This window comes from Molossus molossus, unplaced genomic scaffold, assembly GCF_014108415.1.
Source record: "Molossus molossus isolate mMolMol1 unplaced genomic scaffold, mMolMol1.p scaffold_m16_p_3, whole genome shotgun sequence".
Taxonomy (NCBI): domain Eukaryota; kingdom Metazoa; phylum Chordata; class Mammalia; order Chiroptera; family Molossidae; genus Molossus; species Molossus molossus.
Genome location: NW_023425366.1, coordinates 73,310,848 through 73,599,205, shown reverse-complemented (window position 1 = coordinate 73,599,205; position 288,358 = coordinate 73,310,848). Strand labels below are relative to the sequence as shown.

The following is a 288,358-nucleotide window of genomic DNA, read 5'->3' as shown; positions in this document are numbered from 1 at the left end:
CAGTCCCTCACAGCCTTACCTATACCCCCAGGCTCCAGCAAACACAGGGGAAAGAGAAGGCAGGCTACTACCCCTCTACTGAAAGTAGACATTGACCATAACAAACACTGAATTGAACCTGTTAGTTTTTTTCCTGAATGTATCAAGATACTTCTGTAAAGATCAAGATTGTTCACTACCCAGCCTTATCAGTAGGTAGAAAACAGAAAATAATGTTTATATTGGAAAACATTTAACACTGCATATTGGTATGTTGCTGAGTTGAGACTGTTTGATGCACTGCTTTTATAATTATTTCATAGTTGTGTGTGGAAGAGGCTAGAAGGAGAAAGGGTGTGTGTGTGTGTGTGTGTGTGTGGAGTGGGACAGAATGAAAAATGGAAGCCAGTCAGCCATCACTAAATTGAGTAAATCTTACCTAACAGAACAGATTTTATCTGGTACTTAAGCATCTTACAATTCCATTTTTTTTTAATTAAGAAAATGTTTTTGTGAGTCCTAAATGAATCTATGGTTTAATGCTCTTCCTAGAAAAAAAAAAGTATTATACCTGAATCTTGTATCTATTTCAGTAGAATTCTCATAACATTTAAGCTGAATTCTTTGTTGATTTCTTAAGTGAAAGCCTCTCAACTCTTGACTGGCATGTTGTGTATCCCAATGTACTGCTAATAATAATCATTAACTTTAATAAAAGCAATAATTTCCAGCACACAATGTGTCTTTCCTCTGAGAAACTCAAAACAATTTCCTATTTATTGTGTTATCTGTTCACAGGCATCACTGTGAGGACTGGAGAAGAACAGGAAGCGTATTGATTGTGCCATTGAAAAAGACCCAGTGAGGTTAAGCACTAGACCAAGGTTACAGAGCCAGTCTGTAGCAGACCCATGATAGATATTGCTAAGGCTAACTACATAAACTGAAGCTGAGCTAAACCCAGTAATAATGGATTTGATTAAGGCCCCCATCTCAGAAGCAGAGACAGTGAACCTCCTCACCAGAGTCATGAAGTCTTTGCCCTGAGTGGACCTCAATCTCTCTTTCTCAAGGTGCCTTAAATCATCCTATCAGCACCGTTTTCATTTTCCTTTCTTTAAGCTGTTGGGGTGTAGTGTTTTCCTGGTCTGCACCAAGCTAGATGTTTCAGCCGAGACCATGGGTAATTTTGCTTCCCAGAATTCTAACAATAAGTAGTTGCATGACAATAAAATAGTTCTAAAATTGAAGGAAATTATTTTTAGTACATTTGAAGAACCCATAGTCCCCATAATATGTGTTTACTGTTGACACTCTTAATCAAAATGATATTATCAAGTTGGCATGTGATTGGCAAATATAGATTAATTTTGCCTTTTTTATTTGACCCTACTTGCCCTTGTATCTCTTTGCACACTGACCAATTCAGATATTTGCTTTAGGCTAACATGAGTGGTTTCTTGGTGCTAGTAGCAACACCTCCTACAACATGTCTTTGCTTCCAGTTCTTGCCCATTATTTACCAAAATCTAGACTTTCAATTCAATTATTTTGCAACTTGCCGCATTCTTATTTCTATAATCCAATATGGAAAATTTTGGCCAAGAGCTAGATTTTCTAAAACACAGAACAGATTCTTTTAATACAAATTTTAGAAAGAATTTGAGCAAGTAGGCAATGGGATTTTCTACCAATTACCATGAGTTCTAAAAGAAAAAAATGACTTTGGCTTTATTTACTAAAATAAATTATTTTTAGTCCTTGCCATAATGTCAATGGGTTCCCTCAATAAAAAAATAAAGCTTGCCAAGTTTCCTGAGTGTTTATAAAGCCACTCTACAAATAATTGTCCTCTCTCCATGGTGGCATCAATCATGGCACAGGGCACAGGGAAGAACTGAAGTCCTTGGAGCCCCATCTTCCACGGACAGAGAAGTGAGGGCCAGCAAAGAAGCCATGCACCACATTTATGAGTTGTGGTCATTAGGACTTGCATTGCCTTCAGTGGGTTAGCGGCCAAGTTGTATTTGGAAATATTAAGCAGTCAAGAGGCACAATCTAGTTAATTCAAGGGGAGCTGACTTTGTCTCCTTACTTATTATTCCCTATGGAATTTCCTCCCTCTAGTTTCCTTTTGAATTGTATGTAGAGAAACAGCATGTAAGGAAGACAAAGAGTTTCATGTTCTGGTTCTAGTTCATCCTTCAGTCAGCGAGGAGCAGCCTCCTTATCAGCACAATGAAGGCAATAATGCCCACCCTATCTCTCTTGAAAAGCTGCAAGAATATATAAAAAATAATTCAAAAGTGCTTGGTATACTATAAAGAACCACTCAAACAATTCACACATATAGTACTGATTTTTTTTCTCAAAGCACTCTAAGTAGGAGAACATTTACTCTCTTTTCTCCAGGAGTGAACAGCACTTTTCAAACCTTAATAAATGTCAAGGTTATAAAGGTACAATACCATTTGTAAAGTTCAGCTTAAAGGTAAACAGGGCAGCTTATTAGCATCCACAAGAATTGCAAGTTAATTTTAACCTAATAAAAATTCTGAAAATACCTATAAGAAGATAGACCATTATGCCAAAGAAACTTATCCTTTAAATTAATGTCATACTCTATTGGTTTCTGGGCATGCTGCTAGTTTACTCTTTTTGCAAACTTTTATAATGCCAATGTCTTCCGTGACAGAGTCTACCTGGTACACCAGTGAGCTGTGAAGTCAGCTTAGATTCAAATTCCTCCTCCCCACATATTAGTTCTGTGATTTGAGGAAAAGTATATAACCTCTCTATGCCTCAATTTCTTTAACTCTAAGATAGAGAAAATGATAATGCCTGATTCATGAGAATGTTATACAGATTAAATGAAATAATAAACATAAAACACTTAGCATTTGATATATAATAGCATGACACTAATTTTAGTTGTTATTATTATTAATAATGATTATTATTATAATTACTAATAATTATCATATATTATCAGAACATATTTATGCATTGGGAATCTTCATAATTACTTTGATACTGAATGACCTAGTATATAACCATGAGCTGCTCTGGAAGGGAGTGAGATGTTTCAGTGCCGAGAAATGTAAACAGGACAATTTTTCATCCCAGCTTGCTGCGAATAGGTATAAGTTAGTTACAATCATATCCCACATGTCTCTTTTTCTTTCTGTTGTCAAGTATAATTGTCCAGTGTGGAAGGACTTTCAGAAACTTCCATGCATGAAAGTAGGATTTTGAGGTACTTTATGTAAACAAGAAAGCTATGAAATATATAAAATAAAGTTTAGGAGAGCCAGGAATTGTAAACATGTTAACAACTGTATATGACAAGTCACGCAAGGCTTCTGAACACAATGACTACATTCTAAGTTACAAGTGACAATAGTCACAATGCAGGCAACAGAAGGCATCCATTTTTTATGATTTACAGGCTTCAAGCTATGTAAAAGCGTGGGTTCTCCTTCTAGGTGTAACACTCCCCACGCGGTCCCACACATCCGGTGGAATACGAAATCATCAATTCGTTTGAAGAGTAGTATTCTGTTCCCTTTTCAGAAAATAAAAGAGACACAAAACTGTTTTCTAAACTTCCAGGTCTATAAAAGTACCCATTTGCTAAATAATGTGTGCCATGAGAAAAAATAATGTTGCATGCTTACCACTGAAATAGCCACAGAAAAGCTGTAGGAGTCATAGTTCAGCAATTCTGAACTTCTCTTGATTCCTGAACAATTATTTCCTCTTTTAATTTGGAAACGTTCCATCTGCTGCTCCCTCTGTCTGCAACACGTGTCCAGCCCCATCCGACTCCTATTTGCACTGTGTTAACTTCTCTGAGGCTTTGATTTCTCCACTTAAGTATCACTCACACTGGCAAAACCTCTCCAACTCCCCATGTCTCGATGAGATGCCCTTGGTAAGTACTCACATGCCTTGTACGTTGCCTATGATGTACATTTTCACACTACACCTTCCCTACCTATATCCCTTACTAGACAGTAAGCACAATGAAGGCAGGAGTCATGTTCATATCCTTTTCATTGCATCCCAAGCACCTGACATGGTTCCTGGCACTTTGTAGCTTCCTGTTTAATATTTGTTGAAAATTGAGTTAAATGCTCTCAAATTTAAGCATCACTTTGAAAATGCAGCTAAGCAAATACAACTGGTATGTATTTTGTAAATAATTTCATTGTTTAATTTTCAAATAAATATATAATAAGCCATGCTCTATGGTACAGTCTTCATCATAGTTTTAAGTTTTCAATGCCCATAACCAAGAACCCAGTTAGAAAATACTTAAAAATAAGAAATCAGACTTGGCTTTATTTTTCCCTTTGTCAGGAAAGTACTTCTAAAGCCTTCCAAGAGCACCTCAGCCATTTTTGCATTCTCAGATACTAAGAGAGACACTTACTCTGGGTTTTAATGAGAAGATGCATGATGTAAAGGAAGAATACATGAACTAAGAAGCAGACAAAAGTCTTGGCTCTGGTCTTGGCAACCTATGTAAACAGGATGCTGTTTAACTTCTCCAGCTATTTCATGTGCAGTGATAAGATTGTATCTGGCAGTTCCTAAAAGAGGAAAGTTTATTATACATCATTAAAACAGAAAGAATAGAGGCTATTTTTCAAAAAGTTCTTCAAGGACCTGGTGGTTGGAACCTGGATAAAAACAGAGAAACTGGGGCCACAAAATTGTACCAAGGAGGAAGGAAGTCTGACCAGCAGCATCTTCAGCACAACAGGATGTAAAGGTTCACCCTGGTCCACACAGACTGGGGGCAGGGGACCCTCCTGTTCACTCTACCTAAGCTCTCCTTTGTTCACATGGGTCTACTGTTAAAAGATTGTGTTTGGTCTGTTCAATTGAATCAAGGTTTAATACATAAAAGTTTGGACTGGAAAAATATATCCAGTTAAGTTAGTTAACTGTACTGTTGTGTAATGGAACACAGTAACTGTGTCAAGTGTCTAGAGTTCTCCTGAACCAATCACTTCTTTTAGTGCACAAAGCTGAATTCTGCAAAACATACAAACAAACAAACAAAAAATAGATCTCAACTTTTTTCCCCCAGTTTTATATATCTTATTTAATAGACAGTAATAGTCTCAAATTTCTTTCTCTTCATCTGACGTTTGACTTGCCAAAGTGTTGGTCTCTGAGCTTGAATGTGCAGTTTTACTCTATCAATTGCATGATTTTCCTTCCTTTTTCTTCAGAGGAGGTGTTGTAAGAACCTTGTTCTAATACAGCACTGCCACTGTCCTGAGATGTCCCTCTTTCTATGACTAGTGTTTGCTAGCTCCCTGCCTTGATAAAAATGGAAAAATAAAAAAGTTATGTTTATGTTCAGAGCACTGGTGGAATTCAGAGCTAGTTAGTGAAAACAATAAAGTGATGATGATAAAGCGCTATAGCTTTACAGACACATATCTGTGTTCCCAGTTTTACTGAGCCACTAACTAATATGTGAGTGGTCGGTACTGTTGTGTAATGAGATGTAAAAACTGCTTCAGGCCTCCAGAGTTCTCCTGGACCAATTAGTTCTTTCAGTGCACAAAGCTGAATTGTGCATGCAACCAAGACTCTTTCCTCGCTCTGTGTGTGTGTGTGTGTGTGTGTTATTATAAAGTAAAACAAAAAAGAATATAAAAAGCAGATCTTTCTTGATGATTGCTTGGGACTGGCTTTTCCAGTAGCCATTACCACTGATCTTTTCCTCTCAGTGACATTCCGTGACAAATGTGCGGACTCTCGCGTGTGGATGGGAGTAGTGAGCGGTTAGGAGACAGAACTGCAGCATCCGCCCTTCTTCGGAGAGCCATCACTGAGACTGGAGCACCTTCAGAATCTGAGCAATTTATTTGTTTGGAGGCAGTTTTGGAAGGACTGACACTGAAGAAAGTTAAGAGACCTGAGGACATCTGAGATATACCCCCCTCATCAAAATTTGATCTGCAAGACTACCACGGGGAATAAATTTCCATCATAATAGTTAGATCTTTAAGTTAAAAGACTTAATTTCCAGCAAAATTTCAGAGTTGGGTAACATTTAAATAGAAGTGGAAAGGACATATTTCAACTATTTCTAGCCATTACTATAACAACATAAACATTCACTTAGTAAAACACTATTGATTAGGATAACAAATAGTTAAGTTTGGAGCAAGAGGGAGATGGAAGGGGGGGGGGGGGAAGCTCCAAAACAAAGTTGCCTACTGAGAAGGGAAAATCAGCGTTTGAGTATCTGAGAAGGTGAGTAAGAGATAAAGCAGACAATAAGTACTGAAGAGAGGAAATGTCTACTTTCTAGTTCTGGTAATGTTTCAAGAAATAGTCCTGGCCTTAAATTAGTATTCACCTCATTCACTCATTCAGCAATTTATTAAGTAGCTAGTATGTTCCAAGCTCTGTGTTAGGCACTTGGAACACCAGCACACGAGAAACTGGAAAGGGAAGGAAGGACAAAGTTCTCTCTGAAAGATTCAGCCACAAGAAAGAATGTGCTCCTGGTTTTACTTTCAGAATGGAGAAATAAGTGTTTTGGGTCCAAAAATAACATGTGAGGGATAAAACAGTATTATGTCAACTGATTTTTTTGTTTGTTTCTTTCGTCTTGTCTGCCAACCTCACTTGGAGACCCTGCAACATGGAGAGCGGGAGGCCTGGGGGGCAGAGGGAATATGAAATAGTTAAGTCTGTTTGATGTAACACAGCAGCAGAACAGGCTGAACAGAGATGACCAGTGGATAAGCCTCTGAAGATGGGTCTGGCACACTGAGTTACAAGTCAGTGCCTGTTCTCACCTATAACATATAGGTGCTTCTCCTCAGTCCTGACATTTTCTCTGTGATGTGGGAAATCAAATGGTGTGACATCTCTGGTTTTTGCTGTCTCTACTCACAGAGACAGGGATACAGTGACTTCTCTGAAACTGGTTAAATTTGCAAAGAATGAACCAGAAAGCTCAGCACGGAGGCTCCTCCTCCTCTGGAAGAGCTCCTTCCTGACAAACGTCTGACTGGTCAGGCTCCCACTGTGGAGACCAGGCCTGATTGAACTGAGACTCCTTTGTCTTGTTTATCAGCTTATTGGCCCCTTATTCTTTGGCCCCATCAAAAAACCCAAGTCTCCAGTTAAGTCTGTTAAATACAAGTGTTGAGTGAACCATGCTTTAGGAAGGAAATATCACTGTTTTAGAAGAGAAATGGTCCAGAGAAAGTTGGAGAAGTGTAAAGGATATGAGATGACCGGAGGTGATCTGTGTGGAGGACCAAAGCAACAGTTCAATAAAAGACATTCTTGGTAATAGGGAAAATGATAAACTCTCCATAGGAATTTTCTGAAGCACAAGGGGAAGACTAGGACTTGTACAACATAGGTTCAGATAGCAAATGGAAGGTGACCCTATAAAACTGTAGATTTGGGGGTTGACCTAGGTTAAAGGTGCCTCGTTTTCCTCAAGTGTCAGTCTCTGGGACAAATGGGTGTGTGCCAGGTATTAATCTATTACCTCTTAGCGTCAACCCACCTTACCCTCGCTGCTTTGAAATACTAAAGCCAGGACTTGACACACTGTGGTTCTCCTTTGCCCTCTGGCCAACTGGGGGTGCTGAGGGGCCTGAAACTCTAGAATAGGAAGAAGCAACTGACTTTCCTCTTTTTTGTTTTCCCCTTAGAGGTGTCAGAGACACTGACATGCTGTGGGGACACGCTGTTTCCCACAGAGATCTCTGCAGCACTCCCATCTCCGGGCTGGCCGCAGGGTCCTGGGAGGACGCCTCAGGGGTCTCCTTCACACCTGCGGCAGACAGTTGTCGGAGCAACCGAGTCCTCCATTCGAAGGTGGTCCTCCCAGCCTTGTGGAGATATCCCTCTAAATTTCTAAATTCCTTCCTGGTCCACTTACCCCACAGTCACAGTCTGTAGTTGCTACCTCTGTTAGAACACTTTCAAGTTTTCTTTACCCCTATACTGCCTTTTACCAACTTGATAATTATTTGTATTAAAATTTCTCTGTTCAAAATATTAGTGTGGTTATGTCTTCTGAATCAACCTTAACGATAGAGATCACATTTATAGTAACACTACCAATTTTCTGGTAACTTTTCTCCATTTATTAATTTAGAATGTCAGGTTCCTACCAGTTCCAACACCACCACCATCCCAATTAAATGTTTCTGAGATCCCACAGTTACTTGCACAGACTTATGAAAAAAATATCTTCCAAGTGGCATCTCATTGGCATCAACAGATGTAGAGAGTGTCATACAACAGGGAACCATGGTTCCCTGAGGCCACCACCGGACCTTCATATAATTAAAGCTTTAGTTTTATGGAAAAACACAGGAGGAGTTCTGTTTGTTTCACTCGGGGAGAAGATTCACAAAACAATAATGCTGGGTTCCTAATGTCTTACAAAGATTTTAGGAAAACTTCTCTTCATTATTCTTTTTTTAAATAGCTCTCTCATACTTAATCTCCTAGGATTCAGGCTTGTGCCCAACAAGGAGCTGAACAAGTGACGGACATGTCAAACTTGAGGTTGGCACTGCTCTTCTGTGGCTAAGAGGTGGCTAAGGCTCACTTATGACAACACACTTATTCTTCTCTTCCCTCAAGACAAATTCTTCTAAAAGTTCTCTAATGCGACCAGCCAGTGTGGCTCACTGGTTGAGCACTGATCCATGGACCAAGAGTTCGCCGGTTCAATTCCTCCTATTCTGGGCACATACCCAGGTCGTGGGCTTGATGCCCAGTAGGGGGCATGCAGGAGGCAGCTGACTGATGTTTCTCTCTCAATGTGTCTCTCTCCCTTTCCCTTCCACTCTGTCTCTAAAAATAAATAAATAAAAGTTCTGTCAATGCACAGGAAAAGTACACACCCCACAAGGTTTCTAGATAAATTACATTATGTTGACACCTCACTTAGAACCCCTCCATACTTGTAAAGATGTACTGTCAACTAGCATAACTTAATAACTCAGTATAATTGGATATAAATGATAGAGGATGGAGAGGGAAGGCGGTGGCATGAGATGAAGTCCCTCACATGAAAAGGGCTAGTTTATGATTGCTCAATAACTCACACTTTCCTGAGGACAACGAGAAGCAATCTGTATTTCTTATAAATAGAATTGGATTCACAGGATAGATTGGGATGGGGCAAAAGGGGGATTAATTTAAAAGAAGAGAATTCTTTACCTCTTACCTGTCTTTCTAAAGGACAGACTACCAACAGAGTCTGGGCCAATATTGATAAAGTACATTAAATTCCTCTTAGAAAAAAATGTCCTCTAACCCAAAACAGGATAGAGGAAACAGCTCTTCTCACTTAATCTGATTTTTAAAATATAACACTGAACATAATTTCTATTCTTACAAAGAACAATGAGTTTGATTTTCAATAGATGCAATTCACAAGTTCCTCATCAATTTTTAAGAAAAATGACTAGACCTTCCAAAGATGACATATGAGAGTTCAATATACCAAAAAAATCAAAATTGGAAGTCATTGTTAAATATAAATGTCTGAATTACTTTCTTGTATGAAATTGAAATAATCTTTCTATATATGTTAGTTCAGTATATTTCCTACGATGCATTTAAATGACTGATGCTTTTTTTGTAACAGTCACACAATTTGTGATTCTTCTCCACATCCCAAGAGGAGAATATGCTGAGATTGAAAGAGATCTATACAGGTGGAGATGCTAATACTTAAACTTCATGAGTTTCATCTTCAATTCATTTCTGGAGTTAGGTATTATATATTTTATGTTAGAGAATTATTTTAAAAGTTTAAAATGATCATTGAAATTCATTTGAGGTATAAGATTACAAACTCCAATTAGATGATATAAATATTACTTCCAAGTTACAGCTTTGTAAAATTTGAATCACACATGTTGTTGAGTCTAAGAGAGTATGATTATACTTTGCATTAGCCTCTGAAATATACTAGAGAAATAATTAAGATCACTTCCCTTAAGATTAGGGACAATATTCATATGTCAACATATATGTGCGTATGTTCTTTAAATATGTCATTTTTTATGTAACCATAAATAAATATCAATCAGAGTGGCTGAGTACCAATTAGGGAAATGCCCATTTTACATCATCTTTTGCATATTTCAAAAAATTATGTAACCTATATACCATAAATATGATCACACAGTAAGAAAAATATTCTGAGGATAACAAAACATCATTTAAGGTATTATCTTACAACAGTCCACTTAAGCATGTAAGGTACACACTGCAATTCCTAAGAATAAACTAGTAGTTTAATCTCCTTTATGTTAAAAAAAAGAGAGAGAGAGAGAGAAAAGAAAATGGCATTCTAAGATCCAGCTGCATAGACTATAAGATGAATATTCAACATCTAACAGACTGACTAATTTATCTTTACTCCATCATTAAGCATTTTTGTGATAAGTTGGGTATTCATACCATTAGAGTTTGTGTTTGTGTGTGTATGTGTGTGTGTGTGTGTGTTCTTTTTCTCTAATGTTTGCTCATGCCCTCTCCTGGCATCCTGCAAAACTAGTCTTTTCTTTTCTTTTCCAAATTTCTGATTACCCATATTGTTAGACACTCATACTCAGAGAACTCTTTTTAATGACAGGAAGGCAAAACCTTGATCAAAACTCTCATTCTACCACCAAAACTTTGATATAATAGCTTTCCCCTCAGCCTACCTTTTAAAAAATGTAAGTTTTTCATTGGCAAATATATATTCTTAATTATTTTTTGCTCACTAGAATTCCTTCTTTATACTTTCAGACTACTCCTAATTCAGGAAAAGGTTACTCTTTATTTTACACCAGGGTTTACCACTCCAAAGACTTGATCTTCTCAAAATAAATTATTCTTTTCATATATCTTTCATTGCTATATACAAGATAAAATATTTGACTGGGAGGGTTTCGTCCAGTTTTAGATCATTCACTGAAAAGATATTCACCTAATAGCTCATTGAAATCAATGTCTAAAATGGATTCCTAGTGTTAAGCTGTTAAATAGCACAGGTAATAGGACTGAACTCTGAGCTCTAGAATCCCTCGTCCATCACACTCACTAAGAAGCTTAGTATGAGATTTTTCTGTAAACGGTAAAATGAGCAAACCTGTTAACTAGTACATTTTATAGTTCCTTTCCAAAAATTTGACAAGAAATAATATTCCCTATGTAAAAAAGTAATCGATATGAAAGTACATCATCAATGTAACAGCAGCGCTGTGGCTCCTTCATTTGTTATGTATTCAGCACCTTCTTTATGTCTCTCTCTGCCACTGAGATCATGACCAAACATCGATGCATGTTAACACATTCTCAATATTTATAAGCTAAGGGCTTAGATCCAAGTGTTTCAGCAATTGTCCTGCTACTCCATTCATACTCACCAGCATCTCAATTATACTACCAAGAGGCATCCTCGGGAACTTATACAAGCCAACAGTTTTTAAAAAATCTAATTTAAGTCAGCTTTAGGGTCAGGATTGCCATATGTTTCACTCATACTATTGCCTGTCTTCCTTGAAATACTTATTCTAGAAACAGTTATGTTTGCCACATGACAGAATGTGTAGACAGGTGGCTGTGCTCAAAATTATACTTGCACTGTGATCGTACCAAAGTTAAATAGGAAATAGCATTGTCTACCAATATAAATAGCAGTGACTAGTAAATAAGAGAGATAAATGTCAGAAATCCATGTTTTTCTAAACAAAGATGAGTGAGAAATGGCACTTGTTTACTATAAATATACAGCAACATAACTTAGCCTGTTTCATTGAACACCAAATAGAATCTGTTTCCTTTGTTAAAATAAATGTGATGATTTAAGCCAAGTGGTTTTACAAATGACATTGTAAATGTCATTTCTCATTAATAATGCATATACAGCCCTGGCCAGTTTGGCTCAGCTGTTAGAGCGTCAGCCGGCAGACCAAAGAGTTGCTGGTTTGATTCCGGTCCAGAGCGCATACCTCAGTTGTGGTTCGTCCCCAGCCCTGATCAGAGTAGCTCAAGAGGCAACCAAGTGATGTGTCTCTCTCACATCAATGTTTCTCTCTCTCTCTCTCTCTCTTTCCCTCCCTTCAAAATATATATAATAATGTATATACATGAAAAAGACTAATATAGAAATATTCAAAATATATATAATGCATATACATGAGAAAGACTAATATAGAAATATTTAGTTTATGTAGAAAATGAATACTAGACACATTTTTTAAGTTTGTCTATTCAAAATTTGATTTGTAAGAATTTAAAAGATGGACACATGCCTACTGTCTTGAAGGAATGGAGATTTATTCCTTAAAAATACTATTGCACTGCCCAGCCAGTGTGGCTCAGTGGTTGAGTATCAACCCATGCACCAAGAAACCTGTTCGATTTCCAGTCAAGGCACATGCCCAGGTTGTGGGCCCGATCCCCAGTGGGGGGGGGAGGGGGTGATGCAGAAGGTGGCCAGTCGATGTTCTCTCTCATCAATGTGTCTATCTCTCTCTCCCTCTCCTTTCCTCTTTCTCTAAAATCAATTTAAAAAAATAAATAAACAATAAAATAAATACTATTGCAAAAAAAATTCAATTAACAATACCAGGAATGGAAGAATGAACCCTGGTTACTGGAAGGCTTCTTAGAAAACATGCCTTTTAAAAGGTTTTGACTTATTCTTAAAGAATATTTTTAAATGTTAAGCTTCTTATTTTATTAATATAGAGTAGAAATTACCTTACCATTAAAATTTAGTTGATTTATGCACCTAATATATTACTTAAGGTTTTATAGACTGAAGAATAGATGGACTCTTGAATCCTTGTTAGTTTTATGTCGAAATTGGAAGGGTTACTTTAGTTTATAAGTATAGTTTTAATTATTCAATGATAAGATATTGCTATCATGACAGATTATCATCAGCAAGCATCTGCCAAATGACTTCTCTTTGTTTTAGTGTTCTAGAAATTCGATTAAATGCTAGAATCAGAAGAATCACAGCTCCAATTGGATGTTTTTATGCTCTATTTTACCTTACATTCATTCACATACACATATCCTCCAAACTAAATGTATCTTCTAAATAAAAGATATGTAGGAAAAAAAATTTTTTTAAAGATATGTAAGGAATGTGTCCTAACCAAAACAAAGATAGAGGTGAAATTGTTGCTTGCTTGACAATAGTCTTGAAATTTTTATTCAGATTAGTAAAATATGCTAGAGATGAGTACCAAATATGTTGTAAGCTACTCCTTTTTAGTAAATTCTTTCCTGGGAGGATGGTTTCTTTCTCTCTCTTTCATACACACACACACACACACACACACACACACATACATACACACCCTATGTGACTATCATATATCATAAGCTTGCATAGAGAGTATATTTAATCCTCACAATATTTTGATAGCTGATATCAATAGGGGCCTTGCTTAGAAATACTCAAATATTTCAATATCACACTTGCACAACAACTTCAAATCTCTGCAGTCCTAATGAGATCCAGGAAATAGAGTGTTTTATTAAAGAGCTCAAGGCAGTAAAAATAGAGGTCAAAAGCTATATACTAAAAGATCATACTCCTACATTACCAAATTTGTAATGTTTTTAAATATCATCCAGTGACTAATTATTCTTACTTCAAACAAAATTCTGCAAAGTATAGATATGATTTTTTCCTATTGCATAGCAGATTAAAAGCAGAAAATTAGAGAAGAGGAAAAGCGTACATTAAGACACAAAAGTCTGCTGATTAAAGATATATATTGCAGTATCAAAAAATATCTGTATCTATTAAATGCAATAACAAAGAATTACAATGGTGGTTTAACCTAAGAAGATAATGACCAAGAACTCTAAGACTCCTAATACCTACAGTACAGTATACACATGCCTTATCACCTATACATAACTTAATCTGGCTTATTATACTTGGTGAAGGTAGAGAGATGAGTGATTTTCTAGGGAAAATTTTCTGATCAAAATTGTCTAAGAATATAATCTGAAAATAAATCATAGTTTTTGTTGTTATAAAATTCACTTAAGAATATTGCATTCAGGAAAGATGGCAGCAGGCAGGACCGGAGGGAGGGTGAGTGCGTGAGAGTGTGAGTGGACGTGAAGGTGGATGACCAAACTCATGCAGCAGAGAGACGCGGAGCAGAAGGTTCTTGTGCTGCGGATGGAGCAGCCAGCTACCTCGGTAAGCAGCCCTTCAGGGAGCTTCTCCCTGCGCCACGGGGAGGTCCCACCATTTTGGAAGATCCCAGGTCTTCCTTCCCTGGGAGGAGGCAGTGAGAGCGGCTAGGGCCCAGCAACCTGAGCCACCAGCTCACCTGCCACCATCGGACCAGTGGACACGATGTGTCAACACAGACCAGTGCACAGTAGCGGAGCTCCCAAGTTGCCAGTCATTGAAGCCGCAGACAGCCCAGAGTCCAGCACCATCCCCCATAGTAGCAGCCTGATCAGAGTTGAGATATAACCCCAGCAACAGAAGCTGGGGAGCAGACATCCATCCCTAGGCAACAGAAGCACAGACCAGCAGCTGAGACCTATCCCCCAAAACTACAGCAAAAGCTGAGCAGGAGTTGAGCCCTGCTGGGCAGTACCACTCCCCAGCCTCCAGCAGTGGGACCTGGGGCTCCACAGAGGCCTGTGTGGTCTAGTAACCTACAAGAGCAATGGGAAGCCAGGCCTGAGAGAGACTGGTGTGATCCAGCTGCCTGTCCTCAGGAACTGCAGGGTGCGGGGGCACCAGAGAGGCCTGTGCGACTCACCAGGGATTGTGCGATCCAGTTACCCACTGGACCTGCCTGGTGCTGAAGCACCAGAGAGGCCGGCATGACCCAGAAAAGACTGTGTCATCTAGTTACCCTCAGGACATGTGGGGTGCTGAAACACCATAGACGCCTGTGCAACCCAGCAGGGACTGTGCAATCCAGCTACCCACGGGACCTGTGGGGTGCTGAAGCACCAAAGAGGACTGTGAGACCCAGCAGGGACTGTGCGATCTAGTTACCCATGTGGCCTGTGGGGTGCTGAAGCACAAGAGAGGCTTGCGCAACCCAGCAGGGACTGTGCCATCCAGTTACCCGTGAGACCTGCATGTGCTGAAGCACCAGAGAGGCTTGTGCTACCCAGCAGGCCATAACATAGGCATAGAGCCTGGTCCCCAAAGGGACTGTGCGATCCAGTTACCTGGGGAACTGCAGAGTGCGGGGGCACCAGAGAGGCCTGTGCAACCCAGCTGTGCACAAGATAGGCATAGAGGATGTGAAAATGGAGGCAAGAGTAAATGGAAGCTACTCAGACCATCTCCCAGGACCAAACAGGAATTACTACTAAAATAAAGATAAATCTTCAGAAAACAGCAACAGAAGAGCAGCAGGACAGGACCAGATAACCAGGGACACTGGTAGGATCTCAGGAGGCACAAGAGGATGGCATGCTGGGAGCCCATGGACAGCAGCAGTCTTAGCTGTGAGCAGCGCCCTTGGGGAATAAAGACCAAATCCGCTCCACAGTGCAGAGAGCCAGACAGAGCCCTAAAATAGACACAGCCACTCACCTGGGGGCTACAGAAGAGGGAGGACAGACTGGGCTGGAACTCTCTGGGGACACTGCGATTTGGAGGGCACTCAGAGTTTTTGCTGAGTTGTGGCCACAAAGGATGATGGCCAGTGTGCTCCTTCCCAGAGCTGTAGGAAAAAGCAGCAGCCCCAACCCTCAAAGATTTGGCATTTCCCAGGTGAGGCAAAGAAATTCAAATTGAGGCTCATTTATAACCAGCATCTATCCCACCCACTGGAAATCCTCTTATGCAGAACATCAGGGCTACATGCCAAGGCACTGAGTAACTGAGACTACTAGCAACCAGGGAAAAGCTAGAGGATAACTGAACTTTTCCTGGGCTTGCAAATCTACCCAGGAAAGTAAGACTTGACAGTGGTCTTTAACGTGGTCCCACCCAGGCTCATCCAAACCCAGTAGAGGGAGCCACAAACAGTAGAACACCAACACACACAGGGAAAATTTGGCAGGCTCCAAACTCCATTGAGATAGCCAAAATGGGGAAACAAAGAAATAAAACCCAAATGAAAGAACAAGAGAACTCTATGGAAGATGAGATCAATGAAATGCAGCTAAGCAAATTACCAGAGGTAGAGTTCACAGCCATGATCTTGAGGAAGCTCAACAGCATGAGGAAGGACATCAGCACCATGAATAAAGATATAGAAACACTGAAAAACAACCAAGTGAAAATGAAGAATGACATAGCAGAAATTAAGAACACATTGGAAGGACTAACCAGCAGAGTAGAGGAAGCTGAGGACCGGATCAGTGAATTAGATGACAGGGTAGAAAAAATCAATCAATGAGAAAACCAAAAGGAAAAAACAATTTAAAAACTGGAAGACAGCTTAAGAAAACTGTGGGACAACTGGAAACGTAATAAGATTCACATCATAGGAGTCTCTGAAGAGGAAGAAAATGGGCAAGGGTTAGAGAATATATTTCAAGAAATAGTGACAGAAAAGTTTTCTAACTTGGTGAAGGAAGAAGGCATTCAAGTTCAAGAAGCACAGAGAGCCCCAAGTAAGAAGAACCCAAATAGGTCCACACCAAGACACATAGTAATTAAAATGCCAACAATTAAAGACAAAAAGAGGATTCTAAAGGCAGCAAGAGATAAGCAACAGGTTACCTACAAAGGAACCCCCATAAGGCTTTTAGCTGACTTCTCAACAGAAACACTACAGGCCAGAAGGGAGTGACATGAAGTAATCAAGGTCATGAAAAACAAGGATCTGAATCCAAGACTACTCTATCCAAAAAGACTATCATTCAAAATAGAAGGTCAAATAAACAGCTTTCCAGTCAAAAAAAAAAAAAAAAAAGGCTAAGGAAATATATTAACACCAAACCAGCACTGCAATATATGCTAAAAGGATTGCTGTAATTAGTAGAAGAAATAGAAAGAAAAATAGAACCACACTAAACAAAAATGGCAAGAAATAAGTACATATCAATTATCACCTTAAATGTGAATGGTTTGAATGCTCCCAAAAAAAGACACAGAGTAGCTGACTGGATAAGAAACATTACTCACATATATGTTGTTTATAAGAAACCCACCTCACAACAAATGACTCACATAGGTTGAAAGTGAAGGGATAGAAAAAATCTTTCAAACAAATGGAAAGCAAAAAAAAAAAAGCTGGGGTAACAATATTCATATCTGATGAAGTAGATTTCAAAATGAAGGCCTTAACTAGAGACAAAGAAGGCCACTACATAATATTGAAAAGATCTATCCAACAGGAAGATATAACATTGATAAACATATATGCACCCAATATAAGAGCACCAACATATATTAAAAATCTTTTGGAGGACTTCAAAGGAGAAATCAACAGCAATACAATCATAGCATGGGACTTCAATGCTCTGCTGACACCACTGGATAGATCCTCTAGACAAAAAATTAGCAAGGAAACAGAGACTCTAAATGAAGCACTAGACCAAATGGATTTAGTTGATATCTACAGAGAATTACACCCCAAAACTGCAGAATTCACATTTTTCTCAAGTGCACATGGAACATTCTCAAAGACAGACCACATGTTAGGGCACAATCTAAGTCTCTACAAGTTCAAGAAGATTAAAATCATATTAAGCATCTTCTCAGATCACAATGGCATGCAACTAGAGATCAACTGCAACAAGAACAAGCGAAGACATTTGAAAACATGGAGACTAAATAGCATGTTATTGAACAATAAATGGGTTACCATGGAGATCAAGGAAGAAATTAAAAACTTCCTGAAAAACAATGAAAATGAACACACAACAACACAAAATCTACGGATGCAGCGAAAGCAGTTCTGAGAGGGAAGTTCATAGCACTAAAGGCCTACCTCAAGAAGCAAGAAAAAATTTTAATAGACTATCTAACCTTACAACTTAAAGAACTAGAAAGCAAACAAAAAGAAAATCCCAGAACAAGTAGAAAGAAGGAAATAGTAAAGATCAGAGCAGAAATATATGACATGGAGACCAAGAAAACAATACAAAGGATCAATGAAACAAAGAACTGGTTCTTTGAAAAGATAAATAAGATTGATGGATCCTTAGCTAGACTCACCAAGAAACAAAGAGAACCCAAACACACAGAATCAGAAAGGAAAGAGGAGAAATAATAACTGACACCACAGAAATACAAAGGATCGTTAACAAATATTGTGAACAATTATACGGCAACAATTTCAACAATCTATGCAAAATGGACAAATTCCAAAAACAGATGGTATCCCAAAACTGAAACGGGAAGAGAGAGATAACTTGAACAGACCAATAACAGAAGAAACTGAAGATGTACTCAAGACTCTCCCAGCAAACAAAAGCCCAGGCCCTGACGACTTCACGGGGGAGTTTTACCGAACATTCAAAAAAGTTCTAATACCCATTCTCCTCAAAATATTTCAAAAAATTCAAGAAGAAGGAAGACTTCCAAACTTGTTTTATGAGGCCAGCATAATTCTAATTCCAAATCCAGAAAAAGACACTACAAAGAAAGAAAACAACAAACCAATATCTCTGAAGAACATAGATGCCAAAATCCAGAACAAAATACTAGCAAATAAGGTCCAGCAATACACCAAAAAAATTATTCACCATGAACAAGTGGGATCCATCCCAGGGATGCAAAGCTGGTACAATATTCGCAAATCAATATATGTGATACACCACATAAACAAAATGAAAGACAAAAATCATATGATCATATTAATAGATGCTGAAAAGCGTTTGACAAAATCCAGCACCCATTTCTGATAAAAACGCTCAGAAATCTGGGAATAGAGGGATAATATCTCAACATAATAAAGGCCATATATGAAAGACCTAAAGCCAACATCATCCTCAATAGGCAAAAATTAAAAGCATTTTCCTTAAGAACAGGAACAAGACAAGGATACCCACTTTCACCACTCTTACTTAACATAGGACTGGAAGTCTGAGCCACAGCAATCAGACATGAAGGAAAATAAAAGAGATTCAAATTGCAAAGGAGGAAGTGAAACTGTCATTATTTGCAGATGACATGACGGTATATATAGAAAACCCCAAAGACTCCATAAAAAATGTACTAGACTTAATAAATGAATTTGGCAAAGTAGCAGGATACAAAGTTAACGTCAAGAAATCAATGGCTTCTTATACACCAATGATGAACTCACTGAAAGAGAAACTAAAAAAAACAATTCCATTTACCATCGCTGCAAAAATATTAAGATACCTAGAAATAAATTTAAGCAAAGAAATAAAGGACCTATTCACAGAAAATTACAGGTCAATGAAAAAAGAAATAGCCCTGGCTGGTTTGGCGCAGTGGTTAGAGCGTCGGCCTGCGGTACAGAGAGACCTGGGTTCGGTTTCCGCTAAGGGCATGTACCTCGGTTGCAGTTTGTCCCCGGCCCTGGGTGGTCATGTGGGTGGCAGCCACTCGATGTGTCCCTTCACATCGATGTTTCTCTCTCTCTCTCTCTTCCTCTCTCTCCCTCCCGCTCTATCTGAACAAAAAATGGAAAAATGTCCTCGGGTGAGGATAAAAAAAAAAAAAGAAAAGAAAAAGAAATAGAGGAAGATATAAAAAGTGGAAGCACATACCTTGTTCATGGATTGGAATAATTAACATCATTAAAATGTCCACATTACCCAAACAATCTATATATTCAATGCAATCCCCATCAAAATACCAATGACATACTTCACAGAACTGGAACAAATACTTCAAAAGTTCATATGGAACCAAAAAAAAGAAACCTCGAATAGCCACAGCAATCTGGAAAAAGAAGAACAATGTTAGAGGGATCACATTACCAGATTTCAGGTTATACTACAAAGCCACTGTAATCAAAACAGCCTGGTACTGGCACAAGAACAGGCATATAGATCAGTGGAACAGAACAGAGAACCCAGAAATGAACCCAAGACAATATGCTCAATTAATATTTGACAAAGGTGGCAAGAGCATACAGTGGAGTAAAGACAGTCTCTTTCATAAGTGGTTGGGAAAATTGGACACCTACATGCAAAAAAATGAAACTAGACCATCAACTTACACCATACACAAGAATAAACTCAAAATGGGTAAAAGACTTAAATGTGACTCATGATTCCATAAAAATCCCAGAAGAAAATGTACGTAACAAAATTTCAGACATTTTACACAGCAGAATTTTCACGGATACATCACCTAAGGCAACAGAAACAAAGGAGAAAATGAACACATGGGACTACATCAAATTAAAAAGCTTCTGCACAGCAAAAGATACATATAATCATCAAAATGGAAAGACAACCCACTGTATGGGAGAGCATAATTGCCAATGATATATCAGATGAGGGGTTAATTTCCAAAATATATAGAGTGCTCCTACAACTCAACAAAAGGAAGACAAAGAACCCAATTAAAAAATGGGCAGAGGAACTAAATAGACACCTCTCCAAACAGGATATACAAATGGCTGAGAGACATATGAAGAAATGCTCAACATCACTAATCATCAGAGAGATGCAAATTAAAACAACAATGAGGTATCACCTCACACCTGTCAGAATGGGCAGCATTAACAAATCATCAAATAACAAGTGTTGGCGAGGGTGTGGAGAAAAGGGGACTTTAGTACACTGCTGGTGGGAATGCATACTGGTGCAGCCACTATGGAAAACAATATGGTGTTAACTCAAAAAATTAAAAATTGAACTTCCATTTGACCCAGTGATTGCACTTCTAGGAATATAACCTAAGAAGCCTGAAACACAAATCAGAAAGAATATATGTACCCTTGTTCGTAGCAGCACTATTTACAATAGCTAAGATCTGGAAACAGCCCAAATGTCCATCAGTAGACGAATGGATAAGAAAGCAGTGGTACATATACACAATGGAGTACTATGCAGCTGTAAGAAAGAAAGATCTCTTATCTTTTGAGATGACATGGAGGGACCTGGAAAGTATTATCCTAAGTGAAACAAGCCAAACAGAGAAAGACAAGTATCATATGATCTCACTTATTTGTGGAATATAATGAACATAACAGTCTGAGGAATGGGGTTGTCCCAGAGACGTGGAAGTGGGGTACAGACTGACAATCCCCAGAAGAGGGGGTGGGGGGGAGAGATAAACCACAGAACTTATATGCATGTGTGCATGAACAATGGACATGGACAACAAAGCTGGGAATGGGGGGGAAGGAGGGGTTGGGAGTATCAGTGGGGGGAAAAGGAGAAACATCTGTAACAAAAATAAATAAATTCATTAAAAAATAAAAATAAAGAAAAAGAATATTGCATTCCTTCATGGTAGATAGTTATTAATTGCTATATGAACTCAATATTTTTGTGCATCATGTACAAATACATGAGCATACAATTCTCATGTACACACCTTGCTACATGGACTATTCTCTAAAAACTAAGAAAACAAAAAATCTATTAATATCTTTGGGCCTATCTAGAATAGGAAAGGAATCTATGTCAAGCAAATAATCAGCCTGAATAATGAACCCCAAACCAATAAGGTTGGGTTGTTTCTGAAGGAAAAAAGAGAGCATAAGGAAAAGCAAATTAGAAGAGAAGAAAATAACCTATGTCAAGGTATGGCAGGAAAAAGCAATGACAGGACAGAAAAAGAGATCTATATCACACATGAAATTCATATTACACAAAAGAAGATAACAACAGAAGAGCGGTGGGAACAGGGGATTCAGGTCCAGGATCTCAGGGTGGCAGGAAACAATCAGAAATCAGGCCCTTCTTAAATGGAAGGCTTCAGGGCTCCAGGAAGTCTGTCCTATGGAGAAAGGACTATTATTGTGGCCTAAAGATCAGCCTTCAGACCTAATATGAGAAATAGAAAATTACCACCAATGAATACTCTAGCCAAAAAGTCAAATGTTCTGCATTTCTATCGAAAAGTACATAATCCTAATCTTACTACTTTGGTTTTAGGAACAATCAAAAAAATTCAACTACTGTAAAATGATAGACTCATAAATAACCTTGTCCTAAGTATTAAAAACTGATCTATGAAACTGGAAGATGATTAAAGTATTTTGCTTAATCTTTCTCCCAACCCTAATTATTTCTTTCCTTTCCTTATGTCCTTTGTGTGGAGGACAAAGCCTGTCAAAATTCGTGTCTTGAACACAAACACAACCATCTTCCCTCCAGCTCCCAAACCAACTGTAGATCCATCATTTCAAAGACAATTCCATAGGAAATCAATACGTTGAAAGGAAGATTGCTTCAACTACTGCAGCGTGGACTGTGGGTGCAGCAGGTGAATTCAAGAAAGCAGACCCATTTGTAGCTGCTGCTCATTCTAGCAGGATTGATTGCAGGTAACTTCCTCAGAGAGGAGGTGGAGGAGCTATTCATTTCTTCTTCTCTTTTCAACTTACTCCTCTCTTCTGGATCAAATAACAACAGTCCTAAATTATACATAGCAGCAGGAGGTAAACAAACACCCTGGCCCACTCAACATGCTAAATAATAACTCCACTGTTGTTTAAAGATTGATGTTCTTCCCATTCAACATCTTCTTTTTTCCGTACTGCACATTACTAACCGTGGATGTGATTCACGGATGTTACAACTCAGGATAGCCCATCAAAAAAAAGTGAGCAAATGCCCCAACTCACAAAGCTTCTTTGAACACTGCAGTCAAACAACCGAAAAAACCTTAAAAGCTTAAAACTTCAGATTTCTTTCTGCATCCGACATTTTAAACTGATTTATAAAATACTCCTTTTAAATTATTTATTCTATTTTTTCTGAGTATGTGTAATGCAAAATAATGGGGAAAAAATTAAGATTCAGAAAGGAAAAAAATACAACTACAATAAGTCTATCCCCCAAAGATAATCATTGTTATATATTGAATCTATTTCCGTTTAATTTTTCTATACAATTGTTTTACATAGTTAATCTTATATTGAGGGTACAATTTTATTTGTCCTTTAGAAAATCTTTTAAAACACAAACATTCCCCATTATCAGGGACACTGATCATTAATATCATATTTCAGGGTTGTACAATAAATTGTTTTGCACAACTACCACAATCTACTTACTCATTTCACTACCACTGATATTTAAGTTGTATCCAATACAGTATTCTGTTATTAGACATAACTCTGAGATAAACACTAGAATGAACTTCAAAGATGTTTGATACATATCGATAAATCACTTTCTAAAAGGATTGCTGATGTGCTTTAGACACATTTTTTAAATAAACCTTGTTTAGCTGATCCCTGATGTAGACCATCAGAACTGTCTAGATATCTTTATGTCAGTGTATGAAATATGTTTTCTCTAAGAAGAGTTGAAATGGAGGATTGTTCTATATTATTGAGTACATCAGCCAAAGAACAAAGTGACCATCAGTTTAATCCCCCAAAGTCTGTCTTAAGGTACATGAATTGTCAGGCTCCCTGATACCAAGGATATTAAGACTAAGTACATGGTGCAAATCAGCCCAAATTCATGTTAGTACTTTATATGTACTTTCATTTGATCAGTTTTCCAATTTTAAGAAGAGGCTGAATAGTGTTTTGTTAATGGTCATATAACAGACAAGAGCCAAGGATTCTAGTTTTGGACCTAACAAGCTCTGTGGCCTTAGACAAGTCAGATAAACCCCCTGAATATGAGCATCCTCTGTAAACTGCTTGGTTGGGAAAATTAATCTCTCTAACTTTCTATGACATTTAAAACTTCTTTCACTCTCTGTCTTGATTTATATATAGCAAGATAAAATCTGTAAATTCTTTCCCTCATTTTTCTCACTGTTCTCTGCCCATGTACCCAAGATATTTGTTCTCAAAGGTAGAGAGTGGAACATAGACCAAAACAAATAATTCAAATGAATTTTTTATGCACACTGCATACATACAGGTCTAAAATCCAAAGTTCTTTCTATTTGCAAGACCCAGTCACTCAAAAAAGGGATGATATCTATCTACTAGGACTCTAAACCTCTGGCTTTGCTTACCAGCAGCAAGGAGGGACTCGCAGCAAAGGTTTATAGCACTGCTTTTCAAATTGCTGGTGAAGGCCCGTAGTATGTCATGAAATCAATGTCCTGGGTCTATACTAGCATTGCTTCCCCCCCTGACAGAACAGAATAGAATAGAGTGCACTGCAATTAGTGTAAGGGAGGTATGTGATTGGGGGGGGGGGGTGATATAAAAATGGGTTTATCACAAAGCATTTCTATAAAAAAATTTTGAAAATATTAGTTTAGATTACAAGCCACCTTGGGGCTGGGGGAGGAATATGCTTATATAAATCCAGTTCCCCAGCACACTAGTATGTGTACACATGAAATACTTGGTGAGGACTAGGGCAGGAAGCTGTGGGCAACAGCTGCGCCTGGTTCCTCCTTTGCCCACAGAAGGCTTGAAACCCGGAGAAGCGGAGTCTGTAGAAACCATCAAATGTCTTAGGATACAAAGGCAGAAAAGTCTCCGTTTCTTGTCTGGATTTTAGTCAGAGACAGCCTGGCAATATTATGCTTGCCAACATGGAGCCACCACCTTTGAGTATAATTTACAACAGGGCAGGGTTAGACAGAGAAATACCTTGAGATTCCTGCCCACATCACCACCCTTCTTTGAATCCTACGGGATATGGAGAGAAACTGAAAAGTCACAAGGTGAAAATTAAGATATGGGATCCCTGCCCTGGCCAGACTGGCTAAGTGGTTAGAGTGTCAGGTTCCATTCCCGGTCAAGGGCACTTACCTGGGTTGCAGGTTTGATCCCCAGCCCTGGTCAGGGTCATGCAGGAGACAACCAATTGATGTGTCTCTCTCACATCGATGTTTTTCTCTCTCTCTCTCTCTCTCTCTCTCTCTCTCTCTCTTTCTCCCTTCCACTCTGTCTACAAAGGTAGAGAGTGGAACATAGACCAAAACAAATAATTCAAATGAATTTTTTATGCACACTGCATACATACAGGAAAAATATCCTCGTATGAGGATTAACAACAACAACAAAAATATACGGGATCCTTGAAGGTTAAAGGGGTGAAGAACGGGGGAATTTACTGCTCAGAAGAGGCTTCCCAAATAAACACTGCACTTTGCCAACACTGAGAAAACAGATAGCAAGTTATTCCAGCAATGAACACAGCAGATAGGAATTCAGCCCATGTTCTCTCACTTCAATGTCAGGAAGATACGGGAGCACCAAGAACCTAGACCATCTGGAAAAGAGAAGATGGACAGAAGCCTTAAAGTTACCTGAGTTTATCCAGAAGAAACAGCCTTAATCTGGAAGTTATCTTGATTTGGCAAAATTGCCTTCCATCATAGTGGAAATGTGGGCTTGGAATACATATAAAGTTCATTCAAAAAAAATAAAAAATGTAAGTGCGTAACTTTTTATTCATTACATATCTCTGTTACACTAGGTTTTAAATACTTTTAAAAGCATAAGATATCTCGTTTGTTTTTAAGTCACTTTCAATTCTTAGGCCAGTATCTTCCATATAACTGTGGTTCAATAAATGCTGCTTTCAGGTTTCCCAACCTTTTTCTCAGTATGGCATATGTAAAAATTGGAATTAATAATTGTGTGCTGGGGAAAGTGGAAGAGGGTGACCTGCTCAGAGTCTGGGCCACCACATATCCCACTGATGTATCTGAAGGTGAAGGGCATCAATAATTGTACAATCATTTCAAAGAGGTCCATTGCATTACTAAATACAATTGCACAGTGGATTAAACTCCTGTGTGTGATACTTATCACGGTACTACATATATAATATCACATTTACCGAAGCACACACAAACATTGCTAGCAATATCTGTGGTTTGTTGTTAATTAATGCAATCAAATCTTTCAATGTCTTGTAAACATTTAGAAAACTTCTGTTAACAAGTTTCTACAGTGATTCCCATGTATCAACATATGAGGCGCATAATGCTATATACTACACAAGTGTTCAAGAGATTAATCCAGAATTATGGCACTGGATGAAGCATTGTGTCTTAAATAATCAGCAATATTTCCCTTCTTAGTAATGGCTCCATGAACAAGCCCCTCAGTACACAGAAGTGCCAGAGGTCCTGTTGAAAACAATTGCAAATAGGTCATATATTATCTTTTCTATTGCTTCTAAATGCTATGGTGATTTTTCCTGTTTTAAAATGTGCTTTTATTGCACTCAGAATTGTTTTATTACTCTAAAAAGCCATTTGAGTCATTTTTAAGTCTAAAAGTATATTTTACTGAGTGACCACATTGATTCTCTTGATCTCTGGTGAATAAATAATGTCCATTTTTAATGACCTATTATTTTTCCAGGAGATCATGAAAAATTTTAAATAACTCTCTGGAATTCATGTCAGCAAACTAAATTAAAAATATAATATAGAATTTTATCTACACATAATAAATATATATCTTCATGAAAATAATAGAATCATTTTATTCTAGAAGTTCCCTTCTTCAATCGCAATGGCAGAAGATAGGATCAAAGAGGGCATGATTTACTTTCTTTTTTATTTTTTTTCTTTATTGATGTTAGAGAGAGAGGAGAAGAAAGGGAGAGATAGAAACATCAATGAGAGAGAACATCAACTGGCCTCCTCCTGCAAGCCCCCCCCCCCCCCAGCCCCCCGCACTGGGGATCTGTCCTGACCGGGAACTGAACCAGTAATTTCTTGGTGCATCGGTCGACACTCAACTACTGAGTCTCACCAGCTAGGCGGGCATGATTTCTTTTTAATAATTAGTCAAGTATTCAGCCATACAGATTTACTGACTTCAACTGTATGTTCAAAATACTGTGAAAAAAATTTTAGTTACTTTTTTGAAGGTGAAGCTTTTACTGGACATATATAACCTACAAGGCCTCATTCCAAGACCACCTTCTCCACAAAGTCTTCCCTGAGCGTCCATCTTAGAAATTGATGTCTCCCTCTTCTTGACTCCAACAGCACATAGAATCAGACTGCTCACATAGTACCTATGATATGTGTCCTTATAAAATGATTGAGGAAAAGAGAACATTTATCCCCAAACAGAAGGGAAATCAAAATATCTTAAATTATTCAATAAAGATGATGGCAATATTTACAGATCCTTTTTTATCATTTACATGTTTAAATCTGTTCCAAAGGGAACCAGAAAACTGAATATTGTTAGAATAATGGAAACAGCAAAATGCTTTATCCATCATGATGTTAAATCTCTCATTTTAAGGTTTCAGTTTATGAATATTTTATTTATTAATATATACACCAAAGAAGTAATCTACATATGCATGTGTGTATTCATAGCAATGTGGCTTGTTCTTTCGTGCAAAGTAGAATTGTACTTTACTTGTCAACATTAAAATGCCTGTACTAAACAATAAAGTCATTTGTAAACAAAACAAGAAATACATTGGCAATGCTTGACAGCATTTTTATAACCCTTTAGTAAACACATCAGTTCCACATAAGGTTACTGATTTTTATTTTTCCTCCTCTCTCTTTTCCATAACAATGAGTTAAATTTTCATTGCAACCAATGTACAAGGCTGGATAATCCCAGTGCATAAATTATAACATGCCTGTTAAGGGTTTAGCACAGTGGCTAGCTCCCTCTAAGGGCTCAATAAAAGGTTTCTATAATAGAAGTCTTACTTTGGTTTCACTTGTGAGAAATCTATTTAAAGCTTCCTAAAAGGACAAAAATCAATTATCCAAAGAACATTAGTTTATTTTATGAAAACCAAAGAATAATTAGACAACCAAGTTAGGAGAAAACAAAGTAGAATCTGAACCTCGGGAAAAATCGAGGACAAGAACTTGACACCATTAGGCCACTCAGCTCTTTCCCTCACCTCATTAGCCTCATTCTTCCTAGTACAGAAACCTTTCTCAACATACATTCATCATGTCAACCAGCAATCCCACGGCTAACTGTTTATACACATGAAATAAAAACTTAGTTCACAGAAAAAACCTCATATACAAATTATGATAAGAGGCTTATTGATAATAAACTATAACTAGACAAAACCCCAATGTCTCTCAACTGAGGAATAAAGGAGCAAACAGCGGTACATATATATGCTGGAATATTATTGAACAATCAACAATAAAAGAACAAACTATTATAAATGCAACATCATGTGTGCATTTTAACTGTATTTCACTAAATGAAAGAACTCAGACTCAAAGGGCTACATACTACATGATTCCCTTTATATGACATTGTATAAATGCAAAACTATAGAAACAGAAATTTCATCGGTGATTGCCAGAGACTGGTATGGAGGAAGTTCTCAATACAAAGGGGTATAAAGAAATTTGGGTGATGGGCATGCTGGAACTGTTCCCACATCTTGATTGTGGTAACATTTACCAGACCTAATACATTTCTTAAAATCCATAGGAATGAACAATGAAATGGGTGGATTATACTTTATATAAATTACAACTTAGAAATTTTTGAAAAAGTGACAAAAATGGCTTAGATGGAAGGAAATGACAGATATTGAACGGATAAAATACTTAAGATACTGTTGCAGAGAAAATCCAAGATATAGCTCACAGGTGTCCCTCAAATTAAAAAAAAAAAAAAAAAGGCAAGGAAACAGAACAAATACTAAAACCTAATATTCAAGAAAACTTTTTTTAATTAAAGATTTGAAACTACATGTTAAAAGAGCATTTATGTACCTGACAGTTCCGACTCAGAACTACTATCACTAAGTACACGCTAGTAAAATTGCTAGACTTAAAATAAACAAATGTAGGAGCATTTTTAAAAAGCATTCATTTTTTTTAAAGAAAAATAAAATTAGATTATAATCAGATTTTGACAGTAAAGCTTTATGCCAGAATAAAAGGTAGTAACATATTTGAGAATCTCAGTGACAGAATATGTGTGTCAGGAACTGACTTTCAAATATAAAGGGCATAACACAAACTATCGTCAACATTAAGAATTCAGAAATGCTCTCATGAGCACTACCTGAGGAATCTACTAAGAAAGAATTCTGGCAATCAAAATAACTAGAGAACTATCAACATAAGTACTGATGGTGAGCATTATGTTAATAGTTACACATATAACCAAAACTAAATGAATTAAGTCAAAAGGAAAACAATATAGTGTGTATTGTTATACACTCAGACTTTACAGATATAGTTCATCCATTAAAAAAAATGATCAAGGAACAAGGATAGCATAAACAAAAATCACTTTTAACTGTGTTCCATAATCATATTAACAGTGGTCATAATAGTATTATCATTTGGAGACTGTTGTGTGTAATTCAGGATGAAGGAAATAAGAAATTATGAAATAGTTCTAATTCTATCATCTCCTATGTCCTTCAGGAGAGGTTAAGTAAAACCCTGTAATACTTAAATTGCTTTGAAAATATTAATATAAACTCATTAAGTATATTATCTTTGGATATGTTTAATGACACATATTTCTGTGTGTTTCTTATCTCTGCCTACATATTTAATTTTATTAAAATGTCTAGAAACAGTGACCAGCCCAAGATAAATAAGCACCCCTAACATCCAGATTTTAATCTTGAAATCTAACTTTCCACTAATACAGACTTTGATTTCTTAGAAAAAGGCTGATTCTAGGACTGAGATAGGAAATATACAAGACAAGCCCGGAAAACCTTGTCAAATCAGATAGAAAGTAAGTAATCAAAAACTACTAGAGTCCTGTCAAAACACTCATGAGCCAAACAGAAGAGGCTCCCACTGGCCAAAAATGAGACAGTTTGAGCATTAATAAGATAATAATGCCAATGGATTGAAACACATCAAAACACATTTAAATCTATGGGTTCATAATGATAGGGGAAAAGCCAGTGTGTCTCCAGAAGATGAGTAGAAATCAATTCAATATCTTGGAAACTGGTAAATTAAGAAAAAGAGTTAAGCATCTATTCTGCCTTGCTTATATGAATTGTACCACTGGGTAATCATATAACTGATGAAGAGAAACATTTCTTCATCAAATTATTCCAGCTGATAAATAAAATAAAATACTAGAACTAGAATAGCACCATTTTCCAACCCCCAATGAATTGATTGATTAAGGCATTCACATGATAAGGTTGCTAACATTATAATAAAAGAGATACAGAGAGTGAGAGAGAAAGTAAGTGAGAGAGAGAAACTGAGAGAAACACAGACATTATGTGTGCCCTCTTGAAAAACTGCCACTACCAACAGACTTGCAAAAGGATTCAAACCCATCAAGCCTTTGGAACCCACTGCCAATCTGTAGGAAGTCCGAGGGCAGGGGGATGTGTTGAACAGTATAGCATTCTGAGTATGAAATTACCAATCTGGACTGGGAAACTCTGTAGGTCAAACAATCTAGGTTCTTCAACAAATGAATTCCAAAGAAATACAGATATGGAGAGAAACCGTATATTTAAAACTACAAAAGACACAGCCAATACGTAAACAATGTGCATGACTGTAGTTTAGAAATGCCCACTTGGGTGATAAACTGATAAAGAAATTCAAGGGAGCGATTAGTGTAAAAAATTGAATATCTAATTCATATGGTAAAACTGAAAAAAAAAAAAAACAATAAAGGAGATAAATAAAATATAGCTTAGGTTGGGGAGTTTTAAACAAAAGGAATACTTCTTAAGATAGTAATGAGATCCAGAAAACACACAAAAAAAGATATTGACATATTGAAATAAATGGGGAAAAAATCTTCTCAAAGGCAAAATATAGTATAACTAATTTTTTAAACATCAGACTGAGGTAAAGTATTTGCAGCTTATATGACTGACAAAGGATTATTGGCACTTACATTCAAAGAAGGTTTATATATCAAAATAAAAAGCAATAATTTAATAGAAAAAAAAAACAGTCAAATCATGAATAGGTAGACAGACATATATATTCCATATAAAAATAATGCTCAACCTCACTAGTTGTCACATAAATAAAAATTAGATACCATTCACAATTTTTAACCTAATGCATTTTCAAAATTTTCTAAGTAACAACCAATGTTTGACAGTATACAAGTACACAGGTACTGTCACAGAATGGTTTCTCCTCCTGAAAATCTGTTAAATGAGTATAGAATTTTTGAACCTACATGAATTATTTCCTTCACAGTTTTCACCTTTTTGTCTTTTGTGAATTTTAGGTGAACTTCTTTGGTCAATCTTCTTTTTTTTTTTTTTTATCCTCACCAGAGGACATCTTTCCATTTTTTGTTCAGATAGAGTAGGGGTGGGGGGGGGGGGGAGAGAAACATCAACGTGAAAGGGAAACATGGAGTGGTTGCCACCCACACGACCCAACCAGGGCTGGGGACAAACTGCAACGGAGGTACATGCCCTTAGCGGGAACCAAACCTAGGTCTCTCTGGACTGTAGGCCGACACTCTAACCGCTGAGCCAAATCAGCCAGGGCCAATCTTCTTAATTACTAATTAAATCTTATTCTATCATTAGACCATTTATTGAGCTTTTTATTTTGATGATCTATAATTAGTTGTTTTTTTCTTTAACAGCCTGTTATTTTTCATGGCTGCATTAGTTTCTTTTACCTCTTTAAGGATTATTAATTATATTTTCTTAAAATCTTATTTGTTCTTTAGCTCTGTTTTCTCTGGAGTTATTAATAAACTTCATGTATTTTTTTATCATTAAGTGCTTGGTGATATTCGGTTGATTCTTCATCTTCTGCATAATCTGTGCTGTGGTCTGAGACTTTTCCTACCCAATTCCTTTTCTTCTTTCTTTTGGAACAAACAATGCTGGAATAAATATCCTTACATATCATTCCTTACACTCTGATGCTTCTCTTTTGTAGAATGGATTCATGTAAGTGGGTAAAATATTTGTACACTTTAAATGTAAAATAGATAGTGTTAGATTATGTTACTTGCAAGTTAGAATGATTCGCACGCCCACTACCAATCTGTTAGCTAGCCTCATTTCCCCATATCATTACCACCTCTGATGCTTGCTTTCAAGGTAGATTTTGGATCTCTCTAAGTACTGCTAGTGCAGTAGGAATTAGATATGATCTTATTTGTAGCTGTACTTAGTAAATACTTATTAATTAGCTGAATAAATAAGTTCAGCTTTTGGGTCTGTAGCCCTGCTCTACTTCTCTCCAGACAGTAATTTTTACCTTCTAGCATACTATATAATATACTCATTTATTACATTTACTGCTAATATTTGTCCTCCCTACCGAAACAAGCTCCTCAGGGCTGGAATCTATTTTGTTCACTGGTATTACCAAATGCCTAGAACATTGGCAGTTACTTGACAACCAACACATATTGGTTGAATGAATATACGAATGCCCATAGAGAATATCCACTTAATATCTTAGTTGGGACTTTAAATATTTTTCCTTAAGAATGTGTTGGGCCCTGGCCGGTTTGGCTCAGCGGTTAGAGCATCAGCCTGAGGTCCAGAGAGACCCCGGTTCAGTTCCCGCTAAGGGCACGTACCTCGGTTGCAGTTTTTCCCCGGCCCTAGATGGGTTGTGCAGGTGGCAGCCTCTCGATGTGTCCCTTTCACGTCGATGTTTCTCTCTCTCTCTCTTTCTCTCTCTCCCTCCCACTCTATCTGAACAAAAAGTGGAAAAATGTCCTCAGGTGAGGATAAAAAAATAAAAATAAAAAAGAATGTGTTGGAAAGTACTTATTATAAAGATATATCCCTCCTCTAAAAATGTATTAATTTCTATAATCATGTAAACATGCCAAGCTGACTATACAACCTGCTACAAAGAGAAAATCAATATAACGTAATTTCTTCTTGGAATCCATTCAGGAAGCATAAACCACCAGCAGAAACAAGAGAGTAGGTACTGACCTATAATTGGCTTTTGAGTGTGGACCCTGAGGAGACCGTCTTAGAGAAAGGCTCCACTGTAGTCATAATCAATTTATCAAGTATATTAGTTGATCTGGAAGTAATAACAAATAACATTAACTTGGATAAATTTAATATTGTTTGTCATTTTAATATACCAAACATCAAATAATATAATTTTAAATAAGGTTGACTTAATATACACCAATAATATAGTTTCCTATTTTTAGAAACAGTACATCCACATAGCACTTGTAGTTTTCATTGGAGCTTCACAACAACCCTGGGAGCTAGGAGGAAAAAATAATATCACACTCATTTCAAAGATCAGGAAATTGAATGCAAGAACAGGTAAGTGACCGATAGGAAGTAAGGAAATCAGCACTTGGATACACGTCTTTGGACTCATGGCTTTCTGAAAAAGCAATATATGAAACAAAAAAACAATATTTGGAATTAGAAGCAGATTTCTATTCTGACACTATAATTATTAGCTATGGAAACATCAACCACTGAATTATCTTCTCAAAGCCTCAACATTTTTTTATTTGCCATTAGGCAGAAAAGGAAAGGGAACAGCCACATATCAAAGGAAATCTATTATCCAATTATCTATAAATTGAAAATATACTAAGTTGTTTTATTTATATTGTTAATTCACGGGTCTTCTCTGAAATATGACACCATTCTCTATTTTTCTTCTGTTAGCAAGATGCCTCCAGGTCTAAGAATTCGCTGTTCTGCAACAGAAGAAATTGAAGATGTAATCAAGACTCTCCCAGCAAACAAAAGCCCAGACCCGGATGGCTTCACAAGGGAGTTTTACCGAACATTCAAAGAAGAACTAACACCCATTCTCCTCAAACTATTTCAAAAAATTCAAGAAGAAGGAAGACTTCCAAACTCGTTTTATGAAGCCAGCATAATTCTAATTCCAAAACCAGAAAAAGACACAACAAAGAAAGAAAACTACAGGCCAATATCCCTGATGAACATAGATGCCAAAATCCTGAACAAAATACTAGCAAATCGGATCCAGCAATACACGAAAAAAATTATTCACCATGACTAAGTGGGATTCATCCCAGGGATGCAAGGCTGGTACAATATTTGCAAATCCATAAATGTGATACACCACATAAATAAAATGAAGAATAAAAACCACATGATAATATCAATAGATGCTGAAAAAGCCTTCGACAAAATCCAGCATCCATTTCTGATAAAAACACTCAGCAGTGTGGAAATAGAGGGATCATATCTTGATATAATAAAGGCCATATATGAAAGCCCTACAGCCAACATCATACTCAATGGGCAAAAACTAAAAGCATTTCCCTTAAGAATAGGAACAAGGCAAGGATGCCCACTTTCGCCATTCCTATTTAACATAGTACCGGAAATCTTAGCCACAGCAATCAGACAGAAAGAAAAAATAAAAGGGATCCAAATTGGAAAGGAGGAAGTGCAATTGTCATTATTTGTAGATGACATGATACTATACATAGAAAACCCCAAAGACTCCATCAAAAGTTTACTAGACTTAATAAATGAATTTGGCAAAGTAGCAGGATACAAAATTAACGTCAAGAAATCGATGGCATTCTTATACACTAATGATGAACTCACAGAAAGAGAAACCAAGAAAACAATCCCATTTACCATTGCGGCAAAAAAATTAAGATACCTAGGAATAAACTTAACCAAAGAAATAAAGGACCTATTTGCAGAAAACTACAGGTCATTGAAAAAAGAAATGGAGGAAGATATAAAAAAGTGGAAGCACATACCCTGTTCATGGATTGGGAGAATTAACATCATTAAAATGTCCATATTACCCAAAGCAATCTATAGATTCAATGCAATCCCCATCAAAATACCAACGGCATACTTCACAGAATTAGAACAATTATTTCAAAAGTTCATATGGAACCAAAAAAGGCCTCGAATAGCCACAGCAATCTTGAAAAGGAAGAACAAAGTTGGAGGGATCACAATACCAGATTTCAGGTTATACTACAAAGCCACTGTAATCAAAACAGCCTGGTACTGGCACTAGAACAGGCATATAGATCAGTGGAACAGAACAGAGAACCCAGAAATGGACCAAAGGCAATACGCTCAATTAATATTTGACAAAGGTGGCAAGAGCATACAGTGGAGTAAGGACAGCCTCTTTAATAAATGGTGCTGGGAAAATTGGACAGCTACTTGCAGAAAAATGAAATTAGACCATCAACTTACATCCTACACGAGAATAACCTCAAAATGGATAAAGGACTTAAATGTAACTCATGAATCCATAAAAATCCTAGAAGAGACTGTAGGCAACAAAATTTCAGACATCATACGCAGCAGAATTTTTACTGACACATCACCTAAGGCAATAGAAACAAGGGAGAAAATGAACACATGGGATTACATCAAACTCAAAAGCTTCTGCACAGCAAAAGATACAATCATCAAAACGGAAAGGCTACCCACTGTATGGGAGAGCATAATTGCCAATGATATATCAGATAAGGGGTTAATGTCCAATACATATAGAGTGCTCATACAACTCCACAAAAGGAAGACAAAGAATCCAATTAAAAAATGGGCAGAGGAACTAAATAGACACCTCTCCAAACAGGACATACAAATGGCTAAGAAACATAAGAAGAAATGCTCATCATCACTAATCATCAGAGAGATGCAAATTAAAACAACAATGAGGTATCACCTCACACCTGTCAGAATGGCCGCCATCAACAAATTATAAAACAACAAGTGTTGGCAAGGGTGTGGAGGAACGGGGACTTTAGTACACTGCTGGTGGGAATGCATACTGGTGCAGCCACTGTGGAAAACAATATGGTGTTACCTCAAAAAATTAAAAATTGAACTTCCATTTGACCCAGTGATCCCACTTCTAGGAATATAACCTAAGAAGCCTAAAACACCAATCAGAAAAAATATATGTACCCCCATGTTTGTAGCAGCACTATCTACAATAGCTAAGATCTGGAAACAGCCCAAGTGTCTATTAGTAGACGAATGGATAAGAAAGCAGTGGTGCCCTGGCCGGTTTGGCTCAGCGGTTAGAGCGTCAGCCTGCGGTCCACAGAGACCCGGGTTTAGTTCCCATAAGGGCATGTACCTTGGCTGCAGTTTGTCCCCGGCCCTGGTTGGGTTGTGTGGGTGGCGGCCACTCGATGTGTCCCTTTCACATCGATGTTTCCCTCTCTTCCTCTCTCTCCTTCCCGCTCTATCTGAGTAAAAAATGGAAAAATGTCCTCGGGTGAGGATAAAAAAATAAATAAATAAATAAATAAATAAAAGAAAGTAGTGGTACATCTACACAATGGAGTACTACGCAGCTGTAAGAAAGAAAGATATCTTATCCTTTAGGACTACATAGAGGGACCTGGAAAGTATCCTAAGTGAAACAAGCTAAACAGAGAAAGACAAGTTTCATATGATCTCACTTATTTGTGGAATATAATGAACATAACACTCTGAGGAATAGGGTAGTCCCAGAGATGCGGAAGTGGAGTACAGACTGACAATCCCCTGAAGAGGGAGGTCGTGGGGGAGAGACAAATCACAGATCTTATGCATGTATGCATGAACAGTGGACATGGACAACAAACTGGGGAAAGGGCAGGGAGGGAGGGGGAGGGGGAATCAGTGGGGGGAAAAGGAGAAACATCTGTAACAAAAATTAATAAATAAAATAATAATAAAAAATAAAAAGAGGTAAATTTCTCTTTCAAGAAAAAGAATTCACTGTTCTGTAATTTATTCCTCTTCCACCACCCAACAGGACTGTCAAAGCTGGGCCAGCCACTTGGCACTGTGCAGTGACATTGCTAACAGAATACGGCTCTGTTATTCTACTCTATAATCTTCCCTCTACCCCAAATGCATCTGTGGCCAATGGTAGGACATTCATGCCATTCCTCTTTCACGGCTACCTTCAGTCCCTAAGCACTCAACTGTTTTGCAGTTATGTAAGGAATGATCTTGGTAATTAATCAGGCTAGAAAACAAAGTCCCTTTCTTCTTCTATCTTCCCTCTTCTGCCCTCTTTGGCTAGCAGGCTTCTTAACATTCTGTTACTCCGTGAAGAACACTGACTCCGATCAGTTTGACAAACATTACTTGAGTGCTTTCTATGCTGGCAAAACTAAGGTGCTAGAAATGGAAAGATATGTACAGCACAATCTCTATTCTTAAGGAAATTATAGTTTATTAGGGGAGGGATAATTAAAGGAATCATATTGCTATAATTTGATATATACAGTAGTTAAAGATAAGCTCGAGGTTTTATGGAAACAGAGAGGAGGAACGATTAACCACTCTGAGGGTGGAAATCCAATTAATAGAAGGCTTCAAGAAAAATAAAATTTGATCAGGCAGCACGAATAGAAATTAGCAGATGAAGAAGAGTGTTACAGGTGTGAAAATAATATGAGTAATTACATAGAAGCCTGATGCCAAAGATTTTGTTCAGGATACAAGCAGTTCATTATTTCTGGGGCATGAAATATGCTTGAGTTTTGGGCATGTGCATTCAAAGTGCTTGTGGAATGATTATGTAGAAATGTTTATCAGGAAGCTTAGGAGAAATCCAGGCTAAACATTTGATATCCATTAACAGTATAATAAGATGAAGACAAGCATAGTGGAGAAAAATCAAATAAGGTAAGGAGGAGAGAGCACATTGTTATTTTATATAATGTGATCAGGAAGTGCTTCACTTCAAAGGTGATTTGTAAGCAGAGATCAAAAGTAAGTCAGAAAATAAGTCATATGAATATCTCATGATAGAACTTTCCTAGAAGGAGAAACAGGAAATGGAAAGGCCCTGAGTTAAGAATGTGCTTGGATACTCAAGAAGAACAAGGGATGAAGAATACGATAGGTGGAGAGAGTGGAAAGAAGTGATATTAGAGAGATAACAAGGGGTTAGATCAAGAAGAGCCATAGTGACCATTACATATGCTTCATTATATGGACTTTGGATAATGTTAGAAGTCAGAGTTTAGATTGGAAGAGTAATATGATTTATGCTTTAATAAACCTACTCTGGCTATTGTCTATGGAAACTACTATATGGGGCAAGAAAAAAAAACAGGTTTGTTTGGTTTTTTAAGGAAACTTTATCATTAATTCATGAGAGAATGAAGGTAGCTTAGAGGGGTAATAAGAAATGGTAGGATTCTAAGTATCTTTTGAAAGTAGAGCTCACAGGATTTTCTGAGTGTGTGATAAAGGATAAAATTAAGGCTCAAAAGATAATGAAAAGTCTCAAATATGAAGGATCAGTCAGTGAGAAAGGACAACAAGGTAAGAATGATAACACAGAGCAAAGGAAGTATACTTGTTTAAAGAACATTTAGAGAAGGAGAATGCAGCAATCTTGTCTAAAGAAGAAGAGTCAAAAAAGGATAAAAATAGCTATTGGACTTAATTTTAAAACTGTCATCCTTGGCCAACGCAGTTTCAGTGAAGTGGAAGGAAGAAATCAGATGGCAATGGGCTGGAAAGTGAATGGGCACAAGGAATGAGAGATAGCACTAAAGTTTATCATTTCCAAACTCGACATAGCAGGGGAAAGAGGGTTACAGTTCTTGGGTACCTGGAGTGCAAAGAAGATTTAATCAGTCATGTGATGTGATTCAGAACCAGGAAGATCCAGAGTAATCTCTTCTAATCCAGGGTTTCAAGGCCAACTCAGTGGAATGAGTCATTTCCACTTCCACTCATCAAGATTTAAATGCCAATTTTCCTTGAAACCCATGTCAAGGAGAGAACTCCAGAAGAATAACTCAACTATTCAGCAATCATCCAGACAGAGCATAATGGAGCCAGGGAAGTCACCAAAGCATTAGTTAAACTGTCTCTGGGAAAATGACACACTCATTAAATCCGTATGGCATTTTATTCAGTTGTACTAATACTGGTTTAATAACTTCACCTGATAAATCATCTGTTCAGCTTTAATTTTTGCTAAGCAGATAAAATGTTAAATTCTATTAAATAATCATGCATCTTACTTTCCCTTATTTAAATGAAATTTATACAGATTAAAAGATTTAATTATAGTGGTCTCAATAAGATCTTAATATTTTTCAACTTTTAATCAAGTGCGATCCATCACTTATAGATTATGCAATATCCCTCTAAAGTTTCATATATTAACTTGCATTTTTAAAATGCCCTTCCAATGAGAACACACAGAATAATAGTCATACAACTTTGAAACTGGAAGGAGTTTTTGAGACATAGAGTTCAAACACCTTCGTTTAGAAATGAGAAAACAAGTGCAGGAGGTCACCTTGGTCAGGTTGAGGTTACATAAATACCAATAGAAACAAGATGAAAATCTGGGTTCCTGGATTTCAGTAGCTTTCTTTCTACTACTGCCACCAACAATTCTTTTGACCTGTCTCTGGAAAAAGTACTGAGATATCATCACCAAAATTAAATATCCAAACTATATTGATTCCCTTCCTGTTTCTAGGCATCGTTCTAAGTCTTGACATAAATTATTTTGTTCGATCTTCACAGCAACTCTAGGAGACGGGTACTATTATTACCCCATTTTACAGGTGGAGCAACTAAGCCTTAAAGAGACTGAATAACTTTCCCAAGGTCACTCCGGTAGCAAATGGCAGAACTAGAATGGCATGCCAGGCTCTGGGCAGTCTGCTCATTTCCTGAAGCAGAGTAAGTCTTTCTCAAGATTTAATTCCAAAAGCATCGATTGAAATGCTACTATTGATTGAAATGACACTGTCTTAGAAATTGAGTAAGATATATAAGATACAGAGCTTAAAAACCTATTGAAAAGGAGAGATGAGAATACCACTAACTGTAATGCAGGACAGAATAGGTGAAGAGTAGTGGTGGAGGGAAGATGGGTAAAAAACAAAAAAGCAAGTGCATAGTAGCAAAAGCAATTTCAGGGCTGGGAGTGGACATGAAAATGGCCAATACTGCCTTATAATCTGTGGAGATATGCTTTGAACCAATCTATTATCAGCAGAGCCCAATGGATACAGAATATTTCCTTTTAATATTCTTTTCACACCAGACTGAACACAGCCACTTCTAATTGTGGTTAGCACTCAAGGCATTTCTTCGATGTACACGGCGCAGAGGGTAAAGAGCATGTAGAAAATAAATCAGCTGCGCCAAAGCTCCTAATGTATCAAAGAATCTTTACAGAAAGTTATCAGAGGCCCCAGTCTCCATAAAATAAACCCTTTGCATTCACTGTCCACTTAAGTGGCAACCTCTAAATTTATGAGTTAGCTACTAGCTGAAAAGACATATAACTTGCTGAGTGTTAATTTCTTAGATGACCCTGGTCTGGTACAAAAAGAACAAACAAGAGTCAGACTAAGGAACTAACTCCTACCAGATATATCCCATTTCTGGACTCTTAAATAACCAGTCCAAACCACTCAGGAATGATTTGCCCCCTCAATGAAATTTTTTTTTGAGAAACGATTATGTTATGGTTTATTGAAAATTAGGAATGCATCTATGACTTTTGTTTCAGACTGAAAAATTTAGCTGTATTTCTTTTCAATTGTTGCCAGATATGTTTTATTTTAAATACCCAAATTATATAATAAACTGAATATGGTTTTATAAAGTCAAAAGAAAAACCATTGTTTTCTCCATTTTCTTATTATAAACATTACTATCACAGGCTGATTTGTACAACCATGAAGTAAGAGTGTCTGTCAGTGAATACACTAAGTTTCCTTTTTATTTCAGGTGTGATGTATCCAACATCCACTTTAACTTTTGCATTGCTTTCCCTAGCACAGGACAAGGGGCTTTGGCACCCCTTCCCAACGAGCAGAGTTCTGACCACTAAGAAGATGAAAGTACACGGGAAAATGTGGGCAGATGCTGCTCGGCCAGACATCGCTGGAATCGCTCATACATGAAAGAGGTCCTGAAGCATTTCTCTGCATCACGGCCCCCTCATTGCACACTGTGGTCAGGACTTGAATCTTATCTCTAGAGCATCTAGACTCATGTACTTAATATTTTAGTTTAAATGAAATCATTATTCTCACTTAAATTTACCTTTAAAAACTTTCTACCTCTATTGCAAATGAAAAATCAGTATTACTTGCCAAGGTCTGCTTTCCAATTATTAAATAAAGGTATGAGCCCTGGCCGGTTGGCTCAGCAGTTGGAGTGTCAACGCAGAGACCAAAGAGTCACGGGTTCGATTGTGATGAAGGGCGCGTACTTCAGTTGCAGTTCGTCCCTGGCCCTGGTTGGGATAGTACGGGAGGCAACCAGCTGCTGTTTCTCTCTCACATTGATGTCTCTCTCTCTGTCCCTCTCTCTCTGTCCCTCTCTCTCTCTCCCCCTCCCACTCTGTCTGAAGATATTTGGAAAAATATCCTCGGGTGAGAATTAAAAATAATAATAATAAATAAATAAGGATTAGTGATTATTTAGGACACATTAGAACCACACGGCAGGGTTTTTTCTCCTTATTGTAATTAGAAAACATAATTGCAAAGACAGTGCCCTTCTTTCTAAGTAGCTCAGTGTATTTAATGTTGTGCCCTTGTACCTTCTAAAATTATCTCCGGTACCTCCAGGCAGCCAAGTAGCATTCTGAGAAACACTGTTGTTAATTATCCAGAATTCCGTAAACCTAAACCCTGTTGCGTCTAACTGATCCAGAATTCAGTATCTCTGCTGTCATCTACAATCTTGTCTGAGCTCTCTCTCCGCTCCCGACCTCCACACCTCACTGTGGAGTTGGTCTCAGAGCAGAACCAGTCCCATTGTCTGCAAACTCTGTTCCCACCTGGCTTCTCCACAGGCAAGCAGTCACCATTACCTAGCAATTTTCTGGCTCAATTCCCATATCAAAAAATAATAATAATAACAGTGGGCCTCATATCTACTCACATGTCCCCTAGATTTACTCTTTTACTTCAGTGTTCTGCTTCCAAAAGTTCAGTCATTTCTCACAAATAATGAGATGCCTAAAAAGCCTGTCTTCCTTGATTTCTGCTGTCCTGGACTTTAACTACCACGTTTAGACGAATTATTTTCCTTCATTCTCCATGTTAATAACTCTGCAATTCCACTGGGAAAGAAGGTTTATGTTCTCAGCTGTGGGATAACTCAATTACTAATTCTATTTTCTATAGACGCTAATGTTAGATACAGTATTTTTCTTATGTACAATATTCTTAAAATATAAATTTCCCACATATTTCCTACTAGAAAACAGTCAAAAAATGCCAGCATGATACATACTCTCTTTCTGAAGCTCTCGGAAGAGCTGTGTGACCTTATGAAGAAATCTTAGCAGTCAAATTAAGATGTTCTCTATTATCTCTATTAAAATCCCTTTCCCAATTATCCTAGTTTTTAAAAAATAAAATTTAGTATTGTTGAAAACTAGAAATACTCAGCACCAATAGAAAATATGAGTCAGGCTCTGGCCAGTGTGGCTCAGCAGTTAGTGCATCGGCCCACAGACCAAAGAGTCACAGGTTCAATTCCTGTCAAGGGCACGTACCTTGGATGCAATTCATCCCTGGCCCTGGGTGGGGTCGTGCAGGAGGCAACCAATCAATATATCTCTCTCACATCAATCTCTCTCTCTCTCTCTCTCTCTGTCTCTCTCTCTCTCTCTCCCTCTCTACTGAAGATAAATGGAAAAATATCCTCAGGTAAAGACTTAAAAAAAAGAAAAGAAAATATGAGTCAGTGGCCAGGGTGAGTTGTGGTATATGCACTTGTCATTTTTCACAGGACCAAACTTCTGCCCGAGTATTCCTAAACATTACATTTGATCAAATGACTTCTCACCCATTTTACAGGTTTTCAAAGACTCACCATGATTTTACTTAGAGCTATTATTTCTAATACAGTTGGGTAGTGACCTGATGACCCATCAGATCATTCAGATTATAAAACAAAGGACATATACTGGCCAATTGCTAGTTGGCAAGTCCCTGAGTGACCAGGTCATGAGTGACCTAAAAACTCTCAACAAGTATGAAGAAAATAATTAATAGAAAGAGAAAGAAAATCTTCCGCTAAGGTCAGAGTAAAACTAGCTATTCTATGGTGTATTAAACACAAAACTTGGCCACACTGGCACAGAACTCTATGCTGGGGTGTTAACCACTCTCAGGCAACTTAAATATTCTTCTTCTAATTAATAATGGTGCCTACAGTTGACCAAGCCAATGATTTGAATTGAAAATAAAATATACAGTGCAGTGAGATGAACTACATGTCGATAATTAATTAAAATGGTCTCAAACTGAGATGGTTCTACATAGGGGAAAACTGTAAGAAAGAGGCAATTAGATGATAAATACGGTACTCCTGGAGTGAACATTTGCAGCAGCTCATCATATTTACCCAGGTATATCTTTTAGGTCTTATTTGTGAAGGTTTTGATAAAACCTAATAGAACTTTAAACTCATTTGGCTTTTGAGATTATCACTCTATTTAACCTTGAAAGCTTTTTGCATTTTCTCATGCCTTTGTTTGCTTTTAGGAATTTATCTTCATTTTAACTTTAATCCGTTTTATATCTCCTACCTCATCTTTGATCCACAAGTTTCAACCTTTTTTTTTTTTTTTATCTTCAGTGTCTAGTGTAGGTGGGGGTAGGGAGGGCTTCCATCTCCTTTTTATAAAGGAATATAATGTGGTCCTCTTAAAAAGGTTATACATGAATAAACATGATAATGAAAATAGAGCTTTACTGAGGGGAAAAAAAGGTTATACACACATATGTATGTGTGATTAACCTGTGATCATTTTATTTGTCAGAAAAACTGGTATCCAAGTAACAGTTGTTCCATATTAAGCAGCGGTTTCACCTGGGATTTACAACACGGATTCTGTCAGGTATACTATCCTCAAGGTGACAGCATTTTGTCTCCAGAAGCCCAAGCATTTCAACATTACTTCTGACAAAAGTGGAGGCAAACACTTATCAAGTTTGCCGTAAGAACCATGAAACTAGCTTTGCAATGGCTGTCTTAGACTTCTGTACAGAACTGTAATAGTTTAGACAAGCTTTCTACAATCATGGGCGTTTTTTACATCAGGTACTGCAAACACAAAACCTAGGATCTCTGAGCTTTCAAAGGGCCCGAAAAATATTATATATCAATGGCTCCAAGAAGATAAAGATTCAAACAATGTCCACAAACGGTATGTCAACTGCTGTTCAACTTATATAGAAATAATAAAGTTTACATCTCAAAAGCAACAAAAATAACCTATTGTTTTAAAATAAAATGATCTTAAAATTTTACCTCAAAAAAAATAAATTTCATGTGACGCATTCAAGTAGGTGCATTAGAATCAGAATTTGAGGAGATGGGAATGATGTCTACCTAACTATGCATGCCTAGGACACATGCTGTGATCACGTAGATCTTCATTTACACGTCAGCCATGCAGTAATTAGAGTGTAGGACACTGAGAATTTTGTAAAGCAACAAAAAGTCTGTAGCATAACTAGTTGTAGGCTGGAAATTACTTTCTCACAGAGATTAAATCAGATAAATTAGGATTTCCCTGAAATCTTAACCTGTGAAAAGAAAATCCCATCAGCCTTGAGTCTTCTTATTATAATTGGTCTTATTCTTATCTCATTTCTGAAAACAATATGAGTGGAACAGCTATACGCTAAGGTAATTAAATATGGTTTATACTGTCCCAAACTTATCATGGGTATCAATGTATCTATGACAGTTTTTTTTCTTTTTTTTTTTGCCAGTAATTTAAACATGTCAAAAATATACCACAGCAGAGACACTCAGGAAGTATTCCCATAGAGTAGTTAATTATTTTATATTCATTTTATTTAACAACTTGGAGTGTGTAACAATGACCTCCGTACACTTCTTATCTGAGAAAAATCAGAACAGAAAATTCTCAGTAAAAATGATACGAATCAGACTTATAAACTACCTTATATCAAACCACCACATCCTATTACAGTTCCACACCTTGCTGAAGGCCCAATACAAACTTGGATTTGAAATCAAGCACCCCAGTGTTACAAGCTAGCCTGTTTTTTCACAATAACAATTCCATGGAGAGAAACTGCTCTCACTTTCTAACAGGTTTGAGACTCTGAAATGTGACTGCTTCTCTTCAGTAATTTTCCATCAAATGTGCAAGCTACATCTTGACAGTGAAACACCATTTCTCATTTACCTCTTCGACAAGATTGAAAATATTCCTTCTATATGACTGGGCATTCATTTTACTTAAAACCAGGGCTGATCCTCATGGCTTCATTTCTTTTTCCAAATAGCTCCTCATAAAAACAAACAAAAAAACAAACATTGATTTCTTAGCTCACAGGAATTGATGGGGAAATTTCTTTTTAACATGCTACCTGTACCTAAAAGTTATATGCTGATGACGTTATATGCTATTTGAGTTAGACTAAGCCTGTCATATTTAGTGGCTAGCTTTCTTGGTGACCAGAGATCTATTTACTTTAAATACAAGTTGCAATAACAGACATGATTTAAAGCCATGAACTAAATATATGGATTAGCAAATCTGTGCTTACAAGGTCTGCTAGGGACTGAAAGTTTTTAATTAAAGTAAAACATTTCCAGCAGCAGAAATGAAAATGAATCATTCTGAAGTGATGACTTTTATCACAAAGTTTCAAAACTGAGGTTACCATCATCCCCTCCAGATGAGTTATTTTGCTGTCTTGTGAATGGGAAGCCCACCCCACTCATAAATCAATCAGAAGCACTATTCGGGATGAAGTTTATTCTGAACTGCAAGTCCTTGTACAGGAATTTGTCTTTGTCAAACAGTCAGTGGTTCTCTTCCCCAGCTGCTAATACCTTGCTCCAACACAATGGTAGATTGGATGATAAATAATAAGAAAGGCATTTAATCTTTAAGGCCTCTCCATAATAAGCTTCAGTTAACTATAAATGATACTAATGGCCTGAAACCTTCCAAAACTTCCTGGGAAAGGGGTAAAAGGAATATATAAAGTTTATCAAAGTTTATGTATATAAAAGAAGAATGTAGATGTTATCATTTCCTGGATAGATCTCACTACTTTGAACCAGGTAGAAAGAAGTCCCATATAAAAGAGTGAAAGATCATACTTATTCTGTTTCTTTTTAAAGAAATGTTAATACTTTCAAACTACAATGGTGCTTTGGGTGAGAGTAATATGGTAGGTTTTCACTTAGGAGCCATGAGAGCCCAGTTTGCATAAGTTTCTCACATTCTCTGTTCCTCAGAGAATTTCCTTGCCTGTAAAATGGAGCAAGATTAAAGGAAACAACAATTATGAAAAGGTTTTCATTGTGCAACCTGAAATGTTGTGGGTGCTCACAAACATTCATTAACTTTATATCCCACAATAATTATATAAGATCAATAAAACATTTCCAATAACTATATGACAATTCTTGTTCAATAACATAAAACATAATTTCATATAACATGAAATCATTTTGGTTTTGGGGTATCAATTTTATGTGATTAAGTACTTCCAAAGGTCTAAAAATTGATTGTTGTCTAAGTAGGTTAGTACATTTTCTCCCATGATAATTTATTCATATTTTTCATCTGGTTAGCAGAAACAATAAACAAAACAAATAAATAAAGGTCTTCATTTTTATCAAAATGTCCAAATTCAGCACAGCATGTGGGCTGAGTCAGAAAAGCTGTGTTCAAATCCTAGTTTTGCACTATAAACATGTTTAATTCATTTAAGAGGCTTGAGCTTCAGTTTCATCTGTAAAGCTAGTAATAGTGCTTTGCAAAGTGAAAACAGATAAATAAAAATGTGTGTATGTGTATGAGAAATTATATATATTTAAAATTATATATACATACATATATAAATCTGGCGATGTTTTTTACAAATAATAATTCAACCTTATTTTTTAAGTTGAGAATTTATGATTAATGATAACCTGATTAATAAATATTTCTATGGTGTGCTTAACTTCTTGGTGAGTACCCCCTGCACTCGATTCCATCTGTATAAGCCATGATACCTACATTTGGACTTCTGTACCTTAAGGCTTCTCGTCTATAAGGGTATGCTCAGAATCTTCATAGAATAAGATGCTATTTCTGCTCCTCACCTAACTGCCAAATAGTACAAAGAAAAAATTGTAAATATAACAACTGCTACTAGGATGCTTAATTTTTCAGGACAACTCCCAGAAAGTGCCGAATTAGCGGTGGGCTTACTCTTCCTTGGGAAATTATGTCGACAGAGCTTTAGAAGATTTTCTAAGCAGTGCCCTCGCTTGCCACTGGAATATTTTTTTTCTCCTAGCAAATGAAAAGGGTATAATGTAAAAAGAATATAAACTACTTATTTGGCTTTTTAGAGTTGATAATTGTCTGTTTTTGGAGTTAAGGGTCATATTCTAGAGAAATTTTAGCTCACATTTTAGCTATGAGACTGTCAGGTAATAAGACTTAAGAGCTCATGGACTTTAGTTCAAGATGGCTTACACAGATACCTCTACAGAGTCCCCTTTCACATGCAGAGCCTCATGCCCTCTCTCCAGCTGCTGACTTGTTGTGGTTTGGTCCCCTGTGCGTGGAATATGCAGAACCCCAGACCTTCTTCCTATGCCACTGTCCTTGTCATTCAGTTCTTAAATGTCACCTCCTCAGAGAGGCTTTCCCTGACCAGTTCCTAAGTAACTGCCCCAATCCAACCCACATCACTTTTTTTAAATTAAATGTACCGGGGCAACATTGGTTAATAAGATTCTATAGGTTTCAAGTGCACGGTTCTATGAAACATCATCTGTATATTGCATTGTGCGCCCCCACGCGCTGTTTATCCTATCACTTTGTTTTGTTTTCTTTCAGCAATTATCGTTTTCAGGTACATGTTCACCAGCTTAATAACCTTATTTAGTTTGGAATTCATCACTGTACCTCTAACAGCTAAAATGCTACCTGGCACATAACAAATGCTCACTAATTATTAAATGAAAGAATGATTCTTGATGCTCATTACATATAGTGAAAAGGCTAAGCACTTTCGAAAGCACCCTGCCTATCTAGACATCCTTCGTCAAGGCAGGAGTCCACGCTTCTTCACGAACTGCACTGGCCTCAGAAGAACACTGTTAGCGCGGTACTGTCCTTGGCCCAATCCACCTCAGGCCGTAAGTGAAAGTAAAGGGAGCCACTTATCCAGAAAGATAACAACAAAACGGGTTCCTGTTAGGACTGAAAACACAGGTAGCCTCAGAAAGCGAAAGCCTGAAAGAACAGTGCCAGACAGTAAATCTATGTTTTCGCAAATCTGACAGATAACACAAGTTTTTGTGAGATGCTAAAAGGAGACAATATCATGTAGTTCTAAGTGATCCAGCATGATGCATTGCGGTGCGGTATCTACCCCTCCTGAATTAATTACTAAAAAGAAAAAGAGAATTTTGACATTGAAGTACAGTTTGCACTTCAGCAATTTCTTTCTCTCTAGAGAAAAAGAACCTTTTATTTATTACATATCCAAACGACCATAACATCCCCGACAGTTCCGCAGCCGTTTCTGGGTCGCACAGCCTCCTTACACGCACCTGGAATACTGCAGGCCAGCGCTTCCTGGAAGCAACGGAGACCTAGGCAAGGCCGTCTGCTCCTGACATCCAGAACTAATCCCCCATTTTCTATCATCTGGTTTTCCAGTTTTCTACCCCCCAATTGGCTACTTACACCTGCCTCAGGCCTTTCCTTTACTTCACTTTCCTCGGACACATTTTATTTTCCCATATTTAGGATGTCTGGTTCTTTCCCACAAAAGACAGACTCTCCTGATTTCTAACACTTTAGAGGAGAGGGAGAGCTCACACTTCTTCATTAGGCATCAAAGGAATATTGTAAATCATACAGTGATTCTGGGTGTCAAGTACGTAACACAGCATTCTCTGGCCACTGATAGCCTCTTTACAATAACTGTAATAATTCTCAGTTACCCTGAGAATTTCTTTTTGTGATGATATTCTTTGTTTCATCCCACCTCCTCCACAGCAGCTCTTTGAGGACAAGGACCATGTTTTACTCAGCTTGGAAGCCTTTGCTACACTTAACACAGTACTTTTAAAAGATATCAAATTCGCCGAATTGAATTAAATTCTGGACAAATGAGAATTTTTGTGAAAATATTAATGTCAAGTTTTGATTTCTAAGACTTCTATTTTATAGATCTGTTTTGTTTGGATTAGCCTTACAATTCATTTAATAGTTTTTGCCTAGCCAGGAAAACCAAATTTGAACACATACACAAAATAACATATAAAATGTATTATCCAAATGAATCCTGGTGGTGCATGTTAGAATCAGGGAGATTAGAAAAGGAGATGAGGTGGAGAAAATTCCCAGACCTACTTCCTGAATTAGAATTTCATCTGGCTTGGACATATACCCCTGATAAGGAACCATTAGCAGGCCCTGGCTGGTTTGGCTCAGCGGTTAGAGCATTGGCCTGCGGTCTGGAGAGACCCAGGTTGGGTTCCTGCTAAGGGCACATACCTCGGTTGCAGTTTGTCCCCGGCCCTGGTTGGGTCATGTGGGTGGCGACCACTCGATGTGTCCCTTTCACAAGTCCTCGGGAGAGGATTAAAAAAAAAAAAAAGAACCTTTGGCAGAAGTACAGGCAATTGTAAATAAAGGAGTTTGGGAAATGAAGATATCACACAGAGATATTGGGAGAATCAAGTGAGCGTCATTTTGAGAAAGGGCATCATCAACTGGAAAGAGCCATAAAATGTTAACTCTCATCAGCACCATCACTTCCAGCAGGAATTTTCTGGTAGCTGCCTAGGGAGAAAGACTTTGAGGTTGGCCTTCAGGGATGTACTGTTCCTGTGACAGACCATATTTTTAAAACATCCCATAAATCTTCACTTCCTCAATCTGATCTCGCGTCAATTGTTCACCAATATTTTTTAATTCAATTCAATGTTTAAAAATCACCACTCTTGACCTGATTTATAAAACGTTCCTCTTTAAATATCACTTTGATTTTAAATCCATCAATTGCTTCTAACTTGAATTATTATTGTTAATTTAAAAATTCATAAAAGAGAACATAGTCCAAATTGTAGACTAATATGTGGTGCTGGCACAATTCAAGCCCCAGAATACATTAAATAGCCTCACTCACAACTTAATCTGAAAATACAAAAATGCTTATTATATTCAAAATACTTTGATAACTGGTTGATTTGCTGCAATATGAAACTTCACTAGATTCTATTTGGTTTTATGCCATAATTCTAATTAATACTCTTAGGTTCCACAACATGGTACAAAAACAATGGTAAATCATTGTGCTACAGACAGTGATTTCTGAATTAATTTCTAAGCACCAGCAGCAATTCTGCTATTACAAGCTGCATTTAGATCATAAATTATTCTGTGGGCCCCATTGCCTGTGCCAAATAAATGTGAAGTTACTAATATGTGTAAAGACGGCAATTTGGCAGTAACATTTAGAGCACAAAGAACAAAATTATTACCTCCTCTTGGTAAGGACTCTCGTGTAGCTGAAAATGATGATGAGAAAGTAGCCAAATGGTCCCTGAAACACATTTGTTGAAAACCTGCTGCATCTTCAGCAGACACCTGAGAAGAAACTAGTTAACAGCTTGACAGATTCAAGACAGGGACAAGCATCTTTCTTTGGCACTATTTTAAATCGCTACATGGGAGGGTGAATCAGTGAAACTGGGGTCAGGAGAGAAACAGGGAATAATTGCTTGTTAGGGAAGACGAGAAGGGCAACAGAGAATAATAAAAGAAAATGTTAGACTTGCAAAACATATATTAAAAGCAAACCTTTATGAAATTACTTCTAGAAAATAAAGATATGTGGCTAGAAATAAAAAAGGAAGCATGATTTTTAAAAATGATATTAAGTGTCTGGAGCCCGTTCAAGAATTAGCTAATCCACAACTCTTGAAATATTGCAAGAGTTTTAATAGGGTCACAGGAAACAAGAAAATGTTTTCTGAATATCAGTGTGATGTAAAATAGCCATACCTAAATTAGATATGGCAACAGCAACCCTGTAGGATAGCAGCTGGCAAACACACCTTTGGTAAAGGGCTAGATAGTAAATAGTTCAGGTTTGGGGGCCATAAAGTCTCCGCCACACTTCACTTTGCATTGGAGCAGCCATACTCAATATGTAAACAAGTGGGCATGGTTGTGTTTCAAAAAATTTACAAAAACAGGCAGTCTACTAGAATGGCCAGTATCCAGAGCACTGACATCACCAAATGCTGGGAAGAATGTGCAGCAACAGGAACTCCATTCATTGCTGGTGGAGATGCAAAATGGTGCAGCCACTTTGGAAGACAGCTTGGTGGTATCTTACAAAACTAAACATACTCTTGCCATATAATTCAGCAGTAATGCTCCTTAATTTTTACCTCCAAGAAGTTGAAAACATATGTCTACACAAAAACCTGCCTCATTCATAATCAACAAAATTTGGAAGTAATAAGATATTCCTCCTAAGTAAAAGAATAGACTGTGGCACATCCAGACAATAGAAGAGTATTCAGTGCTAAAAAGAAGTGAGCTGTCAAGCCATGAGAAGACATGGAAGAATCTTAAATGCATATTACTAATTGAAATAAGCCAATCTGAAAAGTCTGCATACTGTATGATTCTAGCTATGTGACATTCTAGAAAATAATGGAGACAGAAAAAAAGATCAGTAGTTGGTGTGGGGGAAATGAAGGGATGAATACTGCAGAGCACAAAGGATTTTGGGAACATTGTATGATACTACAATGGTGGATACATGTTATCACACATTTGACAAACCCATAGAATGTACAATACCAAGAGTGAACCCAAATGTAACTTACAGAGCCTGGGTAATAATGATATGTCAGTGTAGGCTAATCAATTGTAACAAATGTATAACTGGGATGGAGATGCCGATAATGGAGGAGACTGCAGGTGTGAGGGCAGGAGGCATATGGGAAATCTCTGAACCTTATGTGCAATATTGCTATAAACATAAAACTATTCTAAAAAATAAAGTCTATTAAATTACAAAAAAAAAAAAAATAGCAGCTAATTGAACTTGGTAATCCTGCTTTGGTATTTTAATCCTGCATCAGGAAACAGAAGACAAGTTCTTGCTGCTTCTGGGAACCACAAACCTCTCTCTTCTTCCAGTTTGGGGAATCTCACTTTAGTCACAAGAAAATCCTCCTCTGTCTTGTTACTTTTTTTTTTTTTTTTAGAGACACGTCATCTCTCTTCTATTTCCAAAACACCAATTTTTTTTTTTTTTTTTTTTAGAGCATGGAAGAAAGGGAGGTAGAGAGAGAGAAATATCCATGTGAGAGAGACACATCAATCAGTTGCCTCCCACACGACCCAGACCAGGGCCGGGATCAAACCTGCAACCCAGGTATGACATGCTCTTGACCAGCAATTGAGCCTGAGACCTTTCAGTCCATGGGCCAACACTCTAACCACTGAGCAAAACTGCTGAGCCAAACCAATTGTGGGCCAAGACACTAAATTTAACCCTCTCCTGAGTTCAGCTTTGGAAATCCTTAATCCTTGCTAGAATGGAAAGTGCTACAGAGCAATTCTGTTTGGCATAATACAATTATTATATGGTCACTGTAGCTCTCTGTTCTCATCTGAACAATGGCAATAATAATACCCACCTCAAAGGGGTGCTGTGTGAATTAAAGGAGTTCCCATCTAAAGTGTTTTGTAAAGTTCCTGACATTGAGAATATATTTTTTAAAATTGCTATTATTTTTACATATTTGCTGTTCCATAAACCTCTGAGCAAAAAAAGCCCCTAATATTTTACCTGAAAAAAAAAGGGGGGGAGAAAATACAGCAAGAGAAATGTTTTTTAAAAACTCAAAAGATTATCCTACCACACAGAGTTGACCCAACATGGCAACGATCAGGATCATTACCAGCATGTAATCTCCTTAAAATACTTGGGGGAGGGGGGTGGGGGAAGGGAGCCTGTTTGACTCACTCAAAGATCAAAGATCAAAACACACAATCGGTAAGCAGTTCATCCAAACTCTCACATTTGTCTGTGGACTGGGAGAAAGCAATATGGAGACAATAAGGAGAGACTTGATAATAAAGCAGTAATAGCAGCCACAGCATCTTCAGAGAGCAGGCTGAAGGTCAACACAGCTTTCCAGGTAACCACCAGGAGAACACAGCTGGATCCAACAAAGCAAAGGTGAGTGAACATAACTTTGACCATCACCCACTGAAGCTAATAAAGAGCCATACAAGTGAATCCCACCCAGAGAGGCTGTCCTTGAAACAAATGTCTCCTTCAATACAAAATGAGCAGGTACATAATAACCCTGACTTTCCTACCTGTTCAATTCAGGAGCAAACCCTAATTTCCTGACTGAGGAAAGCAAGTATATGGAACTGCATATTAAAATCTTATTCTTCTACATTTGGAAAAAACCTACTCATCCTGTGGACTTTGAAAATATTGATATTCATGGTTACTTTTATGCACACTGAGTGTTGGCAGTTCTGGACACAAAAGGATAATTTATATAATGTCTCAAACAAACACAATCTTGACCTTTTAAAATTTGTTTAATCACATTTAAGTTACTATTAATTAAATGACTTTAATTACAATTAATTTACTTACTTTGTATCCCAAGATATCTTTATATATACAGTTCACATCCAAAACCTGGGCCACATAAGCTTAAGAACATGTTCAAATTATGAAAATAAAATTCATGTTCATATTATTACCAAGATAGAATCAAATATACTTTAACACATTAAACAACTTAAGATTGTTTTAGTTAGCTGTCTTTTAAATACCTACATTAAACATGTCTGCCTATTTATCCCTTTGTTTCATTAACAAAGCATTCTGGAGACACCTACTAGGTAGCAATAGTAAAAATATCTGCTTTCTTTCTGCCCAGTATCACTCAAACTTTCAGTATTTGGAAAATTAACTTTTCGATGGTAAATTCAGTCTTACATTAGATGCAGGAATCAATTTCATACCATAAACTCATCATACCAAAATTGATCATCAAATCAGCTTATGGATGGCTGTTTCTAGTAGTACCTAGACTCTTCCCTTTTTACCTGAATATCTACTTGGTTTCTTAAGTCCCAAATATAATAATTTGTTCCATATCTTTAACTCAGATATCTAAATTAGAGTCTTGATTCCTTTCCAGAAATCATTTTCTCCTGTCCTGTCTACCTAACTGAGATTTCTGTTTTGTCTGGAACTCAGCTTCATGGTTGCCCCTAAGGTCTACCACTTCACCTGTTCAGGACTGTACAGTCTTCTCTCCTCCTGCCCCTACCACATCCTAATTGACACTTTCTGTCCCAACTAAGACGCAGTTCTGATAAGTTGCAGAACACAGGTCAGATGTTAGCATAAGTCATGGCTATGCAAATTGCCATGGCTAGGAAAATAAGGCACATATTAATTAGTGATTTGCTTTAACTTATGTTTTCAGGAATAGATGTTAAAGTTAAAATGCTTTCTTATGAATATCCATAATATTAAAAGAATACAAATGTCTGAATTTTCTCAAATTTGCAAGTTAAGATATAAACTTTCACATAAAGTAGCCCACATTATAGTCAACTCTCAATGATCTTGAATGAAAATGACCTTTATTTAATTCATCTAAGGAAACGTTGAAGTTGTTGATGACACCTATACTATCTATTATTATTTTATTTGTTGATATTCCCCTTCATTAATAGTTATCACATAACCCACTCAGTTTCAAGTGAATGCACTGAACCATTTATGTTCCCAGGGTGGTATACAAAATGTTCTAAAGTAGAACCAGCACTGGCCCTGGAGGGCTAGTTCAGCTAGTTGGAGCATTGTCCTGATACGCCAAGGTTGTGGGTTCAATCCCTGATCAGGGAACATATAAGAAAAGCCAATGAATGCATAAATAAGTGGGACAAAAAAGTGATGTTTCTCTCTTTCTCCCTCTCTCTCTTCCTCTCTCTCTCTCTAAAATCAATCAATCAATTTAAAATAGAACTGGCACTAACCAATTAGAATGGAGGCTGGACATAACTTTGGGACACAATAAAATTTTTTTCCTACTCATATCATACTTCAATTGGGTGACCTAAGGATATCTTTCTACACTGTGATTCAGAAATGCGGGCTCCTTCCTTCTAGTGGTTTCTCCTCATCATTTACATCTATTCAGAAGATGAAGAAAACAAAACATGAAGAAGGAATACCGGCTCTTAACCACTTTGGCCTGGAGGTGACACATATCCCTTTCACATACACTCATCAGAAAGAGAAAGTTATATGCCCCACAGAAATGCCAGCGGTCTAAGAAGTATAGCATAGGAGTATACTCAGTGAGTACAAACCACTGTCTCCGCCACTTATAAAATGTATTAGAAGATAAAGTGGCGTGGGGAAAAAAACTGAGCAAAAGTAAAGGGCATTTGGAGTGCTGGGGGAGGTGTCACAAATGTCAATAATGTGCTCAGAGTAGGTCTCATTCAACAGGTGACAACTGAGCAAAGGCTTGAAGGTTAAATCTATAGATGTATAAGGCAGAAGAGCAGTTCAGGATCAATTCATTCAAAGGCCATGATGTGGGGCGGTGGCCAGCAGGTGTAAGTCAAAGTAAGGAGACTGTCATGGTGAGAGCAGTGTTGCAGGGGAGGCCCGAGAACTAAGGGGGTCCCTAGATTTTTATAAGCTGTTGAGACGAAATGTTTGTATCCCCCTAAAGCCCATATGTTGAAGTCTTAATCCCCAAAAGGGATGGTATTTGGAGGTGTGGCCTTTGAGGGGATCAGGTTTAGACGAGGTCATGAGGGTAGACCCCATAATAGGATTAGTGCTCTTATAAGAAGAGGAAAAAAACACCAGAGTTGTTTCTCTGCCATGTGAAGACACAGCAAGAAAGCAGCGGCCTGCACGCCAGGAAGAGGGCCTCATTGAGAAATGAATGTTCTGGCATCTTAATCTTGGACATCCCAGCCTCCAGAACTGTGAGAAATAAACTTCTATTGTTCTAGCCCCTCTGTCTCTGGTATCTTGCTGTAGTAGCCGGAGCTAACTAATACATAACTCATTGTAAGGCCTTTTGCTTTGACTCCAAAGAGAAGGCACTTGGTGGGTTTGAGTTGAAAAGTAATATGATATGGGTTACATTTTAACAAGACTATTCAGACTATTATTTGAGAATACACTGGAGTAGGGCAGGTATGAAACATAAGAGACCAGTTAATAAACTATTAAAACAACCCCAATGAAAAAAGTTGGTAGGTTGGACCAAGAGAGATTGTGATCAGTGGCAAAATTCTGAATGTATTTTGAAGGTAGAGTTTATATATAATATAACATATTGTATATGAGCTGTGGGAGAATAAAAAGAGTCAAAGATGACTCCAAGGTTTTGGGGCTGAGCAATTAGAAAGTGGGAGTCATCATTAACTGATATGGGGGAATCGTGAGTGAAGCGAATTTGATGGAGGAAAAGAGTAGGAATCTCTTTTGGACATGTTAATTTTGAAACATCTATTAGACATCTAAATGGAACTGTCAAATCATCAGCTGAATATATGATTCTGGAATAAGGAGCGAGGTCTTGGGCAAAGATATAAATTTAGAAATTGTCAACACATGGATGAGATTTAAGCCATGAGGCAGATGAGATCACTAACATAGTAAGGACAGAGAAAGAAGAGGTCCAAGGTCCAAGGCCTAGGCCAAACAAACATTAAAAGGTTAGGATAAATAAGAAAAAGCAAACAACAGGAGAGAGGAGGGGCAGTAGTAATGTAAAAAGAAATCCAGAAGAGTGTGGTGTCCTGGGATTAAGTGAGAAAGAGTTTTCAGGGAAAAGCAGTTACCAACCGTGTAAATGCTGCTAGCAGGTCATGTAAGAGGAGGACTGAGAATTGGATTTAGGGGCCTTAGGGTCTTGTTGACCTTGATGAGAGCAATTTTGGTGGGATGTGGAATGGCAAAAAACCTGAGAATAGTGAGTGTAGGAGAGATACAAAGAGAGAAATTGGGGGCTGGATCGCAGGTAACTCTTTGCTGCAAAGAGAAGCAAAGAAACTGAGCTCAAAAGTTTTGTTAAGTGATGGATTTGTGTTTTAAGATGAGTTAATGCCATGTTGTTTACAGTATGTATCAATGGTGAGCTTCTTTAAACTCAAGTATAATCACAGACATGCTCAGATTTACACATTTCTTTAGATGCTAGTGATAAAGGCGCAATTCCCCGTTCTACTCTTAGTCAAGAAAAGAATCATTTTGGTTTCCTTTCAATGATTTACATAGAAAAATGCTTACTCAACCCTGCTAACAATGTATTACATTTTAAACATATCCTATCAACAAATGCCTTCTCCCAGTTCAACTTAAAGTTAGCACAGTTATCACACTGGGAAAATGTGAAAGGTGTATTTATCTTTTTGTACCTTGCTGTCAAAATGTGTCCCACACTGGTGCCTTTCCATTTTTAATCTGAATCATTAAACCGTGTTTCTCCTCCAATCCTTTTGCTTACAATCAAGAAAAGATATATCCTCCAAAATTAGAAGAAACACACAGGACTTCAGGAGATTAATCTTAACCTAAAATCTCAGGTCACCCCTCACATGACATCACTCTCACCATCACGTCTCTACCCAGACTCAAGGCAACAGAGGACCAGCTTCTGAACTGCTGAACTGCTGCCCAGTCTTCCACCCCTAAGAAGAGTTCACGAGGCAACACTGCCATGTCCTGTTGACAAGTTTCCACTGAACGGCATAGGGCTGAAGCTTTCAAGAACTGATATTCATAAAACAAGAGGGAAATGTTAGAATTCAATTACTATTTACCAGGTTCCCCACAGTAAGCAATGTTTAGCTTTCCGAGCCACCTGTTGGGTCTAGTAAAGCAGTCCAGGCGCCAGAAAGGGTCGGGCTGTCCACAGTCCTCTTGAGACCGCGTCACAGCCCACCCCTCCCTGCACTTCCTTCACTTCTCTTCCAGGGGTGTTGGTCCCAATATACTTCCGATATGCTGATCTCTAGCCCACAGTGAGCTGACCTGGGAACCCAGTCTCCAACCTCTATCTTTAAGTACAGTAGGATTCAGGTGTTTAAATGATGTTATCAGTCAACTGGCTCTATCTCTCAGCTCTGCATTAAATTCACTTTAACAAGTCTCTCCTCTGTGGTAGAGAGAGGATTTTAGGTCATTTCACCAATAACATTTTCCAAAAATCAGTTCTATGAAAATAAGTCTATGATGAAATTTTGTAAACAATTGCTAAAAATAAAGTAAACTCATGTACCATGTGAGGACTTGGTCCAAGAAAGCTAAAAAAGCCTAGAACATTTAAAAAATCATTCAAAAGAAGAGAAAAGTTGTTCTGGTTTCTCACAATAAATAACTGAATATGTGAACTTGGAAATGACTTACTAAAAGATTTCACTTAAGCCCTGGTCAGTTTTGCTCAGCGGTTAGAGCGTCGGCCTGTGGTCCAGAGAGACCGGGGTTCGGTTCTCGTAAGGGCATATACCTCGGTTGCAGTTTGTCCCCGGCCCTGGTTGGTCATGTGGGTGGCAGCCACTCAATGTGTCCTTTTCACATCGATGTTTCTCTCTCTCTCTCTCTTCCTCTCTCTCCCTCCCACTTTATCTGAACAAAAAAATGGAAAATGTCCTCGGGTGAGGATTTAAAAAAAAAGAAGATTTCACTTAAAATGATAAAAGTATTCAAAACAATATTAGAAAAAATCAGAATGACCAGAAACAATTATTGTTATTACTGTAATGTACTATATAATTACTATGTCATATATAACACAAAAGAGACAAAAATACAATTGGGAGGCTCAAAGTAAAAATTAGCTAAATTATATGTTTAAAGTATAAAACTAACTAGAAAGCAAAAGAAGGAATCATACCAAATACTGAGTTTTATTATCACATTTTAGAAGTAAACTAAGGTTTAAATACCACATAGAAAATTGGCAGAGCAGTCTTAACAATACTAAGATGTCGATGCCATAAAAAAATAATACTAAATACACCTGAAGTAAACAGAAATTGAAAAAAAATCACATAAAATGCTACAGGTTATTGATGATGTATTGTTTTCTAAATATAAAATATGTATTTTAATAAGAATCCTTAGCATTCACCAACTATAACACTCTTTAAAATGTTTATATAAAAAAATAAAAGCTGCCCTGGCCGGTTTGGCTCAGCGGTTAGAGCGTCAGCCTGCGGTCCCGAGAGACCCGGGTTTGATTCCCGCTAAGGGCACGTACCTCGGTTGCAGTTTGTCCCTGGCCTTGGTCGGTCATTCGGGTGGCAGCCACTCGATGTGTCCCTTTCACATCGATGTTTCTCTCTCTCTCTCTCTTCCTCTCTCTCCCTCCCACTCTATCTGAACAAAAAAATGGAAAAATGTCCTCAGGAGAGGATTAAAAACATATAAATAAATAAATAAATAAATAAATAAATAAATAAATAAATAAATAAATTAAAAAAAGCTAAGTATCTTCAAAGGTTTTAAAAGCATTCTACCCAGTATAAGTCATGGTAACCTTTGTAAGTAGTTAAAAGAAATAAGATTTTGGTAAACTACTAGATTTATCATGTAGCAAATTTTCATTTGAGAAATTTAATTTCTGAAAACTGGTTTTTGTAGAATTGATTTTCAAGTTTTCCTGCCTTCAGCAAGATGGCCCCTGGCAGCCACAGTTTATGTTCTACCAAGCCAATCAACCACAGCTAAAATGCACCGTTACAAGAGTTCCAGCTGAAGTCCTGGCATCAGCACTGACCAAGACTGCTTGGGTCACGAGCCGTTCCCTGGACCGGTGACTGTGGTCAGTGATATGGAATATGGTGATCATTCAAACCTGATCCTTCTCACACCCTCTGGAGCTGGAAGAGCAGGCGGGCCCTCTGTATCCCGTGGGCTGTAGGTGGGAGAGAGAACACTCCTGAAAGGAAAACCTGGGTCTATTACCAGAAAAGAGAACAAGCTACAGCTTTCATTCTGAGACTTCAAATCAACGTCTCTCACGTTTAGCAGCATTTCTCTAACCACTGCTAATGGAACCAAATATCATCATGGTTTTCAAAAGAGGACACCTTATCATGCTTTCACTTTTTCAATCCACGTGAACTCAGGAAGAGTGCAAAAGAAAAATTTTCTCAAACAAAAATTTGTTTGTTCCCTATAACATGCTATAAAGAAGAAAAGTTATCCTTTTTCTCTAGTTTATGATTTCTTTAACTAGTCCACTTTTTTGTTTGGATTCCAACATTCAAAGTAGTATTCTACACTTCTGACTGACAAGAGGATAGAATATTCCCAAATTGAAGTAGACACAATTTGATACATACTTAATATATTTGATAGATATTAGTATTACATATTCCATTAAATAAAACAAAAAAATAGACCCTTTTTGGTATACAGAACTCTTCTTTCCTATATACCAAAATTTTTAGCTATTTTAATTCGTTAACATATGAACTACTATTAATTTTTACCATGTTTAATTTTCAAACCAATTAACTCTATCCTCAATAATTGAGAGTTGGCCTATTTGTAATAAAGCAAAATAAGGTTACAAGTGTCTAAACTGAATCATTAGATGATACTTAAAATGCTCTCACATTATTTCTTTCAACAATCATTCAATAAATATACATTGTGAGCCAGCACTGGTCCAGGCACCAGGAATGGAGCTAAAAGAAATGTCTCGCCCTCCTGGAGCTTACATTTACCAGCAGAAACAGAAAGCTAATCAATAAATACAATATACCAATTATTGGTAATTGTTACAAAGAAAAACAAAAGAGAGCAAGGGAAGAGTTGGTGGTACTCAGTAAATAACACACTTAAGTTCTATTTCATTTGAGGAAAAAAATAAGAGCCCTGGCCGGTTTGGCTCAGCAGTTGGAGCATCGGCCTGTGGACCAGAGAGTCCCAGATTCGGTCCCTGCTAAGGGCACGTACCTCGGTTGAAATTTATCCCCGGCTCCAGTTGGGGTTGTGTGGGTGGTGACCACTCGATGTGTCTCTCTCACATCGGTGTTTCTCTCTCTCTTCCTCCCTTTCTCCCTCCTGCTCTATCTGAGGATAAATGCAAAAATGTCCTCGGGTGAGGATAAAAAAAATAAAATAAAATAACACCGATTTTGGAAATGTGTCTAATACCTGTGGGCAAACAGACTTCCTAGAATTGATTGAAATCCACAATCAGATAGATCTGCCAACCCAGTTGTAGTCAGTGTGGAAATCCTGCAGGCTCCCCCTAGGGTCCGGTGCCTCTCACAGCAGCCAGCACGGGGCATGAGGAACTCACTTTCCTGCAGCAGCCAGATCCCAAGCCGGACAGGGGAGATGCCCCCAATTACCCCTTTCAATCTCCCACACAGATAAAGTAACATCTCTAGTGTAGAGGGAATGAGAGGACAGAGACAGAACAGGTATGTTATTAAAGCCCCTCCACATGGAAGGAAACAGGGGGAGGAGGAAAAGAAGCACCTTCCTAACATGTTTTTTCCTCCACATTAGGCTGCTGAGGTGCAGATGCAAAGGTAGGCAGAGAGTTGGTTGGATTTAAGCAGGGTCACAATCTGATGAATGCTACAGAAAGTGGGTGTGGGGAGGAGGATGGAGAGAGGGGTGTTGAGCATGTCTGCAAAGGAGTAACTGAAGCAAAGGACCACAGAATATAAATTGGATAAGAAGAAAAGTAAAGTCCATTAAGACAGTATTAGATGATGAATACGTAACACAGTAAATGGATTAGATCAAATGTAATCAAAGAATATTGGAGATGGAGAATCAGTAAGTGACCCAGAAATGGAAGATTTGGTAGAGGTTTGAATATGGGTAGGGAGCAGGATGTTCTAATAAATGACACACTTTTTTGGCTGTGGAATGAAAAGCAGGCAAATTCCAAGGTACCAATTTTGAGGAATGGACACTTTTTTTTTTTTTTTTTAATTTATCTTTATTGTTGAGAGTTATTATAGATGCAACCCTTTTTTTTTTTTTTCCCTCATTGACCCCCTCCATCCACTCCTCCCACCTCACTGGCCTTTACACACCATTTGTCTATGTCCACGGGTTTGAAGCCACCAGGAAGGGTCCATGGCAGCAAGGGATTTATTAAAGGTACCTAGTAGGTTTAACAATACATTTCATAAAAGAAGATAATACAATAATATTTTACATCTTAGAATCATTTTCCATTCTCATGCTGTCTTAGTCAACTTAGGCTGCTATAACAAAAAACCATAAACTAGGTGGCTTAAATAAAGGCACTATTTCTTAAAGTTCTGGAGGCTAAGAAGTCCATAATCACGGCGCTGGCAGATCCGGCTCCTGGTGAGAGCCCTCTTTCTGGCCAGCAGAGAGCTGCCTTCTTTCTGCGTTCTCGCATCACAGAGAGAGAAAGAGCTCTGGCCTCTCTTCCTCTTACAAAGACACTAATCCAATCGTAAGAGTCCCACCCTCATGACCTCTCTTATTTTAAACAATGTAAATATTTAACATTTTAAAATAAAACCTCCTCTCTCAAAGGAAGCCCAATGTCAAGAGATGCTAATTACAGTATTTTGAAGTTGACCTCATTCCTTCCCCTTCCCCCAAAATAGCTACTTCCCTAAACAAGGGTGCATGAATCTAACACAACATTCATTCTCAAATTCCTATCAAGTATCTAATCTGAAAACTAATAGCAAGAATGCCACAGAAGTCTAAATTTACAATGTATCGCATTAGGGGAGAATAAAGTAACCAAGATCCAGATAATACTTTTGGACTTCAGTCTGTGGTGAACACCTAAATTTCATCTGGAATCAGAGCAGATCACGGAACACTGATGTAATGTTCAAAAGAAACATTATCACAGTTTGATTATGTAGTAATATAATGCATTTCTCATGTTGGTTTCATTAAAATAGCATCATATCCACAAAACTTTTAAACAGACCATCTCTGAAGAGAGTAGTTCAGAATTATCATCTTATTAAAATGGAACTCTTCCTTTGGTTGCTTTTCCTTGCTTTCTTTAAAGCTCCAAACTATGGTGTGTGTGGCCAAAGGAACATATTTTATCCCCGAGACCTAACAAAGCAAGGCCTCCATATGACACAGAGGGCCAGGAGTGTATTTTCCATGCTTCTTCTTTGAAATGCATTCCCTTCACCCACCACCTGTCCCTCCTACACCCAGGACATCCATTTCTAAGTTAAGGTTGAGATGAATACTCCAGATATTAGGTATAGCCCAGCCTCATTCACTTTAAGTCAGCTTTTTTTTTTTTTTTAATCCTCTCTTTTCTGTCACAGAGCCTCCGAGAGTTCTGCACCTGAATGTCATGACTTGTCATGACCTAAGCTGTGTTCACTGACAGGTGCTTGGGAGAAAAGGAGCTGGGAGAAATAGATGTGACCAGAGGAAAGTCAGAAAGAAAGCTAAGAAAAAAAAAAAAAAAAAAGCGGAAGAAAAGGAGGATATTCAGGAGTTTCTCTCAAGCTCTCATTTTCCCAAAATTACATACATTGTCTGGCAGCTGTTCCCGGTCTCCTTTCATTTTACATTCACAGGATCATAATGATTTCAGGCAGAACACAGGGGAAAGTTAAGGCTGTGAGAGGTCATTCATCTTCCCCATAAGGGAAGAAAAAAACAGTGTGTAGTCATCCCCTCATTCTCAGAGTGACCCACTGTAAATGATGATTTTTATGTCAAACTGGACTTTTCTTCATTCTTTCTTGTATAAATGTATGAGGGCTATTCCACATTGAGATAGGTCACCAAGGTAGCTTATAGATTTTCCTTCCCTTGAGAACTTTAAAGAAGATAGATATCAAACTGTCTTTGAAGGACGGGATAGAGTCTTTGTCACAGGTTGGGGAATGAATTAAAGAAGAAAAAAAAAATCTTTTTCTGTCCCTAGAGTCTTGTAAGTAAGGAAAAAAACAAAACATTAGCTATAGTCACAGTATAAAACAATTATTTCTAAGCACTAATTCTCTGTTTCCAATGTGGTGATTTTTCTTTTTTAACTGTAACTCTCTGCCACCCTGACATTAAATGTCAAAGCAGCACCAACTGTAACCAGTTGAGCTACAAAATTAATGGACTACTATGAAGAATATCAATAGAGCATAATGAGCCATAAAAGACCCATATCAAAACTAAATTAGAAGACATAACTGCTTTTAATAATGCAGATATACCTAAGTCTATCATGTCCAGAAATTACTGCAGGGTTACTGGGATGTTTATTAAAAGTACTAGGATATCTAAGGTCTTCTGAGTAGCCACAGAATTTAAGGTAAAAATAAATTCATCTCTTTAGAATGCCAACTACTGAAAACTGATTGGTCTTAAAATAGCAACAGGTTGACAAACGCCTGGCATATAATAACAGAATGTTGAATAAATGCACTAGAGCAAGATATTTGTTACTTCCATCCTTTTGGTCTCTTTGAGATGACTAGTTACTGCCCCTCAAAATATGCTCGGACCTCTCTTTCCTTCAGGTATGAAATCTAGATCAAAATATTCTTTTTTTCCCCCAAAGAACAATTGCCTATGTATAGAAGAATCCTATTGGCTCATTTTATACAACTGAGGTGTGTGCTATTTTTTGTTAATTCTTGAGATAGGCATGAATCCTATTAGATCATCCCAATCATTGCTAAAATACTTTTCTTTTCTTTTGAGAACTTAGCAAGACCATTAACTTTCTTCTCTAAATTGTCCTCCTTCTCCATCTCAACTAGAAATTGAAAGAGTAGAGTATAAACTGAACTAGCTCCCGACATCAATGATAATACTTAACATTCATATATAATAAGTCTATGATATTCAGTGATTGTCATTTTATCATCCCAAAAATTTTGTTATAACAATTTACATGTAATAAAAATGTGCATAGGTATAAACAGAGATATTACTACTATCGGATATCTAGGGATATAATCTAGATAGACAGGAAGATGGTGATTTTTAGAGGCTTCCTGTGGTTCTAAGATCTTGATTATGAAAAAAAATGAGGAATGCTGTGAGCTTTGGGGCATCTCTTAGTAGATGACATCCTACTACAAAAAAATGTTTCCACTGACTTAACATCTCCTGTGAGATTTCACTTCAAAAGTTGATTTTATTTTGAAAAGCTAACATAAAATCACCAAAGAGATTATTTCTAAAGCAGTTCTTTCAGATACAGCTTTACAACTAAATGTCCAACAATGATTTATTTTTATTTTCTCTCACAACTAATAGACGATACAGTTCTTAATTTTTTCTAAGGTTATCACAAAACAAACAAAAAATATTATTTTGAAAAAAATCTGATCTCATCTAATTGTCCAACTAAGACCATGCAAAGAAAATGTATTAAAACAACTGCTCTATAAAAAACACCTTCTTTATTCCCTCTGTCAATTAATCTATTAATATTTAAATTGATTTTAGGTTAGTTGTTTGGTTGAGGTTGGGTTTGTTTCTTAAAATTTGCAAAGGACCGAATAACCCATTAGAGTTATGTTAAATTACATAACATAGAAAATAATTTTAAGACCCCAAATAATAAACAGAAACTTTTATATTTACAAGACATTTTATCGCCTTTTTGTCTTCTTCTTCTTTTTTTTTTAATGTTCCCAAAGCCTCTTATTCTAAGAATTAATTTCCTCTTCCTGGTCAAAGTCCCTCTTCATAGTTAAAGTGTAAAACTTAGGATCTAGATTTCTCTAAAATGGTAACTTATGACTTAAAAGACCCTAGATTCAGTTGTTTGAATAGCAGCAACTGTAATTATATCCCCATTTAAACATTGCTTTACTGATTTGATCACATTTAAGCTTTTTAAGAATCAACATAGCGACAACTTGCTCATTCAGAAGAAATTTTTACAAAGTAGAACTATACTCAAATGAGCATACACTCATGTCAAGTTCAACGAAAATGCTCTGGAAGCTCTAAATGTTTTCTGAAATGTCAAATATCTGATGGTCGGGAAGACTTCTCTCAGTCACTTCTAAGTCCAGGAACTGGGTTTGTGCATTTCTACAATGCCTTTGCGCCCTCTCATGGCCATTTTAGAATCTGCTTCATTGGGAGCAATTCATTCAAGGCTATTCAAAGGTTTCACCTTGTAAATTTGAATTTTTATTAGAATAATGACATTTACACACTTTACACTTTAAATCCATGATTTTATAATCCCAAATATTAATTGAAGCTCACACTTCTTCACACTGTTGAGAAAACAGAGTATATAGAGTTGAGGTTACTAGGACAATAATTAGGAAACAATCCATACTTCCCAATTATGTCTGACATATTAACAAGCTAATAAGAATTTAAGACTCAGCCTTCTAGGCACAAAGCAATTCAACAGTCAGGCCATCAGTAGGTATCACAGTTCTTATTTCCTGATATTGAGATGATGAAATCAACTTAGAATCTGTGCGGGCCTGTTTATATGAAGAATGGAAATGATTAGGACAATATCTGAAAAAGAATAGCAGAATGTAGCTGCCCTTCAGTAATAAGTGGCAATAGCAAGATTAAACACACACACACACACACACACACACACACACACACACCTTTACAGCTTCATTGACTCACATTGTCTCAGAAATATTAAATTATTTTAAAACTAGAGGTCTTTAAAAACCTAATGATCAATCGTTATTTCTCTATTATTTGACACCCATAATAAAAAGAAAGGCTCCTTATTCCTTTCCTGACTTAAAATCTCTTTGCCTTACTTACATATTTAGAAAACATTGAGAAAAATGTGAAAAGTTTTTATGATAAGTATTATTTCTGAGTTCATGCTGCCACCAGTGATAAGGATACCTGCTTGTGGTGAAGACAAACAACATTCCAACTGCACATTTGGCAGAACTGTTTAAAGTGTTTATGAGAACTGTTACATTTCCTTTTCTTTCCCTCTTTCCAGGGTGACAGCTAGACTGTTGAAGATACTTTTAACTTGAAGAGAAGTGTAACTTGAGCATTCTGTGGATTTTAAATTCCAAACTTATATTATGTCCATATTTTTGTCAGAAAAGTACTTCAGAACCTATACATATATCTATAAATCAATAACGCTGGTTTCAAAATACAAATATGTTATTAATGGTGCACAAAAAGCATTCATCAAAAGGATAAAAAAACCCATGCTGAATAACATTTGAGGAGACAGAAAATACAATTTCACCAACCTGACATCATTTAGAATACAGGAGGATCCTCTAAAAGTTTAAAGTATGTATCAAGTTTCTAATTACAAATATTAAATTCAAAAATAAGAGTTTGGGTGGTCCATGTGAAAAATGTGATTACCTCTCACAATAGATAATAGCACTTACAAAGATCACCAGTGCCTGCAGGGCATCGATCCACAGGTGTCCTGTGCATAATGCAGTGTGCCAGATGTGCTGACAGCAAATACAGACTTCAGAACATTAAAGTTACTGCCAGCTCCAAACATATCCTTTATCTACAATTATACTTTCAAAGAATCTAAAATCCTACAAGTCATTTCTTTCACAATGCAACCACACGTACTGTCTGAAATACCTTGTTTGTATTTCACAAAAACTGAAAAATCTGATAGGAAGTTGCCAAGTGAACAACTACCAGTACCCCCTCTTGTATGTGCTCTTTCACAGTAACAATCACTGACAATTAGAATCTCCTTTATAAGTAACTGTATCTTAAAAACAAAACAAAACAAAAAAAAAAACTGCATATGCTGCGTGAATGATTATTGCAAATACTTGTGATCAAATGTATCCTGTCTTACAGAGTCTGATGTGTCTGTCCTACAGAAGTCTGATCATTTAAGTTACATTCAAAATATAAAACAATTAAATCCACTAGCACCGACAGCCATTTAGGAAATACTAATGAGGGTTGTTTGAAAGCAGAATGACCCAGGGGTCCTACACTATTTAGCATAAAATTCCAGGCCCTTAAAAATCAGCCACAAGGCAGTACTTTTTATTTCTTCAGCATACACCTTTTCACATCTCAGTGATTACACATTTAGCTCCCTCTACCAGAAAGAATTCCCTCCCTTATATCATTATATATAAGGACTTATCACATAATAATGCAAATTATTTGTTTGAATGTCTCTCTCTCCCAATAGACGACCATATGAATTTCTTGAAGGCAGGAACTGAGTTGATTCACTTTTATATCCCCAGTACCTGAAAACTAGTAGGTGACCAAGCAATAGGATGCTTTGAAGTCCAAAACATTAGTATGGAGAACTGTGTTTTAATCCTAGGCTCAATCACTTAACTTTCCAGTTTCCTTAAATGTAAATGAGTAATAAAACACCTTTCAGGGGTGCTGCAAACCTAAAGGTTCCTATAAAGTGCCTAAGCCAGTGTCTGGCACATAGAGGCACTGTTACCTGTGCTCTATTAATGTTAGTTGAATTGATCTTTCCATAGAGCTCTTTCCATTTGTGTATTAATGCAAAATCTTTCCAGATTTCTCAAAATTGAAACCACTATCTTGTTCCATTTTACTCTTTCTCATATACCATTAATTTCAACATAAGCATAGCTATAAAAATAAAAAATTTTACTGGGTATCATGCAATTTGGGCATTTGAGGGCAGTGAGTTCAATTATTTCCTAAAATAAAATGTCCTAAGGAATGTGAACTAAAGTTCAGGGTATTCAGCTTTATTTTTCTCTTCTCTCACCAAATGAGAAAAAAAAAAATGCTTCAATATTTATAAGACTAAGAATAATAAATGTGCATAATTTTGCCTTAATATACATTTCTGCCTTTTAAACCCAGTTTAAACTCAGTGAAAGGCCAAGAACATAGACTTAATTATGCAGAAAAAGAAAAGATGCTTGAACCGCAGTGCACATTCAATAGACAAAATCCAAAGAAAGCAGTCCTGTCTGAAACGTTTACAAATCAATTCATTATATTGACTTGGAAGGAGTTGTGCTGTAATTTAAAACATAGATTACCACAGGCCAAATTTGATAAAGTTCTATTTTTAAGGCACTTTCACTTGGTTATACACTTGACCTGAGGATTTTCAAGAAACACAAATTTGTCTAACCTTAAAAAAAAAGCTACTGTATATAAATAACAGGTTTTAAAGTGGTAATGATTAAGCATTTAGTCATAATGAAATTTCAAAAGTACAAAATAGTGTGTATTGGAGTTAATAACTTCAATAAATCACTGATATTTTATTGAGCACAGGCAATGTATTTCTATTTGAAAATGATTTAACCCTCATACAATGTATAGAATGTTTCCACCTCATTTCCTAGTTCTAATGTAACCTTGGAAGAAAATTTTAAGGTTTGATTCTCTTTTGTTTGTTTTTCATGGAAAAAGTTGCTCCTTGGAGAATCAGCAATTACACCTAAGAGTCCTTTTGTCCTATTCAAGTCTCCTGATCACTTACTACATTATCTTAATGCAATGTAAATATTTTGTTATTTTTATCACCTATGAATCTTAAAGTGTAGAAATAATAAGAGCTGTCACTACATAGGGTACTTCTTAAAAAGCACTGAAACTACAGGTTCAGGAAGACTCATCTAATTTTAATTACACATCAAGCAAATGAGGTCATGAAGTCAACTATTTAGTTAATTAAGTGACTAAAACATGTACTTCTTGGAGACGATAGAATATTTGCCAAAGTCATTTTCTTGATAATAAAATATAGGACTGAGTGACTGACAACCCTGCCACCACCACCACCCCCAAAAATTGCAGGAATCCAGAGAATATAAATAAATAAAATAATAAATTGCAATTAAATCAGTCCTGAGTCTGCCTGAGAAGCAAGATCCGATGTGACAAGGTCTTCCCATACCCTTAAGTCTCCTTCAGTGAGGTCTCCCTGGGCCCCAGTTTCTTCATTTGAGCAATGATCACCTGAGTTCTCAATTCTGTTGTAATTTTCAGTTTTCTAAACTCTTTATAACTTAAATTTGATTAATAACAGAAATCAATATTCTGCTCTTATCTAATGTCTAGATGACACGTGGACATATTAACATATGGATGTTTAAACAAGCAATATGTACATGATTCAAACACATATATAGATTAAAATCCAAGAAACAGTTTTTGATATATCATCCTCAAAATTCTTCATTGTTTCTAGAGAAATGACACAAAAATTTAAAAAACAAAATAGAATATCTCAATGAAAACAAAATTGTTTTATTTTCCAGGTTCCTTTTCTTTAAATTGAAAGAGGGAAAATGCAACACAAGTATGGTCTAGCAAACAAATTGTAGCTAAAGATGATATTTTAAATTATTTTCACAAATGCCCATAGCAACTTAAGCCATCTAAAATATATTACCCTGTTGAACCAGAATACTTTATCTTATAAAAGCTTTCATGAACTTTGCCACAAAATTTCAAAATAACCACCTTTTATCAAGAAAAATAAAAGATGTTGCTGTGAAATTTTTTTCCCAAAAATTTTAACAGGATTCAGGCTACCTAATCTTTCAATTGTAAGTATTCAATTATAGACTAAGGATAAAACAAGCTGGTTTTTCTCAATTAAAACAAGATTCTAAACTGAATTTTATTTAAAATAAAATATCTTACAATGTTATATTGATTCTTCAAATAATTTTTTAAATAAATTTCATTGGCAATAAATATAGGTCTCTAGGTAAAGAGGCCTTACGAGCTGTTTTATCAGTGTGGATTTGAGAGATTCATTCCTTTCCAAGCTGCTTATATACCAAAAGTCACAACCTTTGCTAGCACTGCCACCTGCTGTTGACTGTAATTCATTTTCCAACAGATAGAAATACAAATAAAAATAGATGGAATGGCATGGGCAAATTGGTCTGGAAAACAAGCAGCGACACAGATTTTAAAGACAATATGTGTGCAAGCCACTGTTGAAGTTTGTTTTTTTTTTTTTTTTTGGCAATGGATAGAGTTATACCTCTATCATAATAACTCTCTTGCTATGCAAGAGGAGTATAATAGGTCACTAAGAGGGCCCTTGAGACTTTGGGGTTATCCACATTTGGTCGAGGCATATTTTTTTACAAGAGCATCATTTATGTGACAAAAAAAAGAAGTGGCTGCAACATCCCACCCTTCCCCTCAAAATTGGAAGTAATAAAGTTCTTCCAAGAGGAATTAAGTAATTTCCTTTTAATTGAGTAAACCATGTTTAATAAGTGAAGGAAGACATAAGTAAGCATACATGTATGGAGATAATAAGCAAATGTGAAAAAAATTTGTAAATCCAGCTCAAGTATATATGGGAAATTATTTTTCTATCCTTTCAACTGTCCTTCCTTAGGTTTGCAAAATTTCTAAATAAAATGTTGAAAAAATATAATGCACTGATATTTTTAATCTGCTTTACCAGTGAAGCTAAACTTCACAGAATTTAAGATAACACGGAAATTATATGACACAAATTTAATATGTATTTTAAATTCTGAGGAAAACTGAAATACTTTTATTGAAGCTTTCTCCCCTCTCCCCCTTTCTATTGGAACATGATTTACAGCAGCTGTGGGTCTTAGGGGAGATGGCGAGTCACATTGCTGAAGTACAGGCATAATACTGTATCTTGGGTAAGGCAAGAACAAAATGAATAAAAAAACATGAGTATACCCAACACGTTTTCCTTTTACAATGTAAAGGCTCCAAAGCTGCCCTGTTAGGCCAGTACAAAAGAATGATGGCAGCCCCGTTAGCTTACACCCTAACTCAAAATGGATTAAAGACTTGAGTGTAAGACCTGGAACCATAAAATACATAGAAAAAACCATAGTCACTAATTTTCTGAACATCAGTCGTAGTGATGTTTTTGTGAATTTGACTCCAATGGCAAGGGAAACAGAAACAAACAAACGGGATTACATCAAACTAAAAAGCTTCTGCACAACAAAGAAAACTACCAACAAAACAAACAAAAACAATCAACCAAATGGGAGAAGATATTTTCAAATGATACTTCTAATATGGGGTTAATATCCAAAATATATAAAGAAGTCATACAACTCAACAACAATAACAAAAAATTAACAAAATGTAAAAACCTGATTAAAAAATGGGCAGAGACAATCTGACTAAACATTTTCCTAAGGAAGATATACAAATGGCCAACAGACACATAAAAAGATGTTCAACATCACTAATTATTCGGGAAAACAAATCAAACCACAATGAGGTATCACCTCACAGCTATTAGAATATCGATTATCAAAAAGACAAGAAATTAGTGTTGGAAAGACTGTGGAAAAAAGAAAACTTTTATACACTATTGGTGAGATCATAGTTGGTACAGGTACCACAAAGAACAGTGTGGAGATTCTTCAAAAAATTAAGAATAAAACTACCATATAATCCAACAATTCATGTTCTGGGTATTTAATTCAAATAATATGAAAACACTAATTTGAAAAGTTACATTCACCTCTGTGTTCACTGCAGCAATATTTACAAAGCCAAGGTATGGAAATGACCGAAGTGCCATTGGTGGAGGAAGGGGTAAGGAACATTTGTACATAGACAACAGAATATCACTCAGTCATAACAAAGATGAACTATTGCCACATATGACAACATAGGTAGACCTTGAAGGTATTACGCTAAACAAAATAAGTCAGACAGAAAAAAAACAAAACCATATGATTGCACTCATATGTAAAATATAAAACAGAAAAACAAAACAAAAATTCATTGATAACAGACAACAGATTGGTGGAGGAAAAGAGAGGGAGGGGGAAGGCAAATAGGTAAAGGGGGGTCAAATATACAGCGATGGATGAAAACTAGACTTTTGGTAGACAGCATGCTATAATGTATATAGCTATCAAATTACAACATTAGATACCTGAAACATAATATAGAAATAATGTTATCAATATTATTAATATTAAATTTTAAATTATTATAAGTCATATTACTGAATATTTATATAATATATAAATGTTATTAACCAATGTTACCTCAATTTTAAAAAACTGACCTGTTAGTTGCCTGGAAAGCTTGATAGGTATGCTTTTATCTCCCTTTCTATCAAACATCAAAAAAACATTGCTGAGAACTTCTTCAAAACATATTCATGAGGATTTTATTGTTGTTGTTACAAAGAAAAAAAATTCATTTTAAAGCTGCTTATTTTTACCAAAAAATATAACATTATAGTTTTGGGGTTGTCTATCCAACCCTTTTTTTCTGTGGGTTTTCCCCTCCCAACTCCCCTATCCACCAAGATTGAAATGCCATGACCCTAGGCAGAGACAGCCCACCACACAGCACTTCTCTCATCCGGAAGTTCAGAACTGGGATTCAGAAAGGGTAGTTCAGCGTCTGTTTTTTGAAGTGGCCACAGGTAAACTCAAGAGATATGTTGTTGCCACTGAGAACAAAAGGCATGGAAGCCCAGAGAGAAATGCCCATATACAAAGAGGAAATAAGGAAAAATATGCACGGGGGAAAAAAAGAGAGGGAAGAAAACACAGAAAGAGAAAGATGGCATAATGCCCGCCGGCCTTCCCGTCCGTCCCACGTGAGCCTGGCTTCCTGCCCGTGGGTTCCATGACATTCTACTGTGTCCATATGACCCCTCCCCCACTGTATTCACACTCCTGACCTGTGGAATTCTGTTTCTTGAAGCTAAAAGCCTCCAACAATCTGCTGACACAGGAGATGCAGAGAAAATTTTGATACAACAAAAATATTAGAACCCTAAGAATAAAAACACTGAAAGATGTAGATAATTGCCCATGAAATACAATTTTAGAGAAAAGCACCATCCATAGAAAACTACAATATTTATCTTGAACAGAGTCCATACCTAGGAATTATCATGGCACCTATGGTGGATTGCATTATTTATTCAAAACATTCACTCCTCCTTCTTGTAAATTTCCTCTCTAGTGACTCTCCCTGTGAAAGAAAAGTATTTGCTACTGTCACAATCTCAGGCGTGGCCACACGACTTTGGTCAATCCACAGTAAACCCAAGTCACTTGTGCCATTGCCCAACACGAATGTGAATGACATCTTGTGGCTTCACAGAGGCTGTCCCTTCTCTCTGACTACACAAGAAAGAACACAAATGTGGGCTGTGTTACATGTCAACCTGCAATGGACTTGTAACATAAACGACAATAGACCCATATTCTTCTAAGTCACAGAAATTCAGAAGTTGCTTTGTACCATGGTATAACCTGACCAAAACTGGTATGTGTCTCAAATAGATTCTCATGATAAATAAAGCCAGAAGGTATAAGAAAGTAAATATTTAATTCTGGAGTTCATTTAAATATTGCTAATAAGCTTACATCTTAAATAAACCCTTTTCATTTTTAAGCTATCCCAATGCTGATGATTTTAAGGATCTTTACACATAATAGTTACCAAAGGATAAATTTACTACTTCCTCCATGTTTCTAAGCATTGCCAACAGATTCATCTAAAAGATGTTTCATCTTAAAATATGTTTTAAAGATAAAAATCTCAGGCTAGGTCAAGATGGCGGCGTAGGTAAACGCCCACAACCACATCAAAGTTACAACTAAACTACAGAACAACCATCATTCAAAACCACCTGAAATCAAGCTCAATAGATGTCGTACAACTACGGAACAAAGAAAAACAAAGCAGCTACATCCAGACCGGTAGGACAGGTGGCGGCGCGAGGGGGGGCGGCGGCGCGGCGGCAAGACGGGCTGGTCCCACACCCAAGCGTGGTGGATAAAAATCAGGAGGCTCCCGCGGCTGGGAAGGTCCTTCCTGAGGACTGAGGGGGTCCCCGTCCCACACCAGGTGCCCGTTCAGGGTTCCAGTGCCAGGAAGAGAAGTCCCCATAACTTCTGGCTGGAAAAACCAGCGGAAACTGAGGCTCAGGGAGGCTGAGGCGGCTGGAGCCCCAGGCAGCTCCCTACAGGGCCCGCGCACGGACTTACCGGACTCTCTCCCTCTGAGCTCGGAGGGGAGGCAGCTCGAGGGGCGCCAGAGACATACAGGGAAGAACTGAGCTGTTTGGCACTGGAGCGAGGGCTGGAGAGGGGGCTTCCTTGGGGACAAACGTGCTGTAAGAGGCCTTTGTTCCTTTGGTGAGCCCTTCCCTGGGGCGGCAGACAGCGGTCATATCTGGGACTCCAGCAACCTGGCTCACACTGGTAGCCCCGCCCTGCTGACTCCCTGAGGCCCTGCCCCACACAACTTTCAAGCCCACCCAAGCTGTTGCCACTTGCTTAACCATAAGATTGGCCAGTCTTGGATCCTGCTTCAGGTTTTTCCTAAATTCTTTCAAACGAGCAGCATCTGGTCTCAGCGAGCCCCATACCTCTCATTAAGTAATACACAGAAACAAACACAGGGAGGCAGCCAAAATGAATATACAAAGAAACAGGTCCCAAATGAAAGAACAGAACAAAACCACAATAAAAGACTAAGCGAAAGGAAGATAAGCAACCTAACAGATACTGAGTTCAAAATACTGCTTATAAGGATGCTCAATGAACTTAGTGAGAACCTCAGTGAACTTAGGGAGGGCCTCAAGAGCATAAAAAAGGACCAGTTAGAAATCATGGATACACAGTTAGAATTAAAGGAGGCATTAACTGAAATAAAGAATGATTTACACAGCTTCAATAATAGAGTATGTAAATCCAAGGAGCAAACCATCGATTTGGAATATAAGGAAGCAAAACAACCCCAATCAGAACAGCAAAAAGAAAAAAGAATCCAAAAAAATGAGGATAGTGTAAGGAGCCTCTGGGACAACTTCAAGCGTGCCAACATTCGCATCTTGGGGGTGCCCGAAGGAGAAGAGAGAGAACAAGAAATCGAAAACCTGTTTGAAACAATAATGGCAGAAAACTTTCCTAACTTGGTGAAGGAAACAGACATACAAGTCCAGGAAGCACAGAGAGTCCCAAACAAGAGGAACCCCAAGAGGCACACACCAAGACACACCATCACCAAAATGCAAAAGGTTCAAGACAAAGAGAGAATCTTAAAAGCAGCAAGAGAAAGGCAGCTAGTTACCTACAAGGGAGTTCCCATTAGGCTGTCAGCTGATTTCTCAAAAGAAACTTTGCAGGCCAGAAGGGAGTGGCAAGAAATATTCAGAGTGATGAAAACCAAGAACCTACAACCAAAATTACTCTATCCTGCAAAGCTGTCATTTAGAATTGATGGACATATAAAAACTTTCCCAGACAAGAAAAAGTTAAAGGAGTTCATCACTACCAAACCGTTATTATATGAAATGATGAAGGGTCTTTTTGAAGAAAAAGATAAAATGTATGAACAAACAAAATGGCAATGAATACATATCTATCAACAATGGAATCTACAAACAAAATGAACAGGAAGAACAGAAACTGTCTCATAGATACAGAGAACATTTTGTTGGTTGCCAGTTGGGAAGGGGGTTGGGGGAATGGGTGAAAAAGGTGAAGGGATTAAGAAGCACAAATTCATTGCTAGACTGACAAACCTCAAAGGGAAAGGGGTTGGGGGGGTGGGAAGAAATAAACCAAAGAACTTATATGCATAACCAATGGACACAGACAATAGTGTGGGGAAAGGTGGGAGGGGGGCGGGAGTGGGGAGGAGGGGGTCAATGGGGGAAAAATGTGGAACATCTGTAATACATTTTACATCCAACAATAAAGATTTGGAAAAAATAAAATAAAATAAAATAAATAAAATGATTTCATCTAATGAATAACAAATCTTCATCCCTACTATTCAACCCTGTGGTTTTTTTTCTGGTTTGCTGATTTTTCTTCCCTTCATTAACAACACCGTGCCATATTCCCATTTTAAAATTTAATTGTCACATTTCTGAAGTGAGATTTTTCTTTCTGATCTTTAAAAATAATTTTTTTTCACATCTGCTTTTAACACTGGTACTTCTTTGTTGCACTTTTAGTTGAAGTTCTTCTGCAATATATCTTTTCATTAATCTAAAAAACTATTCTGTAGTTTATTTTAAAAATGCTTTGAACACATCCAACAATAAAGATTTAGAAAAAAAAAAAGATAAAAATCTCTACTTTACTAAAAAACTGTGAATTGAGAAAAAGTTCATAACAAATGTTATATTCTCCTTCTATAGAATGAAAACAACCTGACACCAAGGATTCTTCCAAATAATACAAACCAAAAGCAACTGTTAACGCCACTCCTCTTGGTCACTTTATAACACCAATGGTCTTAAGTCTTACATGATCCAGGTATAAATTTTGCTTTTGTTCAAGTCTTTTTTCCTGAGAACAACATATCATATTTCATAGAGAGTTTTGATAACTAAAAAATATGATTAAATATGAGGCTAATTCTGTACATTCTGCCACTAAGATTAGCTGTGCCTTAGGGAAGTCATTCAATTTATCTAAACTGGTAGAGAGGCTTAGAAAAATGAGGATCATAATCTACGCCTACCAGATAGAGTATAAACCAACTAACACTATAACTACAACTAACATTATAACTCTTTCCCTAACCTAAAAAAATGCGCCACGTGGTCACAACAGAAGAAGCGGAATAGATGATTACATACAGTTTCCATAAACTATAGTATGAAGATTAAATAGTTGAAGAATCAACAGTGTTGGAGATTATTTCTATTTCTCTACTAACCTCACCATTATAACCACAATGAACAGTATTAGTGACAGAATTTTTTCATGCAATTCACTTTTTTATTCTAGGTGGTCATTTAATGAAACTCTCCATTTCATCTCAAGAAGAAAACACTTTTAGTTTAATGTCCTTAACAATAAAGAGATTAAGAACTAATTAACCCAATTACTTTAAATTACATATGAAAATGTTTTTCTAAGCTTTTTACTTGTATTACTCATTTAATCCTTTAACAATTCTATGAGAAAGTTACTATGTATTATTTAATCCATTATTCAGGTAAGAAAACAGACACAGATGAAGGAACTAGCCAAAGGTCACAGCTCATAAGTAGCAGAGTCAGGTTTTGAACCCAGACAGGCAGCATTAAAACTCCATGTCAACCAACTGTTATCATACTGACACAAGTGAAGCAACAGGAATTTGGGGAAGAAAAAAAAGTAGTTTTGCCAAGAAAATAATAAACTATCATTTCATACAAACATACATATCAAGTATATCTTTTTAAAAATTCCATTTTCTTAATTATTGAAGTTTCAAATTAACAGAAATCATGTGACTGCAACTACTAATATAAACGTTGTTGGTCTAAATCTATTACTTACAGTGCAACAATTTATTTCACTGTTATTGATGAATCAAATTTGAAAAGTCCATTTTTATTTCAAAGGGGCTGAGAAACTTTACTCCTTGAGTTAGATTGTGTCCTTGTTAATGAAAAAGTGAAGTTGGAAAAAGGCAGGTAAAGATGACAATGTTAAAATAAAATAAAGTCCCAAGGAATGATATATGTACATGTAGAATAACTCTGCAAATACTTAATGAAAAAAAACAAAACACATCTTATATTGAGATTTGAATGTTAATGACAATTTCTTGCAAGCTATTACTTTTATAAAGATATGCCATTTAAACAAACTTCATTTGAGAAATCATTCAATAACTGAAAGATGTGTTTCCAAATTTCAACTGTATTCAAAATCATCAAGAAAGAAGCACACGATTCAGTTTAATTTAAATAACTTAAATTTGACATGTTCAAATAACTCAGAGATTTAACTTTAAAGAAATGAAAAGGAAAATATCCTACCCCCAGTATCAAAGAAAGGTGACAAAAATGCATTACTTTTAGGAGAAAAGAGCGAACCATTTCCAAGGAGACTATTTGATTCCTTAAAAAAACTAATTTGCCTAAAGTGAGCCAAGATTTTATCATTAGTCTATTATGAAAAAGTAGACCTTAAGCATTTTATTCCATTTTTTCAAATAAGAAAATGCAAACAGATTGAATACAAAAGGGGAGCCCTCCATTTTTACATTTAAATTTGCACAAAGACAAGATATTAACAGAACAGAAATTTGATTATATTTTAGTATCACGGAATCATTACTAAAGTGAGTCAAAGAGATAAATATCAGTTTCTGCAAATTCTCAAAACAACTTTTTTGGCACTGCAAACAGCATAAAACTAAAACAACTGGGAAATTACTACATTTTAGCTTTTAAGAGGCTTGGTGAAGATCATATTTTTCCCCAGAATGTATCTGTTGCTTTTCTAACAATACCAATAAGCCCAAGAGCTCATCTATACACGTTTCCAAGTTTCAATAACAGCCAAAGTATTAAATAACTAATCCAGTATAATGCACTATTCCAAAATAGAGTGTTTGGCCAATATCTTCAGAGAGATACCGTAAATGTTTCACTCTATTTCAGTGAATGATCTATGATGAAAGTTGTGTTTTAGGATTAACCTAGAGCTGTGCCCTGTGGGAAATGAAGAGTCTTTGTAAAATGTGTTACAGTTTACTAATAAGGATGAAGAAGAAACACAACTGATGAACCAGCAAATCTACTCTGACTTACTTGGTCTTTGCTGAATAAATTTGAATATCATCAAAATACATTATCCTAATATATAACCTGCTTTCTCTGATTCGCTCTACCCTCACACTCATTACAAAAGGAACCTTAAGCACTTCAATATCTGACATACTTGTGCTGGTCCTACGGCATTATATAAAACAATATATTATCCTAAAGAACAAAAATGAAGCTTTCAGTAAGAAAAGGTTACCAGGAGAGTATTTAGGGTCTGGAGAAAAACAGAGAACATTTACATAGCAGTATTTATATTTGATGCTGATATATAATAAATAGAATTTCTCACCTAAAATAATGCAAAATTATCTTCTCTGAATATTTACCAGTTGACCATTGGGGAACCACGGAGATACAGACTAAAATTCTCCACATACCAGTAACAGATTGCTTTATCTTGAATGCACTTGTTAATTTCGCTCCCCCTCTCCCGCTCTCTCCCTTCCATCCTTCCTTCCTGATTCATTCATGAATGCATTTAACTTTTATGAGAGCTAAATATGTGCTGGGCATTATGGTTGCCTCTAAGGATACAAAGATGAGCAAGATAGTTGCTCCCCAAAGGAATGGGGTTAGGGGGTTAGACAAGGGGATATAATTCAGTTACTCTGAGGTGGTGACATATGAACATAGTTTTGAAAAATAGGATTTAGTCATGAAGTTCTATGGGTAAGGGGGTAGAGTGAGGCAGGTATGTCCACCAGGAAACAGGAGTTTATATGCCACAGACTCTGCAATTATATTTAATTATAGGTCTAGGGTACATAGCAAATAGTGGAGTGATGGAGTTCGGTTCATGCAACCAGGGTTCATACAATTATAAGAGTACAGGAAGAAATTATTAGAATTTTTTCTTACAATTAGTCTTACACTTTTCTTTTTCAAAATTCAATTTCTATACATATTACATAATGTACATAGTATTTTAATATTTTAAACATGTACATGTGTATAACATATAATTTATAAATAACTATATACTGGGTGTATATCCTCCAAAAATTTTAATTATTGGTATTATAGCTTAAAAAAAAATCATACATATTCTATATTATCCTAAAGCTGATGCATAGTAATAAAGGATTTTAAGCAAATGAAGAACAATTTAACGCCCGGCTACATGCCAGGAGGTAAACTGGAAGAGGAGATCTGAGACAAGTGCAGCAGTTGTGATGCCACGGTGGTAACTGTGGTGAGAAGATCCTAAACAGTGGTGGGGGTGGGGGGCACAGTGGGCATGCCAAGGAGGAGGCAGAGGCAGCCTGTAGGGAAAAAGAGATTATAAACAATAAATCCATTTGATTTACATCAATCATTACATTTAAGTTTCCCTTTATTTATTTACTTATTTATTTATTGAATTGATTTGAGAGAGAGAGAAACATCGATTTGCTGTCCCACTTATTTATGCATTCACTGGTTGATTCTTGTATGTGCCCTGACCAGGATTCATTACATTTTGATCTTACACAATTCCACAAGGATAATTTATACATCCTTCCAAAAGCAGACTTACAAATCAAGTTAAAATGTATTATTATTCTATTTGAGATCATTAAAACTCAAAGATAAAATTACATTCTGATTTCCTGACTAGGACAAACATTTGAAAACAATGTAATCGCTGTCCCAGTTATATCAATCTAGTTTTTCTTATGGAAGCTAAATTAAAACCTTGATCACAGAAGATGGGAGAACGGAATGGAAGGAGGGGAGAAGCAGACGGAAGGGTAAAAGTTACTAGCTAACTCACAGCTAAGATGCTAAGATCAGTATCTGATTACTCCATGCCATCATATTGGCCATAGAACAAAGACAGTATTTTTTCTGTTTTTTTTCTTTCTCTATTTTATGAGATTCCATAGGCCAGAGACTTTTAAATAAATCTGCATCCAATACAGCATAGATTTCCTCTACTAAGAAAACCAGAAACCAAGCAAAGGGGATGAATACTGAGACATAACGTAGGTAAGTTATGCTTTCTCCACCAGAGCTTTAACATTTGGATTTAACAAAATTAGATCCACGCATGTTGCATAACTGACCTCTGTTACATTTGAATTCAGGAAAAGAAAAAGATCTGATACTAGACTTTGATTACTTTATTCTCCATGAAAAGTTTAAGAACTTCTCACCTATTTTTGAATGAATGAATGAATGACTGTTCAAATTCCATTTCAGTGCTTGGACCTACACAGGAAGTACCACTTTGATGGTCTTGTTGCCAGAAAAGTTCCATGTAATTTAAATTGGAAATGTTTTCCTCCATAGCAGGTAACTTTTTAAGTAGGACAAGATGGAATATTCCACGGGATATCCCTAGTAGCATTTTGTAATAGCTCCTCATCTTGGTGTTCTAAGTATTTCACCCGGCCTTCAGTGGCATAGCTCCTCTTTTAAATTACTCTAGCTCACACACAGTTCTGTGGGTCAGGTTTCTATTGAAACTGGCTAGACAGCATTGTGGAAATAAGTGAATTCTCAAGACTATTTCACAAGAACTTAAAATACGTATAGCATTTTTAACAATGTTAATGATCATATATAATGTTAAAAATCAGGTTTTTTTCATCTTAAAAATATATAAATACCTTTTGGAATAGAGAAAATAGTCTTGTAGTTGTTTTGTTTTGTTTTTTAACTAAAAATCTATTGGATTCAGACTAACAGTTCAGTTCAGAGAATAAAAACAAAATGCTAGCCCAGTTTCAAAAAGTGTATATTAATCCTTCTAAATTTCATTCCTCTTTTTAATGTATTCTGAGAATACCGCAGCAATCAGCATTATATTATTGTTGTAATGATACCTTAGGAGGCAACAGCAATCCTCTCTGGGAGACTGAAATCAGACAAGTTGGGGACAGCTGACGGAGCAGTCACCGTTGGGACATTTTGTTTAGAAATAACAGGTAAGGTGCCCTCTAATCATAGTAAAGTCATCTCAGTTTTTCATTCCAAAATTTTAGACTCACTTCTGAACTAATCCTCTGTGGGGCTCCAAAACAGCCTAGATTCCTCTCCAGTAGTAAATTAACTGACATGCAAGCACATAACATGTGGCTAGAAACACAGTACTAAATTATCCGTCCTCCACAGAAATAGGCTGGACTCATTCAGAGCAGGTAGCGAACCTGAGGCTCTCAATCCGGGCTGAAGGAATTTACCTGCACTGCAGACACTCCCTCTCTGTAGGTCCTTGCTTCACAGCCTGGAAACAATCCCTGCAAACCGCCTTGCAAAGCGCCTGAGGCGTCCTGTGCTCCGGAGAGGCAGAACTCCTCTTCTTTCAAGGCTAGAGGTCAGAGCCATGATCACAGCTCAGTCCAATTTAAAGGAAAAAGTATCTGGGGTCAAAAATATCCTAAGGAAAAATACAAGACTAAAGCTTAAAAAAGTAGAGTGTGCTCCTCTGGGCTTCAGCAGGGTGATGAAAAAAACCTGTTGCAGAATATTAAATTTAGATTTTTTTTTTCATCTGATAGCTTCAAAATAACTAAACTAAAACTGAATACAGAACGTGATGGATGTCACACTGCAATCAGTTTTGAGGACATTTGTAAATGCTACAAATCCATTTAAATCCTCATCAGCCCAGACATTCTAAAAAAAAATCAAGTTTAAGTGACTTACACATGAAATATGAGCATCCGCTCGTGATTAAATGACTGCATCAGTTGACTTGAATACACAGAGCATTGCTTTTTCAAGCAACGTTCATTCTGCCTCTGATCAGACAGACTCTTCCTCCCATCATGGCTGCTGCTTCAGAAAACACAACTCATAGAGCAAAAGGGGAAAGATAATTTGTAAACAAGAATAAACTGCTGTTTGGGAACGCTTTACAAAATACATAAACTAAACTGACATTCGTGTGAAAAATGCAGTCCTTTCATATACTTCTAAAAGTGAAAAACTCCAAAAATTGTTTTTATAAGACAGATGAAATTACCATTAAACTCAACAAAAGTGGCTTGGTCCCCATAAAAATCATGACGGAGCATATTTAAAGATTAGAGACATTTCTGGATGTACGCATTGCAAAGGGTCGAGTGTAGTGCTTTATTCTGGTCATCCCCGCCAGCTGCTATTACATGCTGTCGTTGTCAGCGAGGGAAATGAATCTGCAGGAGAGTGAGCTCAAAGGGCCTTAAATCAGACACGTTGGGGACTGCTGACAGAGCTGTCTGCCCCTGCCTACCAGGCCCCTTGAACATCAGGAGTTTATGGTAGGTTTTTCTGACATATCTGTAACTTAGTAGGCCTTACAACCTCTCTCTCTCTTTTTTTTTTAATGTTTTTTATTGATCTGAGAGAGAGAGGAAGGGAGAGGGAGCGAGACAGAAACATCATCAAGCCCATAACCCAGGCATGTGCCCTCACCAGGAATCAAACTGGCGACCTCTTGGTGTATGGGATGCTGCTAATCCACTGAGCCACACCGGCTGGGCGAATCTACAACCTTTTCATCCACTAGTCTACTTCTATCTCTAAGTCTGATCCTACTCTTTTAAAGGACAAGGTTCTACCCTGGCAAGAAGAAAAGGAAAAGCCCCCAACAAACAGACTTTGTCCTTTCATTGTCCCTGGCTTTTAAAAACTCATTTCAGAGGTTACCTCCCCAATATTTCTTACGTTACTCCAAATAGATTAGGTCATGGCAAGGTAGCAGCTTAACCCTGGCATCTCAGTGGCCTACACAGAAAGGGTTATTTCTTGCTCACACAAAGTCCACTGTGACTATGGCAGCTCTCCATACAGCTCCCTCCTAGGGTGAATGCCAGTCCTATCTCCTTGTGACTTGGTCATCTTACCATCCAGACCCAGACTGCCATCCAGAGTAATAAAGATCTAGAGGGCACTTTACTGTCTCGTAGCTGCTTTGGCCCAGAAAGAGCACCCCCTCTGTCCACAGTGCACTGCCTAGCTGTAAAGAGCCTGGGCCATACCCTTTTCCCAGCAGCTCTGGAAGGAGAGAAAAATAACACATTGGTAAGCACTTTAAGCCTCCGCTGTATCTTTCTTAACCCTGGCCTGTAAATGTGGATTGGGTGCCCACAACATGCTCTCCACTTTGTCTTTGCTGTATTATAGAACATGTCATTGTTTGCCATCTATTTTACTTCACAATGAGCTTCTTGAAGGGAACAATTAGATCAATATTTTCCTGACTAAATTCCATAAGTACACAGAAAGTTAGAGGCATGCCTGCTCAATGTTACAGAGAAGTCCTAATTATCCAGGTATGGCGGAACATCAAAAATATATTTGACTTCACAGGAAAACCATCATTTATTCAATGTCAACAAATATTCAATGAATGTTTCCTATATACCAATCAAAATTCCAGGTCCTGTAAATGAGGTAAACTAAGACCTTCTCATGTAGTAGTTTACATTTTAATAGGGAAAAATAGCCCTGGCCTATTTGGCTCAGCGGTTAGAGCATCGGCCTGCGGTCCAGAGAGACCTCGGTTCGGTTCCCACTAAGGGCATGTACCTTGGTTGCAGTTTGTCCCCGGCCTTGGTTGGGTCCTGCAGGAGGCAGCCACTCGATGTGTCCCTTTCACGTCGATGTCTCTCTCTCTCTCTCTCTTCCTCTCTTTCCCTCCCACTCCATCTGAACAAAAAGATAAAATAGAGAGAAATATAAATAAACATCAGAAACAAAAAATAATCAAAAACAATAATGCCAAAATAAGAAAATAACAGGAGAGTCCCTGGAAACTGAGTGATCAGTGAAATCCTCTAAAAAGGTGATATTTGAGTGACACATGAATGGCAAGAAGGAGCTTACTATTAGAAAATCTAAGGGAAGAGTATTTTTTAGATGCCTTCATTTTTATTTAGTTTTTATTTCATTTACATACAGTAAAGTGCATAAATCTTAATTTATACCAAATAAATCTTGGAACGTACAACTCACAAAAATGTTATACATATCTATAGACAGATTAAACCATTCTGGTCAAAATATAAAATATTTCCAGTGCTCTCAACAAGTGAATATAGAGGGAATGTACCTCAACATAATAAAGTCAATCTATGACAAGTCCACAGTTAACATCTAAAAGTAAAACACCAAACTCATAGATATGGAGAACACACTGGTGGTTGCCAGAGGTGAAGGTTGGGCAAAATAAGAGAAGGGAATCAAAAGGTACAAATTTCCAGCTATAAAATAAGTCATGGGGATATGATGTATAGCATGGTGACTATAGATAATAATAGTGTATTGCATAAATAAAAATTACTAAGAGAATAGATCTTAAAAGTTCTCATCACAAAATAAAAATAAAATCTGTATCTATGTATGGTGGCAGATGTTAACTAAACTTATTGTGGTGATCATTTCACAGTACATACAACTATGGAATCATTAGGTATGCACTTGAAACTAATAAAATGTATGTCAATTATATCTAAATTTTTTTAAAAAAAACTGACATAGCTAATCTCTGGAGATAGGATCAGAATGGCAGTTATCTTCGGTGGGGGTACTCTTGAGAAGAGCTTGAGAAATCTGCTAGTAGAGTATTTTAAAAGGAGGGAACAGCTAGTCCCAAGTCCAAAGCAAACTTGGTGTATTTAAGAATGTAGAATTTTTGGCCCTGGCCAGTTTGGCTCAGCAGTTAGAGCGTCGGCCTGTGGTCCGTAGAGACCCGGGTTTGATTCCTGCTAAGGGCACGTACCTCAGTTGCAGTTTGTCCCCAGCCCTGGTTGGGTCATGTGGGTGGCAACCACTCGATGTGTCCCTTTCGCATCGATGTTTTCTCTCTTCCTCTCTCTCCTTCCCACTCTATCTGAACAAAAAATGGAAAAGTGGCCCTGGCCGGTTTGGCTCAGCGGTTAGAGCGTTGGCCTGTGGTCCAGAGAGTCCCGGGTTCGGTTCCCGCTAAGGGCACGTACCTCCCGGCCCTGGTTGGTCGTGCGGGTGGCAGCCACTCAATGTGTTCCTTTCACGTCGATGTTTCTCTCTCTCTCTCTGTTCCTCTCTCTCCCTCCCACTCTACCTGAACAAAAAATGGAAAAATGTCCTCGAGTGAGGATAAAAAAAAAAAATGGAAAATTGTCCTCGGATGAGGATTAAAAAAGAATGTAGAATTTTTGTATGATGTATATAAATTAGAAATGTCCCTACCTGCAGTTACATGTGAAATTATCTTCTATCAAGGACATATGTAGAGTTCAAGATCCCTCACTTTTATTGAATTCACCTCTAAATTGTGCAGCGTTAAAGCACAGTTCCCAGCATACCTCATCATCACCAACCACCAACTGCTATTCAGTGCCTTATATGTGAAAGAAACGCAGCTGTTACTGTAGAAGATTTTTTAAATATCTGACACACTTCATTTTAAAATCTACTAGAGAAAATCTATTAGAGAAAAAAGGCAAAAATATATAGTTAATACAAAATTTTAAAAGCAATGTGTGGCAGGAATAAGAATAAGACATATCTCAAAATAGTGTAAGATTAATTACCAAGTAAAATTATCTACATAAACTTTTATTTATATATTTTCCCTAAAATCAAGTTCCTTTCTGGTTAAGGGAAAATGACCATGAATTTTCACTAAATTTACAGGATACAATAGCATATTTCTAGGATACATTTATACAATGGAACACTACTCAGCTGTAAAAAAAGAAGAAGAAAATCTTACCTTTTGTGACAACATGGATGGACATGGAGAGGAGTATGCTAAGTGAAATAGCCACTCAGAGAAAGACAAATACCATATGATTTCACTTACACGTGAAAGCTAATGAACAAAACAAATAAACAGAAACAGACTCATAGATACAGAAAATAGACTGACAGCTATCAGAGGGGAGGGGAGTTAGGTGGGGGTGCTGGGTAAACAAGGTTAAGGGATTAAGCAAAAAAATAATTAAAAACCTCATAGATACAGACAACAGTATGGTGATTACCAGAGGGAAAGGAGGATAGGAGAAGCAGAAGAAGGTAAAGAGTGGATAAATAATGATGGAAAGAGACATAACTTGGGGTAGTGAACACATAGTACAATATACAGGTAATGTATTTAGAATTGTACATCTGAAACCTACTTAATTTTATTAACCAATGTTACCCCAATAAATTCAATACAGTCTATGTGTTATATATAACATTCATTTGCAGAGCACCCAAAAAAGGTACAGAGTAACTTTCCAGAGCAGCTAAACTTAAAAGTACAACAAAAAGTCCGTGAGGTCTTAGAGATCCAGTAATAGTAAGGGATAAGCCATTTTGTAAAACAATACTATGGATAAGCAGAGAAAAAACAGTGGTTCCAAATTTAAACTCCAAATTATTTGACTTAAAAAGAAACCAATCCAAATTTCAGGCATTAATTTGCAATAACTTTGGTTCTCATACACAAAATAGAAGACAGTATGTTCTCGAATGAGTGGTAATTGGGATTTACTTATTTAATGATAGTTAATGATTCTCCCAAACTATACAGAGGAGGCTATCTACTACAACTACTATAAAATATAGTTATGAGTTGAAAGGAGAAAATAATCTTGTCTTAGTGTGGGATTGCCCAGAAGTGAATCTGAGACAAGGATTCACATGCAACTGGTAATCTAGGAGGAAACAATGGTAGGGGAGGGAAAAAGTGAGACAGGGAAGGGAAGGCAGACAGTAAAGGGTAGTGTATTAACCAAGTGTCCACTGTAGCTATAAAAAAACAAGCAAACAAAACTAAGCCCACTGGGAAAATCTGGCAGCCAGTTGAAAATAGTGTAGCAAAGGGGACAGAAAGACTGGGATAGTATTTATATATTCATTTATGTCAGTAATTAGATGAGGGCACACCCAGGCAGTATTATCTGGCATGCTGGTCTGCTGAGCAGATGGGCAAAGCGGGCTTTGGTGATAAGAAGAAGCCCTCAGGCAAAGAAATACTATGACTGGCTAATGAAAAAGGGGCCAGCACACACTGAAGGGGTGAGAACAAGGGGGAACTAGTGGTAAACTGACACTCATATGGACAGGATTGATCTAGAAGACCCAATAAAAGAGGGACTTTAGGCTTTGAGAAATGAGTAGTATTTGGTTAAGCGAAAGCATTTAAGTTAGGAAATTGGTATAAGCAAAAGTATAAGTAGGAAAGCATAACCTGGGTAATAAGTCAGTTTGTCTAGATCAGAGAAACAGTTTATATAGGATATCCTTAGGGAAATATAGCTAAAAATATATGTTGGGCCCACATTAGGAAAGGTATCTAATTCTAAGCTAAAGAGTTTCACTTTTTCTTGTAGGTACTGAGGAATCTTTAAATTTCTAAATAGGAATGTAATAAAATGAAAACATTACTTCAAGGCATTAACATCATGATGGTATCATTAATGTCCTTGGACTGTAAACTCCTTTTGGGTAGGATCTGTATCTGTTCAGTTTCTCCAGGAAAGAATTGCATACAGAGAAGTATTCAGTAACCCATTAGCAATGAGGACCCTGAGTACAAAAACTGTGCTGTCTAAATACCATTTCTTACTAAAGGAACCAAGGCTCCTTGGAAAAAGGGCCAATTTCAGGTCTGTGAAGAATATTTATGAGTCTGAGACATTTTTTTCACCCCAGAAATGAAATTAAGTATCAAACACTAAGTGGCTTGGTCATAACTCAGGAATCTACTTGAGAGGGTTCCCACTAGCCAAAGAAGAAATAATTGAGCATCAAAATAATAAATGTTATAAAAATACTTTATAAATAATATCTTCGATGACATAAAATATACGGCCGGTTTGGCTCAGCGATTAGACCATCAGCCCGCGGACCAGAGTCCCAGGTTCAGTTCCCGCTTAGGGCACGTACTTCAGTAGCAGTTTATCCCTGGGTGGCAACCAGTTGATGTGTCTCTCTCACATCAATGTTTCTCTCTCTCTCTCTCTTCCTCCTCCTCTCCCTCCAGCTCTATCTGAAGATAAATGCAAAAATGTCCTTGGGTAAGTATAAAAATTATATATATATACACACACACACACACACACACACACAAACTAAAAATTTTAACATCCACGAGTTCATAAATATACTTAAAAACTTGAAGGATATTAGGGAACTAACTCATTACTCTGAAAACTACAAAATAAAGAAAAATATTGCACATTTATTCTGGTCTTCCTGTATAAAGTGTACAGACATTTAATAAGGGAAAGTTATTTATTATAAAAGAATTTCTGGCCTGGCCTGTGTGGCTCAGTGGTTGAGCATCAACCCATGCACCAAGAGGACACCAGTTCGATTCCCGGTCAGGGCACATGCCCATGTTGTGGGCCAAATCCCTAGTGGGGGGCATGCAGGAGGTGGCCAATCAATGTTCTCTCTCATGGATGTTTTTATCTCTCTCTCCCTCTCCCTTCCTCTCTCTCTAATATCAATAAAGAAAAAAAATTTATTTTTAAGAATTTTTGTTAGTGAATGTAGAATGAATTATCAAATTTGAATGTCACCATTTTGAAACTCTAAATGAAATAATGGACCTATGAGATAATCATCAGTGGCTGCTGAAACTATTAGCTGGAAAGTGGCTGGAAAATGTTTACATTTATCACAAACTTTATCAGGCTGATAACATCTGAACTCAGCAGCCAATTATAACGTGACAAAAAAAGATACAACCAGACAGTGTATGCTTCTTAATGTAAGGCAATAGGGAGTAAGCGATAACACCTATAAAATATTTTTGCCAAAAATAAAAAAAGATGAATCTGGATAATCCTGTAACTTTAACTACCAATTTACAAGAAATACAGGAGAAAAAACACCATAGGAATACAATTTGCAAAATTCAAAATGTGAGAAATTCTATAGAACAAATGATCAAATCAAATATAATGTGGAGACTTTGTTTAGGTCCTGATTTGAGTAAAACATATTAAATTAAATTTATGAGATGATAAAATTGGATCATGAAAGTCTCATGATATTATAAATTACTGAAAAATTTAAGTTGCACTAATGATGTTGTAGTAATGTTATTTTTTAATCCCTTTTATATTGTAGATATATATTAATAATTCCAGAAAGTTTATTCTTAAATATTTACTAGTAAAATAATATGGTGTCTAGAATTACTTCAAAAGAATCTAAAGGACTGGAAGACTATATATTAATAATTATTTATGCTACATGATTAATATATGAGTGTTCATTATACTAATCTATTTACTTGAACATATGTTGGACTACAAAGATTGGGTATTCCAAGTAAATTAACTAAAACTCCCGCCAATCACTGACATCATTAGGGACTAAAGACAACTATTGATAGACAGAAGCATAGAACAAAGCTAGAAAGAGCCGTTATGAAAGTACAAAGTCAACAGGTACATAAAACTTCACTTTGAGAAATTTCTAATAGAAGCAGAATAGTAATGCAAGGCCAGGTACAGAAGGTCACCAGGACCGAAAGCTCTGCATTCCTAGCAACAGACAAAACGAAGAACACAAGTATTATATTATATCCCACCCAGGGTGACCTTTCTTCCACTCATGTATCGCTGCTCATGTGATTTAGACCCCCTGACCTTTCATATCACTGGTCATGCAATTCAGACCCTCTCCTGACCTTTCTTCCTCTAGCATATAGACCCCCTTTGAGGAGAAACAAGGGGGAGAAGGGTCAGAGAACAGCCTCACAAGATCCCTATACAAGCCCTTGCATGACCACTCCCTTAAGCAGTAAGCTCTCAAGACAATGAGGTTCTGAGCTCCATTAAATAATCTTAGGAACTAAGCCTTGGGTCTATTGACCATAGAAAGTTTGGATCAGATATCTAGGCCTTGGTTGTGTTTCAGTTCCAGGCCCATAGAAGTGGTAAAACCAGATGAAGCAATGCCGTGGCTGACATCAGGACCAGCTGCAGTGACTAATGACTCCCTACCCTAGCGCTGACCGATCTGTACAGACCATGACCCTGAAAGGACACACATGGAAAGCTGAAAAACATTATATTGAGATCCTCCCCCTGAGTCCTCCAGATAAAAACCCTTAAGAGAAGGACCCAGGGTGCAACATCTTTCTCTTGAGCACCCCTGTGCCTTTCCTTCCCTTTTTCTTTCCTCAAGATACAGACCTTGGCTTTCTTCCTCCTAAGCTCCAAGGGCCCTTCTTTTGCCTCTGTAACTTTCTTCCCGAGTCCACACAGCCCAGCTGGCTCACTTCTTCCACAGCTCACTTCTTCTACCTCTATGACTTTCTAAACAAACTTTTCTTATATTTTGTTCCTCAGCTCTGAACTCTTTTCTTAGCCAAACTCAAAGATGAGGTCTAACATCTGATGCTGTTTGCAATTAACATAATGACTAAAATCTGGGCAGGAATCAATGGTCAACGTTCAGAGACTCAAATGTTGCCCTGGCCGGTTTGGCTCAGTGGTTAGAGCTTCGGCCCGCAGACCAATGAGTCGAGGGTTCAGTTCCAGTCAAGGGCACATACCTCGGTTGTGGTCCGTCCCTGGCCCTGGTCCGGTTGTGCAGGAGGCAACCAGTTGATGTGGCTCTATCATATCGATGTTTCTTTCTGTCCCTCTCTCTTTCTCTCCCTCTCCCACTATATCTGATGATAAATAGAAAAAAATATCCTTGGGTGAGAAATAAAAAAAAGAGAGAGCGAGAGACTTAATTGTTGTTGATTGCCCAAAAGACAATTTAGTCAAGAAGAACTCTGGAAGTTCCGTAGCTTCTGGAGCAGAAAGGGAAGGAACTGAAATAATAAACAGCAGCAGCAGTAATAATTGTGTTGTGGGTACTAGCTCTAGACTTAGCACTGTCCTAAAGCTCTGCGTGCCTTATCCTACTCAAACCTCGCAATAACGCATCACAACAACCCAAGAAGGCGGTGTGGGCTCTTGGTATGCACTTTCTAAAGGACTGCCGAATGAGGTGGGCATCAAACACAGGGCGCCACTTTTCACATGAGGAGGTTGAAGTTCAGAGGCCAACACCACGTTGAAGGTCATGGACTGGAAGGTCTCGGCCCAGTGCCTATTCCAGTTTCATTTAACACGAAAGAATGATTTGAACACTCATTGCATTGGACTTGATGGGCTGGGTGCGGCATACTAGAAAACGGACATTCTTTCCACAGACCCAGAGTTTTCCATTACCAGCACCGCACTCCACACATCTGTCTCCCCGGGAAGAAGAACCAACGCTTCACTCCCGTCCAAGGAGCCGGGAACTCTTGCCCTGAGTGACAGTCTTCCCCCCAAGCCCCGCCCCTTCTCGGGCCGCGCACAGCCTTTGACCTTCAAACTACATCTCCCACAAAGGCGCGCGCAGACTCGGCCCCTCCACCGGAAGTCGAAGGCGCTAGCGGGCGCTCGGCAGAGTAAGTGGGGGTTTACCGGTCCGTCGACCGCAGCCGGCTCGCTCTGTCCCGGTCGTCTCTCGGGTGGTAGCTCGGCGGCGCGCCGTCGGCCGCAGCTGGGCCGGGGCGGTTGCCAGCCGTCCGTCTGCGCGCTGTCCGCCGGGGCTGCTCGGCGCGGGGGCCGTCCCTGCGGGCCGGGGGCCGGGGCTGGGGCTCCTCCGGCCCCGTCTGAAGTGGGGGAAAGGAGACGCTGCCTCGGATGTGGTTTCCAGTTTAAAGAAGGAACCTCACAGTAGTGGCGAGAAAATAAACTGTCCCGAGGCGTTGGACCCTGTGAAGAGAGCGTGCAGGGTGCACGATGGGCGAGCGGGCCACGTTGGGGCCCGTCGGGCGGGCGCTCGTGCAGTAGTGGTCGTGGCCCGGGACAGGTCTCTGTTGAGCCCTGTGACCTGGGGCCAGTCATGGGCCCCGAGTTCCACATCAGGGAAAGTGGGTGTTGGTTGGAATAAAAGCTAAGACCCTTTAACCCTCAGATTCATTTATGCTCCTCCTGGAAAGCGAAGGCGGCGTTCAGGTAACGGAATCGCCTCGTCCTGCCTTCATTCAGATCGTCCCCTCCGAGGACCTGTCAGCCAGGCCGCAGAGCCGGGTTTCAGGCTTTGCGTGCTTCCCTGGACCGGTACCGGTTCTGTTTCTAAGTGGCTTTTATGGTAAGAAAGCCAAGGGGGAAACTGTTTTCAACTTTCTCCTGAAAACACTGAATGCATACACATGGCGCTAAGGCTTCTGGATGGTACAGTCACGATGGCCGGTCCATGGGGAGAGAGAGGACGTGACCATGACTTCAGAACCTGAGGCAGTGAAATATTGCTTAAAGCGAATCTCACTGAAGGGCCTGTATGATGAGATTGCAGAGAATATAAATTTAAGGGCTCCCCGCCCCCGCCCCCGTGTGGCTCCATTGCACCAAGAGGTCACCAGCTCCATTCCTGGTCAGGGCACCTGCCTAGGTTGTGTGTGGGCTTGATCCCCAGTGGGGGCTCTGCAGGAGGTGGCCAGCGATGTTTCTCTCTCATCGATGTTTCTCTCTCTCCCTCTCCTTTCCTCTCTCTCTCAAAAAAAAAAAAACAAATTTAAAAATTTTAAGGGAACATTAATTTAGAAGGGAGACTACACGAGTCTGTATATAGCAGTGCTTCAAAACCAAGCCCTGAAAAGTTGTGTCTTTAGTACTCATAATACTTTTAAAGCATTTAGACATCTCAGTATAAACAGAATGGTCAGGTGAATTCTCGGTTAAATCAAAAGAAATAAGAAATTGTCTTCTAATATAGAAGTCACTCTTATTATTTTAAGTTATAAACAGATTTTCATTATTAGGTTTTATCTAAATGTTTACATTCCTGTGAATATATTTTGCCTATTTATAATATTCACCTATTAATTTATAAGTAGTGAACGATACAAACAGGAAAGGTGAATGAACACAAAACAAAGTTAATCTCTCTTGCCCATTTTCCCCCTACTCCTACCGTAAAATTGATCTGCCAAATTGTAGTGTCAGAACCCTAAAAACAAAAGCTTTAAAAAATTATGGATTATGACCTTTCCTTCTTTTTAGCCTAAATATCTTATTGCTTAGAACAGTGGAAACCTAATTAGAAGGCCCAGTCTTTTCTTAACAGCATTTCATAGAAAAAAAGTTTATACATTAAAAACAGGTACTTTGAGAAATTCATAGACAACTGAAACATGAACTATTTCCACCAAAAATAGATCAGTTTGTGCCCTACCACATTTAATCCATGTTTAGGCAACATTTATTAAGGTATGAAACAATTATTTTCTTTATTTTTTCTTACTGAAACAACAGAGTGATAAAGCAGGCAAAGTTAGGGTTTAAAAGGTTTCTGTGATTCAAAGGTAGACAAAGTGACAGAACAGTGTCCACTGATAGAATTAAAAATATATGGTCGTCTGATTTATGACTACAATAATACTGCAGTGCAAAGGAACAAAGATAGTAATTTCAAGGATGATGTCGTCATATGGATTACTCAGTGAGATAAAAATGTATCTTGAACCCTGGCCAGTTTAGCTCAGCGGTTGGAGTATCTGCCTGCGGACCAGAGAGTCCGGGGTTCAGTTCCCGCTAGGGGCACATACCAAAAAAAAGAAAAAAAAGAAAAAAAATGTATCTTGACCCCTATCTCACATCATGAACAAAAATCAATTCCAGATAGATTGCAGCATTGTGCAAGGAGAAACAATAAATGGTCTTCATGAGAAACTTAGCTTTTGAATAATTTGTTATAGGATCATGATTTCTCTGAGGGCAGGGGCCTGTTGTTGGTACCCAAGAATCTAAGGGAATGCTACTTGTCAGGTGCTAAAAACTGTCTTTACTTCTGTCTGCTTAAAACCCTCCCATTGAAGTACCTCTGGTCTACTTCACATACCTGCTTATCTTTGTAAAGCTGTTAACTAACTCCCTCTGCAAAGGATATGGCCCCATCATCCGTATTACCAAAGTTCTATATATGTTATTTTATATATCCATCATGTTGAATTATATTTAAAATTATCAACTAATGACAATTTTGAAATGTATGCTGTGATGACAGTTGACTACTAATTGCCTTTTGAAGAGTATATTATTTTAGAAACCATAACTATTATAATTATATCAGCACTCAGATAATGTTCAATCATTGATGTAAAGAGCAATTGCAAATGAGTTTTTTCTATTCTCCTTTTTTTAAGGAAGAAATGTCTTCTATTAAAAAAAGTCCAAAGCAAGAAATGATTTCCCAGTTTCACTGTTTAGCTGCGGAAGGAAACATTGCCAGATTAACAGCAATACTCAGTCATTCTCCGTCTCTTCTCAATGAAACTTCTGAAAATGGCTGGACTGCTTTAATGTATGCTGCAAGGAATGGGCACCCAGATGTTGTCCAATTTCTACTTGAGAAAGGGTAAACATTTTAGGCTGTAACACCTGAAGGATTATTGTGGCGTAATTTCTAGGTTACATCTTTTCTTTTAAATTTTTCTTGTAGCCATATTTATATCTTTGGACTTGTAAATAACTCATTGACTAGTTTTGTTATATAAAAATGTAGCATAATTTCTTACTAAAAGCTTGTAACCTTTTTTAGTGAGGAATTACCTTTTCATACTTAATAGCAAAGAAAATTATGAGCTAATCTAATATTTTTCCCAAATACAAAACGTAAATCTACCCACTATGACTCACTCACAAATCCCTTGTAAAATTTTAATATCTCGTAGCACATACTACTTTATCTTATAATTCTTCAGAAAATTAAAATATCCACTATCTCTAACTTTTCATCATTTTTGATTATTTCTTTTAGCCTTCCCACTTGTAAATTATGTATTAAAAGAAAAAATTCTATGTAATCATTAAATAGAGGGACTATAATATGCATCTGGAAATATTTTATTGTAATAAATACTGGAGAAAATGTTTATTTCCTATTATATTTTTCCTTTTATCTATAGGTGTGACAGATCTGTTGTGAACAAATCAAGGCAGACTGCATTAGATATTGCTAAATTTTGGGGTTACAAGCATGTAGCTAACTTACTAGCTAACACTAAAGGTGGGAAGAAGCCTTGGTTCCTAACCAATGAAGTAGAAGAAAGTGAAAATTACTTTGGCAAAACACTACTGGACCGGAAAAGTGAAAAAAGAAATAATTCTGACTGGCTACTAGCTAAAGAACGCCATCCAGCCACAGTTTATATCCTTTTCTCAGATTTAAATCCCTTGGTTACTCTAGGTGGCAACAAAGAAAGTTCCCAACAGCCAGAAGTCAGGCTTTGTCAGCTGAACTACACAGATATAAAGAATTATTTGGCTCAACCTGAAAAGATCACCTTGATTTTCCTTGGAGTAGAACTTGAAATGAAAAAAGAGTTACTTAATTATGCTAGGGAGGTCCCAAGAGAAGAAGAAGATGGGTTGGTTGCCTGGTTTGCTCTAGGTATAGATCCTGTTGCTGCTGAAGAATTTAAGAAAAGGCATGAAAATTGTTATTTTCTTCATCCTCCAATGCCAGCTCTTCTGCAATTGAAAGAAAATGAAGCTGGTAAGAAGTGAACACTCTGCACTTGTATTGGTAATAATCTGGTTTTTGGAACTGTATGGGAGTTGTATATATCTTGAGTTTTTAGGGGGCATGCTTTTTCCGGTAAGCAATGAAATGAAGCTATGTCTTCATTAGAAACTTGATAAAGTTCTCACCCTAGGAGACTACTCTTCTGGGCAATTGCAGCAGCCTTAATCAGCCAAGATAAATTTCCCCAGAATTAACCCTAATGCATGATGGTGTCATTTGATTCTTCAGTGAATAATTATCGAGCACCTGCTGTGCAATGAGCCTGATGGCAAAGACTCTGACTAGTATTTTGTTTTGTTTTCTGTTGCTGGGTATGCCAATTCATGTAGGGCCTTTTATGCCATGGTAAAAAACTAGGAGTTCTAGTCTAAGTTCCAGTTAAATATTATAACCTGACCTATGTTTAAGAAAAAAACAAAAACCCTCACTTTGACTGGTTTGTAGATGATGAATTGTAGGTAATTAAGTATGGAAGTCAGGCCTCTTGTGAGGTGATTAGAAATGACCACATCCCAGGTAAGAGATTGTATTGACTTGGATTAGTGGAGTGGCAGAAAAGAGAGGGATTGAGATATTCTGGAGGTAGAACTGACAGGCTTGATCAGTAGGTTGAGACTATTATGAGTGAGAGGGAGATGATAGTAACCTGGACTATAACCTGAATTAAAGTGATAATAGTAGAGATGGTGACAAGGAGGTACATTCAAGGTATATTTTTTAGAGAAAATTGACAGTCCTTGATGGGATGAGGGTAGATTATATAATAATGAAGGGAAAGACCAGGAATGACTGCTAGGTTTGAGACTTTAGTAGTTTGATAGATAGGGATGCTATTTTTTGATAAAATAATGTAGGTTGATGAGTAGAGCAAGGGAAGCAGGACAGACTTGAAGTAAGTAAATCAAGATAGTTTTGGGTATGCTAAGTTTTACAGGATATTAGAAGCTGGAGAGAGGAGAGGAGAGGTCTGAGTTGGAGATATCCACATGGGAGTCATCGCCCTGGCCAGTTTTGCTCAGCGGTTAGAGGGTCGGCCTGCGGTCCGGAGAGACCCGGGTTCGGTTCCCGCTAAGGGCATATACTTCGGTTGCAGTTTGTCCCCGGCCCTGGTTGGTCGTGCAGGTGGCAGCCACTCGATGTGTCCCTTCACGTCGATGTTTCTCTCTCTCTCCCTTCCTCTCTCTCCTTCCCACTCTATCTATACAAAAAATGGAAAAATACCCTCGGGTGAGGGAAAAAAAAAAAAAAACACATGGGAGTCATCAGCACAAATATGGTATTTAAATCCCAGGAAACTACTGAAATTACTTAGAGAGTTGAGAACAAGTAAGAAAGAGAATCGGAATCATACCTGAATCCTTCAATTTAGAGGTCAGGTAGAAGTGGAGGAGCCATCAAAGGTGACGTTGACAGTGTAACCATAAGGTAGGAGGAGAACAGGAGACATGGAAACCATGAAAACAGTATTGTTTGGAGGTACTGGTCAAATGTGTTGAATGCTCTTGAGAATTTGAGTAAGATGAAGACAAACTATTTTTTTAAAGGATCTTTGGTTTAGTAGTATGAAGGTATTGGTGAATTTCACAAGAGTAGTGTCAATGGAGTAGAAGGAACAGAAGCTAGATTATGATAGATTGCGGATTTAATTGGGGGTGTGCAAGTGGTCACTTGCCAGTGTTCACCTTCCCTGAGGTGATATGATGGCCCTTCCAGAGACATAAATGTTGTAAATACAGTATTTTTTTTTTAAATACTCTGTGTAGTTTTCAGTTGTAAACAGGATATGTTCCACAGGGACATGGAAGGACCAATGGTGGCTTAGTCACCAAGGTAGAGATGAGTTCTAGTCGTTTGCTAGTAATATTGCCTTCTAAAGTTCAAGTCCAAGTTAGGAACTGCCTTTGTAGTGTATTTTTATAAAAGTATTCATTATAAAGTCACTATTTGTAAAGTCACTATACACCAGAATCTTGTATATCTAAAATTTCTGAATCACCTATAGTAAAAGCCTGAGCTAATACAGTGTGTAAGATGGATGTTAGTACATCTATCTTATATGAGTTACATTTTCTTAGTTCAGATTGAAGTTAACTCTAATTTTCATCTGTGATATGTAGAATTAAGTCTTTTACTTTTAAAAAAAGTGTACACATCATAAAAATAGGAATGCTAAATCCTTGATCACACAGCTATTCAGAAGTATATGCTTTATTATGACTTAAGAACTTTTATACAATATATGTCATCATTATAACAAGAATATTTTACATATACAATAACTTGTTTACAATTTGTCATAGAATTAAAACTCTTTCTGTATCTTTTAAAGGGGTTGTAGCTCAAGCAAGATCTGTTCTTGCCTGGCACAGTCGATATAAGTTCTGCCCAACCTGTGGAACTGAGACTAAAATTGAAGAAGGTGGCTATAAAAGAGTATGCTTAAAAGAAGACTGTCCTAGCCTCCATGGTGTTCATAATACATCATATCCAAGAATTGGTAAGCCTTTTCCTTTACAGTGAAATCTCAGCCAAACGAATCTTGGGGAATAAGACATTGTGGAAAGACATGATTTTCAGTGGCTGAGGGGTTTACCTTTTTATTAAGGGCATGTTTAATGTAACCGTTAAGACTATAAGTATTAAGTTATTACATACTGTCATGACTTTTGAGTAAAGGACATTGTACATGATCATTTCTTAACTCTGGATTAATCAATATGAATTTGATGTGTACAAATACATGATTTCAAAAGCCCACCAGTCTGGATCTACTTAGTGCAGAGACACAAAAAAAGCCCCAATATTTCAGTGCCTGTTTGAGGCATCACCAAAGCAGTACAGCCTGTAGCTAGCTTCTCATAACTGCTAGTGTCTGCCTATACCTTCTCTCCTTCCAATTGCTGCTTTGAGTCTGCTGTGGATTTGGAAATCTGATAACCCAGCCCTTTAAAACTTTGTGAAAAAAGAATAGACGCCCTAAGCAACATCTAAGGAGGTCTCCCGGGAGTAAGTAAAGTGCATGGTTTAATGACATCTGTTTCTATTGCTCAGGAGCCTTTTATATCTGATTCCTGGATCTCAGTCATATAGAAAAGACAATTCATTAGAATAGTGACTTCCAGAGAGGCAAACTGTTATTTAATTTATATGTATTTTTGATGGCTTAAACTTAACCATAGAGCCACCTTAGCTTTCAAAAACATTTTGTTAAGGATTGGGATGGAAGGGAGAGGGAAATTCACTATGTTTACTATGGTCAAATTTGAATTTTCTACATGCCATGTTTATCTACTCACATTACTTTCTTATAAAAAAATAAGGATATGCCTAGCATACCATAAATACACAGTAAATATTACTATTAAGATAAGAAGGAGGATAACAATGATCTTTTAGCTTACTGACGGTGTTCTATACAACTTCCCTGAAATACTGTCATTAGGCAGAAAGAAACAATCTCTTGTAACCAGACAAGAGCCTTGTTCTTATAATAGATACACCTTTTAATTATCCTCCTAAACAGTGACTGGACATACACAATGAGTCTAAATCATTTTTCCTGTCATTCATACATATGATTTTTTTTTAAATAGATCCAGTCGTAATCATGCAAGTTATTCATCCAGATGGGACCAAATGTCTTTTAGGCAGGCAGAAAAGATTTCCCCCAGGCATGTTTACTTGCCTTGCTGGATTTATTGAACCTGGTAAGTGTTTTTAAAATAATTTTGTAATAATTTTTATTTAACTTATAATTTCTAAATAAAAATTTTAGACAGCATTTCAGAAATAATCTTTGATATATTATCATGTTATAAAATGGATATTTAAAAATTTTCTATATATATATATATATATATATATATATTTTTTTATCCTCATCCGAGGACATTCTTTCATTTTTTGTTCAGATAGAGTGGGAGGGAGAGAAAGAGAAACTTCAACGTGAAAGGGACACATTGAGTGGCTTTCTGCACAACCCAACCAGGGCCGGGGACAAACTGCAACTGAGGTATGCACCCCTAGTGGGAACCGAACCCGGGTCTCCCTGGACCACAGGCCGACGCTCTAACCACTGAGCCAAACCAGCCAGGGCTATTTTCTATATATTTTAAATGATATCATTTTTGTTTTTACTAATGGAATAATTTAGTATGTTTTAAAAATTCAATATTGGTGTCCTGACCAGTTTTGCCTAATGGTTAGAGCGTCGGCCCACAGTCCAGAGAGTCTCGGGTTCAATTCCTGGTCAAGGGCACATACCTGGCTTGCAAGTTTAATCCCTGGCCCTGATTGGGGTCGTGCAGGAGGAGGCCAATCAGTTTGTCTCTCTCACATTGATGTTTCTCTCTCTCTTTCCCTCCCTCCCTCCCGTTCCACTCCATCAAAAAAAAAAAAAAAGAAAAGAAAAATCAATAGAAAAATATCCTCGGATGAGGATTAAAAATAAATAAATAAAAATTCAATATTTGGCTTTCATATGTCTTTCATATATTGCTGTTACCCAAGATATTGGCATGATTTACACCTCACTTCCTTCTGTGCTAGACTCAGCTGTCAACTTTTCAAATAGGCCTTCCCTGTTAGCCCCAAATACATTACCCCCATACCCAGCACTCACAATCCCTGTTATCCTGCAGGTTTTTTTGCTATAGCACTTATCACCACCTAACAAGGTATGTATGTGTGTATGTATGTATGTATGTGTCTTTCTATCTACCTATCTAGCTATCTACCTATCTTGTCTGTCTGTCTGTCTGTCTCTCTATTTATCTGCTCATACCAGAAAGTAAGTTCCACAAGGGCAGGGACTTTGTTTTATTTATCAGTGTATCCCAAACCCTTAGAGCAGTGCTTCTTATATAGTAGGCATTCAATGGATGTTTGTGGAATAAATGAATGAATATATCTAATAATGCATTATTTAATCTCAACTTCCAATATTAATATTCATTGTTAGATAATAATAGTAATAAACATATGTAGAGCCACACTCTATTCTGAAGGCTTTCCATATATTAAATCATACGATCCTTAGCAGTTTTACAGATCAGGCACTAAGCACAGGGGCTGAATTACTTCCCCCAAAACAAGCAGCTAGTAAGTGATAGGGCAGGGATTCAAACCTGGGCAGTTTGGCTCTGAGTCCATGCTCTTAATCATTGTGCTGCCTCAAGTAGCTCTAGGTTATTTATGTATTTACTGCTGTGTAGCATTTGATTTATGAATATCCTGCAATTTATCTGTTCTGTTGGATATTTAACTTATTTCAAAACTCTTGATATTACAAGTAACACTGCAATGAATATTTTTATACTACTCCTTGTACACATTTGCAAGAATTATCTAAAGTATGTGCCTGAGAGTACGATTGCTAGATCACAGGCTATGAGCATCTTAACCTTTCTAGATATTGCCAAGTTGCTCTCTAAAGTGTCCCTGCCAATTTACATTCCTTCTAGCAGTATATGAAATGTCCTATTATTTCTACATCTTCACCAAGTTAGAATTTTCAGACTTTTTAATTTGCCATTCTGATGGATACGAAATAGTATTTCACTGTAGTTTTCATTTTCATTTTCCTACTAATGGAGTATCTTTTTCAAATATGTGTAGGCATCCAGTTTTCTTTATCCCTGAGTTTTACATGTTTATGTTCTTTGCTTATTTTTGTTTTGTTGTTATCCTTTTTTTCTTACTGATTTAGGAGTTTTTAAATATGTATTATATGCTAATCTTTATTTAGTTACGGTCTTGCAAATATCTTATACTAGTCTATGACATATTTTCACTGTTTTTTGTGAACATAGGTTGTTAACTTTAAATATAGAAAATGTATCAATCTATTTGAAAAGACAGGTATATTTAAATAGCAAGACATTTCTAAACTTCCAGATAAACTTAACTTAGAAACTATTCCCTCTATCCTAATTCTCAATTCCAACAAATCAAAATATAAAGTACATTTATAGGGATCATTTTATTTAATCAAAGCTGAGTCAACAGTTATTTTAGAGTAGTGATTTACAACCTTTTTCATCTCGTGGCACACATAAACTAATTACTAAAGTTCTGCAGCATACCAAAAACTGTATTTTTTTGCCAATCTGACAAAATAGGTATAATTTTTATTGATCTACAAAAAAAAAAAAATGTTAATAATAGTAATTACCTACCTTTTTTTGGTCCAGTGACTTTTTTAAAACTCAGGTGCTGCTCTGACCCATATAGCTAAGTTGGTTGAGCATCATCTTGTGCACCAAAAGGTCGCCAGATTGATTTTCAGTCAGGGCACATGCACGGGTTTCGGTTTTGGTCCCAGGTCAGGGTGGGTACCGAGGGCAAATGATAGATGTTTCTCTCTCTCTCCCACTCTCTTTCTCTCTCTCTTCCCCCACCCTTCCTCTGTGTCTAAAAAAATATATATATATATATTTAAAAATCAATTTTAAAAATCAGGTACCTATCCTTGTATATAAGGATTTCTGGTACCAAGAAATAACCAATCAGATGCAACCTTATTATGCAATGTGACTAATAAGATGCAACTCTATTATATGACCTATATATTTATTACTAAAGACAGGGCATCCACACCAGGTGGCTATTGTTGTGTTAGTTGTCATTTTTTTATTTGACAATCTAAGAGAAAAGAGGTCAGTAGCCCTGACTAAATAGTCAGATATTGCATGTTTAAAAATTCCTGTGGCACACTGTTTGAAAATCACTGATCTAGAGGAAAATAATCATTTAGAAAGAAAAATACTGAGTTTTACTTAATATGTTTTTTAAACTTTTAGTGTTATCTATTTTCTAACTAGCTTGGAAAGAGTTATCTACAATAATTAGCAACATGAGAAAAGACGAGTTCGACGATTTTAGTGAGGAAAAGAAAAGCCATTAAAATAGTTATAATTTTTAACTATTTAGTGATAATTTATAAATGAAACACTTTATAAAGTGTTTACAAGGTTTTTAACCAATAGTAGGTGCTAGATAGTTGTAGATGTTATTTTTTAAATGTCGCTAAAAATTTGGACTTTTAAAAAATGAGAAGTTTGTTGATATTTTGATTCTGTATGTGGTCATAAACTTTAAGACATAATGTTTTCTTGAATTCCAATCTAGTTTTAGGCTTCTGCTTTCTGATTATTTGAATTGGGTTTCTGTCCAAAGTGATTTCCAAATGTTTGAACCATTTGGAGTACAATATGTCCAGGGCATGTTCGTCAGCTACTTGTTCTTTTGGCCCATTTGATTAGGGGAGACAATAGAAGATGCTGTTCGAAGAGAAGTAGAAGAGGAAAGTGGAGTCAAAGTTGGCCATGTTCAGTATGTCTCTTGTCAACCATGGCCAATGCCCTCCTCCTTAATGATTGGTTGCTTAGCTGCAGCAGTGTCTACAGAAATTAAAGTTGACAAGAATGAAATAGAGGATGCCCGCTGGTTCACTAGAGAACAGGTAAAGTTCAATTTAATTTCCTTCTTCTATTGATTGTTCTCTGACTGTATCGGTTTAGGCATGCAGCAAGGGTGCTTGTTTTCAACAAGTTGAATGAATGGCTATGGCCCTCTCATCATGCATGGATTACAATGTAATTGATGTGTCCTATGTTAACTCATTCTGTGAGATTCTTCTAGTAATGATGATTCTGTGCCATTTTCTCATTTCAAATGCCATTACTTCAGATTAATACCTTTTAATGACTTAAAATAGGTAACAATTATTTCAGAGATGAGAAACAAGAATATTATTTTTAGACATTTTATATTTTAATTTATAGCTTTAAAACAGCTATCAAAAAAGATCAGTGAAACTTGAAATTTGTGAAAAGTTTTTGGTTTATATGCTTAAGGGCAAGAATGACAAAACTGTACAACAAAGATGCATTCACAAGAACTTTTTAAAACATGATTAAGTATTATAATGAGAGATGAATTACTTGTTCTGTGTCTTGCATGACCTAAAGTATTTGTATTAAAATGGATAAACTACAGTATGAAGACCTGAAATCCTTTTGGCTGTGTCTAAATAAAATTAATTCTATTTTATGCCCAACCTCTAAAAGTATAAATTAGATTTTTTTTCAGAATTTTATAAAATGAAACCTGTCCCAAAGTTGACTTTACTTTGAAAATAAGTGTGGAACATGTACTTTGCTTTCTTATGATCTTATTTTCATAAGGAAATCTGCCCTTCTCAAATATTTTAAAAATTGAATCACTAACTCAGTGAAGCAACTAAAGATGTACTAACTTTTGCATGTTGAATATGGATGTTATCACTTTCTACTGTTGTTATTACCTGTAAAAGTCATCACATTTTAGTTGAATCATATAAGCATAGAAATAGTATTTCAGTATGCCAGTGTTGGAATCCTAATACATTTTATTATGGTATATTTTAGGTTGTGGATGTTCTGACCAAAGGGAAGCAGCAGGAATTCTTTGTGCCACCAAGCCGAGCTATTGCACATCAATTAATCAAACACTGGATTGGAATGAACCCCAATCTCTAAGTCAAATAACTAGACTTTGAGTGCTAATTGATTTCTAATACTACTCATTTCCTCAAATGAGATTTGAAATGTTCCATGCTCTTTAGACTGTCACAACACAAAATATCATATTGGGTTTTTGAAATATTTTCAAAGTGTAGTTTTCATCTTAACCACAGAATTCTTATCTTTATAAATTACAACATTGCTCAGATTTTGTTAAATCTAGATCAACCTTCTGTGAACGTTTTTTTTTTTGGTTGTGCTCCACAATTTTATCTCACAAAACCATATTTCTAATAAGAGAAACCATGTTCTAAAGAAATAAGTTCTAAAAGTGTAAGTAAACCTAAATTCCACCACCTCTTATAAGCATTAGACCAGTCATTAAAGAACCTTCACTGAAATTAAACATATTTGAAAGGAATTCGCCTCAAAAGTCAGATGTTATATAAATCCCAGAAAGATTTACATACCTTTAAAAAACACTGGCTTTATGTCACTTTCTGATAAGGTTGTATCTGCATTAAAAACAATTATATAATCATTATTAATAATATTTATTAAACTCAAATATAATTTTTTGGGTTTGGCCTTAAATCATCACATTCTAAGAAGCCTTTATAAAGTAACTATATCTTAGAAATGAATCAGTAAGATTCTAGAGAAAGTAAATTGTTGTTATTTACAATTTTGCAACATAGAACTATCATATTTTACAAAGCTGTTTTGAAATTGTTTTAACAGGTAAATTTTGAATATATAAATTTGTACAGTTTGCTCTATACTATAGTATGTTAGAACTGAAAGAGACCTCAAGGATAACATATATAGTTCATTGCCCTTCTTTATAGATAAGATAAAGGAAATCCTAAAAGGTGAATTTAATTAATTTAATTCATTAAAGGTTAATTAATTAATTAATGAAAGTTACACAATTACACTTTACAATTTTTAAGACAATTAATTGTAATTATAATTAAGTAACTTAATCATAACAGTCTAGACTGTGTAACCCAGTGCAGGATTCTCCCTCTAACAAGAAGTAGAAACTATTACTAAAAGTATAGATAGCATAAATCAAAATAACAGATGATAACAGTAAATTCAGTTTACCAAATATTGTTAATTAAAATTTTAGATACTAAAATGTATTTAACTTAAATACTTTTATTAGCTAAAACTTTATTTTACTGGTAAACTGTTTTTTTTAGTAGTTGAAGGCTTATTGGTAACAGAATTTTAAACAAAACTAAGACTTACACAGGACATTTAGATACATAGTAAAATCTGAGTTACATAGGTATACAGAAAGTGATGTGCCTTGATTATTATAAAGTGTATTGACTTAAGGTTCAGTTTTACTTCAAATATACTTTTAATACTTACAGATCCTAAAATTACATAAAAAATTTCAGGTTTCCATAATATTAGGATAGCCAAGTAAAATACAAAGTATCAAAATAAAATCTAGTTACAAACTTAGTTTTTGATATTTAATCCCATGCTCAGGGAAAAACCGGTATCTGAATAAATTATTGTTTTAATAATTACTCTTAAATTGCTAACCTCTGAGAGGTGAATAGCTACATGTAAGTAGAAGGAATAGCTAAGAAATGATAGAGGTTAAGTGCCATGAATGTATGCTAATGGAAATGAAGGTAACCATACATTAAAAAATTTATTTTCTGTTTTTTTGTGTTATGTATATTTTTTAATGTTTTGATAAATGTCATCTGAAAAAATGGAAAAAAACAGTGTAGTGAAGGCAGGGGCCAGGGTGGGAGCGAGGAGGAGTGTGTCAATGGGTAAAAAAGGAGGGACATCTATAATGCTTTCTGCAATAAAGATAAATTTAAAAAATAGGGAAAGTGAGAAGCAATATTAAAAGAGGTGCAGGGTAAGAATTTGTAAAGAAAGACATGGCTGTCTGATTGAAATAATTTTTCATTCAGCAAACATTCCAAAGTGCTGAGAGTTAAAAACTGGCAATCCTGAATTATATGCCCAGCTGCAAAGATTCAAGATTTTAAAGAGTGAAAATTAAAGGCATTAGCTTAATATTAAAAAAATAATAATTATCTCTGCTATAATTTGTTGTGTACTCACTTACCAAGTAGTAAAACCAGAAATATATGAACTGGATATATAGCAAATTCATAGGGAGGGAGGAAAATTGGACTGAGGAGGGAGGGTATCATTGGCAACTTCAGTATTGTATGTATTTTACTTTTTAGAAAAAGCAAATATGAGAAAAAAAATATTTCAGTTATCGGGTTAGAATGATTGATCTGTAAAAAAAAATACAAAAGCCTTTTTTAAAGCTGTGATATTGGAAGACTTAAATTTTTTTTTAATCTCAATTTTGTAGTTTTGGGTCATGCACGGATGTCTACAGTATTTTATATATACATATATACTCACATATAAATATATGTCAATAATTTATCTTCAGATTTAGTTACATATCTAGTCTGTCTATTTTTATAACTTGTCTAATATTACCAGTCTTTGCATTTTGGATTTGTCTTTAGTTTACTGTCCAAAGAAGGACTAAAAGAATTAGAAACCGACATATTTTATTCAGTTGGAAAAAATGACTAACTCTTTTAAAGATTGAGTAAGGGATATGGGTAAAGACAGAAAAGAATAGAACAACCTAGGTGAGACCATGAGATAGAAGGAGAAAGTATGAGTTTGTTAATAAACTATTCCATCTCATATGAAAACACTAGATGGAACTGATCCTAGAACCTGTTGCTAATGTATATATAGCAAAGTATTAGGTAAAACTGTTCTATAAAACAAATTCATTAATTTTTTTAGAATAGAATTTCCACAACGTAAATTTTATTAGGGATGAGGGCCATTATTAGGTTCTGAATATTGTGTGTGTGTGTGTGTGTGTGTGTGTGTGTTGAGTGAAATTTATGTGTGTGTGTTTTCTTTAGTAGAATAATACCTAAGACAATGTACTTCACAGACCAAAATTAAGAGTATCTGTGTACAAATGTCAAAGATCTGGGTCTTGAGGCACTTACAAGAGATTGGAGAAGGAGAGTTTGATTTCAGTGCAGATGGGGGAGGGTGCTCAATAAGGGGGCCAAATACTTGGGAGCTTTGACATCACAGTGGTAGATGAGAGACAGACACATGGTATGTTTTGAGTACTCCTATTTTGAGGTGATGGATAATACTGTTGCCAAGATCCTCCATCTTCAAAAAGAGTCTCATTGGTCAGAAGAGAACTAGAAAGGAATTGTTTGTGAAAATAAACTCAGTGCTGAAAGTGATTTTTTTTTTTTTCCTACACTACATCTTGTTCTTTTTTTTTCCTGAGACACTCAGAATTCTAAATAGCTTCTGAAAGAGAAAGTACAGTGTGTTATCATATACAATAGATTTTCAAATAATTCCATTTGCCCCAAGTAGAAATGCTCAACGGGACAGTTATTTGAGTAATAAGGATGGCATGGGAAAAAATGAGTAGTCAGAATTCTGAATTATTTTATTGTTCGAGAAAAAAATGTTCAACTATACATGAACATTTGGACATGTTAATTTGGCTAACAGGCAGGTTCCTTGTTTTTACTAAAGGATATGCACATATAGTAGTACTCTTTGGTGCTAGTAGCACTTTCAACTTTTCTTTAGTCCTTCAACAATACTATGTTCCTCTTTTAGTGCTAAGCAGACAATGCCATTGCATTAGACCATGGATATTTCTCCTTTTCACAATTCCTATTAAAATGATACTCTAGAGAATAGCGGAGGCAGCTGGGAAATTTTAAAACAGATTTTAAGTTTAAAAAAAAAAAACCTTTCTGTTAATGGAAACATTTTTCTTTCTAACTAAAAATCTGATAAGAAACAAACTACAGCATAAAGATTGGAAAAAATGTCCTGGCTTTCCATTCCTGTACTCATGGGAACTAGACCAGACCATCTCCTTGTCTCACCCCTGATGGATTAAGAACATGCTTCTAATTGCTTGTGAGGTAGCTTCATATTTAGTAATGTGGAAGTTTCACCCAGGAGCAGAAATTGATAATGGTACTTATATCTCTTTTAGAACCTAAGAGTAAGTGGACAAGTGATCTAGTCTGAAGTTCATTTTTATTTACTTTTTCTTCAGCCCATTTTACTCTGGCCTGAAATTGCAGTCTAGTGGAGCAGTGTGAGGTTTTGAATAAATACCTATTACTACTTTTAGATAGCAGTAAGCTGAAATCTTCTCTATAAATAGGGGTAAAAACTATTTAAAATGCCATTGATCCAACAGCTTTGCTGCTAAGAGTTATTTTGCTTTTGTTGCTGGATTCGTTTGTGTTGTGAAACAAGTTTGAAAACTCTAGTGCCAAACAGTTGGTATGGTTTGGAGCTCCAAATAAGATGCCCTGACAATAGGTGTCTTAGTGAGGGCGTCGGTAGGATGGTAGCTATGAGTGGGAAACCGGTAGGAACTTTGTGTATTCTGGGTAACACCAGTAAGGATGAAAGCAAATATGCCATCAGTACTAATAAATTGTAAATTTAATTCAAACTCAGATTTCTGAACTTTGTCAAAGTTACCTTTTGCTTGTTCTTTCCTATATATTTCTAAGAACTACTAATAGATCTCTTAACAGTAAGCTCCTAAAAAAATAGAATTCTTTGATTAGCTCATTCTCATAATACTAATGCTATTGACACAGGACTTTATGTATAGACTGTTGGCAATTATTGTTTTTTTAATCCTTAAACTACCCTTTGACATGCTTATTAATACTGTATCAGGGTCCCCATTTTACAGTTGGTGTGGAGGAGTTACAAAGTCACATTGTTAATACATCGGAGAGCCAAAACTTGAACTCAAGTATTTCACTCCAGATCCTTCATCTTTACACTTAACTGTGGTTAAGAGCTATCCTTACAGAAGTGTCTTAATTCTGCAAAAGCACATCCAGTCATGATTTCCTATTTCAATTCCTTAAATTTTGGTCATTTTTCAGGTTGCATCTTTTATGATTATTACACATTTTTCACAACCTTCAACTACTTATTTGGTTCCCAAATTTCTATCTCCAACTGTCTGTTAGACATATTTGCTTGGACATCTCAGAGCCTCCCAAATACTACATATGTAAAATTAAACTGTTTTTTCTCCCAAGCATGTTCCTGTTTCTATATCCATATTTCAGTAGTCTTGCAAGTGCCCAACATAGAAATTTGGGTATTGTTACCTCCTTTGTCTACTTTATCTCTCACCCTACCATACCCCACAGCCACATAATTTCTAAATCCTATCCATTTTATTTCTTTATTTCTTAATACTTCTTAATCTCTCTCTCTCCCCTGTGATCATCCTATTCCAGGCTACTCACCTGGTTCCTAGCTCAGTTCGACTCCCTAAATTGGTCTCCCTCGTTCAAAGTTTTACCCCCAATCCATTCTTCACAAGGAGGTCTTGCTAAAGGTCAATCTTATCTAGTCTTTCTCTTAATGTTCTTCAGAAAGATTCTGTGGATGAATCCAATTTCCTTAGCATGGCCATTTACCTCTAACACTGATCACTTCTCTTTCTTCCGACCCCTTATATTTACATTCTTACAAAAAGCCATAGTTATATTTTGCTTGTTCTTTCCAATATATTTCTAAGAACTACTAATAGATCTCTTGACAGTAAGCTCCTAAGAAGATAGAATTCTTTGGTTAGCTTATTCTCAAAATACTAATACTATTTACACAGGACTTTATATATAGAATGTTGACAATTATTTTTTTAATCCTTAACCCTGTGACATGCTTATTAATACTGTATCATTATCCCCATTTTACAATTGGTGTAAAAATGTTATTATGCATTAATAACATTTATTAAGGATCATCTGAATAATTATGACCAATATCATAAGGTACTAGTTTAAATAGAAATGCTTCATGTATTTAAAGGTTTTAAACTAAATTTCTAAACTATATTTTTATTTACATATTTCGCAGTATTTCAAAAATCTAGGTCAAGGTCTTTATTATTTATCCCAGTTTTAATAAATAAGCACATTGAGTCTAAGAAGTCAAATGACTTCCCCAAGATCAGCATAGGATATGGAAATAGGACTCAAATTTAAATCTTTCTTTTGAAAGTTCACAACCTCCACAATACCATGCACCACACTGCTTCTGTCCCTGTATCTTATGCAAAGAGAAACGAATCAGCTGATAAAGAGCCTAACTAGATCATTTAAGTTTTCACTTTTGTTTGGGTTTCTTCCTCTTCACCTGCACCATGTGAACATCGTAGCTGTGTTTCATAAATGCCCCCATCCAAGCTCCCGAGCCACAAGAGCATCATTGTGCAGGAGAAGTATATTTGAAAATAAACAGACCTTAGGAATGGTTAAGACGAATAATAGGCTAATTAAAGGATGGTAGATCATTCCTGACACTGCATAAGATTAAATATGGTAATCAGATTTCAGATTTAGACGACCCAGATAAATCCAAAGTAGGACAAGGCGAGGTCCTCAAATCTTTACTTCATTTTCTTGCCTTTCAAAATACATATTTGCATTTAATTCATATCTCCTTCAAGGCTGAGGAATTTATGAAGACTTTACCCAGGTGAGCTGATTATATGTTCTTTTTATTTATTTTCTATTTTTCTATGCTGTTTTGAATGAAGTACTCTATTTTAATCTTTGTTGTCCCATATTAGTTGCTTAGCAAAGGATAATAGCAAAGGGAAAATTATTTGAATGTTATATATGAGGACACTTTAATAATGTACTTCTTTACAGTCACAGAAAATCTAACAGCTGTTTGTAACTTGCTCTGTTATCAGAGAGAATGCCTGTATCAAAAAAAGAAAAATTCTCAATAGTCAATGTGTTAGGCCTCTTTTATTTCGGCTAAGAAAGACATCATATGCATATTTGAATAGCCAACAGCCAGATCCTAATTTGGTTATTTGAAATAAATTGTGCATTTGGAAAGCAAGGAAAATGCAATTGACAAGCTAGGCTTCTAAGCATAATTGAACTTCATTCTGAATTCAGGGAGGGTCCATTTCATTTCAAAGCAGTAATCCTTGTTTTGAATTTCTATATTCTGCTTTGTTTCCATTGCAGCATTAAATTTACTACCAAATGTACATTTGATTTTAATAAATCACCAAGTTATTTTCTCATCTGGTTTAGTTAGTAGGATTTTTCTTCATTAATATTACCTTAATTTTACTTACATAAATGTTCTTATTTAATTTTTGAACTATATTCATCACCCAAAACATTGTGATCTGATCTCAAGAAAGAAGACATTAAGGATTGCTTTTTTCTATAACAATAATTGAAATTACTCTGAAATTTAAACCCATTTCATAGGCAAATATTCTGGCCAATATTTTTTGTGTAAATAATCCCAAATCAAAATTTGCAAAATTATGTATTTGCAATTTTACTGTCACTTGGTCTTTAAAAAACATGTTCCAAGATTTTGATGGAAGTATATATTTACAGTCAAAGATTTCTCTCAGGATCAGGAATTTAGACGGTCCTTCTTACCTTCCTCATTCTTACTCAGAATTTAAATATTAAATGGTTTTTAATCCCCCTTTTCTTCTTCCAGAATATAAACATTAGTTTTTTGGGTTGTTTTTTTTTTTAAATTATACTATCAGATTACCTTAATGTTGAATAAGTATCTTCAAATTCTTTATTTGGAAAGAAAACTGAAAAATAAATTTCTATTTTCTACGTAGTTTTTAGATATTCCTTCAGTTACTAACAATTCACTTTTTTTTAATTTTACATAAAGTCATTTAACTTCTCAAATTTATAGGAACCATGTGAGAAAATTACAATCAGGAAATCAACATCCTCATAAAATAGTCTCGGTGTCCTCGGGGAAAATCGCCCAATAACCAAATTTTCAACTAGGTCTTTAAAATGACAAACCAGGATCTTAGATGTGATAGGTCAAATTCTCAGCTGTCTCATCAGCTATGAAGCCTCTTTCAGAGACTGGTTCTAGATATTTTTGCAAAAGGAATAAAAATTCTCAGTGTGACCTGACTTGTGAAGGTATACATACTAACTACACAAAGTGCACTGATGCTATTCTTATCTCAGGGGACGCCGAGACCTCAGTGAATTTGAGAGATGGGATGGGATGTTAGCACTGATTATCTGCTCAATATAAACCCAATCATAAAGTGATTAAATTAACCTCGCAGGTTAATTCTAAGCATAATTTCTCATTCTAAGCATAACTCTCATCATTGACCAGACCACAATTTAAACACTTTTTTATGATAATGGGCCAAAATACAGCACAGTAGTTCAAGCTATGTAAAAGGAAGAGCAGAAAATATCAAGCATAGAAAAATATAAAATAAATGACATTTTATTGCTTTCTAAAACATACATTAATTTGGATTAAGCTACAGAAATGTATTCATTTTAGTGAGTAAGTACAATGAGCACAGAAAATGTTAAGAAGATCTGGCCAGTTTGGCTCAGCGGTTAGAGCATCGGCCTGCGGACCAGAGAGTCTTGGGTTCAGTTCTGGCTAAGGGCACGTACCTCAGTTGCAGTTTGTCCCCGGCCCAGTTGGGGTCATGTGGGTGGCAACTAGTCAATGTGTCTCTCTCACATCGATGTTTCTCTCTCTCTCTTTCTCCCACTCTCCCTCCCGCTCTATCTGAAGATAAATGCAAAAATGTCCTCAGGTGAGGATAAAAAAAAAGAAAGAAAATGTTAAGAATTGTGATTTTTAAATTATTGGAGAAGCTATCTCCTCTAAATCTTTTGATTGAAGTCTCTTTGATGTCCTTACATCTTGTTTACATTAATATCCTTATCAAATTAATTTTCAGAGGTAACGGTAATTTCAAGATAATTCAAGTTTTCTTGAATTATGAATTCTAAACAAGTAATGAGGTTTAACATTGCCCAAAGTACACTAAATACTGCTAAAAATAAAAAACTTGTCTCTTACTAAATAGCAGGTGATAGATAACATTTCCACTGAAATATTAGAACACATTTGTTACTTTATTCTGAATGAGTTGAAGAAGTAGAATTAATCTACAGCCATTTTTTAGGGCACTGTGAGAAAAACAGCTTTATGCTTAGAGGGTAAGAAGAGAGATTCTGGGTAAATATGTGAGATTTTTCTTATTCTCTTTAGAATTTAGCACTGTGGTTATATATCAGGTTTGGGGTGGGTGTGTGTGTGTGTGTGTGTGTGTGTGTGTGTGTGTGTGTGTGTGTTTGTTCTGGGCAGGAAAGGGATGAAGATGGTTGTTTTACACAATCAAAACCTCTGGTGTCAGCAGAATTGATGAGACATGCTCCTGGGGAATAAAACTTCCTCAATGAAAGAATCTGAGGAATTTTATATTCTGGGGGAAGATCAAGACACAGTATAGTCAAATTCTGCTTCAAACTGAAGTTTAAGGTTGAATGGTTCAAAGTTAAGAGGTTATCATTTAAACCCATCAAGAGTTGGTAATTCAGCAATTAAGTAATCAGAGAAGCATAGCTCTTCTGTAATATAGTCATTGGAGTAGTATGCCTCCACTTTAATAAGCAAAGAAGGAGACAGCCTTCCTCTTTAGAAAACTCAAAGGTATTCTTCATTTAATTAATAGGTAGGGAAAGTCTTGAGCAGAAAAGAGTAGTCCCTGAGATCTATTCAATTAGCCTTTGTGCCTATTCTTTTGCTAACTTTTACAAGGTAACTAATGACATATTTAAGTGCACACATGTGCTTTATTTTTTCTCTTTCTTTATCTTAATGAAATACACCATTTTAGTAAACTTTTTATTATTTGAAATATGTGTTGAAATGAAGTCATCACCTCTTGTCTAATTGAAAGCAGCATAACTAGCCAAAGAGGAATAATGTAAAGTGTCACATAGGACTTGAGTGAACAGAAATGGGTTTCTCAAGATAGGTTCTGAAAGTCCCTGGGCTGGTCAGGTCAGAGTAGGAGAAAACCCTAATTACAGATTTCTCACACATAGCAATTGAAAAAAATGTAGGGTACCTGGGGTTCTAATTGTAGTTGAATTCAGTGGTTCTCTTCATATACTGATATTTATTCATGCATCATTCTGCATCTGGGATTAGCTAAATTTACACTTTAATAGTCCTTCTAAAACCAAGGAGGACATTAAGCAAAGCAAAATACACTTCTCCAGGGTTTTCTAGTCTAATAATGTCATGATAATAAGACATGGAGTGAGTGACATGTACCACTGCTGGTATGCAAAATTGTTTTGGGTGGTGGAAGATGAAGATATTTTTGTTATTTTTAAATTATTTATTTGTTTCTATTTTAATGTGTATCAGCTACAAGCCATAATTTTGCATGTAGTATTGTCTAATACGAAACTAAAGTAAAAAATTTAATGAATCAAAAAAGGAAGCAATAACAACAGCACAGCTATTTCATGGGAGGGTAGTAAAACTCTTGAAAGTAGTCCACAGATGACTGAAGTTGGGAAACAATAGTGCCCGTTGCATTCAGTCATTCACTCATTCATTCAGCAAATGTTTATTAACTGCTATGTTCTCCCACATATACAGAACAAGAACACATCCATGTATTAGACAGACCAGATCTCTGCCCTTGTCTCATGATCTTACATTTTGGCCCATGTCTCATGATTCCTCATAAGACTAGGATAATCTGAAGCTGCACACACTGGTGTGTTTTGTCTACCTCAGCTGGACCCAAAAGTAAATTCCTTCTAGAGCTCTTTTGGCTCACCTCAGGTTAACCATGGAGCAGCCAGGGGTCAGATTCAATCCCAGGAAGATAGTCTCACTGGGGATGCCTCCTAAAGAACCCTGCCCTATAAACACTGGAGCTCTGCGAAGATAGGTGCACCATCATAAATAGGAAGATCACAGTTCAGGTGCCCTGTCCACCGGCAGACATCCTCCTTCCGAACACTTCCACTCCACCGTAATCCTCCATGCCAACCACTTTAACTTGCAGAAGTCAAACCCAAAACATAGTACAGGAGCCCTTTCACGCTGAGAAACCAAATGTGAACAGAGACAAGCAATGGAAAATACAACATTGTATCTCCTCACTTCAGTAGCCCTGGTCTACTATTCCAACTTGCTAAATTTTTATCACAAGTTCTGTTTCCCACAGACCAATGAGAGATTGAGGCATTAACACCTAAGGTTGATTTAGAACACAATTTGGGTAGAGACCCTTTTTACAGGAGGCTGAGAAGAAATAAAAAGTGATCTCTCAAGGAGGTTTTGTATTTTATTCTATTTTTTCCTAGAAGTTTGCTGATATAGAAAGAAAGAGAATCTGTGCTTAAAACAAAAACAAATAAAACATTTAAACCTTAGTGGGTTCCATGTGGGAGAGGAGGAAGGTGAAGTGGAGTTCAGTGAAGCTGAATTCATTGTTCCCTCAAGCCTGACCCAGACTATTAAAGATTTTCGCAACGAGGTTCCCTTCCACCAATCAATTGTATCTGCTCCAACAGTGCTTCTGAAACCAAAATCACTTGGTGTGGGGTTGGAGGGTGGGTACTTACTGAAAAATGCATATTCCGGGGCCCCACCTCAGAATCTGAATCTCTAAAGTGAGGCCCAAAGTCTACATTTTTAACAAGTAGCTCAGTGCTTTTTAAGCCCTCTCAAGTTTGAGTATCCTCGTGCTAACCTATAAATTCCTTTAAGTTTGCATTGTTTTTACATGTTTACATTAAGTCCAGCACAGAATCTTGAACCCATAGCCAACAGACTGCCAGACTCGTAAGGCGACCTCAGCAGGAAGTACACCGGGTTTCCCCAATTACAACTTTGCTCCTTTCACTGGAATCATTCTGCAAGAAAGCGAGAGAGGAAAGGAAGACTTGCTGAAGCATGTCAGGAAGAGCCTCTACAAGAACACAGTAAAGCAATAAAAACCTTTCCGAGGCTTGCCGTGTGGAGAAAGAAAAGTGAAGCAGCATCTCCCCTCTGTTTCCTGGGGTAACTCACGACACCTGTGTCAGCCTCCTCTGATAACAAAGAGGATCTGGGAGGATGACCTCACACCTCCCTATCCATGGGTAGACACATTTGGAAGTATAAGAGATTTTCGTTTTTAGTTCATCCTTCCATTCCTTCACTGGTGTGACTTAATATATCAAACTTGATAAAATAGTGAGTTTAATTTTCTTCTCGTTCACTAATATAAATTTTTACCTAGCTTTTAAAATGTTAATAATAATAGCAATGATAACAATAATAAATTCCACACTGCACAGTGCTCTTTTTCTTTTATCATCCTCACCCGAGGATATTTTTCCATTTATCTTCAGACAGAGTGGAAAGATGGGGGGTGGGGGAGGTAGAAACATCGATGTGAGAGAAACCCATCGATTAGCTGCCTCCCGCAGGAGCCTGACCAGAGCTGGGGACCGCACCACAACCGAGGTACATGCCCTTGACCGGAATCAAACCTGCAACTCTTTGGCCCGCGGGCCGACCCTCTAACCACTGAGCCCAACCGGCCAGGGCCACAATGCTCTTTTCTACCTGCATTTTATTTCTGCAGATTCTGCAAGGGTGGACTCCTTGCTCTTCAAGTGTTACCCTCATCCCCCAAGATATGTTTGACCCACTATGGGTCAGATAGAGTGATGACATTCCAACAAAGCTTATGTTTAAAGATCACTATTTTGGCATTAAAGTACTTTTATATTTATTCTTCTGACTGCAATACCTTAACAGATGTATGCTCCATTGATTTCCAAAAGTCTCTTTTGCAGATGGACATGAATATTCTCTGTGAGCTTCAACAACCTGCCGGTTGTATGCTCAGGGAGAGACAAAGTTGGTTTCAATGGACATGAGATTTGGATGTTTTCATTTTTAAATTTTAACCTAATAGATTCTAAAAGTTTACCCATAGGAAAGTATATAAATATAGATATAAAAACAGTCTTCAATGTTTTCAACAGAGGAAAGAAGGTAGAGGCATGAAAAGCAACTTGCAATAGCTTAAATGATCTTAACTAAAGCTGTTCAGTTTCCGGACACTGGGAAAGTATTCATTAACAATTACTGCCCAACAGCCAAGTTTGCTAAGTTTTATCCTTGCAGCCCCATGGTGTAAGTCTGAAGTGACATATGGGTATTATTGAAACAGATGTTTTCCAATATAACTCTTCTCATGCTTGTACATACTTAAAAAAAAATTTAAGACCAAAAAATGTAAAGTACATGCTATTCAAAATCAGGAATGACAAGAGATAAGTTTGTATACTTAAAATGTAAGTAAATAGAAATGTCAGAATTTTCTTCTCTTTGAATATTTTTAAACTTAAAATTTTCATAATATGTTTTATATGTGTACATTTTTTTTAACCATTTAGTGCAGAGAACATAGGCTTTGTGTTAAAATCCAGAAAATAAAGTTATAAAAAATAGACTAAAGTTGCTTTCAAATTCTACAGAAAACTGGGGTGAATAGGCATTAAAATGAGTCCTGGATGGACTCGTGGTTAAGCATGTAACCTTCTGAATTAATTTTATGTTAGTCTCGTCTAACATTTTAATAGTGATCATTATTTATACTTTTATGAATCTTTCTCTTCTTATTGATAACAGAACATTTCCTTTGAATGTTCCAAGGAAAACATTTCAGCTTAACAATACAAAAGAAATTTTTAAGTAATTTGTCAAAAAAGTAGCACTAGTAAAATTTTCTAATACCTTTAAAAAAAACTTTACATTCTAACAGTTTTCTCAGAATAATGCTGTCACTATGTAATTCTACAGTGGAAAGATATTGTTAGTATTTCCTTTTTACATTTTTTTCTCATTCTCCTGTGAATTATAGTAATGAGTCAGAGCTCAGTTAGAAAAAAAGGTCTATAAAATTCAATACAAAGGTCTCAAATGTGATGGAATTTGGCTGATATATAACTGCAATCATGGTAACTTTCCTGAGCTTTATTGCCAATTTTGCACAGAACAAATAAACATTTATGAAAAATATAAATCCAGCAAATCTGTGGTGAAATTGGTACCTTAATGTATATCCCAAGGCCTAGTGGTGATGTATTTCACTTGTGGAAAAAATTATACTTTATACATGTGTGTAAAAAAAAAAAAAACTAAAGTGCTTAGATTTTTTTCAAAGTGGAATGGGAGGCCATTAGAGAGAGGGTTTTAAACAGGGGATGGCATGGTTTAATTTATATATTTTAAAAACCTGGCTGCTATGTAAATAATCAAAGGATATAAATATAGAAGAAAATCAGAAAGCCATTGCAATAGTCCAAATTTAAAATATAAATGAATATATATTTAAATATATTATGCATATATTATGAATATATATTATATATATATGTTTTTAAAGTCTGAACTACATATGTATACATGTAAAGAAGGGGGCTTAGAATGGAGCATTAGCAAAGGAGAAAAAAATTAGTGGACATACTAAGGATAAGATATTTAAAAACAGAATATGGAAAGCTTGCTGATGGGTTTGATAAGGAAAGTGAGGTAGAGAGAAGCGTCAAGGATGACAGCCAGGTGTTGATTGGAGTTAGACAGATGGTGAAACTGTTGACTGAAATTGAAAGGATTCTGGGAAGTAAAGAATTGGAGAAGGCAGAGGACATTGGAGAAGGTGTTTGTGACATGATAAATAGATTACAATTAGACATTCAAGTAAATATGCCAATTTGGCAGTAGGATACTTAAGCCTGGACTTTGGGGAAGGGGAGTCTGAAGTAGAATTATGAATTTAGGAGTCATCTGTATAGATTATTTTAAAAGTATGAAAATGATTAAGATTTCCTGGGAAGAGAGTCAATAAAGAAGCGAGAGGAACCCTGAAAATGCCAAAGATTACAGGTTGAACGAGAGGAGACCCAGCAAAGGCATTTAGGAAGGAATGGCCGGTAGAGCGAGACAAGGACCAGGAGAGTGTGACATCATGGAACTAAAAGAAGGACTAGATTCAAAGGAATGCAGCGATAACTTTTGTCAAATTCTTCTGAAAGTGTGACTAAGCCAACTACAGAGAAGTGACTGTTGGCTTTGGCAATATAGATGTCCCTGGTGACTGTCAAGAGGGCTCTGAGAGGTGTCGTAAGGATACCAGACTGTGTGAAGTGGGTTTGAGAAAGGGTGTGAGGAGAGAATGTGAAGTCAGTACATATAGACACTCCTTCAAGATGTGTTGCTGTAGAGGTGACCATGGGCACGCGACAGTAGATGGAGGGCCCAGGAAATGTTTATATGCTAAAATAATAACACGATGGAAGATACAAATTGATGTTACAGAAAGAAGAGAATAATCTCAGGAAAATGGCGCCAGGGACACTTACTTCATCCACAAAATAGAAGAGATTTGATGGTATATGATACAAATCAAAGAAGTTGGTAGTTTTTTTTTTGTTTTTTTTTTTTTTTTTTTTTTTTTTTTATCCTCACCCGAGGACATTTTTCGATATTTTGTTCAGATAGAGTGGGAGGGAGAGAGAGAGAGAGAGAGAAACATCGACGTGAAAGCGACACATCGAGTGGTTGCCACCCACACGACCCAACCAGGGCCGGGGACAAACTGCAACCAAGGTACGTGCCCTTAGCGGGAACCGAACCCGGGTCTCTCCGGACCGCAGGCTGACGCTCTAACCGCTGAGCCAAACTGGCCAGGGCAAGAAGTTGGTAGTTTGAGTATTGCAAAATGGGGAGAACTTTTGTTAGCTTCTATTTCCTATGAAGGATAGAGAAGGAGGAGAAGGGATAGAAAGTGGGAAAAGGAGAGAAACTGTGTCATACTTTTTTAGAGAAAGGAAATAGGTAAATATTGTGAATTCATTGTAGAAGAGATTTAAAGTGATTGTGGTGTCCTCATGTGAAGTTTAAAATTCTGCCCAGCTGGTGTGGCTCAGTGGTTGAGTGTCAACCCATACACCAAGACGTCACCAGTTCAATTCCCAGTCAGGACACATGCCCAGGCTGTGGGCCTGATGCCCAGTGTGGGGCATGCAGAAGGCAGCCATTTGATATTCTCTGTCATTGATGTTTCTATCTCTCTCTCTCCCTTTCCCTTCCTCTCTCTCTAAAATCAATAAAGAAAAAAGAAAGGTAGCCTAAGGAAAAAAATTTTCAGAAAGTTATGAGAATTTATGGAGGGAAAAAATTTGAAATCAACCCTTACTATAAGGTAGCAAATTTGAAGAGAGAGATAAGAATTTAAATACATTTTTGCAAAAACTGACCACAAACCAGCCTATTTTATTTGAGTTATGGTAAAACAGAAAAAAGTTGAGCTTCTCTGCTGAGATATGTAAAGGCACAGCCCGCCAAATACACTCAAAACAAACTACTTCAGTGGGGGGCTTTCTCTTTGCGTCTTTGCAGACAGTTCAGTCTTCTAAAAGCAAAGCAATGGAATCAGGCTTAACTCTAAGCTTAGGCTGGTGCCTACTGCAAGTGATACCTGGAAAGTTAGGAGGCTGCCTTTCCCCAAATATCTCCCCACAGACACTTTCTATTAGCTAAGACATCAACAGACAAAATAAGTCTTTATTTCACAATAAAGATAAAGAATTAATTTGCTCTTCTACAAAGAATATTTCGTGTGCATTTAAACTTGTATTTAAATATAATGTATATGATAATAATGTAATGAAAGCAATCCCTCTCCCTACTTCACTTAATTTAGCAGGACAAAAAATTAGATAAAATATTTAATTTAGTTCAACTTCATAAAAAAATTAGTTATTTCTATTAGGCCAAGAAATATTGGAATATAAAATAATCAAACAGAATATGATTTTATAATTTGCATCTTACATGTCTACACATATGAAAAATATATGTTTGAATGTTCATGTAGTATAAAATAATGTACTAAATAGTTGGGGTAGAATTAAACAAAGAGGGAAAGTATAATTATGATAAAATGTATTCAAAGGAGAACACTGGGATACCAGAGAAAGATACTATATGCTATCAAGTTGGCAATTAGTTGAGTTAGTAATTTTACAAAACTTAAATTTAGAGTGGAAAATAATTTCAAATTTTATACTTTCAAAGGACGGTGAAAGCTGAAGACCCTCAGCTCCCAAAAATGAGAAAAAGAAGAAAAGCCTATAAAAAATGGAAACTCTTGAATCCCACAATATGTACGTCCAATTCATTGCTTTCATACGTATGTGTAATATGCAATACCCAGCTTATGTACTTTCTTCTTTATCACAGAATGTTTATAAAATGATTTAGGATTTGGTTAACTGTAATTACATATATACTTCTGCACTAATTATTGATAGTATTGTGAATAAAATTTCAATAGAAATATCTACTTATTCAGACAAAAGCTATTAAGACCTCTATCCTTAGAACCCGTGTTTAATACATTATCATGTAACTACCTCAGTTCTATCTCCTTATTTGCAGAAATTGAAGTGTAGTCAATTGAAAGAGGCTATAAATTATAAAATTGAAGAGGGCTATAAAATGAACTGTTCTTGGCATGAGGGTGCTTTTTAAGAATAAATTGTAATCTACAGTTCTGGAAGGCAGCCTATCGGTCTATAAACTGCTCTCGTGAACATGCTGTATTATAAATGGGTTTTAAAGGGCATGTCTTTATGTCTTTTCCCCCATGACTTCCATGTTATAGCTCTCAGATTCTAACCAGGCCCACTGGAAACTGTTTCAGTACTTACCATGAAAAAAGCCATTCCTTCAGACTAAAAGAGAGGCAAACGGGAACCGTCAACGCTTTAAGGAAGTTCAGTATGCTTGGAGAACATGTGTGTCAAATCAGAATTTGTATAGCTCTCCTGAAGCTGGAAAGTTATGATTCCTAAACCTCTGATTCTTTATTTGACTCTGAAAGAACAATTATTATTATTATTTTTTTGCATTCCATACTTCTCTGCCCCCTCTAGCCAAAGTGGTGGGGTATTGTTTATTTTCCTGTTGAAGAGAATGTGTGTATTTACTCTTTATATTAGTGTTTGTATAGTTTGTTTTGATATTTTATATTAAAAACATATAAGCATATTTAAATTAAGAACATTTCCAGTAAATTTATAAAGAATCCTTTATAATATTTAGCTTCATCAACTTATTAAAAATATCCTTGTGGACACGCGGTTTAGGTGTCGTTTAAAACATAATATCAGGTCTTCATATTTTGTTCAATGTTTTTGTACTCAAGGTCTGGGAACTCATGCTCAAGTCCACTAATTTCTCATAGCAAAAGACTCTAACATTATAAAATAGTGGAGTAAAATTTGCAAGCTGGCAGTTCTTGGGCCAAAGCTGGTGCCTAAATATATTGGCCTCCATCTATAGAGGGTTTTTCCAAATGTGACCCAATCCCCAGAAATTGGGAGGTTTCATATAATAAATCCAGACTCTAGTTTACTTCTGGAAAATGAGAGGACCCGGCAACACTAAAATACATTCTCTGTCACATAAAAAAACCCCTAACCCAGGCAAAGGGAGCTATCGGACCTCTTTAACAGGCTGCCTAGAAACTGTGTTTAGGTATCTTCCATTCACTTTACCTACATGTTTATTTCCTGTACCATCTCAAATTAGTTCCAGCTTGGTATTATAATGCTATGTTCAAGTACCTGAACATGGCAACTTGCTCTTTATCAGGAAGTCTTTTAAAATTTATTTGCATCAATTTGCTCTGAAATTTTTACTTCACTCATTTGGAAGTCTCTTTTAAAGTTAAGCTTAATTAGATTCTTCCTAAAACAACCAAGTGATATTCTGCATTCTAAGATAATTGATTTAAAGTAAGATATTTATTAGAAATGACTTTTATGGTGAATACCTTGACATACTAAAAATGTTATTCAAAATACTTAGAAAGGATAAGCATTGAATTTCATCCTAGTATTTGGAACATCTGCTCTCTAAATGGACACACAGAAACTTTTTTGTTTTTTGCATACTCTTTAGGTGAACCTCAGCCTGCTAATCAAGCATGCCAAAAAAATGTAAAGGGTCTTGAAAAGGAAGTCAAAGGAGAAACCTCAGAGGCTGTGTTTCATCAAACTGGGGCATTAGGGAAATCTAAGGAAAATGGAGAAGAGTGTACATCTGCTTCTAGGACTGAAAGGCAGAATTCCTCTTTTCTCCCTAAAGATAAGAAGCGACCTCCATCTGGCAGTAAAATAAGTAGGGAGAAGGAAAATGATGATTCTTTCCCGTCCATTTCTCATCAACTAAGGAAAGTCTTTCCAGTGGTCATGTTTAATGACTGTGAAGAATCATTGTCAGAAAAAATTACACTGCAGGATTTCCCGAACACAATAGAAGGCTATGAACCAGCAAAAGGCAAAATTATCACAGAAGTAAAATGTGGGAATTTCTATATTCAAGTAGCAAACAAGAATAGAATTTTCTGTAAAACAGAAATGCGATTCCCAACAAAAAAGAGATGTCCAAAATGTCACCAGTGTTACTCTGTCAGACATAGTCCAAGATGTTACTCTTCTAGAAGCCGCTCTTATAATTACAAGAATATATTGATAGAAGAACTAAAATCTGAGTCTTTGTCTAAATACGAAGAAGAAACCACCAGAACTGAGAACCAACCCTCACTAAAAGTTAGCATTGTAGGAAAAGGAATTAACATCAAATATGTGAGTAAGAGGCAGAATATAATAATTAATATAACTCATCCTAAAAGAAGGGGGAGGACAGCTAAATACAGAAACGTTTCCTTTGATCACACGACTAAAGAATGTTCCAGGTCTTCTGCACAATTGGGCATTGGGCTACCTGAAAAGCGGCAGCTTGAAAACCAGCAGCGGAGTCCGGATTGCTCGCATGTCTCTCCTCCCATGGCCTTTGCTGTCCAGGAGGAGAGTCGTGACACAGTTGTGGTTTCTCTGGGCTCAACCCCCAGGAGGAGGAATAAGCTTGATGCACTATCTGCAGTCTTAGATGACTGTGAGTTAGAAGCTGCCGTCTCTCAGCAGAAGGACTCTAAAATTAGTCATCAGGGCACCCTGCAAAAGAAACATCTCTTTGAAGCTGCGACTCTTCTCAAAAATGTTTTTCCTATATCACATGAGGCCCTAAAGACCACAGGTTTAAGTGAAACAGACTTAAGTAAAATGCCTTTTGAGGATCCTAAAGATGTAGCTAGCGACAGAAAAACCAACTTTGATATTCCAGAAAATATCACATCGAACTCATATACGCAGCAAAGCACAGAAGGAATAAATAACTTGCCAAGTACCATTACTAATATCTTCCCAGTTCTGGACAGCAAAGACTCTGACTTCTATTCTTCATCTTCTCTCAATGCAAAGCACATAGGAGAAAAGGCAGCCAACACATATTGCAAAGGCAGCAAAATTCCACCTGCAGAATACTGTGAGAACTCAAATTCCAAGTCTTTCCCTTCCAGTCAGAACACTGTGACATCTTCCACCCCATTCTGTCCATCCCACTGGGCCACCAGACATTCAGAACCTAAAGAGAACCCTGGGGATACATTTTCCTTTGATCACTGTGCTGAATGTGTGATACACCATGAGGAAGCGCAGGTTGATGTGACTGACAGAGACGTTAACAAAGCCGCTTTACAGAGTGACTCTCGTACAGATGCGCAGCGACTGTCGGAAAGGAAGAGTGCACAGGGTCCAAGTCTCAGCCTCAACAGTCGTAGCCACAGCTCTGTGGAATGGGGCCAAGCAGAGTCCCAGGCAAGCTGTGTGGAGACAGTAGCCCCCAGCAATGCAGAAGTGTTGGTCATGGCCTCGATAGCTGATGAGTTTGAGCAGAGATTAAATCTTCAAAATGATAAAGAAAGCTTGGCTGATTGTGAGTGTCCCTTAGGAACAAAAAACCTTAAAGAGTTACCCCGCTTTCTGGAAAATGTTGAAAAGGACACGTTCCTCATGAGGCCAGTGGCAGAGACTACGTGCCACAGAGATTTTGAAGACCTATCAGCTGAGAATCATGATGAAACCTGTTTTCAAATGGATTTCCCACCAAACACTGCTGAGTTCAAGTCTGCCGTGTGTGCCACAGATAATCTGTTTCTTATTGAGAAACCACCGACCAGTGATGCAGACCAACACAGTAACCGTGATGAAATAAACTTTGGACTCACCAGCTCTAAACAGAAGGTGGCAGAGTGCCAAAAAATTGCATCGAGAAGGCCAAATTCTGCAGAGGATAAAAATGGTCCAAAGGAAAATTACTATCACCGAATAGACATACTGCGTTCACCTCAGAAGCAAAAGATTTTGAGAGGTACAGTGCTACACACCATCTTTCACTTTCTTTACTTTTACATGTTAGAGCTTTGGGAAGTCTTAATGGGAGGGCTTTTTTTTATTACTTTGGATTTTTTTTTATTGCTGAAGATATATGGAGTATTTTAGAGTTAGATGAATACGGGCAAGCATATATCACCCACCCCACTCATAAACAGTGCATAACAAAATCACCAAGGCTACAGTTTAATATAAAGTAAAAAAAAAAAATCAATTTCTCTTTAAAAGGTTGATGTATTGCCAAATCAATTTTGTAGGAGACATTAGCCTTTTGCCACTCTTTAAAAAATCTACCATTTCTTTTCTTCCTGCAAGCTAAGCATGTTTAGAAGAATAGGAAAAATGTGTTTGTGATAAAGTGTGTTTTGAAAGCTCGCTGTGGTGTTGCAGAAGCATGGTATACATGTCTCGGGAGGCCATGTGGAATAGTAATTAAAGCAAAGGACAAAAACCAGAAATGGCCCTGGCTAATCCTGACTGAGCCATCCATGGGGCCTCTGAACTCAAGCAGATCTCTGACCTCCCTGTGCATTGCTTGGCCCTGCTCAAACCCTCGATGGAACCCAGAAACTCTCCAGACCTCACGAGGACTGAAGTGGAAGCTCTTTCCTAAGTACATAATACTGCCTGTCTGCTTTCAATCTGGGATCCACACTATACCATTTTGGTCACTCCATAAAAAGCCCTTGTTGTTTTTCTCAGTAAGTCCAAAATATTTTATATTTTGTGTTAGTGTTATTGCACATTATATATTAAATTATATCTTGAGCAAATAAAAACTTCATACTGCCAGTAACATTCCTAACTTCTCTGGGAATTTGGAATGCTGAAACTTCATTGAGAAGCTCTCTCTTCTTTGTTGTTCTATTTTAAAGTAGAATTAACAAAATGTAGAAGTTAATATAAAATACAAAAGCATGATCAATTACTTAAGTGTTGTCGTGAAATGTGAAATGTACTGCATGGAGAAGAAATGTCCTACAACAACACACAATCTACACAGTCACCGCTTGAGATGAGTACCCTAAAGCAAAGATCTACCAGTCACAGTTGGCTTCCCAGAACCAACATACCTCCAGATGCCAAGGTGGATGGCATTCATCTCAGCATGGAGTTCAGTCCATAATTATCTAGGTCTTCAAGACATAGACCTGCACTAAGAGTACTGTGTCTCCCAGAGAAGACATGTGCTCATCTAGATGTATATTCTTCCCACCCAGGCTGACTCTCCTTTCCCCACGATATGCCCTTCCCTGGACTGTCTCTTCCAGCAAGGCGTATGTCCTTAATAAAATTAATCACTCAAGTCAGAATCCTCCCAAAGCTGATATTGCACTTTAATAGGCTCTTAAATGGTCACATTTGATGCACAATTGCAGCACAACTCTCTGTGTTACTGCGACTCATCAAAAGGCTGTTCCTATAACTCTTATTCCTCTACTTCTCTTGCTCCATCACTCTGTTCCAGCCACATGGACTCCCTTGAGTTGCTAGAACCTTCCATAAAAGATCCCCCATCAATCCCTTGCTTGAGCAGCTGCCACTAACTGAATCACCTTCCCTCATGTGTCCACATGGTTCACTTTCATCTCTCCAAATCTTTGCTCACATGGTGCCTTCTCAGTGAAACACTCCATCACAGCCCAAGCACACTCTGTCTTTCTTCCATGTTTTACTCAAACACATAGCACTTTTACTTTCTAATGTGCTACACACACACACACACACACACACACACTACTGGGGATTTTGTTGTTGTGGTTCTGTCTTCTCCCACTAGGATGGAGTCATGAGGGTATGGATTTCTCTGATTTAATCATTGCTATATCCACAGCACCAGAACAAGGCCTGTCCTGTAGTGGACACACTCAATGAATATTGTTGAATAAAATACTGAATTCAGGGAAGTCACAACAGGCTTTTTTTGTGTAAAACTCTGTTCACATACAAACACAAAGAACCAGGAAGATAATTCAGCAATTTAAATGTTTATATTAAAAGATATTTGAATCTATAAATGTTGCATGACTTTGATTCTCCTTGAGCTCTAAGTATTTTTATACTTTGTTTAATACTGTTTTCATCATACTATTGATAGCTCAGGTCAAGATTTGGTCATTGTTTTAGGGTGCAGATTGCTTTGAGAAGCCAGAACATCTTTGTACTGTTTCACCAGAAAATCATGCATTTGATATAGGCACCAACATATGCCTGTATTTTCAAAGGGGTCCTTCAACTCCTCAGAGTCCAGCCGCGAACCTCAGATTAAGAATCCCTGGCATGAGTGCATCATTCCCTCCACCCATGAGCATGCCCTTGGGATTTAACTAGAGGTCACCATCCAGACTGCAGACAGGGCCCAGGCCTGCCGTGTAAATGAGTGTAGCCGGCTGCCCCTGAGTGTTGGTGAACTAGAGGGAGTACTGTCCTGAGGGAATGAGAATGTGGGTCTAGTACAGCAAGGCTTTTTGCTTTTTTTAAGGTAGCTGGAGATCTGGATTTTTGATATATATAAATTCTAGATTATATGACTTAGAAGACAGTGCAGACTGAAAAATCTACGACTTCTGAGCTGGATAAACAAGAGAGGGTGGGGATGGGCAGGTGGTGGGAGGTAGAAGAGCCAGTGGCACAAAGGGAAGGATATCAGCCTGAACACCTCAAAACTAAATCCGGGTTCTCCTCTGCCAGGTCAGGTCTGTACCTTCTTGGGTAGAGAGGTTTCTCAGGGACTCATTTCTTCAACTTTAAATGGACTGAAATACATTTTCAAAATCTTTGCCACAAATTCTCAGAAACTCTGTCATAAAAAAATTATAATGAGAAAACCAAAACTAGGCTCCTCTGAGAAAATAAAAGATGAGAGGAGTAAATGACATTTCAATGGCATAGAGATATTTATAATTAGACAGCCCTTCATGTGTAATATGTCACAAAATTTGCTTGCACTGTGTAAGATATTCTGTTTCCCTGTGCCCCTAAGGAAGTCATGATTCCAAAAGCCCACACCAATGCAACAAGGTACAGAGGACTGCATCTCTGAGAAGCTTTGTGGTCCCAAAGTCTGCACCAAGATGAATGAAAGCTGATTTCTTTTCCAGTAGCCGAATACAACTGCTGAGATCATTTCCAACAGGCTGATTTCTGGTGAAATTGGGAACTTTCCGCACTTGTGCCCATTTCAACATTTCTCAATAGATGAGCAAGTCCAGGGCCCAGGGTCCAGGGCCCAGCCATGCCCATGCTGTCCTCCAGCCAGGCTCCTCCCAGATGTGCTTTTTCCTCTCCTTGGCTTCCAACTCACTTTCCGGGCCGACCTCTGGTTTTCAGAGTGGTAACTTTCTCACTCATGCTTGATAAGATATTAAGGTGTTCTTTAACGGATTAGCATATTGTTTCTGCAAAGTGATAGTGTGTATTTTGACAGAGATCCTTCAAGAAACTTCAGTGTCTTCATTCTAGCCCCAACCAAATTGCCTGATTCCTAGAATGTCTCAGTAAACATCTATTGGGTATTTATGGAATGAGGGAGACAGTAACATGTGAATGTAGGTTACTAAGATATAGATTCAATTTGCTGTGGTAAAACTTTCTATCAGCTTGAAGTACTCAAGGATCATGCTGATTCAAGTAGTAAAAAGGTAGCAAATTTGAGTCTGCAAAGTGTTCAAGCTTAGACTGAATGACTACTTGAAAGAAATCTTGTAGAAGTTTTTAAGCATATAAAAGGTGTTCTACATTTTTGCAAACCTGAGACTACAAATAACAAGCGGGACAATGGGAATGATGCTTTGCACTCAAGTGGGCATTACAAATTGTCTCAAATGAAACTTCAAAACATGCAGTAGGCCACATATTTTCTCCTCATTTGAGTACATAAAAAGATACTCTAAATGAAAACTTTTCCCACCGCGTCACAGGGCCATATTTCCATCACACAGTTTCCTAGGACCATAGGACTTCTTTTTTCTCCATTGTTTTCCATTTCAGAAACAATCACTTTTAAATGTAAAATATTTGACATTAGAAACTTCTTCTCATGGATGGCTTGGGATCAGCGCGGACATTCTGTCGCTACAAGTCATGGAACTATAGGAGCATTGGAGAAAACGGCCAGAGGCCAGTTCTGTAGCATTTTTTAAAGTTCCACCGCTCTGTCAAGTTCCAGAGGAACAAAAGTCCTCTTGTTCATAGCTGTGGACCAAGTCACCAGCATGGTGGAAATTAGTATCTAAAAAGAGAGCAGTAGTAAATATCACAGATTTAATGTTGTCTTTCTGTCACCCTCTCACCTCCTAGGGAACAGGTAGGAGTCAACAGCGGAGTTCTGGAAGACCAAAGGAATGAATAGTAACTCTTTCCCATGGTGTGTCTTTGGCCCTGACAAGTGAAATTTAAATTATTATGCAAATTATCATTAATAATTATACATAAAAATAAAGAAGACAATTTACTCATGGATATATCAGAGATCCTTAGACAGTCCTTAGATCCCTAAATAGTTCTGAGAACAAACTTTGATACTGCTAAGTTAGAGTTTTGTTTACAAAGATCAAGTTTTAAAAACTCATTTGCTCCTGGGAATAGAATAAAAATAAAGGATAAGAGTCGGTCTCTTTTTAAATTGATGTTGTTTACCTCTTCTTATAGTACCAAAAAAGGTAAAGTAAGTAAAATCTTAGCCAATTCTAAACCTACAAATGACTTTCTAGATATTATAGGCTCTGCTACTTTGGTTTAGTTTTATTTCACTTTATTAGTTATTTTCTTAAAGTTTGTATTGTAATTAGTTTATTTGTAATTTTCTTCCTTTTAATTAATACACAGTACTGTGGCTTGTGATGACAGAATGCAGAAGTTTTTAAATTCTTATTGTTATTTATTAATAAATTATTAAATAGTTATTTATTCAAAAAGAAGATTATCAAAAGTTTATGTACTCTGGCTTTTTCCCCTCTTTTTCTCATTTTGAACCAACACCACAGCAAGAAAAGCATCATGAAATTTTTATTCTTGTGATTAATGGAAGTCAAACCATAAAGACCTTGAGTTCAATAGTAAACTTAGATTATAATATAACTAACTCAGGTAATAATATCTTGCCTTCTTATTGAGCATTCAGAGGACATGATTAACAATTTATTTGCACTTCGCTCCTCCAGAGTAATTAATATAGAATTGTGTATACTGCTGGTGCTCGAGGGTTAACTGTGAATTTAATCTAACTGAGGCAATGTGTAGTGATCCCTCTTTCCTATATAAATCGATTTTCCATTATATGGCTCTTCTTTTTTAAGTAATACAAGTTTAGAAAGTGAATCATGAGGAAGGTAAATTAAATTATTCTAGTTCTAGTCTATAGTGATTCTGTTTTAAAGATTGGAATATGTGAAATTCTATCTTGAAATATTATCTCACTTTTCTTATATACTGTGGTTTACTCTAGATTGGAATTTGGAAATAAATAGCCTCTTCAAGTTACCCCAGGAACTGGCTCCAAGAGGTTCAAGGGCCAGTGATGGTTCCCAGGAGGAAGCAATAGACCAGTGGGCCAGGAGGAGGCAGCAATTCAAAGGCCAAAGATGCAGCTCAGCAGGGGGAAGTTCCTTTGCCAGCAACATCACTGAAGAATCCAGTGAGTAAACAATTACCTTATTTTCCAAACCCAGAGCAAAGGCAAAGTCTTATTGAAGCTTGACCAGGTCCCCTCCCTCTTATTTCCAGAATATAAACCCTGTTGTTTGAACATGGAAATGTGATAATTACATGTTTTTACATAAAAAAATAGTTTTAGAAGCATCAACTCTATTACCCACTAGGAATCCCAGTTTTGCAAATTGCCTCCTTCAAAACATACAACTGCCTACTAAGGTTGCTTTTCTTTTCAGAAACTGAAATAACTAACCAGAGGTTTCTTTACTGAATTAAATTTGTGTCCTACTTCAAAGAATTAGAGATGGTTTTTCAGAAGTATGTGTACAGTGAGAAGACAAGATTAACATGTTTGATTATAAGAAACAATTTTGTTCTTTTTTTAACATTTCTAAAATAAGGAAGTGTCTTTAGATGTATACTTTAATGAGATAATGTTTCCCTTGCTGCTGAAAGGGTGCTATTAAATCAGCATTATACCCCAGCCCACAGTGAATGACAACTGAGAATGCAAGGTAGGTCATCACTGAGGAAATCCAACTGAAGGGGAAAATCATTTAAAAAATAAAGGGTGGCATTAGTAGATTTAGTACATACCAATACTGATCTGGCTCTAAAACCCTAACACCTAAAATTGTTAGAAGATAGTTACCCAATTAGTAGACACTTGTCATTTGCATATTATTGACAAAAACAAACCATTTGTTCAGGAAAAACACTGATGCTGAAACTTAAGCAAACTTCATTTTTTTAAAATGTAAAATACAGTGTTGTTGCAATGTTGTGATTTATAATTATATATTTGTCAGTCAGATGACTAAAATACATTTCTCATATATATTGTTTGTCCACCGGTTCTTGACTCAATCTTCTAAAACCCTTGGGATATCCTGTGATGAGATCCATGAAGGTGTCTTTTGTTATGTTAATGAGGCAACTTTTGCAGAGCCCCTGGTAACCTAGGGTCGGGCTGATCACTCAGGGAACCAACTGTGCAATTAGGTGAGTGGAGCTTTCGCTCCAAGGAGGGGCGAGAGGTTGGAGGTTGAATCAATCATGCCTCTGTGATGAAGCCTCCATAAAACCCAAAAGGCTGGACTTCAGAGAGCTTCCTGGTTGGTGAACATGGTGAGATCTGAGAGAGTCCCAGTCCTTTCTCCATACCTTGCCTTCTGCATCTCCTCCATCTGGCTGTTCTGGAATTATATCCCTTTATTATAAATCAGGGGTAAAAATGCAAATATCTAGTAAGTATAATGTTTCTCTGAGTTTTGTGAGCTACTGTAGCAAATCAATGGAACCCAAGGAGTTGGTCCTTGGAACCTAGCCAGTCAGTCAGAAGTACAGGCAACAACTTGGAGTTGCAATAGTCATGTTGAGTTGAAGGAGGTCACTGGAATTTTTAGTTTTTAGCCTGTTGGTCAGAAGCACCTGGACCTGAGACTGGCATCTGAAGTGGTAGAGGGAGGAGTAGTCTTGTAGGACAGAGCCCTGAACCTGTGGAATCTCTTGCTATCTCCAGGTAGACAATGTCAGAATTGAGCTCGATTATAAGACATCCAGCTGGTGTCCAGAGAGTTGCTTGTTGTTGGTCTGGGGAAACCTCACACACACGTTGGAATTGGGCCCAGGAATTCAAGAGTTGTGATGCAGAGAAAGGTGTCTTTATGATGGAGAAAATAGTGAGTGTCTTGGGTTACGTCCTACAGACAAGCTGATGGAATGATGGGAGTACAGTTCACGAAGGCAGTCGTGTAATTTATCCGCGTGAATCAGAGAGCTGGCTCAAGTTAGGGACTGAATGTAGCTACAAATGTGTGGACAAAATTGTAAGCAATTTCCATAAGTACTGTATCATCCCCACCACATCATTCTTACATTCACATGAACAGTGAAGGATACAATTTAAATGCTCCATTTGTCTTGATAGTTTTTCTTCTTGTCCTTTCATCGATGTCTAATTTCTCCAGGTGCTTCTTCCTATTTGGCCTCAAGGACTCAGTGTCTGGAATCTATATTTTATTCTTACATATACTACTATACAGGGTTGTTTTATTATCCTTCTATTGTTCATGGATCCTTGAAATACTCCCCTGGATAATATCTTTTTTATTATTATTATTGTTGTCACTATTACAGATGTCCCCCTTGCCACTCTCCTCCCACCTCTGCCCAGCTCCCGTTCCCCACTTCCCACTGGCCTTCACCACACTGTTGTCTGTGTCCATGGGCTGTGCACACATGTTCTTTGGCTAATCTCTTCGCCTCTCTTTATCCAGACCCCACCACCCCAACCCCACTGACATTGGTCTGTTCCACATATCCATGCCTTTAGTTCTATTTTGTTCGTTAGTTAACTTTGTTCATCAGATTCCACACATAAGGGAGAACAAATGGTATTCTTCTTTTTCTGACTGGCTTATTTTGCTTAGAATAATAACCTCCAGGTCCATCCATGTTGTCAAAAGGGTAAGAGGTCCTTCTTTTTTACGGCCGGGTAGTATTGTTCATGGATCCTTGAAATACTTCCCTGGAGAATCCTTTCTATATTATGGTAGACTTCCAATAAAATATTCTTGCTGCCTCACATTTTATAATATGTTAATTTTTCCCCACTCATATTCCCCCTGCCCCCACTTATCAATTTCTATATTCTAGAATTTGGTTCAGATTTTTTAAAAAATATTTTAATAATGAATAGTTAATATAGTTCATTAATTTTTTTCCTCATCATTGCTTTTTTTGCACCAATTACTTCCAAAAGGATTTTTTTCTTATTATTATAGTAATCCTTTAATAATTTTTCACAGAGATTCTTTGGGAAGTAGACTGAGTCCTTATATATCTGAAAATATATTCACTTCTCCCTTAATTCTGAATGGTAGTTTGGCATAGTTTGTATAGAATTCCAGGTTCAGGTTATTGCAGAACCCAGTTCACTATCTTCCCATAACCAGTGCTGCTGATGAGAAGTCTGAATCCAGTATCATTCTCACAACTTTCGTCATTAACCTAACTTTTGTCTCTATTAGTTCTTAGGATTTTCTCTTTATTCTTGACATTTTAAAGGCTTTCTAGTATGTACATTATTGTGTGTATTTTTTATATATTTTCATCTTTGGCAGTTCGTAGGCTATTGATGCTTCAAGTCTCATAAGTTTTTAGATACAATTTCTTCAAATAATTGCTTTATTTCTCTTTTCTATTGCTTCCTGTTCGCGCCCTTTTTAAGCTTTTAAGCATTTTAGGCATTTAAGCTTTTGGCCTATCCTCCATATGCCTTAAGTTTCCCTTTGTACTTTGCATCTCCTCAACAGTGTGCTACATTCTGAGAGATGTCTTAGCTCTGCCTTTCAACTCAGCAACTCTCCCTACACCTAAATCCTTCCTTCTCTTTAACCTGCTTTTTTAACTTTTTTTATTTCAAAGATCTTTAAGTGATTCTTTTTTATTGAACATCTTTTATTTTTTATACCTCTGAGAACATTGCATACAGTGTGTACAGTTTTAATATAATTGCTCTGGTTTCCTCAGTTTGCTGAGTTTATTATCTTTCATAGTGTTGGCTTTTCTCAGATGCTTTGTGATTTTCGACTGGGTGTTTATTCTTTGGTTCAAATTCCCTGTCCACCCGATGCCTCCGACTGAGCTCCCTATCTGGGCAAGTAATGAACCAAGGACGGTTTTCGCTGTATTCAGTGTGAGGATGTTTCAAGTTGCAACAAGCCACTTACCACTGCACAGGATATTCTGTATCCCATCTGGTGTCCTCAGTCCTTGGTCTTTGACTCTTCACACACTTATCTGTTCTTGGCTGGAGGCAAGTACAGTCCTTGCTGCTAATTGACCCATGCTGGAGTTCAAAGTGAGGGCCATGCAGACATCACATTACCTGCTTCTCTGCCCTGGCGCTCCAGTTGATCATCCTGGCGTTTGGACCTAGGGCCTCTCTGGCCCCTAGGTTCTCACTCTTGGTCATGCTCCCAGCATTCTGCATCAAAACTTTCTCACGATGACGTCAAACAGAAAAAGACAAGTACTGTACTATATCACATATATGAAATCTAAAAAAGCCAAACTTGTTAAAATAGAGAGTAAATGATGGTTACCAAGATATAAGGAGTGGGGTACAGGACAGATGTTAAGAGTACAAACTTGCAAAGAGTAGTGAGTTCTAGAGCCAAAATTCTCAGTGCAGTAAATACAGACAACAATATTGTATTATAATCATCAAAGTTGCTAAGAGACCAGAACTTAATTATTCTAACCACTCAAAAGAAAGGATAATCATGTAACGTGATAGAGGTGCTAATTATCACTACAATGGCAATCATATTGCAGTGTATAAATGTATCAAATTAACATGCTGTACACCTTAAATTTGCACAGTGCTATGTGTTAAATATATTTCAATAGAAAAAAGAAACTTTCTCACATAGATCCTCAGCTGTGATTTCACTCCACGGCTTACAGAATAATTCTGGACCTGTTATTTCCCAGTTACTAGTCTACTGAAATTTTTCTTCTTGCTTCAAAACACACCTCTCTCCCCTTCCTGATTTTCCTCTAGACTTTGAAATGCCTCTCTCCTTTATTAGGTAGAAAAAATTAGCTGCAACCCCTGCTTCTACATAGGTGTAACTGAATTCACCATGGTGTTCATGAAATAAAAACCTTCAGGAATTAGGGCCTACCACATATATACCTTCTAGCTTTTCTGTCAAAATGGGAGACTGGGTTTGTGCTTATTCCACTATCTTGAACCCACACCTTCAAATAGCTTCCATTTGCCCCTGTACCTTATTTTTTTGCTTTTCCCCCACTTTACTTTCTGCCCCCAGAGTCTTACCTTTTGGAACTCTTTCAAGGGTCTAATGTGTCCTCTGGCTTCCTGTTGGGCTTGGCCAATAGGGAAGATCAACAGGAGCCTGGAGGGAGCAGGTCTTAGACACTGAGGACCAGAACCTGCTTCCACAAACCTCAGTCTAAAGTACATGACCTTACCCCATGCCTTGTATTAACACATCTTTACTTTCCAGGACACTCTTGAGTAGGCAAATATTTTTATTGTTCATTACAGAAACTCACCCCCAACCCTGCCAAACCATCAAATTTTCAACAGAAAGCACCAACAGTTTATTTCCTTAGTCTCTTTGAAACCCTCAGAATCTTCACCTTGCATGTCTGTAAGTGCCAGCCTGTTAAGTCATGGTTCTGACCCAGTCCTGATCAAGGGCTCACCTCGAAGGACCTGCCTTAAACCCAATTCTAATTCTTGATAAAATTGGACTTTGCCTCGCATTCTCCCTGGGGTGTGCCACGGGCTGGTTGTGTCCCCAAAGCCACACTCCTGTGAAGCGGCCCCTCCATGCAGCCTTCTGTGGCTCTGGTTCTGGTTTGGTATCTGCTTCCTCCCCTTACCTGTTCAATGTTAAACGGACTAGTCTTAATTCCACTATATCACACCTGATTTCCTTAAAACCTAACAGCACTTTGTAAATAGTACTTTTATTAAACTGTCCCTACACTACTCATCTGAGTGTGCCGCAGCGCGTGCAACACCAGTGCCGTGTGCTCACATTACAGCAGCGATCGAGCATCACCCACAGGCACACTGTGAGGGGTGGGGAACGTCTGGCCCGCCGCGGGCCACGCAAGGCCCTCAAAGTCAACGCCAGCTAACATCCCAGCCTCACCAGTTAGCCTGAACAAGTACAGCTCATTTTTAAGTTGATCATTTTGAATGGGGCTCAGATGATGTTATAAATATCCAAAGGGCCCTTGGCAAAAAAAAAAAAAAAAAAAGGTTTTCCACCCCTGAAGGAGGATACCCCCTCGACAGTGCTCTAGTAATGCCTCAGACGGGGAAAGGCAAAGTAGATTTCATTGAGAATTAGAGGTTTTGTTCTCAGTGTACGCAAATCAGCCTCAGTCCTGAGGCGAGTAAATAGCTGAAATTTCACCCAGATGGACTCCCCAGACTGGATTGCCCAGCCTGCCATATTCCTGAACTGTCATTCAAGTGTCTCTTGACCTTGTGTTTGATAAACTCCCGGTCTGAAACTTTTCTTTCTTTTCACCTAAGAATACAAGTCTTGTGTTATGCATGTAAGTCAGATACAATAGCCACTGGCCCTACTCTTCCAGTTCCCTCCAAAGAATATACCTACACACACCAAACAAGACATCAGAGGAGAGACGGAGGGAGGGCATACATCATACCCTCCAGGGCAAACAACTTCAAAACACTCCAGATACCAATGTACTTCAAAGGTCCCTGGGCTGCCCTTCCGTCCCCGGGAGGCCCTTCCGTAGCACTGCTTCCCTGTAGAGCACCCCCAGAGTTCTTTCCTCCTTCCGAGTTACCTCAGACCCTTGAATTGCTTCATCTTTATACTGCAGACAGTTCAACTGTAGTTCACACCTCTAAACCCATGTCACCAAAATTATCAAAGTGTTTAACAATTAATACTACAGTAATCAGAATTAACCCCTCATAACAACTAAGAAGGAAGAATCGGAGGGAAGAACAATTTGATTACAAATAAGAAAAACAGAAGCAAAATTTTACATGGAGTAAAAATAGTTATTAGATGCAACAAGAGTTTCCATTATTACCTGGAACAAATTATGATTGATCTAAACTAAAAAATGAGATTGAACGGAAACTATCTTTCGTTTGATTAAGAACAGATGATGTTTATGTGCCATGGAGGAAAGGACCACTTGTTTCATGGAGAACTCTCCCAATATGAGTGCTCCTAGACGTTCACGTCCGTTCTGCAGTTCTTAAGAAAAAGAAATAAGGGAAGGTGTGCAAGAGCCAGCCCACAGTGGTTCATGACAGCCGAGTTCGCACATTTTTTTCTAATAACTGCAATTCAGCGGCATCAGATTGGTAGCTTCAGATTGGCCACAGGAACTGGCAAACACCACACATCAGGGCTTTTTCATTTCCTTTTGGAGACTCATTGGTTCAACATTTACCAGTGCCCACTTGAAGCAACCCAGGAATCAGCTAACTCGCACCAATTCAAATTTCCGGCCAAATTAACATAATCACTTGCATTAAAACGATTGTATTTTCTCTGGGATGACTTCTGTTTTTAATGTCTACTTATACCAACAATTTGTTTTTACGTTAGACGTAAGGGAAGGGAACCGGCTGCCACTTTACTCTTCAGTGTATCCAAGCCCCAGCCACTTCGGAGGCATGTTGTATTTCTTCAGCAGCTTTGCAGGGGAGACTGCCCTCACCGAGAGCTGCTGGAGCTAGCACTGTTTCATGGGTGGTTTAAATTTTATCTCATTTATGGAGTCGGGATATGCTACTAATCCATGGCGTAGAACCTGACAGCTTTATCGAGCATCATTACAGCTGGTGCTTTCAGTCTGCTAACCTCATTGGCTGTGACGTCCTACGTGGTAACTGGAAAAGACATTAGGAACGGCGTCTGAATGTATGTGGGCTCAGCTGATCAGTCCCGCTCGGCTGTGGGGAACGCCGACCATGGCACACCAGGTCCATAACCCGAAGGCTGCAAACCAAAATCAGAAAAGCCTGCGGGCTCTGGTTTTTGTCATCTCGAATGACTCCAATCTCACCAAGAGATGTGGCAAGGAGTGGGGTCTAATTGTGAGGATACTTGAGAGCATTTTTCTTATTTCAGCTGTAAAAATTATTATGGAAATGTATTTTCTAATATTAGTTTGCATGGGAATAAGAAAGCAGGAGGGTGGGGTGGCGAGAGAAAAAGGGAAAGGGAGGAAGAAAGGCAGGCAGGCAAAAGGACTGTAATTTCTAATGATAAGATCTAAAAATTACATTGTGCTTCCTCTGCGAGGCTTTGGAGTACATTAGCTTGTTCATTCTCCCAACAACACTGTGAGTTAAGTACTATATTTTCATCCTCACTTTCCCAGATGAGGAAGCCCGGTCATGGACAGGCTACGGGACTTGCCCAATGTCACTTGGCCGGAGTTAGTGACGGACTAGGTCTCAAACCCAACCTGACCAGGGTCCCTGCTCTTGAACACTGCAGCTCACTGCCTCTGGTTGGACCATTCTAACCTGACCTTGGCCTCTCTCTCCAGAAAAGTCCAAACAGGGTCTTACTTCACTAGATACCACTTTTTATTATCAAGTAGTATAGTGGAATGAAAGACATATGAGAATGTTTAAAGACACCTGGAACTGAGCTAAGTATTTTATATTTTTTCTTCTAATGTCAAAAAAAGGAAGCAGTCCTGGCCACGTGGTTCAGTTGGTTGGAGCATCGTCACATACACCAAAACACTGTGGGTTCGATTCCTGGTCAGGGCACATGCCTGGGTTTCAGATTTGAACCCTCGTCAGGGTGCATGTGGGAGGCAACTGAGGGATGTTTCTCTCTCATATCAATGTCTCTCTCTCTCTCCTCTCTTCTCTCTCTAAAAATCAATAAAAACGTATCTCGGGTGAGGATTAAAAAGGGGAGGGAAGTATTAAAATTTTTCAAGAGTACAGAAGTCGATGTGCAATTTTAGTAATAGCAAGATATTTAAGGGCTCTTTCTGTGTTAAGGTTTCACTTATTAAAAGGCTCATCTAGCAAGCCAAATTTTGGTGACAAAGTCTCATTTGGATATGCTTTCTATTTGGTTCAAAGTTCCACAGGGACCGTTGCTGAGAACCCTAGCAGTCTGAAGCTGCAGCAGGTGTGGGCTTGCTGCTTCACTGGACTTTAACACACATTTTATGTCTGTGTTTATGTAAGAGTATGTTGATTAGCTCTGTCTTGGTAACCGAATGAACAGAAAACTGCTCATCCACATAATCAAATCTGCTTGTAAATAAGTGAGCTGTTTTAACAGTCCCAGGCATGCTGTTAAAAACAAAGATCACAATAATTTAAAGGCCTACCCTCAGACCTTTACATAATAGGAGGATGATTACATATCCACCATGGACAGCTACTGCAAAAAGAAAAATAATAATAAAGATAAATCCATGGGCCCAGGAAGGTGTGCATATTATAGTCACGAACATTAAAATGTAACTGAATATTTAAGGCCAAGGATGTAGAAAATAAATCAAATAAGGGAAAATGCTTTAAATTCCTTTGGGGCTTCTGTAACTTTAGTAACTGCTGTGTATGAAGCAGCTTGGATTTAGGCTTAAAGCTCAAAAAGACGGATCAGTAAATTATTATAATATTTGGGGTTTACTTTTCCGACTATATAAAGTCAAATATAACACTCAGACTTATTCAAAAAAGAATGCAAAACAACCTTAAAAGATTTTGAAATATGATGCATGGAAGACGGCATCCCGTATCCTGAGTTAAAGTAGTCTGTTCTAAAGTGTTCATTGATTTTATTCCAATAAACAAGATATCCCACAAATTCTCATATCATTTGCATTCCAACTTTGCCATCACATAATGTTCCCATAATTCATCTCCTTTATTTTTACACACAAAATTATGTTTATTCAACCAACATGGTCTGTTTTTCCAGTAGCTATTTCTCCCCTGCAGGCTATTCATCTATACCAGGTCCATTTAACAGTCCACAGCCCTATCCTCCTGTAGAAATTCTGTCCACTCCTCTGGGTCCAATCTAATGATATTCTTCCTTTAGTCCTGCCCTCCCTACAGCCAGAGTCACTCTCCTTCCTCTGCATTCCCTATCTTACTCATCTCTCTGTCTCCATTGTGCCTAGCATTGCACCTTGCTCATGACAGAGCAACTATTCTAAATGAATTCAGCTTAATAAATGATGATGAATACATCAGTGCGTGCACCTGAAACTAGATTAGTATCAAGTGACTAATGACATCTTATTTGGTGAACAAAATAAAAGCTATAAGAACAAGCATTGTTTTTGAATGTCTGCAAAAAAAACTGTGCTTTGAGAATATACTACCCCTGACCATTTCTACACAAGTTAAACAGATATATGAGCTAGAAAACTACTGTTACGCTTATCTGTGTGTCAGGACAACAGCTAATATTCACACTCTTCAGTCCAGTTCTAGGAAACAGAGGTAATAAGGTAGGGACCAGGACAAGAGCCACTGGGAACGATTCTCCAGAGGAAAATCCGCGAGAGCAGAAGAACCATTCTTCCTGGGACTACAGCAAACTGACCCACAGCAGAAGTCCAGCTGGCCATTGCTGGACAGGCTGAGGGGAGGAAGGCAAACTGTTTACCTACAATATTGAAAAGAAGGGTGTGGGAGCAACTATAGTGTGTGAGAAGAAATTGAAAGAAGAGGTGTTTTGCTCTTGTTGTTATTGAAGAAGAAGCAGTCTGTGGTCTTCAAATCCCACCCTCTCCCTGGGAGTTGAGAAATCCAAGTAAAGGATTTATCCTTTCGAAATTACATTTTGGTTATGAAATGGTTCTTCTTAATTCTGCACCCTTGAAAGACTGGAAGACTTGGGGCATGACTTGACTCAGGTTCGAACTGCTTGCACAGGGCCACAAAGAAGCCCTTGAAGGCTAGTATGGAAATGCAATCTCATTTCCTTAAGTGGCACGGGCTTCCACACTGTCCAAGAGACTCCCTCCCAAGTACACAGAAAATCCCAAAGTGCTAGGACTGAAACAGTCGTAGGAAACGAAGTGCGTCCCTCTATGCTCTGTTCTGCACACGATCACAGTGAGTGTCCTAGGGATGTATGTTTACTATGTTGTGCCTACTTTGAAGCACAGTGAGATAAGCATGATTTTTTCCCTTGTGCTTGGAATATTTAAAGGAATTCTAAAGCTAAGTCTCAGTCTTCTGTGGCTTTCTCTTCATGCCCATATACTAATATATACATCTCAAAGCAAGTGTTATTTTCCATAGTTTTCCATAACAAAAGGATTTATATCGCTCTCTGTAGTCTACTGACTCCCGTGGTGTAGGTCCTCAAGCAATGTCTGTTTTATTCATGATATTTTTAGACTATACTTGTTCTCCCCAAGAAAACTGTCTGGCCAACTTAGCTACTTGTTTTCAAGGATGACACTCTGCCCTGCACACGTTCATCGGTTGTTTCTCACCATGGCCGTTAGCGTGCACACCTTCTTCCTTGCCAGAGCACAATTCATGGTGTCACCTTTTCTGCTCCTCAGTCACCTCAGAAGACAGCCGTTCTGTGGATCTTGGCTTTCGAGTTGATATCGAGGCAAACGGTTTCTACACGGAGAATTTCCATTCAGCAGCCTGGGTTTTTCGAGGGGATGATGGGAATCCTGAGGACAGTCCCAGGTGCCTTAGTAAAAAGCCCAGACCAGCAGCGGGTAAGGACTCTACGGTTATGACAGAGTGAATATGTATATCTGAGAGAAGCTGTCACCGGGCTCCAGGCAAGTGTCGGAAGTCGGCAAACTTGCACACTGGGTGTAGCATTTGGAGAGAAGTATGTGTGCTCAAATATATATACCTATATAATGTATTTATTAATACTATGAAAGAATCTGAAGCTATTAAACAGTCTTAAGAGCTCAAACACAGAAAGTAATTTCAAAGTTGGAGTAAAGATTCATAGAGGAAGAGTCGGATCTATTTCATTCTATGAGTAAAAAAATACTATTTTTCAAAAATGTACTGGAAAGCATAAACAAGTAACAAATTATCATTTATTGCTCCAACACTGAAATATAACCATTTTATTGTTTCTGCATTGTCTTTTTATTGTATACATAAGTAGTCCTGCTTTAAACATATATGAAATATGCAGTCGATATTATGATGTATATAGCTTGATATGTAAGATTTATAGCCTACATTTTACATTTAGTAATACAATTGCTTAATAATTATACCTTCATTTAATAATATAAATATTTTTCTTGTGTTTTGCAGGCCTCATTAACAATCTAATAGTTTCATTATTTTTTATGAGATTAATTTTTAGTTTATTAAAACTATGCAATTTCCCAAATGCAATAACAACTTAATGATTTTTTAGAAGACATTTATACCCGAATTACAAGTTTCAGCATGTGAAATTATTTTAGTCTAATCTTTCCTGCAAAATGTAAGGTGTAGAACTTTTGTAAATTTCTCTATCAGTATAAATAGATGACCTTGATTAATAACAAACAATTTAACTCAAGCAAGCTAAGATTCAGGTTGCAAATCATGTTTTAAATTATTTATACAATCATGCATTCAACAAACACCATGCCTGCTATGGTCCAGGCACTAAGGGAACTTATACAGATAAAAGATACACAGAGAGAAATTACAAGTATGAATTTGATAGATTCTACAAAGAGGTACTTAAATATTTTCAGTACAGGTATCAAAATTATCACCATATCTACAACTGTTTATGGTCAGCAAAGAACAAGCATTTACTTGGTTAATTCACTATTATTTGTTTTGGTAAAAAGAGAAAAAAAGTGTTCAATTTTGCCAAAACATTTGAGATATATATATACACACATACACATACACACACACATGCAGATACATATACACAAAATATGTATATATTCATATGTGTAAAATTTATATATACATATGCAAAATTTTTGGATGTTGTGAGTTTTATGATAGCATTTATTACACTGAACCTCAGTTTAAGAATGTGCTAGTCGTACTAAGACTTGAAGTGTTACATAGATAAAATGCATATGTTCTTAACTATGTGATAAGAGATCAATAAAGAAGATCGAGATGGGGAGGAAAGATGATTTGTAGACAAATCAATCATTTTAAAACTGAAAATATCTTTATTAACCTAATGGCATTCTAAAATATTGCAATACTAATTTATATCTACCAGCATGTACTTTGTGAGACTAAATTTTATACCTTAAATAAAGATTCCAAGGTAGTGTTATCTGAGGGGATAAATTACTTGAAGATGTGCCCACACAGTCTCTGGAAAGACAATGACATTTATTTGTGGTTTTTCAGCAGATGAGTCATACATTATCCACCAGACAGTGGCAAGGGAAACCAAGACTATAAATCTTAAAATACGAGAAAATTGTCTTCAGAACAGGAGGGGAACACGTTGCAAAACATTTGATTGTCTCGTCTCTCACAGGAGAGGGCTGCAGTTGAGCTCACCATTTAAAGACTTGATTGAATTCTTTATATCTTCACAATATCATGTTCTATGGGAAACAACAAACAATTCTATTTGAATCAACACAGTAAAAATTCTCCATTAAACAAATACCTGTTGGGTAATCAATATGTCAAAAGCAGAAGACAGTATCAATAGGGTAACCTAGAGGGAGCAAGAATTTTTGACAAGTGGGGAAGTTACAAGTAATTTCTACAAAGGCCAGAAATGTGGTTTCTGATTTTTTTTTTTTTTTTTTTTTGTCCTGATTAGCTACCAGCCTATTGCAGACAGTTAAAATATTATTTCGGTAACTTTGAATTTCCCAGTTCTGCTTCTGAAATTATACTGAGATCCAGTAGCTGGCAGTCCAAACAATCATGTAAAATGACTGCCACAAGGTGATTGTACTAACAAATGACAAAGATCTTCCCTGGAGCACAGAATAGAGCAGAGGACATAATTGTAGGGCTGGCATACACCAGTACCTTCACAGTAACTTTGGAATGCTTTTCCTGATGCTGTTTTCAGCCATAGAAAAACAGTATTTTCTCCAGACATTTTGGAAAGATGAACATTGATTCAGGAATCCACATGAATAGTCTTTGTCCTTCCTGTCTTTGAATGTTTGACAATTTTGGCAACCAATGTCTATTATGTAAACTCCATGAAGAAAACTCTCTTGTCTGTCTTCACCACTACCGTCCTAGTACATAGAAAAACACCTGGGCACATAGCAGGTACTTGGTAAATGTTTGTGAATGAACCACTTCTGCTGTTAGGCTGCAGTGGATCGTTAAAGACAGAGAGGCTTGTTTTCTTGTTTCTATCAGATATTTTTATTCCCTAGCTGACCGAGGAGATGGTCGCATCCAAGCACATCTGTACACTTGACTGATCTTTTACTGTCTTTGTCCTTTCTTATAGGAAACTTAAGTTTTAAAAAGTATTGGTTTTCCCCAGAATAAGTGGGAGAAATTTTAATAAAATAATGGCACATCTTCTTACAAACTCTGTACAATATACTGTAAATTTATAATAATACTCTATCTCCAAAGATTAGAGATTCACCCACCTAGAGCATCTGTCAGAGATGACAAGGAGATTCCTCATTAAAAGGGAAGCTGGACTAAGGTCCTTTCCCACTCAAAGTACAACCATGAAGTCATCTTAAATTCTCAAGATTTCCTTTGACCTCACGATTGCTTCTAGTTCTATGCATGTTTTGTCTACATTATGCATTCTGTAACAGCCTTTGACTGTGTACCTTAAGAGGATGCAACCCTGCAAAGAGGAAATACTCTTGATATCTAACCCTGAGGAAGATAGAGATATGAGAAATGAGAAAATTCAATACAAAAATACAATAAATTCTAATGTGTTCCTATTTTTTAATGAAAGGATATCCTATTAAATTATAATTTTAAGGTGATCATTTACCTTGCCCTTCTTAATAGAGCAGCATTCTTATTTTATAATTACCTCACTTTCCCTAGAGACCTACTAATAGGGCTATTACTAATAATTCACTTCCAAGGCTCAAGAAGTTTATCATGATGCTTTATTATGGTTTATTCTTTATCATGTAAAGATATTATTAACAAATACACATATACATATGTATACAATTATGTATACATATATACACATACACAGAAAAGACTGTGTGAAGGCAGTAGGAGGAAAAAGGAGAAGATACAGGGAAAAGCAGGCTGAGAAAAGGCTGAGCCAACTTAACTAATGATCACTGGTCTAATGGAAAATCCACAGATTCTTACTGTGAAGTCTCTGGAACTCTCCACCTTCAATCTAGCACAACTTGACAGTTACAGCTTCTGCAAGGCTCAGCTATTTCTGTTGTGTGGTTTTGTTTCTGGTTTGGTTTTTTTTGTTTTTTGTTTTTTTCTGAGAAGCTCAGCTGTTAGGTGTTCTTGGATTCTATAAGATCTAAATGTATGGCTAAGAATTCTAATTTTTCATATGTCCACCTATAACCTCAAAATAAATGTCCCATTATTTACGGATCTGAGTGACACGGACCCGTAGGGCTCAGCTGCCTCTTGGGAGTCATACTGCCTTGCAGTAGTTAGCAGTCTCCCTTACTCACTGTGTGACTCAAGTGAGTTTTTTAACCTCTCTGTGCCTCAGTTTCCTTCTCTCCAAAAGAACAATGTTAATAGGCTAACCAGAAGAATAAATTAGATAATACTTGTAAAATGCTTAGAACATTTTTATTAGGCCGGGCATGCAATAAATAAGCAGTACATACTAGCTACTCTTATAATCATATGTATACTAACCTAAAGAGTAACTCAAAAAAATGCCCTCTTTGCTTCTTCTATAGTTCGAGAGCGAACTGTGAGGCTCTTCAAAGGAGCTGGCGATCCCTGGGGCTTCCGAATTCAGTTCTCCAAACCGATCGTGGTAACGGAAGTGGATGCTAGTAAGTTGTCTCACACAGCAGCTTTAATCCAGACCAGACTACTGCACAGCCTTTGATACAATAGTCCTGTAAAGCATGCATATGCAGTAGAAGCAATTTCCAAATCTCAGTCTGTCAGAAACTCATGATGATTGACAAGTGCCCACATTATTGTCGATGGTTTTTATAAGACATGCTGTACTGACGGAAAATAATCCTCCGGTATACATAAGGCATTGGTCTCTCCACCAACGAATAACCCCACCTGAATCTATGGAGCTGGGCTCAAGCTCCAGGGAGAGGGAAGCTCTTAAAGCTCTTGAGAGTAGGTTGTTGATGATTTATTAGTAGTTAGTATTTTCTAGGAAGTGTTCCCTTCCCCCTGAGTTACTTTCCTATAGCTTCTCAGATCTCCTTATTTCCTAACAAGCACATTAAGAATTAGTAGATGCCTAATGAGAATTGAATCATTTGCTCTCTGATCTATAACATGAGAATAATCTGAGATCAATGCTTTGAAAAAATTGGGGCCAGAGCACTAAGACTGATAGGAATGTGAAATAAAGATGTCCACACGAATATCTAGATAGAATGTGAGATATTCTTGGTGCAGCAAAGAAACTAAGTTTTATAATTTTAGGACCTGTCCTAAGAAAACTTCTTAGAGATTATCACTTATGCCAGGTGATCAGTGGCACAGATTTTGTGTAACACAGTAGAGGCTTAGTCACCTTTAAGCATAAAGGGATTATCTAAGTACTAAGCAACCTGGATTTCATACTCATTAATATTTATAAAGAAAGAAATTTACTTATTTGCAATATCAAAACAGTAAGTAAATATACTTTAAATATACAAGCCACGTGATGTTGCAGAGAGGAACAAAACGCACATTCATTGGATACCTATTATGAGCAAGGCATGTTATATGTGTTCTCCCATGTTTCTGTACAGCAGAACGTGAAACTTGATATGACCACTTCCATTTAACAGATGACTATGTTAAGGTTCAAATTGGTTAAATGACTTGCCTAAGGTTATATAGCTATATCATGACAACTCCAGAATTCAGATATCAGAATTTCTACCTCCAGAACTAGAGTTATTTCCCTATGACTTATATCAGTGAGCACTCTGTCTTGCAACTAAAAAAACTCCAGCCCTGGCCAGTTTGGCTCAGTGGTTAGAGCATTGGCCCGCAAATCAGAGTCCCAGGTTTGGTTGCTGCTAAGGGCACATACCTCAGTTGCAGTTTGTCCCCGGTCCCAGTTGGGGTCGTGTGGGTGGCAAGCACTTAATGTGTCTCTCTCACATCGATGTTTCTCTCTCTTCCTCCCTCTCTCCCTCCTAGTCTATCTGAAGACAAATGCAAAAATGTCCTCTGTTGAGGATAATAAATAAATAAACAAACAAAAAAAACTCCAGCTCAAAATTATTTAATCAATGAAGGGGATTGACTGACACAAAAGTTGAAGGTTCTGAGACAGCACAGGTGTTTCATTTGTTTCTGTGACTCAATTACTTTATCAAAGGCACAGTTTCCTTTAGCCCCTTGCCCTAGACATTTTTGATGTTATAAGCTTCCCATTTGGATCCAAAACCATCTCAGCCATTCTAGTCATTCCCATCACCCATCAGAGTCATAAAGACGGAGGGGACTGGCTTCAAATGTCCTCATGTTTCGGTGTCCCCTGGGGACTCCTGTGAACTGTTTTACAAGCCAAATGAGAGGGGCAGTGCACTGTCTAAACTGTTGGTAGGAAACCTGACCCACCCTGGACCTGAGGGTGGGGTGATGCTTCTTTGCTTCCCCAAGCTCCCACATAATGGAGCAGAGATGGAGGAGGTGTGAACTGACCTCGGGGAGTTCTGTACCGCTCGTCCTCAAGTCATAGTGACACGGCGACACGGTACCCAGTGACTGATAAGCAACAGTCACACAGTCACACAGACCAGATGTCACTTGCAAATACAAAGGTGGTGTTTGGTCTCTTCTTGATGCAATATTACTGTCATCTAATCACATTCTTTAGAAATCCTATTATTCTTATCAAAGAATTGCTTTTGAATTTTTCATGACTTGACCTAGTTTATTCTCAACTGTAAAGAAAAATATTCAATACATTGAAAATCACATCAACTCTTCTTAACTACACAGTAGAACTGATATTATCTCAAATATCTTGTTTACGGTTGAGCAGGATTTAGCCAAAGTATTCTATAAAATAACTTTTTCTCAATACTCTCCATTAAGTTTACCTTGCAGACGTGTATTTCCGTGCTCTGGGTGAGTCCTAGAATGGATTTTTTGTAGTCTCTCTTGGACAATAAAAACATTGTTATTTTCTTACTAAGGTTCTGTGCAATCTAATAATTATAGAACTACAGGTCAGTCTAGTGCAATAACCAAAATTTCTGAATTCTTATCCAATGTAGAGCTTCTCTGCTCCCCGAGCTTGAGCTGCCTCCGGCTTGCCAGCATGGATTTTCTTCCTCACTATCTCCCATCTCTATTTTCTCCTAATCAGAAATCCCACCGCTATACCTTCAAATGTACTCAAAGTTTTATCTTTTCCTCTGTTTCTCTTTTTCAACCTTCTCATGACTTGCAAAAGATAAGCAAATTAAGAACAAATGTCAATTTCTTTAAGGTAATAAAAGGAATTCCTTTTTCTCAGTTCCTGTTGTCTGATAAATAGACACCAATACAAGCATAGATGTGCAAGAGATCGGAGGAAATCACTGTGACAGACAGAAGGGGACACACATGGGCAGAAGAGCCTCGGGCCATGAGTCAGCCTAGCACCTGTGAGGAGGGAGAGGGTGGGAGTGGGGCTGGGTAAGAACGTCAAGCTGTACTGCAGCTCTGAGAAATCTGAGCCTGGCTGGTAGAAGTTCCAGCGCAGTGTCCATTCGAGAAGTCCCGCACTGGCCAGAAACAGCCCGGCTCTGGCACCCTCTCCAAAACCAATCACTGGCATGAAGCAGTACTTCCTGGGGAGAGTGAAGCTTTAGTGTGAGGCGCGATGATCGGAAAGTGTGGCGGTGAACGGCTTTCACTAAATTACAAGCCTCACCTCAGGATCTCCTGAAGGTACATCTCAGCAGTGTGCATCTAAGACCTCCACCCAGGGTTGGAATAGAAAGCCCTCAAGTCTGGTGAGCAAATAGATAGGAATAATTCTAATAAAGAGGCAACAAATATTAGTTTGAAATTAACAAAATAGAGAGAGAAATGTCAGAATATCTAAATTAATGGCAGGAAAAACATGTGTGTCATTTGTAAATCTTAATATTTAAAAATGTCGATTCTTCCTTAGCTGTAATCCCAGTGAAAATTCTAGCAAAGTAGCTGTTTTAGTTTTTGCTTGTGTGGGAAATTTTAAAAATTAGATTCTAGAATACTTATAAAAAAGCAAAGAGCCAAGTTATTAAGCTGAAAATTCTTTCACCCAGGGAAAAATCCTTTTATTCTGAGTTAGATATTAAAACGCAAATACATGGATATATCTTTACATTGATGTGAATGAATGTCAATTAAAGTTTCATCAGCTAATCAAATATATAAATGATGATTGAACAAATAATTATCTTATTAAGGGAAGGGGAAGGGAGGAAGTTTACCCAAATGTTGGTGAGATTTGGGGGTGGAAGAGCAGACCCCAAACAAGTGGGGAAAGGTAGAGGGGGAACATGGTGACAGAACTCAGATGACAAAACAAAGATTGCAAACTTTGTCTCTGGTCAACCTTACTTGGCCCTGTAGTGCCCTTTGAGTTAACAAGAATGAAAAATAATTGAGGGATTAATTATTTCTGTACAGACACAAAGACAGGCAATTTTTATCATAAAGTGGCTTCTGATTGTTTTACTATGTTTCTAAAAGACATCTGGCTTTAAGGAAATAAGTGTTGATTCATGGGGAATGTATTCATGGGTGTTCCACACCTTCCGGCCCCACTTCCTTCTCGCCCCCCCTCCTCTTGCCATTTTTTTCTCTTCTCTTTCTTTTTTTCCTACCTCTTTCTACCTCTGACTATGCAAGATTAGTCTTAAACAAAGAAATAAAATAATTCATAAGGAAAAAAAAAAAACAACTACCCCTTTTTCTTAAAAAAATCAAGCAGGTCTGCCCTGGCCGGTTTGGCTCAGCAGTTAGAGCGTCGGCCTGCGGTCCCGAGAGACCCGGGTTCGGTTCCCGCTAAGGGCATGTACCTCGGTTGCAGTTTGTCCCCGGCCCTGGTTGGTCATGCGGGTGGCGGCCACTCAATGTATCCCTTTCACATCGATGTTTCTCTCTCTCTCTCTCCCCCTCTCTCCCTGTTCAGGCTCTACCTGAACAACAAAAAAAAAAATATCCTCGGGTGAGGATAAAAAAAAAATCAAACAGGTCTGACTTCATAACTTTAGCAGATTTTTGCAAAATATCCAAAACCTTGGCAGACTTTTTGTGCCTGTCATTCTAGATAAAATAACTAACTGCATTTTAATAAAATGTTATGATTGCTGTAATTTTTGATACCTTTGCAACTGTTCGACTGAAGTAGTTAAGTGTATCTCATCCATTCAAATGTGAAACAAATAAAAATATTTGCATTGCAAATGACTTTGTATTTAGGCAGACCTGAGGTTTTGTAATAGGAAAAGCTGAAGCCTGTCTACTGTAGCAGAAATGGTACAATACATAGTTAACCTAGGATTTTATTCAATATCAGAAAGTGTTGCCCTGGCAGGGATTCATGTAGCTGCTGAGTGTACTTCTCCTTTTTTAAAAATGTATTCCTCAGTGTTAAAGAGTAACCTCTGAAACACATTGTCTAGTCAAATCTACGAAATGAGTGGCTGAGGGACTTTAAAATTACACATATTTTCAGCACTTCTGAGAATCTCATTCGCACCACAATACATTGTTCTGGATACACTAGAGAGGCTTAATTACACACTGAAGATAAAAAGATAAAGTGGGTGACATGTAGGTGGGATGGAAGCGATTATCCATAAGTATACAGAGAGGGAGCTTGCTTGTAGCTTCCATAACTAATTGCCCACACCCAGCTGGCATTTGCATGAACATTTTCTATGAAAGCCTAAATGCTTGTGAGGTCTGTTGGCATAAACAAAAGAACCAGATGTTCCAACTTTGATACCAAGCAAACTTGAAAAGAAAACTATACATTTAGGGATGGGCAAACCACAGAGAAAATTATGGACAGGCCCATCTTTCTGGAAGCTCTAGAATTTAAAATGCTACTGTTATAGTACAATTTTTTTTAATGCAGAGGACAAGTCCTTTTTTTAATTATAAGGTTTTCAGATTCTGCATTACATGTAAATATGTATAAAAGGATAAAGTAGCTCAGCATTTAACTTTTTACAATAAACCCAGAGCTATGCAGTCAAGTATCCTTTTGGGGAAACAAACTTAGAAAATTATGATGGTCTGTTCAGCCAGTGTAGCTCAGTGGATTGAGCATTGTCCCATAGACCGAGAGGTCCCAGTTCAATTTCTAGTCAGGGCACATGCCCGGGTTGTGGGCTCAGTCACCAGTAGGGAGCATGCAGGAGGCAGCCAATCAAAGTTTCTATCTCTCTCTCCCTCCTCTTTTTCTAAAAAAATAAGAAATAAAAAAAATTTTTTTTTAAGAAAATTATAATGGCCTTATTTTTCTACCACCTCATTTCTTCCTGTGCAATGTAGGATACATATTTCCATCTGCTCCCAAAACCAAGTAGGGCAGCCTGTGGCATATTACAGAGTCACCTTCAAATAGCTCCCTCCTCCAAGAAGTCCTAATGCTTAAATTCCTACCATAATTAGGAGATAAAAGGAGAATTTTTAAGTTGCATTGCAAAATGGAATATAATCACACCCTCTATGATTAAAGCTAAAAAATAAATAAACTATCAAAGAAGGGTTACACTTCAGAAATAAGACCTTTAAAAACAAGAATCCTTTTTACTTTCATAACCCAAAAATATGAAGATGAATAATGTAACAATTTTTAAATGAGTAAAATATTTGCGTGGACATTTCTCCAAAGAAAAGGTACACATGGCCAATAAGCACATAAAAAAATGTTCAGGCCCTGGCCAGTTTGGCTCAGCGGTTAGAGCGTCGGCCTGCGGTCCGGAGAGACCCGGGTTCGGTTCCCGCTAAGGGCACGTACTTCGGTTGCAGTTTGTCCCCGGCCCTGGTTGGTCATGCAGGTGGCAGCCACTCGATGTGTCCCTTCACGTCGATGTTTTTCTCTCTCTCTCTCCTTCCTCTCTCTCCCTCCCACTCTATCTGTACAAAAAATGGAAAAATATCCTTGGGTGAGGATAAAAAAAAAATGTTCAGTAGTCACAGACACATGCAAATGACAGCCACAGTGAAATGCCACTTCACACTCACGAGGGTGGCTATAATCAAAAAGTCAAAAGCAATAATTATTGGCAAGAATATGGAGAAATCCAGAACATTTATATAATACCAACAGAATGTAAAATGGTATGACCATTTTGGAAAACAGTCTGACGCTTCTCAAAAAGTTAAATATAGATACCATTTGACTCACAATTCCACTCATAGGTCTATACCTAAGACAAATGGAAACCTATGTCTGCAAGAAAACTTGTACACAAATGTTCATAGCAGCATGTTTATTCAAAAAGTGGAAAAATACAAATTCCCATTTATGGATGATGGATAAACAAAATGTTCTATACAATAAAATATTTACTCAGCAATTGAAAGAAGTGTGATACATGCTACAGTGTGGATGAATCTGGAAAACATTTTGCTAAATAAATAAAGCCAAACACAACAGATGACATATTACATGATTTCATTTCTAGGAAACGTCCGCAATAGGCAAGTTCATAGAGAAAGAAAATAGATTAGTGGTTGCCTGCAGCCAAGAGTTTGGAAGAAATAGAGAGTGACAGCTATTAGTTAGGGAGTTTCTTTTTGGGGTAACAAAAATGTTCTAAAATTATATTGTGGTGATGGTTGCACAACCCCAGGAATACAGTAAAACTCATTTAATTATATACTTTAAATAGGTGAAATATATGGTATGGGAATTAAATCTCAAAGCTGTAGCAAATGAATGATATCCATATAGATGGATCCATGAACTTAAAAATTATTGTTTGAAGGCCGTTTGCTTAGGAGTTAAGACATGTTATCAGACACTTATACCTTTGATGACAGTGGTTTATGACTTTACCTAGTCAGTTATTTAGTATGTATTGATCAGCACAAATAGTTTAAACATTTGTCTTCCATGTCCATCATACCCCTTAAAATTCTTTTATTATCATTTACTTTCCCATCTCCAGATTTAATCACTTCCTCTTGATTCTTGTTCTTGACTTCTTGAATAGACTAGAGTTTTAAAAGGTATTTTTATGGAATTTTTTGTGGTGTCACTGTAGCACTGGGGACCATTCTCTCCACCTTGAAATTCTTCTCTTGCCTTCACTGATCTTATATTCTTGCGTCCGTGCTCTCTGAGGTCTGCTCCTTCTTTATGTTCTTCTTCAGTTCCTCTTGACCTCCTCTCCTTAAAGGTCATTATTCATCAAGACTGTGTCCTCAGTACTCTGCATTTCTCTCCTTACCCTTGTCCCTTTGTTAATACATTCTGCATACAATACTTAGACCCATCACATATTCTAGGCTTCGAAGATACTTTTCTGTCAGCTGAATAAACATTTTCAATGTTCTCTTCCATGGTTACTCTAGTATTATGAAAACACAAACACATATATATAGTCAACTTTTTAAAAGTCCCTACCATGTGCCAGAGATTAAACTAGACATGAGAAATACATACATACATCAATGCCACTTGCCTATGAGGTGCTCATAGTCCATTATGGGTAGAGAGGCAGACATGCAAATGAGTGCAATGAAGTGCTTTAGGTCCTGTGACGGCATTTTACGCCTTCCATTCATTTCTAGTTTCTATTCCCAGAATCATATTACCGGTCTGTATTAATTCTGATGATAATATCCTTGCTGATCTGCTTAACTTAATCTCTCCCTATTCTAAATTAATATTCTGAAAACACTGCATATCTATTTTCTGCTCACAAACTTTTGGTGGCTCTCTGTTGTTGAAGGATCAAGTGCAAATGCCTCATCTTCACCTGGAAGACCCTTTACACACTGGCTGCCTCTTCCATCTTCTCCATGCTCACCTACCTACCCACGACCTCCGCTGCAACTGATCTGAGCCACTAACTTTTGGGCATGTCTTAAAACATTCTGCTTCTGAACTTTGGTCAGAAAACGTTTCTTTCTTGGCTTGCTGATTGAGGCGATGCCAGCTTTGGTAACAAAAACATACAAATGGCTTAAGACAGCAAAGTTCACTAGTCCCTCATGTTAATAGTCCAATGTAGATGTTTTGATTGGATGTTGGCTTTGACCCACAGAATGTTTCACAATCTAGGTGTTTTGTTTTGTTTTTGGTGTTGAGTGTTCTCACCCCCTCACCTAGGGCCTTGAAGTTATCTGCATCCAGCAAGCAGATGGGAGAAGAGTATGAAGGGGGGTCCATAGGATGTCTTTATGGATCAGGCCTAGAGGTGGCACACATCACTTCTATCCACATTTCAGTGGCTGGAACTCAATCATATTGCTTATTCGATCACCAGAGAGTCTGAGAAAAGCTGTCCCACTGTGAGTTCAGATAGAAGAAGAATTAGTTTTGTGAATGCCCAGCAGTCTTCGCCACCCTGTCCTCCTCATTACTCCCCACTGTGGAGAATCTATTTCATACTCGTAGAGGTTAGACCAAGTGTCACTTCCTCTGGAAAGCAGTGCTTAACCACTTCAAAGGGGAGTGAGAATTCTCTTTCCTGAAGTTTCACAATACCTATTGTCTTTGTCACTTATTTTACACTTACCACGCACTGTATTGAAGTTACTTTTCTTTTTCGTCATGCATGTCCTTTCATCCCCAGTGGAATCCTAAACCTCTTAAAGGCATACTTTTTGGGTCATTCTTTCATTCATTTATTTAATGGACAAACTTCTATCTATACGACTTAATATTTGATACCATAGGGAATACAAAAGTTGATAAAAAGTCATCTCTGGACCTATATCATCATTTTAGGATTTGATTTAGAAAACATTGACATGAGCAAGTCCTCTGAGTTCTTTAAAACTAGGGAGGAAATTCATTTAAATGATCAGCCACACCATGAGACTTTAATTCATTATAAGGATGACATTATGTAAATGAATGGAAATATTAAATAGTATTCTTCATTTCCCCTTCCACATTGATTGGCCATTGGGTAGCCAAGCAGTGAAAACCTTTTCTACTATTATAAACAGACATAGACAAATTGTGGTCATTACTGAAAATATTCAGTCATGTTGCCTCACCAGTTGAGTCAGGCTTTAAGATTAAGTCTTTGAGGAGGTCTGTGACATCCTAGGTGATGACAGCCTGGTATTCCTACACAATTCTCTGCATGTCCGTGAACAGTCCACATGCATCTCTGACACTGAGAGCTGAGAAAAAGGAAATGGGTTGGTTCACACTGAAGTGAAAAAAAAAAAAAAAGATTTAAACTGCTAGGCAAGGAATCTGGGTTAAATATATGGGAGACTTTATTAAAAATGAATTAACCTTAAAATGGCTTATTATTAAGCCCTTTTTTACCCTTCTAGAAAATATTAGGTATGTTACAGTAAGTACAGCTGCTAGAAAACCAGAGGATAAAATAAATAGCCTCTGGAGAGGTCCTCCCCACCTTGCAAAGCCTAAATCCTAAGGCTTAGGCTATTTTTGGCTTTCTTTCTGAGATGCCTCAGAAAGGAGCCTATACAATGAAAGTAAAAGCGGCTCTTTATTTCTTTTTTTCTTTCTTCTCTGACTACTCCAAGATCTGTTTTTGCCACCACTTCATGAGTATTTCAATTACTTGTTCCCTCAACAATCCTGCAGAGAAGCACTGCCCCCACCCCCTTTTTATAGATGAAGATATTGAGGTTAAGTGATTTTCTCAGGGTTACAAAGAGACCTAGCAGCAATGAAGGAATGAGAACTAGCAGATCAACCTTCTGGCGGATGAATAGATTGAGTTTCCGAGCAGCTGCTATTATATTGCAAAGAGGCCACGTAGGCACCCGGCTGAATGTGCAAAGAAACCGGGTCCTGGAAATGAAAGGGAGGCTGCGAGGACAGCTTTTTCCTTCTTATTAATGACATAGTCCATTGTTTAAAGTTGGAAAGAAAGGCCCTTAGAAAAAGAGCTTTTTAAAAAGGGAACAAACAGCAGGGCACTCAATTTGGGACCCTGCCTCAATGAGACCCTTGTTGTCTGTCTACTTGCAGACAGCGCCGCGGAGGAGGCCGGGCTCCAGATCGGAGACGTGGTGCTGGCTGTCAACGGCACCGAGGTCGCCAGCGTGGAGCACGCAGAAGCTGTGCACCTTGCAAGGAAAGGTAGGTGGGTGGGCTGCTGAGTTTAGAGTTAATCTGAGGACGCGAGAGCTGCAATGGGTAGAAGAGACAACACGATTCTTTTGTAGAAATTAAATCACTTTTCTGCCCCATGCTCCTCCGTATCGATGGCCAGCCACAGAAGTGAAACCGGAAACAGCAGTGAGCAACCTGTGCTCTATGTAAAGATGAACACCAAAAGGTGTGCTGCAACCCCTTGTCATGAAAAATTGCATTGCAATGATTCTCTGTATAAGAATTCATTTACTGCTTCTCTTCCTTCCTCTCTTCTCTGCTTCCCTCTATTGTCTCTTTCTTCCTTTTTTTCCTTTCTTTCCATCAGTTGTTAGAGTTAAGAGACTCAGAGTTTTAATATTAAAAAGAGAGAGAAAGAGAGAGAGAGAGAGAGAGTCTGGCTGATGTGGCTAGGTGGCTGAGCGTCGACTCATGCACCAAGGAGTTGCCAGTTCGATTCCCGGTCAGGGCACATGCCCAGGTTGTGGGCCCAATCCCCAGTGGGGGGCATGCAGGAGGCGGCCAATCAATGTTCTCTCTTATCAATGTTTCTCTCTCGCTCTCCATCTACCTTCCTCTCTCTCTAAAATCAATAAAGAAAAAAATTTAAAAATATTTTTTTAAATAAAAAAGAGAGAGAAATGAAGAAATTACAAATTATAAGTTACAAATACTATAGATTCCCTAGGACCACTTGTAGCCTGCCCTTAAAGCAATTCTGATACAGATGGAACCACAAGAGAACAATAACACATGTCCCTTGTATCCACTCACATTAAACTTTGTGGGAAGGCTAATAACATCTTTCTCTCTGTAAACCAAGTTCCTTCCTGTGGTGACAAGTTACAAATTTTTATCTCCCCACAGACCTAGAAGTATAGAGACAGCAAATGCTATATTCCATCATGGGGCTATTTGGTGAGGGTCCTAGTCCTGGCTTCCCAACATCTGTATGCATCCTCCCTGCCCCCGAAGTATATTATCAGGTAATGAGATATTAAAATATGTGCATTTGAAATAGGCCACAGGTGCCACTTGCTGAGCTATAAGGATCACTTACCCTTTCTCGTGATATCATTATGCTTAGGGGTTAGCAGCAGCAAGAGATTCTCCAGTGCAGACCAGGACAAGGAAATCACTATTGTGCCCTGGGCCTTTTTAAAGAAAGAATGTGGCTTAGTATTTGGCTGCTCTGAAGGATCCGTCTTATACCAGGGGCACCAGGAATCCACGCTGGCAGCATGTGCACAGCTCCTTGTGAGTCCTACACGAATAGTTACTCTATGTGCAGCACAGAAGGGAAATCCAGACAATATGGTAATGATTATACTAATAAATTGGTAGTATCGCATACATTTTATCCGCTTATATTTGGATTTACCTGTTCCTTGGTTCTTTGTCACAAGTGATTACTTCTAATTTTTTGAGTTAAATAAAACCTGATTTTTAGTAATATTTACACTCTTAGGATTTACTTTATTTTCCTCCAAGAAGCTTAATGTTCTTTATAATACTGAACCATTCAGCTTCACCATATCAGTTTATGAAAAACAGGAAATATCTCTAAAATTTAAATGGAAGGTTTTCAGATTTCTAAAAGATGACGAATCAACATTGATCCTGAGAAAAAAGCTACGCTGAACACCCTCGCTTGTGCTGTGCTGGCAGCTACGCGTAGGGTGAATGTATCTGCTGTTCTGGCTTCCACCGCACCCTGGTCCCCCTTTCCCAAGCAGACACTGACCCTCAGGGAACCTCTCTGTGTCCTTGCCAACTTTTCTCTGACTCATCAGTGGAGATGCCTCAGAAGCGGAAAGGCGAATTCTAGATCTGAGGCTCTGACGTGAGGACAATGAGAAACTTTTGGGAAAACAATGTCACTGTGGATGTTCAGAGCGGTGGGATCTAGAGCCAACAGCAGAAGAGGGCTGAGTGCCTGGTGTAGGGCATAGCTAAGGGAGCGTTTCTTAGTGTTTTCTCCCCGGATGGCCCTTGGTGGCCAGTTCCCCACCACTGAAAGCCAGGCAAACAGCAGCACCTGTATGGACAGGCCGTGGGAAACAAGGTGGTCCTTTGGCCCAGCTGGATTAGGGAGATGAGTATTTCTTTCTCAGGCTTAATCTCATGCACATCTCTAAGACTACTTGAGAAATAATAAAAAGAAAAAAATGCAAATAAAATAAAAAGGAAACAATAAAAAATAGGAAAATAGTTTTAAAAAATAATTAAATACTACTTTAAAGGACTGTGTAACAATCTGAAAACGAGGTAAATAGAAGATGAGGCGTAGGTAAACGTGGTACTCACCTTCTCCCACAGCATCAAAATCACGACTGAACTGCAGAACAACCATCTTTCAGAACCACCTGAAATTGAGCTGAACAGAAGCCCTACAACTACGAAATTAAGGAAAAAGCCACATGGAGACTGGTAGGAGGTGCGGAGGCACAGAAGGGCTGGTCTCATACCCACGTGTGGCGGATAAAAATCAGGAGGGTACCCCGGCTGGGAAGGCCCTCCCTGAGGAGTGAGGGGTCCCCATCACACACCAGGCCCCAGCTCAGGGTTCCAGTGCCAGGAGGAGAGTCCCCATAACTTCTGGCTGCAAAACCAGCAGTAACTGAGGCTGAGGGAGGCTGAGGCTGCTGAAGCCCCAGGCAGTTCCTCTTAAAGGGCCCACTCATGGACTTACTCAGACTCTCTCCCTCTGGGCTCCAGCACAGGAGAGGCAGTTTGAAAGGCACCAGAGACATATCCAGAGACATACAGGGAAGAACTGAGTTGTTTGGCATGGGCATGAACAGGAGAGGCAGCTTTCTCCCGGACAAAGGTGCTGGTGGAGGCTGTCGTTCCTTTGGTGAGCCCTTCCCCCACAAGGCAGGCAGACAGGACTTCTATCTGGGTCTCCAGCAACCTGGTTGACACAGTTTTCCCTGCCCTGGTGATTCTCTGAGGCTCTGCCTCACCCAACTTTCCCGCCCACCCACGATGTTTCCAGTAACCTTACCACAGGAAAGGCCTGTTTGGGCTCATGCTTTGGATTTTCCTAAAGTCTCTCAAACAAGCAGCATCTGGCTTCAGCAAGCCCCATACTTCTCGCTGAGTGGCCCCAGGCCTGGCACTAACAGCAGCCGACTTTGGTTCACAGCTGGCCTTCATGGGCACCTTCAAGGCCAGCACAAGAAGCAGCCATCTGCAGAGAGCTTGTAGCTTATGGCTGGTGGCCCCAGGTAGAACACAGGCAGTAGCTGACCTTGGCCTGCATCTCCCGGGAGGCCCCAGAGCCAACACACCCAGTGGACAGCTTCAGATCATGTTGAAGCACCACGACCCCACCACCTCCACAAATGAGACACTCAAGGGTTGGACTCAGTGAGTACCAGAGCCCTGCTGCAGCAAGTCTTGCTCTGTGTGGTGGGCCCCTGCCCAGCTGATCCTCCATATGTCAGTGATAGTGGTCACAGTCAGTCCTTGCAGCTGTGTAAATCAGTTTGCTGACATAGCAACAGCAAACAAGACTCAATTAGAACTGACGGGTGTATAATCTACATAGGAGGGTACACCTTGAGTGCCCAGCTGGAGTGACCAGAGAGGCTGTGCCACCAGACCCTTCAGAACACCTACTATAGTAGGCCACCCTACTAAGCCTAGGACACATAGCATAGAAACAAACACAGGGAGGCATCCAAAATGAGGAGACAAAGAAACATGTTCCACATGAGAAAGAACAGAACAAAACTCTAGGAAATAGAGCTAAACAAGATGAAGATAAGCAACTATCAGATGCAGAGTTCAAAACACTGGTTATAAGGATGCTCAAGGAACTTAGTGAGGACCTCAAGAGCATAACAAAGGACCAGTCAGAAATGAAGGATGCACTAACTGAAGTAAAGAATAATTTACATGGCCCTGACTGGTTTGGGTCAGTGGTTGGAGCACCAGCCTGTGGACCAGACAGTCCACAGTAACCAAAAAGTTACTACGGGTTTGGTTCCGCTAGGGGCATATACCTTGGTTGCAGTTTGTCCCCGGCCCCATGGGGTTGTATGGATGGCAGCCAGTTGATGTGTCTCTGTCACATCAATGTTTCTCTCTCTCTTTCTCCCTCTCTCCTTCCCTCTTTATCTGAGGATAGATGCTCAGTGAGGATAAAAAAAAAAAAAGAAGAAGAAGAAGAATTTACATGGAATCAATAATAGAGTAGGTGAAGCTGAGAAGCAAACCATCAATTTGGAATATAAGTAAGCAAAAAACACCCAATCAGAATAGCAAAAAAGAAAAAAGAATCCAAAATAATGAGGATACTGTAAGGAGCCTCTGGGACAACTTCAAGTGTACCAACATTCACATCATGGGGATGCCAGAAGGAGAAGAGAGAACAAGAAATTAAAAGCCTATTTGAAAAGATAATGACAGAAAACTTCCCTTGGTGAAGGAAACAGACATACAAGTCCAGGAAGCACAGAGAGTCCAAACAAGATGAACCCAAAGAGGCCCACATCAAGACACATCATAGTTAAAATGCAAAGGGTTAAAGACAAAGACAGAATCTTAAAAGCAGCAAGAGAATCCCGGCCAGTGTGGCTCAGTGGTTGAGCATCAACCCATGCACCAAGAGGTCGCTGGTTAGATTCCTGGTCAGGGCACATGCCCAGGTTGTGGGCTAAACCCCCAATAGGGGGCTATCAGGAGGCAGCCAATTGATGTTCTCTCTCATTGATGGTTCTATCTCTCTCTCCTTCTCCTTTCTCTCTCTCTCTCTAAAACTGAATCAAGAAAAAAAAGAGAAATAAAGGTATATTGTCTAGGAGGAAAAAAACAACCATTATTATTTGTAGATTATATTATTATAACAAAATCAATAGACCAATGCTTAGAACTAATTAGAAAAATATTGACCAAACCAAGATCTCCTTATAAAAATCGATAGTGGTCACCTAAACCATTTAAAACCAAAAAAAAAAGGACACTATGATATGATTAACAGTAGCAAAAAACCTCTTGTTGGACAATAGGCATTTCAGAGAGCAAGCTGGTCAACTTCTAGTAAAGTACCTATAAATTCTTTGTCCTAGCAAATTACACTTCAGGGTTTATAAGCCTAAAGAAACTGCTGAGAGGACAAATACAAGGACATTCAATGCAATGTTCTATGTGGTGGAGTCTGAGTGACCAACAATAGATACGTACTTAGACTTCTATTTCGCACTTTGAAACAATAAAGGAGATGTGCATTTAGCCAGCACCATGGATAGATCCTTTGAAAAACCGGTTTTGAGATTTTATAAAAGGACAGAAATAGAATGAGATATTAGCATACTATCATTTCTGTAAAATAAAATGACATACATGAAAGAATGTGCCTTAAGTCCTATATCAAGTGTGTTTTATGAGCACCTATTGTGGGGAGCAGAATGGGTGAGGGAAATTAGGAATAGAGGGAGAACATAAAGTAAAATAAAACAAAACAAAAGGGAGCTGTGTTCCAAAGACAGTTGTGTGCAATAGCCTGAGTGCTCTGATGGGGTGGGCAGTCCACCCAAGTTCAAGAGTGACGGATGAATACCTCCTGAAAGGAATCCAGCCATGCACAATCTTAGCCCCATCCTCATTCTATAATGTATAGGTGGTAATGGTGATGGAAGGCAAAAACAAACTAGGATTACTGAGATGCAGTGGGTCTGAGAAGAAACTAAAAAAGAGGAAGAGAAAAAGGAAAAGTGATAGGAATAAGTTAGTTATATGTAGTACTTTACACGCTCAATTTTGTAACAAGCCTATAAACTGGTCAAGGTATATCTGGAATGTATAGAATCTGAAACAAGCTTTTGGGTGTCTTCTCTGAGAGAGAAAGTCACCAACTTATCTGAAGAAAGCAATCATCATGAAACAACTGATAGAGTCTTTTGTTAAATTCTTCTGCTTTAGAGAGATCTTGAAGTATATATTTGGGATGTATCTATTAAGAGCTTGCTGAAAAATCAAAATGTTTCCATTTGCCTTTTGTATCTGTTTGCCTAAACTTCTTAAAAGTCAACTAATATCATTTTGATGGCTATATATTTCTGCAGTTTTATTCCCATGCATTTTATACTTTGGTAAAATCCTATTATATTACTAGTTGCTACTTTGCTGATTTAGATTTATAAACATTAAATCACTTTTCTCAAAACATTAAATCTAACAGCATGCCAGACCCACCAGAGACACTCTTTTAAATAAAGAATTCCTGGTAGTGGCCTGCACATTTGTCATTTTAATCAACCCTCCTGGTAGCTCTCTCACAGGCATCTCAGCATCAGTACACAGCCCGGCATCTTGGAGGCATGGCCGGAAGGTTACAGCCATAGATTAGGAGTCTATTTTGTTAGCTATTGGTGCAGGTGTTATCGTATCTTCCTAGACTAACATTAGAAAGGGGACCCACCGTCTGTTGCAAGGTCAACTTTTCAATAATCCTATTGACATAATAATTCTATTTAATAATAATCATAATAATATATTATAGAATAGTATAATATAAAATAAAAATAATCAGATAATAATTCTATTAAAAGTTACTACTAATCACACTCACTTGTGCAAATTACCATAATTTTGCTGACGGGGAACCTGGAACAGACTTTAAAAAGTGTTCAGTGTCACACCAGGAATGACAATGGTTCCATGTGACTCTATATTTACGTCCCTCATCTGTTCTAGTTTGGGTTTTTATAGAGGTAGTAACTTGCAGACTCAAATAGAAGATTTAACGATCAAGGGGAAATGCTGGGAAGAAGAAAAGGAAAAGAAAACAATAAAGCTTAATCCACCTGGAAGTCCTCTGAGCCTGTGAGGGCTGTTTTGTTTCACTCTGAGCGGCTGCACTGAAAACAAGACAGGAATGCCTGCGGAACCGGGACCTGGGCAGCGGCACCCGGGGCCAGGCCACCGCGCAGCCCAGGGACCCGCCGGTCTTGCACATTTCTCTTCTGCGCCTGCGAGGGTGGCGGTTTGTCTGACAGCAGAGGTGTGACTCTGACACAGTTTAAGATTGGTGGCATTATGAGAAGACAGTGATCCAAGGAGAAAGTGTGAATTAGAAAAAGAAATCATTTTTCTCTCTCCTGTAGCTGTAAATAACCTCACCCACAACTCCTTACTTCCAAAATCCTAGGCCAAAGTGCTAGGGAATAAAAGTTTGCTAGAGAGCCTTTCTTTTTACGGAAGTCACCACCAAAGAACTATATTTGTTAAAGACGTCCTTTTTGAACTCTCATCTCCTGAAACAGGTAGTTCTCTCGACTCTTTCACCTCAAGCCATTCATCTCCCCACATCCTTCCTCCCACCCAGCCCCAAAGAGCAAGCAAGATCTCTGGGATGTCCGACGGGAAGGCAGTGGTTATGTGCGTTCTTTCCCCAGGGTGGAGGAGCACTTCGGTAAAGAAGTAAAGGATGAAAAAGCTAATAATTTCGTTGTTGGAAAATACTGGACCTGAGAACGAAAGCATACAGGGGAAATTAAATCATAGCTGAGGAAAAAAAGAAGGCTGATGGTTACTTATCCAGTTATGCTTGTGAGCAGAGCCTCAGCCACTTAGAGATGCCTGGGGACTTGACACACGCATTGTGGTCTGACACCACCAGAGAGCTTGTTACAAACACAAAATCTCAGGCCTCGCCCCCAACCCGCTGAATGAGGATAAGCATTGCAACGGACCTACCAGGTAATTTGCATCTACATTATTTTGAGAAGCACTGAACTAGGACATTTCAATATGTTTTAAGCATCCCAGTAAATTCATAGATAAAAAATAACAAAACCAGGAGATTTTAATTGTTTGTACTTTCAATTGAGTTCTTTACACACACACACACACATACACATTACAACGACTACATAAATAATCTAATTTGGAGATAACATCTAAAGTCTAAAATCTCTGTGAATGCCTGGGTCCCCCCAGCCCCTGATGGAACCCACAAAGAGGATAACACCACCATCACCAAGCAGCTGTTTGGAGCTCAGCAGCTCCCCGTGCACCAAGATCATGTTCTAACTCTGAGTGTAAAAAACTTTCCTTGAATATGATGACACCATGCTGCAGCAGGACCATTTGTACCCTTGCCCCAGAGAGAATTTTTTTGGTGCACCAGGTCATGCTTATGGCTGGCTGAAAATCAAGCTTAGCCTGATCAGCATCAGAGAAACCCACAAGCAGTCTGTGTAAGCAAGAGGAAAAGGACCTCCAGGGCAGCACACTGCAGCAGTACATAAATAAATCAGCAGATGTGTCAACGATGCATATTAGTCCAGGAGTGCAGCTCTTTGGGGACTGGAGTCCAAAGACAAAGACATTTGTGGTTGCTGGTCAATCTGGAGCATTTCTTCTAATTTTTCTGGATGTGTTTTTGACAGGAGCTTAAGGGCAGTTCGATAAATTAAAATGTATTTACATGTCAATGAAGAATTATCTTGACACACAGAGTTATTTAATTACCAAGGTGGCTTTGCGTGCTGCTGAAGTTAAGGCTATGTCAGCCTTTCTGGGACAAATCTTTATTTTCAGGGCCATGCGGCTCAGCCAGCAATGATCCCCTGGGTTGGCACTTGTCATTTGTATAAAAGCAGTTCTCCTCACTGACCCCCATTTCCATAGACAGCTCTAAACAGATCGGCAATCTCAATGTCAGACATCATGATGAAGTCAGCACCGCCAAGGCCAAATGTCCCCCTTCAGGGATGTGGCCTGCCTCTCAGAGGAATTGTAAATGAAGCCGTATCCCATTTGTAGTCTTCAAAGCATGTCAGGGTTGCCGTCTTTCCGAATGACATTCAGAGAGTTTTCTTGGGCGTATGATGCAAGGCTGTGTCCACGCTGGCGGCATCAAAGCACAGGTGGTAAACAGTGATCTCACATTATCAGGGACAGGGACAATTCCCCCTAAGCTACGCACCACTCTGAACGTAAAGGACAGGAGGTCCAGGCTCCGAGGAAGGCACTCTAAGAAGTCGAGGACAAGCACCTGAAATCTCAGGGTCCTCAGCACTGAGTTAGGTAGAACTTCTGTCTACTTCCAAGTTCAAAGGTTTGTGACTGATTTTGATCAGAGATAATATTGGCGACAGATACCTTAGCAATGGTTTAGATACTCCCTTTCACTCACCCAGGTCAAGGAGGCTGATTGAATAAAAGTGAAATAGGAAAGCCAAACATCACGTACCTTCTTTCTTAGGTTGTAAATCAAAATAGGTTAAAGATTTCGCTTGACATTATTATAGACAGCGAGAAGGAACAGACTTGAATCACTCACGATCAGTCCCAACAAGGCCAGGTGGCTGAATGGAGTTCTGCCCCAGAAGTCAGGACATCTGGGTCCCACATCTGACTCAACCCCTTATGAGCGGTGGGTCCTCAAAAACGTCGCTTTACCCCCCAGCTTTCATTTTCCTCATCCACGTGAGAGGCTGAATTAATGAAGAATTCTGATTCATTCCAGTTGTGGGGTTCTGTTTGATTTATTCCATTATGAAAACTCTAACTTCTTTTTTACCCAGTTGATGGAAAGATTCAGCCACTGAACTATCCCAAATTGCCTCCTCCAGGCCCAGACATCTTGACTCTGGTGGTGGGATCTGACATCAGCCGCTGTCCCAATACCCCTTGGCCCACCTGCCGCGGCTACCTACACAAGAGGACTCACTCTGGGTTCGTGAAGGGTTGGCGGAAGCGGTGGTTTGTGCTGAAGCATGACGGCTGCCTCCACTATTACAGACACAAGAAGGTACACAGAGGGGAGGTGGGAGGGTTGGCACAGCCGAGAAGAGACCCTGGGACGTGCGGTCGGTCCATTATGTGTCTTGTGAGGTGGCACGATTCTGACAACTGTTCTGTTCTATGACTTTTAAAGAACTTTTCCTTCTTCAGAGGTTCAGAGAATTGTAATTTATTTTCTCTGCTGCTGCATAAATCGAGGTTGGCATGAGTTTCTACCTCATTTATTCCTATTTTCAGATCCTCTGTGAAAACTTCCTTATCAAAGCCAAAAAAATAAGAACCAAACAGCATACTTAGTACCCTAGAGAAATCAAGGTGGGCGAAGGCAAAGTACCACTAACATCTCGCTAGACCGCGGTGCCTGGGCACCGTGCCCTGGGTTACAGTGACGGATGTTAGCAAGGCTTCGGGCGCAGATCACCCCCAGAAAGCCACCCTGGAATACCTTGTTCCATGTCCCAGATTTCACTAGCATGGTGATTCCTAACTATAGGTGAAGGTTGGAATCTTCCGGGAAATGTTCTCAAGTTATGCAAATCCAGTCCACCTCCCAGATGTTTCTCATTCCGCCATCTGGGAGGGGCCTGGGCCTGCTGGTGATTCTCGTGGGCAGTTGAGACCACCAGCCTGCAGGCTGTGTCTTGTCAGCAGATGTGTTTTCCTAGCCCTGTGTAATCCACTGTTTAATTATTTTAATCTGATGCAAACACAAAATTCAGAGATTTCGCATAAATTCCTTAACATTTGGTGGGAGCTAAACAATGACTCCCTCTTTGGGGAGCATGGGAAGTATCCAGTCCAACAAAGGGCCCCCTGCTTTCTACTGTCTCCCACCCCGCTGCCTTCACGCCGAACCACGTGTTCGTGAACCGCTGTCAGTAAGTGTTAGAAACAGGAGTTTGGGTTGTTTACCTAATTTACAGCACAATCTTATTATTTCTGACTTTATTTTATATTGCCCTGGTTTCTTCATTTTAAGCTTCTTTTTGTGTGTGTGTTTTATATATATACAGGGTGTCCCCAAAAATGTATACAGGGTGTTTTCAGATTCTATTACATTTCTGGAACAAGGAAAGAAAAATATCAATAAAGAAATCAATACACCTTAAAAATGAGGAATAATGGTGCATATTGTATCCTTGCGAAGACTGTCTATTCCAAGATTGTTAGTCACTTGTTTGTGATGACACAGACTAGGAGGTGTCTGCGTTTCGTGGTAATGTGAGCTGTACAGCTACTGTGAGAAAACTCTGTCTCCCTCCAGTGCAGGAAAATAGGATTCTCTGCAGTCGGGATGGGAAGGGAGGGTCCAGCCTCGCTCTCTGTGTTCCGAGTATTACAGGGGAAAGGAGCAGAAACGCAACCTGGGTGTGCTTCCGAGGCCCCTGAAGAATTTTCCAAAGTGCCGGCACAAACCATCTCCCTCCCCTTACCTCCTGCCTGGGCTCCTGGAGATGGGGTGTTCTTTTGTAAGCTTTCAAGGTACTCATGATAGACCTGATCTGTAACCTGGGTGAATCCCACGACAAAGTCTATTTCCACCTCTACTCAGAAGAGAAAAACGAGAATGCGAGCTTGCCAGTTTTTCCTCCATGGTTCTTTTTCCTGAGATTGTGTTCTTTCTACCTTTCGGTGATAATTTTTGCTTCCTCTTATTAAATAGTGACAGCAGTCGATGCTGGCGTTTCTTGAATGGCCTTCCTCAGCAAAACAAATACATAAAAGCAACCTTATGTCAAGCACCCCATGTTTAAAATTCCCAGTTCTTGAAAGTCAAAGTGGTTCCTGGAGCCCGTGTGTTGGGTCTGGGTTTGTCAGGTGGCACTCGTGGGACGGGACTGCCTGCAGGTGTCATATTTGGCTTGCACAATACTTTTATAAATGTTTTAATTAAATGCATTCAGGTGAAGCATGTGCTATCCAACGTGCCATACTCCTCATGTCCTTACACTGAGCCCCATCATTTAAACTACCCACTAGGCCCTGGAAGGATTGGAGTCTATGAATCCGGGGGTAGAATTTATGTGAAAAATTAGTTATGTGGTTGTATAGCGGTCAGAATCAAAATAGACTTTTATAACTGCGTCTAGTCCTCTTTGGAAAAGAAATGTGGACCTTATAGTAAGTGTGGACATAGCTAAGAAAAAACTATTTGAGTAACTATAGTTTTAACCATCATTGCCACAGTGGGTTTTAATGTGGAAATGATAAAATATAAAAATGCAGCTTTATTTTGTTTATAGAGGGCGAAAATCAGATCCCTTGTGGTGCTACAAATTCCAGAACACGTTGTGCTTGATCTTTAGAATAGATAGCAATGGCTGAGAAGAATTAATGGTGCATAATAACAACATAGGAGAATAAATTAGCAGAAAATTAACTCGGCCATACAGTATTTATTCATGCAACAAATATGTATTGAGTGGTTTTTATGAGCCAGGCATCATTATGCTAAGTACTGGGAACACACACACACACACACATACACTCTAACTGACATTGTACCTGCCCTGTTTGTGCTTCCATAGAAGACACTGGCATTAAGAAATGGATTCACAAGTAAATATGTAACTGTGGCTCGGGCCGGGTGGCTCAGGTAGGAGCATTGTCCCATACACCAAAAGGTGGCGGGATCAATTACCAGTCAGAGCACATACCTAGGTTGCGGGTTCAATCCCCAGAGCACATATGGGAGGCAACCAGTCATGTCTCTTTCTCACATCGATATTTGCCTCCCTCTCTCTCTCGAGAATAAATAAGAACATATTCTCAGGCGAGGATTTTAAAAGATATGCAATTGTGGGTGGTACATAAGTAAAATTACAGAATAGAATAAGAGAAATGTAGCCATCTGGATCCAAAAGGTACAATCCCATAGTGATTTAAACAAGTGAAATTTAATATAAAGTATTATTATACTATGACAAAAGGATAACTGTAGGCGGGGTAAGAAAACTGCATGGTTCCAAGGGAGAGTACCAGAGGACGGAGGGAGAAGGGAAATCCCTCTGAGGCTGAGGACCCAGCTCTCCTTGGGAAATGCAGTGGAGACCGCTGGACAGCAGAGCAGCTCGAGGGCCGCCGGGTCAGGCCAGTCCGCAGTCGGGCCAGTCCGCAGTCGGGGCCAGTCCGCAGTCCGGGCCAGTCCACAGTCAGGCCAGTCCACAGTCAGGCCAGTCCGCAGTCGGGGCCAGTCCACAGTCAGGCCAGTCCACAGTCAGGCCAGTCCGCAGTCGGGGCCAGTCCACAGTCAGGCCAGTCCGCAGTCAGTCAGGCCAGTCCGCAGTCAGTCGGGCCAGTCCGCAGTCAGGGCCAGTCCGCAGTCGGGGCCAGTCCGCAGTCCGGGCCAGTCCACAGTCGGGCCAGTCCGCAGTCGGGGCCAGTCCGCAGTCAGGCCAGTCCGCAGTCAGTCAGGCCAGTCCGCAGTCAGTCGGGCCAGTCCGCAGTCAGTCAGGGCCAGTCCGCAGTCCGGGCCAGTCCACAGTCAGGGCCAGTCCACAGTCAGGCCAGTCCGCAGTCAGTCAGGCCAGTCCGCAGTCAGTCGGGCCAGTCCGCAGTCAGTCAGGGCCAGTCCGCAGTCGGGGCCAGTCCGCAGTCCGGGCCAGTCCACAGTCGGGCCAGTCCGCAGTCGGGGCCAGTCCGCAGTCGGGGCCAGTCCGCAGTCGGGGCCAGCAGAAAGCAACCCTTCAGAGCACGGATGAGGCCGGCGGACTGAAAGCTGGTAGCGGGGGCGTGGGTGTATAAAAGGAGGCGGAGGCCGGTGCGGCCCAGGCCTGGAGCGCGAGGTGTCCTGTCGGGAAGGCCCCGTATAGAAGGTGGCGGTGTGGGCAGACAAACCTAGGGGAGAGAGGAAGCGAGCGGAGGAATCAAGCCACCGGGGCTGGCAGAAGACCTGGAGCATAGGATGTCCACACGGAAAGGGTCACAGGAAGCCATCACCAGGCCACACTGGGACTGCAGGGTCTCCAGAGACACTGTGTTCTAGGTGCGTGGCTGGGACATAGCACCCCCACATCATAGCATCACCCATACTACAGCCACACCGTATCACCTGGAAAGAGCAGTTGTGCCCCCCCCCCCAATGTTCCTCTACCGCCCCCTGCTGAGAAAGCTTACATCAGCTACTGTACAGGAGTTCCATCCAGGGTTGCAGAGCATGTACTGAGGGGTGAATTTGGAGCTGAGAAGCAGTAAGTTGACAACTGGCACACGAGTAAAACGGGGAGTCTAGTATAAATTAGGAAAGGGGGGAATATGTAATGAATTCCTTCTTGAGGATATAATGTTTCAGCTGAGGCCTGAGGGTTGAATAAAAGTTAGCCAGACAGAAAGTTGAGATGAGCATTCTCCATGCAGAAGAGACCAGAGGCATGAGGTCCCTGAGCTGGAAAAGGGTGTGGAAAGTGGAAGGAGCTCAGCAAACCCAGTGTGGCCAACTCAGAGAACAGGGGGAGGAACAGGGGAGGCTCAGGCAATTCCGGGCCCCGGGTCGATGACGGGATCTTCAGATATCCTTCTAACTACAATAAAAATCCACCAAAATATCTTAGACAAGGGAATTTTCAAAAGATATTTCTGACTGTTATGTAAAGAATAAATTGGAGGGGACAAGAAGGGAAATACCAGTTAGGAAGTTAGTGCCATAGTCCGGCCACAGGAGAGTGTGGTCTTGACCAGGGTGGGATAATGAAGCTCAGTGGACAGATCTCCAGACATGTTTAAAAGCTAGAGCAACAGGATTTGGCAACATTAAATGTGGCAGAGAAAGGGGAGATCAAGGGCAATTAAGGAGGACTTTGACGTTTCTAGTGAAAGTAACTGATTGGACAAGGTATCATTTGCTGAAAAAGGAGCAAGTTACAAGGGTATAAGGTAAGGTAAGATCAGTTGTTCAAATTGAACTACTGTGAGATATATAGATATATTTAGATATAGATATAGACATATATATGCAAAAGTGGGTTAATAATAAATAATACAATAATTAATAAGTAAATAATAATACAGGAATAAATGTTTTCATGTACTCACAACTGTAAACCTACTTTTGCCAACCCCTGTATATGGCATTAATAGTATTGTACATAATATTTATGTTCAACATATATAGAGTATTTAAAGCCACAGAATGAATATAATTGCTAAGGGAGAGAATATAAAGTGTTTGAAAGAGCCCTCAACTTAAATCCCAAGGGTGGACAGAGGAGGGCATAGGAACGGTGACTGAGAAGGGTGACTAAAGAGGTACAAGCAAAACCCCGGGAAGTGTGTGTCATGGGGCCAAAACAAAAAAAGGGGGGAGGTGTCTAAAGAAGGAAAGTGATAAGTGTTTCCCAGTGTTGCTGAAAGGTTATACTATGATGAGTATTAGGAAGCATCCATTAGATTTCATTTGCATTATGTAAGTCACTGGAAACTTTGGCAAGAGAAGTCTGGACTATAGAGAGAGAGTTGAGAAAGACACTATTAATGTGAATTGGAAAAGTGTAAATGCCATGGATTATCGGGACCCCCCTAAGTCTGTTTCTGTCATCTGCCACCTCTGCAACTTTGTTTCAGTCAGAAGTACAAGGGCACTAATCCCAGCACTGAAGGCAACCTTCAGTCCTTGTCAGGGTTGCCCTTTTTGCCATTCAACCCAATACCCAGGTTATTCCTCGGGATTCAACTCAGAGCCTGATTAATGGGTTCTGAATTCCACGAGTCTCTTGCAACCTCTGCTCAGCTTCTCAGCCTCTCCAGACAAAAGTGACCCAATGTTGGGTTCATCTTCTACTGATTTTAGCCCCGTGTTGTTCACTGTCTTACAAGCTCTCTGGTGTATTCAACGGGGTATTTATATAGTCTTCAGCTTTTCTGTTTCTAGCAGTGATAGAGTTGGTCCTAGTTCACTAGTCCGCCATTACGAAAAGTACAATTCCAATGTCAGCAGAAAAGAAAGAAGGTTTGAGGAAAGTGGTGTTTTTGTCATTGTTTTTAAGGTGTAAGATCCCAGTGTAAGTATGCATGCCTTGAGGGTAGACTCGAGCAGAGAGAAAACATTAAAGGTGCAGAAAAGGAGGAATAACTAATGGATACATAAACCATCTATCCTAAAAGTCGGGTACCTAGCCCACAGGTACCAGCAGTAAAACGGAACTTGATGAAGGCTAAGACTGAATGTTCAACTAGGTTAGAAACAAAAGGACATGTTCTCTATACAGTGTAGCAGACAGAACAAGCCAGTTTTTGTTTTGTTCTGTGAATCTGTGCATGCAAGAACCCAAATGTGGGTGTGTGTGGGAGAAACAGCGACTAGGAGACACTTCACACACTGGGCTTAACAGATGCTCAAAGAAGAAAGCAGTGTTATGTTTCAATAACTGCCTCTATTCAGCACTTCTGATCGTCACAGCCTATTTGCTTTGCTATGTTGGAGGGGGAGTCCTGGGGACTGGACGGCAGACAATAGTGTGAAGGACTTTATTTTGAACCAAGAGTAAAATTTGGAGCATGAAATTAGATTAATTATTTCAGTCGTGTGTCTTGAATCCCTTTGTAAGTGAGACCTGTTAATCTTTGATTTTTTTTTTCTATGAAAGGCAGGTGAATGATGTTCCTTTCCAAAATTGCCAAGATGCTAACAATTCACTTTTAAAAGCTGTAAAGCTGTTCTGGGGATTGTCAGTCTGTACCCCACTTCCACGTCTCTAGGACTACCCCATTACTCAGACTGTTATGTTCATTATATTCCACAAATAAGTGAGATCATGTAATACTTGTCTTTCTGTTTGGCTTGTTTCACTTAGGATAATACTTTCCAGGTCCCTTCATGTCATCTCAAAGGATAAGAGATCTTTCTTTCTTACAGCTGCATAGTACTCCATTGTGTATATGTACCACAGCTATTTTATTTATTCGTCTACTGATGGACATTTGGGCTGTTTCCAGATCTTAGCTATTGTAAATAGTGCTGCTACGAACATGGGAGTACATATATTCTTTCTGATTGGTGTTTCAGGCTTCTTAGGGTATATTCCTAGAAGTAGGATCACTGAGTCAAATAGAGGGGGTGGTGGATGAGAGATAAATCACAGAACTTATATGCATGTGTGCATGAACAATGGACATGGACAACAAAGCTGGGGACAGGGCAGGAAGGGAGGGGGAGAAGGGAATCAGTGGGGGGAAAAGGAGAAACATATGCAACAAAAATGAATTAATTAATTTAAAAAAATAAAATAAAGAAATGCGTTAAGTACAGTAAGAAGTTTGACTAGACATGAAAAAGAACTTCAAACCAGTTAAATATTAAAGTTCCCAAATAAGAGTAATAAAATGGTTCTATTAAAAAAAAAAAAAGCTGTACAACTAAACGGAGGCTGGTGAAGTAGAATAGAGTGTGGGCTTTGAAGGTCAGTGTAGCTCTATGACTCCAATCTTAAAATATAATACCCCTTTTTCCCCATGGGGAATGCCTTCCAAGACCTCCAAGTGAATGCCTGAAACTGAGGATAGTACCTAGTCCCAATCTACTTCTTTAACTCCGCCGAGAACGTAGCAGCATCTTCTTCACGGCAGAGGCAGCTTCTCCAGGAAGTGTTACATTGTTTAGACCAAACCTGTCCTTGAGTCTGAGTAACCACCCCTTGCTTACAGTAGCCAGTGTGGTGTCGCTCGTTTCCGAGGTGCCTTGCTGACGTCTCCATGCTCTCTGGCGCAGCACCTTGCCGTCAGTCAGATGGTTCATGTTTTCCAGCCATAAATGTAATGCCTTTCCGTTTTAACTACCCACTTACAACACATTGTGGCTGTAACGTGTGCAGTTTGAGGTGCAAGAGCCAAACTAGCAGGAATTTCTTTTTTCTTCTTCACAATTTCATGGCTGGAAGAGTCATTCTTACCCCAGATCTTAGCAACCTCACCATACAATATTTTTCTTTTCTTATTAAGTCTAGAACTTTCGCCTTTTTCACTTAAAAGGAGCCGTTGATGGTTTCTCTTTGGCATATCAAATTGCCAGCATCACCACCCTTGCACTTTGGGGCCATTATTAAATAAAACAGGGTGACTGGAACACAAGCACACAATCCAAGACAGTTGATCTGAAAACCAGGACAGCTACTAACTAAGTGACTAACAGGCAAAAGTGTCTACACTGTGAATACGATAGATGATTCACATCCTGGGCTGGATGAGCAGGGCGGCAGGAGACTTCATCGCTCTACTCAGAACGGCCCACCCACAATTTAAAACATATATTGTTTATTTCTGGAATCTTTTATTTAATAGTTTCGGATCATGGTTGACCACTGAAACTGCAGAAAGGGAAACCTCAGATAACGGGGGCCTAGTGTAAATTTACACTACATCTTTCAGTAAGCCAAGAGTTACCAGGAAAAATGGGTAACTCCTGGAACTTTCCCTAGAACTGATCCAAGAAGCAGAGGAAAACCACTCCCACAGAATGAGTTTGAATAGGCAGTGTAAGGAATCAACCTAGTTGATTTGTGATGACACCTGATGGCCCTACTTGTTACTAAAATGACCCCAAGCCTATCGGTATCCAGGTGACCATATGGAGAAGACAGAGAGCAGGACCTCTGGGGAGTGATCTGGGAAGGGATTCAGCTAAACTATTCATTTGCAGGTAGAGTTGGCAGATATGCCTTGAGATCACTGAGGAAGAATGTAAATTAGAAAGGAAAGAGCTGAGGTCAGAGTCACAGGGATGAGGACAGAGATAGTCAGAAATCTGGTGCAGGGAAGAGGATTGGGCGTTAGAGGCTGAATGGGAACAGGCAACTGGACAAGAGGAAGGCCAAGGGGGTCTTATGTTCTCAGAGCACAGAGCCAAATGTATTTAAAAGGTGAGCGTGGTCAGTGGAGTCAGCCGCTGCTGTGCAGGAATGGCCCGCCGGCCAAGAGCCGTGTAGTGGGAGAGCAGGCTTCCCTGCTGCAACTGGTCTGCTGTGGGTCTCGCTTTCTCCGATCTGAAAGCATATTTGTCTCGGCCGTTCTGGGAGGGGAGGGCAAACTGCCTTGAATGCTCGTTTGGGGGGACTAACTTTCTATCTTTCTTTCCCCTTTCTAAGGCAAACTCTTGGAAAGAGTTGTCTAACCCTATCTCCCCCCCACTTTCTGTCCTAACCCACTGCAACCAGGAGTCTGCTTTCGTTCTACATGTGGTGTTGAATACAATTATCCCCAGATCACTCGGGAAGAGAGTGTAGGATGAGAAAAACACTGGGCATTTAATGGAACATGAAACGATCTACCTGATAAGGCTCTTATGTGAATTGAATGAAGTAACATATGCAAACCAATAATTACAGGGTTGGCACACAGTTTCTTTGCCTTACTCTAAGCAACCTGCCTGTGGTCATATAGCTGGTAAGAGAGAATAGATTTAAACTTGTGTCTGCTTGGCTAAAAAGACCATGTTCTTTCTTGCTACTATGCCAAGCTTCCGTCCCAATGCTTTTGTCCTGCTTTGGGCCTACCTGCAACCTACCTGCTCTAGAAACCACAGTCCCTGACCCCTTTCCCAGGTTCACACCTCAGAGCTTGACCTCACTCTGCTAACCTGGTTCGTCTCCAGATAGCAGCCCACCCCATTCTCTGGATGCCCATCTCATTTGTCCTCACATCCTAATTGTGTCAGCTCCAGAAAAAGATGCAGGACAAAAGAGAGGGGGATGTAAAAACTACCAAGTGAGCTTTATAAGCATCATTTGCTGAGTTTACCAGAATGGAGCGAGTGCATACCCCACCAATGAGAGAGCGCTGTGGCCTTCAGAAAGCATAGACCGGGTCAATATGAGCATGTATGTGCTCAATGCAATAGGGGTCTACATGTGTCCAACAAGCTCTCCAGGAAGTTCATCTCCAAGTCTCAATGCCTCATTGGAACCTTACTTTGTCATTTAAGAGATGCCCAGTAGGTGGAGTAGCTTACTCACAGATGGTTTTTTAGAGACTGCCATGGGTAACAGTTTGAATCATAAAATTCTTGTTAATTCGGGAGGAGATTGAAAAATAATTGAGACCAACCTTCTCCTTTTCCAAAACACAGAAATGAGGATTAAAAATTACATAATTTACAACAGAATATCCATCACTTAAACCAGGTGGCTGATGTCCACCTGAAATCCTATTTGTTATGAATCTCCGACTTGGAGTAACTTGGGGTCACTCCCTGTAAGAAGGCCATGCGGTGGCACAAAGCAGCAAGTTCTGGATTAGGAGGGTGTAGGGGCACATAGTGACATCGTCTGCCACAAGATGACCACATTTCTTAGGATGATACCCTGTTGGAGCTATTTATCCTGTGTTAATAAGTCCCAATAAAAAGGGACATTTTAGTACGGGAAGTGTACACACCTTAGCCTGTTTGGCTTTCTCCCACTGCCTTCTGCTGTTTCCCTACAACAAAACCCCACCCCACCTGCAGAGTTATGCTCAGGGTGTAAAACAGCAAAGCCTGTTTCCCAAGGTGAGTTTCTTCCCGGCGGCCCCAGTACGGGGAGTCCCCAGGGATAAAGGCAGGGCCATGCATCATGTCCACTTTTAAAGGATATTTCTGGGAGAAATTCACATCCACTCAGTTACTGGCAAAACATTTATTGAACACTTACTATATGCTAAGAATAAAACTGTAAAACTAGAAGACAAAGCCAGCAACCCTAGTGGAGTCACACTTTACCTTGGGAAGAGACAGGAAAGAAGCGAGATAGTTTCAGATCCTGGTAGGTATTTGGATTTGACAATGCCTGAGGGAGGGTTGGGGTTGGGAGATTATTTTCAAGGAATGATCAAGGAGGTGTGTCTGAGAAGGTAATATTTAAAACAAAGATCTGGGGGAATGGTTTTGGCAGAAGAAACAGCTAGTACAGAGAACCTGAGGAGGGAGTTAAAGCTCTTTTCAATCATTACATTCTTCATAAACATTAGGCAGTCTGTCAGGAGGCTTCCCAAACGCTACTTGCTGCCTAGTGCAGAAAGAGACTGAAGGGACTACAGTTGAAATGCGGGCAGGGAGGGATGACCGATGACCGAGGCGCACAGCGGGCGCGTCTCCTTTCCCCGTGGAGGTGGTGGAGGTGGTGGACGCCAGCCCGCGCCAGGAGGGCACAAGAACGCAGAGAACACTCACTGAAAGGGACACACTGAGGCTTCAAATACACATCGTGGGTATTTAAAAGTAGCTCTTAAAGGATCTTTAAAATTGCCTGCTTATGTCCATCTCAGTGTTTCTCAGATTGCGGTCTGAGAACCACATGTCAGGACCACCCAGGGACTTGTCGGATCCAGGTCTATGGACAGGGCTCAGGCACATGGATTATAATAAGCACACATCCCGTGAGTATCAGACGCGCTGAAATGCGTAACTGGTGCGCTGCAGGACACGATTCACCGGCGCTGCGGCTCTTCAAGCTATATGTCTTCTACTTCCTCCTAGCACAGGGTCAGCTCTTCAAAGCTGGAAGAGGCTAGAGCAATTCTGAGGAGAAAATAGGAAGGTTATGCATAACAGAAACCTGCAGAACATTAGCGAGTTTTTCAAAGTTCTTTAGTAGTTCCATTTATAAAAAAAAAAAAAAAAGAGAGAGACATAGGTCTTTGGTAATTTGTGAGTCTTTCACCTATATGTACAGCAGCACTTTTCTCTTTGGATTTGCATAAAAAAGGGTATTAGGCTTTCTTCAAGGGTTCAATTTTCCTATGGAAGGTGTCATTTTATGGGCAATAACGTGCTCTCCCTAAACCTCAAGGGCATTGAGCTCTCACAATGGGGAGAAAGTTCCATTCCTGAGACTGTGGGTTGGCTGAAGGCGTCTTCACTGTCCACAGACAGCAGTGAGGGCGCAGCACATGCACTTGGAAAAATGGATAAATGAGTACCTTCCTCATGTCCCCTGGTATCTTTGAATTCAAGTTAGAAAACTGTGGCCAGAAATGCAAGAGTAAATTTGGACTTCTTACAAACCCACCCCCCATCTGTAACTGGGTATTGAGTTTTTTGTTTGTTTGTTTGTTTGTTTAACTAACCCTTCCACTGACCGGGTACCATAAACAAACAAAAAGAGCCTGGTTATCTGGTTGCCTGATAAAGTCTGATACATTTAATGCTTGATTTTTTTTTTCATACTTTTATCATTAAAAATTTGAAGAGAAAACCTGTGACTTCTCTCTTCCACAGATGTTGCCAGTAGGCCATATGCCTAAAAGCAGCAACAGCAGCAGGTACCACGGCAGGGCCTTTGGAAAGATGTTTCTTTTTTCAGAAGCCTAGCAACCTTTGCTAAAAGACGGTTCAACCACTATTCACACTCTTCAAATGTTTGTACCTAAATGTCAGAGGCTGCATCTGGGTGGAAATTACTTTAAGGCTCCACAGTACATTATTTTTCTCTGCATTAGCCTCATCTCCTTATTTTAGTAAAATATCTGCTAAAAACGCAAAAGGAGAATTTGTCAATTAAAGTTTGTGGATTTGTCCTTCACAACGAGTTCCCGGGTTCCAAGTTTAAGAATGGACCTTTGAGGCCAATTATTCATGAAGTGCCTGTTTCATCATATTTTTCCCTTTGGGATACATCTGTTATCATCAATTACAAGGAGGATATTTGCTTGCAAATCTGCCCTTTTACCTCAGAACAAAGATAATGTCTCTATTTAAACTGAGTCATCCTTGTCCTAAATATTGCGTAGTGTCAAGGACTGCCATCTCCTGTTTCCTTGGGCCAAGCATGATGACAAAGCAACCTAGGCTATGGTCTCTAAATCTCTTTGTACTCAATGCCATTTTGTGTGGTGGTCAGATGTGTTTGTCATGTTGCAGAGAATTATAATACCAAAAGAGTTGCATAAAATTCTACCCAAGAAATTTTAAAATAAAACGCTTGCAAATGAAGTGTCTGTTCTAGCTATGAAAAATGTGTTCTGAAAGCACCGAAGGAACATTTGCAACTTGAAACTTTTCATCAGAAATTGAGAGAACTCAAGGTCAGTTTAATATTCATTCTCCCCAGCGCTTTTCATCTAACAGATATCACGTTGCATTCGAATCTGGTAAAGAGATATGAATTTAGGTCAGTGTAGCCTTCAAAGGACAAATTTCTTGAGAAATGTTCTGTATCCATCTGTTTAGTCTTAAGTATCACAGGTTATTTTGAGGTAAAAATGACCAAAACTTGCCTTTTTCATAGAAATGAAAATTCATTTCTGGTAAGTTGAAACTGCTTTTGAATAATTTATAAGGACAGAATTAATCAGATCTGATAACATCAGTAGCCATGAGATTACCTTGTTCTGTAATGGGTGCTATGGGAACTGGAGAGCTGGAATGAGACTTTCTGTCCAGAATCTCATACAGGCTAAAAGCAAGCAACATTTAAGAAATGGCAAGTCTGGGTCAAAACTATGTAAAAAGGAACCTTAAAAAAAATTGCTTTAATCTAAACGATATTCTCTAGTCCTCTGTCCCTGATGCTGATATTCATTCCACCACAGTTCCCAGACAATATATAGGCCTCATCTCTTCATATCACCACCCTCTCCTCCTTTTTCTTAGATGGAATGAGGAAAACCTCCAGTTTGTTCCTGATCAACCCCACTTTTCTACACCTGCTGCTGAATCTAACTACCTGGAGGCCCACCCTAAATTCAAAACTTTATTATCTGGGAATGTCCCCAGTAATCTATCTCAGAAATATCTTGTTCATTCATTTAAAATGCTCTATTGATCATCTTTGGTGTGCAAAGGACACAGCTAATCATTAGTCTAGAAGCCAAGTTGAATAAGACAAAGTTCCTATTTTTAGCATGAGCAGAATTTCTGAACATATCATGTAATGTGGGAAAGAAAATTTCAGATGGAAGCAACAGGCTGAGGAAAGTCTGGACAAGAATGTGTTGGGACCCAAGCCAGTTGTGGACCAATTTGATTGCATCACGGTACGTGGAGATTTAGATCGTCAAAATAGACCAAAGCCAAATGCTAACGAACATTACATTCAGAAGAGCTATACCCTATTTGGGTGGCAATGAAGAACCACTGAGTGATTTGAACCCCAGAAGCATAACTGAAAGATAAAGGAGGCTATTGTGTAGGATTGTGTGGTGGTGTGGGAGGTTGGCTGAAGGCTGAGTTAGGAAACCTTGTATTAATTCAGACAAGAGATAAGAGGCTGGATTTAGATAACGCACAAACAAGCAAGGAGGGAGAAAATCTATCTCAGAAATATCTTAGTTATCTATTTGCTATTCCACACTTTTTTGCTAGTCTGCTTTTACCATTCTTGTGTCCTCTCTTCCACAGTAGACACACTCCTTTGCAGTTCCTTGATCAATCTCTTCAGCCCCTAGCTATGGAAGTTCTTAACCTGGAGTCCAAGTACCCTTGAGGGTGTAATATTAAAAGGTCCTTGGATGGGGGAAAAAAACTACATTTTTATTTTCATTAACTTCTACCTGAGACTTAAAATTTTCTTCAACTGTAAAATAGGACACAAGCCACCATAAAATTAGCTGTACTGTCAACTTTCTAATAATAGAAATTACAGATATTTTATATTATATTGGAGTTATTGCTCACATATTAAAATACAATTTATATTAATCACTATTTCAAAATCAAGATAGCAATGACCAGATGCTGTTGTTTAATGTGCTATTAAAGAAGATGCCAGGCCCTGGCCGGTTTGGCTCAGCGGTTGGAGCGTCGGCCTCGGTCCAGAGAGACCCGGGTTTGGTTTCCGCTAAGGGCGCGTACCTCGGTTGCAGTTTGTCCCCGGCCCTGGTCGGTCGTGCGGGTGGCAGCCACTGGATGTGTTCCTTTCACGTCGATGTTTCTCTCTCTCTCTCTCTGTTCCTCTCCCTCCCACTCTACCTGAACAAAAAAAATGGAAAATGTCCTCGGGTGAGGATAAAAAAAATAAAAAAAAAGATGCCAGTCCTGGCTGGTTTGACACAGTGGTTAGAGCGTCGGCCCATGGACCAGACAGAGAGTCTCAGGTTTGGTTCCCATTAAGGGCATGTACCTCAGTTGCAGTTTTTCCCGGGCCCTGGTTGGGGTTGTGTGGGTGGCAACCAGTCGATGTGTCTCTCTTGCATCAATGTTTCTATCTCTTCTCCCCTCTCTCCCTCCTTCTCTATCTGAAGATAAATGCAAAAATGTCTTCGGGTGAGGATAAAAAAATAAATAAAAAAAATAGATGCTAGCGTTTCACTAATTTTTCTTTGATATTTTGATAATGGTATTTTCAATTTAATCAGTTTCCTTTGTAATCCCCTGTACTTTGATGAATGCTTTTAAACATGTTATTCTAAAAAGAGAGAGAGAGAGACATAAGCTTCTCCGGATAAACATCAGGAAGCCTTGTAGAGATCTGGGTCATCATTTGAGATCGTTGCCTGACACAGTCTCCAGGGTCTAGTTCTCTATCCTTGAGAGAAAAACATTGCATCTCGCACCCCTTCCGAAGGCAGCCTTGCGTTTGTAGACCAGAGGAGGAAAGGCGTCCCCTCACTTGCCACCTCATTGCTGGTTTCACCTCTTCCTCACTCACGCTCCACCCCCCACATTTTCTTTTTTCTATTTCATGAACCTTCCTTGATAGACCTTCAGAATGCCAATTTTTCTGTAACCAAGCATAATCTCAATCTCCATTTGTCCTTTTTATGTTTCTTAAAGAATTCTTCCTATGCTAAACAAAATGGATCCAGTCAGTTTGTTTTGCTGCATACCAAAAGCCAACAACTTCTAAAGGTGAATGCCAAGTCTCCTCTGATTCACTTCCTCACGAGTGGTAGCAGGAGATGAGAGAGGCATTTCCTGCTGGGAAATTAATGCTGCATGAAATGCCTTGTCCAGCCTGTTGACCATCCACTGATGTGGACAGAGAGGCCAGGAAGGAAATTGTTGACTAGAAAAGAGAGTATTTTTAGGGTACAAAGAGTGTACCAAACATGAGTTTTGTCTAGAAATGACCCTGACTGCTCCCACTGCATGATCTTGTATGTTAAGAATCTTGGCGCAGGTGCATAATTGATAACCTCTGTTACATAACTTCTCAAAGGGCACAGACTTAAGCCACACGCTGAAAATAAAATCACAGTAAATATTTTCTTTGCTGACATTGTGATGAAACTAGAATAATTTTAGCAGATTTTGTTTTCATGCATTCCTTCCAGTTTACCTCATTTCCTATGACTAAGAGATGGCTTTGGTGACAGAGAGAAGATACTATGCATACTGTAGAACTTTGTGGAGATTTCAGTGTGGTCTGGTTTTGTTAGTTTTTCCCTTCTTTTAATATACACATTACATAACAGATGAAAAACTAATTTTCTGGAAGACTGTACACAGAATTTTCATCAGTAGTTTCTCCATGATTAGAAGTAAAGAATGAGATTTCAGGGGTTGTCTCTGAACATTTGTAACTTGTCATTTTCATAAATAATCAAGAAAACAGGAATATGAAGTTTGATCAGTAAGACTGGAGCCACAGATGCAAGGATGAGGAGTATCACAGGCCTAGAATTCAAGTGACTTTTATAATTTGAAGAGGTAGTTGGCGGGTGGGACAAATATACCCTGAAGGGAGAGGAGCCAACTGTGTTTTTGTGCAAGACCCATGTGTCAAGGGGCTAGAGTAGAGCATGAGCATCTACAAAGCAAAACTAAAATGGAAAATGCTAAAATGCCGACTCTCTGGCCCCTGGGAAGTCATTGTTTCGGTGAGGATTGCACCAGGGGTGCTTTACCCGAGCCTGTGCCAGGCGCCATAAGGAAGGAGGAGAACTGTCACAGAAAAGGTACATGTTCATACAGTATTCAGAAACAAATTACATTTAAAAAAAGTACAAGGGGTGTGACATATTACATTTGGGGAAAAGATGATTATGAGAATTAGGGTGTGCAGACCAGTTCTGTTCTATGGTGGTATTCAAAGAGTCCACAGTAAAAAAAAAAAAAAAAAAAAGGACAATGTATAAGTTGTTCATAAGTAAATTATTTTAAATTTAATGGTTTATTCTTTCTTCTGCAATTACATCCCTCCTAATTTTCTGGTGTTGTCTTTTCTTTTAAAAATATAAATAATAGATGGTAGTCTTTTCTTACACACTCATCCTTGAGAGAAAAAATTAAGAATTAAAATGTATATCTAAGATCCCTAATTTATATTAATTTTCTACGTTGAGAATGGGTTGTTCAAACCAGTGATCTCTGAACTTATTTATTAAATAAATTTTTCAAAAAAATTTTAGCACACATCCCTAGTATATGGAACTTTTTAATGTGCTGCTGTAAAATATATATTGATATTGTTAAATTACATTCACATGCTGCTTTATAACATATATTGATATTATTGAACTTACACAAAATGTAAATTTAAAAAGATAAAATGAAAAATAAACACTAAAACTTATTTTATTGCCTGGCTGGTGTGGCTCAGTGGATTGAGCGTCTTCCCATGGACTGAGAGGTCCTGGTTCAATTCCTGGTCAGGGCACATTCTGGGGTTTTGGGCATGATCCCCAGTAGGGGGTGTGCAGGAGGCAGCTGATGTATGTTTCTCTCTCACATCAATGTTTCCATCTCTCTCTCCCTTTCTCTCTCTATAAAAAAAATAAAAAATAATTTTTAAAAACTTATTTTATTTATTAAAGATTCAAATTACACTTTATGATCTCTCTCATTTTAAAAATATTGTTGAGATCACCTTATTTTTTAAAATCTTGGTATAACACTTTGTGGAACAAGAATTCAGTTTATTTTCACCTGGAGTTTCAGCGACTGCCATAATTTGACTGCACACTTTACAAAGACAACAGAGATCCAAACAGAAAACTTATTGACTGAACTTCCTGAATCATGCTCATTTTTCAGTCCCATCCACCAATTATGCAAAAGCTTTTCCTTTAAATTTGTCTAGTAAATTCCCATTTTCCCTGATGTCAGTCATTCATCCATGCAAAGTAACTGGGCAGTGTTGCATTTTGCTATTTTTAACAAATGGATTCAGAACATCTTATTTGGAAGTTTTTAAAATTCCAAGTTCCTTAAATGTGGAGATATGAGTTTTATAGGTGAAACCCACTGTTTGTGGCAACTAATCAATAAAAGCAGCATTCCCCCAAATGCTTTCTTCATAACGTGAGTTTCTTTCAAAAGCAGTTTCTTTCTCATTCATTATTAAAATGTGACCTTTACCTTGAAGGGGCAAATCAAGTCTGCTTATTTTTTCAAATATCTGCCAGGTAATACACTACTGATAGCTACTTGTCATCACAAAAAAGGTCAGCAAATACGGCTCGTAAAGGTTTGGTTTGGTTTGGTTTATAGACATAACCAGAAAACCTCTGTGTTGTGGGAAAGATTTTCATGGCCATCGCCCCATATCCTTAGAAAGTATTTTAAAGATATTTTTAAATACAAGGTGATGTAATTTTTAATCCTCTTACCCACATAATAATTTAACATTGCGATATGCTGAAAGGAAACACACAGCCAACACTTCCGAGAGTGGAAATCACACTCTGCCTTGGGAGGTGGAGCCTGGGCCCAGGTTCCTAACCTGTGACTGCTGGAAGCACAGGCTGTGATGATGCCTGGGAGATACAGTAAATATTTATAAAGCTTAATCTATTACTATGTTTGTAGATAAAAGTCTAAAAATAGAAGTTCTTTTATTTTCTTCTTGCATCTCAGTCTCTGAGGAGTACATATGGTGAATGCCAAGGCTTTTGTTGATTTGGATAATGTATTTTTTCATTTTTCTAATTGACTTTCCAAGATCAGTAGTTTAAATGGCAAAGTTTATTATTAACATTTTCAGTTGTCTTTATGAACACAGTGGGCTATTATATGAAGTGTGGTATCCACAAGTTTTTTAAGTTTGCCAAGAACAAATTAAAAGTGTGGGGACATGAAGCTTAGAAAATAACTCTGGATAAATTGAAATAAGAATTTATTTTTAGCCCTGGCCGGTTTGGTTCAGCGGTTGGAGCGTTGGCCTGCGGTCCTGAGAGACCCGGGTTCGGTTCCCGCTAAGGGCGCGTACATCGGTTGCAGTTTGTCCCCGGCCCTGGTCGGTTGTGCGGGTGGCAGCCACTCGATGTGTCCCTTTCACATCGATGTTTCTCTCTCTCTCTCTGTTCCTCTCTCTCCCTCCCACTCTACCTGAACAAAAAATGGAAAAATGTCCTCGGGTGAGGATAAAAAAAAAAAAAGAATTTATTTTTAAAGAATATTGTTAAAATAAAAACAAATTCTAAAAAACAAAAAATCTTTCTCTCCAGATTTGTTGTAAAAAATTAAACTGAAATCTATAATAACATGTTGGATCCAGACTTCCCTGCTAACCTATAAACACACAACCTTCGAGCTTCTGTGTCTGGGTTTCCACAAGAAGAACCTAAGTACAGCCTTTCCTGATTCCCTAACAAGTGCATTCTCTTTTCAGTTAAAAGATGCATTTGATTTCTATTAATACAACCATTATCTGGATCTTGTGATTATTATTTAAAAAAATCAATGGAAGTTAAACACAAACAGAAATTTAGTTGAGGATCACTAAGAGTTAATAAATAGCCTGAAACAAGTATCCAAGGGATAAAATTATGAAAACATTAGCCTTTGACATTTTGTTTCAATTATGCTTTTACCAAATTGAGAGTGTAAAATTAGCAGACCATAACAAAAGACTCTAAGAGCATAATCAAATGAAATTGGTATAATTGGGTCATATAAGTTTACCAAGAAATAACAAGTTGCCAGAAATATTAAACAAAACTTGCATATTTGCAAAGGCTCATATTCTTCTAGTGTTTATTGATTAAACAACTAACCTATTATATTATTCTTACAAAGACAAATTTTAAAAGTACATTTGATTCTCATTATTCTCCATAGTTATATTCTATAAAGTAACTGCAAAGGCTGAATTAGTGAACACTAAACCATTGCTCCTAGCAGAAATACAAGGTTAGGTTCCTGCAGGCCTCTGATCACATTTTCATCAACCGATCAATATATTACCTCGTTTTATATGTGTTTCTGTTTAAATATACTTTATTTCATATATATTATTGATTCATTGACATTGCATTCACAGCCTGTAGCCTTATAATTAATTCTTGAACAAAGCTTATGTAATATAGATATTTTCTCTGTGATGAGGCACATCACAGTCTTCTCGAATTTAGGAACATTAGCCAGCAATTCAACACTATGTTTGGAGGCCATTTTTTAAAGTGAAATTACCAACCACAAAAAACATACACATTCAAAGAACTTGGTGCTAAATAGACAATGAAAAGGGCACTTGTTTACAAAATAAGAGCTGAAATAAGAAGACAGAGCATTGCTGTGCTTGGCCTCAACTGAAAACGTGGGCATTAGACATCTCAAGATTTTTGAAACCTTACACATGTCCACGAATGACCATGAAAGTGCTACATGTATTGACTGGGGAGTTACAAATACATTTTAGCAAGCGGGTGGATCCCCACATACAGAATCCATGAATAATGAGGGCCATCTGTTCCCTACAAAACTTAAAATACTAAATTAATGGAATAGGGAAGCAAAATATGAAAGATTATTCTTTGTTTATTACCAAGTCTTATTTAAAAGTGGGAGGAAACTATTGTAGTAAAAATATTTATTTATTGAGTTTTATTCTGAACAAAATGTTAAGCACTTAAACTTTTGATCTCAACAAACCACTGAGGTGCTTAACACTATGCCTATTTACAGGTGAGAAAACTTGTGCTTAGAAAGGAAAGCATATTCACTAAGCTCACCCAGCAACTAACTGACTGAGCTCGAGCTCAATTTAAACTCGAAGGTCAGAGTGCTCCCACAATTCTATGAAATATGATTTTCCTAAATTTTAATCTTAGGCTCTCATTTTGAAATTGTTTGATAAATTTACCATAATGCCATTTTTTAGCTATAGTGCTGTTGCAGTTTTAAAAGTTTTTTCTTTGTTCGGGTTCTTGTACACTTTTCATCTAAATCATCATCTTAACCATGCACACTCATTCTGTTGGCATTCTTATAAATTCTGTGGAACATAAAAGAGCAAAATGTAAACTTTCAGGTAACACCATCTTTTTGTTGTTGTTGTTCCTTGTGTTTGTTCAGGAATACACTCTTTTATATACAAACTTACAGTACTTCCTTAAAAAGAAATGAGGAAATGTGTTCTTTCAGGAACACAGATGGTAAATACTTTTCCCACCTTAAAAATACTGCTAACTCTTCTTTATATTTTGTTATAAATAATGGGGATTTGTGTCATTTTGTTTAAAAAGTTTCAGTAGCTCCTTACTATACACTGAGCAAAGTCAAACTCCTCAGCCTGGCATTTAGAGTCTCCGCAACAGGAGTCCAGCATCCTCCGTAGCATTCCTCAATGCTCACTCTGCTCCGTTCAGCCCATTTCACCTGCTGCTACTTCAAAACACCCTTTCGCTCCAACTCCCAGGCCATTCCTCACACCATTGCTTCTACTTGCCTCTCTTGCCTTCCAATACCTCTAGATGCCAAAATGTGGTCCCCTTCTTAGGCTTCAGTATCTCCAGGTCATAATTAGTTTATTCGACCTGCATAACTCCTATATGCCCTTGTCTTTAACAAAGTGACTACACGTCACAGATGCCCAACATATGTCAGTCAAACTGAAATGAGAGAGCCGTGAATATCTGTAATGTAGGCATATCTATTAGGACATCTTTTACAAAAGGCAGCTGAAATGTCACTGCTAATTCTTGAAAAATGACTGAACTTTCCATTGGGACCAACTAGCTCTGGGTATTTGGTGATCAGTCAATGAAATCAACCTTTTAAAACAGCTCTTTGTTTTTGTTAGTATTCCTAACTGCCTGTAAAGATATTCACTACCCATAGATTTGGGCCAATTCAAATCTTGGGCTAGCGAGATCTTGACCATATCAAGAACTGTCAGCTGATCCGTAAGAGAGCAGGGGTGAATTTCATTTACGATGCTCTTGCGAACATAAATGTGCCCATGTCCTTGCAGTTAGTTAACTGCCAGTGTGGGGATCAAGAGTGACTCACAGCACCTTCCCCGTGCAGTGGGGAGATTATCCTGGATTACCCAGGTGGGCCCAGTGTCATCACAAGATTCCAGACCCAGAAACAGATGTGGCGAGGGAAGCAGAGGTGGAAGTGAGGTGCGGCCGCTAGCCTAGGAATACAAGCAGCCTCGGAAGCTGCGTAAGGCAAGGAAACAGATTCTCCCCTACAACCTCCTGAAGGAACGCAGCCCCGCCAACTCCCCAGGTTTAGCCCAGTGAACATGATTTCAGACTTAGGACTTCCAGAACTACAAGAGACTAGATTTATGTTGTGTTAAGCCACTAAGCTTGTGGTCATTTACTGCAGCAGCTACAGGAAACTAACACAACGTCTATGGCTTTGGAGTGGAGAATGGCTTGGAGACAAATCAAAGGTGGAACTGGGAGGCCGGTTGAGATGCCATCATAGCAATCCAGACAAAATAGGTCTGTCCAAGCATGATGGCTGCAGAGACCTGAGCTCAGAAGACAAACTGGAGACATACTTGGGGGTAGGGCTGATAGGACTGGCCAAATTCCCTCAGCTCCTAAACCATTCTTTGTTTTGGCAGAAGCTGGAACCCCTGGGTACTGTTTGGCACGCTAGAGTCATCAGTCTTAGAAAGCAAGTGCTGTTTTACTAGGTGACTGATTTGACAAATAAATTATTTACTCACCACCAGGAACATCCAGCCAAAGGGAAAAAAACCAACTCAGAGCCCAGACTAAACAAGTCTCAAGGCAAACTCTTTGGTTCTGTGCTGTCACAAGGAGTGGAAAAGCAAGGTCAAAGAGAGCAGCAAGCACAGAAGTGGGTGCTTTCCATGGGGAAAGTGTGCTGTGGTCTAATTCCAGGCTGTGCAGCGTTTCCTCTGTACAAGAAGTAAGAAAAATTATTTTCTCCACAGTGGAAATGAGAAGGAAAACAATAGCTTTTTCACCCCAGTACCGTTGGTCAGACCTCTCTGAGCACCCTTCTCCAGTCCTGCGTGCCTCGTGCAGGCCAGGCCCCGCCTGGCTGATTGCAGTGAGGCATTCCCGTGGGCAAGACTCCAGGCTGTGGCCTCTGCCCGCAGGCCTCTCGCTGGAGCCCAGGGCTGTCTAAAATGCTAACTTGAGCACTGAAGACCCAGGGAAGGGGGCAGTCCCACAGGAGATCAGCAATGCTGCCCTGTCACACAATAGGCATTTTCATCCGAGGGAGAAGGCTAACATAAAGCCTTCACTCTGCCATGTCGGCCAGGACCTTGCCTGCGGGACTTCCCTGAATCACCTCCCGAAACCAGCTCCACCTCTCACATCATCACACCTTTTTCTAGCAGTTCCCCAAGCCATCCTTGACTTCCTGAGGAGGTAGCTGACCCCAGCAGACAGGTCTCAGGAGCGACAGCATGATTCTTATTGATCCCACAGTCTGCATAATTGTATGTTGTGCTGTGTGTGCCACACACTGCCCTGCCCTCCAACACACCCTCCGTGAATGTCTAACTCTCCTTGGGAATGAACCCGCTTGTCATCACAGCACAAAGGCGCCCCGTCGCAGGGTTTTGCAAGGTTGAGAGGGAAAAGGAAGCCATCCTCATCATTACCATTAGCAAGGAGAGTGCCAGAACCTCTTCTGTGGTGTAGGTAAGGGAAAAGGAAGTTGTGTGAACAAGTTTCAGAAGGCTGCAGCCCTCTTCCTGGCTGGCCTCCCAATCCCCCTGCCTTGTGCATAATTGCTCTGTCCTTCAGAGCCTGGAGACAGTTTGCAGCTCCAGCCTCTTATTCTCGAGCTTAAGAAGCCTCCTCTCAACCCAGCTGGCCCAGGTTCACCAGAACAGATCGCGCTTCCATTTATTCAAGTACACCATTTTGACTTAATGGTCTCATTTCTGCGCCAAACCTGTCGTTCTCCAGATGAATACCTCACTTTACCTTCTTCATATCCCCTAGATTCCCCAAATGATGTGTGGGCATCTCCATTTTTATTGATAAGGAAAGTCAAAGGGCTTCGTTGAAAGAACACAGATGCCCAGTGCTCATAAGGAAGGTGCCCTCTGGCTCTGATTCCTCCCATCAGAACAAGACCTCATCCCTGGTCTCTATTTTGGGAAGCTTTTCATCCCACAGGCCACAGAAGCAACCAATTCCCTGAAGAGAACGGCATTGTGACGAACAGAGGTCACGCTGGCTACTGTGTGCTGTCAGTTGATTACCCCCCTCCCCAGGCCTGTCCTCGGTGCAGACGCAGTGAACGCCTGTGCTTCCAGTTCTGACAATTAGTTTTAATCTCTCTCTGGCTTAGCGCTGTGTCCAGTCGTTCTGAAAGAGAACAGAAATGCTGTCCCTCGGCGCCGTTTATTTTTATATCTACATTCAGTGAAGACTTATTGAAGCCCAGGTCTCTCCTTGGCATTGTGAAGGAGAGAATGAATCATTCCCCGCCTTCAAGAAGAGAGAAAACAAGTAACGAATAAATGACATACACTATACTCCAGTGTTCGGAGGAGAGAAAGGGCCCTTCCTTTATTCAACAAATACTTGCTGGGCATGGCTTAAGGCCTGAAGATAGAGATGTGAAGAAGGCTAACATGATCCCTATCTTCATGGAGAGAGACGATTATTAAACCAATAAGAAAATTAAATATACAAAGTTCATTTAAAAAGTGACCAATACAATTATTAGAAGAGGAATGGTCCAGGATGGGATGGGGTTAGCTTAGGGCAGGTGTTCGGGTAAAGCTGTCCGGAAGGTGAGTTTCTTTCTGAATGACGAGATGGTTCTAGCTGTACAAGAGGCAGAGAGAGAACAAAGTGGAGAAAACAAGTGCCAAGGCTACGAAGTGGGCACCGGCTGGGAGCTTTGGAAGAGACATGAGAGTGCAGCCTCGAAGAGCGGTTGAATTGGCATTTTACCACCACAGTGGCGTGAGCAAAGGCGCAGAACGGGAACGCCGCCCGTAGCTGGCCGCAAGCCTGGGTGTGAGTCGGCGGGCGCGGAGAAGCCTGGACCTGCGGAGACTGGATGCGGGCGGGCGGTGCCCCGAGCCCCGCTCACTGCGCTCCCGGAGCCGGCGCGCTGCAGGGCGGAGCGCAGTCTCCGGCTTCTTAAGAAGGTGCTTTAGGAAGATTTCTGCGGCCTTCGTGGGAACTCTTTTTTGCCTTTGACAAACAAGTATTCCTCTGTGCTTCTGTCGAAGCGTCCTGTTTCCTGATGCATACGCATCTCCCTGCTTAGGTTTCTCTCCGAGGCCGGGCTGTAGAGTAGTTTTAAGCAGTGCTGGCAATGGAGTTTGTGGGGCCCAGCGCAAAATGAAGATGCCGGCCCTTTGTTCAAAATGCAGTTTAAAACCGTTGTCTTTTCTTCAGCCAACTCTGTCGAGGCTTGTCACAGTGTTTTGTGTCTGCAAGGGCAGACCGTCACTGGCACCAATGGCCGCCCTCTCTCTCCTGTCTCCCTCTGTCCCCGATGAACCCCTGGACCCACACCCAGCCCCCTGCAGCAGGGGATGGAAACGTGGTCGCTGGGTGGGAGCCAGGGAGCAGGAGGCCAACGCCCTGACCTCGGAGGCAGAGAAATGGAACCACCCAGGAGCCAAGGCCCCCAGCCCCCAGCACGTGCTCCATCGTTCCGCAGAGTTCCCATACAAAACGTAATTCAAAGGTAAAATCATTAAGAACGTCCAGATGCTGATTGCAGCCTTCTGCTTAGGGGGCTTTGTGGGCGGGCACAGCCATGAACCTGCCCTGATGAGAAGGTAGCCGCATCTCAACATGGATTGTTTCCTTTTAGAACTTAAACTCAGTGCCCTGCTGCCCGTCAACCACACACAAGCTACGCTAATTCTATAGGATGTTACCCCCGGGAAACTGAGTGAACGGTACATAGGTCCTGTCTGCATTATTTTTCAACCTCCTGTAAATCTACAATTATTTGGAAGTAAAAGGTTATGTACAAAAAGCCCTCACACATGTGCTAGTTTTCTGAAGTCAGTAGGAGAGACACAGGGAGAAATAGAACGAAGGAATAGAAGAGCAAGACTGAGAGGATGAAACTTAGTGGTCCTCACATGGACATCACAAATGACCTGGCGACCTTAGCTGGAAATGCAGACCTTGTCCATGAGCTGGGGAGGGATGCAAGGACATGGTCAGGCTCACATTTCCAAAGGTGAGCAACTAACCAGCTGTTTCTGACCACACTCCCCCTTTAGCCTGTTCAAATCCATCGAACGGTCACTTACAGATTGCTCACGGTGGGCAAAGAATGCACCGCACTGCCCTGTGCCCCCGGGATTGCAATATAAGCCAATTGCATTTTATGCAAAGAATGTTTTCTCAAGAATTGATGGAATCCAAGGAGAATCTTGACAGAGAATGGCAAATATTTCTAGTTACCAGCTAAAGAAGTACTGCCTTGTGGCAATAGAGTGAACAGAATTCTCTTGGCCCATATGTTTTAAAATTCTTGTTCATTTTTTATTTAATTTGGGAGTATATCTGATTTTGTGCCTGATGTTTGCATAATACTATTCTGAATTTGCATAATTCAAATAGTCATAAAAGGAGCTGTACAGATCCTAAAGGGATATCGCTGGAATTAAACTAACATATATAAAGCATTTGATGCAATCCTTGGAATCAAACAGGCAGAACATTAAAGGTAGTCATTCTTATTGTTGTTATATTCAATAATACTTCCAATAAATCATAGTCTCCAATCCTGAAGAATAGTATCTCTAGGCTACAAAGCTGGGGCATTTTTTAATCGGTGTGAGAGAATAAAAGTGGAACTCATAGAGTTGAAACATTTCAGGGGAAAATGCCATTTAGCATTGAGGTTCTAAGTCCACTGAAAGGAAAAGTAATACCCAGCCAATTATTCTGCTTCTGTGCAAATGCGGAACAGATTAACAAATTAACCCTACTTATCATCCCAAAACTTCCATCTAATCAATGATTAGAAGACCTCTTCTATTATGTTATTTCTCTGTGTCCTCATCCTGGGGGAAGGATTCACAGGTAAGTGGGATCTCTGAATTAAAGGCACACAGTGGTAGAAGCATTATGCAAGGTCATCCTCTGAATCTACATGAATAACAGCCCACAGTGATCTTCCACGCCTGGGTAACAGCTAGCGAGCAAGGCACCCCGAAGCAGCAGAGCAGGGCCAGAGCGCCGGAGCTCAGAGCACCCAGCACCATCCTATGCCATCCAAAGTCAGGCATCCCTTGGGCTCTGGCCATCATCCTTGTCATCTGTCCTGAGTAGTGTGTCCTCCAGAGCCAGTCTTTTATATCGATGGGGTCTTGAGGCTCAAAAGAAGGCCCAAGCCACCAGCCAAGTAGCCTTGACACAATTCCAGGGAGAGGGAAATTTTGCTGAACACAGAACCAGGGACTCTGCCTCTGGAGGGATTATGTCCTTGTTGTGAAGAAATACAACAGAACACTAGAAACTTATTCCCGAAGAAACTGGTACTGGGTTCCAGGACTCTGGGCTCCCTAGCAGTTGTCCATCTACTTGAGTACTTTCTCAGGATCCAGCACTGTCTTAGCTAATCTCTGGGAAAAAACACAGTGTCTGCTCAGATGGAGCTTGTATTTACCTTGATCCATAATATCCACACGAAATAGTTCATCTAACAATATACTGAGAGCACCATCTCTGGATCTCACAGACCGGGATCTGGGCCTCAACTCTGTGAACTTGCTACCTAGATGGACCTGGGCAATTCAACGAGGTTTGGTTTTTAAGCGTTAATCCTGAACTATTCGATGGGGATAATAACAGCCCGGACCTCCCAAGGCGAAGGTACGCATGATATGCAGTATACCTGGCCATTATGAAATAAACTTGATCTCGTGGAGACAGTCTCATGTTGTGGTTAGGGAAGCCTTGGTTCACATCCTGGCTTTACCACTGTGTCTCCTTCGTCAAATTACTTAACCTCGCCTGCCCCCAATTCCTCATTTGTAGAAGGCAGATAACGTAACCCTCACAGTGAGATCATTTTATAGCCTTGCCCAAATAACCTAGGAGTGTTAAGACGCACCTTTCTGGGCATGAAGAATCAGGACAAATCTGCTGCTGTTTTAATCTTCACTCAAGACAAGGCTAAACAGCATTCAGGAATCACCTACACTATATTTAGCAGTTTGCTGATGAAACTTCTTTTCCTTTTTCCAAAAGGCTGAGCCATTCCATTTTCTTGAGGTTAGACATAAGGGGGTTTGCTAGAAACTCCCAGTAAACTCTATGGACATGACACAGCAACTACTAAAAGAGGGGAAGGTTTTCTGACCCTTTCTATCACCTCCCTGGGGTTTCACCATGGATCACAGGATGGTTTAGTTCACTGTAGGCAGGTTCAACAGAAAGGCCTCTCTTTATTATTTACTAGAAATACTAACCCAGAAGGCAACTATCTTTTTCAGATGAACAGAGAGATTTCTCACAGGAAAATGGCAACATTACATGCCTCTCCCTCATTTATATGCCTGTCATTTATTTTCTGAAAAGGGTGTGCCCTGACCTTATGATGTCTTACTTAAGAAAATAGACCATGGTTTGATAATTTCATTTGGTTCCCCAGAACAGGAATAAAATTTTATATTATGTGGTGACTCAGGGGAGCACATAGATCCACACAGAGAGTGTTTGATGGAGTATCTCCCACTTGAGATAATTAAAAGTGCATGGCACAGTGCCTGGTGCATAATAAGAACTCAATCTAAATAAATATTAGAGGAAAAAACACACCAGACCACATGAGGCACTGTAGAATTCAGCATTCAGTTATATGGCACAGGCATGCTTTGTAGGAAGAGAGAGACCAGTGTTAGCTGCAAGAGACAGAAAAGACTTCGTGGAGGAAGAGGAATTTGAGTTGGACCTTGAAAGATGGCTAGAATATGAATGGCAGGAGAAGAGATGGGAGGGCACGAATGATGAAGGAAACTTGAACACGGGCAGAGAAGGAGTGAGTGGTGTATTCCTGGGACACTGAAGGCTGTTAATGAGTTGGACAGAGATGGTGGACCAGGTTATAGAGGGGGCTGAGAATCAGCAGGAGAACCTTGATTGGATATTTTTGATGTGCTCCTGAGTCTATCAATCTGGGCCCATTCAAGAGATAGCAATCACACAGTATATAAGTCAGGGTTCTCCAGAGAAAACAGAACCAGTAGGGGGTGTGTGTGTGTGTGTGTGTGTGTGTGTGTGTAGAGAGAGATTAAGAAATCGACTGATGACTAGCAGGTCTGACTTCTACAGGACAGCCCAGCTGGCTGGAGACCCAGGAAAGAGTAGATGTTGAAGTTGGAGTCTAAAGGCAGTTTGGCCCAGCCAGCGTGGCTCAGTGGTTGAGTGTCGACCCATGCACCAAGAGGTTGCTGGTTTGATTCTCAGGGCACATCCCAGATTGTGAGCCAAATCTCCAGTGGGGGGCATGCAGGAGGGGGCCAATTGATGTTCTCTCTCATTGGTGTTTCTCTCTCTCTCCCCCTCTTCCTTTCTCTCTCTCTAAAATCAATAAAGAAAAAAAAATTTAAAGACTGTCTGGAGGCAGAATTCCTTCTTCCTCTGGATGACCTCAGTCTATTTCTCTTAAGGCTTTCAACGGATTGAATAAGACCAACCCACATTATGGAGAGTAGTCTGCATTAACTCAAATTTTGATGATTTAAATAGAAAAATACCTTCAGCACATCTAGAATGGTATTTGGTCAAATGTCTAGGCACCATAGCTTAGCCAATTTGATACATAAAACTCAACACCCCACACAGTAATTTAAACAGAGGAAGTTTCATGTAAAGAACTACTAACTGATGATAGGAAAGCAATTACAAAGAGAACTCTAAAAAGTATCTTAAAGCAAAGGGGGAGGGGGACAACCAAGGAAGCACACATTTGAAAGTAGAGGTTCAGACCTCGTTGGAGAGGTTGGTGGCAGCCATTGAATGATGGAGGATTTTTCTGTGTTGCCTGGACCAGAGGTAGTCTACAGTCCCTGGACAAGCGAGAACAACCTGCTGGAACTCAGGTGATCCAAGGCTGCTGGGCAGTGCAGCGGGTCAGGGGTGCTGAGGGTGTCAGACTGTTGCAGGGGAGAGGTCTAGACAGTATGGTGTCTGCATTGGGACAGCCGCCGAACTAATGTCCACAAGAGAGGTGAACCGAGGCTGAGTACGCAGAGGCAGCTGGACGCACGGAGGGTGCTGGGGTGCCCCTGTGTGTGCTGTTAGAACTGGGAACTGGAGAGGCCTCCCTCTGTAAGAGCCTAATGAACTTTTAGGTACCTCTTAAGCCAGGGGGCAGCAGATTCCTATATGTGCAGTCCCACCAGGCCGAGGAAAGGGTTTGCAGAACAGAACCCTGGGATAGAGTATAGGCATCACCGTCTGGGGTTCCCCACAATACCACGGCTCCTAAAGCTGAGAGCCGGGGAACCCGGGGGAAGCCACATCCTGCCGGCACTGGGCACCGGGGGGAGCTCTGAGGGCGAGGAGCGGAGTACAACGCAGCACTCTCCGGGCTGCTCTGGAACTACCCGCAGGACCAGGAAGAAGTGTCCTCCTTCCTGCAGCGTCTCCGCAGTGCTCTGTGCCGGCAAAGCTTTACTGCATGCCAACTGGCAAAGGAAAAAATGTTAAAAGTCTCAGAGAGTTTTCACAAGTCAGGCAATGCGGTGTAGCGGAGGGGCGGGCGGCAGCCGGGGCACCGCGGGCAGTACCGGGAGCGGCGCTCCTGTGGGCGGCACCAGACGGGTCCGATCCCGTGTCAGGAGCTCACTGGTCCCGGGAAGCCCAGCCAGGGGCGGCTGGAGGGCAAAGGCACGAGATGCCAAGGCCGTGGAGCAAGGCGATGCCAGGAGGAGTGAAATGGAAGGGTGGAGTGAGATGTTTCAAAGGAAAACAAAATTCTTCCTCAGGTTAATCACCCTGCTGTACGTGGTCCGTTCAGGCTGCTTAACAAAAATACCGTGGACTTGGTGGCTGAAATAACAAACATTTATTTCCACAGTTGTGGAGACGGAGAGGCCCACATCAGGGCTGTGGCAGAGCCGGTGTCTGCTTCAGGGAGAGCCGTCTTCTGTGCGCCCTCAGGTGGTCCAAGGGGCACTGACCCACCCGCGAGGGTTCGACCCTGTGACCTAATCACCTCTCCAAGGTCCTACTTTCTAATACCATCACCTTGAGGGTTCGGATTGCCACATGCAAACTTGGGGAGGGGGGCAAAGACTTTAGTCTATAACACTTTCCAATTTTTTTAAAGCAAAAATGTGAGGTCTGTGCGAAGAGATGCGAGGAGAGCCCCGTTCCTCCCCTTGGCGGGCCGAGCAGGACGTCCTGTGAGAGATAAACACCTGCACCCACTGGGAACAAACGCTCCCCTCTGGGGAACCGGGTCACCCCGCTCAGAATGAGAGTCAGAAGGAGCCAGAGCACCGTGAGTAAGAACGCACGGCGTTCGGGAAATTCCCGTGACCTGAGAACAGGGCCAGAAGAGGGCCTGAGGAATTGGGGCTGAGGCCAGGTACTCAGCCCAGGCCGAAGCGTGAGTGCTCCGTGTGCAGCTCACGGCGCGGGAGGTACACACGCTCAGTTAGCACCCACAGGGCGGGAGGTACACACACTCAGTGTGCAGCTCACGGGGCGGGAGGTGCACACGCTCAGTTAGCACCCACAGGGCGGGAGGTACACACACTCAGTGTGCAGCTCACGGGGCGGGAGGTACACACACTCAGTGAGCACAGGTGAAAGGAGGGGAGGAAGAGAGGCTGGCGAGGGGAGAGACCCCTTTAAAACTGGGAATGTCAGTCCCAGAGGGGCAGGGTTTGGCAAAGGTCCACAAGGTAGCCTGTCAGAGAAGGCAGAGAGGGTAGCAAGGCAGCTCTCCGAAGCAGGCAGCCTCTCCTGTGGGCTGGGGGAGACTCTCCAGCCAAACGCAGCCAGAGGCAGGCACTGAATCCTCTGAACCCCTGAGTGAGGGATAGAGAGCATCCAGTGAGCTCCGTCACTCAGATGACAAGAATCCAGGCAGAGAGCCAGCCACTCCCATCAGCACAACTCCCTTCAGAGGTGACAGTGAAGTCAGCAGCCCCCCACCCCCCCCACCCCCCCCACCCCCCCCAACCCCGTCCACCCAGGCAGGAATCCCTGGGAGGGGGCTTGGCTGGCGGAGAGCAGGAGCTTTTCTCACAGCTGCCTGAGTCCTAGAGACAGTGTAGTGATGCCTCATTTGCACTTAAAGTGAAAGTGGACCCCGGATATGGGAAAGAGAGACTCTCCATCCAACAGCTGTGTGCCAAACACATGGTGTGGATGACCTCAGCTCACCCTCACAAATGAAGGTGCTTTACCTAATTTTATAAGTGAGAACACTGTGATTTCAAGAGATTAAATCCTTCCCCTTGTTTGTGCCACCTATAATTCTTGGAGGGGGGGAAAAAAAAGACAGATAAAAGGACTTAGTTTAAATAGTTACCCTGTCACTCATATGAAAGCTTCTTGGCAAACTAATTTTCTGGGCTCTTACACCTCACTTTCATCAAATTTCTACATAGTAATGAAAGCTACCTTGTATACATCACTTATGAAGGGCCAGGCAGTGTTCTGATCACTTTGTGTGTGTGTGTGTGTGTATATATACATATATATAGCCTTAGTCCTTATGAAACAACCCTGTTTTACAGGTAAGGGAACAAAGGCACAGAGAGGTTAAGTCACTTGCCCAAGGTCACTTAAGTGATCTAATCAATCGAATCAGTGGTGCAGTGAGGACCCATCTACAAACCAACAACACACTGAGCCCAGAGGGAAACCTTGCAGGACAAACATTCAATTGCAGAGCATAAGACGGAGAAAGTGTCGATTTTAAAGTTAACTTGGTAACTTTTTGACAACTTTGAACAAGGTCATGAGCATGACTCAGACTTACTACTTTACAGTCTTTTTCTTTTGTGATGAAAGTATTGGGTGGTAGTTGTTGACTCTAAGGGATAGTTTAGGAGCCAAGGAAAATGGTGACAAATGAGACGTGATTGAGGCCAGAAGTGTGTTTTCGACGTCGTAGAGCCTGGACAGCCCGGCCCCACCATCCACAGCAACCCTCCGTGTGGCTAAGTCTCCAGCAGGAAGCCCGTCTGTGCAGATGAGCGCCGTCAGCCCCACAGCCGCCTGGTTTCCTGGAGCCCAGTGTCCCCAGTGCCAGGGAACAATGTGGTGCTGCCAGCATGTGTTTATCACTCCTAAGAAATGGTTCACCACGCCAGGCAAACCGAAAAGAAAAGCAGAAAAATCCGAGGTGGCAGCCAGTTCCCTCTGTGATGTCGCAGCGGCAGCTGGGCAGCGTTCTCAGTGTGGGGAAAGAGCAGTAGTACGTTTGGACCAGCGACGTGCTGCAACTTTGGGGCAATAAAACTGTCATCATCTCAGTTTCTTAACGAAAGCAAAAAGAGAGATGTTGAATTCACGAAGCTCTGACGGGAACCCATGCCACCCATGCCTTGTGGCCCACACACAGGGTCTGATTGCATGCTCACTTTACCTTCTGTTCTCTGTTTTCGCCCATCTTTTCTTGCCTACCTGGAGGGGGAAAAAAAAAGCACAAAAAATAAACAAGTTCTGCCCAGCCGGTGTGGCTCAGTGGTTGAGTGTCAACCTGTGGACTAAGAGGTTGCCAGTTCGATTCCTGGTCAGGGCACATGACTGGGTTGTGGGCTCGATCCTCAGTGGGGGGAGTGCAGGAGGCATCTGATCCATGTTCTCTCTCATCGATGTTTCGATCATGTTCACGCTCACATATTCTCGTGTATGTACGGAATGATCGTGAGTGGTGTAGTGAGGGGTTTACAGTGCCCAGGGTCAAGGTTATTTCATCACAGGATGAAGGTTACAAAGCCACTACAGTGAGAAACCACTCTTGTATCATTCCCTCCTTGCTTTCGCAGGCTTTGCTGCTCTCCTGATCCTATCAGCTAAGATATGGACACAGACCATCATCTCCTAGCTGTCGTCACCAGTGGGGAATGGTGCCTCCAAACTGCTGCTTAGAGATAAAGGGCTCTCAGCACCATTAATAAGGTGCCGGGAGACACTCCTCCTTCAACCTGCTAGCTTTAAATATAGCACCCTAGATGTATGTTTCATGCACCCTTCCATGTGGTGTGTTGCTTTAAGACATGCTTTTTTCCCTCTAAATTTATCTATCTTAGCTCTGGCTTCCCCACTGAGATGTAGCTATTTTTCATGGCTAAAGATGCCTTTTTCCTCCTCCTTAGTTTGTGGATTTTCATGACTGTGCCTTCAGATAAAATAAAATATGTGGGTATGGTGTCCCAGCCTTTTCTCTTTTCTTAGACAAAGAGGCCTAACAAGAACAATTTTAAAAAGTTCCAGCATGTTCAAACCAAAATTTTGACCAAAGCAAGTAACTCAAAAACATCTGTAGGGAATTCGATTTTACCAGAAAGCCCAAGTTGCTGTCAGACACAAATGTCCTTGTCTGTATTCTTCTTTTTAAGAAATCATTTCATTTAAAAGTAGATTCACTCTGGGTTGGGTTTCTGTCATTACTATTGTTTACGGTTTCCCTTTGCTGAGCAGTGTGACCTTTGGGATTACAGCTGTAGAAATCGTATTTCCATGATAGACAATGTCAACATTATCCTAGGCCATCTGGCATAAACAGCCCAAGTTCCTTTATTCTCCGTCGATAGCTGCTGGACCTCCCCGAACAATTCCTTGGGAAGTCTCTTCAGCATCCCTGCTATTTTAATCAATCTTGCACACATGAGCAGCTGGATCTCTGATTTAGTTCAGGAATTTTTTACAAAATGGAGCAAGAGCTTTTTCATGTCTTGGAAAGGAGAACATAAAGTTGTGGGAAACCAGCACTGACAAAAGTGAGACTCTGGCAGAGCCAGAGAGAAGAAATGCAACAGAACCCACTTAAGAATGATTGCCACGCTGAAGGACTGAGCTTTGCTTAAAGGAAGAGTTGAAAACCCTAAGGACATGGTATAAAATAGAAAAAGGATTCTAGTTTCTCTTTACCTCTTGAAAACATTTGACTGGGGACTGTGGAACCACAGTCCAAGCAGCATTAGGACTTGATTGAATAGAGAACATTTTCCAACCACTGTGTCTCCACAAGATTGGAGCTTCAAGGCGCTGGGGCTGGTGAAACCGAAGTTAAGAGTCAGACGAGTACACACAGCAGAGAGCGCACCCCCAACCCAGGCTCTGTGTCCATGGTTTTTATTGCAGCTGCGTCCAGGGCCCAAGCAGGCTCCACATCATGGGAATGAGGCCGCAGGTGAGATTAGTGAAAATGGAATCCGGGCCCTGACAGAGACCATTTAAGACACGATGGCCTCATTTTTAATCTGGTTTATTCACCAATCAGTCATTCTCTTCACACAGCTGCAACTTGAGCAGAGGGGAAAGAGCCTCAAAGGTGACTTCGGTACTATTTTTAGTGTGTGTCATATGCCAGAAGAGTGTACTCTTTTGCATGTTCCAATAGCAAAGGATGTGGGAGAAGCTTGTAGTTCCAGAGAAACCTAATAGGGCTGTTTCTGAGACACCAACATAGTATATCACAGTATCTGCACAGTGGGCCCGCAGGAAAGCAGACCCAGTGAGTATTTGCTCTTAGCAAATAAGCAGAAAAGAATTTAATCTCCAGGCTTGTTTTATGTTTCCCTCTTTCTTTCTTTTTTTTGTATTTGTTTTTGTTTTTGTTTAAAATGCTCTTAGGGAAATGATATAAATAATTAGCCATGATTTATAGTAGTCTAAACTCTTTATCCTTATTAAAGCAAATGAGAATGTATTCTTCTGGTTTCTGATGTCATAGTATTGACTATATATAATTATAAGACGTGCTAACTTTCTAATATTTACTAAAACAGATCAAAATTTCAAATCTCTGTCTCTTCAAGGAAAGCTGGTGGCTTCAGGAAATACTCTGTCTTCTAAAATGTTGACGACCACAGCCTTCAAGGGCTGACCCTCAGAGCCAGCCCCGCCCAAACTGCGGTGGCCCAGAGGCAGACATGTGGGAGGAGCCGTGTGGGAGGCAGTCAGAGGACGGTGCTTACCTTCTGTCTCTGTCTGTGCAACCTTGGGGCATCTCATTGAAACTCTGTTTCTTTCTCTGAAAAATGGGGTAACATTAGCTTCTCACTTTATAGAATAGTTGTGAAGAATAAAAAAGATGGGGTCCATGAAAAGATTTTATAAACTGAAATGTCATACAACTTCGAGATAGTGCCTTTAGAGGAAGAATATCTTTGTATCCATTTATTCATGGGTTGCAAGAAAATTTTTGCATATGTGTACATGCACACATGCATATGTATTTACATTTACACACATATATGAGTATACACACACATTCATGTGTGCGCACACATGCATATATATGTATTTACATACGCACGTACACATTTACGTATTTGGGGGAGGTCCATAGTTTTCATCAGCTTCTCAAAGGAAGTCATTTTCTAAAATTCGTTAAGAACCTCTGCACTAAATGGGGTTCCCCACCATCAGTTATTAGAAATACGCAAATTAAACCCACTAGGACATACCACTACATGCCCAGTAGGATGGCTATTATCAAAAAGACAAGCAACAGAGAGTATTGGTGAGAATGTAGAGAATCGGGGACACTCATACACTGCTGGTGGGAATGTAAAATGGTACAGTCACTGTCAAAAACAGTTTGGCAGTTTCTTATAAAGTTAAAGATAAACTTACCATATGGCCCAGCAATTTCACTCTTAGTAATCTACCAAAGAGAGTGAAAGCATATGTCTACACAAAGAGCTGTGCGCAAATGTTCACAGCAGCATTATTCAAAACAGACTAAAACTGGAAAGAGAAGTCTCCATCAACTTGTGAAGGGATAAGCTCAGTGAGACATAACCATATAATAGAATAGAGGGTAGGGCAAAAATAGGTTTACAGTTGTGAGTACGTGAAACACAGTTTATTTTTGTATTATTATTTATTACTTATGGCATTATTTTCCATAAGAACAACTGTAGCCTGGCTGGTGTGGCTCAGTGGTTGAGCATCAACACATGCACCAAGAGGTCACCAGTTCGATTCCCTGTCTGGGCACATGCCCAGGTTGTGGGTCTGATCCCCAGTGGGGGGCATGCAGGAGGCGGCCAATCGATGTTCTCTCTCATGGATGTTTCTATCTCTTTCTCCCTCTCTCATCTTCTCTCTCTAAAAAAGCATAAAGGGAAAAAAAAATTTTTTTTAAAGAACAACTGTAAATCTACTTTTGCTTCATCCTGTGTAGCTCAACAATAAAAGGAAATGAAGTACTAATAAGTGCTACAACATGAAAAATTATAGTGAGGGAAAGCAGCCAGTCATGAAAGACCACACAGTACCTGATTTTACTTATATGAAATGTCCAGAAATGGCAAATTATGGATAGAAAACAGTCCTGTGACTGCCTGTGATTGGAGGGGCAAGGGTAGCAACTGAATACACACTGGCTCAAAGAACACTTAGAGGTTGATGGAAATGTTCTAGAATTGCATTGTGGCAATGATTTCATGGCTGTATAAATTTATTAAAAAATCACTGAATTGTACATGTACACGAGGGACTGTATGGTATGTAAATTACACCTCAATATAGCTGTTTTTAGAAAAGACATGAATAATGGAAAGGATGTTTTGAGATAGAACTGTAAAATAAATGTAAATAACAAAATATCTGTAAAAAGATTTAGTCTTGCTTACATATAGTGGTATTTCAAACTTGTCATTTAAAGAAAAGTGTTTTTTTATTCTCTCTATGCCGCAGTTTTCTCATCTGTAAAATAGAGGTAATAAAAGTAACTACCTCGTGAGCAATTGTGAAGATAAATCAATTAAGATTATGTGAAGTTTTTAGAAGCAGTCCTGACTCACAAGCATGAAATACGTGTTAATGAGACATAACTAGAGATTCCATGTGACTACCAACCACACACACATTTTATAATATCAGTTTCTTTTTTCTGATAGGAAACGTGGGCATTAAAATTTAATGATACTTTCCTAAGTTGGCATAAATAAAATGTGCATTAGCAGAGGCTCTTCGAAAGGGATGTGGGAAAATATCATGGCTGGAAATTTGGAGTTCCATGGAGTATGTCATGGAAAACATAATCTACAAAAACTCCTTCTGGTTTTACTTTTATTTCAGAACAAGCAATCAATTTAAAAAAAAAATAACAAGTCCTTCCTTGTCTCATTGTTTCCCTTATCTGCAGTGCCCATGCTGAACCTCTTTCTTATCAATTACAGGATGAAGGAAAATGCCCACCTCTGGAGGCAATAAAATTAGAAGGTGCAGCAGTTGACGTTGACAGCAGTTTGGGAAAACCATTTGTGTTTAACTGTGTGCCTCAGTCTGGAAACAGAACTTTTTGCCTCTGTGCAACCTCAAACCAAGAGATGAAAAGGTAACTCATGAATCTTTTGTCTTACCAGTTTTATGGGGGGCGGGGTGCTTCTTCAAGAGCAGATTTAGAGATTATTGGGATTGAACAGCAAATTCATAAGGAGTCAATAAATTATCTGTTTCTTAGATGGGAGAAGTTCGGTGCTCCATTATCCCTCTAGGTTTTTCTAACAGGATTTCTAACGAACACAAGCATCTTCTCCTAACTTATTTACTTTGGATCTTCACATTTTCTTAAAAAGCTCAATAATGCCACAGTTCTTATCTAGTTTTCCCAAAAGTTATGGAATTTATATATTTTAAATATATATATACTAGCTAATCGAAGAGCTAGTCCTGGTCATAAAAGTAATGTGGTATGGTTACAATGTAACACACTGCAGTGAGGTGAGAAAAATAAATAATAATGATGTAGCTTTGTGGGGAATGAATCCAGCTGACATTTGTAAGCGTACAACCCCATCGGAAGATGCAGACATCCTCTGAGGGTACCTACAAACTCCATCATTTAGAGATCGATGACCATTATTCAGTGTGTCACCCTGAGGGAGTGGAGATCATTGGTCAATCCAGTGAGTCAACTGACAACTGTCATGTAAATGCTGCTAATTTAGTGTGAGGGGTAGGATGGAGTAGTGGTTATGGAGACCATGACAAACAGGTAATGGGTCAACAGTGTTAGTGTTGATGGCATATCTCTTTGAGAGAATTTGGACTCAGCTCCGTTTTTAAAGAGTGCCCTAGATCTGGAACATCTGAGGCAAACAATATACTGTCCCTATATGGGGAACATTATGTATCAAATGCATACTGTTTTAAAGAACAAACAGGGAAATATGATGATAGCGACTTGATTGTATTTCAATTCACAGACAAAATTCAGGGTGGGGCAGAAGCAGGTTTATAGTTGTTCCTATGGAAAATAATACAATAATTCAATAATACAAGAATAAACTCTGTTTCGTGTTTTCACGACTGTATACCTACTTTTGCCCCACCCTGTATTTACTGAAAGCAGCTAATGTGTTTAAGATTGCTTTAAGGTCTCTATGACTATTAGTATGACTACGTCTTCAGCAAAGCTCTGAACTAAGAATATGGGGCATTTATTCCAATATTTTAAACTCATAATAGAAGAAGTGCTATAGGAGAAGACAGAGGTGGCCAGGAACTGAGGGGAGGGGGAGAAGGTCTGTGGAGGGGGCAGGAGGGAAGACTCTGTGAAGGGCGTGGCATAGGGTCGGATAAGCACACAACAGAAGTGGACCAGGATAGGGCAGGGGGAATAAACCAAACTTTGGGAAGAAGAACAAGATGTATGGTTTGACCGAAAGTTCCGGGGTTCAAAAGGAAATTTTAAAAGATTGGCAAGATGGGATGGGGTGGGTAGGCTGGTCACGGCTAAGGAGACAGGACTGAAGAAAATCAGTTCTTGCGTGGAGGCATTAATGGTGCCCCACAGGAGGTCACTGTGTCCAAGGAGCACTTGACAGTGACCATTGACCAGGCTTTCCATACTTTGACAGCTAGTGTCTTACAATTGCAGACTAGTTGTTACCTGCCCTGCTGGTGTAAATAAATTTACGTACCTTGGTAAAATAAAAATGAATGAGTTTTCTCTTAGGCACTGATTGAACTACAGTAAAGAATAAGAATAATTTATTTTAAATATGCCTGATGGGAGTGGGGTTTGGCACCCAGTCACAGTGATTTTGTAAGAATCAACCATCAACTTAGAGCAGTGAAATGTATCTGAGCCTCAGGACTGTTCTGTCTGAATGATGGGCTTCAGGGAGAATGAACGGCCCCTCCGAATGGCACCTATTAGGGGCCCAAGAAGAGCGCCTCCTGTTTTACTGTCTTTCAGGTGGCTTGAGGCAATGGACAAAGCGGCCCATCCCGTCCGCCTGGTAAGTGTTCTTGGTGTTTATCTCCACCTTCACTCCGGTTTTCTCCCCAGAGGGGCAGAGGACCAAGTTAGATGCCGTGCGGTCCACCTGGGACTTCTCAGATCTGCTCTAAAAGCTAAGAAAAAGGATTTTAAGTCAACAGGGTGTCCTACCCAGAGTCTACGGGGGACCTTGCATTCCTGCTGTTCTTTTTCTTTGCGGGGCTTTGTACGACATTTCTCCCCATGAGCCGGGCGGGGAGTCACAAACTGGGGTGGAATTTCTGTTTCACACAGAGCAGTGCCTGGTTCCCCATGAGGCTAAGACACTTGGGCTGTTTTCATTCTCTAAGCACAAAACTTCAGGGCGGCTTGGGATAGTGCAACTGGCCGAACAACTCATTAGAAAGTGTGTGTCTTGTGTTCAGAAATGCAGTGCTTTATGCTCAGGTCCTCGTTCTGGAGCCTTATCAGGCCACCTTCTTTCATTGATCTTGCCTGGTCATGATTCCCAGCCCTGGAGCCGCATAATTTTAAACTTAGATTTAACCTGTCAACTGATAGATCACTTCGTAGCATCAACATGTGAGTCATCCCTTTAGCCCCTAAGGCATTTGATCGTCCTCTTTCTGAGCTAATGCTATGACCTGTGGGAGTGTGGGGTGCTGGAGGCGTTGCTTTAATACCCAACTGTTTCCTTTTTATACTGTGTGTATGATTTCTAATGAGGTGACAGATTTCCATTGAATATGTTTATTTCCTCACAAAATGGCACACAATCAAAAGGCATTTACCATCGATTATCTCTACATATTTTGGCTCTTGCATATTTTGGGAAATTTGCATCACTTGGGCTTGAATGTACCGCCCCATGCCCCGTAACTGTCCTTTCAGAACAGCCACTGGCATCGTCCCGTGACAAGCAGCGGACTTGTGTTTCATTTTACCTGGAACACAGCACCCGTTACAGTCACCCGTCTCTCCAGTGCGTCATCCCAGTGAGCCTCGACGCTAAGCGGGATCTGTTCTGCTAATGCACTCAGTGTCTGTACCAGAGTGAAAAAGGAACAACCAAGCTCCCAGCAGGCTCCCACTTCACAGCAACAAATAAAGCTGGCTCCACATTCCGGAATCTTTTGCAATGCCTTGTTAAAACTCAAGAGCAAAAATGAAACCAAATATAGAAGAGACACTGGCTGGGCGCCAGGCATGGCGTTCTGATAAAGAGATGAAGCCCTGGGTCCTGTGCCTCAGGTCAAGTCCCCAGGAAGAACCTGCCCTGAGGGCCTGTGAACACAGGGCTACGCTCCAGGGTCCAGGATCTGGGTTTATCCTAGGCCTTCCACATCACTCACCCTGAGAGCCAAAGGCCCGACCTGGCCTGGGGCATTTAACTTGTTCCATTGCACAGATTGGTGTTCTAGATAAAGTAAAGTATGAACAGGGGCTGCTATTCTTAGTCACAGTAGATTTCACCAGGAACAGGGCTGGGAGGACAATCCCCATAGTGCGTGAAACAGCAGAGCTGGACGAACCCTTATAGACAGCACCATTCAAAACCCCCTTTGCTGAGGTGGCCATTTCCATTTCCTTTCTAGACGGCACTGGTGTTCTTTTGAGTTCCTCACAACAGAATAGAGGCCAAAGAGAAGGGATGTCTACGGACATGAAAAGGGAGAAATCCTCTATGGCCAATGGGTAAATTCAGGTTTGCCTAGCTGGTTGTGCAAGGATTCAGATTGCCTTGGCAATGAAATCAGTTAGGACAGTGGCTTCTCTGAAGTCGAACAGCCTGGGGAAACCTGTGACCACTGGCGCAGGCTGACGGCTCAGATGATCCCTTTGTGCTGCACCTGCAGAACCATGTCTGGGAAGACGTCACTCTGCACAACAGTGGCCTCCCACCCCTGGCTATCAAGAACCCAGAGTGCCTGGGCCTCCTGCACCGACTGCACGGAAGCACAGACGTGTGGGTCCAGCACTACTGCGTCCTGAAGGATGGCTGCTTGTACTTCTACGCCGGCCTCCGCTCCGCCCAGGCCTCAGGTACGGGCGCCACTGTCAAGTGAGATAATAGCAATTACACTAATAATAGTAATGACATCTTAGCTTTATGGAGCCCTTACCGAGTCGTGTGCTATGTCATTTACCTAAATTAGCTCATTTATCCTCCAAAGAGGTGCTATTATGATTTCCATTTTACAGGGAAGAAAACTAGCTGGAAGGTCTCCATGACTTGACAGATTACATGCAGGAAGCAATGAAGCTGAGCTCTGAACACAGTCAAACAAACTCCAGAGCCTGTACCCCTAGCCCCATGCTTTTACTGCCTGGAAAAGTGAATAATAAACTCCTTCGTTCTTTTAGTCATTAATGACATTCGGAGTCAATGCCAATAGTTTTCTTGTGTCCTGACTCCACCCTTTTCTCACAGTATCCCTAATCTTAGAAAAGTGAGTAACAGAAAAAATATTAACTGTCAATTTCCCCTGGGCAAGTTCCTTAACCTCCTAAAACGTACTCTCCTCATTTACAAAATGAAAACAGCTATCTATTTCACAGGACTATTCTTAAGATCAAATGAGATCATTGCCAATAGAGTGAATTAAAGCTCTACATAAATCTCTCTACATAAAAAGCTCTCTGTATATTATAGATACAGATAGAGATATACATTTATTATATTTATTAAATTGTATACATTAAAAACTATATATACAAAACAAGTACGTAAATAATGTAATTTAATAATAAAATAACTATGCCTGATTTCTACAAGAAAGATTACTTAGCCTTCTTATAATCTTTGACAAAAGAGATTATTGGTGTTTTATTTGCAACCGAACTTTTTCCAAAATGAAAAATCCTTAAATAATTAGCAGTAGTGAACATTCTGCAATCTCCGTCATTAAATATCATTCTTTAGCATTAATGCTTAGGTCTAATTAATCTAGAAAGACGTGCCAAATGGGAAATGGGTACCTGTGATAATTTTTGACCTTGGGAGGGTACAAAAAAGGTACAAAGCAAGCATGGTCCATTTCGCAATCACTGAGAATGAACAATACAATGATTCTCTTCCACTTAATCACTCTTAGGTTTTGAGAGTTAAAACATAACCCAGGTCCGGCCAGTATAGCTCAGTGGTTGAGTGTCGACCCATGCACCAAGAGGCCACTGGTTTGATTCCCAGTCAGGACACATGCCCAGGTTGTGGACCTGATCCCCAGTGTGGGGCATGCAGGAGGCAGCCATTTGATTTTCTCTCTCATCGATGTTTCTATCTCTCTCTTCCTCTCACTTCCTCTCTCTCTAAAATCAATAAAGGGGGAAAAATTTTTTTAAATACATACGCAGAATATCATTCAGCTAATTAAGAGATAGACGGCATCCCTAAGCATTGAAGGACAGGCTGTTCCTATTCAACTCCAAATCCACAGCTGCAGGTACCTGATACCAGGGAATGAAGTAAACAAAACAAACCTCCAAAGTGGTCATTACCTGGGACTTCTTTTATAAAGTATCACAAAAGCCTGAACATTTTAATTACCAAGTCAATGATGCTATGTTTAGGATTGAATGCTCAGATTATTCCAAACTGAAATATTTGCAAAGCACTGCCAAATCCCTGGGGCCAGAGCAAGCTGCTAATTCCAAAAATTTAAAATAGCTAATGACAGCCACTAGATGGCTTCCCTTAATCTGGAAGGTCAGAGGAGGCCCTACTTGGAAAGTCCTAGTTGGAGAGCTAGGAAACAGCTACTCATAAATAGCCTACACACCAAGGCTGAGGATTTGATCCCCAGTCAGGTCACATACAAGAATGCATCAATTAATGCATCAAAAAGTAGAACACGTCAATGTTTCTCTCTCTCTCTCTTTCTCTCTCTCTCTCTCCCCCCCCCCCTCTCTCTCATCAATAAAAAAATATTTAATAATATCAGCAAAAGCAGTGTTATCATTCAGTGGATGCAGCTTTTGTAGTGGTCACTCTGTTATCATTTCACTTAATTACTACAATTCTATAAGATAGCTGATTATCCCAACTATATGTTTGGAAACTGATGCTTAGCAAAAGGTTAAATCATTTGCCCACATTCCTCTGGCTTGTAAATGGTGAAGACAGAATTTAAACCCAGATAGCTTAAGTTATTCCAACAAAAAGAAAAAATAGACAAGTGGGAAACATTGGAAGGTTTGTTTATCTTCAGCTCTTATCATTTCACACATCTCTCCAGACTCTTGGATGGTTTTCTGTTGTCTCTGGAGCACTTTGGGGCCTTATACTTTACTCTGAAACCCTTCTTTCTGCTTTTCTCTTCCAATCCTGTGTTAAGCACCCTGCACTCTACCCAAACATGGTCACATTCTGTATTTCTTTTACACACCAGCTAGAACATTTTTCTGACCTGTTTGCTTGTGCTAGTTTCTTCCCCTGAGACATTCTCTACCTACTGATTTCCTGACACAGGTTGCCCAGATTCTTCAAGTCCTTATTCAAATGATAACCATCTCTGTTATAAAGCAATCTCAGATGGCCCTAAATAAAAAAACATCTCCTTTTTCTGAACTTGCACACTTACCTATCTTATGACATTTATCACCCCCTACTTTGTATTTTTATCTCTATTTAGCAGTTCCATCTTTTCTAAGGGATTATATGCTCAGAGATATAATGTATATTGAGTGAATGAATGAATGAATGAATGAACCATATTACCTCATTGGCCATTATTCCCATGAACTATGAGAAGTTTGTCATTCCCTCATTTAATAGCAGAGAAAGATCAGAAAATTCAAAAGTCAATTCAAAGGTAAAATCAGAACTCAGACTACCAGATAGATGCCTAGATTTTCTGCCATATCCCACTCTTTCCAGCTATCACGAATTATCTAATTTCTATCTATTTTTAATTCCTTTCTTGAAAATGTATTCTTTTATGCTTAAAAAACATTTAATCCAAAGCCATTCATTCTTTTCCAGCCTTAAGTCTTGAATATTTCTCTCCCCATGAGCCCTCAATTTCTAGCAAAAATGATCTCAAATATGGATTAAAATAACATTTTCCTAACTGAAAGTCTAACAGAAATTGTATATGTAGGCCATGGTCTAAAATAGACGCCTGTGATTTTTAGTTTCATATGGTTCTCCCCTTCCTTGAATAAAAATGACCATGTGCCTGAGCACACACCTTGTTCCAGAAGGTGCACTTTACTGCCACCCCACCCCCACCCTGACAGCTGCTGGGGCCCAAAGAAGCACTCCCAGGGTTGATCAGTAGCTAACCAGTCTTCAGCATTCAGGGGGCTGTGCAGAAACTCTTCTAAAGTCTTTTACCCTTCCCTAGACTTTAATTTTCAATTGAAGCTTACAATCTATTTTGAAAGTCCTGCTCAACCTTCTTGTACATTTTAACTTCACTCATGACCGGATATTCACAGCCGGTGATCTGGAACAGTAAAACCAGAGATAGGATCCATGCATATTCCTGTGGGGAATTCCCAAAAGAAATACGCCTCATCACCACTGTCCACCAAGAACTGTGCACTGGCTCACCACATGTCTTCAGAGAACTGGATCATTCTGCTCAGGTGTATGGGAGTGGGAAAGTCAGCATGTACTGCTGAAGGCTTCCTATGTGTCCAGGGCTTGGACAAGCACTTACGTTCATTATCTAAGACTAATATTCTCAAAACTATCCACTGTTATTGCACCGTGATAAGTGAGAAATGAAGGTTTAGAAAAGTTGACTAATATCCAATGGTCACCCAGCTGGTAAGTGACAGAGACAGAATGGGAACAAATGCTATCTGAATCCTATGCCCAAACTCTTAACCACAGTGCTATGTGTAGCACTCCCTGACAGAAATTAGTCTTCTTTTTTTAAAAACATTTTTTCTTTATTGATTTTTAGAGAGAGGAAAGGAGAGGGATATAGAAACATCTATGAGGGAGAACATCGATTGGCCGCCTCTTGCATGCCCCGCACTGGGGACCAGGCCCACAACCTGGCATGCGCCTGACTGGGAATCAAACCGAAGACCTCTTGGTGCATGGGTCAATGCTTAACCAGTGAGCGACACCAGCTGAGCAGAAATCAGTCTTCTTAAAATAGCACTCAGTCAATGGCACTGTTTATCTGGTCTCTGCACTCTGGACTTCAGCACCTGACTACAATTACCTGGGTCCACCCAGTCCAACTATTCAACACAAGAGCCATGGGAGTTGTGAGGATAGCAGAGAAACTTGCTGAGAATGGCTGAATCCATGATGTGCCATGGACACTACAGGCTCTAAAATACTTCATTTGACTGAATCATACTATATGCATGGGATGTGAGTCATTATTATTTTCATAAAGATTATTCAGAGTCTTACTACTCAATTTCAGTTCTTCTAGGTGATGCCAAGTGAGTGATCTCTGTTCTGGTCTAATCTAAAATTCCTCCTTTACATGCATTGTCTAAGCTCTGCTTGGCGCTTGCACATCTCACCCTAGTCTGGTTCCTTGTTCTCTAGCCTGTTAAGGTCATAACCTTGAAATAGGCCTCGATTACCATTTATACCAAATTGCAGGTTTTGACCCCATCACTGAATCATGCAATCAATGTAATAGGTTCTGACCAGTATTTAAAAATATAATAGGATAGAATTGAATTGAACAGAAAATATTATACAGCACACTACAATGTTTTACAAAACTTTGGGTCTAAATGTACAAAAACATGTAGAGGTCTGTATTTCTCACAGGCAAACAGTTAGTAAAACACTGATATACAAAAACACCGTCTCTGAATACATGCTTGTTCAAACAGTCCGTTTTCTGTTCAGAATCATAGAGTGCTTAGAAAGGCTCCTTCCTTTCAGTTCACTTCAGAGTATGCCGACCATAGCAGTTGCTTTGTTATTAAGACCCAGGCTTCTGTGGTCACCGCTTCATAGAGACATGGTCCACTAGTTGTAGCATCCTTGATGCTTTACTGTTTTATTTTTATTTATTTTATCCCATTGCTTTATGTTCTTTATGAGAGGCCTGGGAGATCTCAGTTGATATTTCTCATTCCTGAAGTATTTGGGGCATGACTTATTTCTTGTAAAGTCATCTGAGACGCTGAGGCAATACTGAGGACAAGAAAGAGAAGACGTGGAAAAATAACAGTGAAATGAGGGGAATGAGCAAGATCTGAGAAGCCACACGGCCCCAATTTCCTGTAAGAACCACATTAGATGCTAATCCCACATTTTACTTTCAGCTAGATAAATATGCCTCTAATGTGTACTGTGGCAGTTAAAATAGCCGCAGACAGGTCCCTGAAGTCTTCCCTTACTGTCAAGGAAAGTGCTGGTACTTTCACAATATGGATTACTGGCTGGCTGTGCCTGCTAATATTAAAAAGGTACTGTGTGAGGTTTCCAGAAGCCTGTTAGTCAAGTGCTTCTCCACAGGCCTGAAGCCCCTTGTCATTCACCATGCACTTGATTTTTCCCCCTTTTATCTCTCTCCAGCAAAAGCTGGAAGTAACAAATGATGATGTTTAACTATGGTTCTTGAATAAATCACATCAAGGTCTGTGAGCACTTCTCGAAAAGATACACATAGTTTACATTATTGCAACAAATGGAACACAGGATGCTTGTACAGTTCTTGTGAGAAATCTCTGTCCAAGATTAGGCCAGTTTGCTATTTACTGCTGCTGCCCAGTTACAGAGAGAGACCAGCCCAATGAGGTCACCTCAAATGAGGTAATTGGGATATAATTCGTTGTCTTTACTGCCAATCATTTCTGCACTATAACTGGTTAGAGAAGAGGTCAGATAACCCTCCTGTTTGTAGCAGACACATTTGGACAATGCCCTTCTATCCATCTCAGAAAGGGTAGGGATGGAGGAGGGTATTCATACCTGCTCAGATAAATAAGAAAAGGAAATCTCACAAGCAGGAAGACATCAGATACCAATACAATATATAGATGCTGGGTACTATAGTTTGGAGCAGAAAATTAAGACAGCAAAATTACCCTTTGATATGTCTTTAGGTACCTTACATCCTGAAACACCTAGCACATCGCTTATTCCCCTTCTAGTCTATACCCCAAAACATATATCTATGTAAACACTTGCACATGAATAGTCATAACAACATTATTCACAAAGGAAAATTAAAATTGTCCATCAACTAACAAATGGATAAGTAAAATGTGGTACGCCCATTCACTAAAAAGGAATGAAATACTGACACATGATACAATGTGGATGAACCTTGAAAGCATCTTGCTAAGTGAGAGAAGCCAGATACAAAAGACCACATATTGTATAATTCCATTCGTATTAAGAGTCCCAGGAAAAGCAAATGTACAGAGACAGAAAGTAGGTTTGGATCACTGAAGCTGAGTTTGGGCAGCAGATGGGGCATGATTACTAATGAGTATGGAGTTTCTTTCTGAGGGGATGAAAATGTTATAAAATTAGATTATGATGATGGTTATACAATTCCATAAATACACTAAAAGTCATTGATTATGCACTTTAAATAGGTGGATTTTATGGTGTTTAAATTATACCTCACTAAAGTTGACACATATAACTCAAAAGAAGGAAGTCACTCTCTGATTTTAGTAAAAACCATTTTACTGGGGTCTACATAAAAAAAACAAATCTAACCATTTCTAAAATGAATGTTTTACTAGTAATTCTAAAGTTGACTCTTTTTTTAATGAAAAAGTTTTTAAACTTTATTATTACATCTAAATCCAGGAAGAAGGAGCCAGTGGGAGGGCATCTGTAATATTTTCAACAATAAAGGTACATTAAAATAAATAAATAAACAAACAAACAAATTTTCCCCTAATTTTTAAAGTCCAAAAGCCTCTCATTCTATTTAAAAAGAAAAAGATATGACTTCCTGACAGTGTATGTTGGCACCAGGTTAGCCAAAAGGAAAACAAAAGTCTGCCGTAGTCAAAGGGACCACATTTCCCCTGACAGTCCCTCATAAACACATGGGCATGAACAGCTCTTGTGCAGGACAAAACTCCAGCCATGGTTTGGTCAGTACAGGGCACCACAGTGGCTCCTGGGGAGGCAGGTATGAGAGTGAGAGATAGTGAGAGCAAGGGAGAGGTTTGTTAGTTTTATTGTTTTAAAGTTTTTTTAAATCCTTACCTGAAGATATTTTCCCACTGATTTTCAGATAGACTGGGAGGGAGGATGGGAGGGAGGACGGGTGCGAGGGAGGGAAAAATATCGATGTGGGTGAGACACAACCCAAACCAGGGCCAGGGACCCAACCACAACTGAGGTACCTGCTCTTGACTGAAATCGAACCCACAGCTCCGGTCCATGGACTGGGCTCTAACCGCTGAGCCAAACCAGCCAGGATAGCAAGAGAGAGGTTCAAACATCTCCTTATCGCTGCTGGTGATGCTACCTGAAGTCTCTGCGTGAGATTCAGGTTACTCAGAGCATCCAGACACTGTAATAAACACCGAAGCATTTTGATTTTTCAGCACCTTCTACTAGACTGATATCCTCCCCCAAACCCCCAAATAATGGAAAGAAAATTCAGGCCAAGCAATATATAACCACTAACATAGATTCAAAGGACCATGGGGAGGAAAAAATCTTTTAAAACCAGTCATTTACTCTCATTTTAATTCAAGTTGGCTCCCTCACATCACCCTGTGGGTTCATATTTTAAATGTGCTTGGCATTAAATATGCACAAAGAAGGTGAGAATCTGTGTTGGTTGTGGAAACTGCTGGCATTCTGCATTATTCTTCAGAAAGGATGCCCTCATTGTTCTGCCCAGTCAATATGATTGCATTTCCCTCTAATGTTATGCCATTGCCGATGTCACTCTTTGATGCTGACAATTTTATTTCAAAATGTGTTTCCCAGGTAAAGAAGTTAGCTTAGTAGGCCCACAGTAAATGAAAGCGCAATACTGAACATGGAGTAAGAAGGCTGTGAAAGTGAAAGCCAGGAAATCCAGACTTTATTACCAGTCTAGCCATTAATCTTAATGGATGTCCTTACATCCTGTACTCTTTCGGACTCTGTTTCTTCATCTGCAAAATGGGACAGCCGGACTAAAAGTTCTTTAAGATGCAAATTGTTTTCTTGATACCTTTTCAGACTCTTTTTTCTTATCTAACTCTTTCATTAATTTCCTCCCTGTTTTTGTTTGTTTGTTTTGGTTTTTGTTTTTTGGTTTTTTTTGGTTCTTTCACCTTCTGTAGGTGGCCTGTATCTGCAAGGATATAGGGTGAATGAGCAGACCCTTAGCTTCAAGGAATCAATAATTGAACTTAAACCTCCATCTGAAGAGTTAAAGACTTTCTATTTCTGTGCAGAAAATAAAACAGAAAACCAACGGTAAGTCAAGATCTGCATATTTCTTCTTCTTTCTCTGTCCCGACAAAAGCTCTCATAGCAAACCCTTATTCTCATTTTCCAACTTCAACTCCGTATCTTCCATCAAGTCACTCCCTTTCTTTGCACTGTCTCCATAGTTAATATCACCCAGGATTCTTCTTCTTTCAATGCATAGAAGGTTTGCATTGCTTTTAAAAAGCCCCCCCCCAAGATGAAAAAGGGGTTCACAATTTTTCCCTAGGCAGTGACTGACTCAGGCTTCAACATAAAAAAAATCTACTAATACCATAACCTGTGATGTTGCAATTGATTAATTCACAGATTTGCTGTTTCACCTCCTTTCACATAACTCTTAATCATATGTCCATCTGAATTTGGTCAGGTTTTTGTGTGTTTTTTTTTTTTGGTTTTGTCATAAGCCATTGAAGGACATAGGACTTATCCATCTAATTTGACATGTTCACGATCCAAATTGGCATGTACAAATGAGCTCTTGGTTCTTAATGATTCTGTGGAAAAAGCAGTCGATTAACAAAGATAAAACCATGAAGCAGAGGAAGTGTCTCTGGTACCTGGGGCATCCTCCTGCATCTTTCAGGTTCCCCTATCTTCACTCCACCCCCAAGGTAGCAGTGCCCTGCAACCGCTTGGTGGCCATCCCTCACCTCACAGACACTTTCTCCCAACTAATAAAAAGGATCTAATAAAACGTGCACAGTAATTCATTAAAACAGATGATATGGTGCAACTTCCAGAGACATTTGCAATAACTAGATACAAAGAAATAAAACTCTGAAAGTAGAATTTCTGGATCTCCAGCAAGTGACCATTTGGGGGAAGGAAAAAGGATCTCCCTTCACCATCTCCCGCTATGTAAATCTTGTCTGTTTCACCCATTCCTGAGGACAGGCTAGAGCGAGAGGATAATGAATGTAGAGTTGCTAGATATTTTGCCAAGATCTTCATCTCAGGCCTGTGCTATACGATCTGGGTGCCAGATTAAGATGGTTCCCTTGAGGGCGAAGCTCCAACTTACATATAGAGGAGAAGAGTCAATGAAATAAAGTTAAATCCTGTTGAGTAAAATCCACTGGCTTCTCTGAGAGAAGAGGTTGAATACCTTACCACCAAATCCATGAGTGAAATTATCAATAGGAAATACTATGGAATCATTACAGAAATATTTCAAAGCATAAGAGCAAGGGTTTCACAAAGTGTGGTTCATGGAACTCTGATTTCACAAGATGCCCCACTTGCAAAAAATAAGTAAGTGTAGGAAATTATACAAATCATATTACCCTCTTAGATAATCACAGAGCACATTAACTTATTAATGTTGCTAAGACAACCTCATACAAAGAATCCCAGTTAACTCTCCATAATTTTCATTTCTTAAGCTTATCTGGCACAAACCATTAAAAAAAGAAAAACCTTGCCCTGGCCGGTTTGGCTCAGCGGTTAGAGCATCGGCCTGTGGTCCCAAGAGACCCGGGTTCAGTTTCCGCTAAGGGCACGTACCTCAGTTGCAGTGTGTCCCTGGCCCTGGTTGGGTTGTGCGGGTGGCAACTACTCGATGTGTCCCTTTCACATTAATGTTTCTCTCTCTCTCTCTCCCTCCCTCCCACTCTATCTGAACAAAAAATCAAAAAAATGTCCTCGGGTGAGGATAAAAAAAAAGAAAGAAAGAAACACCTATCAATGACCCTTAGAATAAATGTTATATTTTATAAAACACCATCCAAGAAAATGAAAGGAAGGGACAAGAGAATGAAAGAGAATTAACCAAAGAGTTGGCTGTGGTTTCCAGAATATAATAACAAAATATTTGCCCTAATGGCAATATTTTATTGCTATATCTTTGATCAACTATACTTTAAATTTAAATAGAAATACTTTTTAAAGTCCTATGGCTTTATTATTCACTATTTACAAACACTGTACCCTCTTCTGATCCTATTATTTATATTAACATAATTTTACTTTGGAGCGACAATTGCATACTTCTCACTTGGTGTTTTACCTTTTGTTCAATCCAAAATCTGAGGAGCACTGTTTACCTTATTAATTTCAAGCCAAATAACCAAGAGAAACAATTAGAAAATGAATGAAGTGTTTCCGTAACAGTTCACCTCCTCAGAGTGAGATGATGTTTTAGTGACCTGTCATGTGCTGTTATTTCTGCAGCTGGATTACAGCTCTGGAAATGTCTATCAAGAAATGGCTTCCTTTGCATCAGGCTATTCAAGACTTCATTAATCGACCTCTAGAGGAGACCAGAATGTGAAAGGAACCCTAATCTTAAGAGAAAAGATCCACAAAATCATCACCAGGTGGTTGTGGGAAAAAACGAAAACATTTGTCATTATATAGCTTTTCAAATGAATGGTTCTCCAAAATAGTAAAACCCTGTGATAAGATTATAATTTTGTTTTTGAGCTAAAGCACCAGAATCGAAAGTGACATTCAAATAATACAATTTATATCAACATCATGAATACCACCCCCCCATCATATATTTCCTCCTCAGGCTATACGTGTTAGCATCAAAATATACCATGCTCCATACCCCTGTCTTTTGAAAGCAAAAATACAACAAAAGTTGATTTATTTTATTTTCTCTTTTATATTCTTTCCTGAATGTTCTTCTCTGTGCTTTAGCTATAAGCTTCTTAGAATGCCTACAGGCCATGATGTGGGAAGCTGATATTTGGGAAAATTAAGATCATGGAAATGAAGTGGCTTAAATGATGAATAAATAATTCAGCTAAACAAGGTCCTCTCTGTTAGGTCATCTTACAATCAACTGACTCAAGTGACTCCCAGGTCTTTCCACATGAAAGAAAATAGTAATATTGTTGTTATAAAAATAAAACAAGGAAAGAACTAGACTAAATTTGGAGGAGAAAAACGCAAAGGCCTGGGTCTTATTATTACCCAAATATTTATCAGACTGTATGGGGCAAACACAAAAATAATTCAAAATGTCCTGCCCTTGATACTGAAAGTAACATTCAGAGAAAAGGAAAGTGAATTCTAGTCAATGGGTTCATTTCTCGGGGGAACAATCTCTATGTGTATCCAAGATTTGTGATGCTTTGGAAGTCCCATGCCCTCACTAACGGAACACTCAACACACATTTCAGGGAGCTCAACTATCAGACTCCAGTGCTCTGCAGTAACTCAAAAATGAAAGAAAATTGAAATCTTGTCTTTTCATAAAATCATAGTGTTTCTCACAAGAGCCTTGCAACTCTTTTCTTCTTCTTTTTTTTTAATCCTCACCCAAGAATATTTTTCCATTGATTTTTAGAGAGAGAGGGAGAGAGAGAGAGATACATTGATGTGAGAAGGAAGAGAGGGAGGGAGGGAGGGAGGGAGGAAGCGAGAGAGAGAGAGAGAGAGAGAGAGAGATACATCAATGTGAAAAATACACATCAAGTGGTTGTCTCCAGCATGACCCTGACCAGGGCCAGGGATCAAACCTGCAACCCAGCTATGCACCCCTGACCAGGAATCGAACCCCATGCTCTAACCACTAAGCAAAACCAGCAGTGCAAAGATTCCATATCTTAATTTTCACCTTGAGTTTTTTTCAGATTTCCTCCATATCCCGTAGGATTCAAAGAAGGGTGGTGATGGGGGCAGGAACCTCAAGGTATTTCTCTCTCTAATGAAACATCAGTGTATGAGAGACACATTGATTGGTTGCCTCCTGCATGACCCCAAATGGAGATCGAACCCACAACCCAAGTACGTGCCCTTCGGTCTATGGGCCAATGCTCTAACCGCTAAGCTATACTGGCTAGGGTTCAACCCCTTTTTTTCAAGGCTGAGGCTCAGGGAGGAAGTTATCTGTTAAAGATCACATTGTTTGTTAAAGGCAGAACTGAAGCCGAGCCCAGATCGTCATTTCTCCATCCACCGTTGTTTCAGCTCATCCTACAGCTCCTCACTGTGCTCAAGAACAGGGTGTATTTTCCCAGAGACAGTGCAATCACCCACTCCCCAAAGTTATCGAAAGACTCCTAATCTTTGGCCGAGAACTGAAACACATCCATTCCAGCAATGAATCATGTTTCTATTCCCACGATCTCGTAGAAGAACTTCATTCAAATTATATCCTTTTCCAGAGAATCTTAAACATAAAAAAGATATCAAAATTCAAGTCATTTTTCCCATACCCTTCACCCCTCCCCCCAAAACTGTGCGCTCTTCCAATAGAATGCTCCAGTTTGCAGCTGCCCTTCACAGCAGCTCAGATAAAGGAGGCTTGTGAGTGAGGAAGCATGTGCTACTCGGTTCCCATGTTAAGAGACGCTGCCCAAATGAACTCATGCCCAAAACGACATGCTGTAATACTCTGGCCAACTTAATACTATAATCAAAAATATCCAATTAACAATAACAGCCCTCTGTTCTGAGAATGGCCCCTTTGTTCGCCCGGTATTTACCATGATAATAAAGAGGCCTTTCAGCAGGGGCGTCATCAGTAACATTCGTGTCAGAAACCTGGAGCTCACACATCCGCTCCCGGTGGGGCACTGTGCGTGTCTGGAGCCCCGCCATGGAATGCAGAAACTGCCCAGCCAGCTAGTGGCCCCAGCCAACTGTAACACGGACACGGAGCTTTCGCCCAAAGGAGAAAACCAAAAGCAACTCCCTCAGTAAAGTGTGAATACCAATTTGCCTGAATTAAACACTCCTATAACTTGCTTGCAAGTGGAAGGTATCAATATTCGAAGTTCCGAGTCACTCCCCAAAAAGTACTGTTGTTGGTCCTGAAGGTTCTAGGGATCTAAACCATCCCGGACACTATGCAAAAAAAAAAAATGTGTGTGAGTATTTTTATGTGGTGTGGATTCTAAGTTTTTAGATGGTTTTCAAGGGATATGTGACCCAGAAATAACATTTTAGTTCTAAGATTAAGAGCATGGATCCACAAGTTTTTCATTTCCAATAGACAAATAGGGAGGGAATAGTTCAGGATCAGCCTTTTACATATGCACTATCTGACTGCACATTTTAGGGTTAGCTCCTCTTTGGGCAAATCAAAAAGAACTCCTTATGAACCCAATGGTCAGTGAATCAATAAATGTTCATTGAGCACCTACTGTGGGCCAAGTGCTGGTTGCCACTCAGCCTGCCCACACTGAGGAGGCTGAAATAATTGTTCAAAGTATGCACTCTGCAGCCTGAGGGCCTGAGTTCAAGTTCTAGCTTTATCACTACTGTCTGTGACCTTGGGCAAGTTACTTTAACTCACCCTGCTTTAGTTTACTCATCTATAAATGGATATTATTACAGCATCTGTCACATGTGTTTATGAGAATTAAATGAATGGTGCATGAAAAGCACTGGAACAGTGAGCAACCCCAGTGAACTCTCAATACAATGATAAATACCGTTAGCAAGAACTGTCAGCCGATTATACACAGACTTCCTGTTCTGTGGTCAGGTTCAGAAGGAATACATCTTGTCTCATTCACCTCACTACCTGCAGAGGGGAGGATGGAGAGTTTCATCAGGGAGGAAATTATATCTTTTTCCAGAGAATCTTTCAGGCCTTCTGAGTCATATGCACCATAATTTTGCTTATTTAGAACCTCAGAGACTGAACTACAGTTGTCAAAACGCAGCTCGCCCCACTCCATGATATACTTGGAAGATTTCCCATCGGCATTCCTAGAAGCCCTAAACTAAAACCAGGATGTTTTCAGAAGGTCCCCGCAGGGCTTAAGTAGTGCTGGTGGAACTCCAATTCTTGTTCTGCCTCGGCTGCAGTCTTAATGTGCACACAATAAAGAAAATCCAGAACTGTTCTGTACTTAGGAATCACATTTAGTGATGATAAATTAATAAACATCAAAGGCACAGTAATTTGTTCCCATGAAAGAGGAACACTAGAAGCAATCAGTCTATTTTCTTATTTGCCTTACCCACTCAGCCTGAGAAAATGATCTCAATGATCCCTTGCCTCCAAATCACCTCTCAAGCTTCTTCCAGGGTTTGGAACAACCTCCCCCACCCTCAAACTGAGAAGAAATGCTTTCTCTATAGAGGTTTGGCTAACATAGCAGATTTGTCTTTTCCATCCCAGTCCGCCCAACAACTGTGTAAAGCTCATTTCAAAGACACATCCACAGCAGGATGTAAAAGTTTATGAAATGATAAAGCACAATTTTTAAAATGTAACCACTTTTTCTTACAAATACTTTATATCTTAGATATGTATAATATTCATACATGTATTCTTTTGGTTTAAAAATATCCCTTCATATTTTTCCAAATCTGTCTTTTTTAGAATAAACCTCATTCTTAAGCCAAGAATTTTCATTGTAGTGACTCTTCACAGTCTATGAATACCCAGGATATTGTTTGATCAATTTTTTGAAGCAGAATAGGAAGGGTCTCACACCTCTAGTTACTGGTTTGGTGATTTTAGGGAGGTAGGAACATGTCTGTCTTCCGGTGTCCCCTGAAGCTAGCACAATGACTAGCATACGTTAAGCATTTGATATTCATATAGTAAATGCAAAATAAATGAATTCCAGGTATTCATCTAATTACAGATGAAAATTAAATCTGCACTAGGACTTCAAGGACTGCAAATTACAGAAAGATTTTAGAGTTAATTTAAGCATAAAGGTATTATAATTATGAAGATATTGTGGCATATTATGGAATCTAAAGGCAAGAATGCACCTCAGAGGCAGCCTCAGTAGGAACTGGAGCATAAGAAAACCAAAGTATCTTCTCTGTCTGCTCTACCACTTGTTATCTGTGCACTTTATTCTTCCTTCTCCCTGCAAGTTGACTCTAATTTGATATAGAGAATGGATGCATGAATTGGGAGTCAAAATCCTAGTGACAGTCATAGACTCTTATCAGCATAACACTTGAAGATTAACTCCTAACCTGCGTATTTGTAAAGTATATGACTAGAGGATGGGGTAAAAATAGCTTTTGCAGTGATCATATCTAGAGTCAATATGTTAAGATGAGCTATTACTCTGTTTATCACCAGTAACAGCAACGGCCTATCCAGCAACACTTGGGGAGAACTCAACTCAGAAAAGGGTACTTCCCCCTTACCCAAGATAAGATATAGGAGCCTTCCTAGTTCAAAGGCAATTGCTCCCACACAGAGGGAAATGCTGTCCCTCCACTCTTTTCCATGTCCATATGCTTGAAAGTTGTGTTTCTTACCTTGGATGCTGGTACTCAGATATCTAGGCAGCTGCTATTCAAATCGAGCTTCTATCATTTGCCATCAGAGTCTTGAGTGATTAAGTTAATCATATAATTAATCTTCCAAATCAGGACATTTTGAGAAAAGACACCATTAATAACTATACTGAGACAATAGATATAAGCAGGCAATATCTCTGCAAAGTGAGACATATGTCATCTTATGAATACTGTACAAAGGGGTATTCTCTGCTTCCTTGTCCACGTGGAGGAACATGATTTTAGCTGACAGCTTCAAATATGTATGTGCTCAGGTCCAGTTCCCTGTGACAGAATGATTTCTCTCTTTCAACACCAATTCCAACAAATTGAAAGAGACCAATTACTCATGAGCAAGAAGATAGGTTTACAATTAAAAAAAAAAAGATTCTGGGAGCTCTGTAGCCCTAACGCTGTGTTTGTTTGGAGTAGAGTAGAGGGAGGAAGAGTTGGATTTCCATGAAAATGAAGTCTCTGGGAAGCCAAGGGCTGGGATTTTATCCTACTTAAATAAGTTTAATGGAGTGGAAGAGACTTAGAAGCCAAAGAATTTCCATCAAATGACTATACAACTTAATGAGTTAGCCTGCCACAGTTCCACGGATGCTTGCAGAAGACATGAGATTCTTGTGCCTGAGACAAAGGATTTTTTACTCACAACCAAAGCAGCCACTGCCCACCAGCTGTAACCTGTCACCAACTAACCTGCAAAAAAGTCATTTGGCTTTTCAGATATTTAGTCTCCTCACCTTTATTTTCATGTTATGCAGACCCAGCCCTAAAAGAGATTTCAGAACTAATTTACTTAAACAACAGTTCTTGAGAAATTATTGTTTTTCCTGAGCTCATAAGAAAATAATGGAATTACTTACTGCACACTTTAAAGGGATTTCTATATTATACAATAAATTACAATACAGTTGAGATTATGAGTATAGTAGTCTATAATTAAAATTATAAATATAGCCCTGGCCTGTGCGGCTCAGTGGTTAGAGTGTTGGTCCTTGGACCAAAGAGTCTCGGGTTCGATTACGGTCAAGGGCACGTACCTCGGTTACAGTTTGTCCCTTGTCTCAATCAGGGTCAGGGTCATGCAGGAGGCAACCAATCGATGTGTCTCTCTCACATCAATGTTTCTCTCTCTCTCTCTCTCTTCTCTCTCTCTCTCTCTCTCTCTCTCTCTCCCTTCCTCCCACTCTATTTGAAGATAAATGGAAAAATATCCTGGGGTGAGGATTAAAAAAAATTATAAATATAAAACAAGAGACCCTTTTAGGTGGACATTGTTCAAATAACACTGGATTCAAAGCTTACTTTTCACAGAGCTCCAGTGCTGTGTTGATTTAGCAGCAAAGCTATGAAGTGTTATATTGTAAGTGTGTGTTTGAAACAGGAACTCTCTTGGGTGAATGCCATTGAACCACACCAAATCCTTTATTTTGCTAAAATCCCCCTCTCAGACAACTTTCCAACTGATTACACATATTTGTCCTTTATGCTTCATCAGTTTCTCAACTTGTAGATATAAATAAAATGTTTTGCTCAGGGAATCTGCTCAGTTGTAGTTACTGTAATTATGACTTCATTTTTAAAGGATCTGCTGTATTTTTCTATGCTATAAGATAAGTTAAAATTTTGTTTTGAGGAATTTTACTCTAGTTCTTGTGGCAACATAAGGTAATATGATCCAATAATTTTGTTCTACTTTCATATGGAATTTTCATTCTAGCTTCTCTCGCCATCCTCTGGAGTGTTAATTACCTTTGAAATCTGATACTAATTGGACCAATAGACTTATATGTAGCCTAGTTCTTTCAGCATTATTATATTTACTGTGAATTAGTTAATTATAGATTTCCATGAAAATATACTGATGATGATATTCTCACGGTTTGTTTTTCATATTCTCATGAGAACATCTTCTTGATCTTTTGAAAGGAATGTGTGTGTGTGTGTGTGTGTGTGTGTGTGTGTGTGTGTTGATCATCCTTTTTTAAAAAATCTTTATTAGTAATTCCTAACTCTGAAGTATACAGATTTTTTTTTAATTGCATGACAGGGTTTTAACTGAACACAATGCTCTTTGATTGCCACAGCAATACAGTAGGTCCCCCTTCCACTACAGTCCTGAAAAGAGAAGTATCATTAAAAATTGGAGGTTCCTCTTTTCTCCTATAGCATCAATTTTTTCTGTCAACAACGGTGGTGTTTTTACCCAGGAACCGCTTAAATCTGGTTTCAAATGCAGTAGCTGCTCAGGCAAGTATATAAGCTGTAAGCACACATCCGCACAACCCAATCTCAGCAGTGTGCTTCCTGCTGCTACAGTGAGGACCAGCTCCCCCACCTCTATCCCCAGCCCTTCTGTGTTCCTTCCCACGTACAGAGCTGAAGAGGACATTCATCCCTAGACTCCGTAACAGCTTCAGTTCCAGACGGGATTTTCGCTTCCACCAATCAGATGCACAAGTACGAGACTCAAGTTTGGAACTCGGTACCTGGGAAAAGAGTGGAGCAGGAGCATTTATGTGGAGAGCTTATTTCTCAAGCTGATCGATGGGAGGGTAGAGCTTCAACTGGACAGGCAACTCTCCATAGGTGGCCAGGGCAGCAGCTCCTTGGCAGCTCAGTTTTGCCATGAAGGTTTGGGAGCCATCCCACAAACTCGGTGTAATATCTTTTTTTTTTTTTTTTGTACGTGCCCCTAGCGGGAAGCGAACCTGGGACTCTCTAGTCCACAGGCCGACACTCCCACCACTGAGCAAAACTGGCCAGGGCCTAATATCTATTTTCAACTATAAGATGTATACAAGAATGGTATGTATCTTTAGGCCGTTGTGGGTAGTAATCTACTGCAAAAAAGAGGCTTAGCACAATGATCGGCCCCTAGAAAGCAATGACTGTTAGCTATTATTAGAATTTTAATGTTAGTTATTAGGATTTGAATTCAAGGTTTATCACAATGGAGGTTTTTATTGTGAGTGAGATTCTGACCAGACGTGAAACTGATTACGTTTTCCTCTCACGGAGAACCGAGGGGAAAAGTCCCTTAGTCTGGAGAGAAGTTGGAGAAGCATCTTCTTCCATTAATTGCTGAAAGACGATAATAATTCTCTCAAGCAGGTAAGAATAAGAGATCTAGACTACAGGAACCTGCCACATAGCAATATTTCAGGAAACTAATTACCTGGGACTGCTCACGAAAATGTGTGCAGCTGGAGGGGCCATAAATAGAAATGTCCCTTTGAAAATAACAACACAGAAAGCAAAATAAACAAAAAGTCTTTGCTGCTCAGTTCTTATACTAATGGAGAATGTTGATGAGGTTGAACTAATTTATTTTCTAAGACTTCATTTCTAGAGGGCACCATTAATTAATCCTTTAAATGGCTACTGAGCCTCCCTTGTGCCAGGAACTGGGATAAAATATCAAAAAGCAAATGAGTAGCCTATAGTTGCAATGGTGAGGGTTGATGGGAGCTGAAATGAGACTGTGAATGGGAAATAATCAATCTCAGAAGACAGTTCTCAGGATGGGTAGGATTCAGTGGCATAACATTCCCCATAAATTTGTATCCCTTTGTTTATACTTTACATCAGCCTTCTTCCACATTCCCTTTGACCCAGAGAGCACTAACAACCAATCCAGAAGCAATGCTATGAGCTGCCTCGCAAAAGTCAGGGGAGCAACTTTAATTTTTTAAAATAATCTAAAATTTACAGAAAGTTTACAAGTATGGTACTAAGACATGTATTCCTGAATCATCTGAGAATAAGTGACTGCCACGATGTGTCATCACACTTAAACACGTTCGTGGGCATTTCCTTCTCGGACGTTCGCTGCACAACCACAGTGCGACCATCCAAATCAGGAAGTTCACACTGACGTATTGCCACCAACTCATCCCCAGACCCCATTTGAGTGTCACCAACTGTTCCAATGATGCCCTTTGATAGCAGCCATGTCAGAATCCTGTGTTTCGTTAAGTCTCCTTCCATCTGCAGCAGTTCCTTGACCTTCATGCACTGGGCATTTTTGAGGATTGCAGGTCAATTTTTTTTATAGCATTCTCTTCAATTTTGGTTGCCCTGATATTTTCTTGTGATTAGATGAAAAACATCACAAATGTAAAGCTGTGTTCTGTTGCATCTTATTAAATGGCAAACGATCTCTGTTTGCACCATTAGGGCTAATGTTCACTTTGATCACTTGTGCAAGGTGGTATTCGCCAAATTTCTCCACTGCAACCGTATTCTTTATCTCCTATAATTAATAAGTAGTTGGTGGAGAGGCACTTTCAAACTACATAAACAACCTGTCCCTGACCAGATTGTTTTTTATTTATTCACTTATTAATTTATATCAGTATGCCCTCATGGTTTCCTATTTTATTCAATGACTAGTCATCCATAGTGTCATTACTTATTTTGATGTTCAAATTGTCTCAGATTTGGTCAGTGGGAGTTTCTTCAAACTGACTGTGTCTGTTTGGTGTTGCTTACCTCATTCTTTGAGCACTTTTTCACTTTCTGATGCAACAAAACACTCCAGATTTGGGTTGTGCTTTCTCTGCCCAATCCTGGAATCAGCCACTTCTCTAAGAAACTTTGACTCCTTTGGTTGAAGGTAAGAGTGTTGTCAGTAAGCTGTCGGCCACCTCAGGGAGTGCCTTAGCTACACATAGTGCCTTACCCAAGGTCACACCCTATCCTGGGCAACACAGTTGCAAGTCTGTCTTAGAGTGTGCCTTCTGGGAAACCCAAACTATACCTGAAGCCCAGATTAGTTACTAATTGTTTTCTTTAATATTGGGTTCATGCTGCTCCTAGACCCTCTCAGTGGGTGGAGAGGTATTTGGTGTGTGTGTGTGTGTGTGTGTGTGTGTGTGTGTGTGTGTGTTTGAAAAGGAGGGGAGCCTTTTTATATAAAATCAAGTTTTAAAAATCTTGAGATGGGGACATGATCATGGATTATCTAGGTGGGTTCGATGTTATCACAAAGGTTCTTATGAGAGAAAGGCAGGCAGGTCAGAGTCAGAGAACACGCTATGGAAATGGAAGCAGAGGTCAGGGGGATACAGGGTCATAAGCCAAGGAATGTTGGCAGTTTCTAGAAGCTGCAAAAAGCAGGAAAATGGATTCTCCTCTACAGCTTGCAGAAGGAATGCAGCCTTGCCAACATCCTGATTTCAGCCCAGGGCACTTGACTTTGAACTTCTGGCCTCCAGAACTGTGAGAAAATTAATTTCTGTTGTTTTAAGCCACCAAGTTTTTGGTAATTTGTTACAGCACCCCTAGGAAATTAATCCAGTATCTACCACCACAGAGAAGCCTTCCTTTAACCAGCTCAGACTCTGATACCCCGTTATCATGCCACTGCCCCTGCACCCTGCTGGGCTCCAACATCCTGTCGTGAAAAGCACTCCCCTCCGCCCCCCAGAATGACCTTCTCATCCTGCTCAGGCTCAGACACCTCATGCTGGGCCACACTCTGTACAGATGCTCTCCTCACCCCACGGAGGTTCCAGCTTCCCATGCCCCACACCAGGCTGCCTTTCTGTGCAGAAGTAATGCATTACACAGCGTTGCCTTGTAGCTTTCTCTGCCTCGCTTCCCCCTTTCCTTCCCTTCACCTACCCGGGCTAACAGCCAAAGTATCAAAACATTAATCCCTGCGTTTTTAAAAGATACAGGCTTAAACAACAATATACATAAGTTTTATAAGTTTTCTGATATTACTGATTTTAAAAACAATCTCTCTATATTACTTTCATAAAATAAAAATTTATTTTATAATATATAACTACCATCATATGCATTTAAAATTGCTCACATACCTTTTATGAGTTTTCCCCGTAGTTCAAAAGAACAAGCTAACAACTATTTTAGTAGTGTTATAATAATGTTGTGACTTAAACCTCCGCATTCATACACATTTTATAGATTTTTCTAAAAAAAACCTTTTATGAAAAGTGAAGGAAGATGTCACCTGAAGATCAATAATACCTCCTTGTGTTCTGCTTAAAGTGCTATGTTCTTGAAATGAAGGCAAGTGCTTTATGGCAGAATAGCAATAAGTCAATCTATAGACTCATCTTAATGAATTATAGAGGAAAGAGAAGCAGCTAAAAAAAGAAACCATTTTATTTTTACATTGACTGTCTTTTGAAAAATGGAACTGAGGATGGAATTAATGATTTAATTAAACCACTTAATGTTTTATTAAAGTCAATATGGTCTAGTGTTCCTGTGCAACCATCAGCTTATCAATAAAACCTCATCTTTATTTTTGCCAAAGAATTCATATTTATTCTTAGATGTGCCTGGGTTACAAGCCTCTAATTGTTTTCAGGACCTTTCCATTAGGGGATCACAAAATTCTACTGACAAAAAATCAGGTCAGGTTCTGAAGGCATGATTTATTCAGCTGGGTTGCTACTCGCCATGAGGAGTTCTATTTCTGCTCTGTTCAGCAGAATACCTGCTTGACTTTTCCAGCAAAGGAGAGACTCAAGGTCACCCGTGCAGACCCACTTGAGGCTAAACATAATCAGCAGCAAACTCTGAAGCATGGAAGAGGATTCTCTCACCAGAACCGTTAGTTCTTCCCCTTTCTTCGGAATGTGTCTTTTCTCATCCCTGACTCCCCCATTTCTCTATCCAACAAAAGTTACTGAAAGTAAATGGCCAGTTAAGGGGAGAGAAGAAAGTTGAGAGAGGCCTCTGAGGTATTTTCATCTGAAGCATGGGGATTGGATGGGAACGGCCCTGGCAGAGAGCAGAGCGTAGAAAGAGATCCAGTGTGTATGCGTTCCCTGCCCCTGACCTGCCCCTGATGTGGCTTCACTTACATACCTTCACTTACAAGACCTAGGACAGTCAGACCAATGATCAGTTACAGAGGCCATTTTTCATGCCCACACCAGTCCTATTAATATTTTTGCTTTGGTCTATATATTGCTAGAGGGAAACTTTCCAGACAAAAGCTGCCTTTTAACCAGAAAGAAGTATCTGTTCCTGTAATGCTGACGTCTGTGTTCACAGATCAAAGTCTCTGTGGGTGGGTCATGTTCCCACACTCTCTTTTCTAGCCCCTCAATTCGCAGAAAACACAGGCACACAGAAGAATGTTTTCATCAAATGTATGATACACAAGCTTCAGGTCGACCCAATCAATGGTACAGACTCATTTTCTCCACACTTCGGCCCAGTGTATTTTTAGAACATTTATTTGATACAAATTAAAAACTTTTTAATTCACAGGTTTCACGTTATTTGTTTTTTAAAATACTGACCTACTGGCTTGACTGACTTTTAACATAACTGACTCGCTGTGTGATAGACTTGGACTGTCCCACATGACACCTTAGCTTACATTCTCTCTACCTCGTCATCTCCTGCCCCATTTGTCCCTGTGTGTCTTCTCTCACCTTTGATTCTTTGTCCCACGTATTTCCATGTCCACATTCTTGCCCTGAGTATGAAATATGGAATATGAAGTATGAATTGGGTGCTCTTTCTCTTCCTGTTTTCTTCTAGGGAATATCTGGTAGGAAAATAGGAGATCAGTGTTAATATTGGCATTTTATACACTATACACACACACACACATACACACACACATATATATATATATAGAGAGAGAGAGAGAATAATCTTTTTCCCTAAAACGTAGAAAAATAATAGTACTTTTATTTCTACAGTCCATCCCCATCATTAATACCATTTAATATTGAATTAATTGCTCCAAAATCTTTTTCTGTGTGGATAATTTTAAATAAAACTGCACAAGAAATTTATACTTGCATTATCTTAAGAAAAGAAGGAAGGGAGAGGAAGGGAAGGAATAAAGTTCTCCTTGACAACCACCAACCTCATTTCTCATCTCTCCTCTTTATTCTCTGCCCCCTAGGCAACTCCCCCACACCAGGCAACCAGTAGCACAATATACATAATTTTTCAAAATTTTCATACTTATATATACAGCCAGAAATAACACACTGTACATATCCTTCTGCCACTTGCTTTTTCACTCAGCACTAGGTTTTCGAGCTCTACTCCTGATGGTTTCTACAGATCCAGGGCACTGCCATTCACATCTTCATCCGAAGTCCCCTCTCTACTAGCTAAGAAAGTAGCACCATTTGCTAAGCACACGGGGACAAGCTCACCCCCTCCACCCACACGAAGTGCTGAAAAATAGAGGTTACTTTGGCAAATTCATAGAAGGACAACTTTACAGTAAAGTCCTGATTTGAAACCAAAATGAAGAGCTGTCCTTTGGAGCCTAAATAATTTTATACTTGAAAAAAGCATTCTCCAGCTGGCTAAATTCAGGCACTATGAGAGTTCAATCCAGGAATACTCCTTGGCTTTGAATCCTTGCCTTTTCTTGTGGTTGGAAATCAGATATACTTCCTTCCCAAAAGCTCTTGCCAATGTGTACTTTCTTCTAAAAGAGTTAAATAAATGTCAATAGGCAAGCCAGCTCCCTTAATATTTCCTTCTCTCAGTGATCTATTTGGGCTGAAGTTTTGCATATAGAGATGCACTCTCCTTGACACATTTCCAGAAAATATGCAAATCAGGCTCATACTCTTCTAAAGCCTTTTGAGCCACTGGATGTTCAAAACGTAACATTCCTTCTCCCCACTGCCTGCAGCCTCACTGTCTCTTTACTTTGATGCCCTCAGAAAAGGGAAAATGTTTCTAAAAAGTTCTTCTCTTTTATCCCTTACCCTTGTCCTACTACTGAATGTTTTAGGAATTGTTTACAGATAGGATCCATCTAGCTGTCCACTGACTTTGCTTTTTTAAGCTCTCCATGCCGACTCTACTGCTCCTTATCCTCTAGAATTTTAAGGAAGCTCCCAGCAAAGGCACATGTCTGCAGAGACTACGGCGTTGTGCACGCGTGTGTCAGGAGGATGGGTACCTGAATTACACCCAGTCTTTACCAAACGTACTTCCCCTCTGCTGCTGAAAAATCTCTCCGTGCAGAGCCAGCCGTGCCCAGCTCTCTTTCCTCCTACTTTCCCAAACTCTTGTAGTCTCAGTCACAAAACAAGCTATTTCTGCCCATAAATGCAAGATTGCTTGGTGGTGTCATTTTAGGCACCATAAACCCTATCCTATACCCCCTTGTGGAAAGTAACGCTGCCTTCAGCTGTTGATGGGACAAAATTGGTGTCTGCAGATGAGAAAAAGAAGCACAGTGAATGAAAACAGAGCGAATCCACCACATATTGAAGAGTACTCCAGCCCTGGCTGGTTTGGCTCAGCGGTTAGAGCGTCAGCCTCCGGTCCAGAGAGACCCGGGTTCGGTTCCCGCTAAGGGCATGTACCTCGGTTGCAGTTTGTCCCCAGCCACGGTTGGGTCGTGCGGGTGGCAACCACTTGATGTTTCCCTTTCTAGTCAATGTTTCTCTCTCTCTCTCTCTTGCTCTCTCTCCCTCCCATTCTAGCTGAACAAAAAAAAAAAGGAAAAATGTCCTTGGGTGAGGATAAAAAAAAAAAGAGTACTCCATACCTGTACAGTTAGACACTCTGGTTGATCCATTTCCCCCCAAATGGTTCCTGCCCTTTTTCCTACTCATTCTCCACTTCAAACTACTTCTCTCTATCCCTTCTACAAGAGGAACGTGGGTGACCTGAAGGTTAAGGCCTGCAGGTGTTAAGAGAAGAATTGTTCGTCTTGCAAGCTGCCAAGAACCAGCTCACTCCAGATACTCTGCAGAATTCAGTACTGAAAACAAAGAAACATGACCTTTCTGTTTTAGGATATAAGTTGTTCTATGTTTATTGTTTTTCCCAGTTCTGCCAGGAATTTTTGGTGAAAGCAAGTGACAATAATACCTAGACAGTCTCATCTTAAGCCCTTCAATGACTCATCTTTGTTTCTACCATCTGTGCAAAAAGAACAAAAATATAACGTTTCTTAATTATCTCAATGTATGTTATTCTCCTGCAAAACTGATATTTAAGCTGATTTCCCCTCAACATGCTGTGGAAGGAAATCCCCTCGTCACCACTGACTCATGCTGAGAGAATACAAACTTATTTTAATATCAACCTAAGTAAAACACACAGTGGAAGATATATATGTTGCCTAGATTGATAGACTGTGTTCTTGAGTCAAAGCGTTACCGTCGTCATTGGCTAGCTAATGTTCATACAGAAAGAGAGCAAAGGGAGGCCAGACATCAGAAGCATGGTCATCTGGCGACTTCACCAGGAAGCTGCAACTTCACATACCCCACAGGGAACCACCGGTCCATTCCCTGCAGATCGCGGGGGGGGGGGGGGGGGATCAAAGGGGGAGACGGGCACATGCGCAGTGAAGTTGGGGTGACTTCGGGAAGGTGCTTGCCTGTCAGTCTAATTAATGTTGGGAAAAGGATGACTGGCTAGGAGGGTGAACCCTCATGGAAGTCCGCAAATATTTGAGAATACATAATTCCAGACAAAGGTTTTCTTTCTCTTCTGCTCTTGCTTCACTCTTGCTCGTTGCCCCGCACTCGCCCTCGCGGCCCAGGGCCAGGCGGGCTCCACGCGGAGGATGCGGGACTGACTGTACTTCAACACGGGGCCTCTGGAGACTCAGGGCAGCGGCCCTCATTCTTGCCTGCTGAAGACATGGTGGATTTTTCCCATGGCCGGACGGAGGGAAATGGGACATTGGAAACCCGGGGGTTTAATTCCACGGAAATAAAGATCACTCATTCCCCCATGCAAGTCTCAGAAAATTCATTTCCTTGCAACATCGCAAGAACCTCACTTCTATGGGTAACAGATGGGAACACAGAGGGCACCGTACCGATAACAAAAGGTATGTAGTCTAGGACTTAGAAATTTATTTTGGATGACCTACACTTATATGAACCTCTATTTGATGACTAGATAATTATTTGATAAGTAAATATCTGATACGTAGGTAATTGGTATCTTATTGTTCACCCCTCAGAGTTTCTAGAATGACTGCTTTTAGTGTCAAAAATGAAAACTAATATATGTATGTAGAGTCCTAGTCTATATAACCCTGTCTCTGTGTCAGAGAAATTCTGGTAACTCTTTGATGGTCTGGATTGTGCAGCCTCACACTAGGGTGAGAATACCGAACCCAACCTGCTCAACACCAAACTCACCACCTTTAAAACACAATATCTCATGTAACCCACTACGCTCTCCCACCTCCCATACATCTGTCAGCAAACCTGGTCAGATATTCCTAAACACCTTAATTGAAGTCCACATCTTTCTGATTCTTCCTGTCGTTGCCCTCATGGTTTCCTGTTCTATTAGATCATCATTCTTTCTCACTGTCTCCCTAGACTTACCCATTCTCTACCTGACTGCCGAAAACTCTTCCTAAAACACCACTTTTATCATGTCAGGACCTTCTCCTGAAACCTCTGCTACGCAGCAGGGGTTGGCAGCATAGTGTTCCCCAAGGTTAGCCACATCCGATATCTGTGGCATGTCATGTTATATGACATGAGAGACCTGGCATATATAATTAAGGCTACAGATCTTAGAACGGGGAGATTATCTTGAGTTATCCAGGTAGGCCCAGTCTAATCACATGAGCTCTTAAGAGCAGAGAACTTTCTCAGGCTGAAAACAGAGAAAATACAGTGGAAGGAAAAGTCAGAGAGAGTCACAACTTGAGAAGGACTCTGGCCATTACCACTGGTGCAAAGATGAAGGTCAAGAAAGCAAGGAATGCAGGTGGCTTGAAGGAGCTAAGGGACGGTATCGGCAAGGAAACGGACTCCAGCCCTGTGGCCACAAGACACTGAACTCTGTGAACAACCTGAGAGAGCCGGGGAGCAGATGCTCCCCCAAAGCCTCTAGCGAAGAGCTCAGCCCAGCCACCATCTTGATTACGGAGCAGAGAAACCAGACTCTGACCTACAGAACCCTAAGATAATAAATATGTGCTGTTGTAAGCCACCGAGTGTGTGGTCATGTGTTATGACAGCAAAAGAAGACTCCTGCCCCAGCTAATGAATCCACACTCTTCCTTCTTCAAGACACATCCCCATCTAGGCCCACTCGGCGCATCTTAATTCATTTCCCTGTGCTCACGTACACCGGCTCTTGTTTCTGCCAGCCCAGGCTCAGCTTTGACACAGAGCTTACATCCTTTGGAGAAGAAAAGAGAAAACAGTGAGAAATAGGCAAGCATTATAAATTCAGAGAGTGCGCGGTGGATGCGAAGCTGTGCTCTCCAGAACCCCTTCCAGAGAGAACGTGCTGCCCAGCGGTGGGGAAGTACGGTCAGCAGGCAGCTCCCGCTGTCAGCACTTTCAGGACCCACTCGAGGGGCGGAGAGTCACCCTTCCTACGGCCATACCCTCTCCAAGGAAGTTTGTGTCTGATGATTGAGCAGCAAGCAGGGATGAAGAGGCGCAGCCACTTGGCTCAACACAGGCCACTTTGACAAGCAGTGTTTGCCCCAGAGCTCCCCCCAGGGCTGGCTGAGGCTCGGTCGGGCCCACATTGCAGTTTGACTTCTTTCTGTACCCAATCTGCTCCCTGCTTTCTTCCAGATTGATTCCTGAATAACAGCTTGGACCCCAAACTCTACTTCAGCGTTTGTTTCTGGAGAGCGCACCCTGAGACAGGGAGGCGAGTAATAAGAAAATAAAGAGAGAGTGTCTGGGATAGCAACCCAGAGGAACGAAGAGCATAAAACTTGTCATGCAACAAGGACTCACAAAAGTCAAATAAAAATGTTTTTAAAAGTATGGCTAAGGTCATGGGAAAGTAAAAGATAGCCCCAAATGCAAGAAACAAAGGTGAAACTGCAAATCAAAATAGTAAGAGTGTAAGCCGACATGGTAGGGTATGGGAAGCAGTTGGACCCGGAAATGGGACTTGATGGCTAGGGGAGTGTATTGTAATCCACATACAGGGGCACAAGAAAGGGATTTAGGCCCATGCGAGGCAGAAATCGGAGCTGAGACCCTGCAGAAACCTGGCACCCTAAAAGGTCTACATACTCACTAGAAGAAAAGCTGGAAACTCAACCCATATTCCAATGAAATTATAGGGAAACTTGTTCTACCATGAATAAGAAAAAGAAATAGTCCATAAAAGCCAAATACCCAAGATTGTCTTGCACGTGCATTAGACATTCCACTTGAACTGTAAGACTTTCCTATACTTAGTAATAGAAGAATTTCAAAGCTGAGAATTAAGGTAAGTCATGAGCCAAAATATCTCTGGAGAATAAAGCAGCAGTAAATCATTCTGCCCTGGATTCCCTCAGAAAAAAAAAACAAAACAATACCAGCAGAAGATGTGTTCCCCAGTTATGACACATGGTAGGGAAGTATATAGGATGAGCGAGAGGCAGACAGCATAGACGAGAAAATAAATGTAATTAAAATAATGCAACCAATGTAAAGGTTATAGAAACTACATGAAAAGACTAAGACGCTGAAAAAAGGAAACCTGACATATTTGAAAACAAAAACTAAAATAACCCCAAAAACAAAAAATTAAATCATTGGCCGTGAAATTCAATGGTTAGGTTAAACAGCAAATCAAACAGAACTGACGAGAGCATTAGCAATGTAGAAAATGGACCCAAGAACATTTTCCAATGTGCTTATGGAGGTGTGCCACTCAGATCTCTCTGTGAGACATTCTATTGAAGAGAGCTTAACTGACCAATACCCCCACTACTCCTGAACCTCTAGATTCACACTGTGTTCACTCTGGAGACTATCTGACTAGAGTCAGGTCATTGCCACTCTATACAATTCTTCTAATAGGTAACTTTTGCTCAGGGACTTGTCATCAAAACATCCCAGAATTATCCTGCAGTCTGAGCTTCTTCCTACTGAATCCCTCTTTTCTTCTCTCCCTTCACAGTGGTCAGCACTGCAGGACAATCTGAAGGCTCTCCCTGTCTGTTCCTGTTCCCTCCCTCTTTATCTTTTATTTCCTACAACTGATCTCTTGCATACCTAATCCTACCTTAACTGCTGCTTCTCAGAGAAGCCAAACTTACACAAAAATAGAAGTAAAATAACCAAGCAACATTAGCATTGACTACAGAAAGAAGTAATCAACATTAGTATTTTTAATAATGGTTCTATCGTTATGAAGGCAAGAAGTTTGCCAGAGAGTTTCATTAAATTTTAATTTTGTTAAGAAAGCATATATGCCCGGCTGGTGTGGCTCGGTGGTTGAGCATCGACCCATGCACCAAGAGGTTGCTGGTTCGATTCTCAGTTAGGGCTATTGCCCAGGTTATGGGCCCGATCCCCAGTGCAGGGCATGCAGGAGGCAGCCAATCGATGTTTCTCTCATCAATGTTTCTATCTCTCCTCTCCCTTCCTCTCTATATAAAATCAATAAGGGGGGGGGAGGGAGAAAGCATATATAAAATATAGGGACAAACATTTTTTTTCCAATTTTTATTCATTTATTTTTGTTACAGATGTTTCTCCTCCCCCCCCACACTCCCTCCTCCCCCTCCTGCCACCCCCCCCAGCATGTTGTCTATGTCCATTGGTTATGCGCACATGCATATAAGTTCTTTGATTCATCTCATCCATCCCCTCGTCCCCCTACTCTGAGGTTTGTCAGTCTGAACCATACTCCTTTCTATGTCTTTGGGTCTATTTCATTCATCAGCCCACTGTATTCATTATAGCCCATAAATAAGTGAGATCATGTGGTATTTGTCTTTCTCTGATTGGCTTATTTTGCTTAGCATAATACTCTAGAGGTCCCTCCATGTTGTCTCAAAGGATAAGAGATCTTTCTTTCTTACAGCAAAGTTTTCTTTATTAATTTATTTTTATTACAGATGTTTTTCCTTTTTCCCCCATTGACACCCTCCTCCCTATCCGCCCCCAGAATTCATTATTGTCTATGTCCATTGGTTATGCATATATGCATATAAGTTCTTTCATTTATCTCTTCCCCACCCTACCTCCACCCCCAACTCCACCCCTGCTCTGAGGTTTGTCAGTCTGATCCCTACTTCTATTTCTCTGGGTCTATTTTGTTCATCAGTTTATTTTATTCATTATATTCCACAAATAAGTGAGATCATGTGATCCTTGTCTTTCTCTGACTGGCTTACTTTAGTTAGCATAATACTTTCCCGGTTAGGGACAAACTCTTAAAGATTACAAATAGAGTCCATTACTGTAAACTTAGAACAGAGGAATAAAGAAAACTTTATTAATCTAATAGATGTATAAAAGAAGAAAAAGCAAAGGAAGAAAAAAGTGAGATAACTAAAAAGCACAATTTAAGATGGCAGAACAATCCAAGCAAAGTAATTACAATAAGACACTGAAACTATTATAAGTTTATAAAAAATCAAGCTATATATAACAAGAGAAACACCTAACCTTAAGATTCCCAAAATAGAAACAAAAGTTATATAGAAAGTTGTTATGACAAAAGACTTCCTAAAAGTTGGGTTGCATTCTTAATATTAGGGGGGATGAAAGACTTTTAAAGTCTATTTTTAACGCATTACAGGAAAAAGGAGGAGTATTTCACAATGATAAATGAAATTTACTGGAGCCCTGGCCGGCTTGGCTCAGCGGTTAGAGCATCGGCCCGAGGACCAGAGAGTTGCAGATTTGATTCTGGTCAAGGGCACGTACCTCGGTTGTAGTTTGGTCCGGCTCTGGTCAGGGTCGTAGAAGGGACAACCAGTCAATGTGTTTCTCTCACATTGATGTTTCTCTCTCTCTCTACCCTCCCCATTCTATCTGAAGATAAATGGAAAAATGTCCTCGGGTGAGGATTAAAAAAATTTTATTAGAAATATTATAATCCTGAACCTGTAAGCATTTCACAACATAGTTTGAAAACATATAAACCAAAATATAAGGCAAAAATTTCTAAGAGAAATAGAACATTGCACAATTCTGATAAAAACTTGATACACTTCTCTCAGGAACTTAGAAATCAAGGGAATAAAAATTATTGAGAATATAGAAGATTTGAATATCATAATTAATAAGAGTAATCTAATAAATATATATAAAATCCAGCACAAACTACTAAAGAATATATATTCTCTTTAACTACATATGGAACATTTACAAATATTGATCAAATTTTATTGAGCAAAACTTAGCAAACATGAAAGCATTGACATAATACAGATCTCATTCTCTGACCACAATGCTATAACAAAACGAGATATCATCAACAAAATAACCCCAAATCCCATACATTTGAATATCTTAAAACACAAAGGTTAAATTCTGTGGTTCACAAATTAAACTATAATGGAAACTTGAAAAAATACTTAGAACTGAACAACAATTTTAAAAACATAGAAGAAATATCTGTAACAAAAATAAATCAATTAAAAAAATAAAAATAAAAAAACTATATATCAGAACTCGTGAGATACCACTGACCATACTTGAGAGGAATTCACAACCTTAAATTCATGTATTAATGGAAAATTGAAAAATAATAAGTCAACTCTCCACTCAAAAATTCAGTGTAATACTTAAAAAGTAAATTCCCAAAATGTGAAAAGTAAAACAACAAAGAAAAGAGAAAGAGTGGGTAGGATGAAAATGGTTATTTATTTTAGACAGAATGGTAAAAAGTAGAGAGGCCTTTTGGACAGAAATGCAAAAGATAAAAATTTAAGATATTAATAAAATACTTTTAAATAACAATATGCACATTTCACTTTCTGCTCTACCAACGAAGGTGACAGAAAATTGGCTTACCAGTCTGCAGTTCACAGCAGGTGTATGGATACAGTGGAAAAATCATGCATCTCTTGGCTCATGAATCCTCCCTTAGGGATGAGGTCACAAATGCAGCAAGTGCTTGGAGACTAGACCCTCGAGGAAAGGATGATGACAGACTGTGTGAAGGGCATTCATACTCCTGAAATTTGAAAGCCTCCCAATTCTGTTGCTCGGTGACTCCAGTGAGAGTCAGCATCGGCACCTTGTGTCCCAACCCACACAACACTGCACCCCTGGCCCTTTACCAGCAAGTAGGACTACCCCTCCTGCTGACAGCCCCACTCAGTAGCTAGTGCTTTAATCCTAAGCATTTTTGCTTATCTCTTTGCTCTCACACCCTGTTGATCACCCATCCGATCCGGAGTCAGCTGATTACTCAGATTCTCCCAACAGATAATTCCCTATCATAGTCAAATCATTGTCATGAATGCAGATCATCCATCATCACCCAGATGTTCACCCTTCCCCCACTATTCTGTAGCTCCACTAATTGGGTCCAACTGTCCATGCCTGCCAGCCTTTAGAAAATCCACCATGGAACTGCTCATCACATCTGCTTTACTTCTCTACAGAGGACTTAGCATCTGGTCATTTTCTTGCTTATTTGTTTGACCGTTTCTTTCATGTCTTCCCCCATGAGAATGTAACCTCCATGGACCTCTGTGTCTTTCTTGTTCACCACCATATGCCAGCTCACAGCAGTGCTTAGCATCTCACGGGGGAGCTTCATACATATTTTTGAACAGACGAACAAATTAACGAATGAATGTCTTCATGTATTTCAGGGGATCTTCTCTCCATATGAAGGCAAGAAGGAAGATCATTAGCATTAATGTTCCTTCTTTCATATAATCCTGCCATTTCAGAATCTGTAAGTGACTGCTGAGATATTGTGCAGCCCCCATGTCCATCTTTCTCTGCCACATGAGAATTATGCCCCTGCTATGCTGGCCCCATGCCCAGATTAAAAGGACTACATGACATCGATCTTAGCTGGGCAAAATGCCAACCAAGAGCCATTTGGGAAGAATTCCCCACAGTAGGCAGAAAGTGACACTCACATGCAAGCTGAACGTGATGCTCAGCGGGCTCCATGTGAGACTGCACTGAGGACAGCACACCTGGGCGTTCTGGAACATGACTCAGCAGCCCAGACTGTTCCTGGTACAAACCCCAACCAGGCAAACCTAGGAAACCTACTCGCACAGCCAGAAACCTACTACCCCTTGGCAATTGCAAAGAGTTTGCAGCCTCTAATTAATCCCTGCCTCCTTGAAGGTTTTTTTTTGTTTTTGTTTGTTTGTTTTTTGCCTTTGGCATTTACTTACTTCAAAGTTGCCTAATCGTTTCAACAATCAACAACTCTTATTCACATTATTTTTGTTTTTGTCAGCAAAGGTGTGTGCAGATTCAAAAAAATAAAATGGCAATTGAGAAAAGATGGCCACAGGATGGAAATGGTATCTTAACCAACAATTTCCCTGACAAATATTCATACTGTGGCAGAAAACTTACTCTAACACTTAATGAATAATTTGGTATAAATTGCTAAAGACTACATTTTAATGGTTAAAACTACCAGAATTTCAACCAATTCAATTGACTTTTACTAACCACCAGAAGGCCAGCCACATGAGGTCTAATTGGCTGACCTCTAGGCTTTGCAAATCACCTTAAATTTCACTTCTTCTAGAAAGAAGAAACTTCTCTACCCCTTTCAAGACTAATTTAAATGACTCTGTTGGTTGTTTTTATAGAATCTTTTATTTACTCTTGCTGATTCTTATGAACTCTTGTTTCCTCAATAAAATATAAGCTTCTTAAAGATGGGGATCATGTCTTGCTGTCCCGTTGCATCCGTGGGGCTTAGCACATGGCCTGGGATAGAATGAATGATCAATAAGTGCATTTGGTTGAATAGCTGGGTGAATGGATGGATGGATGGATGGACAAAAGGAGTGATGAATGAACCAGAGTAAGCGTTATAACAGACTCCTTAGGTACCTGTAGAGCCTTCTGATGTTAGGACCTCTGCAGTAGACAGTACGTGAAAGCTCAGATAAACCCTCACTGCATTGCCACTCAAACATATTCTGTGTCTTTCTGCTTTCTGCTCAGGGTCTTTTCTGATGTCACAGGTGCCCACTGAGCTCAGCAGAGGCACAGTGTGGTCTGAAAAGCAGGAGAACTTACACCCTCCGAGATGCTCAGGCAAGAAGGTATGAGTGCCCCTGAATGGACGTCCCAGCCACCTACCCTCAGAAGCATTCTGGGCATGTCCCATAAGGCTCAGCAGAGTCGAGCCCCAGTTCCTACAGCAATGCCCTTGATAGTACATCCTCGTGCTGTCTGTCACTCTTCTCACTCCTTCACATCTGTTTCCTGGGATCATCTCCCCAGTAAACTGCCTGCACCCAAGTCCTTGTCTCAGGCCTCACTTTTGTGGACACCCAAAGAAGGTGTCATAATGAATCGAATGTGAGAATCTCAACATGAAAAAGACGTTCAAGGACCTAAAAGATCTCAGACATGACATCCTCAGAGAACCCAGGTAAGTATCACATTACATATGGTTCACCACTAACAAAACAAGGAAAGAAAGCACTGGATACAGTCCCTAGGTCAGACAAGTGCCTGGCAAGTGGTCCTTCCTTGTTTCCTAGGTAATTCCCATCCTTTCCGCATTGCGTCCTCTATACGCTGTGTGGGAGCATGTGGGTGCAGGCTGGTAGACATCCACCTCTAAGCTACTTTCACCACCTTCTATGTAAATGTCTCAGAAGGTTTCTTACTCAAAAAATAAAGGCTCCTGGTGAGTAACTGTATTTACACAGAGAAAACAGAAGTGACCAATGAAAGTTATAACAGCTAATGTTGAGTAACGAACACAAACTGTAGTCTGGCCAGTATAGCTCAGTGGTTGAGCACTGACCCATGCACCAAGAGGTCGCTAGTTCAATTCCCGGTCAGAGCACATGCCCAGGTTTTGGGCCATCTCCCCAGTGGGGGGTATGCAGGAAGCAGCCAGTCAATGTTTTCTCTCATCATTGTTTCCATCTCTCTCTCCCTCTCTCTCTCAAATCAATAAAGAAAAAAAATTTTTTAAGAAGAATACAAATTATACTCTGGTGTTGGTATTTAGATCTTCTTTTACAGAAAGTAATAATTGATTCATTAATATTATTGGCTGACTAAATTAATAAAATCAATAACCATATTACAAGTACTGGAAGATAGTCTGTGCTGCTTGTCATTCTTACCTTTACATAGCTTAATTGTTAGATCCATAAAATTAAATTTAGATGTAGTTCCCAGGACAGTCACATGTGGTCAAGCCTTCTAAATCTGAATCTGAAAAATTAGTGTGGACATTGCCACTTCTCCAGATTACATTTTCATTTGAGGATTTTACCCAAAGATGTGAGATAGCTTAGGGTTTCAGGCACTGTGGATAACCAGATGAAGAGATTTAGGGGACAGAGGTGACCTCAAATCAAAGCACATAGGTATTCCACCCAAAGGCAAGATCTAACCTCAATCCCTGATGAACATTATCGCCCCTTTGAAATGCCAATAGTGCCATTCATAAAATATGAAAAATACTTTAATTTTACCATCTCTTCAACACAGCTAGAAAAGCCTTGGATTATTCGAGCACCCAAACTTAAAGTGAGCAAACATCACAGATCCTGCAAACATCTTGTGTCTTAGGGGGAAATCACAGCACATGCACTGACTGCTCTGCTATCGCACTTGCAATTCTCAACGACTTTCTCAAACACCTTGTTTCTGCAAAGAGAAAAGTCATCCCCAGTCTAGGAAGCAGTGCTGAGTGAAACTGGCAACATCGGAATTCCTCACATGTCTACTCTTAACCCTATTGTTAAGCAAATTAAACTAAAAACAAAAACCCTAAATATATTTTGGGAGGAATGTATCTACAGTGGGGGCAAAAATGAGTTGCAGCCCTACCCCTGTCTCCAACAATACACTCAAAGCCCCAGGAAGCATATGGTTAAGTAATGACATGGGGCTAGCTATGCAAATGAGGCTCTGAGAGGACCCCTGTTCTTGCACCAACCTCAGAGTCACCCCTGATAAGCATGCAATCTGGGCTTGCTACACAAACAAACATAACATGGAAACCAACTCTAGCTCCTCCTTCCAACCACACTGTCATCCTAAACCTGCTTTCACAGGCACTCTGGGCCCACTATCATTTATCATTTAATTTTTTAAATTTTGTAAGTGAGCTAAAAATTGTAATAACTATATTTAGCCAAAGATGTCATTTGTGGTATTATTTTTAGTCTTTTATTTTCTATTATTATTACGTGAAGTTTTTTTTTTTTCCCAAGAAGCTCTTTGAATGATTTCAGAGCATTTGTTTTAATTAAAATATGGAAAGAATTCTATTGTCAACATTAACAATTTATTGCCATCCGATTTGATGTAGGTTCCAACCACTTCAAGCAGACATTCCTGTCACTCAAATAAATGCACTGATCAATTCCAGGACGCATCTTTTTGCACCTTCAGCACTGGTTTTCCTACTTCAGCAAGGCCATAAAAGAAAACACACTGAAGATTTTCATCTGTGTTGGGTGCTCTGCCACCCCAACACCCAGGGGTCATTAAACGTTGCTTCTGTCTCTCCATTAATAAGAGGGGAGCCTAGGGTTCTGAATTGTTTAATAGCTTGCTCAAGATCACAGTGACAGAGGCAGAACACAGACAAGAGAGGTTGAAAATCACTTGCTAATACTTGCTGCTGATGGTACTGAAGAGAGTTAATTGGATAAAACTATTTGTCTCTCTGTGTCTCATCTCATTGGAATTCGAGGAGGAGATGCTACAATGACTAGTGTGTACTACATCTTGCTAGAAGATGCTCTGGGAGTTTACTAGAAAACTTCCTTTGAGCCCTGGCCAGTTTGGCTCAGCGGTTAGAGCATCGGCCCGCGGTCCAGAGAGACCCGGGTTTGGTTCCCGCTAAGGGCACGTGCCTCCATTGCAGTTTGTCCCCGGCCCTGGTTGGGGTCCGGTGAGTGGCAACCACTTGATGTGTCTCTCTCACATCGATGTTTCTCTCTTCCTCCCTCTCTCCCTCCCTCTGAATATAAATGCAAAAAAAAAAAAGTCCTCCGGTGAGAATAAAAAAAAAAACTTCCTTTGAAACCAGGAGCTAGAGATTATTAGAACTAATGAGAAATAAGATCATCGCCCAAACGGGGAATAGCAAGATCGAGGAGTGAAAACAGACATGCAGTATTTGTATTACTACAAATAGCAGAAAATGGTAAGAGCAAGGACAGAGAGAGGGTCTGAGCGTGGAGAACGTAAACTGGGAGTTCAGAAGCTATGTCTTGCCAGATAGATGGTAGTTTGGTTCACGCCTGTCAGTGAGTTTCAAACAATCGACCAGAGAAGAAGCGGAATAAAAACCATCTTTTCTGTAAAGTCTTCAGTAATGTACATTTAGCCCAAATCACAATGCAGAGACTTAAATAAACTCTGGGTCTGAAAAATAAAAAAAATAAGCTTATTTTTTTTTATAAGCTGCTCCAAGAATCAAACTGCCATTAACAATCAAGGTCGTCTCTTTTCAAAGTCAAAGGCACATGAAGGATACTGTGAGCAGCATTCGCGAGCGTGAGTAGGAAGTCCTCTCAGGTGACACACCTTTATGGTTTCAAAGTCAGTGCCACCAGAGAGCAAAAGAACTGCCCCGGGGAGGGGACATGTATGCCCTGTCTTGTGAGTCTCCCCACTTGTGAGAAATTAATGATCTGGAAAAACAGTACAGATGTCAAGTGGCCTGAGGACAAGATTAAGTGAAACAAAAATTTCTTCCTGGGGTTGGAGGGAAGGCGGAAATGGGGAATGGATGAGCTGCAAAATCCTCATTCTTCAAGACTGACATATCACCAGCAACGGGAAGAAAACACAGGCACACGCCCACTGACAGGAAGAGCCGTGGATCCTGGGGCTGCTGCAAACAGCTGTATCTAGAGGTTAATATTCCTCAGCCTCTTCGTCTGCACGTCTCTTGTGGCCCCGGAGCTTAATCTGAGCTCTGTATTAACTATGCATTACAATTGCACATGGACATAGGACGCACACATGCTGTGATGATGATGCCACGGTGGTGGACTTGCTCTGGAACGTATTCAGGTCACCTCAGCTCCTGCGGGTTGGGCGTTTGCTGTTTAGTACCTCACACTCGATTTTCTCTGGAGATGCCTGTCTGGAAACCAGCTTCCTCCACAAGGCAAACTCTTTGCCAAGGATTTCCAAAGGGAACACATTACCTATGCGGGGTAATTAATATGCAGTGAGCAAAAAATGTGTACCTGGTGACAAATCAAAATTTCCTGACAACAATTCTTAGGCAAGGTGGCCTGATGTGCTGGGAGGGCGTTGCTGTACATGTGGTAAGTCCCATCCAGAAGGTGGTTTTTAGGTTGCACGGGAAATGGATGTTGAAGGCTTTTCCTGTCATCGCAGCAGTTTGGGCGATTGCAAGACGGGCCCGGGAACAAAGACTCGGCAGAAATATCTCTGCACCTCCCCCAAGCCCAGCTGCCTGCCCTTGACATCTGAAACTGGCACTTCAATGGGCTCTTGGCCTCTGAGAGCAGTGCATAAAATGCGAGGCCAGAAGCATCTATTTATTAAGCTTGGTTACTAAATGAATCTTTCCCTGTGGCCAGCTCTGAAGTTGAGTTAATGAGGATGAAGCAGAAGCTGAGCTGGGACATATTTAGCCTTGGGCTGCACCTCGAGGCCTCAGTCTCTGGCAAAAGAATCAGGACATCTCCCTCCTGACATCAAAAGGGCGTGACAGGGACCTACAGGCAGAGAATCCTGGCAACTTTCACTTCCCATACCCTCTCTCTATTTCTTACTGAAAACCAGCAATATGGTTGCTCCCACACAAGGCTGGCCTCCCAGGATGGCAGTCTTCCCACGAGAGCTGGGCTTCTTCACTTGTAAATCCGCCAGGCACGCATTGTATATATTGTGTCCCTCCGTGTCCAAGCACTGTGCCATGTGCTGAAGATTCGGCAGTGAACAAAGACAACCCCTTCTCTCAGAGACCTCACGGTGCCATGGGAGTAACAGACAAGGACCCGAACACGTACGCACACATTTTCAGGTTGTGATACAGCCTTGGCAGCAGCGCGGCTGACCAACAACCCTCGATGGGGTGGTCAAGGACAGCTTCTCTCTCTCGGGAAGTGTTGTTTCAGCTCTGCCAAGCCCCAGGTAGAGACCCAACCACATTCTCTAAAAAGACACGAGGGTGGACAGCTATCCAGAGGGTTAAATACATCTCTGCTTTGATAAATGCACTTGCATTTGATCTTCCCAATAACGTAAGAAGAGGTATTTATTATTAGGGACACAGCTGTGAACGGGATTTAGGTTGTTTGGTCAGTGAAACCCCGAAGAGGCCACATGATGAAATGCAAAGAGACAGACCCAAGTCCAAACTCCTGGCTCCCCACTGTGTCCCTTTGGGCACGCTCTTTGACTTCTGCCTGCCTCGGTGTTCTCACTGGGAAAGTGGGTTGGTGTGGGATTAAATTTCGGAGCATCCCAGAATGATCTGGCACAGTTCTTGGCTCATAGTAGGTGCTCCAGGAGTGAGTCAATAATCACGTGCAGGCCAGGTGAGAAGGTAAGCCCTTTGAAGACTTTTAAAAACGTAATTCCCCTAATGAAATGGATACTGTTGCTGTCACCTTTTTGCAGATGAGGAAGCAGAAGCTGAGATGACCTAAACAAATTGCTCCATATGTAAAACTGGTAAGTGAGAAAGCTGGTACTTGACCCTGGTTTGACTCCAGAGCCAAGCAATCAGCTCACTTCCCCAGCACAACCCGTGGGGTGCTTGTGGGGAGTCCCTCACCCCAGGCCAAGAGCCACCTCCTCAGGCAGCATCTGAGAGGGTCAGGGGGAAAAGAAGCTCCATGCCATTTTGACCTTTTCTTTTCTGGTTTCTTCTCAACTAACATGACACAGAGCACAAAGATATTTTGCTTAACTGCTATAGATTAAGAAAAGAGGCTGAAATAAGCATAGCTGGGGTGAGATTCCTATTGTTTTGTGTGGTTTATCACACACACACACACACACACACACACACACACAGATGGAAGCAGCCCATGAGCAGTACACCATTTTGCCACTTATCTCCAAAGAAAAGCCATCTCAAGAAACGACGAAAACTTTGACAAACCAGCAAAGGGAAAAACAGCAAAAGTTTGAGACTGTCCATGAAAAGAAATCCTACTTTATTCTATATTCTACTGACAATATACAAGGAATTACATAGTCAGATACATAGTAACAAAAAGGAGGGGATAAACCAAGAATTAGTTATTTTAATAATGACTACTATGATGTCTCTATGAGAGTTGTAGGAATACAAAAAAAAAAAGTATATAAAAAAGTATCTTGAAAAGTATAAGGGTTTTCATTCATTTGGTCCACAGAAATTTATTGCTGTATATTATATTCTTTGTACTGTTCTAAATACTGGAGATACAGCAGTAAACTAAACAATTACAAATACATACCATCAAAATAATAATAACAATAAATGCCCACCATCATGGAACTTTGTGCAAATAGTGAATATTATACAAATATTCTCTGTTTTTGTTTTCTTAGCTTTGAAGTTGACTTGTATTTCAGTGCCATCATCTGACAGTATGTCCTTTCATCGGTTACCTGTCCAGGGACCCTCCCCATTCACTAGTTCCCTGGTGGAAATAAAGAGGAGCCTGCAATGCGAAGGTGGGAGGGGTTTGTGCCAGGTGAGGTGGTGGGCGGGGGAGGAAGGAAGAGAATGGAGCCTCTCATATTTTTGCCTACCAAAAACACTGGCAGCACAAAAGTCATTTTACTATTGTTCTAATTAAACCACCAGCTACTGCTTTCAAAAAGGAAAAAAAAAAAAAACCTCACACAACACTTTTCAAAATCAGAAACAATGTGTATAGTCTGAATTACTATTCCTCCCATTAGCATGAATAATCAAGAGTTTACTGTGTGTTCAATCAAAGCCAGCCCCAAGTGAGTCCTAAAATATAGCAATTACATGGTTTCCTCCCACTCCTGCCCCGAATAATGCATCCTGAAGGGGAAACAGTGTTCAAACAGGCAGAAGCAGAATTATCAGTGTGTGGGTAAAGCCATAAAAAGTGTCGCATTTTAAACTAGGTAGGAGAAAGGAGCATGGGTGTGTCCTTCCATGAAACACCAAGAATAGTCCCTTTTTGAAGAGAAGATGAAGCGAGAGTGACAAGATGAGGTGTGATTGGTTGGTTAACCCAAAAGAAAATTCAAGAGATTGAGACCATAGACTAATCCAAAATATTAAATATCAGTTGGTCAAAAGAAGGGGGGGTGGGGAGAAGGGGTGAGAGCAAGGGAAAGGGAAGAGGGAGGCTCCGGGAGTGGTCAGATCTCGGGGACAGGAATGGCACCATTATGCTTGCATTTTCAGAAGTGGCCCTCCTCTTATCCTAGTTTCAAAAGAAGCCCCTCTATTCACCTTCTCATTAAAACAGCCTCTCCAGGAAAAAATGCTGAGACCACACAAAGCAGGACATTCATCACTAGGGCAACCCGTGTACTCAATGAAAGCTGGCAGGCACAAAGGCTCGCTCAAGGCTTTGCAGGAGAGCTGTTCTCTTGGCCTCAGATCATATTTCAGATTTAACATTGAACTTAGATAGGAAGCATATTCTAGTTTGGAATTTCTTGTTTTGTTTTGTTTTGTTTTTGTACTAGGAGAGTACTTACGAAGAACAAAATCATCTTTTTAATCTAATTTTACTTTTTAAAGCAGGCAATTTCTTGGGTAGTATTAGGGACCAACTTTTTAATTTGCCAAGACTACCACCAGCTACATTCCATCCCATTTTATACCATCTCATTCGTACCATCTACATTAAATGTGGCTAATTGTCTCCTCGGATGGCCTCCATACTAAATCTGTGAGGGCCATTCAGATTCCCTTTTTCTCAGCTTTGCCATTACCTGCCTCCCTCACCACAAGTGGCTTCCACCCATCCACCCGGTCAAAGACCACACACACACACACACACACACACACACACACACACGCGCGCACGCGCACATACTCTCCTCCTCAAGGTCAGCAGAAGCCTACTCAGCTATAGTTCAAATATAATGTGTGAAATGACGCCAGAATCTGGCTACAGCACTATTCACACATATAATGGAATGGAATGCAAGCCATTTTTGTCTTATATATTCTTTTTACAGACTTTGAGATATTAAAGCTACAAAAGAAATCTTCATTCCATGGAGGCAAGGGACAGACTGTCTTGCAATAAAACCATTTTAAACTAATTTCCAGTTAGTGTGTGTACCTGATCAACCCTGCTCTATTCCTGGTCATTCTTACATGTCCTTTTCTTTTCCCGGAGATGGACTGAAGCTACTTCATTTGGCCAGAATAATAATACTGTTTCTCAGCGTTATTTTAATTTGCTGTTGACAGAGCTTTTTCTCAGTCACTTTTCACAAATAACATCTCCGAAGAAATCGTCTTTAGCATATTAGAATCTCAAGCAGAAGTTCCATGTGGACACCTGGGGCAATTTTCTCAGCTACAGGACTTCAGCTGGTGTGTGAAATTGGATCTTTTTTCTTGTCTTTTTCATGTGTTCAGAGGAGTGGCGTGAATTGGTTTTATACTCCTGTTTCATAAATTATTCTTTCAGTTTGTTTTAAATCTGCACAAAGAAGCTAAAAAGGAAATTTGAAAAGAAACTCAGCTGAAATCCTAGCTAACTCTTTTATATTTACCAACAAAGAATTAAAGAGATCAGGAAAATAACCAGATAGAGTTAATAAGAGCCAAAAAAGGTATTAAGTTCTGAGTCAGGTACCAGGGAATCTGAGAACAGTAAAACATAAATTCTGCTCTTGTGATGTCTATTCTAGGGGCAGAGTATTTATCCATCTCAAAAGAGAAGGAAGGCATCTCAGAATAGATAATACCTCTGGCTGTCTACATCAACAAGAACTGTTTGAAGGCCTCAATATGTTTCAAAACTCTAAAAAGGGTCCTGAAGAAATCACAACACTGGATATCAGGTTATACTACAAAGCCACTGTAATCAAAACAGCCTGGTACTGGCACAAGAACAGGCATATAGATCAATGGAACAGAACAGAGGACCCGGAAATTGACCCAACACATTATGTTCAATTACTATTTGACAAAGGTGGCAAGAGCATACAGTGGAGTAAAGACAGCCTCTTTAATAAATGGTATTAGGAAAATTGGACAGCTACATGCAAAAAAATGAAGCTAGACAACCAATTTCCACCATACACAAGAATAAACTCAAAATGGATAAAAGACTTAAATGTGATTCGTGAATCCATAAAAATCCTAGAAGAAAAATGCAGGCAACAAAATTTCAGACATCACACACAGTAGAATTTTCACTGATACAACACTTACGGCAAGAGAAACAAAGAGAAAAATTAATACATGGGACTACATCAAACTAAAAAGCTTCTGCACAGCAAAAGAAACAACCATCAAAATGGAACAGGAACCCACTATATGGGAGAGCATAATTGCCAATGATACATTAGATAAGGGGTTAATTTCCAAATTATATAGAGTGCTCATACAACTCAAGAAAAGGAAGACAAAGAACCCAATTAAAAAATGGGCAGAGGACCTAAATAGACACCTCTCCCAAAAGGACATACAAATGGTCAAGAGACATATGAAAAAATGTTCAGCATCACTAATCATCAGAGAGATACAAATTAAAATGACTATGAGATATCACCTCAAACAACAAATCATCAAATAACAAGTGCTGGCAAAGGTGTGGAGAAAAGGGGCTCTAGTACACTGCTGGTGGGAATACAGACTGGTGCAGCCCCTATAGAAACCAATATGGTGTTTCCTCAAAAAATTAAAAATGGAACTGCCATTTGACCCAGTGATCCCACTTCTAGGAATATATCCTAAGAAGCCTGAAACACTAATCAGAAAGAATATATGTACCCCTATGTTCATAGCAGCACTATTTACAATTGCTAAGATCTGGAAACAGCCTAAGTGTACATCAATAGATGAGTGGATAAAAAAGCTGTGGTACATATACACAATGGAACACTATGCAGCTATTAGAAAGAGAGATCTCTTATCCTTTGAGACGACATGGAAGGACCTAAAGAATATTATGCTAAGCAAAATAAGCCAATCAGAGAAAAACAAATACCACATGATCTCACTTATTTGTGTACTATAATGAACAAAATAAGCTGATGAATAAAATAGACCCAGAGACATAGAAAGGAATACGGTTCAGACTGACAAACCTCAGAGGAGGGGTGTGTGGGGGGGTGCATGAGAGCAGATAAACCAAAGAACTTATATGCACGTATGTATAACCAATGGACATAGACAACAATGCTGGGGGTGGGGGGATCGGGAGGAGGGTGTCTAGGGGCGGAAAAGGAGAAACATCTGTAACAAAAATAAATTAATAAAATTTGCAAAAAAAAAAAAAAAGGGAGGGGGGGTTCCTGAGATCAAAATGCTTGAAAACCACTCTTCTAAGAAATGAGGAAACAGACAGCAAGTGACTATGAAAAAGATGGATTATTGTTAGAAGGGAGCTTTGGGGTCAAAGATTGTGTGTTTGTGTGTGTGTGTGTGTTTTAAGATAGATGGTATTTAAATCTGAGAATGTTTAAATACTAAAGGTAAGGGTCCATTAAAGAAGGAGATACTGTATAGCTGGGGGATGAGGTAAAATAGAATAAAATCACTTAGAAGAAGTAGAGATTGGAGAAAGGACAGTCTTTTCAATAGGAGAAATTTAGAAAAGAACTGTTTCAGATATTGAGAAAACTTTAGTTTTTGTGGCAGGAAGTTGAGGAAGAGCTCATCTTATGTCTGTTAAGGTGCTCTGTGAATTAGGAGGTAACATTATGTGCTAAGGAGGAGGAAAAAGGTTGGGAGTAGAGGAGGAGTAGGTGTTTGGAGAGAATGTGGAATATTTGAAAGTGTTCCCATAGAGAATGTCAAGAACATTACAATGAAATCTCAGGTAGGATTGCCAAAAAGCATTGAAAATCCTGTTGACTCCAGTTGAAGATCATAAACTCACAGAGGATTGAATTGCTGGATTATATATATTTTTTACTTTATTGTGAAATATAAAAGTATGTAAAAAATATATTTCGAATTAAACAAATATTTTTAAATTTAACCAGTATCTTTAACCTCCTACCAGATAAGACTGTAGAATGCTTTCACTGAATTTACTTATATGCCGTGCTATTTTCATCATGTATTTTTTTTTTTTTAAATCCTCACCCGAGGACATTTTTACATTTATCTTCAGATAGAGCGGGAGGGAGAGAGAGAGAGAAACATCGATATGAGAGAGACACATCGAGTGGTTGCCACCCACATGACCCCAACCAGGGCCGGGGGTAAGCTGCAACCGGGGTACGCGCCCTTAGCGGGAACCAAACCCAGGTCTCTCTGGTCTGCAGGCCGACACTCTAACCGCTGAGCCAAACTGGCCAGGGCTTCATCATGTATTTTAATACTGTGTTTTAACTGCATAATACATTATCATTTTACATAATAAGCATTCCTATGTAGTTATCTATGTATTTATTACTTTCTCTACTCTCCATTTCTTTTTTTGTTTTCAGCCTTTCATCTGGGCTCACCCTCCCTTAGTGATGGTGTGCTGGTGCAAATACTCCCTATTTTTGTTTGTCTGAAAATGATCTTATTTCACCTTTATTTTTTAAAGATTTTTCTCAAAGTATAGAACTCTAACTTAGCAAGTGTTTTCTTTCAGCAGTTCAGAGATGTCGTTCCAGTGATTTCTGACTTTCATTGCTGGTATTAAGAAGTCAACAGAAAGCTTAACAATTGCCCCTTTAAAAGTATACTGACATTTTCTCTGGCTGCTTTAAATATTTCTCTTCTTCGGTGTTATGCAGTTTCATTGTAAAGTATCTAGTACGGGGTCAATTTGCTCTGCTTAAGATTTGACTGGTTTTTAAATTTTGGATTGCGATATTTCCCCAGTTCTGCAAAATTCTCAGTCATCATTTCTTCAAAAATTGCTTCAGCCCCTATTCTCTCTCTTCTCAAATGAAAAGTATATTTTACCTTCCTCTAAAACCTTTAATTTCTTCTTTGATATATTTTTGCCTCGCCATGATTTATTCTGCATAATTTTTTGTCATCCATATTTCAATTCACTTTCCCATTAGCCCTCTGGATAATTTGCTGTTACATTCAGATATCAAATTTAATTTACGTTACATTTTGTTTTTCACTGCTCAACGTTTTACTTGACTCTTTTTCAAGTCTGTTTGGTTAATTTTTTTATTTTTCTGGTTTGTATTTATTTCTTTAAAGAAAGTAAACATAGATGTTTATAATTTGTTTCCATGATTCCTATCTGCGAAGACTTTGTAGATCTATTTCTTGTTGTTCCTAATGTTTCCTCCTCATGATATTCTGTTGCCTTGTGTACTTGATTTTATCTTTGACTATATACTTTTCACTTTCTCTAAAAAGTATTTGTGGGGATTCCTTGAAGCTTAGCATCACGTTATCTGCCTCCAACGAGGATCTGAATTTACTTCTGCCTTGAAACTAAGGGCACTACCAGTCTAGAATTACTTTAAAACAAATTTTCGGCAAGGTTTTCCTAGACCCCTCAGGATATGTGAACTCAGTTTGCAAATCTGCACAAAGTCTGTCTATGGCCACAACTTTTCAAAAAGTCATTTTTTCTTTCTTTTTTTCCTTTTCCATGTGTAGTTTCAAGGCAACCCTTCCAGCAGTGTCTTTCTAACTCCCCTTTCCTAGAGAATCCAGCCTTTTGTGATTATGGCTTAATGTGAGGAGAGTCTCTCAGTAGATTCCACACTTGAATTTGCCCTGGGCCTTAAATTACAATCTTTTACCCTATGAGGCCACCAAAAACAAAGTGCTATTTCTGTAACATTAGAAAATGCCTTCTTGGCCAAGTGGCCTCGGTGTTCAGCTTACTTCTTTGAATTCCCAGTTTTCCTTACATTTTCATCCAGTGATTCTTTAATATATTTTAAAATTCTTTAATGTTTTAAATATTATATCAGTATTTGAGTCATTTTCAGCAAGAGACATTTGTCCAAATAATTTAGTAAATCATTACCAAAGTGGAACTATAATATTTCTTCAAGAACACGTATCAGCACAGGTATGGATGTAGAGAAAATGGACATTTTGTTACATCCGGGACTGTGATTTTGCCAAATAGAATAGAAAGAGTATGTGGCAAGTCAGCTGAAGGCATAAGTAAAGCAGTGTTTAAAGACTTAAATTATCAAATATGAGCTGGATGAGGAGAAAAGAGCAAATATGGGAGATATTTGAGAAAATATGGGATAAACAGAGCAGAGGTCTCAATGAGGTCAAAGAGTTGATATACTAGGGATAACTTAGTGAGTGACCTAAATAGACAAAAAATTATAAAAAGAGGAGGATTTATGTATATGATTTTCGAGATGAAGACATTTATTGTGCCTAAGGAAGTGGGCAGCTGAAGTACAGTAGTTGAGAGGTTATTTTGAAGACAAGAAAGCTAAAAATCTGAGAAGATTTTTTAAAATTTATCTTTATCATTGAAAGTATTACAGATGTTGAGAAGATTTCGAAATCAGATAAGATGAAATCAGAAATACAAATGGAACAAAAACCATGAGGCAGACTCAGTGTCTTCAGTAGTGAATGTCAATGATTACTTTTTTGTGTGTGGGGGGGATTCATTTGGGGTTTTTATTTAAATATTAGTGTACTTTGACTCAATGTTAGCCCACCTTTGGGCTTAACAAAATAACAATGACAGAACATTCAAACTCACTCTGATGACTATTCCTGGTTCAGAATTGGCCAGAATGTCCATTATTTTTTATGTTGAACCTTAATTTCAAATTACCTGATGATTCCAAATAATGTCTAACTGAATTGATGAGATTCCATAATTCTTTTTTTGGCGGGGTGGAAGATTATTATAAGCGTAGATTTCAGAAACATGGAGAGAGAGAGAGAGAGAGAGAGAGAGAGAGAGAGAGAGAGAGAGAGAGAGAGAAAGAGAGAGAGACGGTATACCAGATGTCATTTCCCTCAGGAAACCAAAAGTGTTTTCATGAAGGGACGGAAGCAGTCACCTGAAAGAGCTTTAAGAAGTAAGGTGATGTAGATTTTCATCCAATCCTAAGGAATGTCAGAAGTGGAGAATTATGACAAGGTGGATTTCAAAAATAACCAAACAGGACTTCTACCTATGAAATCGTTCTCAGCTTTTATTGTATCACTGTAGATCCCAGTGAAAAATTAACATTCACTTTCCTCTCCTTGAGGATCAAATAAAAATCAGGAAGAGATTCCAGGAAATGGAATTTAACATCAAGAAATTAGCTTTTTGAGTGGCCCGGGCGGTGCTCCACAGCCTCCACATTGGAGATCTGGCGTGAAGCTGGTAAGGACATGTGGTTCAGAACACGTCTCTCTGGCAGTACGGGCGCTACGTGCTCTGAACACAAATAAAAATGCTCAAGGAATTTTCACAGAAAAGATCCAAGAAACCTGAGCTCGCCATCAGAAACAGTCACAAAACCCACCAGTAAACAAGCACCTAGCAAGCCAATGAGGACAAAATAGCAGAATCAGACCTATTGCAGCTTCATAAACCAGAGTTAGCAGCATAGAATTTGAAGTAAGAATGCTAGATAAATTTAAAGCAATAAAAAAGGAGATGTGCAATAGAAATGCAATAACCAGGCATATTTGAAAAATATAATAAAATAGGACTTCTAAATCTAAAAATAAAAAGTAATAAAATTTAAAATTCAATGATGGGTTTAACAGCTTAGATACAATTAAGAAATGAATAAATCAGGGATCTGGAGATTTGTCCAGAATAGTCAGGAGATTCTAAGAGATCTGAACATATATATATGAAAAAGAGTTAAGGTAAGTAGAGACTAGACTCATGTTAGGACCTCTCATTCTTATCAGAGTTTCAAGAGCAAAGGAGAGATGAAAGAGAGAAAATTTTCGAAGAGTTTATGACTAAGAACAGGTGAAAAAACAACAAATCCCAAGCAGGGAAAAACAAAACACATGAGCTCATTCTAGCAACGCTATCGACCACCACAGACAGATGACCTACAAAGAACTACAGCAGAGTTCAGCAAACTTTTTTCTCTGTACTGACTCAAATAGTAAATATTTTAGACTTTGCAGGTCTAACAGTCTGTTGCAACTAGTGAACTCCACTGTTTTCAGTGCAAAAACATCCACCAACAACACATACAGGACTGTGGTTATGTTACAATAAAACTTTATTTATAAAAACAGCCAGCTGGGCTGATTTTATTTATGAGTCATATAGTTTACCCACCTCAGAAGTACAGAATGTTCCTGACTTCTCAACAGCAACAATAGTATACAAAGAACAAGGCTTAGACTGAGGCCCAATAAGTGTCTCCTTTCTCCCCACCAAAGCCCTCTTTGCCCACCCAGCCTAACTAACCCTGTTCAGCCCGAGAAACTGGAACTAAGAGAGGTCCTGCTCAGTCTGTCTTTCACTGAACCTGGAACTGCACAGGAAACCAGTTAATAAATGTGGCCCAGTGGATATCAGGTCTTGCCAATCAGAAAACAGCTCCCCACGTAAACAGTATCCCCAGGAAAAATCATCCAATATGACCAATAAACAAGTGGTTTAACCAGGGAGCTTACAGGAGGTTATCTAGACTCTACTTTTAATCTCCTCCCCCCTTCACACTACCCCCATTCCCAAGGCCAAAAAAGAGCAAGACCCATGGACACATAGGCCTTGGCCCATCGCTTCCATGGTGGTTTCCAATATCGCATCCAAGAAGCTAAGCAACAAACCAGTTCGTGGAAAAAGAATTATGGCCACAGATTCCCTGAATATCCAAAAATAGTGCCGCCAAAAGGCAAATATATCTCTAGATGTGCAACTGTGAATACTATGTGAGAGGACCAGTGGAGAAAAACACTATATCTTTTTTTGTTTTTATATTGAATGTATTGGGGGATACTGTTTCTGAGGAATGTCCTTTCATGTCAGCACTGAAAAACAGGGCCAAAAGAGAATAATAAGGTCCAAACCAAAACCACAACAGGCTGCAGGGGCAAAACAAAAAGCAATGTTGCAAACACCAACACACCCTGACGCATGATCCCACGTTCAGGCAGGGTTCCCAGGAGTTTAAGTTAGCAGTAATCATTGCTCCTAATTGCTATCAGTTAACTCTCCAGAGCCCCTCCAGGCCCAGTCATCATCCCATGAAACACGGTGTCTTCCCTCATAATGCGTTTTCAGCCTTGCCAGTAACAGAATTTGTGGCTTTGGTGTTCTTTACAGAAACACTGATCGAATTATCCTAAGACCTTTCCATGCATTCTGGGCTACTGGGCAGAATTCCAAAAACAAACACTGTCATTATCCTCAGATACAATACCCACTTTTTCAAAACTGCTCAGAAGTAGATGTTTTTCAGTCATTTCAGGCTTGGCCATTGATAAAGGCACAGTCCACTTGACATCCCGTTCACTGGCCACTAGACTATGTAGGCCTCATATAATCTCATAACTTCTAAAACGGTTCCAGGAAAAGCCCTTTACAGCCACAGCATCTATGCTCTCCACTGGAAATGTAAACAGGCCAAATTTCTCTTGAGTGTACTCCCTGCACTGTACAAACTCGTTTCCCAAGCTTATTACGTCTCATTGAGATTTCCATTCCATTCAATCTATTCACTTAAAAAACTTCTGCCTATTTCATTAAGTGCCCGGGGGGGGGGGGGGGGGGGGGGCCGGTAAAAAATCACATCCTTTTTTCTCTAGTATGTTTCAGTATTTTTGCAACATTTTAGAAGTTCTTTCTAGTGGCATCGAGAAACACTATCACTTAGAATAGGAATAGGAGTAAAGACTATATGACAATTATGTAGCTGATTCTCCTACTTTGACGGTTGGAGAAACTGAACCTATAGTTTAAATGACTTGTCCAAGATCAACAGTGTCAGAATCAAGTACACTACATTCTAGTGATTTCCTGCCATGTCACTCATATCTTAAAATTTGAACTTTTTTGTTTGCTTTATGCTGTCAGGCTTTCTATAACTTTCCCTTTTCCTACAAACATTGCTGATTACATGCTTTGCCTGTATCTTCACAGTAAAAAAAAAAAAAAACAATCTTTTTAAAACATATACAGGACTAACTGAAGCTGACAACCATATATTCATCATGACGATTTGACTTTCATTTGACCTTGAAGTGTCAGTGTTATTTAATGTGAAGATATCAAGATGATAACACCGCAGATGCTGCCAAATGAGAATTTTGCTGCAATGAGCTTTTCATGAAATATTGAGGCGAAGCAGAGAACCAGTGCCTCTGACAAAAATGCTCCCAGTCACTCCCCGCACTAAATCACGATGTGCAAGCTGCTCTACTCCGGGCTTTCCAGCGCCAGCAGTGACAACCTGACCGCGCTTAGCTGGAGACACCCAGGATGGAGCGACGAACGTTGTATTGCAGCTTCTGAGATCATCTTCATTCCCATTGGTTTACATTCAAAACAAACGTTTTGTTTGGGTTTTTTTTCTTTTTAATTACATGGTATTCAAGAACTTTGTATGAAGGCAAACACTATTTCACATGAGCGGGACGGGAAATGGACTTCTGTCCTGTCACGGCATGAGTGGCAGTCACAGGGTGGAGACACAGTGCATCCTCCCTTCTGTTGCGGTCCTGGTCAGCTGCCACGCTCCCCCCAGGGGCAAAACCTAACACCACACTGTAGAGGAACACAGTTTATTATTCGGTTGCTAGCTCTGATCCACCCCTCAGTGAGGTCAGGCTCGGTTTACAGGAAGAAGAGGAAGTCATAACTGGAGACATGGAAGGGGACGTCCAGGATGCGCTGCTGTGCATAAGGGGTGAAGTGGTGAAGACCCCCTGAGAGGCTTTCAGCTCTTCCTGCTTCACCGACTGGGCCTTCCACATCGGATGATGTCTACTGAGCAGCTACGAGGGGCTGAGATCACAGTCACTGTTCTGCTGAGGAAGTTTTAGGAGATCAGGGATATGCTACATCCCTCCATGGGTACAGAACCCAGAAGTCTCTCCTTTCCGTGGCATGGAGCTGTGGCTGGGGTGGAATGAGGCATACAGCCCGGCCACCGTTCAAGGACATACCCTGACGACACGGTAACCTTCGGTGTGACTGACTGCAATGGCCGCACTGTTCTATTCCTGGCACAATGCTCACTGCTGGCCAGGATTCATTTCTCCCGATTCAGTTCAACTTGTAGTCACATAATAAAATGCACAGTGACAAGATTTCCGGCGGCCTTCAGGTGCATTCAGCAGGCTGCAAGTTGCTATATTTCTAGGTCCAGTGGTTTAAAAAAAAACACCTATTGCTCCCAGACTCCATTTGGTATCCAAACAGAAGCTGTCTAGTATTAGTTATTCAGGAGGCAGTTAAAGATCCTTTCATTCATTTATGCAACAGAATATTTTTAGAGCACCAACTATGTCCCAGGCACTGTGCTCGGCCCTGGTTGATACAAATGTAAATAAGACATAGCCAGGAGGGTCTCACAGGGAAGTGAGGGAGGGAAGTACACGTGTATACAATATGGTGAGTGCAACATAATGATATGTGCAGGGTCCTCAGAGAAACAGCATCTAACTCAGTCTGAAATGGATGAGAAGAGTTTCATAAGAAAGTCTGCCACCACCACCCCAAAAAAAGGAGGGGGAGGGGATTAAAGGGCAGGCATTACAGAAAAATACAAGCAAAGTAAAGGCACATGAGGCAGAATGCTATGTGCGTGCAGTTGCCTTGGACAAGACAGAGATGTATGTGCCAGACGGGGATGGCCATCGACCAATAGCTAGGAAGTCAGGCAGAGGCCAGGTCAAGGAGAAATGTGTGTCCCATGTAAGGAGCTTTATTCTACAGGTACTGAGGAGCCATTGAAGGTTTTGAGCAGGGGAGGGATAGAATCCGTTTGCACTCCTGAAAGATCACTCTGGCAAGAGTGTGGAAGAGAGGCCTGCTCAGGGGATGAGACTAAAGGGAGGGAGAATGGTTAGGAGCTTATTTCAAAAGCTGAGATGAGTAATGAGGGCCTGCCTCTTGACCCCTCGGAGAGCAGACCACCCAGTCTGGAAACCACAGGCTCCCCATTTGTGCAGAGCACAGTCAGCATTGAACCTGCTGTTACAATCTACTGTGTGAAGTGTGGCAAACTTAACCTTGGAATGTCCTCCTGAAGCAGACGGAGGCCATGAGAGAAACGCTTCAGAAACTTCATCCACACCCCTGGTCCCGGCCAGCCTCCCCTCCAGCTGCTGAAGCATGCTTCTGACCCTTCTGCCCAGACGGCCCCACCTCTGTCTATGGCCTTGCTTGTTCTCTTACACAGGTGGCTCTGTCACATCCGTGTCTGCTGCTCAGTTCCCTTGCTCTGCTGATTCTGAGGACTTGCTTCTCATCTGTCTTATGGTCATTGCCATTCTGCCCCTTTCTAAATAAACCTGCTGAGTTGGCCCCTCCACACTAGCTCAATACTATGGCTGCTCCAATTCAGTGCAATATAATGCCTGATGGGGTGAAGAGTAAATTCTGGGACCAATACAGAGGGAAGTGCATTGTTTCCTACCTTCTGGTAAGATACCCTCAGACAATGCAGCCCCACAAGCTGTGAGCATTGACAGGCCAGTCTCCTCTAAGCCCTTCTAAGTCTGGAAACTGTTTTCCCTTCATGCCCCAAGGGGTGCTGTCCTTCAAACTTCTCAAACCGCAAACCCTACACAGTCTTCAGTCACCCCCATCCTGCCTAGCGGAGCCTGTGCGAGGCTCTCGGCTCCTCCACCGACGCTGCAGGTGACAGCCTCCGCCATGCAGCCGGCGCCCCTCCTGTCCCCTGGTGATGACAGAAACCGCTCTTCTCATTTTCTGCCTTTATTGAAAAAAACCAAGAGAAAAAAAATGTGCCTGGGCACATCCTTGTACACTTGTAGATCTTTTCTCACTTCTCAACTTTAAAAGGAACCAAGAAAATGAAGATCCGCACCCAGCCTCCTTCCTACCCCCTACCACGCAACCTCCGCATCGCTTCCTGGACTCCAGCACGAGGGAGCAGTGGCCGAAACAGGCAACCTGTGCTCTCCCCCTTCCGTCAGAGTGTCACCCAACACCATAACTGTTGCTTTACTTTAGTCTTTTTCCTTTAGACGATAAACTCGTTGAAGACACTGGGACTGTTCCCCCGTTTCCTTCCGTCTTGTCAAGTGTCTGGAAATCTGTAGTTGTCGATATATGTTGGCTGAATCAAGGCCCAGTGGCCACCTCCAATGGCTTGAACAAATGACTGTTCAGTGAAACATGCCCCAAGGCATTCTGAGGGCTGCTCCTCCGGGACACCCAGGACTTACAGGCTACAGCTTGCATGGAGAAAACTCTGGCTTGGAGGTCAATATTTTTCTTTCCAGTAGAGTTGTGATCCTAGGCAGGTGTCCCAGAATAGCAGGTGTTTAAAAAAAATAATCAAAAGAACAGAAAATTCTGCACAGCTACTGGAAAGTAAGAACAAGAAAATGTGTGCACCCTCTAATAAGAAGTCAGCATGCACACTGGAGAGACAGCGTCCATGGTGAGCTTAAGGGACCAAGACTTGGGTTGATGCTGAGCACAACTGCAAAAGGCAATTTGCTCTCATGCCCTCTCTTCTCCCTGCTGGCATCATTTTCATGACAGTTCCTGCCATGGGGACCATGACCTTGGAAAACATTCATAGCAGTATGGAACTTGTGGGGTAGTCAGGACTGTTAGGTTACATCAAGCCTGGCATGAAGCCAAGCACAGGGACCTACAACGAGGGGCACTATTCCAGCTATACCCATGCAGACCCCATGGTGTCCAAAGGGCACAGTTAACTTTAAGCAAGATTTAGACAACAATTAACATCAATTCACATCTAGCATATAGGGGAAATTGACTTCTGGCATGGCAGAGTGAGGCCTTCTGCTAACCCACACCCCAGGGAAACTGGTGAGAATTATTTTTTTGAAAAAACAAACAACAGCCATTAAAAGCCTCTGGAAATGGCCCTAAATGCAAACAGTGAATGAAACATCTATTCAAGAAAATCTATACAAAAATTCAGTTAAAAATAGTGAGAGTCAGTGGAATTTGCTCTCCACTCTCAGCTCAGCAAGGTGAAGATTCCATTCCAAATGGCTGGAGCCTAGAGCACAGGCCTCCCTCTAACCCCAGCTCTGGGGCAGAAGACTTTCTTCCCTGGAGAAGCAGGACTTCAGCATTTCTCAACCCACCCAGAAGCTAAGTCCCAGGTAAATGTAGTGGAGAGGTGGGGGCTTCCTTCTTCTGCCCAGCCCCAACTTGGGCAACAGAGGCTCTGCCTTGAGTGCACGGACCAAGAACAAGGGGGCCTGGTTGCCCTCGCCCTGGCTCATGAGGCAGTGGTCCATGCCAGAAGAGGCAAGCCAAGATGACCTCAGTCTGCTGCTTCTTCCCTCTACTAAGCACTGAGCTCCTAGAACAGGGCTGTCACACACAGAGAAGCTTGCTATTGCCCCTACCCCCAACTCTAGGACCCTGATTCAGAGATTTTGCCTAGAAGGGGAAGCGATTGTTAAACAGCTCCTAATCGCTTCTCAAAGGAATTGACTTTATTTGCAATGGAGCATGGGGAAAATCAAATCTAAGGCTCTCTCAAGAACAGTGGAGGGTGTGGTGGAAGGTTATTGAGAGATGTATGGACCTGATGAAGATACAGCCTAGACTGTAAGCCAGCTAATCTAGCAGACCCACCTTACAAGAAATACTAAAGAAAGTTCTTTAGGCTAAGGAAGTTGGGTATTAGAGAGCAGGGGATCAGAATAACTATCAAACATGGACCTCAGAAACTATTCCATCAAAGGAACCTCAGTTTGATTGGATTAGTTTGTGTCTGAAATTTCCAGTCTCCACCCTTACCCCCCACCCACCAATATTATGAAATATGCAAATAGGAAAATATGACCCATTCATAGGGGGAAACATGCAGGCAATAGAAATTGCCTGTGAGAGCAATGAGATAATGGATTTAACAAAAAATAATCTCAAAATAGCCTTCATAAATATGTTCACAGAACTATAGGGAAATGTGGTTTAAAAAGTACAGGAAGTTTGCACCAGATAGAGAATATCAATAAAGAGATCAAAATGATAGAAAAGAACCAAATGGAAATTCTGGAATTGAAAAAATATAATAACTGTCTAAAAATATTTATGAAGTCCAGCACAAGGACAAAATCTTGAAAGTGACCGGAAGAAAATGACTGTCCTTTACAAGAGAATCCCTGTAACATTAACAGCTAACTGCAGAAGAAACAATGTAAGCCAGAGGGCAGTGGGACAATATATTCAGAATACTCGAAGAGAAAACAACTGTCAACCAAGAACTCCTCTGCCTACATCCATCCAGCAAAACCACTGTTTAAAACTGAAGGCAAACTAAAGACTTCGGGGGGGGGGGGGGGAATGAGACCATTATGTCTAGCAGACCCACCTCACAAGAAATACTAAAGAGCCCTGGCCGGTTTGGCTCAGCCACTAGAGCGTCGGCTTGCGGTCCAGAGAGACCTGGGTTCGGTTCCCACTAAGGGCATGTACCTCCGTTGCAGTTTGTCCCCGGCCCTGGTTGGTCGTGTGGGTGGCAGCCACTCGATGTGTCCCTTTCATGTCGATGTTTCTCTCTCTCTCTCTCTCCCCCTCCCACTCTATCTGAACAAAAAATGTCCTCAGGGGAGGATAAAAAAGAAAAAAAAAGCAAATATTAAAAAAAAGAAATACTAAAGAAAGTTCTTCAGGCTAAAAGCAAGTAACCTAGGACAATTCAAACACACACACACACACACACTTAAAGAACACACATAAAGGTAATTCTGTAATTACACAAAAAATGTTTTAAAATACTCTCCTAAAAATTATTTTAAAATCTCTCCTTGCCAATTTCACTCTAGACATAGCAGCCTCCTCACTTGTCTCCAAATACATAGAACATGTCCCATCTTGGGACCTCTGTACTTGTTTTCGGAGCATAGAAGTCTCTTGCACCAGATATTTGCATGCTCAAATAGTTCCCCCATTTCCTGCATGCCTCTGCTCAAATGTCAACTTATTAGACAAATCTTTCTGGATCAGTCTATACAAAATAGCAAGCCCCCACCACCAACCTGGCCCATCTTAACCCCCTTTCCTGCTTTCTCTTTCTCTATAGTACTTGTTTCTATTTTAGTATCTGGAACTACAGATACTAAAATAATGATGAAGTTTAAAATGTCATTTACAATGTCTAGAAAGAACAGTTGGAGATTTTAATGCCTTCAAAACTCAAAGAAATGAAATTATGGTCAAATCAAAGGTGGTGAAATTTAGATCTATAGTTATAACTAAAGTTATATCCCCACCCCCAGTGGTAGGCTAGAGCTGGCTTATACCAGCTCCTGAAAGTCAACTGATTTTTCAGAAACTTTGCAAGCCAGTTGTTAAATACAACCACTATTAAAAATCAAATTATTTAAACTTTGATTAAATAAATAATATTAAAACCAAAGGTCGTAGAAATATATGAAAATCATCACTTTCTTATGATTTTATTACATCTTATTACCATTTGAGCTCTCAAGGTTATTTATGTCTGTTATTAAGATGAGAATACTATGAAATGGTGAGTCACTGAACACCAAACTCCACTTTCCACTGGAGACCTGAAATCTGCCATGGCAAAAGTATTTAAACCATGCAAATCAGTAAATCGCTATGAAACAGGGTTTATCGTTTTGTTGATTGTCGAAACTTAAGAAAGTCATGAAGGATATGTTAGTAGTTTTGATTAAATTAAAATTGTGACATATCTGCAGCTGTTACATTGTGAAAACTCAAAATGTTCTCCTAGTATTTGAAATCTATTGGCTGAGTCAGCAAAAAAGTAGCTCACAGCTTTGAGAAATGAGTAAAATTCCAAAATACATCTTTGTTGTTTCACTTAATTCATGTCATAACATGACGTTCTTGTCATAATTATACCTGCTTGTCAACTGCAGTCATAGTTTATGAGGGATACAAACGGTTGGCAGAAACCAATGAAAGCATTCTAAATATATGGAATTCATAATAAAGAGTGTTGTATAAATTATCACTCAAAAATTACGTACTACACATCCTTTATATCAGAAGAAAATTATAATAAACTCACATATGTACAAATTTGCATACTTTTTTCAGCGAGGTGCTCGTTAAATGTTTCTAGCACACTACTTTCTACCCGGCTCCTCTCACCTGTGTTCTAACTAATAAATGTACTCACTTTGTGTGACACAATAAGAAATATATATTCAATCTCTGCCCTGAGATCCTGGCACAGAGCTCCTATAACCTTGGTAATGTCTTGAAGGAAAGGGGTGATAGGAGCACCTTTTGTCATTATACTTGCTCTTCATCCCAGCGTCTTGACGTAAGAGCTCCCGAGACCCTGGAATCTCGGGAGTGACAGGAGGATTTTTGTGTATGGTCATGAGATGACTGGTGGCTGGAGTCCCCGGACAGCTTCAGGACGGGGGTGAGTCACCAGAAAACCAAGACTTGCTTACGAGGGTTGGAATGTTTCCCCACCCTTGGACCTCTGTGGAGGGGAGAGGGGCTGGAGATGGACTTGATCACCAATGGCCAGTGATTTAATCAATTGTGCGTACATAATGAAGCCTCCATAAAAACACTAAGCTGTGGAGTTTGGAGAGTGTCTGGGTTGGTTCCCACCTGCCAGGGGAGTGGCACAGCCTCTAACTCTACGGGGCAAGCCCTGGTACTCAGAACCCTCTGGACCTTGCTCTGTGTATCTCTTCATCTGGCTGCTCGTCTGTATCCTTTATTATATCCTTTATAACAAAGCAGTAAACGTTATGTGTTTCTCTTAGTTCTGTGAGCCATTGTCGCAAATCACTGAAACTGAGGGGTGGTTCAACATAGGGTGAGCAACCTACAATGTATAGCAGGAAGGTCAGAAGTACACATGAAAACTCAGTACTTGCAACTGGTATCTGAAGTGGGGACCACCACGTGGGACTGAGCCCTTAACCTGTGGGGTCTGCCAACTCCGGGTAGTCAGTGTCAGAATAAATTAAATCATAGATTCTACGATGTTCAGTTGGTGTCCACAGAGAACTGGAGAATTGCTTAGTGTTAAAAACCAACACATTTGGTGTCAGAAGTGTTGTAAGTAGAGGAAAGAATTTTCCTGTGTTTTGTAACTGATTTTACATAAAACCTTCTATGAGAGACATTTTCTAATCTACATCTATAAATCTACATAGAATTTTTTTTTATCCTCACCTGAGGACATTTTTCCATATTTTGTTCAGATACAGTGGCAGGGAGAGAGAGAGAGAGAAACATCGACGTGAAAGGTACACATCGAGTGGCTGCCACCCGCACGACCAACCAGGGCCAGGAACAAACTGCAACCGAGGCATGCGCCCTTAGAGGGAACTGAACCCGGGTCTCTCTGGACCACAGGCCGACGCTCTAACTGCTGAGCCAAACCGGCCAGGGCCTACATAGAATTTTATACAGAAATATATCATAGGATTATTCACATAGAAAAGAGTGTGAATAATTTGGAGTTGCGTATTTTCTTTCTTGCTACATATGACTAAATTAAGTGATGTATTAATACATTGGCATATGCTAACAGTCCTTTCCATTTAGATTTGTAAAGACTCCATTCTGTGATAAATCATAGTAACTACAAAATAAAAAGATAGTGTATGATTTTCTTACAACTCACATTTTTATATTCCTGCACTTGAAGTGTGTGCTACCCTACATAGAGGCATAGTCAGCACAGTGAGGGTCAATGTGTAAATCAAGAAGTAGGTACTTAGCATCTCTGGTTCTGCTTTATGTCTCTGCCAGAAGATTATCATGAAACACAAAATGAAACAGAGCTTGCTTACTTTTAAAAGCAATAGAACATGACATTGTAACTTTGACAAGACTTTTCAAACATCTGTTTTGCTTACAACTCATAAAATATGTCATTAAATGTGTTCCAATGTATATAACTATTAGGTCAAAGCTATTTCATTTACTTTCGTATGATAGGAAAACATTTGCATTTGAAATTTGTTTTAGAATAAGATGACAAAAGACATTTTAATTCTATCTTCTAATATTTAAAAATAAAACTATGAATCTTCTAGCCTAGTTTATTGTATAAGCTTTTCTTAAACTACTTAGATGTGCACTTTGAGGTCTCTTCCTGATAGACCCACATCAACTGAACAACGTATAGATGAAGTTATTCTATATACTGGGGAGGCACTCTAGGAAATAGGACTGGGCAGGAATTAATCCTCCCTTGTTATCTATGCTGCTTGTCTGGGCTTAGTGACTCACTGGCCAGACATTCTGTCCACACTGGTTCGTAACAATTATCAATTGACTGGTTGATTCAGTCCAATAGTGTGACTAGCTTGAACATACAGAGTTGGCAAGATTTCTCCCAAAGGAAGTTTTCTGGTTGAATTTTCCAAAAATTCGAAAACATTTTCCTGGAAAGCATTGTGTGTGTCTGGACTTTATTTCCTCCACCATTTTGACAAAGCCTGTGTCTGCCAGACTTCCAGGCACCAAGATCACAATATCTGTCCAGGCTTTCTGTGTCTCTCCAATATATTGCAGAGATGACCTTGGCTCTGGGATATCTCTTCATCTGTGTCTCCATGATGACAACCAGCAGAAAAGGGAGAAATTAAGTCAAGCAGTGGACTTTTCTTTTTTCTTTTTTACAGAACCCCAATATTTGGGCAGATTTTCTTCTTCCTGTCTTGGCTGATTGTTTGGAGACTGTCAGTAAAGAGTTTGCTAAATGTGAGACTGAGGATTATACATGTGACTAGCTTTAATACGATTGTGAAAGTCTACTTAAAATTAAACTAAACATTACAAACAGTGTATAAATTTAAAAAATAGCATCAAAATGATTACTATAGGCATTGTAATGAGGAAGAAAAAGACCAGAAGATTGAAGACACACTTTTGCTTTTCGTCTTCCATGTGGCATCTTTTTAAAGACCTGTCTGCACATCTTCCATGGTGGCTGTCAGCTGTTCAGATGATGATCTAATAAGAGGACTACCAGCTTGGTCTCTCTGAGCACCAAAATCTTGTCTCCACTCCTAGGTATCCAACTGGTTTGAGCATCTATTGCTAATCTGAAAGGAATTGTTAATGAATCTTTAAAAATAAAAATGGTTAGTTGAGAAAAAATAAACTTCACCAAGGAACAAGAAAACTCTATAGACCATATCTAATAATAATAATAATAATAATAATAATAATAATAGCTATAATGATTAATTTTATGTGTCAACTTGACTGGCCCATGGGGTGCTCAGATAGATATAAGGTCAAACATTATTCTGAGTATAAACCAGTAATCTGAATTAAGCAGATAGCCCCCCAATGTGGGTGGGCCTCATCCAATCAGTTCCAGGCCTGAATAGAACAAAAGACTGACCCACCCTTGAGTAAAAGAGAGTTCTCCTGCTTGATGGCCTTCCAATGAGAACATCAACTCCTCCTGGTTCTATAGCAGCTTCTAGACTTCAGACTTGAACAGCAGATTTGAACTTGCCAGCCTCCATAACTTCATGAACCAATTCCTTATATTAAAGGAATGTAGGTAGGAAGAAAGAAAGGCAGAAAGAAAGGCGGAAAGAAAGGCGGGAAGGAAGGAAGGAAGGAAGGAAGGAAGGAAGGAAGGAAGGAAGGAAGGAAGGGAGGGAGGGAGGGAGGGAGGGAGGGAGGGAGGGAGGGAGGGAGGGAGGGAGGGAGGAAAACAAAGAAAGAACAATCTGGTTTTTCTGGAGAAGCCTGACTAATACAATGGCTGTAACATACTGAGCACTTGCTGTGTGTCCACCACTGTTATGGCCATTACCTCTACCATCTCATTTAATTCACACAACCCTATGATTAGGGTTTAACTCATTGTGCCTGTTTTACACATGATGAAACTGATTCAACGCAGGTAAATTGCATTCAGGGTCAGTGAACTAATTACTATTAGAGCCGGAGCCTGAAAACAAATGCATTGCTTCCAATGTGGTATTTTTACATATTTATTATCATCTTATTTTTTATCATAAATAATCAGTGCTCACCAAAGATCCATGTGCTCCCCTACATTTCCCAGCCTTCACTTCAGTGGGGTTGGGCTGTGCGAATAGTGCCACTCAATGAAGTATGTGTGCATGTGACATGTGACCTTACGGAATAGGCAATTAAGAGCTGATATGCCACCTTCATTTTTCTTCCTCTGCCTATTCAACCCTGGAGGACACCTGTTCCAGCTGGCATAGTTACAAAATGAAAGCAGCCCAGTGCGCTGATTCATCTTTTGGATGAAAGCCATACAGGAAAGTCATCTAAGCCACATAAAACTTTGAGTATGAAATAAACTTTTATTAGGTCAAGCCACTGACATTTTAGTGTTGTTTGTTACCAAAGCATATGGTCCACCTATTAAATTCCAATTTACGCCAATATGAAACGATATCAGAAAAGATAAGCCATTGAAACAAATTGTGAATTTATGTATATAATACAGCATAGCAAGGCTTTGGAACCTGGCTACCTAATTCAAATCCCAGTTTCACTAGGATTAGAGCTTGGACAACTGACTGACCTTGGATGAGTTACTTAGCCATTCTGTGCCTCTCATGTAAAACCGAGGTTATTATAATAGGGTGGTTCTAATAATCAGGTGAGGAAATACAGGCATATCTCAAAGACATTGTGGGTTTGGTTCCAGACCACCACAGTAAAGTGAATGTCTCAATAAAGCAAGCTGGAGAAAGGTCTTTCCTTTAAACTGTAAAAAACACAACATCTGTGAACCACAATAAAGCGAAGTGCAATAGAATGAAGTATGCCAGTATACTTAAAGCTGTATGTCGGCTTATATTAAAAGTCTAAAATATGAGATATGTAGGTGAACAGTAATTTACATTGCCAATGCAAAACAACTTTTTACTATCATTCACTCAAGTTTATTAAACAACAATCTGTTTAGTAGAACCATATGGCCAACACTAAACTAGATTCTGGGGCTAGAAAGCTGAATGAATGAAACATGGTTCTATTTTAGAGAGTTCACAACTTATTAGAAGATCCATGTGATTAAGTTAAAATTCAATAAGCACCATGAAGAACCATTTTTTGGATTTCATAACTATGTCTTGGTAAAAAAAAAGAAAAGAAAAGAAAAACTGTGTCCAGTTTCTTCTGGATGCAATTTGAGAACCTTTGGCCCGAGTAGCCAAGCCTACACTGCTAATGTGGTAGAAGGAACACTTCTCCCAATCCACCTTCCTGGCTTCCGGCTCTGCTCTCTCCAAACCACTCTAGGCTGTCTGCTAGAAACAGATTTGATTAATAATGCTGCTGCTGCTACTACTTGAAAATCTTTGAAATATCTCTATTCCCTATAAAATAAAGTATTGGAGAGTAGCAAGACTCACCTGCAGCCCCATTTCTGCAACTAACATCCTGTCATGTAAAAGGAGGATGGGTGAAATGTTATATAAAGAGAAGAGACCCTGAAGACAGGCCTCAATTCTGCCTCTTATTGTCTTTGTAGCCTTGGGTAAGAATCTGAATTTCTCTAGATCTCAGTTTCCCCATCTATGAGATGTTACCTGTTCTTATATTTAACAAGGTCGCTAAGAGATGACATCGTAAATGTGAAAGGGATTTATGATTTATAAACTATAAACCATTATATATATGACAGTGTTTCTAAAACTTCAGGGTAGAAAAAAAATATATTCTTTTTGGGATGTTGTTTAACACATATTCACTCAAGTGCCTTCCCCAAAGATCTTGGTTCAACGAGTCGAGGGTAGAGACAGGTAATCTGATATTTTGTGAGACAAGCCAAGTGATTCTGATGAAGGTGGTCCATGGACCACACTGGAAAATGCTGATGTAAAGTGTCATAAAGTCCAGAAAGAAGAGTCCTAACCAACGTAAATATTTTTTGACCCAACAAAAATATATCTTGGTCAATATCTAGTTTTCTATTTATCATCATTCTAAAAATGGAAATTGTTGTCAAACTACTAGCAACCTGGTAATGAATATAACTGAGAATCCCATAAAGTTTCATAGGTTTTCACCTCATTTTACACCTTGAAAAAATAAAAATATATAGTTTCATATACTATATGAAACTCCTAATCTAATGATAAAAAAAAAAAACTGAGACTCGGATGCTGTAGAAACCAAGTTCAAATCTCTAGTGCCATCAGGGATGGAATTTGAGACCTTTAAAATCTGCATATTAAACCCACATACTTTCCATTTCTCATGGCTGCCTCCCAAATGGAACCAGAGTTGGCCAGAAGCCAGACGTTGTGGACACTCTTGAGGTGTGAAGGTGGCTATTATCAGTCCTGATGAGTCTCAACTCACAAATCAATATTTTTCCATTACCAGCTCTGCCTCCAGACATTGTTGAATCTGAAACATTGAAAATATTACCTCTATTATAAACATTCCTCATCTCCATATTGACCACCTGACCCAAGGCAGCTCGTGTACAGAGGAATGAGGGCTACAGCTATCCCTAAGTGAGCCCAACAAAGTTCAGGAGACTGATGGCGATAACACTCCAAGTATCTTCCTTTGGTAGAAATTCCAAATAAAGCTCCATTCTATCCTGATGGTTAGAAATGTAAATAAGGAGGTGAATTTGTGTGTGTGTGTGTGTGTGTGTGTGTGTGTAAATTTTATGTATATATATAAAAATTTCTTAAAAGTATTGACTTTGGCAAAGACAAAACTAAGCAATCTAAAGGTCTTATATTTTTGTCAATTAGCTTGTTTTTCATTTTGTTTCTGTTTTTGTTTTTAAACTACTAATAAAATAAATGAGAAAGAATCATAAAATGTTCTGCCCAAAACCCACATAAATCTAAATGAAAACAGAGAACTACCTCTCAAACCAAATTTTCTTGATATTACAATTAATAGCTATAATAAAGCAATCTAAAACTCAGAGGTGCATGATGATATAAAAAATCCTTTTGTTACATAAAAATAATCAAGCCAAGATAGTTTTAAGTCCAAACATATCTTTGTTTTACTTAAGGGAAGCATTCATATTTCTATTTACTCCTTGGTGTCTGCTTGAAGCTAAGTGGTTATAGTCTATCAACAGAAAAATTTTCAGGAAATGACACAGAGTAATAAAAGTCAAAATACATAAAAATATTTTAAATAGAGGGAAAAATCCTGGACACCATTCTATAGCCCACTATCCACACATTTAAAAAAAAACAAAACTGTAACAGATGTGCAGCAGAAACAGAGAATTTCTTACTTGCACTAATCTGAGCTAACAGCTGTTATTAGGGCTGACTCTAATACTCTGTCATCACTTCTGAAAATGAGCTTCTCACACATGGAAAGGGGAATTTGCAAATATGAGAGGGAAACTTTACGGATATAAATTTGGCTGTTATCAGTCCTGAAGTTCATCACCTTTTCAACTCGCAATCAATATTTTTCCATTATCAGCTCTGCCTTCAGACATTTTTATATGGAAGCTTGAAAATATCACTGCTATTGTGGTTATTCCTCTTCAGTCTATTGACCACATTTTAAAGGAACTCATATAGAGGTTTGAAATTCCTGTGCTGCAGATAAACTGCAAATGAATATATCTCAACATGTACATGTTCTGGTGGCTCAACCAAAGGGCACTATAATACAATGATAAATAAACAGCACAGGCTTTACGTTCAGATGGCCCAGATTTAAATATCACCCTTACCACTTTGTGACCCTGCACAAACTATGTAAGCTCTTTGAGGCTCTATTTCCTTCTCTGCCAAATGGAATCATAATAGTATCTTCCAATGTCAAAGATGCTTTGAGGATTAACTATTATACATTTGTATATGTGTGTTTATATGTACATTTATATATGCAAAATATAGGTATGTGCATGTGTATGTGTGTATAGGCTTAGACCCATGTCTATCACATCATATATATTCTTTAAGTGTTAAATGCTGCTGTTCCTGTTATTTATTATTAGTTTCATTACAAAGCTATTATACAACTGAACCTACAAGTAAGACTGGGGCACTGATTAATTCAAAATCTGTGTCTATAAAATGTAACTCATGAGAAATGTCCAACTAAACATAATTCTTTTTTTTTTTTTTTCTTTTCACTGAGAATTGTTTTTGAAGAACTTAAATTTACCGAATGGACTGCCTGTTTGGTATTGTGTACACACATGGTGAATACGACCATGATTCATCTCAAAGTTGTTTTCTCAAATTCAGTTCTCAGTCATGAATCAGCTAGAGGATGTCAGAGATTTCTACAATTTCACATTCAATTTGTGGCAACCAGGGGCATTTGTTTGGGTTAATTACTGTAATGATACATATCAATTTGCGTTATCCAGTATTTAAGCATAAGCTGGGCTTCTTTGCTGCACTGTTTGTAGAGGGTTCTCCTGAGAGGGGGCCATGTTTTTTAAGTCTCCAAGTTGACTTGACGGTTAACAAGGGGGACTGAGGTGTTGTTTTCCAAGTGAGAGAGATTGTGTTTTAACCATTTTTCCTAGAAACCAAAGGACCATATTCTTTTACAATTAGTTATGTAATGTTATTTTTGTCTTCATTAACAAAAATATATAGTTTGTATATAAAGAAAAAATTGCTAAAGGATCATTATTCTTCCTTTTTGCTATAAAGAAATCCCAGTTCCTTTTTTTCTAACATACTCTTCTCTAAATAGCTCTTCTAACTCTGCCCCTTTTCATCTATTAAACATTGATTTTTTTTTTCATCATTTAATGGAATAAAAATTAAGAGGACTATAGTGTGTGTGTGTGTGTGTGTGTGTGTGTGTGTGTGTGTGTGTGTGAACAAAACACCTTACCTTTTATTTCCTTATTTTGATAAAACACGTTTTCAGACACCAACATATTCAAGTTTGTCTTCCCTACCTTCAGAAGAAATATGGTTTTTCATTACCTCCTTCTAAGTCCACAAGAAAAGGACTAAGAGTGAGCATTTACAGAGACTACTAAATATGTGAATTCTTGCATTGCTCTTTACATTTTTTCAGAAACTCAGTGGTAAATTTTTCCAACTCAATATTTTGAAGCAGGAGGCTGTATCTTTAAATTGAGCCCAGTTTTGAGGGTCAGATTTCAAACTTGGCTCTTTACTTGCCTTGTCATTTTAGATATTTCAACAATGCATTCATTTTAGTTGATTAACAAAAAACAACTGAAATGCACAGGATAACAGAATAATAAGACAACTGATAGCATTTTTCCCAATGGAAAGACATGCTTCACAGAAAGCTTAACTGTTCCATACCTACAATTTCAGCTGTTTGAGAGTTTTGATAATAGCCCAAAATGTCAAAATTCAGCTGCCACCACTAAGCTGTCAGCATTCAAAACGCTTTATGGAGTGTTTGTCCCTTAGGGCATAAGTTCCAAGGAGCAACTGAGCTGCCCTACAACTTGACAGCTTATCCTAGTTCTGGGAGAGCCTTGCATCTGTGCAAATCTAGGAAATGTAACTGCTGCTCTAAGATAGGGAGCTGTGATTGGAACACAGCCTCGCAGAAAATAGCACAGAGGCCATGTGGGTGCTAGATAATCAAAGGGCTTTTGAGGTCTCTGGAAAAGAAGCTTACTTCAGCTACACGAGTTGGATTGCAGCTGGACAGAAAGCACTTTAACACTGCTTTCACCAAGACTCTCAAGGTGGAAAATATCCTAGGACCACTCCTTCCTCCGCTGGTGACCCTGCTAAGTAGAAGCAATCTCTCCGATTACGACAGCAATGTCTCATCAAGCATTGCGTAATCCCTATCATTTCAGTTTCCTAAAATAAAGTATTCGTGTCATTTGGGAATTCATCTGGGAGCTGCAGGTCAAATGCCCCATTTGCTGCTAAATTACTGTTCACATTTTTCCTTTTTTTTTTTTTTTCTGATTTATTAGCTATTTACACAGAATATTGCTTGGATATAGCACATTTTCCTCAGTGCAGTGGTTCTATGAAAAAGCAAATCTTTATTTTGTATTGACTCCCCAAGGTCAAGTTAAGGATTATCAGTGGTCCTGAAAAAAAGTAGAGTTCCATCTTCAAAAAATTCACATCACATACAAAAAAAATTCTCCTCTGACACTATCCCACCAAGGTCCTGAATACACAAAATTGCTATTCTATGAAAATAGTTTAGTATAATAGAAAGTAGCCTGGCTATGGGGTTAGTGTCTCAGCTCTTCCGTCTCCTAGCTGTGTGACGAGAGGGAAATTATTTCCTTCTCGTAGCCTAACTGGCATCATCTCTACCATGAAAATATAGTTCGCACCAGTTTTGAGAACAATTGTAAAAGTTAAGTTAATGAATACATAAAGTGTTTATACCACTGCTAGACTTCATAATGCTTGTCAATATTAACTATTATTTTCTACACATTTAAATTGTCACATTATCCTGATTTGATCTTTCAGGATTCATTATTTTTTAAAAATGATAGAGTGAGTCAGCAAACAGTGCATTGATGTTACTTTTGGAAAATGTGTCACTAATGTAGCCATGGAATCTGACCACTAACGTACAGGGATTAGTAAACTAGATGTCCATGCATGTACCTAGGAAATGGAGAAGTTGCCCCCTTACTAGGGAAAGCAACAGTATAAATTACTGAGTCCAGGTCTTACCTACCCAACTGCACATCCTCTGCCAGCCTGCCCAAACATCCCATCTCAAGTAATTCCCGTCACTCAGTTGTATCACCTTGCTTTTTTCTGTTATACATGTAAAAGTACCTGAAATGATCACCTTAAAATGTTTATTTGTTCACTCCTTTATTTGCTGACTTTCCCACACATTTTTCACACATTTCTATTTCTACTTCTCTTTCCCTTTCACGATATTCACGGCAAAACATTCCTACTGCCAATTCATTTCTCACCACCGTGCACAAAGGAGGCAGTGCACGCAGCAAACATACCTCGCGCTCTCCTGCTGCCCGCGTGAAGCATTGGTGCAAACATGTGTGGTTCTCATCATAGGAGTCAGAAGAGTAACAGTTGTCAACCATCACTGTTAAATTCCAATTTATGTGCCATCATTGCATAGATGGAAAACGTGGTTGAAAAACCGTTGTTTCAGCTCTTGTCTCTTGTTCTCAGAATGTTATTCTAGGAATAAAATTGTACACTCTAAATGAAACTATACTATTCTGATATTCAACTGGATCACTTACCTAATTAAAAGACAAAAGAGTGAATATTGTCTTCTTAAACATGAAGATTTCTAAACACACTCATCTCAATTTAAGGTATTTGGTGACTGTTCTGTATCCACAGGCGCCTTGTATTTTCTGTCTGCCACAAGCCTGCTTCCTTTCTGATGATACTAAGGGGCAGCAGAAGAGATCATTTTTGGCCCTGGATTCAGACACAAAATTATTCCATGACAATTATGACAATTAGGTGAGATCTAGTTGGTTGATCTACAAAGAGCATTTTCCTATTGAGTATAGCAAGTTCTTCATGTTGAAATTACTGAAGCACTAATATATTTGGCTAGCTTTCATTTGCAGGAGATCAAATTTAGAAAATATTTTACAACCATCACTTTTCACATGGGGTTGACTAAGGTGACTTGGTGGGTTCAGTTGGCAGATGAAAGATCCCAAAACGATTCCCTCACGTATCTGCTAATATGACAAAGATGGGGGACAGAGGACTGCTGACCAGATCACCTGGACAACACCTCTCCAGCATGGCAGTCTCAGGGTAGTGGGCTCTCCCATGACAGCTCAGCGTTCGTAGACGGAGTATGCCCAGAGACGTGAGTGGAAGCTGCCAGTATCGTAAGGCTGAATCCCAGGACTGCACCATTTCTGCGATATTACACTGGTCAGACAGCGAGCCCTCCCAGATTCTTTGGAAGGGGACATGGACATTAGACCCCCACCTCTCAAAGAGAATAATGTCAAATAATTTGTGACTGTTCTTAATTTCCCATACAATCACTCCATGGTTTCAAAAAACAACTATACAGCATCCATTAGTAAATCAATGAAATGTACTTCTTTTACCATACATAGTTGTTTACATACTTTATTAATAATAAAAAAAATGCCTATGATGAAATATATATATGTGAAACTTAAAATTAAATAGAAAACATAATGATAGAAGACAAGTTATTTTTCTTTCAATAAACAGAAAGTAAAACTTTAAGCAGACTCTTTTTGTGATTGTTATGGGCTGAATAGTGTTTACCCACTGCCAATTCCTATGTTGAAGTCCTACTCTCAGTACCTCAGAATGTGAGTATATTTGGAGATAAAGTCTTTCAAGAGGTAATTAAGTTAAAGTGAGGTCACCAATTTGATGTGACTGGTGTCCTTATAGGAAGAGGAGATTAGGACACAGACAGTGCAGAGGGAAGACCATGTGAAGACACGGAGAAGATGGCAGCTACAAGCCAAGGAGCGAAATCCAGGAGAAACCAATCATGCCAACCTCTTGACCTCAGACTTCTGGCCTCCAGAGTTGTGAGAAAATAAATTTATACTGTTTAAGTCATCCAATCTGTGGTACTTTCTCAGGACAGCCCTGGCAAACTGATTTGGGTTAGTTAATGCACTGGTAAATTTCAGTTGCTCCTTAATGCTGGATGGTGCTAAAGCTAAAATTTGTTGTTCCTTAGGATACTCTAAGTAGGTTTCCATTCATTTTAATTTCAGATGCATAAATAGGAATTGTCAAAAACAAGAGTAATAAGCCATTTGCGTCAGAAACATTTAACCCATATCCTAATATCTATAAAAAAAAAAAAAAAAAACCCTATCTGAACAAATTTATAGATGGTTTTCTTGTTTGCTTTCCTTTTTAATCATGAACTAAAACTGTAATTATTTTTACTAATTATTTTCATAGTTCATTTTTCAATTTCTTTGGCATTTACTATGCTTTTTTCCATAATAAAATTTTCATCTATTTTAATTAATTGGGTTTGGATAAAATTTCTAAAATAAATAAACGAGCCTTTGAAATCTAAGGTCTAGCTGGAATTCGGTCTCTCTCTCTCTCCTTTGCTCCATTGGCTCTCAGATTGCACCCTCTCTTAGTTTTCTTCTTACTTTTCTAGTTACTTATTTTCAGAAAAGTGTTTTGCATACTCCTCTTTCAATGACCATCCTTTAAAAGCCAGTGTGCCCCACAAATCTGTAATTAGATTCTCTCTTTTCCCTTTACAAACACTCCCTGGATGGTTTCATTCATCCTCCAGTTTTAGCCATCTTCCATGTTATCAGACCTATCTATCCAAATGCTAACTGAAATCCCTATTGGGATGTTCTGCTGACCCCTCCAAGTCAACAGTTCCAATGAATCATGTGTCATGAGTCTCCTAAGGTCTCCTCTTCCACCTTGTTTATTAATATTATAAATGATCAGTCACACAACCAATACCCAAGCAGAAAAACTGAAATCATCTTTGACCCCTTCCTTTTTTTTTTTTCACCCCCCCCCCCCCACACACAAAATCAGTCCTCAGAGCATAAATCCACTTCCTTCTTAAGACCTTATGAAGCACCCGGCCGGTGTGGCTCAGTGGTTGAGCAGTGAGCCATGCACCAAGAGATCACTGGTTCAATGCCCGGTCAGGGCACATGCCCAGGTTGTGGGCCTAATCCCCAGTGGGGGGCACGCAGGAGGCGGCCAATAGATGTTCCTTCTCATCAGTGTTTTTCTCTCTCTCTCCCTTCCTCTCTCTCTTTAACATCAATAAATAATAAATTTTTTAAAAGACCTTATGAATCTACTTTTTAAAAATATATTCTTGCCCTGGCTGGTTTGGTTCAGTGGTTAGAGCATTGGCCTGTGGTCCAGAGAGACCTGGGTTTGGTTCCCTCTAAGGGCACGTACCTCGGTTGCAGTTTGTCCCCGGCCCTGGTTGGGTTGTGCGGGTGGCAGCCACTCGATGTGTCCCTTTCACATTGATATTTCTCTCTCTCTCTCCCTCCCACTCTATCTGAACAAAAAAATGGAAAAAATGTCCTCGGGTGAGGATAAAATATATATTCTTGCCCTGGCTGGTTTGGCTCAGTGGTTAGAACATCGGCCCGCGGACCAGACAGTCCCCGGTTCAGTTGCCACTAGGGGCACGTACCTTGGTTGCAGTTTGTCCTGGCCCTGGTTGGGGTCATGTGGGTGGCGACCACTCCATGTGTCTCTCTCACATCGATGTTTCTCTCTCTCTTCCTCCTTCTCTCCCTCCCACTCTATCTGAAGATAAATGCAAAAATGTCTCAGGTGAGGATAAAAAAAAAATTAAAAATATATTCCTACTTCTAGTGCCTGAGTTCTGGCTCTTATAATATATTGTCTAAGTTATTTTAATTGACTCTTCGGAGATATCCCTTCCCTTGGCTTTGCCCTGTCCCTAATTCATCCTCTACTCTGTCACCAAAGTGCTCATTTTAAAAGGGAAATCAGATCAAACCCCCTTCTTGTTTAAATCCTTCAGTGGTGCCTCAGGGAACCACCCCCAGTTCTGGGTAGTCCACATTTCCTAACATGGCATTCAAGCAACATGCATATTTGGTCCCTGTTTGTTGAATAATTCCAACTCTTTATTTTAAACCACACTTTGGAAATCAATTCACCCAAAGTACTTCTTGATCCCCTTCTTAGTGTAACTTCTCAACTCACCCAACGTTTGTCCTTTGTTGCTCTCTGTCAACTTCCACATTGCACCATCATATCCCTTTTACAGTTACACATATGTTTATCTCCCACCCTGGAGGCTGTGAGCTCCCAGAGAGAAGTTGTAGGATCTTATTTGGTTTCCTGTACACACAGTTTCTTTTCAACATATATTTTTTAAACAAAGAAATGGATACCGTTGTCACACTGATAAAATTTCCATTGGAGCTCTCAATAAAGGTGTAAGGTTGAGCAATGATGGATCTCAATGTCCTGAAATAAAGACCTAGAGCCATAGGGAGCACTTCCCAGTGGAAACTCAGTCCGTACAAAGTAGAAGGCCCACTTGTTTGGAGAGCAGTCCTTGAAGGCCCTGCCTGCTTGCTGACTCTTGCAGAAAACCTGTCTGGAAGATGACTGAAGGGTGGTAATTTAAAGAGTCATTATCTGTGCACAGCACTGGAAACATTTCTGATTGGTGGGAAGGAGAAACATAAGGATGCTCTTAAAACAAAGACACTGAGCTGGCAGCAAATGACCACACATGTGAGGCTAATTAACTCTCAGAATCATGACTCAAATATGCAGTGCAAGGATTAAGTGCAGAGTCACAGGACGTAGTATGAACAGTGGTGAAGGGCAAAAATAAGACAATAGCTTGAAAACACAAACTAACTGTACTTGTTGGACTATATATTTACCTTCCTAAACTAAGTTGTTGTGTTTTTGTTTTGTTTTGTTTTGTTTTTTGACAATATAATAGTCATGATTCTCAGCCCACAATTGTAGGTGTGTAAATAAATTTATATTTTTTTTTATAATTTCTGACTCAAAGCACCATTTCTCAGAGATTGTGAACAACTTAATATTAGCTCTCTTTGGTTCCCTGTCCTCTCTAATAGGGTCTGTCAAAGTCCTAGGACCTTCTCCAAGCCAAGACATTGAGAATAATGTGGAGAGTAGACTACCCTGTCCTTGATCACTATTCAGACAGGTGCCTGTGAGGTATATGATATCCTTTCAACAGGTCTGTAGGTCTTTGCTGCTTCTGCGGGGAAGCTATCGACGGTTCTCTCTGCCCAGATAGCTTTCTTCCCCCAGGAGATACCAAAAGTAAAGCACAGGGCCTCTTTCAATCCCAGTATCCATGGACTTTCTTCTCTTCCTCTCATCAGACTGGGAGCCTCTCTACGACTCTTATGCCTACACTGGGCTTTTTTGGTAGCAGAAATGAAATAAATGGACATTTCATATGTAGATCACTTTTCTGATCATTTTGTGCTCATGAGAAATCAAACCAGTTTTTGATGATTTGATAGTCAATTAAGTCCAGATGACCAGGACTTAATCATCAAATGAGTCCATACAGGCTGGCACATGCCTACAGCAACCAGACTGATACGGTAATGTGTGTAGAAGCTGGCAGGAGAACGTAGACTTCGTCTAAGGTGTACGCTGTCCCTCACTCCAGACCTGTGGCAAGATCATCCAATGTTCAAGATATGGTGAAAGTATGGATGTTTGTGCTAGAGCTCTTGGATTTTTAAAAGTCAACATTTGTTGTAACCCAATATGTTTATATGTAGTGCCGGCTAAACAAAACACCCAAAGGTAGACAGACTCAGCCCATGAGTTACCAATTTGCATAATCTAGATACAGGTGTATCACTTGGTCAAAGAACTAGTGTATCCAAAGCTATGCAGGAAGGATTTCTTTTAATCCATGATTTGTAAAAATCAGTTCCCTTTTCCCATTTTGTAATGAAACTCAAATTTCTGTGCTACCAGTTATAAAGGCAGGATATAAGATTTCCTGTCATTAGAAGGAAATCTGGTATCTCTGGCTTTTTGGACATCAGAACCATAAAGATAAGGAATTGTATTTTCTTGTACTTCTCCCCTTTCTTATCATTGCCACTTTCTTAACCTTTTCAAAACACCACCAGCACAATGCAGCCCAACTCAGCCAACAGAGCCCCATTCCCTCAAGCTCTTTCAGTAAATGGGAGTAACTGCTATGATCCACAGAATCATTTAGAATCAGACCACAGTACAAAACTGCACCATCTACACAAACACATCTTGACAATTACCAAACTGATGATATTCTTTTCCTAGGAGACACACACACACACACACACATATATATATTTTTTTTCTTTGATGTTACACAGACTATTTAAGGTACTATTTGCCCTTTTATTTCACTGAGGTGTAACTTTCGTAAGCGTACTACTGTCTGGCATGGAACAGCACTCCTCATTTGTGGTTTCTTTATTGGCTGAATCCAGAAGCTGTACTCTCCAAAACTCACCACAAAACTTTATTAGTATTTGCAAACTTATTAACACATCATCTATTTAGTTGAGGTATAAAAATGCTTCCAAAGACTACTAGTATTTTGGTCATGTTATATTAGTTTTTGTTGCCATATAACAAACTACCCAAAACCTAATGTCTTAAAACAACAATGATCTAGTTTTTTTGTTGTTGTTGTTGTTTTTTTAATCCTCAACTGAGGACATTTTTCCATTTTTTGTTCAGATAGAGCGGGAGGGAGAGAGAGGAAGAGAGAGAGAGAGAGAAACATCGACGTGAAGGGACACATTGAGTGGCTGCCACCCGCACAACCAACCAGGGCCGGGGACAAACTGCAACCGAGGTACGTGCCCTTAGCGGGAACCAAACCCAGGTCTCTCTGTACCGCAGGCCAACGCTCCAACTGCTGCCCCAAACCGGCCAGGGCTGATCTAGTATTTCTTATCATTCAGTGCTTGGCTGGGCAGTCCCATCTGGTTTTGCCTGGACTCACTCATGTAATTTCACTGAGCCAGAGGGGTGGCCAGGCTGGAAGACCCACAGTGGCCTTACTCATGTCTGAGAGTGGGTGCTGACTGTCAGCTAGCATGCCTTGTTCTCCTCAGAATAGAGCCCCAAAATTCACATATGTAATATAATACTTATCTATGACAATGAAGAAAAAGCAATGCAAAGGAGAAAAGAGAATCTTTTCTACAAATGGTGCTGGTACACCTGGACATCCACTTGCAAACAAGTGAATCTAGACATAGACCTTACACCCTTCACAAAATTTAACTCAAAATTAATCACAGATTTAAATATAAGCCATGAAACTCCTAGATGATAACATAGGAGAAAACCTAAATGACCTTGGGTATAACAGTGACTTTTTAGATATAACTCTGAAGGCATGATTCATGAAAGAAATAACTGATAAACTAGACTTCATTGAAAGTACAACCTTCTGCCCTAGCCAGCTTTTCTCAGTGGTTAGAGCACCAGCCTTCAGTCCAAAGGGTCACTAGTTCAATTCCAGTCAAGGGCATATCCTTGGATTGTGGGTTTGATCCCTGGCCCTGGTTGAGATTGTGCAGGAGGCAATCAATCGATGTTTCTCTCTTTCTTTCTCACCCCACCCCAGTTTCTCCCTTCCAGTCTATCTGAAATCAATGGAAAAATATCCTCAGGTGAGAATTAACCAAAAAAAAAAAATTAAAAACTGCTCTGCCAAAGAGAATGTCCAGAGAAAGCAAAAACAAGCCACAAACTAGAAGAAAATATTGGCAAAAGACATTTAATAAAGCATTGTCATCTAAAATACACAAAGAACTCTCAACAGTCAACAATAAGAAAAACAACTATATTTTAGAATGTGCCAAAGACCTGAACAGACACCTCACTCGAAAAGGTAAGCATAAGAAAATATGTTCAACAACACATGTCATTGGAGAACTACAGATTGAAGTAATGAGACAGCACTGCATAGCTGTGAGAATGGCCCACACCTGGAGCAGCGACACTACCAATGCTGGCAAGGACACGGAGCCACGGGAACTCTCACTTACGGTGGGAATGCCAAGCCATATAGTCACTTTGGAAGACAGTTTGATGGTTTCTTTCTAAACATACTCTTACCTTTTGATCTGGCAATTGTACTCCTTGGTTTTTACCCAAAGGTGTTAAAAATTTATAAATTAAAAAAAAACCTGTACATGAATGTGTATAGAAACTTTATTCATAACTGTCAAAATCTGGTTACAACCAAGATGTCCTTCAGTAAGTGAATGGATAAATAAACGGATAAATACATTCCAGACAATGGAATGTTATTCAGCACTCAAAAGAAATGAGCTATCAGGCCATAAAAAGACGTGGAACCTTAACTGTGTATTACTAAGTGAAAGAGGTCAATCTGAAAAGGCTACGTACTGTATGATTCCAACTATAAGACATTGTGGCTCTATCATTTAACCAGATATTTGCCTCAAGTCAAGTGACTTAATCTCTCCTTTCTTAAATTTTTCTTCCACAAAATGGGGCTAAAGAGTGCCTCCCTCATGGGTTTACCTGAGAATTAAAGAAAATAATGCCTCCAAATTGATTTGCACTGTGCCAGGTATCAAACAATCATCTACCAACTCTCTCATGCC

The 288,358-nt window shown here is 39.3% G+C and overlaps 2 protein-coding genes across 3 annotated transcripts; both read left to right on the top strand.

The window, feature by feature from the left end:
- Nucleotides 1-92,839: 92,839 nt before the first annotated feature.
- On the top strand, nucleotides 92,840-105,998 carry NUDT12 (nudix hydrolase 12). Its single transcript, XM_036280145.1, has 7 exons — nucleotides 92,840-92,893; nucleotides 95,636-95,847; nucleotides 96,398-96,987; nucleotides 99,347-99,514; nucleotides 100,611-100,724; nucleotides 104,280-104,479; nucleotides 105,426-105,998. Exons 2-7 carry the CDS (start codon nucleotides 95,642-95,644, stop codon nucleotides 105,534-105,536), a joined length of 1,389 nt encoding a protein of 462 aa, XP_036136038.1. The 5' UTR covers nucleotides 92,840-92,893; nucleotides 95,636-95,641; the 3' UTR covers nucleotides 105,537-105,998.
- A 6,015-nt stretch (nucleotides 105,999-112,013) lies between these two features.
- LOC118641838 lies at nucleotides 112,014-228,832 on the top strand. 2 transcript variants are annotated; one of them, XM_036279429.1, is made up of 13 exons: nucleotides 112,014-112,115; nucleotides 122,574-122,662; nucleotides 124,464-126,773; nucleotides 132,243-132,431; nucleotides 143,552-143,719; nucleotides 147,845-147,943; nucleotides 158,263-158,373; nucleotides 167,973-168,151; nucleotides 206,523-206,680; nucleotides 208,547-208,589; nucleotides 210,427-210,613; nucleotides 218,807-218,942; nucleotides 228,556-228,832. In XM_036279429.1, the coding sequence occupies exons 1-13, from the start codon at nucleotides 112,099-112,101 to the stop codon at nucleotides 228,578-228,580; spliced, it is 3,711 nt and encodes a 1,236-aa protein (XP_036135322.1). In that variant the 5' UTR covers nucleotides 112,014-112,098; the 3' UTR covers nucleotides 228,581-228,832. The 2 variants fall into 2 exon arrangements, with proteins under 2 accessions (XP_036135322.1, XP_036135321.1); XM_036279428.1 differs by lacking the exon at nucleotides 228,556-228,832 and adding an exon at nucleotides 221,127-222,041.
- The last annotated feature ends 59,526 nt before the right edge of the window (nucleotides 228,833-288,358 follow it).

What these genes read in the sequence shown, in the direction of transcription:
- NUDT12 (XM_036280145.1), top strand. Translation starts at nt 95,642, where the DNA reads ATGTCTTCTATTAAAAAAAGTCCAAAGCAAGAAATGATTTCCCAGTTT. An exon ending in CAATTTCTACTTGAGAAAGG is followed by an intron (nt 95,848 to 96,397) that starts GTAAACATTTTA and finishes TTTTATCTATAG; the next exon opens with GTGTGACAGATCTGTTGTGA. An exon ending in ATTGAAAGAAAATGAAGCTG is followed by an intron (nt 96,988 to 99,346) that starts GTAAGAAGTGAA and finishes TATCTTTTAAAG; the next exon opens with GGGTTGTAGCTCAAGCAAGA.
- LOC118641838 (XM_036279428.1), top strand. An exon ending in GAAGCAAAAGATTTTGAGAG is followed by an intron (nt 126,774 to 132,242) that starts GTACAGTGCTAC and finishes GGTTTACTCTAG; the next exon opens with ATTGGAATTTGGAAATAAAT. An exon ending in TGTGCACCTTGCAAGGAAAG is followed by an intron (nt 158,374 to 167,972) that starts GTAGGTGGGTGG and finishes TGCCTCCTCCAG; the next exon opens with GCCCAGACATCTTGACTCTG.